Source organism: Seriola aureovittata, chromosome 3 (assembly GCF_021018895.1).
Source record: "Seriola aureovittata isolate HTS-2021-v1 ecotype China chromosome 3, ASM2101889v1, whole genome shotgun sequence".
In the NCBI taxonomy this organism is placed as follows: domain Eukaryota; kingdom Metazoa; phylum Chordata; class Actinopteri; order Carangiformes; family Carangidae; genus Seriola; species Seriola aureovittata.
In genome coordinates, this window is record NC_079366.1 from 19,587,347 (window position 1) to 19,839,673 (window position 252,327).

The 252,327-nt window shown below is 37.9% G+C and overlaps 13 protein-coding genes across 20 annotated transcripts; 5 read left to right on the plus strand and 8 right to left on the minus strand.

The window, feature by feature from the left end:
* Positions 1-367: 367 nt before the first annotated feature.
* helt (helt bHLH transcription factor) lies at positions 368-2,477 on the minus strand. The gene is made up of 4 exons (XM_056372342.1): positions 2,190-2,477; positions 1,506-1,610; positions 1,242-1,338; positions 368-977 (listed from the first exon to the last, which is right to left on the minus strand). Exons 1-4 carry the CDS (start codon positions 2,214-2,216, stop codon positions 502-504), a joined length of 705 nt encoding a protein of 234 aa, XP_056228317.1. The 5' UTR covers positions 2,217-2,477; the 3' UTR covers positions 368-501.
* A 5,445-nt stretch (positions 2,478-7,922) lies between these two features.
* Positions 7,923-27,564, plus strand: acsl1a (acyl-CoA synthetase long chain family member 1a). Of its 3 annotated transcripts, none has more exons than XM_056371732.1 (21): positions 7,923-8,030; positions 18,066-18,278; positions 19,302-19,416; positions 19,504-19,568; positions 19,655-19,756; positions 20,072-20,171; positions 20,292-20,467; positions 20,731-20,763; positions 20,938-20,989; positions 21,078-21,151; positions 21,979-22,056; positions 22,955-23,089; positions 23,280-23,414; positions 23,715-23,810; positions 23,907-23,979; positions 24,105-24,193; positions 24,976-25,092; positions 25,220-25,363; positions 25,497-25,598; positions 25,678-25,749; positions 26,225-27,564. In XM_056371732.1, exons 2-21 carry the CDS (start codon positions 18,084-18,086, stop codon positions 26,363-26,365), a joined length of 2,094 nt encoding a protein of 697 aa, XP_056227707.1. In that variant the 5' UTR covers positions 7,923-8,030; positions 18,066-18,083; the 3' UTR covers positions 26,366-27,564. The 3 variants fall into 3 exon arrangements, with proteins under 3 accessions (XP_056227707.1, XP_056227706.1, XP_056227708.1); XM_056371731.1 differs by lacking the exon at positions 21,979-22,056 and adding an exon at positions 22,119-22,196; XM_056371733.1 differs by lacking the exons at positions 7,923-8,030; positions 21,979-22,056 and adding exons at positions 15,360-15,468; positions 22,119-22,196.
* A 273-nt stretch (positions 27,565-27,837) lies between these two features.
* On the minus strand, positions 27,838-32,473 carry primpol (primase and polymerase (DNA-directed)). Of its 2 annotated transcripts, none has more exons than XM_056371735.1 (14): positions 32,353-32,473; positions 31,375-31,741; positions 31,151-31,245; positions 30,905-31,043; positions 30,476-30,623; positions 30,265-30,367; positions 30,024-30,172; positions 29,737-29,899; positions 29,547-29,644; positions 29,310-29,396; positions 28,713-28,821; positions 28,552-28,628; positions 28,392-28,438; positions 27,838-28,283 (listed from the first exon to the last, which is right to left on the minus strand). In XM_056371735.1, exons 2-14 carry the CDS (start codon positions 31,552-31,554, stop codon positions 28,050-28,052), a joined length of 1,629 nt encoding a protein of 542 aa, XP_056227710.1. In that variant the 5' UTR covers positions 31,555-31,741; positions 32,353-32,473; the 3' UTR covers positions 27,838-28,049. The 2 variants fall into 2 exon arrangements, with proteins under 2 accessions (XP_056227710.1, XP_056227709.1); XM_056371734.1 differs by having other exon boundaries at positions 30,024-30,175.
* A 27,109-nt stretch (positions 32,474-59,582) lies between these two features.
* Positions 59,583-63,523, plus strand: si:ch211-145b13.6 (erythroblast NAD(P)(+)--arginine ADP-ribosyltransferase). Of its 2 annotated transcripts, XM_056371878.1 has the most exons (6): positions 59,597-59,737; positions 60,060-60,139; positions 60,552-60,695; positions 61,005-61,109; positions 61,218-61,924; positions 63,007-63,523. In XM_056371878.1, the coding sequence occupies exons 4-6, from the start codon at positions 61,038-61,040 to the stop codon at positions 63,080-63,082; spliced, it is 855 nt and encodes a 284-aa protein (XP_056227853.1). In that variant the 5' UTR covers positions 59,597-59,737; positions 60,060-60,139; positions 60,552-60,695; positions 61,005-61,037; the 3' UTR covers positions 63,083-63,523. The 2 variants fall into 2 exon arrangements, with proteins under 2 accessions (XP_056227851.1, XP_056227853.1); XM_056371876.1 differs by lacking the exon at positions 60,060-60,139 and having other exon boundaries at positions 59,583-59,737.
* Positions 63,524-63,681: 158 nt separating this feature from the next.
* On the minus strand, positions 63,682-69,913 carry tacr3l (tachykinin receptor 3-like). Of its 2 annotated transcripts, XM_056369747.1 has the most exons (6): positions 69,203-69,913; positions 68,389-68,577; positions 68,038-68,188; positions 65,801-65,997; positions 65,473-65,704; positions 63,684-64,811 (listed from the first exon to the last, which is right to left on the minus strand). In XM_056369747.1, exons 1-5 carry the CDS (start codon positions 69,568-69,570, stop codon positions 65,482-65,484), a joined length of 1,128 nt encoding a protein of 375 aa, XP_056225722.1. In that variant the 5' UTR covers positions 69,571-69,913; the 3' UTR covers positions 63,684-64,811; positions 65,473-65,481. The 2 variants fall into 2 exon arrangements, with proteins under 2 accessions (XP_056225713.1, XP_056225722.1); XM_056369738.1 differs by having other exon boundaries at positions 63,682-65,704.
* Positions 69,914-75,358: 5,445 nt separating this feature from the next.
* On the plus strand, positions 75,359-80,787 carry LOC130166086 (N-acyl-aromatic-L-amino acid amidohydrolase (carboxylate-forming) B-like). The gene is made up of 7 exons (XM_056371425.1): positions 75,359-75,598; positions 76,826-77,052; positions 77,155-77,347; positions 78,483-78,576; positions 78,691-78,798; positions 79,397-79,509; positions 80,166-80,787. Exons 2-7 carry the CDS (start codon positions 76,826-76,828, stop codon positions 80,358-80,360), a joined length of 930 nt encoding a protein of 309 aa, XP_056227400.1. The 5' UTR covers positions 75,359-75,598; the 3' UTR covers positions 80,361-80,787.
* A 149-nt stretch (positions 80,788-80,936) lies between these two features.
* cldnd1b (claudin domain containing 1b) lies at positions 80,937-85,763 on the minus strand. The gene is made up of 5 exons (XM_056371427.1): positions 85,611-85,763; positions 84,686-85,268; positions 84,265-84,372; positions 83,844-83,981; positions 80,937-82,486 (listed from the first exon to the last, which is right to left on the minus strand). The coding sequence occupies exons 2-5, from the start codon at positions 84,969-84,971 to the stop codon at positions 82,266-82,268; spliced, it is 753 nt and encodes a 250-aa protein (XP_056227402.1). The 5' UTR covers positions 84,972-85,268; positions 85,611-85,763; the 3' UTR covers positions 80,937-82,265.
* Positions 85,764-85,889: 126 nt separating this feature from the next.
* On the minus strand, positions 85,890-94,082 carry glb1 (galactosidase, beta 1). The gene is made up of 16 exons (XM_056371424.1): positions 93,834-94,082; positions 93,046-93,215; positions 92,181-92,331; positions 91,679-91,739; positions 91,500-91,594; positions 91,218-91,398; positions 90,746-90,804; positions 90,525-90,646; positions 89,733-89,773; positions 89,518-89,630; positions 89,337-89,411; positions 89,074-89,163; positions 88,869-88,982; positions 88,470-88,601; positions 87,083-87,322; positions 85,890-86,973 (listed from the first exon to the last, which is right to left on the minus strand). The coding sequence occupies exons 1-16, from the start codon at positions 93,888-93,890 to the stop codon at positions 86,719-86,721; spliced, it is 1,956 nt and encodes a 651-aa protein (XP_056227399.1). The 5' UTR covers positions 93,891-94,082; the 3' UTR covers positions 85,890-86,718.
* Positions 94,083-94,350: 268 nt separating this feature from the next.
* Positions 94,351-96,742, plus strand: ccdc86 (coiled-coil domain containing 86). The gene is made up of 4 exons (XM_056371426.1): positions 94,351-94,957; positions 95,519-95,648; positions 95,744-95,818; positions 96,557-96,742. Exons 1-4 carry the CDS (start codon positions 94,449-94,451, stop codon positions 96,707-96,709), a joined length of 867 nt encoding a protein of 288 aa, XP_056227401.1. The 5' UTR covers positions 94,351-94,448; the 3' UTR covers positions 96,710-96,742.
* Positions 96,743-104,475: 7,733 nt separating this feature from the next.
* On the minus strand, positions 104,476-136,965 carry rnf24 (ring finger protein 24). Of its 3 annotated transcripts, XM_056371171.1 has the most exons (7): positions 136,432-136,965; positions 127,200-127,291; positions 121,116-121,265; positions 117,394-117,436; positions 116,470-116,511; positions 110,796-110,875; positions 104,476-109,078 (listed from the first exon to the last, which is right to left on the minus strand). In XM_056371171.1, exons 3-7 carry the CDS (start codon positions 121,256-121,258, stop codon positions 108,937-108,939), a joined length of 450 nt encoding a protein of 149 aa, XP_056227146.1. In that variant the 5' UTR covers positions 121,259-121,265; positions 127,200-127,291; positions 136,432-136,965; the 3' UTR covers positions 104,476-108,936. The 3 variants fall into 3 exon arrangements, with proteins under 3 accessions (XP_056227146.1, XP_056227145.1, XP_056227144.1); XM_056371170.1 differs by lacking the exon at positions 127,200-127,291 and having other exon boundaries at positions 136,432-136,964; XM_056371169.1 differs by lacking the exons at positions 127,200-127,291; positions 136,432-136,965 and adding an exon at positions 124,943-125,251.
* A 16,863-nt stretch (positions 136,966-153,828) lies between these two features.
* smox (spermine oxidase) lies at positions 153,829-169,903 on the plus strand. Its single transcript, XM_056372647.1, has 7 exons — positions 153,829-153,954; positions 160,184-160,418; positions 161,910-162,136; positions 164,405-164,578; positions 166,449-167,187; positions 168,329-168,489; positions 169,363-169,903. The coding sequence occupies exons 2-7, from the start codon at positions 160,211-160,213 to the stop codon at positions 169,513-169,515; spliced, it is 1,662 nt and encodes a 553-aa protein (XP_056228622.1). The 5' UTR covers positions 153,829-153,954; positions 160,184-160,210; the 3' UTR covers positions 169,516-169,903.
* Positions 169,904-176,239: 6,336 nt separating this feature from the next.
* On the minus strand, positions 176,240-224,716 carry fbxo41 (F-box protein 41). The gene is made up of 14 exons (XM_056372228.1): positions 224,582-224,716; positions 210,956-211,744; positions 209,399-209,628; positions 195,508-195,715; positions 191,140-191,213; positions 186,931-187,319; positions 183,550-183,788; positions 183,314-183,429; positions 182,772-182,924; positions 182,529-182,624; positions 182,284-182,402; positions 181,882-182,040; positions 181,488-181,603; positions 176,240-180,486 (listed from the first exon to the last, which is right to left on the minus strand). Exons 2-14 carry the CDS (start codon positions 211,502-211,504, stop codon positions 180,424-180,426), a joined length of 2,511 nt encoding a protein of 836 aa, XP_056228203.1. The 5' UTR covers positions 211,505-211,744; positions 224,582-224,716; the 3' UTR covers positions 176,240-180,423.
* Positions 224,717-241,327: 16,611 nt separating this feature from the next.
* Positions 241,328-244,762, minus strand: LOC130164246 (early growth response protein 2b). Its single transcript, XM_056368857.1, has 2 exons — positions 244,373-244,762; positions 241,328-244,117 (listed from the first exon to the last, which is right to left on the minus strand). The coding sequence occupies exons 1-2, from the start codon at positions 244,527-244,529 to the stop codon at positions 242,784-242,786; spliced, it is 1,491 nt and encodes a 496-aa protein (XP_056224832.1). The 5' UTR covers positions 244,530-244,762; the 3' UTR covers positions 241,328-242,783.
* Between the last annotated feature and the right edge of the window lie 7,565 nt (positions 244,763-252,327).

Consider the following 252,327-nt stretch of genomic DNA (forward strand, 5'->3'; position numbering starts at 1 on the left):
ATAGCATTTTCTTTATAGCTGGTAGTAATCCACAAATACTTGGCCTTTTTGCAGCCTTTGGTAAAGCTTGAGCCTGGTTTTCTCTTTCCAAATGTTTCCACTTTCCTGTTGTAAAATCACTCTGGTGATACATTTACAAGACAACTTTTGTTTTGTTTTATGTCATAAAAAGATATAAAGCTCTTGTACAGCTGGTAACTCTTTTTCTGTTTATTTCTATTCACCAGGTAAAAATTACTAAATTGAGTTGTACTTTTGCGTGTTTTCTCTCCTCATCTTATTATTTTTTTATTTTCAAACACTGATTTCTTGCAGGAAGGCAACAGAGTTGTAGCTGATGATGTGGTGGTGATCTTTACGCCCTGAGAGCATCACTTAACGTAAGTAATGACAAAACAAGCTGAATTTTAGTCAGAAATATTTATTCACAACATGTACAAGATCTGTTTCCATCATTCACAATCATATAAATAAAAATACAACCAAACAAAGCAGACGTATTTACATGGCGTGTTGCGCACTGTGCAAACTAAATGTGTTTGCGTGCGTGTGACCGATGAAGTTGAAGTAGTGGTGATCGAGTCCCTGCACCGGTGACAAGTATCCACCGTGCTGTTGTGTGTGCGCAGAGAGCGGCACTGTTGGGTACGAGATGCTCGGGCTGCGGGCCGAGCTGTGCCAGGAGAAGTGTCCCGGTGGACTCTGCTGGTACACGGAGTCAGATGGACTGTGGCTTTGGTGCTCCGGGGAGGAGTGCAGCTGACCTAGGTAGTCAGACGGTTCCGGCATCGAGCCGACAGAGCCGAACACAGGCTCGGTGACCACACGGGACTTGGACTGTAGGAAAGCGAGGATCCGTGCGTACTTGATGTCTTTGGTTTCAGCTCTGTCCTCTGTGGTCAGGTAGTGCACCAGGTTCTTCATACACTCGTGGTATCCGTAGTGGAAGTAGTTTGCAAACTCAGCAAGAAGTTCACCTAGAATGAATCACAATAAGCAGCGATTACAACTCTGCCAGGATGACCTGATAAACAAGTCTGACACAAAGTGTTTTTGTGGTCTGATCCCGATGCGTAAAAGTGAACTAACTAAAACTAGGCTACTTAACTAAAAGGCAGTTTAAATAAAATTACCCACATATACTAATAACCCAGATTTTTCTGATACCAGCATGATTTCACTGACAGAAGATTGGTGATGGGATGCGCAAAGTAAAAGAGCTGCGTGAAAAGTTTACTGACCTTTTTCTCTCCCACGGGGGAAATCCGCTGAGTGGAGCGCTCGCAGATACTGAACCGTCATTTCTAGGATTTCAGCCTTCTCCAGTTTTCCAGAGTTCTACCAAAACATAAAAAAAATCCAACATTAAAAGATGTTTGACTACAAATATTAACAATGACCAGAATCGCTAGTAAACATACACCGATAGATTTGTTCTTGCAAAATTATCAATATTGGATAAAAATGATGAAGACCGTATACAAATATGAAACATTTTACAATACCTGTTTTGCCAGTGCCATCGGTACTGTTTTCCCTAGTTCGTTTAGGCAGCGGTTGATGCGGTCCCGTCTTCGTTTCTCAATGACTTTGTGAGAGATGGGAGTTCTCTGTAAAAACACAGAGATAAAACATGACCACATGGAATCACTGTAGTACATCTCATCTCACTTACACTTATTTTATCCACCAGTAACACACCAAAGTTAAGTGGAGTTACTAATTATGGAGCGACGAAATAGCTTGGAAACTTATGGATGAGGTCTATACACCAACTGCGATTTTTGCGCACCGCGCGCTGTGCTGCTCCAGAGCGCGCAGCGAACATCTGCGCACCGGACAGTTTGTTTAACGCTGAGGCCCCGATAGATATAGCTTACATATCATTAGGGAATTTAACACATTGTAAGTGTTTGTAACGTAATTAACTACATAACATGTCACCAAATTTTGCGTAAATGTCAGCTGGGCTCTTTTACATCAATAGAGCGCCTTGAACTCTTGCCACAAGCTGGTGCACAGTAGAGTTCTCTTCCACTAGCGTAAAAATGACTCCAAATGGAAGTTCGAAAATATTTCTTGAAAATAGTGAAGTACAAAATTCCAAAATGTAACTCAAAAGTGTTAAAACTGTCATGTTGCCAAAATATTTCAGTCCCCAAAATGCTGGGCGCACAAAGAGCGCGTACCTTCCTGTCTTTCATCTTAGATGCCATCGACGAATTTCTGACAAACGTCTAAAAAATGAGTTCAGCTGGAAGTTGGAGAGATGTGTTCCTCTGGCAGGAGATGAAGCAGACTGAGGTTTGAGGGGAAAGCTGGCCCTTATAAAGGGACCATCTAAGGGACTCCGGCATTCATGGTGTAAATTATTCCATGGGATTAGAACCATGCATTGGGTAAATGTGTGCATTTAGGATCAGTTAAAGAAATAGTAAAAATCCAAAGCCATGGGCTAGCAGGGGGGCAAACCTGCTTTGTTAATCCACGTGGCTGTTCAAAAGACACGTGATTACTTTCGGAATATTATTTGCATAGTAACAACCCAGGCGGGAAATAAGAACTGAGCGTTGGGATCGCCTGATCCGGCGGGGCGCACTGTGCGCACTGAAAACAAAGCCGGCGAAAAAAGAAACCCTCTTTCTTCCAACTCGCGTTTCTCACACGATCGCCTGTTTACAAATCCCAGCAAGCGATCTTAACTCTCATCCAAGCCCGGTCCGAGTTTTAAGGCCTGTCCAGTGTCATTAGAGTAATTAAGTAAGCCTTTAATAGGCTGTTCCGCCAAGTTCAGGGGAGATCTTTTGGAGACTGAGTCCCCCCCGTTTGTTCTCGGCGTTTCTCACACGACTTGGTGACACGTCCATCTTTTATGAGAGATGGCAAGCTTTTTGTTTACATTCTTTATTTTGTTGGACTCCTCGGCAGGTGTGTGATTAGCCCTGGCACACGAGCGTCGTCTGCGTCAAGGCCAGCGTCTCCAGCAGCCTCTGGCACACGAGGGTTACCCACCACTGGAGACTCTTTGGAGAGGCTCAATTTGTATCCTATTATCCTATAAGAAAATGTCTATTCAGTCGAATGAATAGTTTCATTGGCCTAAATTTTAATAATGCTGTGAAAGAAAGGGAGAAATAAAGAAGAATGCAGCTGGTGTGAACGCGCATTATTCCCCGTCACCTGCAAGATGGGTAGCCTGGAGACCCCTATTCATTTGCCTAATTTCGGTCAACTTAACAAACTTTGGGAGAAATTATACTGCCATTGTTATGAAGGGTGAAGCTTTCTGATCGAATTAACAGCATGTTTTGATCCGGTAAATGTCATTAGAAAGAAAGAAACAATCGCGTTTAAAGGGGCCTGGGTAATGCGCCAAGTGGAGACGCCAAAGCGCAAAGTGCACAAAGGGTGCTGGTAAATGCCACAGGGGACTTTTGTACCCTCACATTGCTGAAGTTTTTCCCCCCAAACAAAGGGCATTATTTTATACTTGAATACATTTCATACAACAATTGGCTGTTTTCTTCAAACATATTTTCACAGCAAGGTTAACAACAGGTTTATTGTGTGCGCTCCTTCTCACAGATTCACACTGCTCTCATGCGCCAAAACAGTTTGCTCCGATTCTTTTTTTCTTTTTTTTTCACTGAGAACGTTTTAATCTCGAAACTTTCAACGTGCTTGGATATATTTGATCCTGTGAGAGATGTCGAAGAATAAAAAGCAGCGGAGATTGAGAAAGAAAAGCTCACAAGACATCTGAAGCGTTTGGAGAGTTTTTAGAGCACCATGGAGAGAAAAGCGCGAGCGAGCGGGACGGGGGCATAAAATCCAATTACTTGACTGTGCAGTTTTTAACACTTTTTATGTGTTTGTCCTTTGAAATATGGTGGGACTTGCGTGCTGTTGCTTTTTATAAACTAAGTGAATTAAATACTGGAAGTTTTTGCTGACCGATTTTGTAACGCCGAGTGTTGCGTCAGAACCAAACCAAATGATGCGCAGGACTTTTCTTTACAACAGTTATTGCGCTACTTTGATGTGAAATTTGTATTTCCGTGTTAATTTAATGGTCTGACAACTATCTGATATATCAAATCAACATGTAATATGTTTCTATTTTGAAGTTTTTCTTTGTAAAATATTTGCCAAATCACTGCGTTTCCACCTTTTTACCTCACTATATTTTAAACAGTTTTAGCAACCTCTGTGACTTGGTGCCATTATTGTTGTGATTTAAACACGTCTTATCGCCTGGTAGCTGTTTTATGAGCAAAATTATTCCTAAAATTGAAACACAAGTTTATTTTAAATGCTGTAGTTTGTCTGAATTAGTCAGAGTGGCTGCAGTCTCTGCGCAGGTCAAGTAAGCACATTCATTCTGAAATGATTTTGAACGTATGACAACGTTTTGATTGTATTTATCATATTGACTCTAATGTGCAGTACAAAGGGAGATCTGATGGCATGATGTGTCACTGTTGGACTCTTAGCCTGATGAGAAAAGGTAAAATTACATCTGCTGTCCACAGCACCTGACTGAACATAATCAGGACAGGGATTCCTCTCACTTTCTGTTCTGGCATTTTAACGTACTGTTTACTCTCTGTGACAAAGTAGCCTACTACACATTCAGCTAAATCATCCCTATATTATCAGTGCATGATGTCACTTAGGTTTGTTAATGGTGGTCTAAAAAGATGGAGCAGCAATGATGCATCCATGCTTAGTTCATTTTGTACTGAAAACTTAGAATAAGAACACGTAAATGTGAAAATGTACAGACTAACTGAAATCAGTGAGATTCATTCCCGCGTGACACTACCACTGTACAAAACAGACTGCATTTAGGAATATATTTGGCAAATATGTGCGATAACTGTAGACGTGTTCACTGTTTCAGTGGGGTTTAAATGTGTGTGGTTCTATTGCTATGGTTTATTGTTTGAATGGTGTCTGTTGCCTATTGCAAGGTCCCCAATGCACAAATTCGCAGGCACATCCGAATAAATATTTATTTCGTGTTCTCGGTAGAACATGTCAGTAAGTTGTCTGACTGATGTGTCTGCGGTTTTTAATTCGTGGGGGCGTTAGTCTACTGTTCGTTTCCATGATGTCCAGTGTTATCAGTATAACATCTGTACACCAGCCCGTTACAGGAAAACATAAGCAAAGCCTCCAGCCATGAAGCCTAATTAGTGACAGCAGCTCTGTGTGCAGCGGCAGCAGCAGCAGCAGCAGAGTCTGTGTGTGTGTTGTCAGGCGCTGCGCTCTGACCCGTGGTGACCTCTGAGGTTCCCCGACACAATCCTTTGGCTTGGTGCGCCACCCTCAGCCTGAACTGCAGCAGTTCACACGGTCCCCATTGAGCCCGTGGAAATGATCTAAGCTGAGTTCAGACTACATGGTTCAGCAGCTACAGGCTCCTTTGAGAAACAAACAGCAGCCATTTAAGCAAAGATTTCAAACATGCGAGAAAATGTGTTTTATATTCATCTCATGGAATGTGCAGTTATATTAACAGCATCACAGTGATTGTCCAGAACGTAAATCACTATAAAATAAATCTTATGTATAAAATAAAATAAAATCTTTACACGATTATCACTGTGATATTGTTTTTTTGGGAGATGAACCATAAATAAAGTCAGATAAAGTCACCATTTATCACTATAGACGCTGCCTGGGATAATGATTTACCTTATCAATCACTTGCAAGATTTCTTTAAAGACACAATTTTACCACTGAATCGTGATAACCTCATGTTCAACAGGGCTTTTTCCTATCCTGTCATTTTTTTTTAAAGAAAAAAGCAGATTTGTAGAAAGGACTCAGCTCCCTTTTAAGTGCGAAACTGTAAAAAGGCTCCCTCTTGTGGCACGTTTAGGAAACTGCAGTGGTCTGCATGTTGACTGGAAAGGAGAGAGAAGAGAAATAATTAAAAAAATGTTGTATGAACCCACTTGATCAAAATGTTATGTCCTTCATAAAAAAACTTTATTTATGTTACAGAAATATTTATGGAGATATTGTTGATGGATTCTGTGTGACAGACAGATAAGTGTATCCTGTATCAGGGAAAATAGATGTAGTAATATTATGTCAGACTCAATATTCGATAGTCGCTGTAAACTCATAATTAAGTATCAGAGAACTAATTATTCTATAAGCAATATCAAAAAGATACAACAATATGAGTCCTGTTCTGTATCACATGTTTTGAAAATATAAGTTTTGGATTGTATCCTGCACTAAAGTTTTGTGGCCTCCGGTAATTTTTGTCTAAATTCAGAGGGGCTTGTGCTTGATGTAGTTACAGACTGCGGATGTGTGGTCTTTTGCAGATGAACTGCCTGATTTGTCACAACTGAAATGTATAGTTTCCCCTGAGGAAAAAAAACAAAAAACAAAAACCCTCTGTTTTCCAAATAACTGGAAACAGATAATATGGTTCTTTCCAGGGAACGTTTTATGAAACCATGAGGGAATAATGGACTCATGAAACGAAGCTTACTAACATGAAAATCAAAAATGCTCTTTCCATCATGACATAAATAAAAAAAATTAAAATTCAGAATGATAAAAGCCAAATCCTTTATTTATTTTATTGGTCCAAAACCTAACATTACAATCCTAAACAATCCTTCGTATTTATACTCATACTTTGTTTATTGTTTTGTGTGTTAAATCTTAAACCACAAGTTGTTGACTATCAAATAAATGTAGGATAATGTAATAAAAAGCAGCATATTTTTCACTGGAATGTAGAAGCATATGTAATGAATATAATGTAAATGTAACATATAAAGTTACATAAATGTAAATACACATGTAAAGTACCTCTAACACAAGGCAACATTTGACAATCATTAGACTCATCAACTTCTCCACAGTGAATATTTTACTTCTATCTCTATTTTGTCTTTGCCCAGACTCTGTATCACCAGAGGCTTTAGTGATGTAGGTCATCTAGAGTCGTGACCTCCCTCTGCCTCTTTGTTTGTATTATTATTAATTCTCCTTTATGAGATTATACTCCAGTGTCTGTTGTCTTTTGTTGTTGCTGATTGGCCGGCTGTGTTTTGCTTCTTGTATACATGCCTACATGGGTCTCTGTAGTCAGTGCATCTCTGAATATATCTACTAAACTAATTTTTTAAAAAGTTGCATGTGGCCTGCATTCATTTGAATTTAGGCTGTTAGCAGTTAACGTCAGCCTAGATAAAATCTGTGTTGAGTAATTTCCAGTTTGTTTAACAGCAGTGGAAGAAATACTCTGATCCTTCACTGAGAATACAACAATGTAAAAAAAAACATGACAGGGGGCAGTGGTGGAAGAAATACTCAGATCCTTTACTTAAGTAAAAGTTAGTTCAGACAGTTTTAATTCAGATTCACTTGTATGAAGAACTGGCTCTACATTGAAACACGAACATGTGAGGTGAGTTGTTGCACTAGAATGATGAAAAATGAAATTGGAGCTTAGAAAACACTTTGGACTGGAGTATTCATACTGCACCAGTGGATTCTCTATGTATTTATTAAAGTAACTACTAACTGAAGCTGTTAAATTAATGTAGTGGAGGTGAAAGTACAACATGTCCTTCTGAAATGTAGTGGAGTAGCAGAAGGCTAGTATAAATGGAAATACTCAAATAAAGCATAAGCACCTTAAACCCACTCAGACCTACTTAAGTACAGCTCGTGAGTAAATGTAATTAATTACTTCCCACCAGTAAATGTGTGTTGAGTAACTTCCAGTTTGTCTGGTAACAGGATGTGGCTGCTGGAGCCTGTTGCATTACATACTGTGCATTGTATGTCATATATGAACAACCCTCTTGTCACGACGATATTGACCAATGACAGCAGGTCTCTCAAACTTTAGGCAAAGCAACATGTGCTCTGATTGGCTGATGACTGCACCAGTTGAACAGAGCCTAGACCACTGCTCCCGCTGCTGCTGCTGCTGCTGTTGCTGCTCCTTCAAGAAGCAGGTTAAAGTCTCCGGATCTGCCGCTGCGCACAGGTCAGTGGAAACATTTTAACCCGCTTAAAAACCCCACATATCCCACTGTGGATCAGTGTCGACTGTAACACGTCTACAGATGTTTGTAAGAGGCAGGATGCGAGCCCTCAGTATCAGGCTGCTTTTTCGCTCTTTCTTGTTGCCTTTAAGATAGACCTGAGCCGAGCCACGTTTTGCATCTTTTTTTTCCTCAGCATATCTTTATTACAGGTTTATCTAATAGGCCTGACGGTACGTTCAGTCTCTGTGATGACTTTAGAATAATATGTTCATCACTCACTACAGATCCGTCGTTATCACTGAGAAACGCGTGTATTTATGACGCTGAAATAAAAGCAGACATGGACACGCAGCATCAGAGCTGATTAGACACTTTGGAAACTTTTTTTTTTGTGTGTCTAATCTCCGCCCTATCTACTTTGTATCAAACTGCCATGCACACTGACGCCATTGTTAGTCAATATAAGATTATAAGGAGTGGAACAATGTAACCATTATCGTGTGGTGGCATCCCCGCCATATGTAACTGCATGTGTCTGACCTAGTAACCCCAAACCAGTGCTCCTCAGCACACACCCATGAGGAAGTGAGAGCTGCACACTGAGGATGTTTCAACCCACTCCATGCATTCAGCGGGTTCCGTTCAACTCCATGTAATATCAAAATCCAACAGCAAACGCTTGTAGCTATTTGAGTTGCATCTAATATGAGGATTCATTTCTTTCATTATCCTCATGAGTCATGGTAGTAGACATTTCACAATAGTCTGTTCAGCAGTGGAGTTTTTTAATTATACACAAAAAATGGACAGTATGGGGCAATTTAATTTTTTTTAATCATTATTATTTTTAATATTGTTATATTACATGGAGACATAATCAGAGGTATAGTCAGAAAATTTGAGAACTGTGCATATACAGTTTCAGATGGCCCTGTCACCTCTTCTTGTGTCAGTTCTTGCACTTACACGTGCTTCTGTAATGTCAGGTTTTTTTTTTAAATCATGTTTAATGGAATATTACTTGAAAAATCAGTGATACCTTTACTGTGAGGTTTTCTTGGAGAGAGAGTATCACAGAACTTTATTTACTAATGTGGTTGTTTATGTTTCCTGTGCTTGAGGTAGAAGAAAGGCATATTTTCTGGTCTTTACACTGAGGAAAGATTCTTGTATTCCATAATAAACAGCAACTGGATAAGTCGTCACTGCAGTCATGATTTACAATCCTAGCAGGTCACTCTTCATGTCTGATGCAAATCTCCTGTTTGTGTAAATTGCTGCAAATGCTTGCTTTACATATATTCCAAGTCACAGCTGAAGGAGCTCATCTTTTTCTTAAATCCTCATTAACATGACGAGGTGGAGGGAGGGGACTATTGCTACCGAAGTAATGCAAACTTGATGAGCATTGTAATGGTTTTATTGAGTTTGAAACCACACAGAAATATGTGACGTATACGGTACTTGTAGTTAACTTGCAGAAACAGATGGATATGGTCCTTTAAGCTTCAGTGCAATTAGAGAAACAGCCATTAATCGGATCAAAGTTCTGACTCTTCCTGTCACTTCCTCTCAGAACAGAGATAGACGACAGAAACGCTCAGGCTGAAAGTAACAGGCAGATACTTCCTCTGTGATGCCTCGCCCTGATTTGTAATGTAGTAAAAGGTGTCAAAGCGGGTCCTAACTGAACACTTAAGTCTAGAAGCTCTGGCTTTGTTTTTCTTGCACGGTCTGTTTGTGTGTTGGTGCTTTGGTGACAGAGGTACAGTATGTGTGCATGTGTTGGAGGGGGCGGTGAAGTTCAGGGGTGTGCTTGGTACTCAGGGCATTTTATGGCAAACTTCCTCCTTCAGGAATCTGTGGAATGTAGGTCGAGTGCTGTGTTTGCCGTTTTCCTTTTTAAACAACATTTCTTTTAAAACTAAGAAAAGATCTTTTGGCCCAGAAGTGCAGTCACATGAGCCGTGACATGACCGACATGGGCTGGTTGTAAAGTGACCTCAATCGTGTTTTTTTTTGTTTGTTTGTTTTTGGGTTTTTTTTGGCGTTTGAGCACAGGAGTTGACATTGAAGTTAACAGAGGGACACTGTGTGGTCTTGTGGTTCGGGAGCAGACCTCCACCTTGGCTGAGAATGCCATACCATCAACCTGTGTCCGTTTGGGGATTGATAGCATGCAAACGAATGAGCTAGCTGATGTTTACACAACAGTCAAGAGCGCTCTGACGTGGGGCCTTCAGGAGCAGGAATTTCAGCTCATCCCAGCCAACCTGATGTTACTGTCTAAACTGAATTTAAAAGAATCATGTGAGAGTAGCAGACTGAGGATCTGGTTCTACTAGGGTTGGGCCTGCACACCCTGCCATGCACACACACTATAATTCCAGTGTCTCTGCTATAACATTGACACATGTATTACTTTAACCCTTAATAAATCAGGTGCAAGGAGCTATTATAATAATAAGAATAAACCCATTCTTAATTTTTGCGCTCTCTAGCTGACACTCCTTAATATTCATCAGTTCTACGGCTCAACTTGATCCCTGGAGAAAACCCTGCAAATAAGATGTTATTTCTTATTATATTTATTTAATCCCACTATTTACTGCCCAGTGGAAACATGTTTTAAGTTAGGTGCAAACATAAAAAAGAAAATTTTAACTACCTGGTTTGCGCTTGCCTCAGTAAATCAGGGTAAGTCTTAATTTGCATCACAAAACTGAAAATGAATACTCAGTGAACTCACCCGTTCTTTGCTACGTGTCTTCAAGAAATGATAAACCAAATGATTTTCTAATGGAACTTCTTTGAAAATATCATTCAGATAGTATAAGTATAACGATGGAAAGCTGGCCTCACGTCTCGAAGCATTCTCGGTATTTGATGTCATTCAGTCGACAGTGTAGTTCTGCTTCATGCTGCTTTTATTGGGTCCGTGTTGATGGTTTCCCAGGGTAATACCATTACTTAACACATTAAGTACCATTACTTTTAATCAAGCATTACTGCTGAAAAACAGCTGTTTTTCTGTTGTACATAGAGCTGACACGATTAGGCAGTTCACTGATTTAGTCAACTGACAGAAGTGATTTTTTTTCCCCCCCAAGTCAAATGACAAATATTTCCTATTTCCAGCTCCTGCAGTGTGAGGTTTTGCAGATTTGCTTTATGTGATAGTAAACTGAAGAAGCAATAATGAAGAAGTGATGTTAGGCTTTAAGGTGTTGTGATGGTCTTGTCTCTGATGATTTCTAGACTAGAAGTTTAAATGATTAATCAAGAAAATAGAGGGAAAGTATAACGTGGTTTAAAATCCCCTCAGATGAAGAGCATATGCAGCTGAATTTCAGTGGCAGTGGCAGTTCAGTTTGATTTTCTCCCCAAATTTTTACTGAGAGTTTCAAAATGACAGTGTGTTTGCTTTGACCTGCAGTGTAGAGGTCATGTGCCCTGATGCTGTGTTGGCAGCACTTGACGGGTGTGTGACCTTTGTTCCACTTCACAAATCCCATCCTCCACCCTCCCTCCCCTGTACATTTCTCCACTCTGTGATCATGTGACCAAGAGTGTGCTATTTCATCAGTAGGCAGGTCAGGACCTGCAATCTAGAGTGTGGTTGCCTTGTGCAAGGTCAGGCTTTGTGTTCGAAACCCAGGGTTGAGTGTGACGGACACGAGTCAGGCAGACGGTTGAAGCAGATGAAAGACTGAAGCCACATGAACCTCTACAACCATCTGGCAGCCGTGCAGTGACAGTCAACATGTTGCTGCATGTCAGCCCATGTCTCCTCCTGTTCACCTTTTCACAACTCGTGTTCAGACCGTTGCTCGTCCCACCATCCTCATGAAGAACTGTTACTTTGGAGCCCGACCCTCACTCCAAGCCTGTGTAAACCGATATGTAAATGGCTTACACAGGAATGTATTGAGTCATCCTTCTATTTAGATCGCTTCCCTCGGGGCATGCTGTACTATTTGTAAGACTGTTGAATTATCAATGAGGTATTGGCAGCTGGACTGAAGCAGATCTGATAAGTCAATAACATGAATTTCACATGTCAACATTTTGCATTTATAGAACTGAATCGATAGTGAACCAACGTACATGCTTGTACTTGTCTACATATCAGGAAGCTGTAGACAAGTTTGAAGAACTAAAAAGTTTAGACTGCGCTGCCATGGCATGTAATGTGTCTGGGTTGGTTTGTTTTTTTCCTACAGAATTGAGATGCAAACCGTCTGAACACGTTTGGTTTCAGTTCGACAAAAAAATGTCCTTCCTCTGTAGTCAGCTATATTAAGCACAAAATCTGTAACAGGCAGTCATTGACATACAACAAGGCTGTAGAGAAGCCATTGAGATGTACATGACCGGCAGACAGCTTGTAGCCGAAACACGTTCGCTTGTGCCTTTTGTGTGTCCGTATTTTGTTTGTCAGTTCAGATTGCTACGACCGTGCACCGAATACATTGTTCAAGATTTGGAGTTGTGCACGCTGCTACCCTCTACCCTCTTACATGAGTCTCATTTAAAACAAGGACAATCTGCCAGTCGTCATTTAATCTGGTGAAATCTAGAACCCATTGCTTCAAGAATTTTTAAATAGGCAATTTTGTCCTTGTTATTAATGTAAACTGCATCCCTGAGGAAAATCCTTCCTGTTATTAAACTAGAAAATAACACACTTCTTGTTTTAATGTAAGTTGGTATGTTGTCATAACAATAAACTTTTAAACTACTTTGAAAACACTGTAACCTACATTTGATTTCATTAACTTTAATTTCTATGACAAAACTGTCATTTATCCATTATCTACACCCATCCTGTGCAGGTTATAGTTCAAAACTTAAGACACTGACATGGTCACAAAAGACAAAGAAAAGCAGCAAATCCTTCCCGACTATTCACCGTAAGCCCTTTCCTCCTTACAGTTACATTACATTTACTTATTTGGCAGAAAACTTTACCCAAAGCAACAAGTGAGTATTGAAAAGACTAAAAAAAAACAAAAAAACACCATCATTTCAAACTCTTCCAGTGCCAATAACTGCTCTTATTATGGCTCCATGTGCACCACTTAAACATCTGTAGAGATCCCAAGCTCGGCAGGCCTGTGCCGAGGCCTACTATGATCTGAGTGAGCGTTAATTGATAAGCTGGTGGCAAGAAAATGTTTGGCTTGATAAATGACTTTGGCAATTAATCGAAAATAGTTTGCTGACAAGTAATCGATTTATCAATTGATCTGCAATTTAGTTTCAGTTTTGTATGATATATACCGCATTACGCAGATTCATGTGGCAGCCAAGAGGAAGCCACTTCGGAGATTTGAAAGCATCCGTCTTGTCAAGATGGGATTACAATGTGTGTGTTTGAGGGCTCCATGTGTTAATCCTCAAGTGGTAAGGCTGTAATAATGAGCTTAAATCATCTGACCTGACGCTCAGCACCCTAACCGATTATCAGCTCAGTGTCACACTGCTCTTGGTTTTTAGTGGAAGAGGAACATAAACATTTCAGAGGGATTCAAGTGTGACTGACCAACCTTATGTGTTTTTTTTTCTGTAACTTCCCGATTGTGGTTTGGGGTGATTCTTTTTCAAAAGATACTGTCTGTAGTCTGCTGTGGAGCTGCAGGCTGTGGCCAGCTAATCTTGATGTTCTGTTATGTGTCAAATGAACCAGCTGCCCTCTCCGCTTCTTTTTTCCAGTGTCTTGTGTGTGCTGGGGTGTGGGGTGACTGGAGAGCTGGCTCTGCCATTGGCTTGTCATCCTCCCAGGCCAAGTATGGAGAGTAGAGGTGGTGGTGGTGGTGGAGGGGAGGTTATTGGAGTACCTTTTGCCTCGAACAACTCTCAGCTGAGCATGACACCAGTGTCATGTGCCTGACTTTGGACATCTGACAAAGAGAGACACACACATAGTAAAGCTGCAACTAACACATATTTACATTATCATTTGTTAGTTATTCTTTCCATTGATTGTTTAGTCTGTAAAATAAAGTAAAAAGATATCACAACATATGCCAAAAACAAAGGTTTTTAGAGACCATTAATATGTTAAACTGCCCAGATTTGTAACCAACTGTAAAAAAGACAAAAAAAACACCAATCAATTCATAATGGTATAAAAAAGAATTTATGAAGACTACAATTTATAAATCAGAAAAATTACTTATATGATTAGGGGTCAGCAACTTGACGATATATACCATAAGATAATATAAATATGTCGACAATCAGAGATTTTGCCGGTTTGCAGTTAATATCATGGTTTCTATTCCTTAATATTTGTCCGTAGTTGGCAATGTCACAAATCAATGAGCAGGACTAGGTAATATTGGGTTTTTGCATCAATGTGATAAAGCACCTTGATTTCTCACATGTGCTGAATTGTCCAAAAGCTGATCTGAGTTTACTGTTTGATTCTTGTATCCATAAATACCAGATAATATCCAGAAAATTGACATCGTGCCTTTAAATTATATATCACATGATGGGGTTTAGAATATGATTTTATCCATACCACCCATGACTATATTCAGCATTGAAACACAGCTGGTTACACTTAGTTCACTCTCAGGCTCGCCACTTTTCACTCTGTCCTTGTGGACAACTTTAGCAGGAAATTTCCAAATCACTTGTCTCGTCTATTGAAACTGGGGGAAAATGAGGTGTAGATTGTTTCAACTTAAGTGTATTAACTGGAAAATGATAACTTATCATTATCCATCCCAGACTCCAAGGAATCTGCACATAAACTCGGCTTTGTGTGTGTCATAGTTGAATGATCGTGCTCACACATTCTGGGATATCAGTATGAAAAAAAGGGGGATTTGTCAACATATCTATCATGTGGAATACGCAGACTTTCTCGTAATTAGTGTGTGATTCTTAGTTTGACAAGTTTGAGAAGTTCGGCTGCTCAGCAACACAAGAATTGCACACACTGAGCCCAGATAATGTATGATAAGGTGTTGGCCATTCACTCTTGAATAAACATCACTGAAAAATGCTTGAATCACTCAGATCAGTACCCAGTTCCTTCTGAACCGGTCTTTCTTTCTTTATATTGAAGCTGCACACAGACACACAAATTTAAACGGATCCAGCTATCTTCTATATTTGTTGTCTTTTCCTTTGGACGAAATACTCATCAGGACAGTAGATATGTTTAGATATCGATATCAAGTCGCAGATGGATATTAGTACATCAATCTGCTTCTTGATTTGCTCTCTGAATGGCTAGCTGTGTGTCACGCGTCTGTGTTTCTGTTTTGAAAGGGGCGTGTTTCTGCTATTCATAGTTGTGAGAACCTCCGAGGTCTATTAGAGGTCAGTCTGAGTCCTTCTAATAGCAACTGCTGCAGCACAGGGCTAAACTACACCTCTCCAACTTTGGACACAGTCTCTACTTTTCCTCATATAAACACTGTGAGTAGAGAGATTTATTTAATCTTAGTTCAGCATTAATTTTTGACAGATTTTCTGAAAACTGCCTTTAAGACTGTCTTGGAGAGGACACAGAAGTGATCACTGCTGGTCTTTCGTAGTGGCTAATAGTAACACCTGTAGCATTTAGTTTAGTTTTTTTGTGACATTTAATGTGGAGTTTTTGATTATTGATTTTTTTTTTTTGCCATAGAGGACAAATAGAACCAAACAGCCTTGCTTAATGTGACTGGATACAAAAAATAAGAAGATTTACAATGACCTCATTTGAGCACAATTAATTCCATTGAAGTTGTAATTAAAGGCTAATGAAATGTAATTGGCAGCTTTTCTACTACACTTTGTCCCAGTTGGCACTAGTCCAATATGTCATGGGCTTGGTGTTTATAATAGAAGTAGGTGAGAAGTCAGTTGTTACCTCTGTGGTGGCTGTTTACCTATTGATTCACCTACAGGGCTGTTCCCCTCCAATCTAGAGGTCAAATAAGTTGAACATTCATTCACATAGAGCCACCCAGTCTGATATTAAACATGAAATTAAACATTAAATGTTAAGAGAGCGAATTATTAATTCATGTATTTCCAAATTCAGGAGTAATAATTGCCACAGACTCATGTAATTTGCATTTTACATTAACATGTAATTAAAAGTCAAACAGGTTTAATGGTTTAATTCTGGCCATCATTTGACTGTTGTATTAAAATTTCATCAGAACAGAGACATTTATCCGGCACTTTGAAGACTGAGGTGTCAGCCCAGTGAGCTTCAGTTCCTTCAACAAATGAGTAGTGTGTGTGTGTTGTGTGTGCACTGTCTGTGGACGTGTCCTTATCTTTTCCTTGGGGGCTTGTGATTTGAAAATATGCATGGAGTCATATTTCCTTCCTACGTCTTTGTTTTCCAAGTGCACAGCTGTTGAATGGGATAGCACATCTTCCTTTTGTATACAGCCTCTGTGGAGGTGCTGAAGAGAAACAATGGCAAACACGTGCTTGTTTTTCAACAGCATATTTCTCAGCTGAATTGTTAAATTTCTGCTTTTCTGGATTTTTAACACAAAGACAGCTCAAACAAAGATTCTTCAAAATCTTTTAAAAATTGAGGACATTTTTTTCTCATTCAAGGAGCTACATTTCTTGCTGTTTGTTTAAACAAAACATTACAAGAATTTAATTTTATGCTCTATACTAGTCACTATAATAACCGCCTTTATATATATCATTTATCTAATGACTTGAAGTTAGTAGACCATTTTCACAAATGGATAAAAGAAGAACAGCTGAACATGGAATCAGGATGAGATACCCAGAAAAATAAGCAAAACAAAACATAAAAATCAGGCTTTAAATTTTCTTAAGAGGTGATTTATGACCTCTTTAGATTGAAGGATATAGTGTTAAGATCTTTAAAACTAAGATCAGGAGGGCCAAATGAAACTATGCCAGATTTGATGTTATGAAGATATAAAAAGATTTGATAAATGCGATATATCTTGTAGGCAGATCTGGCCAAATAATCCAAAACAGTAGATAAGAAGTGATGGATCATCACTGAATCACAGAGCTGAACAGTGCTGCTATATCACGCTGCCCTGAATGATTCACTATGGGTCTCCGGAAAGATGCGTTTTATACTGTTTGATTCTGTCTCGTTATGTTCGTGTTTGCTTTGTGTCAGTTGTTCCATCACAGGAAGAAATTAAAGATAAAACAACAAAACAATGTGACTGCTGATGATGCTGATTGAAGATTTGTTGGATTGTAGCAGTTTAGAAAAGTTCAGATTGGGTTTTCCTGATGCCTTGAGATGTCGTGAAATGTCTTCTTTTGTCCAACAGCAGTCCAAAACCTAAAAATATTCATTTTATTGTAATTTTCAGGTTAGGAAAAATTGCTAATTTTCACATTTGTGAACCTTAAACAAGTGAAGGTTTAGTTTTCTTTCCTATATAACGATTATTATTATTATTATTATTATTATTATTATTAATAATATGAATGAATTATCAAAATTATTGCATATTCATTTTCTTTTGATTGACTAACTGATAAATTGTCTAAGTATTGCAGCTGTATTGCATCATCCCCCCTGTCTCATCTCCTATCTGTACCTTCACTGTCCAACTATAGGGCATAAGGTTTATTCAGTGTTGCATGTACCTGTGTGAACATGTGGATATAGACGGCAGTAATTTGCCTGTAACTGTGAATAGGACCACTATGCTTCGTATTCAGGAGCAGGATCTCGTGTTGGCATGTAATGGTCTAAAACAAGAGACCCATTGATGAAAAGATAAAATACTATATCCTGCTGTATCACCACATCCTCAAGGAAATATGTTGGAAATAATTAACCATAAAACACCCTCTCACATGGATGACCTTTCCTTTGAAATTATTGGAGACATTTTTTCAGAATACATTGAATTGTCTGGATTACTGAAATAAAATTGCTCTTTTCTGGTAAAGACCTCCCTGATCTTAACCTGGAACAGAGACAAACATGAAGAACAACAAGAAGTGCAGAATTAAGACTAAAAGTTTCCGAATTGAATGTCCCCCTCTCTGGTTTCCTGCAGGGTCAGTGCAGAACAGCCATGCAGGCTCAGGAAGTCCTGAGACAGCTGCGCATTCCCGAGCTGGATGACGTTCGGCAGTACGTGCGCGGCTTGCCCACCAACGCGCTCATGGGTATGGGTGCTTTCGCTGCCATCACCACCTACTGGTTTGCCTCCCGGCCAAAAGCCCTCAAACCGCCCTGTGACCTCGGACAGCAGTCAGTGGAAATACCAGTAGGTTGAACTGTAATATCAAATGTCCATAACACAACACACTAAAACAAGATAACTCTGTGCATCCACTGTCTTTTAATGCTGTGTGTTAGAGGAATAACTGAAGCTTGACCCAGAGGCAAAAAAAAAAAGAAGCTAGACAGCAGATCTCACTCAGCAGGAATGTCAATGGGATCTTCTCCAGGAACTTAATCACAGCTGATGTTGGTGCAGTTCTTCAGAAGACATGCTTTGACCTCCTCACTCCTTGTCACATTTAAGGAGCTAAAAGGTTTATCTCAGAGTTAAAGCAGGCTGTGCTGGTAAAATAGGATTCATTGATTGTTTTTTTTATTATGGTACCACTTTCTAATGAGATCCCCTTTACCCTTTATGGTTTGTAAGTTGTAATTAAAATAATTTAATGTATCGTTAACAAATTACTTAACAAAGCTTCATTGAAGCCATTAATAAAAAAACAAATAGAAAGGCGAGGATGAGTTCAAGGGATTTTTCACAACCTGGCAACCCAGGAGTCATTCTTATGAGTGGTCATTAAGTGATCTATGAAGCACTAATAAAAACTGTATTAAGAGAGCAACTTATAATTTCCTTATATAAGCTGCAACTAACCATTATTTGCATTATGTCCTTTTTCTTAATATGAAATATCAAAAAACAGTGGGAAAAATGAACGGCAAAGACAGAAATTGCAACAGTATTACATAAAAACAAATATGAACTAAAGTTTACAATAGAGGAAGGAGTCTTATAAACAAAATGACTAACATCTGCCTCTGTGTAAATAGTAAATGTGTCCTGCATCAACTATTGCTTCCATTTTCTCACTGTGGTCTAGGCACAAACCACACACAAAGTGTTGCATCATGTTCTGCACAGGATCCACATTTGTGTGGTCAACATATGAGGGCTGCGCCACAGAATAAACCTGCGTTCTCCATAATAACTTTTGTCATAATGTTGCTAGAAGTGTGGTAGGTTCAGTCCATACTGGTCATAACTTTTCGATTTTTGTCCTCGTAGGGTGGAGAACGTGCACGAAGATCAGTGCTCAACGATAATGACATAAACATGACGCACTACTACAACGATGCACTCACAATGTACGAGGTGTTCCAGCGAGGGCTCAGAGTATCGAGTGAGTGCTGATCTTGTGTCAGTTAAATGTGAGACTCCCTGAAGATCTAAGTCCACCATTAAATATGAGCTTGATTTACTCCCCCAGATAATGGACCTTGTCTAGGATCAAGAAAACCAAACCAGCCGTATGAGTGGCAGTCTTACAGAGAGGTGAGACGCGGACCACATACATGTGGATCTAGCATCGTACTCTTTCACAATGCACAACTACACTACATTATTTTTGCTTTGCGTAGGTGGCAGACAGAGCAGAGCACGTCGGGTCTGCCCTCCTTCACCGAGGACACTCTCATACAGGAGACAAGTTCATTGGTATTTTTTCCCAGAACAGGCCAGAGGTAAAACAAATTCTACTTCTTCTTCTTCTTTTTCTTCTTCTTTTTTTTTTAACCTTTTCAGCATTCTTTAGGAAAAGTAAAGATTATTTTGTAAGTGTATGTTAATAAATCTGTAGTTTACACTAAGGGCACTTGAAATGATGAAATAATGTGTCAATGTCTGTTCCACTCAGAATCTTTTATTTTCCCTATCAAGCTCACTTTAGCCACATTATTATATTTGATGATAGTACGATTGAAATAAAATGTATCACTTAAAAAGTTATTGCTGGAGCATTTATATTTGTTCTCAGTAATCTGTTTTTTTTCTCTCAGTGGACCATTTCAGAGTTGGCCTGTTACACATACTCCTTGGTGGCAGTCCCGCTGTACGACACACTCGGCACGGAGGCAATCGCCTACATCATCGAGAAAGGTACACAAGCGGGCGCCTTCACACATTAACCACGCACCACCTGCAGTGCTATCATGGTGCTTTAGATCAAGAACACTGATACAAAGTAAGCGGTTAATTAGGTCGCCGTCTGTTTTTCAGCTGCCATCTCAACCGTGATCTGCGATGTGCCTGAAAAGGCTCGGATGATTCTGGACTGCGTCAGCGGGAAAGGCCGAACTGTGAAGACGATTGTGCTCATGGAGGCGTTTGACAGCGACCTGGTCACTCGTGGACAGGAGTGTGGCATTGAGATCCTGAGTTTGAAGGACTTTGAGGTGAGAACCCTAACCTAACATCTTCTCTCTATGTTAGATCCTCAACTGTATTGTCTTCTCTGTGCTGTATTGAGCACATCTGCAACCATCAACAGGTGTTTTGTAAAACTAGCTGAGCATCTCGTCACACTGTCACTCACTCAAGTTCTGGTTAGAACTAAGTGGAAATTAGGCCCTGGGGTCCTGTGTGTTTAAAGCATGATTATTATCAGCACTTCCTGCAGCTGCGCTAAAACACACTATATGTTTTGTGTATTTTCCAGGCCTTGGGTAAAGCAAACCACCAGACACCAGTGGTGAGTAGGAACAGCTTCATTTGTTGATTACACCAAAAAAGGTTCTTTATTCTTAGTAAATTGAGAATCCGCTTTTCAGCTCCGAGGATTCACAGTATTTGTATCCATCAACTGAATTAGATGTTGCAATTTAGGTTTGATGTGCATTAGTGTAGATCTGTGCTCTGATTGCAGCCCCCAAAACCAGAGGACCTCGCACTCATCTGCTTTACGTCCGGAACCACAGGTAATCACACAACTTGTTGCAACATTAACCTTGTAGAAACGTTTTTTTCATGTATCATGTATAATCCTGAGCTTTAATTGCTTTTCAGGAAATCCAAAAGGTGCAATGCTTACTCACGGAAATGTAATCTCCAACACTGCAGCTTTCATTAAAGTAACACAGGTAAACAAACAAACACCAGTTCAACTTTGGAGTTTCAGTGCTGTCCTTCAAGATTCAGTAAATTACATTGTCTAATAATGTGCATCTGATTCCAGCCCTCTTTTTTTCAAGGTGAATGCTTCTGTTCTCTTTTCCTTCAGAAATATTCCTTTACATCTTTATTCATTTATGCAAGGGCGTAATTTCCATTGGCAGCACCCACCCTCTCACTTTTCAAGTTGTCTCCTGTCTGACAGTTTCATTCACTCAACGAAACCTCTCTACACAGTGTTCCTGTAATTCAAATGAGAGAAGAGTTACCTTCAGTTATTACTGCTACACTCACAGTAATAAGCTTTACAAGCATCAGAGAGTGATTTACAGACTTTATTTTGCCCCAGTCTCAGGCAACACAGAAGTGCCCCTTATCTTAGTGAAGGCTGTCGGGCCATATGCAGCAAGACTCAGGGCTGCAAAAAAGTACTTCACTTCTGCATATTTTCAGGGTAAAAAAAAAATCAATGCACAGCGTGTGTTATAGTAAATATGCTGAAAAATTATTAGTATTATCGATCATAAATGATCAGAAACTAAATGTGATTTTTAAGTAGCATTAGTGTATTAATAATGCAGATATTTACACATAAGCACATTTCAGTGTTTTTATTATACTACCATTATTATAGGAAGCAAAAAACACACCCTCACATCCATGAGATCTGGACCAAATATAATATGAGCATTGTTTTTTTCTATGGGCTTGTTTAAACTCTAAACTCCTGTCGACTCTCTCTGACTCTTTTATATCCTGTCCTCATCTTCATCCCCCTGTGTATGGTGTCATCCAGGGCTCACTGAAGCCCAGTACTAAAGATGTGCTCATCTCCTTCCTCCCATTGGCCCATATGTTTGAGAGGGTGGTGGAGGTACAGTACGCCATGCTTGACCTGCATACGTGCATGTGTTTTGCTTTGTGTGTCCTCCGCAGGTACACTGCATGCTCGACCTCCGTGACATTCATGTATCCTATCTCCCCCTAGCTCACATGTTTGAGAGGGTTGTACAGGTATGTTGTGGACTTGTTTACCTTCAGATTTGTTGCATAATGAAATCAAAGTGTCATAAAATTATAGTGGAAACAATAAGCAGCAGGCAGAAAATGTGTTTTCAGAGCATTTTGAAAGCAGCTGTATCTATGTAAATCTGAGTTTGTGTCACAGGTTTGGGAATATTGATAGCACCAGTGCTCTGCCAATTGCATGTTAATTTAAATCTTTAGGTTTAGTGGCATGTTGCTGTGGGTTCCTTCTAACGTTTAACATCTGCAGCTTTGATTGTATCTCAATACATTTTGAGTAACAACTGAAATTTGAGTATCAAAAATCCTCAAGTACCAACAGACTTGTTAAAACAAATTAAAAACTTGAGAATGTTACAAACTACATATAAAAAAAGGTTTTGTTGAAAAAAAACAAACATATTTATATTCCTCAAAGTAAGAGACATTAAATAAAATGTGACTGTGTTATCAGCATTGAAGCTCGAATATCCTGTTAGCGCAAGTGTCAAAACATGTGCAGCTTTAGAAGACAGAGTGAAGCTGTGTGTGGTGTCTGATTAATTTGTTTTTCATAAATGTCCAAAGAGCCTTTGACTTTCAAGGTAACATGTAGTTCCTGAATGTGAAAAAGTTTAAAGTTTAAGATTTAAATAACACCTTAGAAGTGTTGTGTCAGTAAGTGCAATAATACCGCCCTCTTGTGGCTGAAACGTCACACTGATTTAACCTGCACAAGGAGGAATAAGCAGCTCTCTCTTCATCAGGGAGTCATCCTCATCCACGGCGCTCGAATCGGCTACTTCCAAGGAGACATTCGACTTTTAATGGATGATTTGAAAACGCTGCAGCCAACAGTCTTCCCTGTGGTCCCACGTCTTCTCAACCGCATGTTTGATAAGGTCAGACAAAGTATCACTTCTGTAGTTGATCTTATGTTGCACACTGAAGTTGTTGATTCACTATTTTCTCTTCATATTTTTTCAGAAATATTCTCTGAGACCATTTAATAATAGTAGACTTTTTTTGTCCCATTTCTGTGTCCCATTGTGTAAAGATTAATTAAATCAATCATTTCTCACTTCGCTACAGGTATTTGGTCAGGCCAATACACCGCTGAAGAGATGGCTGCTGGATTTTGCCTTCAGGAGGAAGGAGGCAGAGCTGAAAAATGGCGTGGTTAGAAGGGACAGCATGTGGGACAAACTCATCTTCAAAAAAGTACAGGTAAATGTGACGTGTTCTATAAAAGCAGTCTGTTTTTGTTTAAGGGATTCAAGAAACTTTCTTCTGCTTCCTTTAAAAGATCTGGGGTATTAGATATCTGGCGTATTTAGCTTTAAATGAGGTTTGGTCCTATTAGTTTGTACATAGACTGATACCTATTTTTACATTCTACATTTGTACATCTTTTTTAATAGTGTTATTTTTTTTTTAAGGTTAGATAAAGACATTCTCAATCCTATTTGATGCATAATAAATGCTGGCCAGTTTGTCAGTCTCACTGTTTAGTTTCACACTTTGCAGGCCAGTCTTGGCGGTCGTGTGAGACTCATGATTACAGGAGCAGCACCGGTGTCACCGACCATCCTGACGTTCCTGCGAGCTGCTCTGGGCTGTCAGGTGAGCCACATCAATATGCACATCTCACTTATGGTTTGTCTGGAAGTTTTTATTTCCATGCCTGTCACCAATAACTTTTTTTTTTTCTGGCTACAGTTTTATGAAGGCTACGGTCAAACTGAATGTACAGCTGGTTGCTCCATGTCAATGCCTGGAGACTGGACAGCAGGTAGAACATCCACTCACTGTTTCTATTGATCATTATGGTGTATTATAGCCTGTGTGTAGAATTTAAATTATTTTCCTTATTTCTTTCAACCATGAGACTGTTATGTAACTACTCTGTGTCATCAGGTCACGTGGGGCCTCCTCTGCCCTGCAACACGCTCAAAGTGGTGGATGTGGCAGAAATGAATTACCTGGCAGCCAATGGAGAAGGAGAGGTGAGGAGCACTGCTTCATCATCAATCAAATACATACAGTTGCTGGGGGAAAAATACTTTTATTTGTTTTGAGTTTTTACACAACAAACAGAATTTGACTTACAGGATAATTTCAGGTGTTATTTCAGTCCGGTAACATTAGAATAAACATCTCCACAGAACTTTGTTCATTCCCAAAAATATTAAATGCATATAAAATATAAAAGAGCCATGGTGTTTGTATTTGGGTGACATATTCCTTCATCACACTGAACATGGCCTGTACATTATTATTCCAAAACAATGCCATGTCTCCATTTTCTCTCTCTGAACAGCAGCTGAAGGTCAGACAGAGTTGGGACCTCAGTATCCATTAAATAAAGTGCTTCTCACATTGTCTGACTGCACCTGAAAAAACCTCTTTCCCACAGCTTGGGGGGGTGGCTGCTTTTGACAATTTTTGTAATTTTACAAAACGTACTCCATACTTTTTGTATGAGAGCTTTAAACTGCTCTCATAAACTCTTAAGACTGCTCAAAAGTGCTGAGTTATCTCCATTTTAAATCACCATAAGTGATAGAAATGGGACAGGAGCATGCAACTAGGTTGCAGTAAATCCCTTGTAACAAAGCAGTGCGGGTAGGGAAAACAAGGAAGGTTAAATCATCATAAAACTGGAGGGGTTCATCTCCAGATATTTAACAAATAAGAATAAAGATTATAAAATAGTATAAAAAGTCTTTGTGCTGAAGGGTTAAAACCACTCTAAATGTGTTTTTACTTGTTATCTCTGTCACTCTAGGTGTGTGTCAAAGGACCAAATGTATTCCAGGGATACCTGAAAGACCCTGAGAAAACGGCCGAGGCAATCGACAAGGATGGATGGCTGCACACAGGAGACATTGGGAAATGGCTTCCTGTAAGCAAAACAGGCTGAATGCCAATATTTACCCTTAAAATCAGATTATCATTAGGGTTAAGTTGAGTAGCAAAGCATCAGGTGTTGCTTTCATTTGAAGTTGCATTTTTCCTCTGGTGTGTGGCAGAATGGCAGTCTGAAGATCATTGACAGAAAGAAGCACATTTTCAAGCTGGCACAGGGGGAATACATCGCCCCCGAGAAGATAGAAACCGTCTATAATCGCAGTGATCCAGTGGCCCAGATATTTGTACATGGTGATAGCTTACAGGTCAGTAACTCATCGATCTTACTCATATTTGTGTTGAAGAAACTAAACCACAGATTTTTTTCATAGCTGCATTCATACTTGTTTGATAGTTTGCAGTATCTGATCTTCATGTTATCTGTGTTGTAATTTTAAGGCATGTCTGGTGGCGATAGTGGTGACTGATCCAGACTTTTTACCTATTTGGGCCAAGAAAAAAGGGATCGAAGGATCCTACTCTGAACTGTCCAGTAGCAAGGTCAGATATATTAACATCAGCAGTCCAAACATACAGCTCCCTCTCTGTGCATGTCTTACATTTCTCCAACTGTCTACAGGAGGTGAAGAACGCTATCCTGGAGGACATCCTGAGGCTGGGCAAAGAAGCAGGACTCAAGTCTTTTGAACAGGTGACTGCTGCCATGTTTGACTTCATCAAAAATACCATCATGCTCTGCTTTTTTCAGTTTGCTGCATTTGGCCCAGGAACGACAACTTCTTTACATGCAACATCGTGTTTGATTCAATAAATCTTTTTCTCATCTTCAAATTAGAGCTGAAATGATCAGTCGATTAATTTACTTCAGTATTTTAATAATTGATTGGTTGTTTTGTGCGTTTGGTTGCTTAAAATACCATAGTAACATCTTATTCATTGTAGAATTTGACAGTAAACTGAAAATCGTCGAGTTTTTGACTGCTGGTTGTACAAACAAGCAACGTGAAGATGTGACTTTGTGTCTTCAGAAAGTTATGGAAGGCATTTCCTTAGTTTTAGACACCAAAGGAATAATCGATGAAAGATAGTCATTAGTTTCAGCTATTTGAATAATTATTTTTGCTTCTTGGCTTTCATTCTTGTTGTGGTCTTTTTCCCCTCTGCAGGTGAGAGACATTGCGTTACACACCGAGATGTTTTCTGTCCAGAACGGTCTCCTGACACCCACCCTGAAGGCCAAGAGGGCTGAGCTTCGGAGCCACTTCAGAGAGCAGATTGATGAACTTTATGCCAAAATTAAGATCTAAACTGGGCTCAAGGAGTAATGTAGGGAGGTGACAATCATTAAGAGCGCACAGCCAGAACCAAATAGTCTAGTGAAGGGGATTTACCTCAATTTTTCTGCCAGTGACTATCTTTACAAATTTGTGAGGCCTTCTTTTAAACAAACTGGATAATGAATCTCAGTTTGAAGTATGTATCGTCCCCACTTCAATTAATGATTGTACAGCTGAATTTTCTCTCCTGTCACTGGCTAATTAGTTCAGATTATTCCCGAACATGTCATTGTGTCACTGGTATAATTCATATAAGAGTTAGGGTTAACCACAAAGGGGAAATATGACGTGCTCATGCCTTAACTGCCGATAAGTCTGACTCCTTCATGGTCAGAAAGGTCCAACCGCTGCAAACATTTCAGTTTCAGTCAGGTTTAATTCTTGGAAGCTGGAAAGAAATCTTATAAATATGCTTTTACAACAGTGACAAATATTACCTATTTATATACTAGACTATTTAATGTTTTGGTTATCTATTTAAGCTGATATTTAATGTAATCATTAAACCTGTAAATACTGTATCTGCTGAAAATGTGTATGCAGAGTATTGAGCCTGATACTCTCTATTGTTAACTCCCTGCATTCCCATGTTTCTCAGTGCTGCAGGCTAAAGGACTGAAAAAATCTGGTGCACAATGTAGTTGATAGCCTTCTGGGAATCATGTTGCTTGACAGACATTTTGTGCTTCTTTTTGGTTGTTTTTGTTTTTCTTTTAACTGCATGAAAAATATTGAATGTTACAATACTCTTCGTGCAGTTCCTCCTTTCAAATTTCAGTGCCACAAGCTGCAGGATAAAAGGTGCATTACATCATTTGTATGATGTATGCAGGGGAAATATTTGGTAATATTGAAGGAGCCAGTCTTTCAAAATTAATTCCAGGTCCTTTCACATTAACTTACACCGACGGTCCATGAAACCATCAGCCTTCTGAGAAACAGCACTTCAGCTGTTTTAACACACAGCTTTGTTGTGAAGTCAGAGATTTTTGCTAAACTGTGTCGTCATGCACATAAAATCATGTCAAGGACTCCCTGACAGTTCAAGCCATATTGTCATTGTTTTTGTTATGATATGAAAAGGGTAACAGTGCAGTTTTGTGCTGGAGTTACGCAAGTACGGTATCTATATTTTTGTCAACTGTACCAAATAAATACTTTCTTCCAGAGCTGTGGCGTTTAGTTTATGTCTTTTATATTGCAAAATATATTTTTGATAGATCCCTAATATGTTTTGGTAGCTAGAAACCTATGTTTCTTTTCTTGTAATTGTCAATAAAGTGCATTAATACGGATCTTGGTATTGCTTCACTTTAAGTCCCCCTATTTATCATTTATAAACATTTAATGAATGCTTTATAACACTATGATGCAGCTGTAAGGACAATCATATTTTATGTCATTACAACAGTGTTTTACTATATTGTCAGTCTGCTGTTAATACAGCAGCCTCCACTTATGGGTGTCCACAGGAGGAGCTACAGTTGTTGACAAATAGAATAATAAAAATTCATATCGACTTACAAATACGTTGCGGTCAAAACCAGTTATTACATGTTTTTATACTACATATAAATGCTCAAAAGGAGGACTTAAAGTTACCTTTTAACAGCATATTTGATGTCGTATAGCCAGTGCATGACAAAATTACCTTCTACTGGGAATCAAACTCTGACATGCAACTGAGCAGAACCTGATCAGAGATCCCCTCGCTGGTTTGTTCAAAGTCGTCAAGGCTCTCTAAATAGTCCTGGTCATCCTGTGTGTCTCCCCAGACGTCAGCAGATTCTTCCTCTGGACACACTGTGCTCTGTGGTGCCTGGTTCACTGCCTGGCTGGGTTCAATGTTGCCATCATTGTCCATTAAGTAAGCCTGGTCCTCCTCATCCTGTCAGGGAACACACAATGTGGTCATGAGCTGCTGCATATTGTGAAGAACACCATGTCTTTGAACTTAAACAGAGTCTGGATGCTAGTTAAAATAAAGCAAACAAACCAGTGTCATGATGTAGCTGACACAGATCTCCTGTGGCAGTGGGCAACCTGTGACAGGAGAAATGTTCATCTGAGACAGGTTACAATTTATCACTTTACAGACATGATTTCGTGCCCTTGAGTTATTTTAAATCCATAAAATCTTTATGGTCATTACATACTTGAAGATCTAAAGTTCCTGCAGTCAGGATCGTGACATTTCTGGTACCACACTTCCTCTTTTAAATCCACAACAATCCTGCAGAGGAGGATGAGACCAAATGAGATAGGTGGAGCACATTCACACAGACCGTCTACAGGACATGAAACATACTTTACGTACATTATGTTGTTACTTTTATGAAACCTTTCCACATTTTCACACCAGCGGTATTTGGCAATGTCGTAGACAAGTAGTTGTTCTGCGACAAAGTAGTTCCACCGCCTGATGCCTGTTGAGGTAAACATAAGAGACATGGCAGATATTGTGTACACTCTGATAAATGATAGTTTAAGTACACTCGCACACACACTCAAGGGGCAGGGCGGTATTTGAGAGAATTGATTTGTACATAACATTTTCATGGAAGAAAATAGGTAATGTGTGTGTTAAGGATGATCAAACACTTTCTGAGATATGAGGGTTTGCTGCTGTTTTGAGTTTTATATCACTGTGAACTGATCTTTGGGCTTTGGACGGTTGGTCAGGCTAAACAAGACGTGAAGTCAACTCTGTAGGCCTTAGGACAGGACTTAGTGACAGGTATTTTTCACTGTTTTCTGATATTTTATAAGCCAAAAGATTTATCGCTTAATTAAGAAAATAATCAGCATATGAATCGATAATGAAAATGAACATTATTTGCAACCCCAGGTCCAAAACTAGACACATGCAAATGCTTTGAAAATCAAAACAACCTGTAACAGCACTAACACTTACTTCCTTGTATTCCATCCTTTCTAACCACTGTCAGTACAAAGTTGTCCACTTCTTGATGAGGAGACATAAGGCAGCCAAAAAGGGAGCCTGCAAGTGATGGATGGGGGAAAAAAGTTACATTAATTAAAAATATTCATGTTTAAAAATATCAAGGTAAAATATTGGTACGCTGACTGATTATATAATACAATATGTGCATATGCATATATAGAGAAATTCTTGTCAGTTCAGTGTTACTTTGATTCGGGGCTGATCCCTGCTGACAATGAGTACTCCAAGTCTTTGATTCGTTTGTTTCTGGGACATCCCAAGTTAGAATTCTCTGACCTGTGAAGCTGAGGAAATACAAAAATAAGCTCCAATGCTGTGGTTTGCTGACGCTAATATTTATATCAGACAGAAAAATCTGCAAGAGTGACTTTTGTACCTCACATTACAGACCAAGGATGCCAAGAATACACTTTCCTCCGCAGAGATCCCCTTCTCAGGTTTAGCAAAGAACTGGTTGTCGTCTGCCACAGTGAACGCAGCGTTTTTTCCCACTTTTGATGACTTGTAAAGGCGGAAATTTCTGTTCTTGGTGTAGACACCTACATTGTAGCCATTGCAGTTAATATCCATATGTATAAACCGGCATGGTTTACAATATGTAAAATGGGTCCTGAATTTATTTAACCCAATTAAGTGAAAACTGAAGCTTGTGATTTCTCTTACCAAGATCAACAAAGAGACAGTCTTGGCCATCCTTGTTTTTCACCTTGAGGAAGTTGAGGTCCGTCTCTTCCTGCTTACGCCTCTTGGTTTGTGGAGTTTGAGCCACCTCGCCTGTTGCCGCTGCCTTCCCCTCAGGAGCAGCAGGTGTTCTGCTGTCAGTAAATCATTGAGTAACAAGTTAAATATTGTGATGACGGCACTGAAATTAAAATATGTGTTTTCACAGTTCTTAAAAACAAACCGTGTTTCACTGTTTTCTGCCACTGAATTCATCCCAGCATCAAGGCAACTTCCATTTTTGGTTTTGCTCAGGACTGGTTTAAGAACTGCATTGATAAACCTACCTAAAAAGGGAAAAGATTTGAAAGAATGTATGAAGAACTTACATATGGTTAAAACAAAGTTTGGCTTTTTTTCTTTTTGTTGTTGCCTACATGCAAAACTATACATACCAACGTGTATGTTGTCTTTGAAAACTGCATTTTGGAGATTGAAGATGAGATGTTGACTGAACTTCTCCTCTGTGCTGGAGTCAAGACTGAGGATGTTTTTTGCAGAGCATTCAATCCCATAAACTTCCATTAGCTTGTCACAGACATACTGTCAACAAACAAAACACAGACAGGTAAATCTTGCATCTTTAAGGTAAGAAAGTAAAAACATCTATCATATCTATCCAGATGATTCTCCCATATATGAGAGTTTCCAGTCTCCAGAGGCAACTGTAAGAAGTGGACACTTTTACAACACATTCTTTAGCTTTTTAACTGGTAAACTGAGCAGCAACTGAAACATTATCTTTATGTGCACGCAAGCTGCTCAACAAAACCTTGTTTGAACAGAAAGTAGCAGGGAAATTGTGAATAAATAATGGACCCTACCTGTATAAGAGAAGACACCATAGTTTTCCCATCAGCTCCTTTGTTCGAGGGCTTGTGGAACTCCAAGTCAAAGTAAAGCTTACAAACTGCACCCTCTGGAATCACCTCATAGCAGTGCATCAAGGACTGAGTGTAAGTCCTGAAAAAAAAATTAAGAGATAAATCACCATCACTCCACATTTTAGCACTTGTTTTTACAACATGAAAAAGATGCACCTCATTTTGCAATGTAGGGCTAATATTTACCTGTAGTAATGCCACAGCTCACTGTAACTGGTAACCAGGTAGATCCTTTGGCCTAGAGTTGACTTTTCTTTTTCAAGTGCAAAAACATGAACAGCCTACAGAAAGCAAGGTACAAATGTAAGCATTTTTTCCTGATGAGACAGAAAATGACTTCCTACAAAGGATGAAAAAATCTGAGGTACAAACTGACAAGATAGTCCAGCGTCAGCAGAGTCTTGTGTTACCTCTTTGCAGCTCTGAGCAAAGCCGATAGCCAGGCTCTGACGAGGGAAGAGCTTCCAGACGGAGGAAGGCTGGCATGGCAACAGTCGTGGTTTGTAGCGTGTGGCCAGAGGATTGAGCTGGAAAGACTGAGCGAGCTGCTCAACCTTCTTCAGTCGGTCTCCCCACTTACTCATCCTCATGTGCTTCTTTACCACTTGAATGCAACTGTTTTATGCACCTACAGGGCAACCTTGTCATCATATGTCCACTTCCAAAGTGAGGTCAGAGGTCAGTTGTAGTACGGTGGAGTGGAGGTGGTCGAAAAACAAATTCAAAGACACCAGCAGAATGGATGTTTGAACCATAGTTCTCCTCTCATTCTTACATCTGAAAAAAAGTGTATTATATATATATTGGTCCTTATATTTTTTAAGTTTACCCTCACTATTGTAAATGGGGTGAAGAAAATAAAAGAAATGCCTGTCAATATAACACACTTCAACAGCAAGACAAACGCCTCCACATGCCACAATTACTTTTAGTTACTACTTGCAAGGTTCATGAAATAAAAAGTAACAATGCATTAGTATTTGAAGAAAGGCTCATTTATTTTTAATGTCCCTTAACTGCAGGAGTTATATTTATAGTTCTTTTCACTTAAATCAACAAAATGTGTAATTTTGCTATCTGAACGTGACTGAACCTTCGCATGCACATGTAACAACGCAACACTCACTGGGGACATTTTTTTTCTCTTTCGATACTTTAAGTACATTTTCCTGATTACATACTTTTACTTGAGTGATTTTTTTCAATGCATGACATTTACTTGTTATGGAGTGCTTTTAGAGTGTGGTACTTTTAGACCTTTGACTCAGATAAATAACCTCAGCACACTCTGTAGACTAAATGACAGCACTGAAACCAGACTCGAATGTCAGAGTTAATTTAGCAGCATTAACATTATCTTTAACGTGGTGTCATCGGGCATAACTCACCATTCGTTGAGCTGCAGAGATAATACGGTCCAGTGAGTTTTGTTACTCGTGTGTTTAAATTAAGAAGTTCAAATAGAAACGTAAATACGCCAGCTTCGCTCACTGCGTCTGGTTTTCTGTTTGGCGCGTACGGAACTGGAAGCAGTGCTGTTTCCGGTCACAAAACGGAGTCTTATGGTCGTATCATACGTAGATGCCGCATTGGCCACTGGATCGTACGTCAACGTCGCCGCCATATTGGACAGGGCAAGACTACCCTGTGAACAAGAGAGAGTGAATGGGGGAGCTTCAGTTTTTCTGGATAAAAAGCTGTATAATGTTTATATTTGTCAACCGATTTCAATGAGTCATTTTATATTCAAGGGTTTATGATCTACGTGAAGTAAAAATGTTTTGTCTCCAGCTACTTAGAATTGTGATAGTTTAAGTTATAATCACTGTTTTCCATAAGGAGTGTTTATCAACGTTATGTTACTTTACATGAACAGAATTACTTGGTTCGGTGAAAAATACAACCACTAACCACGAAACCGGCATCCGTTGCCATGGCGACAGTAAAAATTCACGTTGCAGACTGAGGGAATGCAGGGTGCTTGATTTTAAACACTGATGCTGATGAAGATGCATTGTAAAAAGACCACATTTCATATCCATCCAGTCTGTAAAGAGATAACTGGTGTCATTTCTTTACCATTGAGTTTATTGTAATCATTCAGTCCATTCAGTATCTTCAATAGCCCTGTACAGCCACTGGAACAGCCAACAAAATGAGACCACGAAAAATAGTTTCATTCACTCACTTACTGTATATAATTTTTTGTTTTGGTAAGTAGCATAAAGGGAACGACAACTAGCATGTCTCCATATAAAACGTTATATCCAGTCAGAGATGACATAAATAAATTAAGATAGTAACATAGATAATAACATGTTATTGTTGTTGAAATATCAGACTCAGTGTTATATTTTGGAAAATTTTATGCAGAAAGAATAAATGGAAATTCATCATGTAAACATGCACTATAAAAAAAAGAGGTAGCCTACTGTTAATATGCATTTAATGACATTTTACAATTTTTCTGCGAAAATGAGTTATCGTATCATGAATATGTTATATGTACACCTCATCCTAGAGGACCTCCCTTGTGGGATGCGCCTGTTAGGAAAAGAAGAAGAGATGTCTGTTTGATAAATCCATCAGTTATACAAACAGCACATTTAATATTCAGTCACTTTTTTCCCTTTTTTTTAAAATATTTTTTTGAAATTTTTATGCCTTACTATACTATGAAATTTTTTGACATTTTTATGATGTACTATGACGTTTTTCTGACCTTTTTATGCCTTACTATACTGTGACTTTTTATGCCACAATATACTATAAGGTTTTTTGACATTTTTATGCCTCACTATACAATGACATTTCTATGCCTTACTCTACAATGACATTTTTATGACATACTATGCTGTGTCGTTTTTTGAAGTTTTTTCGACTTACTATACTATGACATTTTTTTAAATTTCTATGCCTTACTATACTATGACACTTTTATGCCATACTATACTGTGACTTTTTTTTTTACATTTTTATAACATACTATATTATGACATTTTTTGATGTACTATACTTTGACGTTTTTATGACTTTTTATGCCTTACTACACTATGACTTTTTATGCCATACTATACTATGACTTTTTATGACTTTTTATGCCTTTCTATATTATGACGTTTTATGCCTTACTATATTATGACGTTTTATGCCTTACTATACTGTAACTTTTTATACCTTACTATACTTTGATGTTTTCATGACTTTTTATGCCTTACTATACGCTGACATTTTTATGACTTTTTATGCCTTACTATACTATGACGTTTTTTTGCCTTACTATACTATGACGTTTTTATGACTTTTTATACTATGACTTTTTATGCCTTACTATACTATGACGTTTAATGCCTTATTATACTATGTCGTTTTTATGACTTTTTATGCCTTACTATACTATGACTTTTTATTCCTTACTATACGCTTGCGTTTTTATGACTTTTTATGTCTTACTATACTATGACTTTTTATGCCTTACTATACTATGACGTTTTTATGCCTTACTATCCTGTCGTTTTTATGACTTTTTATGCCTTACTATACTATGATGTTTTTATGACATTTTATGCCTTACTATCCTATGTCGTTTTTATGACTTTTTTGCCTTACTATGATGTTTTTATGCCTTACTATACTATATCGTTTTTATGACTTTTTATGCCTTACTATACTATGACTTTTTATGCCTTACTATACTATGATGTTTTTATGACTTTTTATGACTTACTATACTATGACTTTTTATGCCTTACTATACTATGATGTTTTTATGCCTTACTATATTATGAAGTTTTTATGACTTTTTATACTATGACTTTTTATGCCTTACTATACAATGACATTTAATGCCTTATTATACTGTCGTGTTTATGACTTTTTATGCCTTACTATACTATGACATTTTTATGCCTTACTATACTATGACTTTTTTATGCCTTACTATCCTGTCGTTTTTATGACTTTTTATGCCTTACTATACTATGATGTTTTTATGACATTTTATGCCTTACTATCCTATGTCGTTTTTATGACTTTTTTGCCTTACTATGATGTTTTTATGCCTTACTATACTATGACATTTTTATGACTTTTTATGCCTTACTATACTATGACTTTTTATTCCTTATTATACTATGATGTTTTTATGACTTTTTATGACTTACTATACTATGACTTTTTATGCCTTACTATACTATGATGTTTTTATGCCTTACTATATTATGACGTTTTTATGACTTTTTATACTATGACTTTTTATGCCTTACTATACAATGACATTTAATGCCTTATTATACTGTCGTGTTTATGACTTTTTATGTCTTACTATACTATGACTTTTTATGCCTTACTATACTATGACGTTTTTATGCCTTACTATCCTGTCGTTTTTATGACTTTTTATGCCTTACTATACTATGATGTTTTTATGACATTTTATGCCTTACTATCCTATGTCGTTTTTATGACTTTTTTGCCTTACTATACTATGATTTTTTATGCCTTACTATACTATATCGTTTTTATGACTTTTTATGCCTTACTATACTATGACTTTTTATGCCTTACTATACTATGATGTTTTTATGACTTTTTATGACTTACTATACTATGACTTTTTATGCCTTACTATACTATGATGTTTTTATGCCATACTATATTATGACGTTTTTATGACTTTTTATACTATGACTTTTTATGCCTTACTATACAATGACATTTAATGCCTTATTATACTGTCGTGTTTATGACTTTTTATGCCTTACTATACTATGACATTTTTATGCCTTACTATACTATGACTTTTTATGCCTTACTATACTATGACTTTTTATGCCTTACTATACTATGACATTTAATGCCTTATTATACTGTCGTTTTTATGACTTTTTATGCCTTACTATACTATGACGTTTTTATGAATTTTTATGCCCTACTATACGCATGCGTTTTTATGACTTTTTATTCCTTACTATACTATGACTTTTTATGCCTTACTATACTATGACTTTTTATGCCTTACTATACTATGATGTTTTTATGACTTTTTATGCCTTACTATACTATGACTTTTTATGCCTTACTATACTATGACTTTTCATGCCTTACTATCCTATTTCGTTTTTATGACTTTTTTGCCTTACTATACTATGATGTTTTTATGCCTTTTTATGCCTTACTATACTATGATGTTTTTATGACTTTTTATGCCTTACTATACGATTACGTTTTTATGACTTTTTATGCCTTACTATACTATGATGTTTTTATGACTTTTTATGCCTTACTATACTATGATTTTTTATGCCTTACTATACTATGACGTTTTTATGCCTTACTATACTATGTTTTTATGACTTTTTATGCCTTACTATACGATGACGTTTTTGTGACTTTTTGTGCCTTACTATACTATGACTTTTTATGACTTTTTATACTATGACTTTTTATACCTTACTATACTATTACGTTTTTATGACTTTTTATGCCTTACGATATTATGACTTTTTATACCTTACTATACTATTATGTTTTTATGACTTTTTATGCCTTACGATATTATGACTTTTTAAGACTTTTTATGCCTTACTATCTGATTGCTTTTTTATGACTGTTTATGCCTTACTATACTATGACTTTTTATGCCTTACTATACTATGATGTTTTTATGACTTTTTATGCTTTACTATAATATGACTTTTTATGACTTACTAAACTATGACTTTTCATGCCTTACTATCCTATGTCGTGTTTATGACTTTTAATGCCTTACTATACTATGACTTTTTATGCCTTACTATACTATGACGTTTTTATGAATTCTTATGCCTTACTATACTATGACTTTTTATGCCTTACTATACTATGACGTTTTTACGACTTTTTATACTATGACTTTTTATGCCTAACTATACTATGACGTTTAATGCCTTATTATACTATGTCGTTTTTATGACTTTTCTTGCCTTACTATACTATGACTTTTTATGCCTTACTATACTATGACGTTTTTATGACTTTTTATGCCTTACTATACTATGACTTTTTATGCCTTACTATACTATGACTTTTTATGCCTTACTATACTATGATGTTTTTATGACTTTTTATGCCTTACTATAATATGACTTTTTATGCCTTACTATACTATGACTTTTTATGCCTTACTATACTATGACTTTTTATGCCTTACTATACCATGATATTTTTATGACTTTTTATGCCTTACTATACTATGACGTTTTTATGACTTTTTATGTCTTACTATACTATGACTTTTTATGCCTTACTATACTATGACGTTTTTATGACTTTTTATGCCTTACTATATGATGACATTTTTGAGACTTTTTATGCCTTACTATACTATGACATTTTATGCCTTACTATCCTATGTCGTTTTTATGACTTTTTTGCCTTACTATACTATGATGTTTTTATGCCTTACTATACTATGTCGTTTTTATGAATTTTTATACTATGACTTTTTATGACTTACTATACCATGATATTTTTATGACTTTTTATGCCTTACTATACTATGACGTTTTTATGACTTTTTATGCCTTACTATACTATGATGTTTTTATGACTTTTTTGCCTTACTATACTATGACGTTTTTATGACTTTTTATACTATGACTTTTTATGCCTTACTATACTATGACTTTTTATACCTTACTATACTATGACTTTTTATGCCTTACTATACTATGATGTTTTTATGACTTTTTATGCCTTACTATATTATGACGTTTTTATGACGTTTTTATGACTTTTTATACTATGACTTTTTATGCCTTACTATACCATGACTTTTTATGCCTTACTATACTATGACGTTTTTATGACTTTTTATACTATGACTTTTTATGCCTTACTATACTATGACTTTTTATGCCTTACTATACTATGACCTTTTTATGACTTTTTATGCCTTACTATACTATTACTTTTTATGCCTTACTATACTATGACGTTTTTATGACTTTTTATGCCTTACTATACTATGACTTTTTATGCCTTACTATACTATGACTTTTTAAGCCTTACTATACCATGATATTTTTATGACTTTTTATGCCTTACTATACTATGACGTTTTTATGACTTTTTATGTCTTACTATACTATGACTTTTTATGCCTTACTATACTATGACGTTTTTATGACTTTTTATGCCTTACTATATGATGACATTGTTGTGACTTTTTATGCCTTACTATACTATGACATTTTATGCCTTACTATCCTATGTCGTTTTTATGACTTTTTTGCCTTACTATACTATTACGTTTTTATGACTTTTTATGCCTTACTATACTATGTCGTTTTTATGAGTTTTTATACTATGACTTTTTATGACTTACTATACCATGATATTTTTATGACTTTTTATGCCTTACTATACTATGACGTTTTTATGACTTTTTATGCCTTACTATACTATGATGTTTTTATGACTTTTTTGCCTTACTATACTATGACGTTTTTATGACTTTTTATACTATGACGTTTTTATGACTTTTTATACTATGACTTTTTATGCCTTACTATATGATGACGTTTTTGTGACTTTTTATGCCTTACTATACTATGACTTTTTATGCCTTACTATACTATGACGTTTTTATGACTTTTTATGCCTTACTATACTATGATGTTTTTATGACTTTTTATGCCTTACTATACTATGACTTTTTATGCCTTACTATACTATGACTTTTTATGCCTTACTATACTATGACGTTTTTATGACTTTTTATGCCTTACTATACTATGATGTTTTTATGACTTTTTATGCCTTACTATACTATGACTTTTTATGCCTTACTATCCTATGTAGTTTTTATTCCTTTTTATGCCTTACTATACCATGATGTTTATATGACTTTTTATGCCTTACTATACTACGACGTTTTTATGACTTTTTATGCCTTACTATACTATGACTTTTTATGCCTTACTATACTATGACTTTTTATGCCTTACTATACTATGACGTTTTTATGACTTTTTATGCCTTACTATACTATGACTTTTTATGCCTTACTATACTATGACGTTTTTATGACTTTTTATGCCTTACTATGACTTTTTATGTCTTACTATATGATGACGTTTTTGTGACTTTTTATGCCTTACTATACTATGACTTTTTATGCCTTACTATCCTATGTCGTTTTCATGACTTTTTTGCCTTACTATATTATGACGTTTTTATGACTTTTTATGCCTTACTATACTATGACTTTTTATGCATTACTATACTGTGACGTTTTTATGACTTTTTATACTATGACTTTTTATGCCTTACTATACTATGACTTTTTATGCCTTACTATCCTATGTAGTTTTTATTCCTTTTTATGCCTTACAATCCTATGTAGTTTTTATTTCTTTTTATGCCTTACTATACCATGATGTTTTTATGACTTTTTATGCCTTACTATACTATGTCGTTTTTATGACTTTTTTGCCTTACTATACTATGATGTTTTTATGCCTTACTATACTATGTCGTTTTTATGAGTTTTTATGCCTTACTATACTATGACTTTTTAAGCCTTACTATACCATGATATTTTTATGACTTTTTATGCCTTACTATACTATGACGTTTTTATGACTTTTTATGCCTTACTATACTATGATGTTTTTAGCCTTACTATACTATGTCATTTTTATGAGTTTTTATGCCTTACTATACTATTACTTTTTAAGCCTTACTATACTATGACGTTTTTATGACTTTTTATGCCTTACTATACTATGACGTTTTTATGACTTTTTATGCCTTACTATACTATGATGTTTTTATGACTTTTTTGCCTTACTATACTATGACGTTTTTATGACTTTTTATACTATGACATTTTATGACTTTTTATGCCTTACTATATGATGACGTTTTTGTGACTTTTTATGCCTTACTATACTATGACTTTTTATGCCTTACTATACTATGACGTTTTTATGACTTTTTATGCCTTACTATACTATGATGTTTTTATGACTTTTTATGCCTTACTATACTATGACGTTTTTATGACTTTTTATGCCTTACTATGACTTTTTATGACTTTTTATGCCTTACTATACTATGATGTTTTTATGCCTTACTATCCTATGTCGTTTTTATGACTTTTTTCCCTTACTATATTATGACGTTTTTATGCCTTACTATACTATGACGTTTTTATGAGTTCTTATGCGTTACTATACTATGACTTTTTATGCCTTACTATACTATGACGTTTTTACGACTTTTTTATACTATGACTTTTTATGCCTAACTATACTATGACTTTTTAATGCCTTATTATACTATGTCGTTTTTATGACTTTTTATGCCTTACTATACGCTGAAGTTTTTATGACTTTTTATGCCTTACTATCTTGTCGTTTTTATGACTTTTATACCTTACTATACTATGACGTTTTTATGACTTTTTATGCCTTACTATACTATGACTTTTTATGCTTTACTATACTATGATGTTTTTATGACTTTTTATGCCATACTATACTATGACTTTTTATGCCTTACTATCCTATGTAGTTTTTATTCCTTTTTATGCCTTACTATCCTATGTAGTTTTTATTCCTTTTTATGCCTTACTATACCATGATGTTTTTATGACTTTTTATGCCTTACTATACTATGACTTTTTATGCTTTACTATACTATGATGTTTTTATGACTTTTTATGCTTACTATCCTATGTCGTTTTCATGACTTTTTTGCCTTACTATATATGACGTTTTTATGACTTTTTATGCCTACTATACTATGACTTTTTATGCCTTACTATACTATGTCTTTTTATGCCTTAATATACTATGACGTTTTTATGACTTTTTATACTATGACTTTTTATGCCTTACTATTACTATGACTTTTTATGCCTTACTATACTATGACGTTTTTATGACTTTTTTGCCTTACTATACTATTACTTTTTATGCCTTACTATACAATGACGTTTTTATGACTTTTTATGCCTTACTATACTATGACTTTTTATGCCTTACTATCCTATGTCGTTTTCATGACTTTTTTGCCTTACTATATTATGACGTTTTTATGACTTTTTATGCCTTACTATACTATGAATTTTTATGCATTACTATACTATGACGTTTTTATGACTTTTTATACTATGACTTTTTATGCCTTACTATACTATGACTTTTTATACCTTACTATACTATGACTTTTTATGCCTTACTATACTATGATGTTTTTATGACTTTTCATGCCTTACTATAATATGACTTTTTATGCCTTTTTATGCCTTACTATACTATGATGTTTTTATGACTTTTTATGCCTTACTATACTGACGTTTTTATGACTTTTTATACAATGACTTTTTATGACTTTATATGCCTTACTATACCATGATATTTTTATGACTTTTTATGCCTTATTATACTATGACGTTTTTATGACTTTTTATGCCTTACTATACTATGAGTTTTTATGACTTTTTTGCCTTACTATCCTATGTAGTTTTTATTCCTTTTTATGCCTTACAATCCTATGTAGTTTTTATTTCTTTTTATGCCTTACTATACCATGATGTTTTTATGACTTTTTATGCCTTACTATACTATGACTTTTTATGCCTTACTATATGATGACATTTTTGTGACTTTTTATGCCTTACTATCCTATGTCGTTTTTGTGACTTTTTTCCCCTACTATACTATGATGTTTTTATGCCTTACTATACTATGTCGTTTTTATGAGTTTTTATGCCTTACTATACTATGACTTTTTAAGCCTTACTATACCATGATATTTTTATGACTTTTTATGCCTTACTATACTATGACGTTTTTATGACTTTATATGCCTTACTATACTATTATGTTTTTATGCCTTACTATACTATGTCGTTTTTATGAGTTTTTATGCCTTACTATACTATGACGTTTTTAAGCCTTACTATACCATGTTATTTTTATGACTTTTTATGCCTTACTATACTATGACGTTTTTATGACTTTTTATGCCTTATTATACTATGATGTTTTTATGACTTTTTTGCCTTACTATACTATGACGTTTTTATGACTTTTTATACTATGACTTTTTATGACTTTTTATGCCTTACTATATGATGACGTTTTTGTGACTTTTTATGCTTTACTATACTATGACTTTTTATGCCTTACTATACTATGACGTTTTTATGACTCTTTATGCCTTACGATATTATGACTTTTTAAGACTTTTTTATGCCTTACTATATGATTGCTTTTTTATGACTTTTTATGACTTTTTTGCCTTACTATACTATCACTTTTTATGCCTTACTATACTATGACTTTTTATGACTTTTTATGCCTTACTATAATATGACTGTTTATGACTTACTAAAGTGACTTTTCATGCCTTACTATCTTATGTCATTTTTATGACTTTTTATGCCTTACTATACTATGACTTTTTATGCTTTACTATACTATGATGTTTTTATGACTTTTTATGCCTTACTATCCTATGTCGTTTTCATGACTTTTTTGCCTTACTATATTATGACGTTTTTATGACTTTTTATGCCTTACTATACTATGACTTTTTATGCCTTACTATACTATGTCTTTTTATGCCTTACTATACTATGACGTTTTTATGACTTTTTATACTATGACTTTTTATGCCTTACTATACTATGACTTTTTATGCCTTACTATACTATGACGTTTTTATGACTTTTTATGCCTTACTATACTATTACTTTTTATGCCTTACTATACAATGACGTTTTTATGACTTTTTATGCCTTACTATACTATGACTTTTTATGCCTTACTATCCTATGTCGTTTTCATGACTTTTTTGCCTTACTATATTATGACGTTTTTATGACTTTTTATGCCTTACTATACTATGAATTTTTTATGCCTTATTATACTATGACGTTTTTATGACTTTTTATACTATGACTTTTTATGCCTTACTATACTATGACTTTTTATACCTTACTATACTATGACTTTTTATGCCTTAACTATACTATGATGTTTTTATGACTTTTCATGCCTTACTATAATATGACTTTTTATGCCTTTTTATGCCTTACTATACTATGATGTTTTTATGACTTTTTATGCCTTACTATACTGACGTTTTTATGACTTTTTATACAATGACTTTTTATGCCTTACTATCCTATGTCGTTTTTATGACTTTTTATGACTTTTTATACTATGACGTTTTTATGACTTTTTATGCCTTACTATACTATGATGTTTTTATGACTTTTTATGCCTTACTATCCTATGTAGTTTTTATTCCTTTTTATGCCTTACAATCCTATGTAGTTTTTATTTCTTTTTATGCCTTACTATACCATGATGTTTTTATGACTTTTTAATGCCTTACTATACTATGACTTTTTATGCCTTACTATATATGATGACATTTTTGTGACTTTTTATGCCTTACTATCCTATGTCGTTTTTGTGACTTTTTTCCCCTACTATACTATGATGTTTTTATGCCTTACTATACTATGTCGTTTTTATGAGTTTTTATGCCTTACTATACTATGACTTTTTAAGCCTTACTATACTATGACATTTTTATGACTTTTTATGCCTTACTATACTATGACGTTTTTATGACTTTATATGCCTTACTATACTATTATGTTTTTATGCCTTACTATACTATGTCGTTTTTATGATTTTTATGCCTTACTATACTATGACTTTTTAAGCCTTACTATACCATGATGTTTTTATGACTTTTTATGCCTTACTATACTATGACTTTTTATGCCTTACTATATGATGACATTTTTGTGACTTTTTATGCCTTACTATCCTATGTCGTTTTTGTGACTTTTTTCCCCTACTATACTATGATGTTTTTATGCCTTACTATACTATGTCGTTTTTATGACTTTTTATGCCTTACTATACTATGACTTTTTAAGCCTTACTATACCATGATATTTTTATGACTTTTTATGCCTTACTATACTATGACGTTTTTATGACTTTTTATGCCTTACTATACTATGACGTTTTTATGCCTTTTTATGCCTTATTATACTATGTCGTTTTTATGACTTTTTATGCCTTACTATACTATGACTTTTTATGCCTTACTATACTATGACGTTTTTATGACTTTTTATGCCTTACTATACTATGACGTTTTTATGACTTTTTATGCCTTATTATACTATGATGTTTTTATGACTTTTTTGCCTTACTATACTATGACGTTTTTATGACTTTTTATACTATGACTTTTTATGACTTTTTATGCCTTACTATATGATGACGTTTTTGTGACTTTTTATGCTTTACTATACTATGACTTTTTATGCCTTACTATACTATGACGTTTTTATGACTCTTTATGCCTTACGATATTATGACTTTTTAAGACTTTCTATGCCTTACTATATGATTGCTTTTTTATGACTTTTTATGCCTTACTATACTATCACTTTTTATGCCTTACTATACTATGATGTTTTTATGACTTTTTATGCCTTACTATAATATGACTGTTTATGACTTACTAAAGTGACTTTTCATGCCTTACTATCTTATGTCATTTTTATGACTTTTTATGCCTTACTATACTATGACTTACTATATGATTGCTTTTTTATGACTTTTTATGCCTTACTATACTATCACTTTTTATGCCTTACTATACTATGATGTTTTTATGACTTTTTATGCCTTACTATAATATGACTGTTTATGACTTACTAAAGTGACTTTTCATGCCTTACTATCTTATGTCATTTTTATGACTTTTTATGCCTTACTATACTATGACTTACTATATGATGACGTTTTTGTGACTTTTTATGCCTTACTATCCTATGAATTTTTATGCCTTACTATCCTATGTCGTTTTTATGACTTTTTTCCCTTACTATATTATGACGTTTTTATGCCTTACTATACTATGACGTTTTTATGAGTTCTTATGCCTTACTATACTATGACTTTTTATGCCTTACTATACTATGACGTTTTTACGACTTTTTATACTATGACTTTTTATGCCTAACTATACTATGACGTTTAATGCCTTATTATACTATGTCGTTTTTATGACTTTTTATGCCTTGCTATACGCTGAAGTTTTTATGACTTTTTATGCCTTACTATCTTGTCGTTTTTATGACTTTTATACCTTACTATACTATGACGTTTTTATGACTTTTTATGCCTTACTATACTATGACTTTTTATGCTTTACTATACTATGATGTTTTTATGACTTTTTATGCCTTACTATACTATGACTTTTTATGCCTTACTATCCTATGTAGTTTTTATTCCTTTTTATGCCTTACTATCCTATGTAGTTTTTATTCCTTTTTATGCCTTACTATACCATGATGTTTTTATGACTTTTTATGCCTTACTATACTATGACTTTTTATGCTTTACTATACTATGATGTTTTTATGACTTTTCATGCCTTACTATCCTATGTCGTTTTCATGACTTTTTTGCCTTACTATATTATGACGTTTTTATGACTTTTTATGCCTTACTATACTATGACTTTTTATGCCTTACTATACTATGACTTTTTATGCCTTACTATACTATGACGTTTTTATGACTTTTTATACTATGACTTTTTATGCCTTACTATACTATGACTTTTTATGCCTTACTATACTATGACCTTTTTATGACTTTTTATGCCTTACTATACTATTACTTTTTATGCCTTACTATACTATGACGTTTTTATGACTTTTTATGCCTTACTATACTATGACTTTTTATGCCTTACTATACTATGACTTTTTAAGCCTTACTATACCATGATATTTTTATGACTTTTTATGCCTTACTATACTATGACGTTTTTATGACTTTTTATGCCTTACTATACTATGACTTTTTATGCCTTACTATACCATGACTTTTTATGCCTTACTATACTATGACATTTTATGCCTTACTATCCTATGTCGTTTTTATGACTTTTTTGCCTTACTATACTAATATGTTTTTATGCCTTACTATACTATGTTTTTATGACTTTTTATACCTTACTATACTATGCCTTTTTATGCCTTACTATACTATGATGTTTTTATGACTTTTTATGCCTTACTATACTGACGTTTTTATGACTTTTTATACTATGACTTTTTATGCCTTACTATACCATGATATTTTTATGACTTTTTATGCCTTATTATACTATGACGTTTTTATGACTTTTTATGCCTTACTATCCTATGTAGTTTTTATTCCTTTTTATGCCTTACAATCCTATGTAGTTTTTATTACTTTTTATGCCTTACTATACTATGACGTTTATATGACTTTTTATACTATGACTTTTTATGCCTAACTATACTATGACGTTTAATGCCTTATTATACTATGTCGTTTTTATGACTTTTTATGCCTTGCTATACGCTGAAGTTTTTATGACTTTTTATGCCTTACTATCTTGTCGTTTTTATGACTTTTATCCCTTACTATACTATGACGTTTTTATGACTTTTTATGCCTTACTATACTATGACTTTTTATGCTTACTATACTATGATGTTTTTATGACTTTTTATGCCTTACTATACTATGACTTTTTATGCCTTACTATACTATGTAGTTTTTATCCTTTTTATGCCTTTTTATGCCTTACTATCCTATGTAGTTTTTATTCCTTTTTATGCCTTACTATACCATGATGTTTTTATGACTTTTTATGCCTTACTATACTATGACTTTTTATGCCTTACTATACTATGACGTTTTTTATGACTTTTTATACTATGACATTTTATGCCTTACTATCCTATGTCGTTTTCATGACTTTTTTGCCTTACTATATTATGACGTTTTTATGACTTTTTATGCCTTACTATACTATGACTTTTTATGCCTTACTATACCATGACTTTTTATGCCTTACTATACTATGACCTTTTTATGACTTTTTATACTATGACTTTTTATGCCTTACTATACTATGACTTTTTATGCCTTACTATACTATGACTTTTTAAGCCTTACTATACCATGATATTTTTATGACTTTTTATGCCTTATTATACTATGACGTTTTTATGACTTTTTTGCCTTACTATATTATGACGTTTTTATGACTTTTTATGCCTTACTATACTATGACTTTTTATGCCTTACTATACTATGACGTTTTTATGACGTTTTTATGCCTTACTATACTATGATGTTTTTATGACTTTTTATACTATGACTTTTTATGCCTTACTATACTATGTCTTTTTATGCCTTACTATACTATGACCTTTTTATGACTTTTTATGCCTTACTATACTATGACTTTTTATGCCTTACTATACTATGACGTTTTTATGACTTTTTATGCCTTACTATATGATGACATTGTTGTGACTTTTTATGCCTTACTATACTATGACATTTTATGCCTTACTATCCTATGTCGTTTTTATGACTTTTTTGCCTTACTATACTAATATGTTTTTATGCCTTACTATACTATGATGTTTTTATGACTTTTTATACCTTACTATACTATGACTTTTTATGCCTTACTATACTATGATGTTTTTATGACTTTTTATGCCTTACTATACTATGATATTTTTATGACTTTTTATGCCTTATTATACTATGACGTTTTTATGACTTTTTATGCCTTACTATCCTATGTAGTTTTTATTCCTTTTTATGCCTTACAATCCTATGTAGTTTTTATTTCTTTTTATGCCTTACTATACCATGATGTTTTTATGACTTTTTATGCCTTACTATACTATGACGTTTTTATGACTTTTTCTGCCTTACTATACTATGATGATTTTATGACTTTTTGCCTTACTATACTATGACGTTTTTATGACTTTTTATACTATGACTTTTTATGACTTTTTATGCCTTACTATATGATGACGTTTTTGTGACTTTTTATGCCTTACTATACTATGACTTTTTATGCCTTACTATACTATGACGTTTTTATGACTTTTTATGCCTTACTATACTATGATGTTTTTATGACTTTTTATGCCTTACTATACTATGACTTTTTATGCCTTACTATCCTATGTAGTTTTTATTCCTTTTTATGCCTTACTATACCATGATGTTTATATGACTTTTTATGCCTTACTATACTACGACGTTTTTATGACTTTTTATGCCTTACTATACTATGATGTTTTTATGACTTTTTATGCCTTACTATACTATGACTTTTTATGCCTTACTATACTATGATGTTTTTATGACTTTTTATGCCTTACTATCCTATGTAGTTTTTATTCCTTTTTATGCCTTACTATACCATGATTTTTTTATGACTTTTTATGCCTTACTATACTATGACATTTTTATGACTTTTTATGCCTTACTATACTATTACTTTTTATGACTTTTTATGCCTTGCTATACGCTTGCGTTGTTATGACTTTTTATGCCTTACTATACTATGACTTTTTATGCCTTACTATACTATGATGTTTTTATGACTTTTTATGCCTTACTATAATATGACTTTTTATGACTTACTAAACTATGACTTTTTATGCCTTACTATACTATGATGTTTTTATGACTTTTTATGCCTAACTATACAATGACGTTTTTGTGAGTTTTTATGCCTTACTATATGATTGCTTTTTTATGACTTTTTATGCCTTACTATACTATGACTTTTTATGCCTTACTATACTATGATGTTTTTATGACTTTTTATGCCTTACTATAATATGACTTTTTATGACTTACTAAACTATGACTTTTCATGCCTTACTATCCTATGTCGTGTTTATGACTTTTTATGCCTTACTATACTATGACTTTTTATGCCTTACTATACTATGACTTTTTATGCCTTACTATACTATGACGTTTTTATGACATTTATACTATGACTTTTTATGCCTTACTATACTATGACTTTTTATGCCTTATTATACTATGACTTTTTATGCCTTACTATACTATGATGTTTTTATGACTTTTTATGCCTTACTATAATATGACTTTTTATGACTTACTAAACTATGACTTTTCATGCCTTACTAGCCTATGTCATTTTTATGACTTTTTATGCCTTACTATACTATGACTTTTTATGACTTACTATATGATGACGTTTTTGTGACTTTTTATGCCTTACTATCCTATGAATTTTTATGCCTTACTATCCTATGTCGTTTTTATGACTTTTTTCCCTTACTATATTATGACGTTATTATGCCTTACTATACTATGACTTTTTATACTATGACTTTTTATGCCTACTATACTATGACTTTTTATGCCTTACTATACTATGGCGTTTTTACGACTTTTTATACTATGACTTTTTATGTCTAACTATACTATGACGTTTAATGCCTTATTATACTATGTCGTTTTATGACTTTTTATGCCTTACTATACGCTGAAGTTTTTATGAATTTTTATGCCTTACTATCTTGTCGTTTTTATGACTTTTATACCTTACTATACTATGACGTTTTTATGCCTTACTATACAATGACTTTTTATGCTTTACTATACTATGCTGTTTTTATGACTTTTTATGCCTTACTATCCTATGTAGTTTTTATTCCTTTTTATGCCTTACTATCCTATGTAGTTTTTATTCCTTTTTATGCCTTACTATACCATGATGTTTTTATGACTTTTTATGCCTTACTATACTATGACTTTTTATGCTTTACTATACTATGATGTTTTTATGACTTTTTATGCCTTACTATCCTATGTCGTTTTCATGACTTTTTTGCCTTACTATATTATGAAGTTTTTATGACTTTTTATGCTTTACTATACTATGACTTTTTATGCCTTACTATACTATGACTTTTTATGCCTTACTATACTATGACGTTTTTATGACTTTTTATACTATGACTTTTTATGCCTTACTATACTATGACTTTTTATGCCTTACTATACTATGACTTTTTAAGCCTTACTATACCATGATATTTTTATGACTTTTTATGCCTTACTATACTATGACGTTTTTATGACTTTTTATGTCTTCCTATACTATGACATTTTTGTGACTTTTTATGCCTTACTATCCTATGTCGTTTTTATGACTTTTTTGCCTTACTATACTATGATGTTTTTATGCCTTACTATACTATGACTTTTTAAGCCTTACTATACTATGTTTTTATGACTTTTTATGCCTTACTATACTATGACTTTTTATGCCTTACTATCCTATGTCGTTTTTGTGACTTTTTTGCCTTACTATACTATGATGTTTTTATGCCTTACTATACTATGTCGTTTTTATGACTTTTTTCCCTTACTATATTATGACGTTTTTATGCCTTACTATACTATGACGTTTTTATGAGTTCTTATGCCTTACTATACTATGACTTTTTATGCCTTACTATACTATGACGTTTTTACGACTTTTTATACTATGACTTTTTATGACTTTTTATGCCTACTATACTATGACGTTTAATGCCTTATTATACTATGTCGTTTTTATGACTTTTTATGCCTTACTATACGCTGAAGTTTTTATGACTTTTTATGCCTTACTATACTATGCGTTTTTATGACTTTTTATACCTTACTATACTATGACGTTTTTATGCCTTACTATACAATGACTTTTTATGCTTACTATACTATGCGTTTTTATGACTTTTTATGCCTTACTATCCTATGTAGTTTTTATGACTTTTTATGCTTTACTATGCTATGACTTTTTATACTATGACTTTTTTGCCTTACTATACCATGATGTTTTTATGACTTTTTATGCCTTACTATACTATGACTTTTTATGCTTACTATACTATGATGTTTTTATGACTTTTTATGCCTTACTATCCTATGTCGTTCTCATGACTTTTTTGCCTTACTATATTATGAAGTTTTTATGACTTTTTATGCCTTACTATACTATGACTTTTTATGCCTTACTATACTATGACTTTTTATGCCTTACTATACTATGACGTTTTTATGACTTTTTATACTATGACTTTTTATGCCTTACTATACTATGACTTTTTATGCCTTACTATACTATGACTTTTTAAGCCTTACTATACCATGATATTTTTATGACTTTTTATGCCTTACTATACTATGACGTTTTTATGACTTTTTATGTCTTCCTATACTATGACTTTTTATGCCTTACTATACTATGTCGTTTTTATGACTTTTTTGCCTTACTATACTATGATGTTTTTATGCCTTACTATACTATGACTTTTTAAGCCTTACTATACTATGTTTTTATGACTTTTTATGCCTTACTATACTATGACTTTTTATGCCTTACTATCCTATGTCGTTTTTGTGACTTTTTTGCCTTACTATACTATGATGTTTTTATGCCTTACTATACTATGTCGTTTTTATGAGTTTTTATGCCTTACTATACTATGACTTTTTAAGCCTTACTATACCATGATATTTTTATGACTTTTTATGCCTTACTATACTATGACATTTTTATGACTTTTTATGCCTTACTATACTGACGTTTTTATGACTTTTTATATTATGACTTTTTATGACTTTTTATGTCTTACTATATGATGACGTTTTTGTGACTTTTTATGCCTTACTATACTATGACTTTTTATGCCTTACTATACTATGACGTTTTTATGACTTTTTATGCCTTACTATACTATGATGTTTTTATGACTTTTTTGCCTTACTATACTATGACTTTTTATGCCTTACTATCTATGTCGTTTTCATGACTTTTTTGCCTTACTATATTATGACGTTTTTATGACTTTTTATGCCTTACTAAACTATGACTTTTTATGACTTATTATGCCTTACTATACTATGACGTTTTTATGACTTTTTATACTATGACTTTTTATGCCTTACTATACTATGACTTTTTATGCCTTACTATACTATGACTTTTTAAGCCTTACTATACTATGACTTTTTATGCCTTACTATACTATGACTTTTTAAGCCTTACTATACCATGATGTTTTTATGACTTTTTATGCCTTACTATACTATGACTTTTTATGCCTTACTATACTATGACTTTTTAAGCCTTACTATACCATGATATTTTTATGACTTTTTATGCCTTACTATACTATGACGTTTTTATGACTTTTTATGTCTTACTATACTATGACTTTTTATGCCTTACTATACTATGACTTTTTATGCCTTACTATACTATGACGTTTTTATGACTTTTTATGCCTTACTATACTATGACTTTTTATGCATTACTATACTATGACTTTTTATGCCTTACTATATCATGATGTTTTTATGACTTTTTATGCCTTACTATACTATGACTTTTTATGCCTTACTATACTATGACTTTTTAAGCCTTACTATACCATGATATTTTTATGACTTTTTATGCCTTACTATACTATGACGTTTTTATGACTTTTTATGTCTTACTATACTATGACTTTTTATGCCTTACTATACTATGACTTTTTATGCCTTACTATCCTATGTCGTTTTTATGACTTTTTATGACTTACTATATGATGACGTTTTTGTGACTTTTTATGCCTTACTATACTATGAATTTTTATGCCTTACTATCCTATGTCGTTTTTATGACTTTTTTGCCTTACTATATTATGATGTTTTTATGCCTTACTATCCTATGTCGTTTTCATGACTTTTTTGCCTTACTATATTATGACGTTTTTATGACTTTTTATGCCTTACTATACTATGACGTTTTTATGACTTTTTATACTATGACTTTTTATGCCTTACTATACTATGACTTTTTATGCCTTACTATACTATGACTTTTTATGCCTTACTATACTATGACGTTTTTATGACTTTTTATGCCTTACTATCCTATGTAGTTTTTATTCCTTTTTATGCCTTACTATACCATGATGTTTATATGACTTTTTATGCCTTACTATACTACGACGTTTTTATGACTTTTTATGCCTTACTATATGATGACGTTTTTGTTTCTTTTTATGCCTTACTATACTATGATTTTTTATGCCTTATTATCCTGTCGTTTTCATGACTTTTTTGCCTTACTATATTATGACGTTTTTATGACTTTTTATACTATGACTTTTTATGCCTTACTATACTATGACGTTTTTATGACTTTTTATGTCTTACTATACTATGACTTTTTATGCCTTACTATACTATGACGTTTTTATGACTTTTTATGCCTTACTATATGATGACATTTTTGTGACTTTTTATGCCTTACTATCCTATGTCGTTTTAATGACTTTTTTGCCTTACTATACTATGATGTTTTTATGCCTTACTATACTATGTCGTTTTTATGCCTTACTATACTATGACTTTTTAAGCCTTTCTATACCATGATATTTTTATGACTTTTTATGCCTTACTATACTATGACGTTTTTATGACTTTTTATGCCTTACTATACTATGATGTTTTTATGACTTTTTATGCCTTACTATACGATGACGTTTTTGTGACTTTTTATGCCTTAATATACTATGACTTTTAATGCCTTACTATCCTATGTCGTTTTTATGACTTTTTATGCCTTACTATATGATGACGTTTTTGTGACTTTTTATACCTTACTATACTATGACTTTTTATGCCTTACTATCCTATGTCGTTTTTATGACTTTTTTGCCTTACTATACTATGACGTTTTTATGACTTTTTATACTATGACTTTTTATACCTTACTATACTATAACGTTTTTATGACTTTTTATGCCTTACGATATTATGACTTTTTAAGACTTTTTATGCCTTACTATACTATGACTTATTATGCCTTACTATACTATGATGTTTTTATGACTTTTTATGCCTTACTATAATATTACTTTTTATGACTTACTAAACTATGACTTTTCATGCCTTACTATCCTATGTCGTGTTTATGACTTTTTATGCCTTACTATACTATGACTTTTTATGCCTTACTATACTATGACATTTTTATGACTTTTTATGCCTTACGATATTATGACTTTTTAAGACTTTTTATGCCTTACTATACGATTGCTTTTTTATGACTTTTTATGCCTTACTATACTATGACTTTTTATGCCTTACTATACTATGTCGTTTTTATGACTTTTTATTCCTTACTATACTATGATGTTTTTATGACTTTTTATGCCTTACTATAATATGACTTTTTATGCCTTTTTATGCCTTACTATACCATGATATTTTTATGACTTTTTATGCCTTATTATACTATGACGTTTTTATGACTTTTTATGCCTTACTATACTATGATGTTTTTATGACTTTTTATGCCTTACTATCCTATGTAGTTTTTATGACTTTTTATGCCTTACTATCCTATGTAGTTTTTATTCCTTTTTATGCCTTACAATCCTATGTAGTTTTTATTTCTTTTCATGCCTTACTATACCATGATGTTTTTATGACTTTTTATGCCTTACTATACTATGACGTTTTTATGACTTTTTATATTATGACTTTTTATGACTTTTTATGTCTTACTATATGATGACGTTTTTGTGACTTTTTATGCCTTTTTATGCCTTACTATACTATGACTTTTTATGCCTTACTATACTATGACGTTTTTATGACTTTTTATGCCTTACTATACTATGTTTTTTATGACTTTTTATGCCTTACTATACTATGACTTTTTATGCCTTACTATACTATGACGTTTTTATGACTTTTTATACTATGACTTTTTATGCCTTACTATACTATGACTTTTTATGCCTTACTATACTATGACTTTTTAAGCCTTACTATACCATGATGTTTTTATGACTTTTTATGCCTTACTATACTATGAATTTTTATGCCTTACTATACTATGACGTTTTTATGAATTATTATGCCTTACTATACTATGACTTTTTATGCCTTACTATACTATGAAATTTTTATGACTTTTTATGCCTTACGATATTATGACTTTTTAAGACTTTTTATGCCTTACTATACGATTGCTTTTTTATGACTTTTTATGCCTTACTATACTATGACTTTTTATGCCTTACTATACTATGATGTTTTTATGACTTTTTATGCCTTACTATACTATGATGTTTTTATGACTTTTTATGCCTTACTATAATATGACTTTTTATGCCTTTTTATGCCTTACTATACTATGATGTTTTTATGACTTTTTATGCCTTACTATACTGACGTTTTTATGAGTTTTTATACTATGACTTTTTATGCCTTACTATACCATGATATTTTTATGACTTTTTATGCCTTATTATACTATGACGTTTTTATGACTTTTTATGCCTTACTATACTATGAAGTTTTTATGACTTTTTATGCCTTACTATTCTATGTAGTTTTTATTCCTTTTTATGCCTTACAATCCTATGTAGTTTTTATTTCTTTTTATGCCTTACTATACCATGATGTTTTTATGACTTTTTATGCCTTACTATACTATGACGTTTTTATGACTTTTTATATTATGACTTTTTATGACTTTTTATGTCTTACTATATGATGACGTTTTTGTGACTTTTTATGCCTTACTATACTATGACTTTTTATGCCTTACTATACTATGACGTTTTTATGACTTTTTATGCCTTACTATACTATGATGTTTTTATGACTTTTTATGCCTTACTATACTATGACTTTTTATGCCTTACTATCCTATGTCGTTTTCATGACTTTTTTGCCTTACTATATTATGACGTTTTTATGACTTTTTATGCCTTACTATACTATGACTTTTTATGCCTTACTATACTATGACGTTTTTATGACTTTTTATACTATGACTTTTTATGCCTTACTATAATATGACTTTTTATGCCTTACTATACTATGACTTTTTAAGCCTTACTATACCATGATGTTTTTATGACTTTTTATGCCTTTTTATGCCTTACTATACTATGACTTTTTATGCCTTACTATACTATGACTTTTTTATGACTTTTTATGTCTTACTATACTATGACTTTTTATGCCTTACTATACTATGACTTTTTATGCCTTACTATACTATGACTTTTTATGCCTTACTATACTATGATGTTTTTATGACTTTTTATGCCTTACTATCCTGTCGTTTTTATGACTTTTTATGCCTTACTATACTATGATGTTTTTATGACATTTTATGCCTTACTATCCTGTCGTTATTATGACTTTTTTGCCTTATTATACTATGATGTTTTTATGCCTTACTATACTATGTCATTTTTATGACTTTTTATGCCTTACTACACTAAGACCTTTTTATGATTTTTTCTGCCTTACTATACTATGATGTTTTATGCCTTACTATACTATGTCCTTTTTATGACTTTTTATGCCTTACTACAATATGACTTTTTATGCCTTACTATACTATGTCCTTTTTATGACTTTTTATGCCTTACTACACTAAGACCTTTTTATGATTTTTTCTGCCTTACTATACTATGATGTTTTATGCCTTACTATCCTTTGTCGTTTTTATGACTTTTTATGCAATGTCGTTTTTATGACTTTTTATACAATGTCGTTTTTATGACTTTTTATGCCTTGCTATACTATGATGTTTTTAGGACTTTTTATGCCTTACTATACTATGACTTTTTATGCCTTACTATACCATGATATTTTTATGAATTTTTATGCCTTACTATACTATGACGTTTTCATGACTTTTTATGCCTTTCTATACTATGATGTTTTTATGACTTTTTATGCCTTACTATATTATGACTTTTTATGCCTTACTATCCTATGTAGTTTTTATTCCTTTTTATGCCTTACTATACCATGATGTTTTTATGACTTTTTATGCCTTACTATACTATGACGTTTTTAAGACTTTTTATGCCTTACCATACTATGACTTTTTATGCCTTACTATCCTATGTCGTTTTCATGACTTTTTTGCCTTACTATATTATGACGTTTTTATGCCTTACTATACTATGACGTTTTTATGATTTTTTATGCCTTACTATACTATGACGTTTTTATGACTTTTTATAATATGACTTTTTATGCCTAACTATACTATGACATTTAATGCCTTATTATACTATGTCGTTTTTATGACTTTTTATGCCTTACTATATGCTGAAGTTTTTATGACTTTTTATGCCTTACTATATGCTGAAGTTTTTATGACTTTTTATGCCTTACTATACTATGACTTTTTATGCCTTACTATACTCTGACGTTTTTATGACTTTTTATGCCTTACCATACTATGACTTTTTATGCCTTACTATCCTATGTCGTTTTCATGACTTTTTATACGATGTCGTTTTTATGACTTTTTATACTATGACTTTTTATGCCTTACTATAATATGACTTTTTATGCCTTACTATACTATGATGTTTTTAAGACGTTTTTATGCCTTACTATCCTGTCGTTTTTATGACTTTTTATGCCTTACTATACTGTGATGTTTTTATGACATTTTATGCCTTACTATACTAAGACCTTTTTATGACTTTTTATGCCTTACTATACTAAGACCTTTTTATGATTTTTTCTGCCTTACTATACTATGATGTTTTATGCCTTACTATACTATGACGCTTTAATGACTTTTTATGCCTAATTATACTACGAATTATTATGCCTTCATATACTATGATATTTTTATGACTTTTCATGCCTTACTATACAATATTTTTATCACTTTTTATGTCTTACTATACTATGATGTTTTTATGACTTCTTCTGCCTTACTATACCATGACTTTTTATGCATTACTAAAGTATGACGTTTTTATGATTTTTTCTTCCTTACTATATTATTACGTTTTTATGACTTTATACTATGACACTTTATGACTTACTATACTGTCTTTATGACTTTTTCTGCCCTACTATACTATGACGTTTTTTGCCTTACTATACTATGACGTTTTTACGATTTTTATGGCTTACTATAGTATGATTTTTTAATGACTTTTTATGCCTTACTATGACTTTTTATGTCTTAGTATACTATGTTTTTATGACTTTTTATGCTTTACTATACTATGACTTTTTATGCCTTACTACACTGTCGTTTTGTATGACTTTTTATGCCTTACTATATTATGACTTTTTATGCCTTATATACTATGACTTTTTATGCCTTACTATAGTATGACTTTTTTATGACTTTTTATTTCTTACTATACCATGTCGTTTTTATGACTTTTTATGTCTTATGCTTTACAATACTCTGACTTTTTATCACTTTTTATATCTTTACTATACTATGACTTTTTAAGCCTTACCATACTATGACTTTTTATGACTTTTTATGCCTTTCTATACTGTTACTTTTTATGCCTTCATATACTAGACTTTATGTCTTATGCTTTACAATACTCTGACTTTTTATCAGTTTTTATGCCATACTATACTCTGACTTTTTATGCCTTACTATACTGTCGTTTTTTACGACTTTTTATGCCTTACAATATTATGACTTTTTATGCCTTATATACTATGACTTTTTATGCCTTATTATAGTATGACATTTTTATGACTTTTTATGCCTTACTATATTATGTGGTTTTTATGACTTTTTATGCCTTACTATACTATGACTTTTTAAGCCTTAACATACTATGACTTTTTATGACTTTTTATGCCTCACTATACTGTTACTTTTTATGCCTTCATATACTAGACTAGACTATGTCTTATGCTGTACAATTCTCTGACTTTTTATCAGTTTTTATGCTATACTATACTATGACTTTTTATGCCTTACTATACCATGAGATTTGTATGACTTTTTGTTCCTCACTTGTTATATTTTTATGCCTTACTATACTATGACATTAATGCCTTGCTATACTATGAGGTTTATATGACTTTTCATGCCTTATCATACTATGACTTTTTATGTCTTACTATACTATTAGGTTTTCATGACTTTATGCCTCACTATACTATGAGGTTTTTATGACTTTTTATATCTTTACTATACTATGACTTTTTAAGCCTTACCATACTACTACTTTTTATGCCTTATTATCCTATTACTTTATATAGTTTATTATACTATGACTTTGGTATGCCATAATATACTATCACGTTTTTTATATATTTTTGGCCATTCTGTGTGGAATTTGCATGTTCTCCCTCTGCCTGCATGGGTTTTTCTTGGGTACTCTGCCTTCCTCCGGCAATCCAAAGACATGTGCATTAGATTAATTGGCGGCTGTAATATCTTAGGATATTTTGATATTTTATGACATACTATTCCATGACTTTTTATGTCATAATATACTATGACATTTTTTTACATGTTTATGCTGTACTATAATATTACTTATTCTGACGATTTTATGCATTTCTATATCATGAAGTTCTTTGACATTTTTATGCCTTACTATATTATTACATTTCAGGCCATACTATATTATGATGTTTTTTTTTATATTTATCCTTTAATATACTATTATGTTTTTTGAGATTTGTATGCCTTCCTATGCTATGACATTTTTATGATATAACAAAAAAATTTAATAACTATTTCAGATTCCATGCACTGCCCCTGCACTTCAGCCTTACACTATTGGTATCCAGATAGCATGGGATGTTGTCAATCCAGCACCCCTCCTCTTGTTATTTCCGCTCAGCCAGAACAGCTATGGGGTCAGTGCTCCTGTCAGTGCTCTGGAAAATTGAGCTCGAGCAGACTAGCACTGTACCAGCGAGAAAGGAAGGAAGGAACTGAAAGGAGGCCTGGATGTTGAACATGGATTTGCAGAATGGGAAGTAGCTGTTCACAAGCCGCATCTCCAAGGAATACCAAGGAACACACCACTCATATAGTCATCAGGTATTAGTCATCAGTATTTGTGCAGTAAGGAATGTTATTTTATTGTTATTATGTTTATTCACTTTTTGGCCCATGTGTAACTGATTTTTAACCAATTATTCATATCTTTAAAATTTTTTTAAAAGACCTAGTATGGAGAACTATTCCCTGATATTTTGGTTGGGAGTGGCTGGACGATTTTGAAAAGTTTGGTGCAATTTCACTCATGTTACTCTGGAGGGTGCCCGTCTCTCTAACTCAGACTGCTGAACTCTCATTAAAACTTCAGACAAACTTTGCACAGGAAAACGACTCAGGATTTTGTCTTCCATCATTTACACAGGAAGGGATCTTTTAATGCTCAGTTGCAACAGGAGGGATGATTACAGCAAGAAAAAAATGTTTCAGTATTCATATGGGCATGTGAGTATAAATTAAACATTTAATAAATGGTTTATAACACAGTATAAAGTATTTCTTGTATGTCGTGTAGACATATTTCATATTAGACATATATATATAATATTGTCATTCAATATCTGTTTATAAAGCAGCCTCAACTTATGTGTCCAGGAGAAGTTATATCTTATCTGCTGACAACTAAAGGGTAGTGTGTTATAAACCATTTATTAAATCTTTATATCCTGCTCATAACGGCTAAGTAGAACCTATATTTTATGAAACAAAGTGAGAAAATATAGAAAGAAAGAAAGAAAGAAAGAAAGAAAGAAAGAAAGAAAGAAAGATTATTCAAATTAAAGAAGACCATTAATGTGGGCTTGTCTTGGTTGTAAAAATATCAGTAGCAAATCAGCAACTGAGTTTCCTTCCACAGGAAAGCAAACAGGGCTGCTTGGCGAGATAAGTTCTTCACTTCCCAGAGATGTGCGCTACAGAAATTGATCACACCCCTGCGGTTCATAGTACAAGGACTTGATTTCTTTTTAGTGCTCCCACAATTTAATTCTACTTGCTAAAGGTATGTGCCTTTCAATATTTTCAACATCTGCTTTCCATCTTAGTGTTGAAACTTTACTCACATAAATTTTTAATCTTGTGTGTCTGTGTGTGAGTGTGGGGGGGGGCGGGGGGGTGAACATGGGCGTGGGTGGTTGGGGTGGTTGCTGTATTCCAGGGAGAGAAAACTGATAAAAGAAGATTGAGGGCTTGTCTAAACAATGTATCTGAGCAACACACTAGACCATCCCATTCCTGAACTATGAATAACATCACAAATCTTTCTATTCAAGTTTGATCCTGCAATGCTTTGCTCTCATTTCTGTTACAGAGGTCTGTGTAGATTATAGACAGAGACAAGAAGATGCCCTTTAAAATGTGGGATGGAAGAAAACTGCTTCTTGCTACAGTCGTTTTCACATCTCTCTTCTACAGAGTAAGTATTATTCATCTTACAAATGACCATTCAAAACTTGAGATGTTATGTTAAGAAAAATAATTTCTTCTCTTGAAACTATGTTTTCATTTCCATACTCCATTAAAGCTGGCTGCACAGGAGACAAAACTCCTGGACATGGCCGAAAATGCTGTTGATGCCTTGTACAGTAACTGCCATAAAGAGACCAAGGAGAAGCTTATCAATTCAGGCATTTTAGAAAAAGAGCTAAACCAAAGTCAGGGCTTCAAGAAAGCATGGAATTCAAAACCCCAGTGTGCACAGCAGATGCCAGGAGGAATAAAAGAAGAGCGTCTTGCACTTTTGGCATATGTTAATGGGGATGGAGACTTTCTGAAGACCTTCAACAATGAAGTGGAGACAATGGGCGTAAATGTTAGCACTTATGAAAACCAGTTCCATTTCAAGTCTCTTCACTTCCTGCTCATGCGTTCCATGAAGGCAAACAAATGCAAAACTGGATATTTTTTGGCAGAACAACAATACAAGGCAAACGTAGGCTCAAAAGTGAGACTTGGACAGTTCAAGAAAGTTGAGGCAGACTTTAGTTCGTTTAAGAAATTTGAAGACTTGGATGAGAAATTGGTTTTTAACATCACTTCTTGCTTCTTTGTCAACATGAATGACAACAATTGTACCAAGGACATTGTCAGTGCACTCTTGCTATCTCCAGCTGAAGTGTTCACCGTGGAGAGTGTAAATGACAAAGATGAAAAAGCTGAAGGGATTAAGTACAGGGAGATTGTTTTGCAACATTCCAAAGTGGAGAGCCATCATGACTGCTACATTTCACGGTAAGACACAATTTATAAAATGAAATGTGTTGCTCTATCCCATGATTATTAACAAAAAATAAGCTCTGAATCATGAGGTTGTACTGTCTGTGATTTCTTTATCAAAACTGTGTATGTAATCATTGAAAGTTACACAGTTCTGAATAATAAATGAGAAATTGTTTGGCGTCAAATATTTGTAATAGAGAGACCATATAGTTTTAGCTGACTGTATGTGACTTTGAACTGCTCTTCACCCAAAACAGTCCCTTGAAGTTCTAAGCCCATGTAATGGAGAATAATATATTTCAAAGGCCCTGAAAATTAAATTAAATCTTTGTAATTTGGAATAAAACAGGATTTTGGAATCCACTGTGGAAATGATGCCTTTATGTGTGGGTGTGGCTTGATCCGATGCGACTGGCAGTGCTGACAATATTACCAAACTAGAGTGGCACTCAGTGGAGTGCATACCTCTGCCAAGGCCAAACAATCTGTCTTAAAGCCTTATATGCAACACAATTGTATGAATTTATTACTTGTTGTGTGAAATGATGACATCAGCATTATATAGTTCATCTGTTTTACAGCTGTATGAATTGTCTCACTGCTATGTTGCAACCACTCGTTATTGTGTAATTCTGTTACATTAATTAAATACTGATGTAAGCATTCATAAATGCTGGTGGTGCCACATGCACTGTAATTCTTACTCTTAGTAAGAATTAATTGTTAATCATACAAACTTATAGATGTCAACGCCATAAATACACCAGATTTTTTTGATCAGTACATTATTTCTTGAGAAACAGATGAAAATGTTTGGGCGAAATTTTTAGGGAATGTTAAGGAATATGATATCTGATTTCTATGGATGTTTTTCAGTTGAAACAACTCGAAACGATTCACAGCCAAGAGCAGAGAACAAACAAAACAGAATCTCTCATGTGAAATAAACCAGAAGGTCTTAAGAATTTTGGTAGAAAATTTCATCCTCAAGTAGGAACACCCAAGAAACTGATTGAGAAAATAGATTTTCAGAACTTAAGATATTTTGATATCAAAATATATTAATCTGTCTTTGTTTGTCTCTCTCTCTGTAGGTCTCCAGCGGATGTCTCCAACCAGTGGCTTGTGTTGGTGCTTGTGGCTTTATCTCTTTTTTTCTTGAACTGCTAAGCAAGAACAATTAGCATCTCAGACTGCTGAGACAGCTGAGAGTTAGTAAAATGAAAAAACACTGCTTTGTTTTTTACAGCTTGAACAATGATAAAACTATTTTTCTGTAATGTCTGCCTGTTAAGGTGCTGAAAGCTTATATAGTCGGCTGCAAATATATACTCATGTCATAGTTTTTTAATTACTTCTACCACATGCTTTGAACAGATGTCCTGTTTATTTTACTGTATATCATTTACTTATATCAATATTTCTAAAACTAGTCATGGGAGTGAAGTCCTCAGCAAGATGAGAACTGAGAATGTTGCAGTTTATGATTGCCGTCTTAATGCCTAAGTCACCAGGGTGTATAAGGAAATTTCAATCATCAGCTTTCACAGCATTTGGGAGAGAGGGTTGAACTTTAAAAAAATACATAAACAAATAAATTGGTTGAACTGCCCTTGTCTTGCCTCCTGCTTTTTTTACACAGCTATGTATGTTTCAGGACTGATCTCTAAGCATCTCTTCATGTGGCAACTATGCCAAACACTGGGAAAGATGTCAAACTCAAAAAGCTTTCACATTATATTCAGGAGGTCCAACAGGACCAATATAACATGATGCTGATCCATGTCTCACAGAATGACAAACATTTTCTGATCTGACACCACTATTATGACAAATAAAAATGTAACACAGTGGTTGTTCAGAGACATGGTTAGTGTTTATAGTAATTTAACATCATATTGCAACAATAAAACACCATTCAGTGCAAATAGATATACATTTTTTTTAAGCATAGATACAGTAAAGAGTAACTCTTATTATCCCCAAAAAAGTACATTTTAAAATGGCACATGCTTTCTCCAGCTAAGAGAAACAGGGTGAGCAGCAATGTTGCAGTTATTGTTGATATAATCCACTGAGTAATGGTGTGATGGCATTAAATACACAGTATGTCTACAGTAAGTACAGCATTTAATCAAATACATATACTATGTTATATAATAGCGTGCTGTGAATATTAAACAAATGTGATTAGAAAATGGCAAATGCAGCTTAACAAATAATATTATGATGTGTGACAAGTGATTGCCTTTGAGCTCAGTTACTTAACCAACAAAACAGAAATGCCACTTATAGTTTGGGTACTTGTTCTTACAGGATTGAATCATGGACCTTTGTATGACAAAAACAACATAGAAAAATAAAAACATATCAAACATCTAATATATAAATATAATTCAGACATTTAAAATATGTTCGCTTAAACCACCAACCATATTTTACCAAAACATCAATAGTTTTTAAATTATCAAAATTAATCAAACCCAATAAGGTGCAGTACACATCATCCCTTTAGGAAAATATAATCAATGAAATGCTGTGTTAATGAAATGCTGAACACTTTCCTACAATAACAATGTTAAATATCCACATATACATTAATCTCATGCTGACTGGTTGAAATCTTTTTGGATTTTGCAAAATTGCCTCACATCATTTGGTCTATTTACACAAATAAGCCCAATACATACAAAACAACAACAAAATAAGATTTATAACTCATGAACAGTAGCATTTTATGACTAAAAACAAATGAACTTTTCAAATCAAAAAACAGCATGTCAGAAGATATCAGATATTTTGTATAACACTATTTGTCAAAAAATTCAAATGTATTGATCAGTTTTGATAAATTGAAAAACAGATCTCCATCACGGCTGACAATCCTCACTCAGGCACACTGTAGAGACAAAAAAAAAAAAAAAAAAAAAAAAGCTAAAATCAACTGTACACAAGGCCCAAGTGTTGGTGTAGTGCAGGGGTTTGCAAAGTCTAATAGCGCTGGGGATCCCCATCAGAATAAAGATGAGATAACTGCCACCCGATCTCCTACCCCTCTTTTACAGAAAACTATCACTGCATTACTTTGACGATGAAGAAAACTTTATAACTCAATTCTCAGGCAAGTTCAGCAGTTATAAGGACTGTTATTTCTATGAGCTCTAAGCAGGTTTATGGAACTTTATTTGCAATGTTCAGAGATAATGACATCCTCAGAAAGTGTAAGTCACAATCTTCTAAAATGATGCGTATCATGTATGATTTCAGATTAAAATACCCTTAAACTGGAGTATGCAACCTTTTTTTCTTTTTAGATAAAATGTGCTCCAAAACATATCTTCAACTCTCCCATGCTCTCCAAAGGAGGCACACCTCAGACTGAAAACCACTGTTGTGTAAAAATCAAAACTATTCCCAGATTTCACCACACTAATCCAAATTGATTAATATTTATTGGCTTTATGAATAAACAACAACAACAACAACAACAACAACAACAACCACTAAAATCAGCATTTGTCAACTCAAAATACATAAAATAAAACCCAGTGAGCATTCACCTGGAGAAACTAACTGTCTTCATTATTGGGCTCAGAGTTGAGTCTTGACCGGTTACCACGAGAACAAGTGCTCTTGTTCTTGCTGAGGATGCTGGTGTCAACCCGAGAGAGGGTGCACATGCTGCTCTGGTGACCTGGTCGAAGTCTTGTATTTTGGAGCTGCAGCTCATCATAGCTTGAGACCCTCACAAAGGGACACCAGCGGAAAACCTGCTTGAAACCAGCGCGGAACCTGCAGCCAAATCAAACGCTGATGTGTAAATATGCTGTTGTGTCCACAAACAGTGCATACATGTGTGTTTTGGGGTTGTGGTGTATATGTACTCACCTGTTGTTGAGGCAGCAGTAGATGATGGGGTTGTACATAGTGGAGCTCATTGCCAGCCACAGCACTGACAGGTAAACCTGCTGGATGTACTTCCACTTGCTCAAACGCTTGTTAAGACCCGTCACAATGAAGAAGACATGATAGGGAAGCCAGGAGAGGGCAAAGGTCACCACAACAATGATCATCATCTTCACAACCTGCAAGAGAAAAGAGAGAAATGCAAAATTCATCAACAGAGGATCACTCCAAGTTTTTTTTTTTTTTTTTTTTTTTAAATAAAAACATGAAGAATTTGAACATGTCACAATAAAAGCACAGGAGTAAATAGTATAGATTAGCTTGGCTAAAAGTACAGCTCTTTCCAAAAAGGGAATTAGTTTAGATTACATCACTCAAACAAACTGAAAGCATATTGGCTGAGTAAACAGAACATTACAAGTCACAGCAAACAAAGGATTATGGTAAATGCAGTTGTCATTAGATTTACCTGCATATGAAATAAAACTCTTATTTAGCTGTATTTTTGTAAGTCCATATCTATATATATATATATGATATATATATATATATATATATATTATATATATATATATAATATATATATATATATATATATATATATATATATATATATATATAATATATATATATATATATATGGGCAGCTTTAAGTAAAAAAAAGCTTTAAGTAAAAAAAAAAAATGTTTTTTCATAATGACTTTTAACTCTCACTGTGATTTTTGGATGTGTTGAAACCATGGCAGCTCTTTAAGTAGCGAGTTTGTTGTTTATTTCCCTTCATTGTGATCATGACATCCCCATTCAATGAGAATGGATGCCGTATGAAGAGAGGGAAAGGTCAATGATGACACACCAGACCCAGCAGGGTCCAGGTAGGACAGATGAGAGAGCGCCACAGAATTCATTAGTGTGTTGCAGCACAATGAAGAGCTGTCCCCCACAGCTCTTCATTGTGCTGCAGGGGGGGAATCTATCCCCAAGTTAGTTTTATTTTGAAGTTCACATTTTTTGCTTCCATCTTGCTTCAGTTTACAGGATAAATATGAGTTTAAGCTGAAATTGATCGGTGTAATTTGGTCAAAAAAAAAAAAAAAAAAAAAAAAAAAAAAAAAAGTTGCTGGTGTTTTTTCCCCCCATCCATAAAATCCTTTTTACTGAATAACTTCCGCAGAAAAACCCTTGTCTCATCTCTGAATAATCTGCAATATTTGATAAACTGTATTCTTTGACATTAATCCTAGAGCTGTCTCGATAGATGCTCGTCATGACAGCTGTGATGACCTTAAACCCTGTTTAACCCGACCCTCACAGTGGCCGCTGCAGAGCTCGCTGTGTAGTCTGGCTGACGATGCCAAACTACAGTAAAACAAGTGCCTCTGGATGCTTTCTTTTTCTTCTTGGCTGCAGCTGCAACTGAACAAGCTGTGTATACTGGCGCATGACAACAGATAAAGTGTACTTGCACTGATACGTTTGCGCTGTATGTGGTTTTGGGATAATAAGGAATTAATTAGAATTATAAGAGAATGTTAATTCCCTTCACAGTACTGAACTAATTTGCTTTGCAGAGCTGCACAACACATTTTACTGATCTCAGCTGATAGTCGTGCACACTGTTTGTTCCACTGATGATCACTTTGATTTTAGTTGGCTGTGCAATGTTTTTCTGCCTGCTCCCCAATCAGCAGAGGTCTCTCAACACAGAGGCTTGCTTCTGTTGTGGACTGTTGTCCCTGGTGCTGGGAGATTATAATGCAATAATGAGAATCCATTAAAGTGTTTGTTTTTTTTTTTTCCTTCTTTTTTTATCTGAGATGTTAAGGTTTTGTTGTTATTCTCGTCACCATTTATTCACTGCAGTAAGGGAGTGAGCTTGAAAGCTGTTTGTGAATAAGCCTATTGCATTTTTTTGCTTTACTTTTTCTACTTTCCTTTTCTCAATGGGCAAATGCTTCCAAATAAAAGGGTTTGAACCTCAGTCCTTGATCAGCCTCCATGTTTTGTTGCACTTGTACTCAGTCCCATCAGCAAAGGCTGTCCTTGAACAAGTGCAAACTGTCTTACTGTGGACTACCAGGTAAGTACAAACATGAAATTGAACTAGAGTCACACTTTATATCTGAGTCAAAACCTTATGTACATGTGCATGATCTACCTGTATTCTTCCACTCCAAAAACACAAGCTAAATAAATACATGAAATAAACATGTTTATACCTTCCGTTTGGCTCTGAGCTGTCCGTGATAGTTATCAGATGAGTCTCCCGGGATCTCCCCTCCCCACAGCGTCACCCCCACGATGGTGTAAGTGATGCCCATCACCACTAAAGGCAGTAAGTAGACCAGAACTGTCACTATGATATGATACCTGCACAAGTGAGGAAACAAATCACCAGTATGTTTTAATACAGTGACAAGCAGGATATGCAGTTAAGGTTAGACACAATCAGATGACAGAGAAGAATAAATATAAGAATCAAGATTCCAGCCCAGCTTTGCCATGATAATGATAATGAAGCCTGACACAAGCAAGAACAAAGGGCATTGTCAGTGTGTCTGTATTCTCACATGAAGTGGTCGTCGGCCATGCGGGGCCAGGCCACATAGCAGAGGGTCCTGCGGGGCAGAGTTTTTGTGGTGGAGAAGTAGCAGAGAGGGAAGGCCAGAACCACGGCCAGACTCCAGATGCAGACGATGACTCCCATAGTGGCCTTCGCCGACAGACGAGGCTTCAGAGGGTGGATAATGGCCATGTACCTACAGGGCAGAGGTCACAACACTGTCATGAGCTGAAAATTAATACAAGCAAACAGACATCACAAAAATATGCTTGTTGGGCTTAATGCAAGTCCTGTAACATGAGCATGGTGGTTTAGAGACGTGGCCATTATCACAGCAGGCATTTTGCAGAATGGGTCACTGTGACACTCATGATATTTGTTAATGATTGCAAAGATTTTAATTTTTTACAACGGAATATTTGATCATAATTTAAGCAAAAACATACAAATAACAGAAAACAATAGAAACTTTTTCCAGTATGAAATAGAGGTGAATACATGCATGGTTTATACTGCAATTAATGCAAATGTCAAAAATCCTTTAATTTTCATTCACAGCTCTGCCATTCTTCAAATGACACATGGCCTGAACAATCAAACATTAAATTGCAGGCTGTCCTAAAATACGAAAAATAAACTGACAAATTTCTGAATTCTTTAAATGATTTTATATATATATATATATATATATATATATATATATATATATATAAAAATTATTGCAAAAAAAGAAATCGAAAAAGAAATCGAAAAAGAAAAAGAAATCTTTCTAAAACACTTCCATGCCTGCTCTACGATATGAACTTCTCACCCAGCCGTACCTGTCGATGGCTATTGCACTCATGGAATAGATGCTGGCGAACACAGCGGTGACCGGGAAGAAGTTGTGAAACCTGCAGTACACTTCTCCAAAGTACCAATCTCCATGAGCCGCGTAGACGAAGTTGATAAGCGTGTTGAAAGCGGCCATCGACACATCAGAGAAAGCCAAGTTCAGCAGGAAATAGTTGGTCACGGTCCTCATCCGCTTGTGCGCCAGAATGATCCAAATCACAATCAAGTTTCCGAAAACGGCCACTGCCAGCACGGTGCTGTAAGCCACCGACCACAGCGCGATGCGCCACGCCGGCTGCACGAACTGGTTGGTCAGATTTCGGGTTGAATTGGGCCCAACCCGTTCAGAGGCCATTCCTCAAGTTTCCCCCAGTCGGGTCTGTGTCTGTGTCAGCCCGCTGCTGGAAGGCGACATAAACCACTTTGGCACCCTTGATGTGCAACATACGCGCAAGAGTGTTAACATGTGACCAGTGAGGCAGAGAGAGTGTGGTCCTGATGCCACTCCCTGCCATCACTCCCGGGAAGAGAATAAAATCATAAAAACTAGTTCATCTGTTTTTTCTTTCAACCTACAATCACTAAGCACATAAAAATTATGAATGAATGAAAATGAATTGTCCCTATCATATGAGATAAGTAAGTTCATGATTTTAAGCCGGTTTGGCTCACAATCTGTAATCATGCATCATTAGAAGACATCGGCACCCACCTCCATTCAACCTCCTCCCTCAACCTGAGATACACACCTGATAAACAGGTGTGTATCAAGCCTTGGATCAGTCCGAGTGTGATACAGTTAATCCTTAATAACCATGACATGAAAAGAAAAGCTTATAGCTTCAGGATTTTATGCAGGTTTGTCTGTATTATGTAACCATAAGCTCAGTGACACAGATCGAGGCCATTAAGAGTTGGACATAAGGAAAGGTTGTTTGCTCACTATAAAGGTCTCTTCATGTTTCATATTCAAAAGTGTCAGCTTTGTATAACATATCCAGACTTGTTCTGAACTGACTGACAAGAGGTTAAGATTGAATCTATAGTGTGAAGCACAAGAAGAAAAGCTTTTAACAATAAGAATGCTGCATTACTTAATTACTATATTACTCCAACTCGATTAATTTTATTTTAGCCACATCATGATGATGGAATTCAAACATTAAAATTCAACAACAACTGTTGAAATGATTGGAAAATAGAAATAAAATACAAACTTCTGTAGCTATACGGTCATTCGAATGTCTGAGTGTGTCCACTCACTAAAAACTTTTTTTTTTTTTTTTTTTTTTATATAAATATAAATTGTGGTCAGGGCTGAATTTTTATTTGACTCCATAAGACTAAATGTGACTTGAATGCCAAGTGAATAAACACATTTTCCCACAGAATTATATTTTGCAGTATGGAAAAACTTTGGACACAAAACTTTGACCTTAAATTTAGTACAACTGAAACATTAACCGTCTAAATAAAATAAAAGTAATTAAAACACAGACCATCTTTTAAAAAGGTGCATCTGGGTGACTCTGACCGCAGCATTTGTGAAACCGTAGCCATGGCCTTGCTGCGATGCCACTCATACAAGACCTCAGTTTACTCTGCTCAGCTTCCTGTTTTATTGGGCATTTAAATTCCTTAAACTAATTCTGCTGTATTTGTGTGTATAAATAGCAACTGCAACTGCCTCAGAGAAAATATCCAATTAATGTGTTTTACTCCTGCCAGTAACTGCACCGGCTGCACTTGTTTTTACGAGCTGCATTGTAAAATGTGTTCTTTCACTTCCATGCTCTTATTGCCAGCTCTGGCCTGTATAGTTTAGTCTGGACATAGACTAATAGATTCTGAGTTTATGGGTCAGTCTCTTTAGAGCACACAAACATTGACTAGTTGCGCACTGTCACAGACCACAGGAAGGTCAAAAAGTCTGTTTCCTCCCAGCAAGACCTCATTACCCGGAGGTCACCTTATTTTGGGGCCACTCCCTAGCTCAAATGTCACGGTTCAAACCACTTCTAAACACACCCTGTCCTCCATACTCAAAAAGGTCACAAGCTATTAACTGGCAGCCGATAACATCATTAGCTGTATCCAAAGTTATTTTTCCTCTATTTTATATGAATAATTCAAGTATCATTTAATCACAAGCGGGGTAACAGCAGGGGGCGATGAGTGTGTGTCTTTGTCTGATCTATGTGGGATAGGATGAAGTTTTAATCTGTGCAAAACAAACAGTGAAATTGACTGACAAGACGGGTTCTTGCATCCTTTGGAGAAAAGTAAAGATGCTTTCAATCATTTTATGACCTTAAGACCATTAAGGTGTATAAACATAGGTAGAAAACATTAAACCTGCTCCTGAAATGACACTGAATAACTTAAGATTTCATCCACCTTTTGCCATCTGCATTACATTTGTTCACTGGGAATGCGTCTAAACTAGAAACAGAGCTATCCAGGACTCCCCTGCTGCTTCATTAGATGGTTTGTCTTTTCCTCTGTCAGCTCATAAGCAGCAAAAGCTTCACATTGTCAGTTTTATTGTTGTTTTTCCCTGAGACACCAGTTTGTAAATTCCAGGATGTCCGTAAGCAGAGGGGCAGTAATGTCTCAACTTGTAATGTGACTCACAGAAGGGAAGAACTGAACCCAAATGCAGCTAACGCAATGAAAAATGTTTAATAAACAGAAGAACTTACAAAAACTGGTGAACCAACCGAACAGGAAGCCGAAGCACAAGGCACCACTGGGGACTTAAACAGGTACAGAAGCACAGGTGACTCGAACAGATGAGCTGACCCAGACAAAGGGGAGCACAGAGACTAAATAGACACAAGGGAGGCAAGGGTGATTGAACACAGGTGAAACACATTAGGGCGGGGCAGGCAATAATCACCAAGGAGGGAAACAGGAAGTCAAAACATCAAGAGACAAGAGGAAAGTAACTACACAATAAAACAGGAAATGACTAAACTAAAAGTGCAAACATAACACAAAAGCTCAAACAAAAAATGCCCATCATTGCAACCCATGACAGTGACAACAATGAACTAATATAAATGTGTTTTTCATCAGTGTAAAATGAATATCTTTAAATGATTTATTTCTGAGGCATATGTGGTTTTTGTGAAACATCGATTCAAATGCAGAAAAATCTGAATTGGTACATTTACTCAAGTACAGTATAGTTTCAGTTCACTTTGAAATGTAGCAGACTGGAAACCATTGGACTAAACTGTATAAAGCAATTAGCTCCACTTCAACCAGCTGCAACAGTAAAATGCTGTATGATGCACATAAGTACATTTGACTGATAATAAACTTGAAATGCAGGATATTTACTTGTATTTAGGTATATTTACATTGTTGTGTTGGTACTTTTAGTTTTAGTAAAGTCAATGTGAATACTTTTTCCACCACTTCACAACATTAGGAAAGATTTTAGGACAAATCATTTATTCATTCATTCATTTTCTACCGCTTATCCTCTAGTAGGGTCACGGGGGGGCTGGAGCCTATCCCAGTATCTTTTCGGGCGAGAGGCGGGGTACACCCTGGACAGGTCGCCAGTCCATCGCAGGGCAACAAATCATTTAGTCATACACAATTTACTCAAATCACATTGAATTAAAGTGATTTTCAAAAAAAAGTAAAGCAACCGACAAAACATATTGGACATCAATCCATATAAAATGGCAATAATAGTAATGCTCAGTTCTAGCTCAGTAAATATTCGCAGAGTATGAGACTGCCCCCTTTTACGCCACCTACTGGTGGCATAAGAATGAGACGGATCAGACCTGGGAACACTGTGAAGAAATCAGCAGAAAACAACACATACACGACACCAACTTTCACCAACAATGTCCTGTGTTTTTATATAAACAGAGGAATATGTCATCAGAATCATTTTAAGGGTAATTAAATGACACAGAACTCACGATATTTGTTAGATATTGTCGTGTGTATATGAGAGCTATCTGAGGGTGAGTCTGTTAACTGATCCTGGAGTCAGCACTGATGCTATTCTTATCATGTGAGCTATAAATACATTATGATAAACTGGTTTCCATTACACAGTTTCTAATATACAGTCAAACATCAGGAACTACAAAACAGTTATAGTAATAACAATAAAGGCAGGTTAGTTATTTTTTGTCTTGTGTAATATTTTATTTTTGCACCTTAAATAATTTCAGTCCTTTTGTCAGTTTGTGAAAGCTCTCTGTCATCCTAAATGTCCAAAATGTGTCTTCCTGTTTAGTTCTTATTCCTCAGAAGGAATCACATATAAATTATCCATAAAGACATTAGGACACAGTGCTATGCAAAGGTTATATTCCCTCTTGGCACAACAAAGAAATCATGCAGCCATTAGTCAATATTGTTATGCTTGTATTTATTGTTGTGTTTGTACAGTGACTACCATAATTAAATGAACATAATCTGTTTACATGCAAAATAAAGCTGTATAACACAAATTATTTAATGTTTAAACAAAAAGCTTAGATGGAAGTTGTGGATAAAAATAAAGAACAAAAACTGTGAAATTTTGCTTGGTCTGTGTTTTGTACTATAACCTTCATTGTAACTGTATAAATGAAAAAATAAATTTTGATCAGTTGAAGGTCAAATATCAAGAGTTCAAAGGTCAACACAGAGTGAGAGGCTAAATGCTGAACAAAGACATCTGTCCCCTCTGTCTCGTATCTTTTCAGTTCATGATGAAGCGAAATTAATTAAAATGAATTGAAGTGAACTGAGAGAAGGAGAAGGATGACAGACTGAGCAACAGAATGAACGAGTGAGAGAGAGGAAGCAGCTTATGATGAAGAGACTAATCCGACAGGATTACATGTCTAAATGCAGTTTAGGACTTCTCTTGAGGGAGAGAGATAGAGAGATAGAGAGAGAGTGAGAGAGAGAGAGAGAGAAAGGGAAGAGACCTGAAGGCTTATGTGGAGGGGAATGACATGACAGATGTGAGGTAATTAACATTTTAGCATTTCATACATTAGCCTAAGGTTCAGGACCCGTCCAGTGGGACACAAGATGCATGTGAGGGACAGGAAAAATTTTTCAACTTCTGCGACATGAATTTAAATGAATAGTTTTGGTCTGTTTTCTAAGCTTTGTTTTTTGTGAAATATTGGATAGTTGTAATTGTGAAGCATTGAACCTTCATTAAAATGACATAATATGAGAAGTTTAGAGGTGAAGTGATGTAACGCACAGACTTCTGACACCTGTGATGAGAGGTCACCTGTAGACACTGCTTCACTTTAAAAGGTCACAAGCGAAAAGGATTGAAAACGACAGGATCTGATCATGAGAGATGAGTGAAAAAAAAGCATTTTGATGTAATGACATGAGGTGAAAATATACTGATGTTTTTAACTGTTTTGTGGAATTACAGGGTTGAGCACCAAGACAGAACATAGACCATAATTGTTTGCCTGCAGGTTTTTATGCTGCTGTGTTGGCCAGGTCTCTTTGCAACTGGACTTGGTACAATAACAGTTATAAAGTGTATACAACATATTTCAATCTGATATGAATATGAACTCTGTAATAAACTGGCAAAACTAAAGTTAATGTAAACTACTGTGACAAAACACTCAAACTGTTCCTAGACTTACTTGTGGTATACACATATTTATACCAGCTGTACAGGTGTATAAATGAATGCAAGAATCTTTCCTATTCCTGTGAATATGAAATATGAAGTACAACATGTCACTTTGTTCTTTAGATCTTTGACCAGATGTGAAGTTAGCAGCTTCCTAAAAGCCACAACAGCTGATCATCATTATTAATCATTCTATTAATCTGTTACATCTATTTTATTCTTGTGAATTGTTTTAGTGTTCCAGTAGAGGCTCTTGTTTAGCATCAGTAAAGCAACTTAGCATATAGTCTTGTTGTTGTTGTTGTTGTTGTTGTTGTTGCTGTTGCTGTTGCTGTTGCTGTTACTGTTGCTGTTAATGTGTTTGTTGATGTGGCACTTTGTGGTTGCACCACAGCCCACAGAGCACTCAGAGTTGCTCTGCTGGTTTGGTAGAAAATAACAGAGCGCGAGTTGCTGTTACATCACATAATGTCTAACTGCTTGAAATTTGATCTGAAGAAACAGTGAGAGGAGGGCCACAGGAAAGAGAAAGCAGTCCGCTGTTTGTGGGCTGGTTTATGCTCGACTTTGCATTCATTCATGTCTGTACATGTGAGAGGTTTATGACTGGAAGTTAGCTTGTGTTGTGCTTAGATTGCTGCGCTTAAAGGTTATGAAATACTGTATTACTGCCCTGATACGACTTCCCGTCTAAGTTCAAAGGTTGCTGAAGTTCAGTGTTTGCAGAACAGGGCCGAGTCTGGACAGAAAGGTAAGACTATGCAGCCTTCAGCATTGTTTCTTGCTTGTAGCTTGTGTACCGTTTGTTCCTGGAATTTCTGTTAGTTTTTCTTGCTGTGCTGAAAATGTAAGATCATGTAAATTGAGCAGTGCAGCACTTTGCTCCTATGCAACACATCAACAAACTAACCCTAACCCTGTCAGCAGGTTGTGAAAAATAAATAAATACCCTATTTTCAAATTCATTTTTCAATTTGTTCCTCTGTGATCAACCTCAGTGTTAAGGCAGCTTGCTGTACCTGAGGCAGTCTAACTTTAGGCCCCTTAATGTGTTTTTTCTTACCTTGCAAAATGTAGCAGTTTCACACGATAAACTAATGCTTTATTATTATTTTGTGTTTCTTTTTCACTGCTTATGTTGTAACAGCTTAAATAAGTTTTAATTAATTTCAACAGACACTCACTGCCAGGTTATAACAATACAGAATTTTCCACCAGTTGAAAAAAGGAAGTAATGATGAAAATGTTAAAATGTTTGTATCCTGTTAACAGACTAAAAATGGTTAAAAGGACATATATATCTACATTTGATATGTATAAATAGGTGTTTTGATAGGATTATTGAATATACTGTTAATTCCTTTCATTCATATTAGAAATGTCAGATGTGTTTTGCACTTACTGTTTCACTTTGAACTCAATTCAAATTCAAGAACTAAATGGGAACTCATCATGAGTTAAACTAAAACATCATAATGCAGCAGTTTTCAAAGGAGTGTTTGGGGTTTTCTTTTCTTCAGTGGTGCATGCTCACCCACCAGTTAGGCTGTGCTGATTGTGCAACATTGTTTAAATACTACAAACTAAAAGGCTGCTTTTACAGCCCCTTAAGTTCTTGTATTATGTTTACACTTGCATACAATGTGTATTTAGAGATTAAAAAATCTTCTCCTTTAATGTGTCTAAGACTGAGTAAGTCACTTATGAAATGAAATGGCTCACTGACCTTCATCCAGCACGACTTTTGCACTTTTCACCCCAGTTTCTGACCAGAACCTGATCTCAATAAGTCACAGGTTACTCTCGACTGTCTGGTTTATGTATAACAGGTTTGACACATTTTGGTAGACTGCGTTAATATTTGCCTTTACTTTAGACTTGCTGGTTTGCTTAAAGGTATTTATTTACACTTAAAAGATATTTAAGTGAAATATAACAGAAAGAAAACACATCAGTCTCTTTTTTTTCCTGCTGACAGATGGAGTGTGTCTCTTTCCCGCCACTGTCCCGTGTAGCCATTTGTGGTGGCACCCATGGAAATGAGATGTCAGGGGTGTATATGGCGAGAGAAATGCAGAAACAGAAGGTGGAAAAGGCCGGATCTGTCTTTATTACCACTGTCCTAGCAAACCCACGTGCTGTGGATGCTTGCAAAAGATACACAGATACAGACCTCAACCGCTGTTTCACAGACGCCTTGCTGAGGTAAGCTATATACAAACTTTTTAAGAGAGCTGATGAGTGGAGATTGGAAGACAAGAGTGTGCTTGTATGGGAAAACTCTTTACTATGTCTTCTGGCTTTCAGTTCCCCAATAACAGATTCAACATCGTATGAGTTGAGGCGAGCCCAGGAGCTGAATGCTCAGCTTGGGCCCAAAGGAAGTGAAGAGGCTGTGGATCTGATCTGTGATCTCCACAACACCACTGCCAACATGGGCCTGTGCCTCATCTTTTACTCCTTAGACTGGATCACCATGCACATTTACAAATACATACAGGTACAAGCTTCACTGATTCAAGACAGATCATTTTAGGGATACAATTTCACTTCATGACATGCAGCTTTCTGATTTTTTTGGCTATAAGATTTAGTACAACAAACATAAAATAAAGTGCTGGAACTGTAGGTCTCATAATGCATTTCTTTAACTTTGAATATGTTCAATTCAATACTGCATTTTATTAACATGTAACGTTAAGAATATCCTAATTATTAATGAGAAAGTGTTCAAAAAGTGTCATAGTGTTATCTTAATTTTGATGAAAACACAACAAGTTACAGTCAGGCTATCTGTATTCGTACAGTAACTTTGTTGTGACAAACAACATGGGGAGACATACGTTTTGGAGGAATAAGAATAATCACTGTAATGACAAATGTCTGTGAGACTAGTCTCACAGTTTTTTTTTTTGTTAATGTAGGAATGCAAGCACAATGATTGAAAGCCTGAGCGATACTGGATTTTGAGGCCAATACCATTATTGATATTCAAGACTTTCAAAATAATTTTTTTGCATAAAAATGTTAAATAAGAAACCCTTAAATTAAACTAAAGAACTGTGACCAAGATAAGTACTTAGCAGAACATTTTGCAGTTAAACAGGAAAAAGTCTACTGCTATACTAGCAGCCCTGGGGAGCTACACAGTGGAGCTATGAGCTAAAAGCTAATGTCACCATGCTAACATGCTCACAATTGCAATACTGACACATTGACACTAAGCAGGTATAATGTTTACCAGGTTCATCTTCTTTGTTTAGCATGTTAGCATGCTAACATTTGCTAATTTGCATAAACTGAAAGTACAGCTGAGGTTTATTTTGCAGGTATTTAGTCATAAACCAAAGAACTGGACAAACTGTGGTGGACAGACCAACCAATTTTTTTATTTGCTTTCGTTTAAATCGTCTTTATCATTTGTGCTGTGTACCAGTATTTTGTCATCAACACATTGTTTATGTTGTTTGAACTCCAAACGCATAATTATGGGCTCAAGTCAATAACAATCTGGTCCTGAACCTCACACAGTTCCATGATGAAGCTGTATATATGTGTATGTATTGCATGTTAAAGCTCACAGGGCTGTGCTGAAGCATGCTGTGCTGTAAATAGTTGATCTATTTGCTTTTCAGAGCAAGATAACCTCTGCGCCTGTGAGAGCAATCCAGCTGGATATACCCATCTCTGAGGCTTACTCCTTAGAGTCAGTGGGCAAACATGGCTTTGGTAAGTGTGTGTATATTTGAGTGTGTGTCTGGATAAAGGTGAGGAGTTTTTTTCTGTATTATTCAATTGATGAAAGCATTAGATTTTTGGATTAGTTTTTCTTGTTCTCTGCAGCAATTGAGGTCGGTCCTCAACCCGGAGGTGTGCTCAGAGCTGATATCTTTAACATGGTGAAAGAGGCAGTGGACCTCACAATAGAATGGCTTCAGCTATTCAATTCTGGTAAGAAACAAACAACCAATGATATTTAACGAGTTGGATCACATCAATTGAACACACACATAAAAACACATTTTCTCAATTAAAGTTGAAGAGTCATGGTGACCGAGCTTTCGCTGTCCTGGCTCCTACGTTATGGAACAATCTCCCTTTGAGTCAGATCAGCAAACTGTTTTAAATCCCATCTCAAAACCTAATCTTTCATAACATATCATTGTCTTTGATTTAAATATTTATTGTGTTACTGTACTTCTGAAAAGTGCTATAGATATTAGGTTTTAACTAAGTACTCATTTACCTCTGGTGGTATCTGACCATCGAGATAATTTTGGTTTTATTCAACCAGGTTTTGAAATAAATATCTGCCTCTGAGATTTGTGCCTCCACCCCACGACAATGGACACTCCAGGACAAATCTAAGAAGCAGGTATCTCAAAATCAGGCTGAATTCAACCAAACTATCTACATGGCAAGATACCACAAGTGATTAGTGATAAAATGCCTTATTGAAATTTGGTTGCACTTTTTAAATTACCTCAGGAACTGTGTAGCCGTGAGCCTCCTGGAGTACACCAGCATTACTACTGACCTTTGCCAACAGGAAGTACTTTTGAAGGAGGTGAAGTTGAAGCATACACTCTGACGAAGAGCGTTGACTACCCAAGGGATCCAATGACCAATGAGATCACTGCTGCCATTCACCCCAAGCTACAGGTACAGGACACCTGGGGAAAGATGTGTGCACACATAAGCCTTCACTTAAATAAACAGTTTAACGTTTCAGGTAATACGCTTATTTGCCTTCTTGTCAAGAGTTAGATGAGAAGACTGATAATACCATATAGAAAGCTAAAGCCAGCAGCTGGAGCCTTGTCATCACCATGGGGTCGTCAGACACGCCAAGAAAAAGTCCGGAAAATCTCCTGGAAAACACAAATTGTTGTTTTTACTTCCATTTTTGTTTGGATTCAAAAAAACAGATACATAACATGTTCATTAGTAAGCTTTAGAGGTACTGGCAGATGGATTATGTCACCTTTGGACTGTTTCCCTGTTTTCAGTTTTTATGCTAAGCTTTGCTAAGCTAAGCAGCAGCTGGTGGTAGATTCATATTTACCGTACAGACATGAGAATCATATCAAGCTTCTCATTTAACTCTAGGCAAGAAAGCAAAAAACTATATTCCCCAAAATGTTGAATTATCCCTTAAAACAATATTACATACGGTTCCATTTGCACCTTGTATAAGCTTACGTAAATCCATAAAGCCAGGAACCTGATTTGGGAAACATTAAATGCCACATTTGCATTCAAAAGCTGCTCTGGTGCATAATGACTCACCTGTTAGTGTTCTCTCCGTCTGCCTCCAGGATAATGACTTCAAGCTCCTCCAACCAGGTGACCCCATATTCCTGTCATTTTCTGGCGAGACTGTGAAGCACGAGGGAGAGGAACTCTACCCTTTCTTTGTCAATGAATGTGCCTACTACGAGAAGAAGATTGCTTTCCATTTAGCTCGAAAGATCACTCTGACCTTCCCGTCTGTTAGTGTGAAGAAGGACTGAAAGAGGAGAGATACGAGATCAACATATACTGTAGTGATTTTAAATCACAATCTAATATAGAATATGCACAGTACTTTCTTTTAGTACATGTTTTTAATCATCTCAAATGATTCATTAAGTAATACACAAACGTATGTGATGAAGTTTAAATATTCTGCAGGTGCTTGACACAATAACATGATTACCTCTTTATAATTCAATGCATTAAAGCAGCCCTGCAACAGTACTACCTCTGTGAGGCTAAAAAGGAAGCTCATGTGTAACACTAGAGTTGTTGTTGTTGATGTACTTGAGTGAATGATATTGCAGTTACAATCCTCCACCTTCTGTGTATTGACTAGTATTAATTGTTAATGACATTGATCTTTCTTTTGCACCGTGCCAATAATGCAAAACACCAATTTTGAATAAATGGAAATGTGGATCACTTTAAACAAATTGGTGTTTTGACTCGACCTGGATCTTTATACATCTTTAAACATCTCTAACTTTTATACAACTGCACTGTGAAGACTTCTTTTAAATTCTTCTTTAATAAAAAGATAGTACGATAATAATAAAAAACAACTACAGAAGTGAGCAAATGTCAAATGTATTAATACAATGTGCTTCTGAATACATAAAATCACTTACAAAATCCAGAGTGTACACACATCAGAAGTGTAATAAAACATTGTGATACAAAAACATCACAATCTGTATTCTGGTGCTGGTACAATGAGTAATTTTGGAATTTGACACACACAAAAAAGTAGTAACTTCATTCACTTTCCACACAAATGCTAATTATAAAGATGTAGATTCAGAAGGATTTGCACTTGCAAATGAAGATTTTGCAAATTCAATTCAAGTCTCTTTGACTTTGAGGTATCGCCAAGACACGTCTCAAAGACTTTAATTGATAAAAAACCTATATTTGGCTGTCAGACCAGTCAGTCAAGTAACTGCTGAAAGTGAGCTCTAAAGGAATAGAACTGTTGGGATTAACAAACAGCAGTTTTAAACAGTGAAACACCATCACCACAAAGGTAAAACGGCAGTGATATAATTTGGGGCTGAAAAAATTTGAATTTTGTCACAAAGAGGTCACAGGTTTGCTCGAGTGGCATCAGATCAACTCTTCTTTTTTAAACATTCAAATTAATCGTGTCAATAAATATCACATCTATAAACAAGGGTCACAATGGAAGACGAGTGGTTACATTTTTAGTGAGTGACATTTCGTGACATTTAGTCAACACATACTACAGACAGAAATCAACAATTACCACAGTTGATGGAAATGTCATCTTAGAAGGCATGCACAGCAAAGGCTCCATATTTAAGATTAGGCAAAATTAGAACAGAACAAAACACATCCAAAAATAAAAAATATAGTCTTGTGTAATATTTTTCATGCACTGGAGCAAAGATATCCTTACTTAGATGACTGCAGGTGTGTTATTTGTGACAGTGCACGTTCATTACTGATTTAAGGGCAATGTGGTGAGCAGCTTTAAAAGCAATGGCAACCGAATAGAAGGCAATTAAGTACTGCACAGAAACAGAGGTAAACCTGAAATAACAAATGATCCCAAACATCTGGGTGTTAAAATACATTAAGAACATGCTTTGGGTAAGATACAGGTTGGAGATGCTAAAAAAACCAAAGGTGAGACAACTGAAGGATATCAAACCTATTTATGAGCACTTATGATGAATAGCTGCAATCCGGTTTAGTTTATTCCTGCCTTTAGGTTTGTGATACCATGTAATTGCTTTTTTCGATTGAAAGTATTGTTACAGAGGAGAAGTTACAGTCACTTCATCCATTTCACCTCCTTTCATAAGACAAAAGATGTGTAATGAAGTCCTCAGACCTGTAGGCTGTGTTAAGGTACGCACAGTCTGTAGTCTCTTTCTCTTTTATGCGACCCTGTAAGCAGTCATGCGGGTGTAGTTCTTGCGGTGACTCCTGGCCGCCCACAGGAACAAAGCAGCTGCCATCATCTGCAGAGGGAAGGAGATGAGGGCGAGGTAGAGGGACCAGCCCAGTGAGCCCTCCACCCCTTCTGGTGGTGTGGAGTACTGGTGGAGCAAATCCACCCCCGCCAAGAAACAGCAGACAGTGCCCAAAGAGCAAAGACCTGACAAGTAGAAATAGAAACTGCGATGAATTTACGCACACACGTCAGTCTTAAAAAAAGGCTAAACTTCAGCTGGATCCTGGCACCAAGCAAACTCCAGCTGTGTTGAGCTCACTGAATCCCAGATCTATTTTTTAAATTACTAATGAGAAAAACTAATTTAATATTTAGTACACACAGGGTTTCATTCACGCACCGCATCATAGCAGACGCACGCCGCCTCGTCTGAAATCCAGACCGTTCTAACTGATGTCAGACAAAGTTTTTACAGTTTTGTGAAAACTTAACATTAACCTTCCAAAGAAAGAGAACAAGGTGGTGCTACATCACACAGCAAAGGCCTCATACTTAATAAGCAAAGTGACTGTTTAGGTAACATGAGACACATCAGGAATCTGTGTGATTCACCATAGAAAGTGACAAACACTGACTGATTACGTTGTGTGTTCATTTGACAGTTACAATCAGAGCAGCAGCAGCAGAGACACAATGTTAGGAGATTAAGAAAACCTTCTGAGTTTTTGGTTTCTCAGAAAGGGAAAATACATTAATCTGTCAAACTCCAGTGAAAATGTTTTTAGTAAAAACTCACCCCACAAGCAGAAGAGCACAAGCATCACCGCCGATCAAACACCAGGCTGGAGTTAGTTTGAAGTTTTAATAATGACCAGCTGGATACATGTTATGGCAGGGGTATGCTCAAAATGAACTAGTTTATACGACGTGTCGTCCGACCACATTTAAAAGCAGAAGTGTTTCCAACTGCTGCAAACAGCCACACTTGAAGGCTGGGTGAACAGCCGGCCATCACAGGGAGGGAGTAAAAAGTCTGTCCTGGAAGGCGCTTTAAGTGTTGCACCACAGAAAAGTTACAGAAATTGTCAGATGAAGCCCCAAGTTTTGACCTGGAAAGGTGCGGGGGAGTGAAACCCGCTGCTCCGCAGCTTTCTATGTAAACCCACTCACTGGTGGTGTTTGACCCACATTATCATGGTCAACGTGTGAGGATACGCCACTGTCCCATCTGTTCAGTTGCTGACAAATGTCATCACTCCAAAAAAAACAAGCTGAGATTTTAATTACATTCACTCCCCTAGTTGGCACATCCCACCTGCCATATGTACCATGTACAGTGCAGCAGGTGAATGTTACAGGCTTGTGTGTTTACAAAGATGTCTGCTTTACTGACAGTTCATCGTGAAGGCTGATGTTTGCACAAACTTCTGCATTTTGCCTAATTTCGTGTCTTGTTCATGTAACTGCTGAAATGTCACTTCAGAAACCTATGGGTGACATGACAGATGGCATGTCAGTCTACACCGGCCCATGGTTTTGTAATACGCAGCGTTTCTCTCACCTGCTAGAAGATGGAGCACCCCCACACCCAAGGTGGGAGTGAAGCTGCGGCACAGGCAGGCGCAGACCCCGACGAGGCCGCTGAGGAAAACCAAGGCCAGAGACACCAGAGGCAGGAGAAACTGACATCTCCAGAGATCTGCACAAACCGACAATAACAACGGGATAAACGCTTAAAACCCACCTACAAAAGCATTATCTAAGGTTCAAAGATGGCAGGTGCATGTAAAGACAGTAAAGAGAAGGAAACAGAGCAAGATGGTCACAGTTTGAGGTAAACAGGCTTTTGCTGGATGGAAAATGGTAAATTTAACAACGTATTCACTTCAAGCAAAAATAAGTGCTAGTCTTCAAGCCTGGAGCAACTGGGGGAAAACTGAGACATGATAAACTAAAGCACAACCTCAGGAGGGTAGACTTACATGTTCTCAGCATATCTTCCTCAGTGTTGTGGTTTCCAGGGTATTTTAACTTTGGAATAAATTGCTGCGGAAGAGTGAAGCTCACACACTGGGTCTCCATCTTGGGATCTAAAAAGGCAGAGAGCACAACGACTGAGCCGTCTTAATGATAATATATAGGATTTGATGTTGGACTAGGCAATAAGATGATATACTGTCTACCATGAGACGATAGTAAGCAAGCATCTGAGAATTATTTTTGCATTAATTCCATTTAGTACCTTCATATTTGGGTATTTCATTTGCTGTACAAGCCAGAAACAAACATAATCAGCTCATCAACTGGATGGCTGCAACGCTCACATCATATATCAGTATTATAATACTTATAAAACTACACGACTAGAGTTTATAATGACAGAACTGCTGAAAGGGTCCATACCTGGCTCTTTAAACCAGTGGGACTGGCTGGGCACCAGGATGCACCTCCACCACAGTCCCAGAGTGCCGTTCAGACGGAACATAGTGTCACTGTAGGTCTTCTCATCAAACTCTCCATTGACGAACTCCTCTCTGAGCTCGGAGGCGTTGCTGCCCTCAAGTTTTGGCGGCGGACTGTTGTACTGGTACCACTGCTGAGTCCCCACAGCCACAGACAGGTACACTGTGGCCAGAAGACTCAGCACCGAGCCGATGACCAGAGCTGTGGCATACCGATTATCTACCATGATCTAGAGGAAATCAGCTCGTTTCGAGTCTGTGTCTACAAGAGGAAACTACTCACTGATTTAAAGTTTATTATACAAATGCAGTTTGGCTTTCACTCTGGCTGTGTGAAGACGCCTGGATTTTATATTGTTAGAAACGATATTTCCGCTTGGTGTTTAGGCACCACGGCATGTCTGTAAACTACTGTCAACGAGTATGACAGTGTCACAGTATCCTGGCATTGTACTTCATTGAGTCGTTTCAGTTTTGAGCTGCATTTTCAATCATGTCCCAAACACAGAGGCGCTCCTCCCAACCTGCAGAGAAGAATCACAGATACACAGGGGTTAGTGTTTAGCTAATTTATAAACAAATGCTGTAATACATCCCGTTCGGCCGTCTGTTCAACTTTGCTGATAAGCTACAAATAACTACGAGAAGTGCACTGAGTAATTATTCAGGAATATTTTTTTAAACTGTTTCATGCCGCTAATAATAACAACAAAGACAGCTCCTTCTTCGGTTGTATGACAAAGTTAGCATCTTACTAGCTAGCTGACGCCAATCATAGTTAGCTACAGCTGGCTGCACAATTACCGAGACCTTTAGCTGCGAATTAAACATTAACTAGCCTATTTGTTTTAAGGTATATATTTTACCTCATCTCTGGAGAATACACCGTAACATTAGCACAAATAGCTGCGTTCATTACATTTCCAGCAGGCCTCCGCCCTCTTCTTCACTGTTAATAACTTTTCTTTTTTTTCCCTTCTTTAACTTCTTCCTGGGTTTGATCTGCGGTTGGCAACCCGCTCATTAGGCACATTACCGCCACCTTCTGGTACAAAGTGTGGCCCACCAGATGCCTAGTTTGTTAATAAAGTCAAAGAAAATATTCTCTATATATAAAGAGAATATAATGATACTACTACTAATAATAATAATCATAAGCTTTATTTATATATTACTTTTCTTAACAAAATTACAAACTGCTTTGCAAAAGAAATACATTTACCACTTGAGAATGACTAAGTGGTCAGTGCCTTGCTGTGTAACTATATAGTAGCCACCTATTAGAGCTAGACCGATAAATCATCCCTGTTCAAGTTAGAATGACTTATTCTGTTTATGTATTTTTCCTAAATCTGTTTATAAATGTTGAATTGATTGATGTTATAATTATAAGCAGATATTCCCATTATGTGTATTGCCAGGCATTCGTTTCCAGTGTATTGCATCAAGTGTTTCACAAGTATTTCTCGATTTTTATTTTTTGTAATGAAAAGCACACACTTAACAGGCACTAAAATCATACAGGTTGTATGCAATGTAATTTTAAAATGAATATAAGCTACAAAGCAACAGCTACAGCAGTCCCACAATGTATCCATGTTTTTTTATAAATATACATTGTGTTTCCCTGATGCATTTTTCACATAAAAATAAAATATTCTCTGAAACACAGGTTGCTGTGCACTGGTAGAGCTTTAATTGGCAATGATCCCTTTTTGAAGAGAAAAAGAATGAGTGAGGTAGAGAAACCAACAGTTTATGGGACAGTAAAATATAGTATTTGCTTAAAAACACATTTCTTCACTTTTCATAGAGACAATTTCAATCATTGGTGCCAAATCCCATATTAATCAACCTTTCACATAATACAGCTTTTTCCAGAATCAAGCTCACACAACAAGTGCTAATTTGGGACTGTACATCAGCGAATAGTGCAAATTAATTCATTTTGTGCAGCAGTGAGTTCCCTTATCATCACAACAAGTCCTCTTTAGTAAACAGTCCCCAGTGCTGTTTGTGATGAGGGTTGACCTTTGCATTCAGGATGGGGGTGTTGGTGAACTCCACAGTGCATGGCCCCGAGCTGCAGGGAGCCTCTTCTAGCTCCAGGACAGTCACGTTGTTGGGTGCTTCTGTGCTGAGAATGTTGGCAGGAACGAAAAGCGTCACCTGAGGGCCTCGAGCTGGCCAGTAACGTCCCAGATTGAAACCATTAATCCAGACCTGACCCTGAAAAACACAAATTTAGAGACAGATTAAGTAGTTGATTTTCATGCGCTTTAAGAATGCACCAAACCCCGACCAAAACATTACTAAATATCTTCAATGGGTCACATGCCTTCCTCCATTTGGGCAGCTTGATGTACGTGTCCTGAGGAAGGTCTGGGATACCATCAGGGATGATGAAGCTGCCCTCATAGAAGGCTGGAAGGGAGAGAGCAGCAGGCTGAGGAGGATCTGTTGGTGTACTCTCTTTTTCCCTGAGGAGGCCCTGGCTGACTGCTTCATCGATACTGAGACTATACATGGTCCAGCCAGTGAGTGTGTCTCTCCCCAGAGTCAGGTTCGACACCAAACCCTGTGATAAGAAGACGGGGCAGAGCAAGTAAACAGTAAGTTAGGAAAATAAACCGTTACGTCTCATATTTTTTTATTCACACCTACATCCCAGCTTGTAATTAAGTATTAAGGACAGGGCTGTAAACTAACGGTCGCCACTCGCCAAATGCGACTAAAATATTCCCCTGGCGACTTAATTTTGGAGGGCTACATGCCATGGGGCAGGTAAGTGTTTGTCACAATATAGCAAAACATTGCTGCGATAAAATGCCTAGACATTTTTGGAGGTACACGTTGACGGACGCAGAGGCTCTGTGTCGGGGGTTCACGTCGACGCAGAGGCTCTGCGTCGTGACGGCGTCGACTTGACGCAGTAGCATAAATCAGCCTCCACGCGTCACCACCAGCCCGCGCAGTGTTGTTCCGGCGCAGCAATGTGGAGGCACATACCCGGTGTGAGTGACCCAAAAAGAAGGAGTATAGAGGAGAAAGCAGCGCACCAATTAATTTGTGGTTGGCAATAAAACGATGAAACTCGAGACCATCCGAGAGCACGAAGGAAGCAAATGTCACGCTGTTTGCAAATCAGTGTCTCTTCACTCAACCTGCCGTGACTGCTCTGACGTCTTTATCAGAAGAGACCAAAGATCATGCACTGATCCACTTTGTTCTGTTCTATTTTTTTTTTTTTTTTTCTTGAATTTTGTTATTATCATTTGTTATCAGAACAGGAGGTTAACTGGTACTGGCACTGCCCATGTTCGCAATGTTTTGAATATTCAAAATATTAAAAATGTATTTTGAATAATATTTTGGTCTCTTTCCTAATATATATATCGCTATATAATACTGTTATCTCAATGAAAAGTACTGAAACAGATGTATATGTAACAAAAAGAGGCAATTTATTACTTGGCCGGTAAAAAATTTACTTGGCCGGTAGATTTTTTCATCTACCGTTCCCCTTGGCAGGTGAGCCAAAAAGTTAGTTTACAGCCCTGATTAAGGAGTTTTACAACACATAATAATAGAATTTTATTCTAATTTAATCAAGACTTACTGTTGTTAAACATTTAAACACAAATAAAGCTTTGTGATAGTTAAACATACAACTATATTTCAACACACAAACAGTAACTTTGACGTATGTGGGGAGAAAAAAAAACCTTGAAGTCATTGATCCGTTTCCCATAGTTGATTCGGCCCATGTTCTCCACCAGTATGTCCACCTGACTGCCAGCCTTCCCGGTCACATTTACAGTTATGGCTTTGTCCCTTTCAAGAATCCCTACAGACACCTTGAGGAGAAATCAGCACAGTTAAATGGATAGATCTCAAATTTATATCATTTTTATAACATGTTTTTCTACAAAGCAACTTGTATGTTTATTGTTCCATGTTGTCTAAACACAATCATCCATACAAGCACTTTGTCTGAATAAAACTGTCTAACATTTGTAAAAATGATGATGGTGCTACGAAGACATAATGTATTTAAGTTTAGTGATAAGCAATGTAAAAACATCTACAGCATTAAATCAAGAAGGCCTGTTAGGCAAACTCACCCCATCCACGGACACATACGCTCTATCGTGGACTCCGTTCAGTGGGGATGACAGTGGAGTCGACGTGCTGCAGGTCACAGGTAGAGTAGTCCTGTAGAGCACATAAGCAAAAGCCTAAAGGACAGAGTGGAAAAATAAATCAATAAAAATCAATCGTTATCACTGGGAGATTTGAAACATAAAACACAAAAACATGAAAGGCTACCTGGTTCAGCTGGATGAAAGTCTGAGGATACATGCTTTTGACCGGGCCGGAGAAAGACAGTTTTTCTAAGGCATCTGATATCGTCTGGAGCTGAGGTGGGAGAGTGTCACGTTTTAACATTTATTCTTGATCTTTTAAATCATGAGAAAAACAGTCTTTCAGTGGTGATTTACAATAAACAATATGTAATTCCTGGGTGAAGTTATAGGATTTAATAATACAGTAAGGAGCTCACAGAAACACAGCGGCAGCTGGGAACTTACCTTCTTCATCCCAACAGTCCCGTAAGCATACTTTGGAGTTGTTGGTGGTATTGGTCCCTCTGGTATCTTACTGTGCTATTGTGGGACGACAATTAGTTCTTATAGATGATAAGTTTACTCTTACTGGCAAAAAAAAAAAAAAAAAAAAAGAGACTGCAAAAGTCTCTACTAGAGCACATACCATTTTGATCACTGCTCGGATGGCATAGTACTTCTCTGTGAGGTCTCCTGCTTCTGTGAGTGGAGCATCGTAGTCGTAGCTCGTGGGCTGTGAGCCATATGGTTCATTGGCACCTGAGAGTATTAAGAGGAAATGAGAGGGTGAGTCACTTTTTGGGAACAAAGCAGCAACAAGTTGCCATTAACAACCAAACCAGTCTGTGCAAGTACGCTCACCATTCCAGTATCCAAAGTTTGTTCCTCCTATGAACATGTACCTGTGAGTAGAAACAGTTTAATAATTTCAAACTACAAACTTTTCCTTTATTTTTACAGTTAACATATGGGAGGGGAAATGGTGGGACACAACTACAGTTCAGTACCACATCATTTAATGTCCTGACCTGTCAGAGGCATCAAGTTCCAAAATAATTCCAGCTCCAGACTCAAAAAACAGATGAACGAAGTTAAGATTATACTTCTGGACTGAGGGCGTCACAGCGTTGCTCATGTCTCATTTAACTGCAAATTGGTAATGTCGAAAGGCATTTCCTCACATGATCCTATATTATTCCAGGTTCATAATTAATATTCCATATTTCTTTCCATATCAAGATTTTTCAAACCATTTATTATCCAAACATTAACTTCTGAAATGATTCTGCTAGCAGCCGAAATGGACCTTAGCTTCTGTCCAGCTGTGACCGCAGCAAGCAAACAGCATTCCTATCTATTGATATTGAATTAAACAGTTCTGTGTAGAAGAACTTGACTGCTGGGTTGCAACCATGCCAGCAGAGATTACGGGAGCTTGGCTTCATTTTGTTGGTGTGGATGGAGTAACATAATCTTGTTTATTTACAGATGTACTTTAATATAAACCCCTCATAACAGTATCCTAAATTTTTGAACTAGCTGATAAGCTCACAGAGAAAGCAACGGTCTTGTGGTGAATCTGCATATCTGTTGCTTAACTTCATCTGTCTGCATAAATGCGTCTAAACCTCTCCCAGAAATCTGTAGACTCACAGGTTGACGTTTGCTCCCATGGCCAGCATCTTATTCAGGGACTTGGCCACTGCGGCAGACGGCACGACAGAGTGAGGTGTTCCCCAGTGGTCCAGCCAGCCGGTGTAATATTCAGAGTTCACCTGATAATAAAAAAAGATGCAACCCGATAAACTTATGTAAGAAAATACTGTGTGTTGTCAAAATCAGAGATTACAAAATGCATCAGGGGAAATACTCACCAAAGGTCCATGAGGTTCAGCGTGTCTCTGTGCATCAAAGGCAGCGGTGATATTTGCACCTAGAACGAACAAAGATAAACACATGTACTGTATTTGTGCAACTTCCTAATGACTTCTGACCAAATAAAGTGTGAAAATGAGTCAATGCAGAGAAAAAAAAACACAGAGCTCACAGTTCACATCAGAAACAATGCAAAACTATATTTCATTTCATGTTGCATCTTCAATTCAACTTTACCTGATTATATCTATCACACAAAGGCATTATTAGTATTGAAACATGTAACCTGAAATACAAGTTTACCTTGTCATTTGATTTTCTTTTTACAGTCAACTTTTAATTCCCAACTCAAGTGGAAATGTCTTGTGTGCCATTTGCCATAAATTGCAGAATACTGGCTACATATGAGAGGTAACAACAGGACGCCTATATGAAGAAGATTTCTAGAAGAGCAATGTTTCTGACACGTACCAGGCCCAAAGTCAACAGTGGCGTAGAGATCTTGTATTGAGCCACACTTAAGATAGTTCAGCCCAGCCCCATCTGTAGTGAAGAGCACCACCTGCTCGCCCAGGTGAGACCGGAATAGCTTGGTCAGGTGACGCAGGTAGTTGTAGTCACAAGCGAAGTAGCTGCCGTATTCATTCTCCACCTACCAAAAAAGGGCACGACAGGAGGGAGATGGGATTTTCTATGTTGAATAAAGTGCTGCGATGATACGTAATGAACAGCAACAAACACAAATTCACTCACTTGCACCGAGATGATGGGACCATTGTTCTGATACAGATAAGGCTTTATCATAGGCAGCAACTTCCCCATCCACTTGTCTACTGCTGCAATGTAATCTGAAAAACACAAATAGTAATAGATAGTAAAGACTGCGGCAACCGATCCACTCGTCACTCCTCCTGTTTAACTTTGATTCTCACCTGGATCTGAAGACCGCAGCACAATGTTTTGCTTGTTGAGAAGCCAGGCAGGCAGCCCACCCTGTTTGACACAGTTACACAAACAGTGATGACAAGATTGTTGTGTGTAATTTAAATGGCTTAATGCGTAAGAACAAACCATATCAGATAGAGTATAAATGCAACCTAAATTCAGGTGATTACTGGACCATAAGATAAACAGTATCTCTAAGTATTAAAGACCTGTATAGTTGAAAAGTGGATGTAAGAAGATTCAGTAAACCTCAGTGGAGAAAAATGACTGAGACTAAGTTACACGCATCCTTCTGTACAAATGGTATGAAACAAACAGAAAACGATGTCACTGCAGAGGAAATGGTATGTCCGGTTTATTTGATTTAGCTCTTGTCAAAGAGTATAATGCAGCACTGATACTGTAAAGTAAGAGTTTATTATTCTCTATTATTGGCTTTGAACACCGTTAAACACCAAGCTCTATATATTTTCTGATGGCCTCACTCACCATGTCCCACTCTGCACATATGTACGGTCCTGGCCGAAGGATGACCAGTAAACCAATGTCCTTGGCCAGCTGAAGGAAATGTTCCACATCCCTGTCTCCACTGAAACTGTACCGACCCGGAGACTCCTCGTGGAAGTTCCAGGGAATGTACCTTTAAGAGGAACCAAGTATCAGTATTATCATGGTGATAGTTTTAATAAACAACACAATGTTTTGTACAGATTGCAATCAGACTTCCCCAGAATAATCCACTAGAAAAAAAACAACACGAAGAATCACACTAAAGTAAGAGAGTGCACAGTCTGTCCATCAAATGCATTTTTGTCCAGACTTAATTCTATTTGTAAAAGTCTGTAGATTAGTTTGTTGGCTTGTGAGCCTGTGTGATTCAGGATAGTGGCACCATAATACTGCAGGCTGCTCTTGAACACAGTATTTCTGGCTTGACGGCCATGTTAATCGCACCTGTCCAAAGTCTTTGCTGCTGATCTTGTGCGACCACTGGAGGTTGTATTTGTCACCTAAACAATTATGTTAGGTGTAGGGGGCAGTGTGACGTACAGATTTACATAAAGACCAATGTCATGCAGTTTATTTAATTCTGTCCACTATACTAATATAGTGAGGAAGTCTTAATGTGGCCTTTCAGAGTCTGGCCTGTTACTAGATGTGCAGCTCAGAGATCCCCAAACTCACATCCTAGTGAATTTAAGTTAGCTAACTTTTCTTGACCTACATTTTAAAACCACTTCCTTGTGTAGCCTTCATATTAAAGTCAGCTGCAACATGACACACTCTCAACATCAGCCTGAGACTGAAACAACGAACCAAAGCCATCTGGGAGTGAGACATGAGGTGAACATACGTCTGGATGGCATTCAGTCCTGCCATGTACATCTTGAGTAGTCGATCTTTCCAGTAGACTCTGGGGATCCTGCTGTAATGGATGCTTCCTGATATGTAACGAAACTTTTCCCCATCTTTCCGAAAGCAGTCATCCTGGTAATCGATGCTGAATGAACGAGGGGCACTGAGCTGCAGATAAATACAATGCAATATGAATCACAACTACATTTATAGGTATTGCAGTGATCATCAGCTAAAGCTGTTTACATAGTGTTCCACTGTGTGATTGAAGTGTCATATTTTTTATGGCACAGGACTGACATGTCAGCTGATTTTATCATATGCCACTAGAAATTGGCAGCCTTAGTTGTCTACTAAAGGTTGTGGATAACATGTCAATGTAAGTACTACAGTAAGCCAACATATTTTAAAATATTGTCATGTTAAAGGTGTTTTTAAAAGCCAGATCAGTATCGTGGACCATTTAATACAGGTATTAATACATAGGCTGAATAGCTTGAACTACAGATGGGGTTTGTTTTATTCAACTGACAACAGTTGAACATATGAAGGGCAACTATTTTTCACATAAGACAACAGCACATTCATAACTCAAATATTTTTTTTAATGTGGTGTTTGTGTTTTTAAATTCCTGTCAGTCTGAGATTGACTATAGGCTCCGAAGCTGTGTTTTGAATTGTGATGGAGGGGTTTTTTATTTTTATCTAACCTGAGGCTGTGGGCCTGCAGCTCCCCACACTGCTGAGAGCTAAGTATAAAACCTGTAAGAACTCAGTGGTACTTACTGATTGTCCAAACAGCAACAGCAGCAGCAGTGTGCTTCCAGCTCTGAGCACAGACATGACTCTCCCCTCGGCCTGCTCTCCCGTTTCAAGCAACTAATTAAAATAATGCAGCTTTACATGCGGCTCTTGCTTGGACACGGGCAGTTACAGTACTTACTTCCCTGAGTGCACTGAGGTGTTTTGAATGAGTGTGGCATCATGAGATGCGGAAGTAAGTCATGTGATACTATTACATTGTTTCGGTGAAAAAACCGCTCATCAGTAGGTGTCAGTGTTGTGCACTTTATATCATATATACTGTATGAATCGAGTGAACAGATGAAGATACTAATACAAAATTAAAACACTTAATAGAAAAGAAAATTGGTCAAAACAAAAAAAAAGAAATGCAGTCAATGATCCAATAATAGCTAGGAGAAAGAGCGTTCATGCTTCAGTTCAAATTTGCAGTACCGACTCCAGACCGGCAGGGGGCGGTACTGGGCTCCCCACGTTGTTTACTATCCGGGTATTGACTCGGAAACAGAGCAACGTACACATCGCAGGCGGTGTTCACACGTGGGTTCAGAAGTTTATCAGAGTAATGTGGTGTAGTGAACTTCATTAAAAAAAAACATGTCGAGGAGGCAGAGAGCTATTCCAGAAGAAAAGACCACTTCTGAAGTGGGACACACGGAGGAGGAGGAGGAGGAGGAGGTCGTGGATCCGCCGCCGGAGACCAGACGGACACGCAGCGGGCGCACAGTCCGCACTCCTGCTGCACTGCTAGGCTCTGAAGCTACGGTGAGGACTCCCAGCAGGAGGACCAGGAGATCTGTGCTACAGGAGCTGCCGGCGGTGGAAGAGAAAAACACGGAGGAGCCAGAGCGGAAACCCGAGGAGAAGTCCAGCATGCCCGCTGAAACGGAACCGTGCGTCGTGTCAGACCCAGCAGGCAGAGCCGACGTTACCGGCAGCGGAGACGATCATCTGTCCAGGCCTGCACCGACAGAAACGGCCCCCGCGAGTCCAGAGACCGTACCAGAGAAGAAGCCTCGTCTGGCTCCAAGTGAGACACAAAATCCGGTCATTCCGCTGGGAAAACCGAAATCTGGAAGAGTGTGGAAGGACCGCAGCAAGCAGAGGTGAAGAAAAACATGGAGCCAGGATTCATTTCAGTGCACAAACCTCAGAGGATTATGGAAATATGTTTTCCCTAAGGATTGTGAATTAATTTGTATGCCTAGTAGCCTGGTTATTGGGCCACTTACACCCTGCATCATGTTGTGCTAAAGGCTTTTCAATGTGTTCATGGGCAGCCCTCATACAGAAATTGAAAAGCAGCTTTAGGACCAAAAGCTAGCGTTGAAGAGCCCATTTTAGTCATTCAGTGTACAAGATTGCTGCTGAAATATGGATTTCTCTTGAGTATTGACAGCATTAGGTCATTAACAGCAAGTATGAATAACTGTCATGTATTCAAAGTTGGCTACTTCCAAAATACTTCCAAAATCTCTCAATTGATTAAATGTTATTTTGTTATTTCAATGTTACATTACTTTGGTATTGACACAAAAAATCAGGTGTCATATTGGCAAACTGTACTGACTATGTCCAGTGAAATCCAGCTCTCCATAGGGAATGTGAATATATGTGACAAGTCTTTTATATGATCAATTAACTAAATTATTATTTTTTACTTCCAGGTTCTCTGCGTTGGTGAGAGATAAGCCGTTGTGCACCTCTTGGGAAAAGAAGATGCAGGCCAAGCGAGAGAAGGACCTTGTGAAAAAATATTCTTTGCAGCTGAAAGAGGAGCAAGCCAAACAGAAAGAGGTAAACTAAAGCTGTGTGATGCAGGTCTGCCTGACCTCTGTAATATGAAAGCTCTTGCACCCTTTGACCTATTCTGTTTTTTCCTGCCTCGCTAGGAAAAGAGGAAAAGGAGGGAGGACAACCTGAAACGACGCGCAGAGAATGAACGCAAAGCAGAGATTGTGCAAGTGGTATGTCGATTGTTGTTCATACAAGTGCTGTTCAGTCAAATGTAGGAGACATTCATCCAGATAACAGATACACAGCATTTCTGAATTTCTACTGTCTCTCTTCTGTAGAATATGAAGACTTAAACTGTATTACACAGGGTTCATACTGTGCAATATAGCAGCAGGCTACATTGGACCGGTAACACATGTCCATGAATGAAGCCACTCATTGATACTTACTTTACTGCACAATATGAACATGAATGTATTAAGATTCACAGGGGTGATTTGATGCATGACAAGCTGTAACTAAAGGGCTGAGTGGACTGTATCATGCCCACTAAGCTCTTACTAGGGAAGAGTCACCTACTAGTCACCTCCACACCTCTAATTAGTAAAAAAAAAAAAAGTTTGTGTAATTAAATTTAATAAGCTTCTTTTTAAATAATGCGACAAGTGGCTTTAAGTTTTAAGAATTTTTTCTTGTCAAAAATGAGTATAAGCACAGAATACATGTTCAACACCATACATAACAGTTGTTGGGTCAGGTATGATTTAATTTTTATCACATCAGTTTTTACAAATCCGAGTGAGAAGCAAAGCTATAAACGTCTGTCAGTTAGCCCAGACTACAATTGGTACAATACTGAAATAATTAAAATTGAAAACAGTGGATAATTGGTCAACATCAGCATACATAATCTTTGTGTTGGTAATCTGGCACCATGTTTATTTTCTCCCATCTCATTTGTGTCACAGATCCGGAACACAACAAAGATCAAGAGGATGAAGAAGAAGCAACTCAGAAAAATAGAGAAGAGAGACACACTGGCTCTGCTGCAGAAGTCACAGAAGCAGATCGGAAAAGCCAAAGGGCAAAAAAACACCAATGCTGACAAAGATTTAACCTAAAGACTGAGATAATAAAAATACATCAATTCAGTACTTTGCCTAAAAGTCTTATATTTGAATGTCGGAAATACAACAAACACAACCAGACACGTTTCTCTCAGAGGACTTATTTTCACATTAACCCAAGAAAACTTTTCTAAATAAAGATAGTAAATAGTAAAAATAAATAAATAAATTAATGTAACATTGGTGTGATTGCTGCTGCTCTGGTCAATCAATGAACAGTTAACTTTTCTTTTCCTATTATTGTTTTCCTTATTGCCCTGTTATCTTGCCATTAAAACATCTCATATCACCAACTTTGTTTCACTTATATTAAATAAAATTTTAATTTTTTACTGTTTGTCAAACTGACACACTAATTGATGGCCAGGAAAGCTGCTCACAAGGTGAAAAAACTACACCAAAGGTGTGCTGACATTTGTACCATTAGCACAACCATAGTGTTAAAGTGGAAGAAGTTCTTTTCCATTATTGAGTCTAGGGTTCCTGGGTATAGTGTCATTTAAATACATTAATGCATCTCAGTTTATTCTGAAATCTCACCTCATTAATTGCACAATACACATAATAAAAACTGTCAGTGTTAAAGTCACAGTAGATTTACTGTAGAGCACAACTGAAAAATCAAAGAATCCTTATCAAATGGGTGTCTTTACGTCACACGTTCATGTTAAAATTAAATACTGGTAGATGTGTCTTGTTAATAGAGTTTTCTGGTTCTCAAATCGGTATCGTGTCTGCCTCAAAGAGCCTGTATCAATTGGGCTACAGTTTATTGTTAGTCAATTCAAAGTTCTGTCACCTGGGGTCAGCAAAAGACCACACAAGCTACTGTTGGTGGTAAATCACTAAAGGTATTTGTGGTATGCTCAGAAACATATTTATTGTGATAAGGCACAGTATCACCTTGATAAATATAATGCTAAGATGCAGCAGTTAAGCGTGTACTTAAAATTCTTAACTGCAGAAGTGTAATAGAGTAGAATTCACCTACTTTGTGTAGTATAGACCAGGTTCATACATTCATGGTCATCACACACACCCCCAGGTGATACTTCCTGAAAAAACACAAAAGTCATCCAGGTATGGTCATTTGCACAAAGCTCTAATGTTTGCATTTTTCAGCTTTAGCATCTGGTTATCTCAAGTTCCTGCTGTACCCCGTATGTATCCCATCATTATTAATGTAGAAGAGCTACTTTTTCCACTTTTCTTTCATGCTGACGCAATTCAGCCCATAAGCATACACAGAAAGCACAGTATAAGGTTGTTGTGTTTATTTCATGGGCCTACACAGGACAATTAATCCGTTTATACAAATTTATCTATATAATCAAAACAACTGGGTATCTTCCAAATGTTCAGTCTTTTTAGTACCAAATTCCATCTTTTTGTTTCCCCAGACAGTGATTGTATAATGAGCTTCAGTGGAGGGAAAGCAGCACAAAATGAGTTTTACTGGATTTTGTTCCCCACCACTTACACTGAACCTGCTTGAAGGGATTCTTTAGGGCCAGTATGGACAGGAGGAAAGATTACAGCAAGCAAAGCACCAGTTTTAGTGGTCACATGGGCTCCTGACTTTTGTTTAAAGATAGACTTGTGGTCCTTTAACATTCACTTTGAGTGCATTGTGTGTGTAAACAACTGATTCATAAATGATCTAATTCTTTCTAGAAAACGGATCAGCAACATTTTTTATAATTAATTCACCATTTCAGTAATTTTTTATGCAAACATGACAAACAAGCTATTTTAAGGTATCAAAAGTGGTTTATTACAGTTAATCCTGAAAATAATCAGCAGATGGATCAACAGTTCCTAAATTTTTACTCTCTACAGTGTGTGGGAGTTTTGGGTGGGACACTGTGTCCAATGTTCAACATACTGTTTATTTTTCAATGTGTTAAGAGTCTTCATCATGGGACCAAGTGACTGTTTGGTTTATGGTTCACAGCATTTACAAAGCAAACACTGGCAGACAGAAATGCATTTTTATGGTTTAGGTTCTGTGCAACACATCAATGCATTTGAATAAAATTGACTATTAGATTAAAGTCAAATTGTAATTTTCATAGAGGAAATAACACAACTTTTCTCTTACAAATACAAAGTTAAATAATAAAATAAAAAGAATAAATAATGAAACAAACAATGATTCAATTCAATCGGCTCAAAGGTTTTGTTGCAACATCCTTACTTGGTCTGGTATGACCAGTTGCCTTCTTACAGTGGCTTTCAATATTCAATATTCCATTCAATTAGTTTGAGTTGTTCAAAGTTATTCCATTACATATGAGGTTGACTGAGATTATTACGAGCATATGAATCAAGTACAGTTGTTCCTATACCAATATTAGAATAGGAAATGCCTCAGATGCTGCCTAAAATACTGGATCGGGTATTGGAAAGTACAAGTTATTCACCCGATACAACACAATTTATCAAAAAACTATACATTCACACCCACATGAAACTGCAGTTCTCCCAGGAAGCAGTTCTTCTTTGCTACTCTAAAACAGTACCCTACTCAATAAGTTGTGCTGTGCAGCCACTGGCAGCTATTGTTTTAGGGTGGTGAAGAAGAACTGCCTTCCAGCAAGTGTTGTAACGTTTACTGTTAGCAAAATGTCAGCAATTTTCCAATGTTACACTGGAAAGTCCCATTAGTAAAAAGGCAATTTGTACAGTATTTAAGCTGAGCCCTACAACACAGCAATGATAGCAATAAGATCACATCCATACAGGGTTAGTAATATACAGCTCCTACGCAATGGTATTGGATCTGCACTCTGTGTCGGCTCAGCTGACACAAGCTCAGCTTTCAGAATCATTATCAGGAAGGAGCAAATGGTATCAGAACATCTCTAGAATTAAACTGAATAATTTATGATTAACGTTCAGAAATGGTACTGTCAAATACTGTAGGAAATATATTCTGACCAATAACAGTGGTATTGGTCATAACACATAACTTGATGCAACATCTACGTAAATGACTGCATCATGGAGACATAGTTCCAGCCTTACGTGTTCATCCAAAATAGCAGGGTGAACTTGGAGAGCAGGTTGCGTACAAAGGCGCCCTGAGTTTTCCTCACATTTATTCTCATTCCATTGACTTTTCGTGGCCCATTCATTGTTGTAGTACTGCCTAAGCAGCTTTTGCAAAAATAATTCAAAATTGTCATATACACACTGCTGTCTTTGTGTCACGCGGCGAGACAACTCCTTCAGCTCGTCACCAGCCTGTTTGCTTTGTAAGTCCTTTCAGTTGTAGCAGCATCATCTGCCATGCCTTAAATGAATGGGTAAACAAAGTTATTTGTCACACTGAGGTGACCGATGTGGATGGGTCCCTTTCAAATAATTTTTCTTGTCCGTCATTTAGCATATAAAGGCTGTGACAAAGTTAGAGGTTGAGTTAAATCTGAGGTTGAACTAATTTAAGACGGAGACAAGAGAAAGTAGCGTTAACATCACAGCTCAAGGCGTCTACAGAAGTAAAACGCAGAGAAGTTTTGTGAGTACACTCTTTTCTGTATTTTAGTACTGTGTAGAAAATGGCTTAACTGGTTTCATTGCACAATTCAGGTTAATATATTTTAGTGTAGAATTTTCATCATCATTTTTTGTGTTTTAAGAAATACAATTTAGAAATCTCTGATAGAGTTAATCTTTAACCTGGATGTTAAATGAAGAAATTGTTTTCTTTGATCCAGTAAGAAAACATTTTATTTTTTCTTTTAGTTGTGACAGAGAAAAAAATGCTTCTGATCATTCTGATACAACTCCTGATCATTGGTGAGTAAAATGTGAGTAAAATCTTTTGAAAGCGGGGTACAGTCCTTTCTTATATTAATGTTCTATTTATTGATTAATAGCATCAGCAAATGGCCAGGCAACCACAACTGCACTACCTACAACAACCGTTGGTGCCACGACGACCGCTGGTGCCACGACGACCGCTGGTGCCACGACAACCGCTGGTGCCACGACAACCGCTGGTGCTATAACAACCGCTGGTGCCACGACAACAGCTGGCGCCACGACAACTGCTGGTGCCACAACAACTGCTGGTGCTACGACGACTGCGGGTGCCACGACGACAGCTGGTGCTACGACGACTGCTGGTGCTACGACAACTGCTGGTGCCACAACGATAGCTGGTGGCACAACAACTGCTGGTGCCACGACGACTGCTGGTGCTACGACGACAGCTGGTGCTACAACGACTGCTGGTGCCACAACGATAACTGGTGGCACAACAACTGCTGGTGCCACGACGACTGCTGGTGGCACAACAACTGCTGGTGCCACGACGACTGCTGGTGGCACGACAACCACTGGTGCCACGACGACTGCTGCTGGTGCCACAACAACAAACTCGTCAAACACCACTGCCACTAACTCTGCTGCTGCACATGCTGGGATCACGTACACCAGCAGTCTGGTTTTCTGTCACCTCAGCGTTGTTCTCTTCAAGTTCTTCTTTACAGTGTAACTTGGTTGTACTCTCTTTATCAGAACACAGTTATTGTAATTCACATAGTATCTAATTTATGTTTAAATCACATTATCAATCATATTATGAAGCACTGCTGTTGATAGGTTTAAAAAAGTGTAGATGCTACAAAGTAGTAAAATGTTGTAATAAAAGTCTGGTAAAACTCAAAGCAATTAGGTTTGTTTCTTTTTATCGCAACTCCCTTTTAAGTTACTCAGGAATTATTGGTCCATGACTGTTTTCTTTTCAAGGCTCCTCCTGCCCAGGCATTTCTTCCCTTAAAAATTATGTTAAATTGCCTGTTTTCACATACTTTAACCAACCAAGCTAAAGTTGTACCACTGTTTCCAATTTTGGGGGTGGTATTTTAGTAAACCTTTGACCTGTTGTCTCAAAATCAGGCGCAAATACAACAGTTAATTTTCCTTGAAATTACAACTAAAGTGTATTATAATTTATGTGAAATAAAATAGTTAAAGAAACAAGTCCTGATGTTTTAAAGATAGAATGGTTGTTATTTGATATTAAGATAAATAAAATGATACAGACTGTTGAAACAAACGTTGAAAATGTCTTTCAAACTTTTGGATCTATAATAAAAGGCACGTCCTAACTACCATGTCACTATGCAGGTTCTTCATCTGAGTGGAAACACGTTATCCTCTGTATACTCAGCTAGTGTCTTCCTAGCTAAGTAGTTAAAAAATCATATTTTCCACAATTTGTCTCCTTCTAATGTCAGTTTTTTTCTCTTTTGTAATCATGCAGTGAGAAAGGGTATTGATTAATGACCTTAAATGCATCCTAGGTATGTCACCATACATCAAAATGACTTGCTGAGACAGAGACTATTTGTCAAAGTGGCCTCTCCCACATTCAAAGAATGGCTTAGACTGTTACTCAAAATGTAACAGTCTTGTTCTTGGTTCACAAAAATAAAATGAAAACATCAGTCAGTTATTCATTTCCTTTGTACATGCAAGTACATAAGCGGCTGCTTCGTCAAACAGACACAAAAGAGAAAAACCTGTATTACAAATGAGGAAAAGTGTGCAATGACTGAGGATAAACCTATGGTAAGCTTAATTATATTTTAAGTAGAGTCCCAGAAACCAGTCACTTTTCTTATGCTGAAATCCTTTGTGGCCTGATGTGCTATTTGTCAGTTAGTTAGTAGTGAATTTAATTAATTACACATCTATTGAGAGTTATGTGCTGTGTTAGCACAATATACTGTAACTTCATTGGATGAATTACGGGAAGCAGGGCCAGGGCAGCTAACAATGCAACATTTGCTTTAAAGGCGCTTTTAGGTGAATTTTTGGTGGTGTGTGTTTTAATGTGTTTTGAGTCAGTGTAGTAGTTGGGATTTCTAAATGTCACTGGTTGAAGAGGTTGTAATAATAATCATGATCTATCTATAAGAATATACTAAGCACATACTTTAGCGTTTCTTGTACTTTCATATATGGTTAAGCAGGTTTATAGGTCAGGTTTGTAGTTCCAATTAATTTTTGCACACAAGCTTTCAACCTAAATATATTCACTGAACTCTCTAGAAGAAACTTAATAGGCTAAGTGAATACCAGTGAAGCGTTAATTGGCTCAATTAACACAAGGAGTTCAATTGGTTGCACAAAAGTCTAACAAAAATGGAATAAGAACGTAAGGTGTATAAACACTATAAGGCACTAAAAAAGGTGTAAACAGAAAGTACATCATTTAAACAGACATGCTGCTGAGTTGAAATATTTGTAACTGCACGCCTTCTTTGCACCAAGGCTCCCTCCCTGATGTCACATGGAAGTCACGTGAGGCTCGTTAGTCACAGGTATTATGGTGTGAATGGGTGTGAAACCGGCTGCAAAAGGTACGGTATGTCATACTATATGTCAATAATTCTTATGTGACATGGAGTGAACAGCCAACATATAATACGCACGCAAAAATTTACAGGTCTTGGGGAGTACCACCGCATGTGTGGAAAAATTTCTATAAAGCCTTTTTGGCTCCAGAGGAATAGCTGTGCAAAATCTGATAACAGCATCGGCAACCACATGCAAAACATTTCAGCAGGCAAGAGAGGATTCACACTTTAGCAAAGTAAATTTCACACTTTACACCATGTAAAACCTTTTTTGAGGAAACTGAATTCTACACCTGATACGTTGTCACCAGATCATTGTAGCCACTCCTCACCTGTGCTCATGCTAACATAAGATTAGCTATAGCTTATAAGTTTGTGCCGCTCAAGTTAGTTATTGATCAGCAAGGTAATTTAAAAACACCTACCGTTGTTCTAAAGGTATTTCCAAGAATCCCCCAAGACTCTTCTAATCATCTGGGTGAACAAATATTTTGTCCGACGAACGATATAAAAGATTTTTAACCCACTTCCCAAGTTCGGTGCGTCTCCAAATCAAGAGATGTCAGCGGTTGAGTTGCATTGTGGGTAATATTGGCGGCAAGTTTTGCCAATTCGATAGAGCGCATGAGATAAAAAGATAAAAAAAAAAAAAAGATTTCTCTGCTTCTGTCCGATCTGATGTTTTATAATACATCCATGCTTATAACCAGTTTTTTCCATACCTGTCCATGTTGAGACTGACAGTGTTGTTGTTGTTGTATCAGTCGCGTACTAACAATAATCTATGATCCCTGATGAAAAATATGCCTTTAGACTTTAGCATAATTAGAGTAGAGAAACTGTTTATTGTTTCAGGCTTAGGATGTTGGTGTGCCAAGGAACAGTGGTTGAACCACCACTCTTCAACTTCAGGTTATCACCACCAGATGACTCTGTTGTTTCAATATTGTCTGTGACTGTAAATATATATCTACTGTAGGTAGTTATAGTAAAGATTCAATCAAGTACAATATATTTTCTAATCTTGTGACTTTACTTGAGATGACTCCATAAGTGAATCTGAAAAGGTGGCTTGTGTTATATATTTAATTTAAAATGGTTTAAATTTTATCTTTTGGAAGTTAATTCTACACACAATAAACCATGATGACACAGCAAAACTGTATTTCTAGAAATGTTTGGCTTGTTAAAAACCAAAAATGAATTGTCTAGTTCAGTATTTTGTAGAGAGCCAGACTTGGGGTCTGATTACTTTCCAAAGCTTCATTAGTATGACAGTGAAATCTTTAACATGCTGTTAAGTACCGTCTTTGGATCGTAATCAGTCATAGTTTATTGTCTTTAGTTAAAGACATTTTGAACACGTATGAAAGGAAAAACACTCAAACCTTCCAAAAACTTGGAAATTTTATTTACAGTTCAAGTCAGTCACATGCAACATTTTCTTAAAATGAATAAACATGAAATTAGCAAAAACAAGAAAAGAAAAATGCATATTATTTTCTCCAAAAAAGCAATATACAAAAATAGAGCTTACAAATACTGTACAGCAATTGTCTCCAAAAATATTCTGCTGCAGAATTCTTAGTTTTACAAACAATGTCTGTGAGAGTCCACAAACATAATCAGTGTTAACAAAAAAGGGTTGTGAGGGCAGAGGGTGTACTCAGGTACACTGGTAGAGGTGGGAGGGTTTGTTTGGACAAAGTGGGGGAAGTTAATTGTGAGTTGAAAGGACACTACGGGAGCTACAGAGGAATAAATATGACACCGTACAAACAAGAAGAAAGTTCACTTCAGGGAGGCAGTGCTAGAGAATCCTAAATGGTCTGGTTGTTAAAACCAACCATGTGAATTATAGTGAAACCCCTCATCTATAAAAGGGAAAGTATACCAATTTTCTATTTTTGTTTTTTTAATAAAACAGAGTTTCATTCACATTCATGGAACAGGGACCTTCATATGTAGGACTTTTTGATGCCTGATCATTCAGACACTTTCTACTCTGAGTATCAGTTAATTTTTGATGTGAAGCGGTGTTCCTGACTGACTGTTGCATTGCATTTGATTGTGTCTTCTCTATTTATAATGGAGTTCATTCAGAAGCAGCACTGACGTCAATGGTGATTTCACTGGTGGGAAGCCATTTATTACTGGCTCAGTTTCCTTTCTTTTTTTGGCCATAATCTGACGGCAACTCTTCCCTTTTTCTTTTCAAAACGTGGGACCTTCTTTTTTGTTGGCTCGGACTTTGATTCGTAACACTTCATTCTGGGTTGGCACTTTGTTTTAAGTGGGATTAGGACGGCACACAGGAGGGAAACAGGGAAGTACAGGTGGAAAGGCTAAAAGTGTTTACAATCAAACACAACACTTAAGATGGCCAAATGGCAGAAGTGTTCAGCTGCCATTTAGTTTATATGAAGGAGCATTTCTTGTGCACCTTATGTATAAATACACTACAACTGACACTACTCTTTACATACATTTAACAATGGTGATATCAGTGGCAACTTGACTATGCAAAATAGCATGCTTTCACATTAAATCTCATTTTCCTTTCTTTCTCTCGTGAATCATACATTCAAAGACAAAAAAATTAGCAGGAACAAAGCTTTAAGACTTTTGCTATTTAGCACTGAGATACAAAATGTGTCATGTTTTGGGGAAAGTGGCAGATACTTGCTAATGTTTAGTTTAAGTGAGGTTTTGGGGAATAATGCGTGACCAAGGATGTTGGGTCTCACTTTGTAACATGTGCAGTGAGATATAAGTGAGATATATTCTAAGAAACAGCCACTGCCTCTTCATAACCAAAGACTGAGAAGTGAGAAGGTACCAAATACAGGACATCACACAACCTACTGAAGAAGGCTTTTACGTTGCATATTTTGTTCAACATAAAACCACAACCTTTTCAGTGACAAGCCAGATGATGTACTTCAATCATAAAGTAAATCATCGATCCACTGTAGAGTGAAGAGGTTGTGATAATGCCAATTAACATAGTCCTGGTCTTTTTTTGTAATTGAGGCAGATTTTGTTCAAATAAGGCTAATGTGGACAACATCTTTCTTTGATTTCATTTTAGTTTGCTAAGTGCTAAAAGGTTTCTCATCTGTAGTAGCATAGCACCGCATTCTATTTTTTTTTTTAGGTAATGTAAGTACTGACTGAAATGCTACACATGGGACAGAGAACTGCTTTTGCTTTCATCTAAATGTTGACATTTTCACCTTGCTGCATGCTCTGACCCCACCACAAAGGTCATCACTGTGGGGTGTGGGCAGACATTCAACAGAGATGAAACATTCAAAACAAAGAGGTGAAAGTAATAATGCTTTTCTGCCACAGAGGGTGAAATGCATTGTCACTTGTCACACCGCCTATGTATTGGGAACCTGTGCAACTCTGTCCATGACAGTGTTTGGCATTAGAGAATAGAATTTAATTGGAAATATAGTATTGTTAAAGGCACAATCAGTAATTTTTTACTGTTTAAATTTGATGTACTGTATGGTGTCTTTTTCCACTTATCAGAATTCCAAATATAAACCTGTTTAGTTGTTGATTTTTCATCATCAACACAGGCCTTTTACAGCACCATAACACACTACGAAAAGATCAGATTAGATTTAAATTTTGTCTAAGGTATTTTCTTCATGTTAGTCCCCCTTCATGTGTGGTGTATGAATGAAAATGCTGCTTCATTACAACCTGCTGACAACCACTGACTCTCTATACACACACACACACACACAGTGGAACTACTCTTTACTATTTGCATTTACATTTGGATCACGGATTGTGCCTTTAAAGAAGATGTATGATTGTCATTGGACAATACATATCACAGGTAAAACATAATCTCCAACTTATCTTAGGGCCATTACTGTGAAGCACAGCTCTTTTTTTTAGCCCCCTTTTACATCAGCACGTTTCCCCACAACACATTTACTAAATGCAGCTAAAAAGAGATGAGGACAAAAAAAACATACACAAAAGCAGGGCTCAGAGTTACTGTATGTGTGGCACAACACAAAAAGCACCCCGTACCGTACAGAAAGAGAGAGAGAAGCGAAAGCACCAGAATACTGCAGCCAAAAAGCTGAACTACCCTGTATATGTGGTGTATGAATGAAAATGCTGCTTCATTACAACCTGCTGACAACCACTGACTCTCTGGCAGCCCGGGCAGAGGGGATAGGGGGGGCCTGTGCCCCTCCCTCTGTGCATGTATGTGTGTTTTACAAAGTAGTGTGTATCTTCACCAAAAGATATGCTGATAACATGCTGAGGGCAGTACTTGTGATGCAGGTGTCAATCCGCTAACTCATTCACTCAATGCAGCTGTACCAAGAAATTATAATAAATTAAAAAAAATAAATAGAAATACTCTATGGGGATAGAGGCAAAGATAACTGCAACTGTGTGCGCAGCATATTTAAGTAGGAGTTCATTGTCAATTATTTCTAGCTGGATATGTGATGCTAGTTAAATACAGATCAAAATAAGAGTTTGAAATTTTGTTGCTTTGTTTTGCGAAGTGTCTCAAGCCATCGTAACATTCACACAGCTCAGCTTCAAAAAACAAGGCAGCAACGGAGCAAGATAAAACTGGAACATTTATGTTTTTTTTTTTATAGATTTTTGTTTCATATTGCCTCATTACTGGTGTTTGTTCTGTAAAACCGTTTTAAAAACAAAGCACCAGGTTATACACACCGATACTACTTAGATAATCACAGTAGATGAAGTAGTTACTTTGAAATTTAGATTTTCTGTTGGAGAGGTCCTGAACTATCCCCCTCCCCTCCCAAAAAAAGAGAAAGATCATGAGTAATGCCTGGGTTGACAGCATATAGCCTGGGTTTGCCTAACAGCACTCGTATGTAGAGGATGTTACCCGATTAATTAGTTTATTCAAAATATAATTTGTTCACTGTATCACCTTTCTGTTTTGACAGAGTAATAAAAAACGTATAATAACAACAGTAACATTGTCGTGAATGAATGACAAACAGGTGATGAGAGAACAAATTCTATAGGCTTCATATAAAGTGTGTTAGTGTTTGTATTTGTGTGTAAAATTCTGGGTTTCAACACATTCAAACCTTTCACATTTAGTCAGACATAAAGTCTGGAGGTTGCTTTGAGGTTATTTTCTCGTGTGTGTGTGTGTGTGTGTGTGTGTGTGTGTGTGTGTGTGTGTGTGCGTGCGCAATTTGAACAGAAATTATTGTCCAAATATCCTGACATCTACCGATGTAAGTATTGTTGTCCCTTTGAGATATATATATATTTTTAATTTAAAAATTAAAGTTTACTAATTAAAAATGAACCCATGTGGCTTTGAACTGTGCACAGAAACAATAGTAAATGATAAAATATAAAACATAACCTTGCTACTACGATCACAAGCAATTAAGGTTTGACTTCTCGTAAAGTGCTTGTTAAAAGAAAAAAATAATTATATTTTAGTCTACTGTAGTTCTTGGCTTAAGGGTTTTTTTTTTTTCATCCTGGTCTTTAGCTGGTGTCCCCAGAAAAGTGCTTTGGTTGTGAAAAAGTCATCGACCACATCATGGCCGAGAAGGAAACTTCCACTAGATCAACTCTTCTTCATTGTCCGCGAAAAGAAAGACATGGAAACAGCTGATTATCAGTCAGTACTGATATCAGGAAATCCTTTTGGGATTCACTGCTTTTGTGAGTATCTGCGCAGTAACTCCACTTTCTCCGGTCTGTCCACAGACTCTAACAAAGTGTACCTGTACAGGTGAGAGCATGAGTGATGGGATGTGTGTTTGTGTGTCTGTAGTGTACTGAGAGAGAGAGAGGTTGAGTCTGCTACACCAGGTTCTCGATGCCAGGCAGAGGCTGCTGTATTGGCACAGCGGCATCTGTGCTGCCGGCCTGCTGGGCGAGCTGCAAGACGGGCATGTTGCACAGCGGGCACACCTTCCTCACCTCCAACCACTTAATGAGGCACCTGGGAGAGAGAGGGTGCAACAGGGACAGAGTTAAGGCAAGGAAGACTGAAGTCTCAACGGTTATTCAAAGGCACAATTCTAGCCTCTCTACACAGTAAGAACACAGACTACACTGAGTGATAAACCAACACTTGTACTTGCTTGTAAGCTTGGTGGGTTTGTGCGTAAGGGTTGAGATGGAATCATCATGAATAAGAGTATTATTGGACAAATTTTGCTTATTAACATTGTATTGGCAAATGGAGTGTGTCAGGTATGCCAAAGATATGTTTGTGATCATTTAGAAACAGTGCAACTATTACAAAGTTGAGAGCACTGAGGAATCTCTTTCACACACACACTTAAAAAAAAAAAAAAAGGAGGAAAACCTTTTGAAAAAAAAAAAAAGAAATATATATATATATATATATAAATCACATACATTGTTATTGTATATTGCAATATCAATATTGGTATCAATCTATACATCCCAGTCTCAGTGGGGCTCTAATACAGGAGTGAAGGAGCGGTTTGATTTCCTTAGATTTTTTTATTACAGGAATCATAAATGCCAAGAAATCCAAGATGATCACAGCCAGTGTTCTCTGAGAAGAACAACAAACCTTTACAGCCACTTTCCAAATCTACAGGACGTGAATGTTTCATGATCAAAAAATAGATTTAATGTTGATTCTCAATTTAATGATGGTCAGTGGCATATGCACACATACACACATTGTACAACCACACGAATTAAGTGGCACAAGGTCAAACATAAGGGAATGTAGAGCTGAAACTATCAATTGACAGAAAATGAATCAACAACTCTTCTGACAATTAATTCATTTCATTTTTTTGTTTCAAGCCCAATTTGCAAAACATGGTGTTGTTCCAGAGAAAATAATAGTCTTTGGCGCAAAAAGAAATTATTTTAAGAGTAAACAATAATGCAAATAATTGTTAGTTGTAGCCACACCTGTGCGAGTACATGTGAGTAAGAATGGGGTTCATAAGAGCAAAGTTGTGGAGCAGCTGACGATATGAAGTTCATCAAACTTGAGTAGTGACTTCCAAAAGCACATGTGGCATGAGTATTAAATGGACATGGCAGCAGGCACATACATACACATACTGTTTTCTGTGTTTATAAGTGTGAGAAGTGAGCATGCTCTTCAGTGCAGATCTTTTATTTGGTAGTGGCTTGCTTGGAATGTCTGTTGTCTCTCTGAAACAACATGGCTTTACTTGCACACACACTAAAAGGAGTGTTTATACAGTGGATTCAGCGAGTGGTGACCACTCTTGCTGCAACTGGGGGAAAAAAAACTAGGCCAAGGGAGGTGTCGTGCTGATATAAACAACTCAGCTGAAATGGTCAGGGCACTGGGGAAGGTGTGGGACAAAGTTGGCTCAAGCAATCTATCATGTCCTGTGTATTTCCTCACTTCATACACACTTGACTTTTACCTTTATGTACAAAAATATATAATAATGAACTATTATTGTTGTTGTCACACACTCCACCTGTGCACTGACTTGACAATGACTTGTTCATTTTAGTCACTGAAATTTTGTTTGTTTTTTTAAAATATCCTTTTACATGGCCTCTCTGTGGGTTATAATGTCAAAGAGCAGTTAAAGATTCATGGAAATGTGATATTTAGTTATGGAAATCTGCATTGATTCATGTTGCCATGACCTTGGTCTTGTGTGTGTTTGTGATAACCGTATACTTACTTCCTATGAAAGGCATGTTTGCATGGACAAATCCCCAGCTCGTCTTTCTGTTTGAACTCCTCCAAGCACACTGCACATATCTGAAAATGACAGGGGCAGTTAGAGATATTTTCTGAGGAGGACAGTGCAACAACTTTGAACATGTAGGCTGTTCTCTGGTGTTTGGTTCTTTTGGTTTTAATTTGAGTTTTTGTTGGTGAATTGGAAACAAACTATCCAAACAGCAAAGGTCAAGCACACATGGAAAAGGACAACTGGCCAACATCTGCAAAACATTTGAAACAAACAAGGGAGCAGTAATTGCCCAACTCTGTTATATAACTCTGACTTAATTCACACTGGGAACTTAGAGGCTACATTTTAGTGGCAGTGTTTTTTTTCCTTTCCTTTCAACAGAAAAAACACTGTGAGATCTCTGTGACGGAGTTACAAAGGCAACTTGTTTAACATTTTGTTACCAAAGTAAAAGTGTTAGAAAGAGCCATAACAGCAAACCACACCACAATAGACATCAAAGCCAACCTGAGACAACTGGTACATGTTTAAGTCTAATCTTTGGAGGCAAAAGAGAAGAACAGCTAATAGGTTTTTACTAGCTCTCAAATTCATGGCGTCATACCCACATTCTGTGTCAGTTTAGTTCAATATCTCTTCAGGGTCACCGAGGAAATCCTGATGGACAGGTTGTGGTTGATTGCCTTTGTTTTAAACACACACGTGTTCAAGCAAGTCACTAACAGGTTACAACCTGCGTGACGTGATGAATAGGCCTAGCACGTGTAGTGTATCACAGTATCATGGCTATGATAATCAAACACACGCAAGAATGGCTCAACTATTGATTCATTTTTTCTGCTTTTTTCAGATACAGGTTTTAGTTACAGTAAGCCAAGCAGACATCCTTCTTGCCATCCACTTCCTCCAGCATTTCCTGAGATCACAGGGTGTGCCCAAGTGGGACAAGACATATAATTCTGGGTGAATGTTCTGGGCCTGCCCAGTGTCTATGGGCTCAAGTTAAGGTCAAAAAGATTTGTATTTGTAGAAAAGATTCATAATTGTAAAAAAAAACAAACAAAAAAAAAACTCAGTGTGTAATGTTGACATTACAAGTTCAAAATCTGATATTGTTTGGAAAATGAGAGTCCAATCTCAAAGAAGAGTCCAGTCACAGGGCAGGTGATTCCAGTACCTTCATCTCCACTGCAGGTCCTGAAAGGTGTAGTAGATTTTAAAGATGGACGACGCTGTCTCTTTCGCAACCCAGGTGGGTTTGCGTACATACACAGCACATTACATGTTAACCATTATTTTCTACAGCATCATCGAATAAATTAAGCCCTCAACTGTCTTCAAAATCTACTAAACCAGATTTGATTCATTTATTGTAGTTTTTTTTTTTAAATTAAATTTATCAAATACAAACCTTTATCAGATTTATTGTACAGGTTTACAAAGGTTGATTAAAAACTACAAACTTTGGAACTATTTGTAAACATCACTTTAGAAACTAAACACCTTTTTGACCCTAACTGAAGCCCATAAATGTTTCCTTCTAGATAGAAATACCAGTTATGTATCCGAAGGGAGGTGACCAGGTGGCATCCCAATCTAATGGCAAATTCATCTCAACCGTTTCCTTTCAGTGGAATCTAATTTTAGCCCAGTCACTATCCAGAGACGCTGACTAAAGGCGGGGGCTAGCGAAAATAGACTGGTAAACTAAGACACTTTGGGCCCCAAGCTCAGCTCCCTCTTCACCATAACACCGTCATCAGTGGGATGTTCCACAAATCCACATGTTATTCTCATGCTACATCATACCTTCAGTTCACAGTTTCCTTTGCTACAGGTCAACTGCCATGACTTTACCTGAAAATATATCAAATGACACCTCTTTATGTCTAAACAGCAACATATGAATGGCATCTATCCATGAAAGGAAAGTATAATTCTCAACTGCTTCTTCCTGTAACTTTTGGCATCAATAAAACAGATTTGAATCAAATATTCATCAATCAATTCACTCTCAAACTCTGTTGTTTCAGGTCTCTAGGATTTCAGTTGCAAAGTATAAATTGCAGTCATTGTGGTCAAATGGTGCTTTTACCAAAGCCCGACCATGTCAGCAATAAGAGAAACTATTATATCTGACTGTTCCATCAAATGCATCACTGCAAAGTCTAAGTGCACCAGTGAAATTACTCCAGGGCTGCACAAAGTGAGTCAGTTTAGATAGATGATAATCTCACAACAGAGTATCTGACAACTGCTGAATTAGGAAGTGATGATGGAAGGGAGTCGGAGTATCGTTGTTACTGATCATCTAGTTTTCATCAAGATTAATTACCTTTAACCAGAATTAACTGAGAGTTATTTGTAACAAATGGTGACATCAGGAGTGGGGGGTGAAACTTGGGGGAGTAGTGTGAACCTCCAAGTGAAGCCAATTGCTGGCTAATGGAAAGATGGGGATGACCACACCATACATATAACGCAGGTAGCACAAAGCTGACTACACCCTCTCCAGACAAGTACTAGAAATAGTAATGATAAGGACAAAAACAGGCAAAAATCTGCAAAAATGACATCCACACAGCATTCCCATCACTAAACGCCATCCAACCAGGGGGTGATACTTTCACGAAAGAGGATTTTAATTTGGCAAACTGTGTTTTGGCTGCCGAACCCTGCAACTATCACTCCTTTTAGCCACACAGATTTTCTTGTTTTCGGCTCTGCTTTATGGGGAGTGAATGGACAAGTGAGGATGAAAAGAACAGCATGCAGGCTCCTAGCTTTCTATCCTGAGGATTTTTGGACACAGAACAATCCTCTGTTAAGATGTCTGCTTTGCTCTCTTTATTGGTGAATAGATCAGCGTTTTTGTTCTTTTCATCGCCTTGTCTGCAGTGTCACACTCACAGTTGAGATCTGGCAACCTTCGCCAACTTTTGACAGAAACTCCTTTTTACCCCGATTAAGTCAATTAATCCTGTAAACCTTAGTTAGAGACTTCATGCAAAAACCATGGACTTCATTTGGTGGAAAAGATCATGGGTTTGATCAAAGAAAAAGCGTTAGCCTATGTCTGTAAAGACTGATACATTTCAAGATTTATTTATTTCTGCTGAAGACAAATCAATATATTGCCTATGTCAAGCACAAAATATTTGCACTAGAAAATTTGTTATTTAACAAATGTTAAGCAGAAATGAGTCACAAAATAATACAGTTTTGAAAAGGCTTGATCCAAACAAGCTTAGCAACAGAACAAGATTAAAGTAAGAGAGAAAAGGAGAGAAGAACCGAAGCTCAGAATAATCCTTAAAAGGCAATTTGTAGCCAGAATAGACACTTGTTAACCTAAATGGGGTTGTATTCAGAACAACAGGCTCTCTAGTGATGGAGGACATGTTGCCTGGCACCTTGGTGGCATCACTTCGATACCAGCCCCACCCACTTTCCTATTACTTTCTGTTGTGAAAAGAGCAATTACCAAGTTGGGCTTACCATTTACCAAGTAAATTAATGCCGAGTGCTTCTCATTTTCTCATCCTACAAATCTGCATCTGTTTGCTTTCATTTTTGTCTTTCAACACACTTATATTTCTGCCTAGAGGCCATTTATGAAACTCAAGAGTAACAGGATATACTTGTACACAATGTGGAGTGCCACAGCAACACCCAATTATTATTATTTTTTTGATCTTTAATGGATGTGTTTTAACTTTGTCATTATGGGTTACTGATGGGCAAAGCTGCAATTTTATCCATTTAAAATTACATCTACAACACAATAAAGTGTAACAAAATGAAGAAATTTAATAACACAATCTTGTCCTTTAACAACCCGCATTTCCACTGGGGTATGTTTTATTGTTATGAGTAATCTTTTATGTCTCACGCTACATCAGTTCTTTTTCTTTACACTGGAAGTTTGTGTTAAGATATTTATTGCATTAGCTTTACAAGCCTTTCTATAGCAGTAGATGAATAAATAGATAAATAAATGTAATATGAGTGGATACTGAAATTTATTTTACTATATACTTCAGCATCACTACATATAGATTGTTTTATGAGGCTGATGATCTAAGGTCCCAACACTAGACTGTGTCTCTCCTTTATTCTCATCATTATAGCAGCAAGTCCCAGTGGCCGATTACATAATGAGCTGCTGCCTAGTGCCAGTAAAACAGACACTAATTACTACGAAATTCTTGGTTATTAGAGGGCTGGGGTGTTTGAGTATCCGTTGCATGTGCCGACTGTTTACGCACAGTCAGCACACATCTTGTGTGTAACTACAACTGTAAAAATTAGGCTAAAAAAAACTGCTGGTGAACTGTTGGTCAACAGTGACTATTGTAAACTTTTATGCCATATTGTATTACATGGATTCTTTACAACAGTATTCTTTACATTCAAAATATGGAACAGTTAAAGAAATATAGGGGTCAAACTCATACTGAAAAAATAGCACTCATATAGGATAACTGGTCAGGTTACGTGTCACAAAAACTACATGACTTGAGCAGTAAACTGACCCCATATTATCACTGCTATTCTAGATATTCTATTAAAATGTGGAGACTGGATCTGTGCAGCTCAGTCTATAGTCATGTCTCTTGTGTGATCCTGTGGTGTGGGAGTCTTCAAAACTGGGTCATCCACCCCGGCTAATGTGTGTGCGTGCATGTGTGTCTGTGTGTGTATATTATTGTCCTTACACAAACACAGCTTGGTTATTCGGTCATGGACTTCACTCACATGACACCTTCTGATGCTTTCTCTCAGTTTTGAATAACATAAACAACAAAAGCCTGATGGGACACTGGGAAATTCCAACGCGGCTGACAATAAACTGTGTTTAGCCCCATGCCAAAGCACACATGAAGATGCTATTGTTAACATTTCATTTGCACTGCAGTGTTACAGGGATGGTGCTCTTGGCTGGGGACCATCATCTCTCCACTGCAAAACCAGTGCTGTTGCTCTACACGCTCTCCGCTGTAATTTTCCAACCAAGCTGAGCTGGCATACAGCATGATGTATTAATAGTAAGGAGAACACTCATGACTAAACCACAAGATGCTAGTTTTCATATGACAGTGTGTCAAGACAGATGTGCTCAGTTTTAAATGACAGAAAACAAGTCAACACCATGAAACACTCAAATATAGAGGCAAACACATTCTCAAAAACCCAGAGGTGTACTGAACTGCACAGACATGTTCTGAAACATATACACATACTTCTAAAGCACAGTACATAACAGTAGTTATGTACTATTTAGAATGTTTATTGTCCATTTTGAAGCAATTATGGTCACAACACATAAATTGCCCTTTCAGAGTCCCAGGGCTTAGAACTTTATTTTAAATCAATTGAGGGCCCAGTGCATTATGGGTTTCCATGTTACTGCACAACCAAGAGGATAAAAGTATTAAGGATGACACAAGTATATAACACGTGTGGCTGAAGCATTGTGAAGACTGAGAAGCACATGGTTAGTCTAAAATCAGGTGATACAACAGCACAATTTGTACTTGTCAAGTTACTGTACTTGTTCTGCCCACTAGATACTCCTTGTTTTTTTTAAAAGGGAACAATTTTTGATATTAAAGTGTCATCAACTGATAATAACTAAACAAAAATGATGAGTGCTTACCTCATGCAAATTTAGCTCTTTGACTTTTTCCTTCTGAATGACCTAAGGGGGATAATAAGGACGGATTAGTCACTGGTTGACACTAACACTCTAATATTGTCACAGATAGCAGTTCCTCTTGAAAATGACCTGACAGCTAAAAATGAGTGTGTGATGAAAAATCAACCACTGAGGCTAAATAAAGGACACAGAGGTAAGATTTACCATAAAATAGCTGCTGATTTCCAGCAAATGCATGAACACGTGTGTGTATGCGTGTGTATGTACAGTATGTATGTCTAATACATGAGCTTGATGGTCTTACATAACATAACTCCCAGCGGACCTAGACAAGTTCATGTATTTAACTGGCAGGTAGTAATGGGAGACAAATAACACTGTTAGTGATCACTGTAGCACATTCTATGCCAGTTCGTGCGTGCGTGAAACCATGTGTTTAACGTTGACATGGGTGGCTGTTCAGTCTGGTATTACATAATTGAAGGACATGAGACTCATGGTTATGCCCTCCATCACTCCCTCTGACTAGCTTCGCAGGCTATACCCTGCTGACACGCTCAGCCCCAACTGAAATGAGCCACTTGCTTCCCTTCGACTTAAGTGCAATTCAGAAATTTTGATATTGCAGTTGTGTTCTACTAAAACGTTTAAGTATTTTTGAAATGGGCTAAATGCATTTAACAGCATAACCCCCGAAATACCTGCAGCTGCCAGAAGACTCAGCAAATGAATTGATGCACCAGCTTGAATGCACATTTAGGAATCAGAGGGGATCTTCATGATTTTCTCCACACAAGTGCATATACAGTACTCTCACACTTCACTTCTCCTAGACAATAGTTCACATATGATTTCAAATTTCCAAATTGCAGTGTGTGTGTGTGTGTGTGTGTGTATGTATGTGTCTGTCACTGGAGTGCTTACTTGTTTGTATGCATACAGCTCTTTGTGCGCCTGGTGCCGTAACCTGGGGAAACGTAAAGACAAAACATCTCTTTGATTAGTAAGTGACTTTCTCCAGCTGACTACATAAACAAACTATCCATACATCCTGGAAAAAGAGAGAAAAATGACAAACATGGATGTCATTTCCTTATAAATACTTGCCTTTGACACCAGTCTATTCTAGTGTATCACAGCGGTACCAAATAGGTGTTAAAATTTGAAAGCAATTCTCAGTCCGTACTTCAGGCAAAACAATCATGAGACTAATTACTGAATAAATATTGGATTAACCAGTTTCAGGAAGGAGTGGAGTTATAATAATAAAATGACAATGAAACACTGTCAAATATTTCTTTTGTTTAGTAATCCAATAGTAAGCCAAGTTACATATTAACAGGTATCTTCTTAAAATGCCTTAAGCCTTGGTTTCTTGTCAAAACAAACGCTGAACTTATAGTAAAATATCAACTCGCAATATCACCCAAAATACACTGGTTCACATAAAACAAACATTACTGTAGGTTAAGGCACTCTACAAATGCTCGCACAACTCCAAGTTAGAGGGAGAGAACCAACAAATACAACCAAAGTTTATGGTTTACATCAAACTCTTGGTGTAACTCTTCATAAACATTGCTCTAATAAATGAGCAAAAACAAAACAACTCAGTGAATAAAGAGAGGAAGAGAATTGGATCAGAAGAGATTCTAGGTATTGAGAATGAGAATAAATATGCAGAAAAAGGGAAGAAAACAACAGGAAGAAAGATAGGAGAAATTCATAGGTTTGTAAGATTTACCTCCATTACAAGTAACCTTAACCTCTCGCAGCAGAGTGAGAGGGATCTGTAAAACAAGCAGCACAGTCTAGGAGAGAAACTGACATTTTGAAAGAGGTCAGCAGGTAAAGGTGCAGAAACTCTCAAGGGTAGGTAAGGGACAAGGTCGTGGGTGTGGGGGTTGCCAAATGGACCTTGACCCATTGTCAAACTGGGTGAGGAAAACAGTGAGCTGAAAATAGAAAAACCAAATTGTGTCTAAATTGACCTTCCTCTGAAAACTATCATTATCATGATTTGACTGCAGTCGACAGGCGACTCAAAATGTAAAATGTGCATGTCAGCCACCATTATAGTCAAGAATCTTCAACTGGTTTGGTCTACCTTTTGGTATGTCACTGCGTTGATAAGTCATGAACACCTAACATGTTACAATCTACAGGGCTGACTACATTGTTGATTGATCTCACTGATCTTGTATTTGCTCTGCAATTCTTTATAAAGCACATTTGTAAACCTTTGGATTATTTCCACGACCACAAAAGGCCTTCTGCACTCAGAAGCAGCCCACGCTCAAGAAAAACTTTTCAATGTTTCTGAATTCTGCATTGCATAATTCACATATGTGTCTGTGGAGGACTGAGGACTCATTGATAGAGGTGGTTGAGTATTTTTGTGGGCGTCTTACGTGTTTCAAACCATGTGTGCAAGTCTGCCTTTGTTGATAATACTAACCTATCACATGTCAACTTTAACATTTACATTCCTCGGCCCCTTCATTCACCCATCAGTGAAAAAAAGAGCAGTGGCGCTAAGTGGATAAAAACTGTATTGAAGGAGAAGTCCTTTCAATTGACCTTCAGGGTTTAAATGGGAAAAAAACTTAAATGTAGCCGTCAGGCTTATTAATTTTTTGAGACCAAAATAATATTATTTTCAGCATTGAGTCTTTGAACTGAATTTTATATTCATCATACCTGATGGTAGTTTGATTTAAGTCATATTGGGCCAGTTCCTTTGGGAGACTGCACCTTTAGATGCCTTTTATGGAGCAAAAATCGCTCTTCTTTTTGCCTTTAGTAAACTGGCAACCTTGACGTTATAGTACTGAATCATGGTACTGCATCAAAGTAATAAATGTCTCTTTACATTTAGAAGGAATTGAAGGAACACAGTGGTAGTTAACCTACTTACCATATGCCCTGCAAGATAGGATATGACAGGGTGGCGAGGGGTGAATTTTGTTGAGAACTGCTGCTTCTCACTGTCTTAGATAAAAGATGCTGGACATTATTTCTGTTCAGTTTGTCGCTGCCAGGAGAAAACCCCTGCAGCAACAGCAGCCAGGACAATTCTATAAGACCAGTGGGGTTAAAAAGAGGGGCAAAGGAATGACGAGTAACCACCGCTACTTTTCCTTTAGGGGAAATAATTATTAGATTACACTCAAGGCTTAATGCAAAAAAAAAAGGTTGTTTTAACAAGATGAATATAAATGGTTACAAACAAGAGATTTAAACATTCAAATGCAAATTTAATGAATATCCAAAAGTAAATTTAATTAATGTAGGAATATGGTGTGGATATTTAGCAGGTTAAGTGGCTCTTAGAAAAAAAGGGTTATAACTAGTTTCTTTGACGCCAAGTGCCATGATCATAATAATGTAGACAAGCAGCTTTGAATCTCAGCATAATATTACGGTTTTTCCTATCAAATCACCAATTATTGTATCTTAGCTACCATCTCCAAACTGTGCTGTTGAAACATTTCGCCCTTTTGTGAAATGACTATTAACAAGACATACACAAAAAACACACATTTCTAAAAAAGGAAAAAAGACAGCCTTTTAATTGAGCCTCAACTAAAAGACATAGTGACAAGTGCCATACAGTATGTTGGACAGAAAGTACATGATTATAAGATATTTCATGTAACAGTTTTACATACAGTAGATTTCAAGAACATAACAAATTCAGGGTGAAGACATATTTAGTACTGACCTTCACAGCAGGCTTTTTTTTTCTTTTTCTTTTTTTTTTTTTTTACAGTACTAGATACAAAGTTTTCATTAATATTAAACCATTAACATTAAGAAACATTGGTACCTGTTAATATATCCTGTTTATGCATAAATATGGATAGAGCTAGCTAGTGAAACACTGCTGAATGAATAATTCACAAGCCAAAGTGACCTGAAATGTACAAGGATGTGTTATGAGGACTGTTGCATAATGACAGTCTGTGAGAATTAACATTCAGTCCTCATTATTATTTTCAAGTCCCACATAAATAGTGGTACTCACAGTTTCCTAGTCAAAAATGGTACACTGTGTTCAAAGCTATTATGGTCTTCTGAGTCAGGGTGCACAATATCTTTTATGAAGAAAGCTATGTGTATTGAAAATTCACTTGTACTTTTAAATCTGTATAAAAAGGTGAAGTGCAGGAGTTGGTCGACAATAGAAGGACAAACAAATCTGCAAGGCACCAGGTCCCTCCAGCAAACAGTCTGCAGTCTGTTTTCAATGCTGTTATAGTTGTGAAGGTAATAATGTGTATGCCAGATTATTCTGGTTTCTCGGGTTAACTGGTTTGCACACAGTTATCACTTCACCGTGGCAGTTTTAGTCTCACTGAGATAAATGCACATTTGTGTTTTCCAACCTTAATTTTTTGGCTTTTTGGAAAGTGGCTATGCATGAACAGGATAATGTAGTCCACATGGTTCATTAAAATGTCGACTTGTGTTGCACTACCACCAGATTCATTATTTGTTGCTCCCAGTGAAAAGACAATGCTGACTAGCTTAAGAAACCACTGTATGACACTTTTGGTCACAAACCCACACAACAAAGCAACATCATACTCAGTTAAAATTCTAAGTGAAGCCAAATCCAAAGCTAAAGTGTGAATGGATGTTACCTTATTAAGTAGCAGCAGAAGAGGAGGCTGAGGATGAAGACAAAGATGGCTGTCCCAAACACCACAATGTAGATATTAAGGGGAAGGTTCTGGAACCCTATATTTGGCATCCTGAAACTGCAGTGTGGGAAATCGGAGCTCATGGATAGTCTGGATAGAGAGAGACAAATGAAACCGAGTACATTAGTATTTCCACACACTTCAACATGCTCTGTGGACAGAAAAAACTTGGACTAATAATGAAACAGCATTAGATGACAACAGAAAACTGAAACGATGGTAATTTACTCTCTCAAATTAGTCTGACTTTCACTATGACAGGAACATATTTCAAGGTTTGGTTTCATTTTTGGTTTAGTTTTAATGTAACTGTTACTGTTAAGAGCTCTGCCTTTTACGACTTCAGCTGTCGGTTTCAAAATGTTTTGGATGTCAGATCTCTGATGACCTAATCCTGAAAACACAATTGGCTTACTTCTACTGCTTTTTCATTGTTGTGGAGTTTACAAATTAAAAAAAGACCAATGTGCATTAGTAACTATGGGCATAGGCAAACAGGAAATTGTCTGGAGTGGCATTTGAGGAAGAGCAACACCATGCAAAGTTAGTCTACTCTCTCAGTGTAAATGAGCCTCTAGGTTCCTCTGTGAGTGATCATTTTACAGGTAAATATCACAGTACAGCCGTTGTCTTTAACATGTGTTGGGTGATTTTGTGAGATGACATCGCAGTTATAAAATCAGAATTTTAGCAGTGCAGAGCAGCAGCTTGGAAATGGCTTGGAAGTGACATTTAGTCTTAATAGGCCACATTTCAGTCACCATTTCATACTTGTTCCATTGTCTGACAACAGAAATGGAAAAACATGTAAATGAGAACAGCTTTATTGTGAATTCAGCTGTATTAAAACACTGTATATGTGAGCACAGAGAGTAGGAGAAAATCAAACAGAAAAAGAGCTGAAACCGGCTCACAACAGGCAGAGTGCAAATATGACGTGATGTTGTCATTACTATGCAAATTAGCATATTACATCATCTAGCGGCATTTAGCAACTTTGCCAGCAGGTTCTTGCTACTTTCCATTGTAAGTAGTTGTTTACAGCAGTTACAACAGTCACAACTTTGTTCTCAATTTTGCACATTGACCATACCTGGTCCAGCCATAACTTTCATGAAAGTGGAATTCATTGCACGACTGTTATATTAAACTGCATTAGTTTTAGCATTGAGTACCTAATAAAATGGCAATGGTACACCTGTTGTGATATAGGTTAAGTGGTCCAGGAAATGTTAAAGACAGCTTTGGTCACCACAGGCACTAAAACATTAAAGTAATTCAATAAAAACCCATAGTAGGAGACTTTACCCTTTTATCGCCACCACCCCTCTAACTAATGAGCCATCGGTCGTCTCTGTACAGCTGATTTACGACTCAAAGAAAACCCCTCTTGCTCTAAGGGTTTGCTTAAATTGGGCTGATACCCAAATCTCTAAATATACACTGAACGCAAACATCAGGGCAATGGCACAAATAGGTAAAGTCTAATTCTATTTATCTAGGATAATCACAAATTTGCCTCAAGGGGCTTTGCAGTCTGTACAGAATACGACATTCCCTGTCCTTTGACCCTGGAATCACTACAGGAAAAACTCCCCCCAAAACCGTTTAACATTAAGCAATAAAGGTGAACCCCGAAAACATGCTGTGTAGCATTTATGTCGTACATGGCCAACAGTGTTGTACTGCTCTCCTTATTTTCCAAAAACAAGGCAAGTGGCAATTCAAAGAGAAAGGGTTCTTTGTTTTGTTTTTATTATTCAAAATACACTGTTTAAAAATATACAGTGTTTATATCGGCTAAATTTAACATGTATCTTCTCACATTGTGTGGGTATACCTAAAGAAATGTTTTGAACAACTGATGCTTAAAAGCCAAGACACACCAACAAGGATCCATTGGTCAAGTGCTCTTACTTCATATATCAAGGGGACATGACTGGACATGTCTACCCCTACTCCGAGAAGAGGGGGAGGGGAAGACAGGAATAACTTGCTCCCTTTGGAACCCTGTCTTGTGCCCCTCCCCTTCCAAAACACCAAGAGTTCCATTCCACTACACTTCGCTGGATAGTGGAAAGTTTTGTAAGATTTGCCATGGCCATTAAAATCCTTTCCTGTTTATGATTACACCATGTGTGTATCACAGTGACTGAAAACCTTGCTCTCCATTATATAAGGGAGGTGTCTCACCCTCTCAACATTATCCTCAGAAGCCCCGGTACAACATTGCTCCAGCCAGTATTGGCAATCATGATGGGTGCCTCAATGCGGGGCCACTCGTCTCCCCTATAAAAAGGGGTTGGCACGGTGTCATATGCCATTTGAGATATGCTCACCTCTTTCCAGTTTTACACAGTGATCTTGGTAACACAGCTGGCTCATAGATATCAGAGACCAGGGGTGACAGGATTAGTAACTTGAAGTTCTCTTTCCAACATATGTTTCAGTGTCTCACTATGACTTCAGTATTACCAGATATGTTCTATTTAGATTTTTTTTTTTTTTTTACTTCTTAAATACAACAAGCTCTCACTGTACAGAACATATGTGGTCACTGGTACGCAGGGAAGGAAAAATGATGTGGGTAAATGTTCCCAAAATGGTGTTATCCTGTTCAAATTGACCACACTGTTGCAAGCACTGAAAGTAAATATCACTGACATGTTTTGCTGATGCAGGGGCCAAACTAAATAGTCAAAAGACAGTATCACAACCATGAGATTCAGGTGGCGGCTGGAAGACTGTGTCCTGCACTGAAGATAAATCTTTTGATGGGACAAATAGTTTATATAAGGGATGGAGTTAGTGCACTGCCTTCATGAAACAGCAAACAAGAGGGTACAAAACCTACAAACTGATATGAATGCCAGGAAAACTTTATCCAGCAGCTCCCATGAGGCAGTGAGAAGTGACATATGCTGCATAACATTTACCTTGGAAGTCGGATGTCGGAGCTGGGAATGACGTCACGGTCGAGTTGACCGCGACCCAGTTCAACAAGTTTGAAGGTTGTTATTGTTGTTGCTTGCTTGCTGTTGCTACTGTTAGCAATATCAGTTGATAAAGCATTATCGTAGGAAAAACAGTAATATTGCGTATACAAACAGCGTATACATGTCCAGAGATAGAGGTTGGACAGCACAGGGAGTACAAGTGATTGATGACACAAATAAGACATAACTAGGGTGATGAAAGATTCATTGCTTTTATATCACAAAAGCTACTTAGGTAGTCGCACTTTCCAAGCAGCAAGAGCCTATTCAGCTGGTCATATCACCGGCTGACTAACTGCTGCCAACCACTTAATCACCTGTAGATAAGATCATGCAATGATGTAATTCTGACTGTCCTTCTTTGCCTAATTTGAAGGCTCCATGCCAAACTCAAGCCCTGCTTCTCTCTCTCTGTCTTTCCCTCCAAACACAGCCCACACAACCTCCCCCTGCTTATCTGAACTTACAAACATGCTGCGGAGCTACATGCCGTTCACACAAACTAACAAGCATCTCTGGAGAAACATCAAACCAACACACTCCAGTCTTCACAGTAGCTACTTAAGCAACTTTGTAGACAATACACTTTTATCACTTCATATATGTTGAATAACAACTTCGTACAAGTCCTAAGGTGACAAAATAGAGTAAATACTAAATGGTTTAAGCTCCAGTTTAAAAGCAACGACTGGTGTTGACCGCACAAGACAATAAACAACTACATCATTACTTTTTTTCATGTAAAAACACAGACATAGAGGATACACATACCCGAGTGGTGCCTTCATGCTGAAGAACAGAAAAATCTTTATAGATGTATTACACAGGCCTTTGAAAAGTGGTATGACCTGTCCTTGAGGTCCTTGTCAGTGGATTAGGTCCTGTCAACTGGCATGTACCATAGCCCTTCTTTGCCCTGTCCATAAAAGCTCCAAGCCAAACTCAAACCTATCTCTCCCCTCTCTAACTCCTTTTGGTATCTCTATCTCTCTTAACAGCCACGACGACCTAACCCTGCTCATCTAAACACACAAACCTGCTGCAGAGCAAACACTTTCCACACACTTAAAACGCCTCTGGAAACATTTGAGACCAGCACTGACAATCTATCTTACATAGCAGACACACTACATTCATAAAGTGTTCAGACCTCTTCAATATTTCCAAATTATGTTATGTTGCAGCCTCGTGCTGAATATATTTATTTTTCCCCCTGCAATCTACTCCCAGTAACATTTTAGAGGATTTTTGTATATTTAGTAAAAACGAAAAATTTAAATAATACATTGATAGTATTCAGACACTTTGCTGTGACTCTTGAAATCTAACCCAGGTGCCTCCCACTTCTCTTGATTATCTTAAAGATATTTCTACACCTTGATTGGAGTCCACCTGTGGTAAATTCAGCTGATTGGACATGAGTTGGAAAGACACACTTGAGGGAAAACCAGTTCAAAGCAGCCTCCCCCAGATCTGTGCCACAACATAATCCAGTTCCTTCCATCTCATGGTTTCCTTTTTTCTCTGACATGCATTGTCAGCTGTGATACCTTGTATAGACAAGTGTGTGCCTTTCATAATCATGTCCAATCTGACACCAATTCAAGGTGGATTTGAGTTTCAATAAAATAAAAAACTACTGTTTCCATACTAACTGAAGCTTTCAGCTGTAGCTCCTGTAGCTACCTTGGTTAGCAACAGCTAATTCCTTGGTGTGTAAAAGCATGTCTGCATTGATATGTGGACATTACCAGTTCTAAGTAGCAAGGTGTGGGTCCTACAGGGCTGACATGCACCTCCTGTGAATTGTAATCTTATACTGAACAACAACTCCTACACCCAAAGCAACTACAGGTTGGCTGCCATACCACCCAACATAGACGCATAAATCCTTCTTTTCAATTCTAGGGACAGCTATGGGATAGACACGTGGGTCATTCAGATTAAGGTAGGCTAAATAACAGAAACACTTCTCTGTTTAATGCAATACAGCTATACAGTATCACACACTGCATCCTCCAAAATGATCACACAATTGAACTGAAAACTCTCTAGTTTTAATAAAAAAAAAAAAGGAAGATTTCTGGATTAAACTGCATTAGATGTACCTAACAAACTGTCAACTGAGTGGATATTTGTAATCATCAGTTGTATGCACCAGCTGCAAAGTGCAAAGACTGGAATTTATTGTTCTCACCTGGGAACAGCATGTATGCATTGAAACACAGATGCATATACACCTACATGTACACCTGGTGCTGGTGGGGGGTTCATTTTGTTCCCACTAGGGATAAAAATAATTCAGCGGAGGCAGGGATATAAAGACCAGAGGGGGATAAACTCCTGGTGCCAGTCGTATAATGTCCATGCCAGTTAAGCAAAATGTACATTTCTACAGCTTTAATTTAATAAATTCAACAATATAAATCATGCTATTTTCAAAACTTTGTTGGCACAACTGTGGTGTGAATTATGGGCTTGGGCTACACCTCTTGTATAGGCAGTGACCCAAGAGCCCTGGCAGAGCAAAGCTACCAATTCCCTGAGTCTTGCCTCCATTACAGCAGATAAACTACATTTTTTACATGTACCCTTATCGCTAAAGGAGGCAGAGGAATAACTTAACATAAGACACACCAAGCAAGAGTGAGCAGGAGGGTGGAAAGGAGAGAGAAGGCCTTGATAACTGCTAAGAAAAAGAAACTAGCAGATCAAAGATAAAATACTGGTATGCTCAACTAAACATATCAAACTGAGGGAAAGAAATAAAGGCCTGCCTCAAATAAAGGTGTGTTACCTTCTGTAGTTGAGGCAAATAGAGGCCCCAGTCACTATTGAGGAAATACAGTAAATACAGTTGAAAACTGTTGTGGCTCTGCTGTAAGCACCCTCTGATGATGTAACAGAAACTGTTCACACCAAATCATTTTGAAAGAGAAACAGCCAATGGTGTATATTCATGCAATAGGGTTAGGGTTAGCAGTGAGGCAGGCGGTAACATTTACTCATTCTGTGTTAATTGACTTACTTTGTACTGTTATCTGTGGTAAGCGTATTGTCTCATTTCCGGTTGTCAGTACTTCTGGTAGTGGGACATTGCTTGAGACCACAGAGTGATGACTATAGACAGGGAGAGGCATCTGCGTCAGAGCTAAAGTAGCACATTTTTCAATAAATGAAAAACGTTGTAGTAATCGGTCGACCACTACTGCAACTACTGATCAGACTGAAGGACAGATTTAAAAAGTCTTCTTCTCTGAACTATGAGGCTGTCCCCGTCACTCTGCAAAACCCCTAGAGTATCAAGATTCGCTGACCTAGAGGATCTTAGGTATTCATCAAGGGATCTAGAAATCCAATTCCTTTGCAGTAAGCAACCCACATACCACAAACACCCTTTTGACGTGTCACATCATCAAACACAGGGGTCTGTTACAAGGGAAGCCCACATGAACTGCTAAATTGCCACTGCAAAACAATACAGAACAATACAGTATATAAATTCTTGTAGATCACAGACATGCAGGAAGACGACAAAGAAAACCCTGAATGACGAATGCAGTGTATGTAAATAATGAGAATCATATGCTATGGCCTTTGCAATCACCAGATTTAAACCCAATTGAACACCAATGAGAGATTTTGGAATGATGTCAGACAGCAGCTTCCACCACCATCTTTAAAACAACAAATGAAGGAATGCTGCTGGAAAGAATGATGTTAGGCATTCAAGTAGAGTTTATCATACTAGTTGAGTGTATGCCAAGGCCCACTGCAGCTCCTCTGGCAGCCAGTAATGACCTAACAGCTTGTTAAGACAGATGATTCTGGGTTTTACTTTAATTTGTCACTCATCTGTTTTGTCCATGAAGTTTAATGAATCTCACAGTCAAAAAAAATGTAAAGCCAGGCATCAAATATGTATAGCAGTTAAAAATGTGATGTTATTGTGAATACATCTCACATAGAAGATGATCCATCACTCAAGAGTGAATGTGATGGTTTGGCAACAAACAATGTCTTCTGGCTGGATCAGGGCAGATGTGACTTGCATCTGTTCTCCCCATCCCACAGTTTTTGCCACCATCTGCCCATCTCATTCAGACATTTTCACATGGCCTCACCCAATTACATAACCAGCAACAAGACACGCAACACATCACATTGATGGGAAATGAGTGAGTGGGCAAATCACTTCATATTCATTGTGCACTGTTTCCTGTGGTATAATGGAACAGGAAAATAATGTATTATTAAACTACTGTGAAATTAAAGACAGAGAAAGGGCAAAGGAGAGAGGGGGAATTCGAAAAACCCATGAGAAACCTAACAAGTTAATATTTTAGCCTTTAAGTGTCAGCTTGCCCAAATTGTAAAAGAAAGAAAATAAACACAGGCCAAAGACGATGTGCCCACTAATAAGAATTACAAGCCCAACCTTCATGTGAGACATAATTTAAGGATATGATAAAGGACACTTTTTTGAGTTGTATTTCCAGGTCTATGTTTAGGGTTAAAAAATGTCCGACTCCATTCCTAGTTGAAGTAGAAAAACACACAAAATGACAAACAGAAAATGGAAGTACACATACACTACATCAATTTTATACAAAAAATTAAAATAGAAAAACCTACACACAGAGCTTTTAACTTGATGCCATGTTAATGTCAATGCATGTTAATTATCATAGTTTTCATATTACAATCTTTCCATAGCAGAACCATTTTTATTAAGTTAAAGGGAAGTATCTCATGACATATTTTGTGGCAGACAAATTAAAATGACAAATTTAGCTTGTACTGACACAGAAAATGTATGAATCACCAGGGAACAATGCAGAAAAAGAAGCGTTTCCACTGTTCATCACAACTGTAGAGCATCAAGAGTATGCTTCTGTTCATACATCTGAACAAGAAAGACAGCTACAGTTACATGAATGCACGCAAAAGTAGATTTTAGCATCACAAGTAATCCTACAAATGAATATCTAGAAAACTATTCTATCTATTCTAATACAGTGAGCTGAGGCACACAATATATATATAAAAGTCCCTCATCCCTATTTGTGTACATTCTACCCCTTTTTGGGTTCACTGGTAGGCCATTCCCCTACCTGAGATTGAGAAACAGTCTAACATACAAGCTAGATTCTGTTCAGGTCAAGAGAAATTTAAGGTGATAGTAAGCGTTTCATTTCAAAGGAAACTTCCACAGAATAAAACAATCCTCTGAGCTACTGTGCCCCACATGTTGGAACTCTTTGCCTCCTCTGGGGTTAGCGTTGCTCCCTAAGCAAGTGAAACAAAAGCAAGGACTCAGTATTACACTTTTCCCTCTATTGGCCAGTAATAGTTTTACTGTTACTGTTGAGTATTTATGAACTCAGACCACAACCACAAAGACTTCTCAATATAACTTTTCCAGTAGGTCATCTTTTACTTGTCTAACAGAATTAGTTTCAATTTGACTTTTGCCATGTTAAACAAGTGTGCGGAGTTCCTCAAAACAATTAAAAAATACATTCACATCCCAGTTCAGTTTTATATGTAACAGCTTGATATCAGAATATTTAGATAAATATAGAGCATATAAAAACAATGTTGAAGACTAATTAATTAAAATATATAAGACTAAACAATCAATTAGTCTATAAATAAGAAAATAATTTGTTGATATTGATATTTGCTTTATCAGTGATGTGATGTGATGTTTCAACATCTGAAATGTTAAAAAATTGCTGCTATACGTTGCCTAACATTATAGAAATTGTTTGGGTTTTGGAATGTTGGTCGGAAAAAACAAGACATTTCATACCATCAACTTAGACTCTAGGAAATATGAGCATTTTTCACATTTTTCTGCTGATTTATATACCAATTGATTGATTAAGAAAATAATCTGCTGATTAATCAATAATGAAAGCAGTCATTCGTTGCCCTTGGTAGTTTTATATGCAACTGTCCTTTGCAAACAAAACCTTTGACCATTTTATGTGACATGGACCAAACCATGAGTTTTGTGAGTCATCTCCCCACTACTGGTTAACTAGTAACAGTTTTGCCAGGCTAGAAGAAAATTCAACCTATCAAAATCATCACACAACAATTCAAATACAGAGCCCTAACTATAGCAAGCTTGATGTTTTCAACAGACAACCACAATCTTTCTTAAACATCTGGTCAAAGAACCCTGAATTTCTTCTCGCTCAGCCATTACATAACTGAGTGATAACATGGAGCTTAATCAAGCATAATGAACATGCCGCTCTTCCTCTCATCGTTCTCCCCAGAACTCTTCTACACTGCACTCATAATCAATAATGGCTAAACGATTGTAAGACACATCACATGGACAAAGGATGACCTCTGAATATTTTTATCATGTGAAAAAAATACCTTTCAGACAGCTGACATTCTAGCTGCTGAGGAATAAGGTTTTTACCTAAGGAAGAAGTAGCCAAATGCTTAACCTAAATAGTTTAATTAAAAAATACCCTTGTCCACTGTTATTTTGAAAATGGCCTCTCCATTATAGTTATATACATTATGTATCTTTAATGGTTCTCTTTTTTTTTTAAAAATCCCAAGTTTTATCATCTTTTTAAATATCATATTCCCTTAAAAACAACCCCAAAATATTAGCTCTGTTCAGGATTTTCTTGTGAATAAGCCCACAACATCACATTCACAAAATGCTGTCCGAATGTGAAGTGGAAATTTCCACTAGCAGCCACGGCTGGCCATGAGATTTGCACATCTGAAACTTAATATGCCAAAGGGCAGCAACAAACACCAGGGCCTCAGAGGCAGAGCAAGAGGCTTTTCAAAATGCACTGGCTGTAGTAAGTGAAATGCCCACATTCATATGATACTGAATTTACACACCAGATTTTCAGCAATTTGAGTCAGGGAGCTTGTGGGGCAGTCACCACTTACATATCTGATCCATCCATCTTAACATAGTTGCTGCCAGTTATTATGTTTTATGACAAGAAATCCTCCTTTTAGCCAGAGAGGAGGAAAAACAGATCAGTCACAAAGCATACAAAATGCAGGCCTAGGATTCAGGGGTGTAGAGAGATTTGAGAAACTCCTCTCTCTGTTTAAACTATGAGACAGTGTACAGAGTTGGATTATGTTCCTTCTTGAGAGAATTTAAGATGATGAAATTGATGATCGCGCACCCCACTACTTACTGTATGAAAGTAGCCAACAGTGTTTCCACTTCAAGCTTTGAAATATGCATTACAAAAAACTTGTTTTCCAAAGTTGGGCCAAGTTCTACAGTAAGTAGGTCGCTGTAACTATAACTCCAGTTATGGAGATGTGGGAGGCACTGGACTTGAGTAGAGCTGACAAGGTCAACCTAATGTCGGCTGCTGATTGAATTCCAATTACTGGATTTACATCTGACTCAATGTGCTGTCCAAGGCATGCATCAAACCTTGGCTAATGCTATATGATGCATGTTATTCATCATGATTTCACGGTGAAACGAAATTCATTTAAAAGCTTCTTTACCAGTGCAACAAATCAACACATGCTCAATGTTGTACTGTTTGTTTGCCAACACCATCACTGACTCATTCCATACATGCAATCTGACTGCTGAGATTTACAAAGAGTCACACTTTCATGGAAGTGTGTCATAGGCTCTGACTAACACTGACCTAACTCTGAACTGTAAACACTGTATAGTCAAAAGCAAAGCAAATTAGTTTTAGACCAACTTCTAGCTATCTATGCTAAGCTAACTGACTAGAAACTAACACTCAAGACAGTTTGTAGGTACTCCATAAAAGGGTTTATATTCATGAATAAAATGAAATAAAAGAAGTGAATATTTTCTTGAAGAATCCATCATTCATTAATAACATATCAAAAAACATATTCAATTTATAATTATGTAAAACTTTGAAAACAAAGCTACTCTTCACTTGCAAGGCTGTTGCAAGACATAGATTTAGGTAATGAAATAAAATTAACTAAACAACTTACAGCGCTGATGTGATTCATTAACAACAACCATCTGTGTTTTTGTGACAAGTAATTAATCCCCTACAGAATGATGTCTGACCTGGAGATGTTAACATCAATAAGGAAGAAGCCAACAGCTCACTAAAAGATACAAAAATTACAAATAGGGTAGCATCAAATTAAGAAAAGAAAGTAATTAATTGTAAATAAAGCAAACAGAAAAGTAATTATCCTCTTAAAATCTTATGGTTTGACTGCAAAGGAAGAGAGGTTCAATCATAAGCTAAACTCATCTAAATGGAACCAAAATGAAAAAGTCTGTTGTGACCTTTTCTGTATTTGGTCTCTCTCCCTCCCCTTGAAGCCCATCTTCCCTCAGCAGACTCTGACAGAAACACAAGCTGACACAAACAAGAGGAACTGACACACACAGCTGTCTCATAGCGCTCTTGTCTCCTGTATCCAATGCCACATTTTAGTGGAGGTTTTTTTTTTTTCTTCTTCCTTCAATGGTCCACGTCACCTCATTAACTGTCCCCATCTGACTGACAAGACTTTTCAACCCAATTTCTATTCTGTCTATTTTTTATGTTGATTTTTGTCCAAGTCTGCCTATTTGGCACACACACACACCCATTTAAATCAAGAGTGGTGAGTTATTTCATTTGAAAATGGAAAAAAAAAAAAATCCCAACAGTATTGCTGAACAAGATGATACTCAAATTGTAACAAGCCTAATCCTATGCAATGTCTTTTCAGTGCTACGTACCAAAGATAAAATTGGACCCTTGGTCTACAAAGTACAGGGTCACAGTCACTAAAAATAAAACCTGTAGTCATGTGAGGGTAAGTAAGTCAAGCTGAAACATGAAAACAACCTGAACCTAATTCAAGTCATATCAGTTCTTGGGGTTATCTGCTGTTGACCTGTAGGAAATAAACAAACAGTCTAACCCAGACAAAACAAAACATACCAAAGTGTCAAGTTCACACATTTGGACAAAATCTAAAATATTATATTGTCTATTTTGTAGCGCACTGTACACAAACACAGTGAACATATTTTCAACTTCACTGATGCAATACTTTAATGACTCCATTTGAGAAATGAATGTTTGAAATGGCAAAGTGCCTTGTGCTTAAGGCCAAGAGCAACAGCCTAATGATAAGTGGATGAAACTTAAGAGTAACATAAGTACACAATGTCAAAAGTTCACACACTCACTGCACCACAAGCAACATAACATGCAAGGGGACCACTTTTTGATCAACATTTACTGCACATGTAAATGATCCTTGCACATGTACATGCTTGCATTTAACACAAGTGAAACTGTTCTCTAAATCCTGACAAAACAGACATTGCAAGCCTTTGCAATGGACGTGCTGAGTCTCAATACAAATCTAATATACCAGAACATTCAGCCTTTTTCCTGGACAATCTACTGTAAAATCAAGAAGCCGGATTTGAGGTCAAATTTTAAGTAACAGTAAAAAGACACATTCTATGGGATGTATGAAGTAGCAACTTATTTCCTCTTTGATTTGCATAATGAGGGTCTTCAAAAGAACCAAATCATGTGCATCTTCATCCCAAAAACACACAAATTACTTTACTTTTGTTATGGGCTTGATGTTATTACATTCATTATGTTTACATTGCATGCCAACTAAATTCAAACATTTGTTTAACAATCAGAAAGCAGAATTTCACCAAAATGAAAATCCGCTGTTATCTATATTTTGTTTGCGAAGATTCATTAACCTATTAGAACCACCTTTATATTCACATTCTAGCTGCATGAAGAATGCCACGCAATGTAAAACCATCTTACAGTTTAAGTAACAAAATGAAAGGTGCCGTCGCAACATTGTGTTAAATATAACAAAACCCAAACTTCCCACTCTTACTAATTCTGCATAATGTACTTTGATTATATGTGATCACTGCGGGTACTGAAGGAGTCTGAGGGAGTCATAAGGAGCACTCAAGCTTGCATTCTCCAGGATGTGAAACATGTATTTGGGAAAATGTTATACAGGCTCTTCATGTTTAAGAGGACACTAAAATCTGTTATGTAATATGGTATTTGACTAACCTTTTCCCTCAATGTGAAAGACAGGTGCCCCCAAGTAAACTCCCTATACCTCATGAGTGTTCAGTAATGCACATTTCCTGTTCCGTGGAAAATTACACAACTGGTATTAACACACAAGCAGAATGAAATTACGTTCTCTACACTGTCATCAACAAGAGGGTTTTATACGTGGGTGTTCACAAGCAGTTCACCAGCAAGATTATCTTAGTATAAATGATCCATTCACTCACAGGATTGTGTTTTTATATTAGTAATACTGGGTGTCAAGAAACACAGCAGACACTCAGAGTATCTAAAGACCCTTTCCAGAAGCCTTGTAAATATCAGAACAAGCATTTACAATGCAGAAGAACAGTGAAGTCAGAGGAAGACCAGCATCTTACTGTTACAGAAACACCCTGGACTGTTTGCTGCCTACACTGACAGATTTTGAATAACTGAAGGCAGGGGCCAGTATACTCCATCGACACCTTTCCAGCGTCATACTGAGGGGGCTGTGTCCAACCATTTCTGTAATTCTACAAAAGCGACGATTCCCAACATTGATACCCACTTCAGGGTGTGGTTGGCCAACTGTGCACAGGTGAGAATATATGCTGGGTTTGAACTTTTCAGGGAAAATTATAGACAAAATTCTGACACTGTTGTTTTACTTTTCCATCAAATTCACTGCATCATTTAAAAGTATTTATTAGTTATTCGTGTTTTTGGGGAAATACAAAAAGTTCAAATATAAATTGTTCAAAAATTTTACATATTGAATTTAAGGATACTTACAAAGGATTACAGTGATTTGGGGACATTTGGGGTCACAGAATACTTGACAGCTACTTCCACAGTAAGAGGTCACTCTGACAGCTTCAGGATTACATGATTCATAAGCAGTACTACTTGCATCTTAAGGTGGGTTTTATTACATAGCTCACTAAGGTCAGTAACACCACTAATCAACTCAACACCCCATTCTGGACATCTAGTCAAGTGTACAGGGCCATGAATGGTATTGCTCTCAGAGGTCTGAGCACAGACAGTTCATCAAATTTGAACTTTTGGTGTGGTCCATTGTCCACCACATTATGCAGTGCATGACTCCAACCAGTCAACAAGCTCCTTCCAACACAATAAAAAACTAGAAAGCATAAATTTGCCATAGAGAGCTTTACAATCTGTTTAACCTACCATTAGACACCCGAATGGTAAAAGAAGGCTGAAAAAGATGTAGTTTAATAGTGTGATTTAATATATTCCATCCACAGATGCTATCAAAATTTATTATGGGGGGGGGGCTCTGTACATCATCTCCACTTGACAGCTGCTTCTACACTAACTGTACAACAAAATATGAACATGATCAGGGCTCATCTTATATACCGGTAGTTGTTTTCGTCACAAATTGTATGGACGCATACACAGTCAACCTAAACAGTCTCATACCTGCACTGCTGCCAACTATGCCCACTAAGGATTAGCGTGTTATAGCTCTGGCGTGTTACAGCCCACACAATGCTGTCAGTGTTGACGGAACCACAGAGAAAGCCCTACTGTTTCCGTACCATGCGTTTTCACAAGGGTCCTCTCTGTGATGCGAGCTGAGGTTTAAACTACAGCGGTTGCACTTTCTGTGCATGTCAGTGTAAATCACTGATAGGACTGTAATGAGCGAAAAAGGTGCGATTGTTACCGTGACAGCACATCATTGAGTCAGCTGGTTTTTTGACCAGTTAATTGGGCGCTGTGAGAGCTGACTTAAATAATTCCACACAGTGCTACTTACACAATGGCAAGTTGGCATCTTTATGTGGTGACTGAACAATTCCTGGTGTGGTAATTGTGGATCATTACAGGACGGGAGACAATTGGGCGTAGGCTCGGTAGCTAGCAGCGTTGACGGCTAACCTTAGCTACGAATGACATAGCGTTACTAAACGATATCCCTGAGAAGGACCAAATTAACAAAAGAATGTAATGTTAAATACCGTGAAGTAAACAGACACATTCACACATTCCACTGAAAAGTCTTTGACGATATATAATGACCCACAGGCTCAAGGAGTTTATAAACCATACGTTTGCCCGGTCTTGACAGCATCAATGTTATGTTGCCAAGTTCGGAGCATTCAATATATCAGTTAACAGTTAGGGGCTAACGGTTAAAAAAAATACAGAGAAGGACCATCCACTCACCAGCGATTCCCTCAGCCCCAGTAGTAGCTACGTTCTCCTGCGGTGTATATCTTCACACACTCGGGGTGCTGGGAGGCTTTCGAAAGCGAGAAGTCGAGAAAGCGAAGACTACCCTGACAACAAAAACCGCCTTATCTTAACGTAATTACCAAACCCCTGCGGCAGGGCGACCTCATCACACAGCCCCAGCCTGTAATGTTGATGATGGTGGCGGTCGTTGTTAGGAGCAATCTCGCTGGGTTTGAGTGGGAAACACTGGCAGAAAACGACGATAAAGTAAGAAGGCAGATAACAGAGGTGGATGAACGTGTGTCGTTGGCAGGGAGGCAGGGGATCCCAAGCGGGGCTTTCTTGTCGTGATTTCTCTCCCCCCCAGAAAAATGCCCAGTCGTTGGCAATCTACACGGTTCGCACGTAAACGCCCGCAAGCCCACGACCACCAGTAGCTAGATCCCACCTCCTCCCAGTCAAGCTCAGCGTACACAGGCCGAGGCGGGTAATGCCGCTGGAGGTTTTGAGGACAGCGTGTACAAGGGGAGTGATGCTAGAGAGAGGGAAGGGAGGGAGAGGGAGGGAAAGGGAGGAGGGTGGTGCTGCTGCTGCTGCACATGGTCACGTAGCTGATAGCAAATGATCTTTCAAAATAATGGTCCCAGTCAGAACCAATACTGATTCTTTAACTGTGATGCCATCGGATAAACCAAATAAAATCCTTAAACAGACTATATAAAAAAAAAAAAAAATACCATAATAAAGTACCGACACATTGTTCACAATATGAAATAACAATAACAAAAATCTATCCAAAAATAACAAAATAAAAGTATAATTTGTACAATTTACAAAAACTGATTTAAGAGACACTGCAATTTAATCAATAAATAAAAAACAAACAAACAAACAAAAAATAGGTATAAATATCGAGATATAGTTGTCAAATGTTGTAGGTTATGTAGTTAGTTGTATAATTAAAGTATGGTAATAAGAATATATGAGGAAATGTGTTAGACAAGTTATTGCATTTGATTAGTTAAACACTAAATATTTTCATTGCCATCTCAATACAATTAACATAATATATACAACTGTGATTGTGTAAGAAAACAGATTCAAATGTGACATTTTCTACAGAAAATAAACATTTTACATTTAACATGCTTGAATGAATAGATTCAAACATAATTTAGGTCTAAGTTTCAAGCAGTGTAAATACATATTCTAAGACATGGTTTCTGTTGGTATTATGCCAAGTAATACAAATTCTACATCAAAACAAAAGGCTCTTTACTATCTTTGCTTTTTCTACGATTTCTTCAGGATTGGGCAAAATCAAAGTTAGTTAGTAAAATTAGTTATGTGCTTTAAACAGTCTCTGTTTCAGTTATTTAACTACATTAATTACTGAAACTATATAAACTTAATGATAAAAGTGTAATAGTACAATCTCTATATGTTTGTTGTTTCATTTTGAATAGGCATGGTATAATCAAGCAAGTATTATCAGCAAATTACATGTTGTATTCTTATCGAAATATCATTGATATGCATTAATGTGTCAGTAGCATTTTACCGAGCTGGTTGAGGTTTTAATTATTTCCTATACATTGGTATAGAAAATAACAGACATAAAATATACTAATAGAATAAAAAGTACAATATTTTTCCCTGAAATCTAGTGGGGCAGAAGTATAAAGTAGAATAAAATTGATATACTCAACTAAAGTAGGCTACAAGTACCTCAAAACTGTACTTTAGTACAGCACTTTAGTAAATGCACTTAATTGAAATTACTGAAAAAAGAAGGGTTAGCACTTACATGACACCCTTTAAGGTTATAGTTGTTCTGACTAACTACTTTAGAAATGGTTAACAAGGCATTTGCTAATGCTTTATAGATCATTTCAAATTTTGGATTGCCAGGTTGTAAAAACTCATTGCAGTTGGTGTGTATCCTTCTCCAAGGTGATGCTTTATCTTTTTAACTACCACTTTCATTCATTAGTGGACAAAATACAGTTTGACAATTTACCTTTAATGGATGCCAGCTTCTTAGAAAGCAAGAAACCAGTGACATTATGTAATCACTTAACTGCAGACTTAATGTTTTAGTATTGAGAAACTGAATAATGGTACACCAATATTTACAACTATTATTTTCAAATTTAAATGATAAATACCAGCCAAAGGTTTTCACAACCTAACAGTCCAAAGTAGTTCTAATTAATGGTTGACAACTGATCCATAAAGCATCTGAAAGTAAATGATAATTAATCATAAATTAATCCATATGTTACCATATGTAAATGTTGCCTTATTCGACAATGAAAGAGATACTAAAGAGAGTTATGAGGATAAAGAAAATGGCTTAAATATCAAACATCACTGTTAAAAACCATGTGAGTTCAAAGCGCTTAATAGTATGTGTTACTTCAAGCACCAAACACAGAAAGGATAAAGGTACATTTTTTACCATAAGGAACCACAATTGGTTCTAAATTGAACCTTTATTTTTTTAGGGTAGTGGTTGAAATAGCAGCAAGCTGTGTTTATTCATGTCTACCTGCTGTAGTGTACTGAATGCTGTTGGTCTTTCTCAATGACGATGATGATGTGGTGATGATGTGATATAATAAGGTCAATGAGTGCTGGGAAAGAGAGTCATGGATGACAGCAACATCTCCCAACTGCCTCATTAAATATGTTTGGACATCACAGTTAGTTTTAGGGATTTTTCCCAAGCTATTTTCTTAATTACTGTACAATAAAGACAATGCCATCATTCTGAAACATGTATTTCTGGGAATTTAACAAAATAAGCCTGTACTCCAAATATAAACAAAATATATAGAATAATCTAAATGGAGTTTCAGAGGCAATTCAGACTCCAGCTCGTCTCAACTGTCAGGTCAGGTGTCAGGTAATATTTTACCAGTGTACCTGAAACAGTATATCAGTATTAGAGTATTACATCTCATTACATTTATTCTCTCTTGTAGGTGATAGTGTCATGCAGCCAATTTGAAGAATGAGAAAAGGTTTTCAGTGTATTTCACAACCAGCTCATTTTCAAATAATTTTCATAATATGTTTAAGCTCAGCTACGAAACCACAATCAACTCTCAGTACTCCCATCTCTGAGGTGTACCGCAGTGCAAAGAGGCCTATCAGGCAACATTTACCTCAACCATACTACTAGATTATACTCAATTACTGAGTCTAAATTAGATTGACGTCAAAAAAATTTTGTCAACTTTGGAAGACTAACCATGTAGACTCATACACGTGCAAACTGAGTATCACTTATCAGCTCACATTTAACAAGATTAGCACTAACAGGCAAGAAGCTGAGAGCTGCAAGCTAACCTCAGATTTTTTCAACAGAGAACAGCAGTTAGCTTAATTCACACACAGATCTCTAGATATCATTCCAGTGCAATTATGCTCTGGTAGGTTAAAGAGCAATCCAGACATGTTATCAACAATTCTTACTTGTGAACTCCTGTCGTGGATCAGGAGTCTTCTTGTCAGTTAATCAGACTGAATTAGATGTGGGTGGTCATACGGAAGTCTGGAAACAGGCTAGAACTTCTTTACTTCATCCACTTGATTTTACAACCTTGTATTGCTCACATGAAAGGCAACCGTTTCGAACTCATTGCTAGAAGTGTAGCAGGAACATTGAAATATAACTTTTTCCATGGTAAAATTTATTCAGTCGGTCTCCGCCTCAATATATGGTGTTCACAAGACTATTGGCGTTCAACATTTATAATATCAAACAAACATTTTCTCACGGTACCTGACAGTTAAAGGGGTGGGAGGTTGGTGTGACACATTTGCTAAAACTCACTGCCAACTGCCAAATCCCAACACACACACACACACACACACACACACGTTTCAGCACTTCCTCCTAAGAAATATGAATACCGTCTCCAGGAAGCCACACTTTGGCCACCCAGCCCGGCACTTCATTTCCTTTGAAACTAGTGGAAGAACACGACCATTCCCCAATGCACATCACTATGAGCGAATGTCAATGAGGTGCAAATGACAGGGGTGCATTGTGAGATGGACGCAGAGTCCGAGCGCCATGTGACACTCCTGAATGGGCTGCCGGGAGGGAAGGATGGCAGCATCCACAAAGGCCCATTGAAGAATTGCAAACTAGGTACGAGACTGGCACTGGTCCTCCTTCCCTTCCATGGGACGGCAGGAGGAGGCTGCTGCTTGGTACTGACTGAATGGAGGGATTATTTCAGAAGAATTGGAGAGAGGAGGTTTATTATCACCATGTTACACTTCCTTCAGTCTGTTGATGGCCATTATGTCCACTTCTGCACATACACTACTGTCTTGTGTGATTAACCACTGTGCCTTGCTCATACAGTCTAGAAAAGGCTGTTGTCTTGTCTGCACCGCAAAACATCATAAAATGGCACAAAATATGAAAACATGATTTGTTCGTTGACAAGCCTCAAAGTTATAACGTTTCATTCTCCGGCAAATGCTGCAATTTAATTCAGTGACAAAAAAAATAATGGTCAGAAGAAGAACTGGTGACAATGCATGTTGTACACCAACGTTTTCTATTAACTCGCAACGCCAAAAAGGACAACTACTTAATCAAAAAAACTAATAATAGCTTCAAACACAGTGGGATCAAACATACTGTGTGCAGCAGCTCCGTATGAAAGGTCCTGTTTTTCACAATTCTTTGAAGAATAATATCATCTACTATCACTCATTTCAGTCCAAAAGAGAGCAGGCTATGACTCCACGAATTTTGCCAAACCTGTTAGGTTGGCTCTAAAGCCACATGTTCAGGATTTTTAGGAAAAGAAAAAAAAAACATTACCCACAAGAATGAAGGTGAAATATGTAAAACACAGAAGATTGAGGAATAGTGAGTCAATTTTAAGTTTTAGATGTTGCAGAAAGCAATTATTCTCTGGACAGTGGCTTGCCATGTCTTGCCCAGTTCCTTTGTAAAATGACAGCCTGTATAGAGAAGATAATTCCTGTTTCAGGAAGACTATAAAAACAAAAACTACATTCCTCAGGAGCACTTACTGTAACAGTACTATTACACAATTTAACAGGCATAGTGCAGTTACTGTAATACAAATCAATAGATCACATTATAAACCATACATCTATTATATATCATGCATTACCTTAAACCAAACAGAAAGCGTGACATATTGTGTTGCTGGTGAGTTGGCAGCTTCTCATTCTCAGTGAAAAATGGCTTCCATTTTTTTCCAGTGATTTAAAGAAGTCTGGATGTATTTGCACTTTAATGCAAACAGAAGTAGGTTTGACAGGAGAAAGCATCAACCCTCAAAATTGTTCATTTTCTTTCCTTTTTTTGAAGTTATGTATGTGTCACATACCAAATGTAGTGTCTGTTCACATTAAAATTGCATTTGTGCAGCACTGAGGAGAGTCAAATGTTTTACTGGTGCATTTGTACGTAGACATGCTGTAGCACTAATGTGTATTTGCTACCCTCTAGTGGTGATCACAATGCATCATGTGCTTAGATCATTTTGCTTTATTTCCAGCAGGTCAATGCAGGACAATGAAAAGCTGAGGTATAAAAACACACTCACATTATAGTAAATGGATATTAAAAAGATGAGGCTTCAGACCTGCATGAGGCCCAGTTAAGTATTTCTAGTTCCCAACAGTAGGAGATATGTGTGATAAGAGTTGCTCTATGTGTTTTAAAAAACACTCAAAAGTTATATTTAAGTAACTATATTCTATTATGTATTTAAATATATTTTTTAATTACTTTATAAAATTTATATTTTCTTATCTACGTGTCAGATATACAATATATGTATTCTTATAAAAAAACAAAACACACTAAAACCATCAACCTGACCCAAGATGTGGGATTCATTTATGAATTTCCTGAATAAATAATCCCAGTGTAAGATTTCCTAACATATAAAATATACACTCTATTTGTTTTTAAAGAACAAAGCAACGATGTATAAGAGATTTTTTTCTGTGTCTTCAGTGAATCAGTTCAATATGTTTTGTTTCACTGTTACATGTATAATTTTCTATTTAATGAAAGAAAGCTGTAGAGGTTGATTCATGTGGCTCATGCTATAAGAACGGTAGGGTACTGTCCTGAACTGAACTGGATTAGTGAAGCTGACCTGTAGAGGCCAGAGTGGGACTTGTTTAGGATACTGGGGAGTCTCCTGAAAATATGATCTACTCTGGGGTTTAATATATTGATGTCAGATGTCATGATTATGTTACAGGTACTGGACTAGTGTCCAGGACTCTCCAAAATAGTATTGAGACAGTTTCAGCTCAGTCTGCTAAGAGAGTTACTGGGACACTGGCCAGCTGAGATCTAACGTCTATTCCTTTGGTCACAGATATATTTATTTAATTTAATTTTACTGTGTTTGGATTTTATTTTGAAGTTCAATGTTTTGTATTGAATTTGAATTGCAAATGTGTTTAACAGGTGAATAGAAAATATCTTGCCTTGTCAAAAGTAAACTGTCTGCATGTTTTAAGATTACAAAGTAGGCTTACAGAGGATCAGACTGTGTGTGTACAGAATGAACAAGTGTGGTGGCCTTGCCTCTGTTTTGGGTGTGTAGTTCACACCCACTTTTATAGTCATGTAAACAAACATAAGTTTGTACCCAAGTGCATTAACAGCAAGAGAAAATTCCAAAATGCAATAAGCTGCATGTGTAAAGACACTTAATACAGTGACTGGAAATTATGATTTCACATTTTGGAACTGCTGTACAAAATCTAAAGATTATGCAGATATATTGTATTCTTGTAGCATATACAGTATGCTATGGCAATTAAGCACAGAAGAAATAATGATATTGTAATTTTGCACAGAGTCCGAATTATAAAATGGCAGTAAGGGGGGGTCAACTTTTTCTCCAGGGTGAAAGGGAACCCAGTACAGTGCAAGTTTACAGTGATTACAGTATCTTGCTTGTTTAACTAAAGCTGTCAAATAAATGTAGTGAAGTAGAAAGTGCAATATTTCCCATTGAAATGTAGTGGAGTTTAAGTATTAATTAACATAAAATGGAAATACTCAAGGTAGAAGTACCTCAAAATTAAACTTGAATTCCTGAGAGAAAACAAAGGGGGAAAGACTAGCTAACTAACTAACCACAGCCACAAAAAGACTAACACTAGTTAACTAAACTGTAACTTAAGAAACACTAGTTAACTAAACTGTAACTTAAGACAAAAGTTAGAAACTAGCTAACATAAGTGTTCACCTGTAGATACTTGACACAATCTAATTCAGAAACTCTGAAGGTAAGAAAGTAAAGTGTATCAAACAAGTTAGGTAGTTAGCTATTGCTACTTACATTTACCTACAGGGTTCAACTCTTAATCTGGGGGGGTCAGATCTCCCCAATCACCCACATGATTTGAACCCCAATTTTGCAGTTACCAATAGCTGGGCACGAATACTGCAAAACATTTTGTTAAATTACTAAAGTAGAGGCATTTCCCTCATTTGTGAAATGTTCTGATTTTTGGCATCTCAGTCATCTGCAACTTTATGGTTGTTTGACAGTTACATTATGCCCTCATGTTACTGGGTATGCAGCAAGTGAAGTGCTTTTCATCTTTTGTCATCTTAAGTCACAGATATAATGAGGAATCAAGGGTGATTTTCTTGCACTTTATATATCACTGAGTCACTCACTTTGGTAATAACAGCATTGCTTTAGTTCAGACAGAGGATTGATTGAATCAGCTGATCAGTCATCAGGTGATACTCTACAACAGCTAGTAACCACAAATAAATTCTGTTAAGCCCACAGCCATCTCTCATGCTCTAAGCTAACCTGACACTAAATTTGAAGAGGGCAGTGAACAACCATGGTAGAATCAGAACAGTGAGTTAGTTGAGCTTTTTAAAATGTATGACACTGGCATATGGCTACACACAATACTGCTTATAATATGTATATGTATTTTCTTATTGTATATCAGCTTTTAGAGATATTTACAGTCACTGTTGCTTACACTGTAAAACATTGTTGAGGTTATTAACTAACTTCAACATAGAGGCCGATTGGAGTCAACATTCTTTCCACAAGAAATGAACTCCTGCTATAGTCAGCCACAGACAAGACTTTGTTCACTGTTTACAAGCCTGCCAGCTCAGATTGAAAATTAGCCGAACATCTTACATGTATGTGAGAGAGTCAGCGTCTCCTGTAGTCTGTGTGACATTTAGAATCAGCAAGGTTGTCGGGCTGCAGTGTATGTTTTGTAACAGGAGAGGTCGACGGTCACATAACTCCCCCAGCTCTCCCACTGAGACACACATAGCAGAGTGACCTGTGACGAGGCAGCGTATCCAGTGACAAACACAGGCTAGATGGAAACAAGAGTGTGTTTGCTGAGCTCGCAAAGAGCATGTAGGAAAGATTGCTATAAGGAATGCACAACTGTAGCAACTGAACAGTGCTGTTTTCTGTTCTTTATGTCATGTTTTTTTTTTAAAATGCCATTTTGAGAAGGAAAGCGTATTAAAATTCTCAATTCCATGGTTTTCATAAGCTAAACACCTCTGACTTAAAGCTGCAGTAATCAATATTTTCATATTAATGGTGGGTGAAATGTGTAACAAAAGCACTCACTCATAGTCATGAATCAACAGACAGTTATCACCCAGTTCCCCTCAGCGCTCATAGTTTTGGTTTCACTGCCTGTAACTTTGCTCTTTTGATTCCGTTTCACAGTCAAGCTTGTTTCCAGCAAATGTAGGCAGCTGTTTTCAGTGGAAAGCTGCGATAAACCCACTTTTGCATTCAGAGCTTTGTAGGTGGGATTAATAATGGGGACGTCATTTTCCTGCACAGCCAGTTAGCAAGGCAACAGAAACAAGGCAACAGGCGTTGTTGAAATTGAAGGAGTTGTGCAATTTGTGGTAAATCTTACTATGGCCAAACCTCATTACAGAAATGACAGCAAAGAAATCGACTAGTTGGAGAACATAGTGGAGCATTACCCTCCTAGAGCCACGTTATAACTTTTCTCAGGAGTTGGTAGAAACAAAAACTACACGAAAAGGAGATTGAATATTGGACTTAGAATTAATTAGGTGGAAACTGGACTCCAAATGAATGGCAATCAACACGTTCAACATGTCAACATTATAAGGTGATAATATGTCAGTGTTGTGTTGTTCCTCTGCCCCAAGAGGCCAAAATAATCTATTAATGTTGTTTGAATCAAAATCATTTGAACATTTTACCATCTGCTGATATGTAACATTTTGCTGCTCAGAGTAGGGTCCATGGGCCCCAAGGAGGGCTTGAATGGATGAGTTGGGTTAGTCTGTGGTTGAATTTGTGTCACCTTAAGGGTCCTTGACGTGAAAAAAAGAACCACTGGCCTAGGTCAGTGGTAATACCACAAGGCCAGAGATGTTGTCCCCTCTTGTCACTGGTGATTGAAAAAAGTATTCATAGCTGCAGGTCATGACTGTATTAGGGCGTTGGTCTCTCATCCCTTTCCTGAACTTCTAAAATAACCTCCACATGTGCACAGGCTGGGTCAGATATCCTCACTGTAGGACCACCGGATGAGACACAGCAAAGGGCCTGCACATGAATGTAATTATAATACGTCCTTTTTTTTGTTCTTCAGGCCAAAGATAAGGCAGGAAGTGATATTTATTGTCACACTCCTCCGGGTTTATGTCTGTGTTTGTCTGCTTCCTACCTCCTACAAGTTCAACATCCATCTTACTGCACCTACTTTCCTGACCCCATTGAGGAAACTGAGAATAAACGGTTGAGATTGCCATTTTAACATTTTGTTTTTTGTGTGGATTAGACAAGTTTTAGTAGAGTGTCCATCTTTGCTCAACATGCACATGATCTGACAGAATCTGTAACTTCTAGACCAACTTTTTCCTTGCATAATACGCTATCTGAAAGAAGAGTTTCAGTAACTTCCACAACAATAGCTGAAACATGATTACTGCATATGGAGAAGACAAGAGTTATAAATATGATGTACTCAAACTAAAAATAACATTTTATTGTGATAAAAGTCAGAAGGGTTGGATTTGAAATGTTCCTTCTTTCGTTAGCCTTCTTTCTGTCCTGTCTGCAAGCTTGTTTCCCCCATCAAACCAGACAACGTTAGTTAAAAAAACACTGCACAACGCCTGTGTTCCGCTGATTCAAATAGAGAAGTGGAAATGGACCAAGGAATTGAATATGCTGAGTATAACAAGCATCCAGACAAACAGTCGCCAGATTTACTCCAACAAAGTGGAAAAATTTGAGTTATAATGGTAATTTATTGATTCAATTTATTTATGGAAATACAAAATTACACAAAAAGAAGCATAGAATGAAAGAGAAATGTCATCAGTTTTTACAGTAAAACCACCAACCAAAAAAACAACATAAGGACAACCTGAAAAAAAGATATCTATAAAATAATAATGATAGATAACGATGAAATGAGCAAATTAGTAGATGTGATTTGTTTTGATATTTTTGGCCCACAGAAAATAAAGAAATTATGGAATTATTTAGAATTAAACAAGGGTCACTGACAAAAATGAGTTTATTCAATCCTTGCTCCATTTGTCTTGTAAATGTCATTTACATTTTTATACTGAATGTAAGATGATAAGTTGAAAGCATTTAGTTACTCTCACTATTTCCATACTAGTCAGATGTAAGAAATATCAGTGAACTTAGTAGGAAGTTCAAAATGTACAAAAATAGATCCTTGTGGTACACCACGTGATACACATTGTACTGTATAGATATCACACAACAAGCCATCCACTTGTCGTTACACATTGCTCACACTCAATTAGCGACTGCATAGTCTATAACCACAGAAAGCACAGGCCTAGTTGTTAAGTAGAGATTTATGGCATAATTGTAGCTTTTCAAATTATTTGGGAACAAATCCAGTTTCCTTGGAAATGGCAAAGAGAAGTTCAAAAATGTGGCCTGATTTCACTGGGTGTCCTCAGTCATATTAGAGAAAGAGAAGCAGTGAGGCATTGTGGGGGTTTAGGGGTGAAGGGACATCTGTTACATGAAGAGGGGTGGGGTGGGGTGGGGGGGGGCATCAATATTACACAGCAGCTTTCATACGGATAATTTAGACATTTATCTCTTTGTAAAAATAAAAAGGAGCCCAATGTTTAAATTGATGATTACTACAATTCCAAACTGATTTCCTGAACTGATTATTAAATTCTTTTCAGAAACAAAACATGACATATATGCTGAGTTTGTTTTATGTTCTCCTAAATTCACAGGACTTGAATTATATTATTGAATATATAGCCAATCTTTAATTAAGATTTTGGGCTGTCACAGTTTCTTGAGACAAAAGTAAACCGAGATGTAGGAGTTGTCCTGAAGTGTAAAACACTGATTGCTCTGCTAGGAGAAAACATTTTCACCCGAAATCTTTTTGTTTTATTCTTACACTGAAATCACAGAGGAGATTAATGTGGTTTCAGCACAAACTCTTATAATCCTCCAGCTTGTAAGCCATGTTGAATTCTTTAAGAAGGTACAGTTATGATGCAGCTGAAAAAAAAAGCTATTGTCTCTAAAACAAGTCAATAGCTCTAAAACACGATGCACAGTAGCAGGTAACATTTCAGAACTTGATGAAATTGTCATTTAATCTATAAGAACTCATGCTTCTTATTGTTTTTGCCCATAATTAGTTTTACATTAAATAGATTTTAGATGGGAACACAGTAGTCTGTAGAGTTAAATTTAGACAGAACATCAAGGTAGCGTAGCCAAAATATCTACTCATACGGATAATCTTGGTCTAGTCAGTGTTTGAATTACCATAGCAGTACATACTTGTCTTTTGTTTTTGCACAGTAGCACACAGTTCTTTCAATTGTGTCCTTGTCATATGTTTCTCATATTCCAGCTAGAAGGACACTCAGAGAGTGCAGACCTCTGCCAAGGCCAATGTAAAACATCATACACTTGACATCAGAGAAATCGTATCTGCCCCAAATGGCTCTTACCTGGCCATTGCACCATCCTTCCACCAAGTTTGATCCAAATTGGTTCAGTGCTTTCTGCATAGTCCTGCTGACAAATAAACAGACATGGGTGAAAACACAACCTCCTTGGTTGAGGTAATAGTATATTTTGTCGTTTTTTGTCTTTTGAGGTTATTGAGGAATAACAGAAAACAAAAGAGGGAGGCAAGGGCTTAGTTTATGTTTTACACTTGTGTCTATGCACATTATTACCACTAGTCAGCCCTACCAAGATAAGCTGCTTTTGTCCTTTGGGCCAGTCTGTGAGAAGGGCAGCTTAACATGTGCGTTTAAGAGAGACTTGGAGTGGATGGAGCGAGGGAGGGGGCATCAGTTTCAGGGAGGACGGAGGATTTGGCCAAAACACTTTGTGACAGGGTTCCTTGTTACACTATAACAACAGAAAACTCAGACCTCTGGCCAAGACCTGTTGCGCAACCAGTGGTGTGACAGTGTACACAAAAGGGAGTGAAATAGAGTAAGGGGCACAGGGATGGAGGGATAAGAGGGGGAAACACTCTTTGGAAATAATGGTGAAATGTCTTGAATATTATAACGTACCTGATTAACACTTACACATTTAAATTCTCACAGATCCCTCACCTCCACATTGGTGATTAAATTACTTTACAAATGACTCACTTGGATACAGTTACCTTCAAGTAAAAGATCCACCTTCTTCACAGAGTGCCTTTCATGAGTGTGATGTGATATGAATGTAACATTGTAATGGCTTAACACTGAAAAAGAAAACACAAGTTTGTATAGTCCCTCTTCAAATTCCAAACACATGCAAGTCCAATAGACTGGAGACATTTGGAATAGTTGTTCTTTTAAATATCTGTTTGCTAGGGCCACACCACTGGAGAATTTGGGGGATTTAGCAACCAGGAAGAGGAGTTAGATTCTACATTTTACACTGGTGATAAAAGAGCAATGTTTATTCTCTTTGAGTGCAACATCATGCATACAGCCATCAAGTCATCATAGACCCCTTTTACAATATTATCATTTAAAACAAATTAAGCCAAATTTGGGAGCTAATATTAACCTTTGTTAGCTTAGCTAACCTTAGCCTACTTAGCTAGCATAAAAGCAACAGTAACTAAGGAAGTGCCCTTAGTGAAGGAATTGGACTTGGACTTTTGACCTCAATATTTCTAAAATACTTTGATGTACTTAATGGAGATATGCTTATGATTTGACAACATGAAATTCAACTTGCAAAGGTTTTATTTGCTCAAGACAATATGAATTCCTCTCACATTAGTGCAAATGCTTATTGTCCAAAATGTCCTGCAGCTGACTCCCTGAAGCTCAGAAGTGGATGTACTTTCCCATTCATACAGGACCTTGAAGTCTGACCAAAGCAGGTTACACCATACCAATAAAACTGTCATTAATGACTCCACTCTGATTGGTCCTTTGCACCCTCCTCGCTGCTTCATGGAGGTGTTGGAGGTAATGAGTCACTGTAGCATTCATGCAGGTTGGTTGTTGCTGGGGAATGGTTCAGGATCATGAAAGGCAGTTGTAGCAGCTGACTGACTCCCCTCCTCACTGAGTTCCTGTGCATGCTCCAACTGACCCATCAATGAAAAGCCACTTTCTTCCCCCTCTCTGGTGCATGGCTGTGCAGGAGAGCGAAAGGGAGGTGGGAAAACGATGGACAATACAGTAACCCAACGCTGGCCAGACTCACAATGTGAGGTCTCTGTGCCTTGGTAGACCAACAGACAGAGAGGCCTTTCTCATGATCCAACTGCTTCACCAATCCCACGCCAGCATTCCTCTGAACTTTAATTATGCAGCAAACACATGCATATTCACGTGCTAATCACGTCACCTCGGCCAGGACACCTTGTAACGTAATTAAGATAGCAAAAGAATCACATGATCCAAGGGGGCCAATACATAGAGAGGACATAGCTTTCTAGTGATTATGTAATCCTGTCAATAAAAGACTGGCTGATTGTTTAACCTCTGATGATGTATCTTGTTGGGATCTGTAGGATGTCCTGCTGTGCCCTTACAATTTTAGCTTCAGTGAGCACAGTATGGCTCCACCCCATGTCAAAACAATAATCCTATTAATACAAATATTCTATTTTCACATGGTGAGTGAAGAAAATACTAATGTATATATTATTTACACAGTTTTTTTATTTCATCGAATTTAGAACTATCTATTCATACCTTCCTGTAAACTGTACCCTTTCATTCTGTTCTGTTTCTCTTCAGCTTACTTTTATCACCAGTTTTCATCAGTTTTATTTATTTTATTGTGGGGTTACTTAATCGTCATGCTTTAGATGAAATTACTTGGTTCCCTAAAATCTCTCCAGTGTGGAGTCATCTGCTTCCCTTGAAACCTTCAGTGAACTGTTGTTTGGAATAAAGATTAGATTATCAGGCACATTGCGCACTAACTTGGACTGATGGCTGAGTTTCATGCATACTTAAGAAAGAATACAGTTATTACATTTCTTTCTTTTGACTGGTATGATCATCTAACTGATGTTTCAGAGAGTTCTCCAAACAGCCAGGAATATAATTCTACTAAATCACTTTTATTTTCATGCAATTAATGTTTGTTTGACACAGAATAATTTAAAGATGTATACTAACCAGAATCAGTCCTGTAGGGACACACCATCTGTGTCTTATAGTGGCCGGTGCTTATACGTAAATTTTCTGTGACATCAGAAACAATAGGATTTCTTCAAACAAACATATGGGAAATTAGTCATAAAGTATGTATAACATAGTTATTTATTTCTGTATTCTAACTCCTCTTATTGTGAGCTTTAGCTTCTTTAGCAGATTGTGTCATTTTCTGCTGATTATTCAAATGATTGTCTGACAAACTTCCTTCTGAAAGCACAGACAAAGTGCAGAACAGGAAGGGAGGCAACCTGCAAGATGAACTTCAGTGATTATTGGCCTGAACAAAGACAAACGCTGATGACATCCGAGAGGTGCAACGCAACGCTGAAACATCCACGTGACTTCCTGTTGATTTATGGGTTTGGACCTGTAGACAAAACAGCTGGTGGTGGCCTTTTGGAGAAGTTAAAGGATCAACCCACCAAAACAAACAGCGCCTGCTTCCCAAGTGATTTCCTGCTCAACAACATGAAAAAAAAATCCCCCACAGGCAGCATCATCAATTTAAAACATTGTGTCTTGTCAGACACCATAAACACCTTTTTTTTCAACCACCATCTAAACAATTCTCATTATTACGTTTGTTGACTGATATATTATTTATTTAATTAGGATTTTTGGTTTTGTTCAGTTGCAGGTTGGATGCGAGGTTGTGGTTGGGTATATTTTTTCCATTTTTGGAAATTTAATTAAGGATGCATTTTAGGATGTGCATGTTGTGCATTTGCCTTTTTAAAAAACACTGGACAGCACGGACTTGAGAAAAAATTAAATTGAATATTTTTATCTTTTGTGTATGTTGGAAAAGGAAAAGAAAAGATGTCCCTCTATTTGTCCTTTAAAAGTTTGTTAGTGTGTTTTGATTGTCACACAGTCAGCTTCTTTATTTAAAGTCATTCTTGTAGACTTGCGACTTTGTCTCTTAAATATATTATTTTTATTGATATGCTGTTTTACCTTCTGTTGCAGCTTGTGGTGGTTTCCTGTTTTGTTATTTTTTCTGTCTTTATCGTAATGTTTTGGATTACACCATCAAAGATAATGAAAATCACAAGGATAGAACTGGTCCACCCCTGACAGGATAGTGTGTAATCACCAGTGATGGAAGCTAACTAATTATAGGCTATTTACTCATGAAGTTTGTTGCTATTTTTAAGTATTTGTAATTACTTGAGTATTTCTATTTTATGCTACTTTATACTGTGACTCCACAACAGGGGGAATATTGCACTTATTAATCCACTGCATTTATCTTATGGTTACAGTTAGTTGCTTTGATCATTTGACATCCAGAGCATCTAATCAGCTTAAAATGAGATCAGCCTTAACCAGCTGCAATTCTGCTTACACATCAATACATGAGTAATAATAATGCAATAATACAATATAACTTGTCCCTTTAAAGTTTTAAGTAAGTTTTGAATTGTCATATTGCTAAAAGATCTTAATAGCCTACTTTCATCAAAGGTAATCACAACAATTCAATTATAAACAACATGTTAATTTCAGGTTTTCACATGTGACATATAAAATTTAGAAGTTATTAACTAAACATAAAAATAAGCCATATCTACATAAACTCCATCTCCCTCTTTCATGGAAGTGTCATTTTCAGGTTGAGTGGGACAGTTTCATTGGTAAAAGTGGAACAACTGTTTTAGCATTAATATTTATCATGCATTTGAGCAAACAAGGCTGAGTATTTATTCAGATCTCTCCATTTCATCCAAACCGTGTCCATACATTCATTTATCTGCTTCATATTCAGTTGTCAAGTACACTGCTACTGAATATAACGAATCAGTCGTTAAATAGAAATGGGCAGAAAACTGTGATTTTACTGAAGTAAAAGCTTGAATACTATTGTTTGATTTTTAAAAATGACTTCAAAACTAGTTTAAATAGTCGACGTGTCTAACCTTGATATATCTTTAGACAGAACTCTTTCTTCATTTGCTCTTATATTCTTACATGTCTGGTAACATTTCATCCATGGGTTGATTGCTTTTCCCTTTTCCCTTAATATTTTACTTTCACCTCATATCTCCTGTCTCCCTTCAGCAGCTGCTTACCATTTTCTGTAGGCTAATTACTATAAAACATATTTATATATGTACTGAAGTTCTTTTAAAAAATACATTTACAAATCATTACCATTTTCACATTTTGATTCATTGACTCATTGCTATGAGCAGTTTTTATGCTTAAAAGCGCTGTCCAGCCAAACCTGAAATCTCCTGTACCACAGGTTGACTTGGACTATGTTTTGAAATATTAAAAAAAGAGATTTTTTAAATAAATATTTAAGACATTAACAGTATACTGTATGAACATTGTGTAAAAGTAGAAATTAGATTAGATTTTTTGATAATTTAATGGCTGCCTTATCATTCCAAAACATTTCATTTGTCAGTGTTATATCTATATATAGGCCAGCACTGACAAATATATTATTATTATTGTTGTTATTACATAAATTCTTGTACGTAAAGGGTGTGTGTGTATGAGTGTGTGAGTGTGTGAGTGTGTGTGTGTGTGTGTGTGTGTGTGTGTGTGTGTGTGTGGTACGCAGCAGCGGTCTTACTCACTCAGTGGAGGGCTGGTCTTTGTCGTCATCGCTGCTCATATATAATTAATGAGGAGGCAGCGGCCACAGGAAAACTGGCTGCTTCTGGTTTCCAGGCATAAATACAAAGCGGAGCCGGGTCTGAGGGAAAAACGGCACAAAGGAGAGCGGAGCACTCAGAGGTTTTAAAGCTGAAGACCAAGAGAGTCAGGTAACCAGCTGCTCTACTGACAACACATTTAACACCCGCATTGTTTACAAGAGTGGGACGGCGACGGCCGGTGCAGCGATTTAAATGTTTAACCAAAAGAGCCGGCTCTGTCAGAAAATCGCTGAAAATACTGTGAGAGCAGCTTATTTTACTGTAGTTATCAGCAGCCACATGATAGTGAATGTCACCCAGTTGTTTGTGTTGATAAAGACGAAAAACGCTGCACAAAAACAACCAGTGTAACCAAACCGCCAGCGGATCAGATCAAATACAGTGATGTATTGTGGGTCTGTGTATGTGGGCTTTTTTAACGGGACAGATTGATCTGGCTGGAACAAAGTACATTTATTTTTATTTTTATTTTTATTCATTTATTTATTTATTTCTCTTTATATATACGCTTTATAGTGTTTTTAGGTTTTGTTGTATCCTGGCCTCATGATGTGTTTGACAGACAATCAGTCACAGTAACTCAGTGAAGTTTGCTTTGTTTCAAACTGCTGCCGCTTTGGCATCACAGCTTATACGTGGCAGTAAAGGCTTTTAGTTTCCAGCATATAGACTGACACAGAGTAGATCCAAAAGTCCAGCTCACATTGTTTCACTTTTTATCTGCTCTGTCTCCAGTCTAATTTTTCTTAACTGTAAAGATCATTGTTAAAAGTTGTTAATCCTCATTTTGTTAATGATATTTTGGGACCACTTTCTAAGACATTCTTTACTGAGGGTATATGCTGTAACTAATGGCTTAATTAGTGGTACATACAATCATTTGCTAATGCTTTAGTGATATATAAAAGCAATAAAAGCTCAAGAAAGGTCAGGTTAGGTCAAGAAAAATTATTTTTGCTGGTGTTTAGTTCACTGTTTTCTGACTTTCTAAAAAAACTGTCTATGATCTAGTCTGCACTTATAGGCTTTAATTAAATCATTAAAAAAGTTTTTAATACATCAGATATGCAGGCATAAATGATAACAAGTTGTTAATAAATGTTTTTTGGTTCAAGTAAGCGGTCAAACTTTGGTTCAAGTAAGTGTTCAAACTGTCCATTAGTTTCAACTTATAAACCCTTTATGTATTGGTTAATAGCGCCTGTATTTTTATATATTATACGATTCACTGTCATGGGTTAGTTTGTTTCTTTACACAGAAATATACTAAAATGAACGTTAACTTTTTAGCCTTCATTCATTTTCTTTGTGTCTTTGTATTATCTCTTACTTTCAGCGGTGATGATTTGTGTGTCATCATGGTGTACTTCTGACTTACTGAGCCTTTTCTCTGAGACTGCGCTTCTGTAACCTGTGTGTATATTTGGCAACACTACAATAGTCTCTCAGGGCACAGTTCTTCTCTTTATCTGCATCAGGTGAACATCCAGTGTGGTGCACAGTAGCAGAGCGGTGGATTGTGTGTGTGTGTGTGTGTGTGTGTGTGTTGCCTCCACTCCATCATCCCAGCATGGGAAGAATCAGAGCTGGGAGACAAGTGTGGAATGTGTGGCCTTTGGCTAAAAAAAACTCCAGACTATACTGCAATTTGTTTGTTGTTAATGTAGGGATGCAGAAATGTTTGTTATCATGCTTAGGCTACATGCGACTGATAACGGAAATGCAGATGTGAGAGTGGAAACAGCTGGAAAGAGTTGTGTCCACAATTAAAGGAGAGAGCATAGCAGTAAAGATGAGAGAAACACACACCGTCATTAAAGATATTCCTGCTCAGCGCTGGCCCTGCTCTTGAAAAGGCCACCAGCCCTGTATTGTAGATTGCCATTTCTAGGTCAGTGATAGCTAACCCACCCCCACCCGCCCCATCCCTCCCACCACCTCCTCCTCTTACTCACTCCACCCCACCCCGAGCTGCCGATCCACCCAAGCTCGGCCCACACATTAATCTGCGGTGGCGGTGGAGAACATGGAGTGGTGGCATGTGGCGAGTGTGTAAACCAGCCGCGGAATTACAAGTAACCATGGAGGGATATACAATCTGTCAGAGAGGCCAGTGTATGAAGTTATCAAACGCTGTCTATGAATCAGATCTGTCACTAAATTTAAAATCAATGTTACTTAAGTATCTGTAAAATCAGGGGAAATTTTGTACTTGTGGCAAACACTTTTTGAGTTTCCCCTCCGAGAAGAGGTGCAAAGATGTTCCATTTATATCATGCATTTCAGTAAGGTGACTCAATCTACTGACCTAATCAGACTTTTCTAATGAACAGTAAGGGCTTGAGCCTGCATGGTCATCCTGTTGCTAGAAGTAGAGTCTGGGATTTGTGGCACATTGAGGTCAAAACACCCAACAACACTTGCAGTATAAAGAGAGACCACATTACAAACAGTTTTATGATGACCCTGATGAAGCTGAGACGTGCTGGTCTACACAACACCCAGACATCATCATGAAAACATTAGTCCAACAATATCATGATATTTGGCCTTGTCAGCATCCCTCAACTCTGCTCGAGGAAGCTGAACCATTTATCCAGGTATATGCCCAAAATACATGTGCTTCGTCACAGAGATGCGACGTGTTTGCATTGAATGAAAAGAGTCAGATTATGAGCAAGAAACTCCCCAGATACAGATACGTGGACATGTAGAATGCCTGGATTTTACTGTCCGGGAAGCTTATGTGCCACTGATTATCTATTGCTAATAGATGTACAACCTGCTGCCAATACAAATATGTAAATATTAGAATATATGTTTTATTGTACATACATCTACAGTATGTACACACACAGACACACACAATATACATCAAATCATGTGCTCACAGGTCAACAGTTGACTGGAAAAACATGCAGCTGCATTTAGGGATAAGACAACAAATGCAGGAACAATATACAACTAGTAGAATATTTTACAGCAAACAGCACAATACCGCCTACTGGTGCATCCACCTTTTGTCAGATATGTTGTTTACATTTGTTGTTTGCCACAAAGCAGTGTCCTCCTGTGACCCTCATCTCTAACAAATGCAGAATATAAAAGAGCAGCAGTGATAGTACTGAAAATACTGAAAACACTCGATGAAAACCTACTGTACGTGTAGCAGCGCAGGAAACAGACACGTTAGCCTCGGGTCAAGACCACAGGTTCAATAAGCAAATGACAACCAACAATCACAGACAGGCCTTTTGGTCTGAGGTTTGTTTTGTAGATGATTCTGTTATTAATATTGTATCATTCCAAAAATCAATACATCACCCAACATCACCCTTTACTCTTTTTTTTTTAAGCCAGAGGATAAGCCTATTCATGGTGATGTTGTTGCTGTGTGTTGTGTGTGCAGCAGAGATTTTTTTTTTGCAAAGCAGTAGTTTCACAGAAAGGGACAGACCTGGAGCTGAAACGTCATTATACATACAAAAACATAATTCAGTGGGACCTACAACTGCAGACTGGAGTCGAACACACATCACTTAAGATTGTGCAGTAGGCTATGGTTAGATTACTCTATTGTTACATATAATTTTATACCACAGTGATATATAGTGGTATTATATATTTTCTGGGAAATCTGTTGATAAGCTGCTTATGTAGTAAGTAATCAGATGAAAAAAAACAGACAGGAATGTCTGTTTTAGTCAAATTCAGTGATCTGGATACCTGACAAATTAAGAAACTGCATAATACTGATGCAAGAATCATATAAGGTACAAAGTACAAGGTAGAATTTATTTTCATTAACTCCATTTACAATAATCAGTATACATGAGAATGACAATGCTTTTTTTCAGTGGTTATAAAGACATAAAACAGGCACGAAGGCAATAAAGTATTAGGTTGAGTAAAGTGCAATGAATGAGCAGTAAAATCCAATATTACCGGTATGACAATATCTCAGACAACAGACAGATTTATATTGTTTCCTGTTATATATTGCCATATTACCATTTCAACAGAAATGCCTGTTCAGCCAATCCGTGCAGTGTTCAACCCATATTCAAGACAAGGGTCGCGAGGTCAGATCAGATGTTGCGTGTCGACCCGTCCAGATTAGCCGCCTTAACCCACATCTGTGTTAGAGTTCAGCGGTTCGACCACGGCTCTGGTAGAATTTGAAACAGGAAGTTACAGAGATTTCCAGAAAAGCCTGTGCACAACATGTCGTCTTTATATGTTTGACATCACAGTTTTCTCACTTCACTTTACTCTAGCCACACATAATTGTCTTGCAGTGCTGGCTGGTGGTTTCCTCTCTGACTTTCTTTGTCAGCTCTTGATCAGGTGACTCATCTCACTGAGTCATCAGGGTTGACAATTTGCTTAGAACGCAGTTTCTCGGATGTCAAAAGTTGAAGTTCAAGGTTAACAATCAGTAATTTTGATGACTTTCCTGGGTAACAGCAATCTGTATTTGTTCTGGCATATGAAAGGAAGATGAATGACCTCATGTAACTGAAGATGACCTAATGAACAGGGTGGTTCATGAGTAACACGTACAGTAATTTTATATCAAAGTCCACTGAATTCTTTCTGCTGCGTGATCTCAAGTTGAAGGAAACTCAGTGTGTATTTTCTACACTGTACCGTATGTACGGCTCCATGTGTCCAGCGTTGCTGTGGTAACAAAGCGGGGAGTAGGCAATGTGTATTTATATATGTGTACATATGTGTGTAACAGCAGGGTATCACAGTCTTACCTCAGATGAGTTCATATAGTTGCTCATGCACATGAAGACATGCCCTCAGATAGCGGCTCTAGCAGTATACGTCTTCTATGGGAAACTGCAGCAGTGTTGCTTCTTAGTACATTCCTCTGTTGGTCTAACAGGAACATCTTCTGAATAGACGCCCACTGTGTTCTTCTTACCCACAGCTGTCCATACATTCAGAGCGCGCAGCCTTGTGTGCTGGGGTAACAAGGTCACTTGTGTATTTCTCACTCTTAATGTAACTGTTCCTGGGACTGCAATAAAGATTTTTGTGTGTGTGTGGTCTGTTTGCTGATAACGTGGTTAGTCTCACTACCTCTAATATGCTAAATAAACAGTTGGTAGATGGAACAATATAAAAGTGTCACGGAAAAATTAAATTAATCATGGCTATAAACACAGCTGTCAATGTGGGCCATATTAGGAGTAATGCCAATAAGCAGCATTGTCAGCAAAAAAAGAGGTCCGTACAGTCAGCACTTAATAAACCAAGTGACGCTGCAGACCTCGAAACATGCCAAATTATGTGTGCCCCCAATCTGCAGGTACACTGGTCAAGCTTTAAAGTTTTAAATGGTCACTTCACGATATATTACCATGACAACAATTTGTCCAGCTTTTGAGATATGCATCTGCTCCCCAGTACGATGGAGATCAGTGGAATTTCATTTGTGCTGCTCACAGCATTGAAAAATTAATTTTAATTAAGATCAACAGCAACACCTCTTACCACAATGTTTTCACACCTCAGGAGAGGGAGGACTCAATAACATTAATCAGAGACTAAAATAGGCGAGGCAGGGCTTTGGGCAGTGGTTGGGGATAGGCAGGTAAATGGTGAAATCCAGCCAGGCTGGGAAGCTACAGCCTGGAAAGCACAAAAGGCAACCTGGCAGAGAAGGGAGGAAATGGGCCAGTATATAGCCTATACCAGGAGCTGATGACGGAATTAGCAACAGGTGAGTAGGTAAGCAGGAAGAGGCAGGTGGCCCAAATGTGGGAAGAGCTATTTTCTCAAAGATCCCACAAAGTTCTAAAATTTGATTTTTTTTTTTTTTTTTTTAATCTTGTGAGCACCAGATATGGATTTTGTTCGTACAAGTTATTTTTTACGCACGTGTAAAATACATATTCTCTTTTTAAGGCTCCATAGTTTCCAAACACAATGTTGTTGATTTGTTTCAGTGGAATTTTTCAGTGCTACTAAAAAATCATTTATGTTGAGGTCAGTCATTTATAAACTCTTGACAGCATATGCCATACTGCATAAGCGAGAGAGAAGCAATGATCAGTAGCTGAAAATATCCACTGAGGAATAACATAAAAGGCAACTGCTACAACAGGCATGCAACCTAATATGATCCACCCGGCAGTGTTTGCACTCATGAGCCACTTTCTCTGAAGTATATTGTTTTTCAAGATATGTTTCATGTCATATACATGACATATAAACTCTAAAATACTTTGAGTTTTCTTTCTGTTACTCAGTATTACCTTCTGCTGTATGAGCAGTTGATTCAGGTCATTTTTAACTTGGGTCTTTGTCTTTAATTTGTCCTCAGACTGCATCGAAGAGGAGCTTGGACGGCATGCAAAGTTGTGAAATTTCGTCAGACAGCACTGATGATCCTCTTAGTAGCGGGTTACGTACTCATCGGCAGCCTCGAATAGTAGTGATTGGTGCTGGCTTGGCCGGCCTTGCTGCAACTAAGATCCTACTGGAAAACGGCTTCACGAATGTCACTGTTCTAGAGGCATCAGACCACATCGGCGGGCGAGTTCACAGTGTTCAGCACGGTGAGAGGACGCCTCCTTGTTTCACTCATGTTACCTTAAACTTTGTGAATGAGTCCTAGATACTGTAACTGTGCCCCTTTAACAGAATGACTGAAACTACAGTATGTAGCAGCCCCAGACTAAATAATATCATGCAACATTTATTTGCTTCATTACAACTCTCTGTACATGTACTTCTCATTTTGCAAAACTTACATGCATTCAAGCCAAAAAGTGCTACACCTCACTCCCAGCAGACTCTCCTTCCTCCTTCTAAACATACAGCAGTTTCATGGGTTAATATTGCTTTGCTTCTGTTTCTAACTCATATATAAATGTCTAATAATAATAATAGATATAGATATTATATTTTATATAAATGAGCTTTAGAGGTCCTAGTATGCCAACTCTGTTACATTTGGGCAGAAGTAGGCTTTAACGGACTGATCTGAGAGTGGTATTGATCTTCTCATCTGACTCTTGGCAAGAATTTGCCAAAATTGAACTAGCCTATAGCTTAAGGGTTGTTATTTATCCCTGTGACGCCAATAAGCAAAGTGTTCAATAGCTGTTTCGCTCACACAATAACTGATTGCTTTCGCGTTTCGCTGTGGGCACTAGACACATTTTACAGCATTTTGAGCTCTATTTGACTGCAGATATGCTGTATGAACAAAGAATCTTCTGATTAAAGTTGGAGTCATAAATTTAAGAGCCGTGTTGCAGACATAGCACTGATATAATCTGTACTTGGCCCCTTTCATATCAAAGTACGGTACGTCTGCGTTTTCCCTGAAGTCACATTAACTCTGATTAGCAGGTACTGAAAACTGTCCAATCAAGCAACCATTCACTCACACAATCAGCTTAATTTCCCTAAATAACCAGAATTACTACACTTATCAGATGCATGTCCAGTTCCTAGAGAAATAATAAGTGCTTTTTACCTGAACGGGTTGAGTGATGCTCAAACATTTTGCCAACAAAGTGCAGGTCTTGCCCTATAATTACCTTTAATTTCAGCCATGACAAACTCCAAACAAGTACAGAGCAACATCTGCTTGTGGTGCTGATACTGTAGGCATATAACAGAGGTCACATGTAAACACACTCACTCATACAGCAATGTTAAACGTAAACTTGTGTGTCAGGCATGTGGACAACGCGTCTGTTATGTAATGCTTGTGTATCTGCTTAGACGTTTCGTAATCAAAGAGGCATTTAACCATTTCCTTCTGTGCACTGGCCTGTTATTATTACATAAAATGAACGTAAAGAAAATGAACATAGTGTGATGTCATTGTCCTCAGGAAAATGATATAATTAATGGTATTCCAGTGGGCCTCAGTAACTATGTACGTTAATTGAGTTGACCCTATTCTTGAACTGCCTAATTATCTAAAGCTCAAATTTTCATCAAGGTTTCATTCAAAGCCACGCAAGTGACGTTGATTTCAAAGCGATCAATGTTTTTCAAACTCTCACTGATCCCTGTTCTTTTACTCCGTGTAGGAAAAGCAACTTTGGAGCTTGGAGCCACCTGGATCCATGGTGCCAACGGGAACCCAGTGTACCATCTGGCGGAGGACAATGGGCTGCTGGAGCACACCACAGACGGGGAGAGGAGCGTGGGACGCATCAGCCTGTACACCAAGAATGGCGTCGCTCACTACCAGACCAACGTCGGGAAGAGGATCCCCAAGGACCTGGTGGAGGAGTTCAGTGACGTGTACAACGAGGTGAGGGGACACATACGGACAGGTGCACGCAACGCACAGGTGCACGCATGCACGTACAAATGAGTGCATGCATGGACGAGAACACACAGATACCAAATGTTCAGCCCGCCTGACATCAGAATATGCAGGATAATGATGTCACATACTGTATCAGATTATATAAAGCCAGCAGTAACAAGGCTTCTTGTGGGTCAGTCGGTACAAACTCATACTGTGCAGCCAAACATTGTTCAAACTATAAAACTTTATTTCAGATTGTAGAGGAGATCTCAGTTTTTCACAGATGCTAAATTTGTATCTGGCTGGATTTGGAGCAGTGCGCAGAAAATGAAGCACAAGATATCCAGAATATTTGCATTTGATTAATCAGTACAGCCATAAAAACATGGAGTCCTCGGTTTGACTATTTTTCTCAGTGTCAACATCATATGGCTTCAATGAAAAGTTAAAAACAAGTGGATACATATATAGAATATATATGACACTGTCAGACAGTGTGTAGTAAGATGATTTTTCCATCTATAAAGCTTCCTCGGGGGGAAACTAAATGGGAAAACAATATGTTGAGTCTCTACATCAAACATGCGCTTATATCTGTGACGGCACTATTAAACATATCCTCGGCCTTGAGGTGGTCCGGTGAAATGAGCACCAAGGCATGATGATTTTAACAAGGAACAGGCCATTTTTGTTCGCCCAGTCCTCCGCTCTCCGCTCTGTAGCAGCCGCTGTTAGCGTTTAAGTGGGTCACGTCTGGAAAAGCAGTTACAGAGGGAAGATAAAGAACACACAGAAGGCATTTTGCTTTTGTAAACCCTTGTTCATGTGTGTTTTTTTTTTTGTGTGTGTACTTTGTGACCTCCATGTCCAAATTGTCACTCCTACGCTGTGTTCTTGTGATAAATCTTCTCAATGGTATTTCACATGCTAAATCCAAACACCTTCAGAGGCACAATGGCAGTTTCAGCAACCTAAAGACTGGGGACATTCTTGCCTCCGTTACATTAAGTTGCCCCTGTATGACCATGCCAGTCACCTGTTTGCCCTCCTCCAGGTTCCTTCATGCTTTTTCTGTTCTACAGCCACTACAAGCTCTCTTAGACAAATTTGCTACTTTAGGGTATATAAATAACCTTGACCTGACTTGGAAAGACTCCAAGAATGTCATCCAGCCCTGACTGACAAACTGCAGAGTGATGAAGAACGCGTTTATCTCTTGTCTCTCTGTTGCCGCGATGATCTTCATGATCAGCATCATATGACGATGACGATTTTTTGATAACCTGACCACAAATTATATTTATACGTTATCCCCACTTAATTGATAGCCGTAGCATATCAGTCATTTTGCTGATTATTTTTCTTCATTATTTAATTGATTAATCATTTGGTCTATGATTCAAAATTCCCCAAAGCTGAAGTTGACAAACTCATATTGTTTGTTTTGCCAAAAACAAAAGTTAGTTACCATCATAGAAAATATTCACATCTGAGACCATGAAGATTTTTACTTTAAATAACAACCTCAGTGATTAATCTACAATCATTTTCTGACAATCCGCCAGTTATATCACTACTATATCAACAAGAAACAACCAGTGTCTACACCAAGATGATTATTTTTCATGTGGCACAATTGAAATGTGCTTCTTTTTTTTTTTAAAGCATTAATGTGTTAGTACGTTTCTCACCTTTGAGATAAAATTTTCGATGCTGATGCTACAGACACAGAGAAAATCATGTCACATAACACTGGATGTAATCTCCATTTGCTGTATTGAAGTATCTGAAAGTTTTTTTTATTATCTGTGGTTATACAACATAAACAGACCCTGTCTTTAGCTAATGCTCCACTTTACCAAATTCATACTGTCGGTGTTTGTTGTTTTGACCTGGTGCTTTTCCAGGAAATAGTGTATTATCATCTTTGATGTCAAGAAAGACAGGTTTACGTGAACGCAACCCAACATTCATGTAGCATCTTGGGAGTGTAGCAACATTTCTTCCTCGTATTTTTTAATACTCCCTTCCTTCTATTTCACAGGGTGCAGCTCATGTAGTGGCTGGCAGCATTTATTTTTAATGTTCCCGAGGTGCTTCTCCATCATGCTAAAAGTAGAGTTCACCATTTGACACAATCAGGTGCTGACTCAGCCTGCCCTGAACTGAACTAAAGCAGTTTCTTTGTGTCCTCTTTCCCCTTTTTCTACTTTCCTCACATCATTCCTCATTCCTCTACCCCGCCTCTCACCTCTCACACTTTTTTAGGTGTACGAGCTGACTCAGGAGTTCTTCCAAGATGGGAAGCCAGTTTGCGCTGAGAGCCAGAACAGCGTCGGCGTCTTTACACGAGACCTGGTGCGCAAGAGGATCATGTTGGATCCTGATGATTCTGAGAGCATCAAGAAGCTCAAACTGTCCATGCTTCAACAGTACCTCAAGGTGTGTGTGTGTGTGTGTGTGTGTATGTATGCATGTATTCTCACTATCCATGTCTATCTGTGAGTGTGTGGCAGTGTTTCGTGTTCTAGGTTTCTGTTTTCATTTCCTCATTTCGTTTTCCTATTAATATGAAGTACATTTGTCAGTCAGGAGGTGCATCCGTTCTATAAGCATTGGTTTAATGGTTTCATGGTTTAATGGTGAACGTTTGTTGAGGCCCTAAACACATTCCTGAATCATCAACTCAGAAATGTGGAAAACGACGTGAAAGCATAGTCTAATCTGTTCTGCTGACACTAATAGTGAGGGTTAATTAGACAGCAGTTAATTACAAAAGATTGGTTTGCTAATTAGACAGTAATTATGAGCTTTTATTTACTTCTTCCTAACCTGTAATTCATGTATATATCCACTGACAAATATTCAGGCAAGGGCTTCTAGTTATTTCAAGCACAGTTGTTTTTAAGTGTTTATTTCCTACCACACAGTTAAGAGTCGTGGTTTACTCAGGCGTCCTTTTTTTTACCAGCAGGACTTTTATTCTGAGAGCCTCAGTGTGCATTGATAAAGCAACACACAGGCTTTATTCTGTCATAGAAAGGCAATATTTTGACAAGCAATCAATGAATTATAGTTCGGATACCAATAATGATTATTTAGATTATCAGTTAATCTGTTGACGTTTTTTCTCTATTAATTGTTTAGTCTATGAAATGTTAGAAAAGAGAGGAAAAATGTCTGACACAGCAGAGCACACAGAGGCCATAATGAAAACAATACATTTTCAATTACACGAAACAGACAAAATCACATCACATTTGAGAAACTACAACCAACTGATGTTTTTCATGTTTGCTTGATAAACCATTTACTCTCTGTTGGAGAGTTAGCCGAGAAGATCGATACCACCCTCGTGACTGTCCAGCAACCAGTAAGCTTAGCTTAGCACAAGGACTAGAAACAGGGCAAAACAGCTAGCCTGGCTATGTCCTGTGATAACACATCTGCAGTACCTTCCTGTTGTCATGGTTGCCTTACATCAGAGCCAGAAAACAAATTAGCTCATTTCCCAAAATGTCAAATAATTGCTTATAATGATTAATCTATGATGGAAATTGAGATTAATTAATTTTCTGTTAATCAGCAAATGAATTAATCATTAAAATCATTTCAGCACTAAACTAACTCACCTCATGTATGACGTAAAGACAAATCAGTAATTTTGTCTAATCTAACTGGATAAAAAACATACAAAACATCTGAGAGCTAAAACTGCCGCTCCTCATGATTATTGTGGGCTCTAAAAACACTTAAATTGAAGCTTTGTCTCACTGGAATTTTGCACCAGTAGCTATTTAATATATTCATGTTATTTTAGCACTGCTCCATATGCTTCCACCCACACACACAGAAACACACAAAGCATTTTTTTTTACTTTTTCTTTTTTTTTTTTTTTTTTTTTTTTAAATGCTGCAGAGAAGATACAGGGGCACGTTAGCCACCAGGTATCCGCTACCATGCTGGCTAACCAGCTAATGAGGCAGAAGCAGCAGCAGTATTTTTGCTTTTTCATTACACACCAACAGTACGTGTCCTCTAAATAAAACATTTGAGATTCCAACATGTTTAAACCAGTTTAATTATGCTGGTGTGTGCAGAGCTGCAGCTGTAGAGAATAGAGATATTAGTTAGTGTGGATTTAAAAGGGTGTAAACGCTTGATTTAAAATGCAAAGGCCGTGTCTGCAAAGATTTTCTTTAGGTGTATCAACAAACTGATAATTTGTGTTACAGTTTATTTGGCAGCAGATAATTAGGCTGCAAGTACTAACAAGAAATGTAACTAATCTGAGTTGTTCTCCTGTTTCAGGTGGAGAGCTGTGAAAGCAGTTCTCCCAGTATGGATGAGGTGTCTCTGAGTGAGTTTGGTGAGTGGACAGAGATCCCTGGTGCACATTACGTCATTCCTGAAGGTTTCATGAAGATCGTGGAGCTCCTGGCCCAGGACATCCCCTCCCGCACCATCTGCCTTAGCAAACCGATCCGCTGCATCCACTGGAACTACTCAGCACAGCATCAGGAGGTGATCGCCAAGAGCACCAACCAGGAAAACAACCACAATGACAACAACCACAGCTGCCAACCTCACCAGGACCCTCTGATCCTGGGTCACCCCATCTGCGTGGAGTGTGAAGACGAGGAGTGGATCACGGCCGACCACGTGATCGTGACGGCTTCTCTGGGCGTGCTGAAGCAGAACCACGAAGCCATGTTCTCCCCCTCTCTGCCTGAGGACAAGGTGCTCGCCATTGAGAAGCTGGGCATCAGCACCACCGATAAGATATTCTTGGAGTTTGAAGAGCCCTTCTGGAGCCCCGAGTGCAACAGCATCCAGTTTGTGTGGGAGGATGAGGCTCAGCTCGAACAGCTGGTCTACCCCGAGGAGCTGTGGTACAAGAAGATCTGCAGCTTTGACGTCCTCTACCCGCCCGAGCGCTACGGCTACATGCTGAGCGGCTGGATCTGTGGGCAGGAGGCGCTTTACATGGAGCGCTGCGATGACGAAACAGTGGCTGAGACCTGCACTGAGCTGCTGAGGCGCTTTACAGGTCAGGAAATGCACACGTTTGTAATAACAGCTTTATATTCTGGTTTCCCATCACACATCCTGTTTACAACATAGGAGCCTTTTCAGGGTTTTCTAGGTTGATATCTACACTTTATTTCATTTATTCATTAACTTGTTGCAGTTAAGCTTTCAGGAAGTATCAGTAATCTAAAGCTAACACAGTAACCTTGGTAGACTGTGACTGAGTCTGTCAGCTCAGTGACTCATACGAACTATAACTCGGGTTGGGTCATTGTGTTCCATATAAAGGAAATGACATAAGCTTCAGCTGTGACGTAAGAGGCTTTTTTCGTGAGAAAAAAAAAAGAGGTTGACGGATAACAGCTGAATGACTCAGGTGTCTTTTTTTCTGTGTCTAGTGAGCAGCAGCTAACGGGTCTGGTGTTACCACCACAAAAGCAACACTGAGCAAAAGCAGAGATCATCCGATAGATAAAGTGAAGAGGCCTTTCTTTAACTGACATTTGATCCCTCCTTTTCCTTGTGACACAAATGCACACAAAAGTTTTCAGTGTTATATTTTCTGTGAGGGTAAGTCAACACTGCTGCTACTAGCTGTTGAAAACACGTCACTTATTGTGCAACATCGGAATCTTCCTGGAGGAACAAATGTAGCTGTTTCATGGCGATTGCAACATGAAATGTAATCACAGTCGTCTTCTGTCAATAGATTAGGAATGTGCAGAGAGAAGCCTGAGATTGTAACTTGGGAACACGATTGCGTCAGAAATAGGTCAGAGTGCGAGTGCAGAGGCAGTGACTGTCACTTTATGGTGAGGTCAGTGGACTTCCTATGGATGACGACCCTGAATGACTACAGGAACTACACACACATACACAACCACATTTCTCATTCAGGTCATTGCGGCTTAATCCCCTCAGCTGTCGCTTAATTACATATAGACTCGCTGGGGCCTCTCTGCGCACAGAGGGTCATGAGTTGATTAGTGTTGGCAGATGGGGCGTTCCAGTAGGAGGCCTCAACTCACAGCCGACACATTCTTAGTTTGAACTGGTTTGATTCTGTCATGCACTGGAGTCACCAGACTGTCCTTGATTGCCGTCAGGTTTCTCCCTCCACTATCTTTACTGACTCCTCTCCTCTCTTTGTCCTTCCACAGGGAACCCTGACATTCCAAAGCCCCGGCGTGTCCTGCGCTCCTCGTGGGGCAGTAACTCCTACATCCGAGGCTCCTACTCCTTCACCAGAGTGGGCTCCAGTGGCGGGGACTGCGAGAGGCTGGCTATGCCTCTGCCTTACGCCAACAGCACCAAGGCTCCGGTGAGATGACCAGCACCACCACCTCCACCACACCACATAGCATATTGTGCAGTTAATATATGACAACACTGTGAGCTATTAGTGTAATATTTCAAATTAAGATCAAAAGGACAAACCTTCCTCTTGTTTTGAGGTATCAGAGTCCTGTCCCAGGAAATACAACAACATAAAATATTGTGTAACGCTTAATTTTTTTCAAGCATTTTGTCTCCATTTTCCCTATAATTACTATCAGTTTACATATTAGTTTCTTTTAAGGAAATAATGTTTCACCAAATATTGTATAATTATTATATAATTATTGTATTTCTTACAATAATTATATAATAATAATTATATAATGTTAATTGAAGTGGTGTAGAAGATTCGGACTGTAACTACCTCCAGAAGAGTGTTTTCACTGACTGTACATTTGGTTGTTTACAATCCCTGCACACACTCTGAGCGCATCTGGCTAATGCGGCGGTGTCATCACTACCATGTCATATCCCAGCACATGCAGAGTGAATACAGCTGGGTTTTGAATGCTGACCCCTGGCCAGCAGTCTAGACCATGAAACCCGATGCGTCTTCTTGGGGGGAGGGTTGTTGTGGGTGGAGGTTCCGTATGCTCACTTGACACTGCTGAAGGAACAGCATGACCCTGTCACAATTTCCTTGGCCCTCAGGAAAGTTACTGTAGTATATTTACAGGACTAACAAGGGAATCAGTTATGGAAAAAGAAAATAGTGCTGCACGTGAGGCCAAATATATGTCACGCTGACACAGATGGACGGATCTTGTTTCGAAAATGATTTTCTCCTCTAAAAGCTTCTCTCCGTCTCTCTCTGCTTATTTCACTTTTATTTCATTCCCCCCTCCTCCGTCCTCAGCCTCTGCAGGTCCTGTTCGCTGGAGAGGCCACCCACAGAAAATACTATTCCACTACCCATGGTGCTTTGCTGTCAGGACAGAGAGAAGCCACTCGCCTGATGGAGATGTACCAAGACTTGCACAGAGCTCAAACCACAAAGCCTAATATGTAAAATAAAACCACCTCTGACTAGTGAAATAAAAACAAAAAATGAGTTTTAATCTTTTTATCTTAATGATCAAAAGCATAGCTCGGGCATTATTACATTGATAACAAATGAGTATTGTTCTTATTGTACTGTAGATTCAAATCATGCTAAAGTTTATTTGAGATGTACTGTTCAAAGGTTGCCAATGGTGCTGTCATTTCTTGTCTTTATCATTCTGTTATTATGTTGTTTTTTTTAAATCAGTAATTTAATGTTTATAATAACAGCATCTGTAATTTAACTTGTTTTTGTAAGTGCCTTCTGTACGTAATGTTATGTTATTTCAAAAATACTGGAGATAAAAAAATTGAGAAAGTTTTAACAAAATAAAAGCTCTATCATCATCAAATAAGACCAGTTCAGTGTTGTTAATCCAGTAAATTATTAAAGTATCACAGTAGCCATCAGATGTCTCCTCCCTACCCACTTCTGTGCTCATGAATATTTTCCAGGGAAGTAGCTACAACCACAGACGAGAGTGGTTTCCATGCTATCACCATTTCGGTATCCTTTTAAATCTGTGGGAGAAAGACAGAAAGTGAGTGCACATGGAAAGAAAAGAAAAGGCTCCAAAGCTGCAATGCCATGCCAAAGTGACAGATGGTGTTAGAACAGACCTCAACCCAGTCCTCACTTCTGTTGGACAACAGTGTTAATCCTCTTCATCAGTGACAAACACGATCAGACGCTGAAAAGAACTGGGAAAGTTTTAATTAGCAACAGAAAAACAGGGATATCAGTGTAAAATGCTGCACTTCCTCCCCACTTATTAGCAACTTATTTCACAGTTATACGACGTGTCTTTCTATTTTCTCAATAGCTTCCTCCTATTAAGTGGGATGAAGAAGAAATCAAGAATTCTCATTTCTTTTCATGGGCTAACAGCAAAATAAAGGAAAAAAAACAATTCAATTTTCTTCAAATGTCCAATATTTTCCTACAATTACCAAACAAAATGAGCATGTTTTAGTTTCTCTGTCCTCCAGTGCTTCACTGTACAGTCCACAAGACAAATTTGAATATAAAACTCAGCCTCATGTAGCGCCAAATGGTTTTAAATTTATAAAGCACCATAAAGTGGATCACATCATTCATGAATCCTGGCCCCCAACATGTAACAGCAATCTCATTGGTATCTACAGTAATTCGAGATGATCTGACACATGTCCAAAACTCCCCTCTTCCACAGCAGACAGCACCACTCCTCTGTTTGAGCTGCAGCACAGCTCTTTTGTTTTTCACTGCCTGGCTGTCAGCATTGAGGTCCGTGAGGGGTGGAGGGGTCCTGAGGCAGCTGGGAAAGGAAATTGTAAGAATTTAAAAAAGGGTTTTTTAAAACAGCATTTTTTTTCCTGAAGTTATGTGAATCCTGGGAAGACTAACAACGCATTTGCTGCAGCCAATACAATTCGAATTACGGAGGGGATTGGGAGGGTATGACCCCCCCCTTATTAAGACTTGGGCCCCACCCAATATAGGTAAAAACAACAGTTCGGGGGGGCTGAAACATTTATATATCCTTCTTACCTGTAATTGTAAATATTACAATGTATTTCCCATATGCATGTCAGGAAGAATAATTGTAATACAATTTCAGACACCCCTAAAGTGGACCATACCATTTCTAAACTTTGACATCAACTGACAGCCTCATCTGCCTGCCTCACTCCATCAGTGGCTCCATCCCCAGTACATTATACTGTATATAATAATAATAATAATAATAATAATAATAATAATAATAATAATAAGACAGTAGGTAAATGAAAGTAGCAGTAGCTATCTAGCTTAAACACTTTACTTTCTTACCTTCAGAGTTTCTGATTTAGATTGTGTAAAATATCTGCAGATGAACGCTAGGGTTAGCTAGTTTCTAACTTTAGCCTTAAGTTACAGTTCAACTAACTAATGTTACATAGTTTCCATAATATTTCCATTTTGGTCTTTTAGCTTTTTTGACATTCGCTTCCTTAATAAAACACAGCCTTTGTTTTGAGTCATTTAGTCATAATTTGTGTATGAATTATTGAGTTATGGCCAAAAACACATTTTGTGAGGTCACAGTGAACTTGACCTTTTACCACTAAATTCTAATCTGTATATCCATTCATACATACTGTATATTCACTACACTAAAATATGCAAGCATATCATCTCCAGCTTCTCGACTGGCTTTCTATTCATTTTAGAATCCAGTTTCAGACATTGCTAATTGTTGCCAAGGCTCTAAATGTTCTTGACCTCTTAGATCTGACAAGGATCTGTTTGTCCCATGGTCATGACTAAAACTAAAGGATGACAAAGCTTTGCTGCTTCTCAATTGTGAAACCAGTTACCGTTAGAAATTAAACATGCCCCCTCAATCTCTTATTTCATTTAGTTAAAGATGCATTTTTATGACATTTCGACACATTTAAAGACATTTAAATTCTGTATTAGTCTTTGGTTTTTCTGTTGTAATCACTGATGTGTTGGTATTTTTAGTTCTACTTTATATTTTACCATCTTTTGTAAAGCACGTTGGTCACGTTAAGCTGTGTTTAAATCACTACAGAATTAAACGTCCATGCAAAGCTCAGCCCACTTTCAGTATGAGCAGAGGTCTAATCAACCATAAGTGAAAACACTTGTGTGGGTGTGCACGACCTGAAAGAAAATGTAAGAGAACAACTGTTAAGTATTTCTTTGTCCTCACAAGTCAAAAGTCAATATTCTTTGTCAGAAAAAAAAAAAAAAAGTTTTCATGGAGACTCCACAGTGTTTTGAAAATGATAAAGCAAATAAAATAAATGACATTTAGCTGGACAATAAAACAAGAGGGGCACTAAAGAGATCAGATTATATACACCTTACAGTTGTCTTACTAAAGACAACTGCCTTTATTTGCACCACAATGACCAAGGTGACTGAGGATCTTCATAGATGAATGTTAAAACAAATAGTTGGAAAATATATATTTATCAACAGTTCTTAAAGAATTTTTTAAAGACTTCCCCTTTTATTTTTCTACTGACCAAGTCTTATGATTTATGTGCTCTCCAGAGGCTTGTTGTAGCAAATTGTGGTAACCACTTATCTCCTTTGACACCTCAAAGTGTCAAGGACACAGAAACAGAAGAGCCCGCCAACGGCTACATCCAATCAGAGCTCATGTTACATTTCTTGGTAGATTAGCAGAAACTGGCCACAACATGGCTAAACAGAGTTCCCCCCTGAGCTCTGATTAAAGACATGAACACAGCTGGGCCTCATTAATGTCAGGATTTCTGGTATCAGCACTGGCAGGGAGGACCCAGACACAGCCTCAAAAGGTGGGCTGATGAAGTGAAGGAACTTCTAATGAAAAGAATGACGGATGAGCAAGAAGGCTGCTGGGTCGATGAGCAGGCAGGCAAACAAGCAGGAACAGGTAACAAAACTCTAAAAGTAGTTGCCATGCAGGAAAACACAAGGAAACAAAAGCACATGAACCAACAAGGAACCGGTGAAAACGGCAGGTTTAAATACAGGCTTTGGTGATGAGGGATGATGAGTGTGATCTAGGATTAGGGGGTGTGACTTGGGAAGGAAACTCAGGTGACTGCAAATGTGGAACAGGTGAGCGAGTAGTATTGTAGACAGGAAAAACAGTCCGGGGACATCTGGTGGACGGGTGGAGAACGGTAGAGGGGTTGGAGGACAGGGGGCTGGAGACGAGGGCCGAGGGGAACAGCGAAGCAGAATGTGACGGTTTCCCCCCTGAGCTCTGATTAAAGTCATGAACACAGCTGGGCCAGGACGAAGTTAACAATCATTGACTGCATTTCTCACTGGACTTAAATATTTTTGGACACTTGACTTGAGAAAACACAGTACTGATAAAATAGCCCCTTATCAAGTTGTTATGCATAACATATTGGACAATTAAAAATCCAGCAGACACAGAGCAACATTCATTTGGGGTTGTGTTTCTGGCCACCTGGTGTGTGTAAAAACAACATTTAGTCTTCTTTTACATCTGTATTTCTTTCCTCTAACAGTTGATTAAAAAAATATCTAGGCCTTAAGCTGCTATGTTTCTCTTTTTACCAGATACTTGGCTAAATTTGGCATTTGGTGCTGGGTTGCATTATTGTTACACAGCAATTACCAGAGCTTCTTTTCCTAAAAATATCCGTCTGAAAAATGCTGCTGAAAATGGGGTTGCACAGTAAATGTGTGAGCTATAAAACCAAAACAAAAAGGTAAAAGGTGAGTTTCTTTTTGTTTTGTTTTTTTAAATCACTGAATGAGCCTTTTCAAATTAAACACATTCAGTTGTTTCATTGAGAAAGTTATGGGCTAGGGGGATTGTTGTACAGTGTTGAGTCTGTGTACGAGGCTTTACAGCTGAAAGCTTGTTTTCTGTGGGCAGTGTACTCACCCTCCTCCTACATTCAGACAGTTGGAGAGCAGAGAGGGAAACACAGGGACAAAGTTCTGGCAGGAGTCCCGGTCCAGCAGGAGAACATTTGAGGCTGCAGAGGCAGAGGACTTAACCGTTCAGCTGTCACCAGAAGGTAAAGGCGTCAGTTTAGCTGCTGTGGTCAAACAGACAGCTCATTACATTGGGAAACTGTTTTTAAGCAAGTCCCCTTTAAAAAAAAAAAAAAAAAAAATCAGGTCTTGATGGTGATTTCAGGTGGAAAAAAAAAAGTTGCACCCACAAATACATTAATAACCAGAGGTAAACACATACAGTTTACAAGTGACATAACTAACTTAAGTTATAACTTATATCATAAGCCTTTGATAAACTAAAAAAATTCTTTCTATACACATGTTCATGATTAGTTCTTATTTATCATGATCTAAAGTTACACACAGCCTTTTTTTAAGTATAAAATTGTTCCAATGAAAACTGGACTATCCAAAGTAAACAGCACAGTATTTCTGTTGCCGTTTGCCTTTTACCAGCTCTTTAAAACATCATTTAAAAAGAGAACCACCAATGAAAATTCCACATATTTATTCATTTGCTGGTATTTGTTAAGTAGGAGGTTCAGAATTGATTCACTATCACGATGGGCATCGGGTCAGGATGCAGGATGAATAAACGAAAGCCATTAAACATATATCCAATCCCACAAAAGGTTTTATTCTCAGATTATTGAACATGAAAAGAAGGAACACACACACATGGGCTGCAGGTTCTGAAAGGATAATAAAGAATAAAGATTAAAATTAGCACATCAAATCAAAATTGTCTCATTACGTGCAAATTAAAGAAATAAGGATGAAGAAGGTTCTTTGAGACTAAAAAACAAATTATAGGAACCAAAGAGTAACAAACTTCCTCCCAGAAACTGCCGCCCCATGTGAAAGTGAAAAATGAATGAATGAACACTTAAATAATCTTATAGTGCCCAGGTGAACTCTATCAGGTAAATGAGGGGTGGAGGGTGGGAAAACAAGAGCCAATCAGTGATAAGGAAAGGAAAGGAAGTGAGGTAGGTGAAGAAAGGAAGAGGAAAATAAAAGAAAATAAGGATCTTTACTTCAATACTATTTGGGCAAATTTTTTGAAATCTGGCCAAATAAAACCAACGATATCAGCACGGCTCCATGAGTAGAAAAGTGGAAAAATATTTATTTTTGCAATTTGAGTTAACCAGCTGTTTAAAGGTTATATGGGCCTACATAACCTTTGTGGCGCTGGTGGCTTAATTTCATCATTATTGTCAATAAGACGTGAAACCATGCGCTCTGGTATCCAAAACAAACCACAAGCATCTCAATGACCACACCTGCTTCATGCTTCACAACACTGCATCTGCCATTACTGTTATTTCCTCTCAGCTGAGACTGAAACTTGCGGTACACTGAAGGCTGTCTTCAAAAACAGATATTTAAAAAAAGGATACTGAGACATAAGTAATAGCGCCAACAACCAGGAAGTTATGATTTGAATCAGTTTAGGAAATAGGTCCACACTACATCTACACACATCACCGTTAATTTTAGATTTTCTTCCGCAATGAATAACGTGTTTTTAAAGCTGCATTAATTAATTATTAGCCATGATGTGGCACATCAACTCTCCACCAACTCCTGAGCATGTTGCTACATGTCTGACCATTTTTACCAGCTGCCATTAGGTGCTAACTTTGTTTTTAGCTGTCCATTGCTAAGCAACTTGCACGAAGTGAGTGGTAATAATTATATAATAATAATTGGTAATAATTCACAGAGTCTATGAGAGAAAGTCTGTGGTTCCAACTTTAGGTTTCTGTTATCTGTCACATAGATAATTTGGGGCTTATGTTTTATGTATCTTCCACTAAGGTTTCTGCTGCAGCCCCAATTACAGTGGAGGTGAATTCATTGTCAGCTTTATGAATATTTTCATTCATTTCAAGTGTGCAAGGCTTCCTTTCTCAGTGTTTGATGTTTTTTGACTTCTTTCATGTCAGCATTGTGTAATGGGATGATAAGTAAAAAGTACTAACAGCACTGAAAAATTATATTCAAAAAATGGACCGTAACGTGTCTTTCATGACAACAGTGTTCCCTGTTACTGCGGATAATCCGCAGACCTCAGTGTGAATAGTTTTCGCTGGAACTACTTCCCTCCAAAGAAATTAGATCACACAATGAAATTGACCTTGTAATTATGAGCCAGGTTCTTATTCAAACAGATTTCTTAAAGTACATGAAAAATATGAGCAAATACAATTTAAAGCAATTTTATTTATGACAACAAATGAGTGAAAATGAGTTGTAAAACATTTCCATCTATTGCAGTCATCGTAGAAGGCTGATCATCTTTTGGGAGAGTTTTTTTTTTCAGCAACAAAATCCATTTTGTCGTAGTAACAAGGATGAAGTTCACAGATCAATTGGCATATTTGTCGATGGTAGTCAAAAATGAAAAATTACAAAGACAAACTGCACACTTAATTGCCCAGATAAGTGTTGAGGTAATGTGTAAAATACTATTCAGATGAATGGGCATGAGTACAATCATTCATACATAAAATATGTACAGAGAGGTACATGATCACTCAGACACTGTCTTTCAATTGCACAGTATGATGAATTGGCGTCACTGCAACAAAGGAGGACTAAAACTTGATTTAAAAAATTAAATCATGAAATATACATGTGAATGAGGAAGCACCTTGGTTCACAGGTGATGCTTCAGACTCTGAATCAATAAAATAAATTAGAAATGAGTCACGTTGTCATTTGGAGAGGCAGAGAATGGCAAGCCAAAACAAATATTCAGGCGTACTTGGCACCTCTAGTCTGCAGTTTCAGAGCACACGGGCTCTGTAACGTGTTCAGCAGGTCCATTTTCACAAGAGAGCAAACGTACTGTTGGTATGAGCATGGAATCTACAGCAAAATAATGCAAAAACAAAACAAAGACAGTAACAAATACAAAGGTGAGAATAAGGTCATATTGGCTATGAACCTAAAAAGCACTTGCATGTAGTTGAATCAGTTTCCATCTTTGTAACTTCCCAACCAATGAGACATGAGAGATGGTGTAAGAGAAAAGAGGCTAACTGTATGTCTCTTCACTTATAGAAGTTCATATGTTATCGCTGTGTTTCCAAAACCTTCCTCCCACGAAAGCCAACGTGCAAGTGAACAGTTTGTTTTTTCGCACTACACCAGAAGACGCCACCAGGCGTCCCGCTGACAGACAGCAGTTTCCTTTCTGACTAAACCGATGACCAACGGGCCGATAAAAGTGTTCAGGAAAAAAAGTGCATCATATTTTGTCAAATACTGAGAAATAGCGGAACATTAAAAACAACACTCTTATAATAAACATCTGAAATATTTTTTTTTCTCACTAGTGCAACAACAGACTGGATCAAATAAAGAGAAACGTTATTAACCTGCAGGCAATCAAAGCTCTTTAAACATCTAATAATTTTTCTTGCCACAGTAGCAGAACAGTTAAGAAGGCAACTTAATGATTGATGCTTGAACACAAACATGCCAACATTATACACATCGCTCTTTTTTTTATAGAAATAAATAGCTGAATTATCATCTTTATCCTCTTCTTAAATAATTTCCATCTCTATATGACTCTGATGCACATTTAATATAAAGTATCTAATACACAACTGCAATTTCAACACTACTGTTATACATAATATAATTCTCTATGTTTATCTTTCATTCAACTTTGGAGAGAAAATGCTTACAGAATGAAGACCTGTAAACTTCAACTTGTTCCACTCATATTTATGACCTTAATATTATAGAACATCAAATGTTGGTCCTTTTTTTTTTCTTGTTTTTGTTCATGTTTTTTTTGTTTTTTACAAACGTTATATACAGAGTAGCTGATAGCGAAGGCAGGATTGTCTAAAACTCAAAATCAACAAGTGCTTTTTGTGTTTTCTCTATTGTGTCTGAAACGTTTTTACACCTTCCCCCACAAACCTTTTCCCCTCAGTGAAACCAAGCAGATAATCAGAGCCAGTGTAGGATAATAATATGCAGTACTGGAAGAACATGAAGAAATGGACATCCACAACTGTTCTTACATATTAACCTGGAACATCATTAGTACACTACGCAGCTACACAAGTCCTCATAAACATTATTGACTATGAAGCAGAGACCAAAAACAGCAGCTGACAGCTCTCCTCATCAGCGAGTCCCCTGCTCAGCATCTTCTGTTGCACACTCTGCCCATGAACGTTCAGATCTGCTGTATAGACAAATGAGGTGTGCAAGGTTGAATGAACAACTTGTTACGCAACCTCACGTGTCGCAATGTAAGAGACGTGACATTGTCCCTGATGTGTGTATCATTTTCAAACCTGTTTCAAAACTGTGTGCACGATTTCGTAAAATCAAAGTGATTGTAAGCGTCTGATAGGAGCGCTGTTTAAAGGAGCACTCCAGCGATTTAGTATTGCACTTTCGTAAAGTTGGGGGACTTGCTAGAGAGATAGATTTAAAAAACCAATGCAGCAGTAGAAGACATATCCTGACTTTTGGTCCATAGTATGGTTCAACCTCAGAAGACACTCGATCCTATCCCTCCTTTTAAACTTTTTTTTTTTTTATTTGACCCTCCCTGCCTTTGTAGTGTAGGTTTTAAATTTAGAATCTCCAAGCTTAGACAGCCCTGATTAAATCATCAGGATAATTTTCTCAGACTTGACAAAGCTCCTGAGCTACAGAAGACCTTTTTGGCAGGCTGAGTGGTCCCCCTCACCACTTTTAAAAATGATTATGGTGTGTAAAATTGGCAGGGCTCCCTTTTAAATGATCTTTTAGGAGTGTACACTCAGTGTCACCACTGTAAGTATTGCTACTCATACTTCTTGAGAATTTCTGCGTCGTACACTAAACTGAACTGTAACCTAGAATTGTGCCAATTATCAAGGTGACACTGGAGACTTGATCTCTTGGTTCTGAGATCTCCAAAATAGCAAAGTTGTTCCATGCTGCAAAGGGTACAAGTGTAACATCACACCAGCTGGCTGTCGGCTGTGTAACTGCCTGAAAACACCAGCAGAGGGAGCCAGAGGATATCAGCTGATGATTATAAATAAGGATTGTACAAGGGCTCCGCCACAACAAGCCCTGTGACTAGGAATGGCACTGTTTAGTATGGTAAAGTATGAAACGTTCATGATATATAAACATTATAATAACGGATTACACCTGGAGACCGCGTTCCACACGAAACACAACACCCTTATGCGTAATTAGAGCTGCTTGCACTCATCTTCCTTACAACATCTGCCCTAGCTGGTCCCTCTACCCTCATTAATGGCACATTGGAGAAAACGCTCACTGTGTTGAGGACAGACACCGTTCCAAATGGCACCAGTTTTTGAGAGAAATGCATTATGGATCATCTTCCACACTTATTGAAGAGCATCATCATATTGTGCGTCCTGTTCTCTCAGAAAACAGATCTATTCTACAATGATGAAAAAAACACTGAGTCCAGGTTTGTGACATGATCCTGTTCACACGAGGAAGCAGAAGATGGTAAAAGAGGCAAAATGCATCGTTGCCATGCAGTGGCTAGAAGACTGTCAAGGTCTGTGTGTCACAGGGAGGCTGTCCTCCGCCGCGCGTGGAGCTGGTGCAGCATGTTTCTGTTATAGGTGGAAGCAGTAAGTGCTGAACGTTGTCCATTGTCCGGTTTCAACATACAGTAGTGCAGGGCAGGCTGGATGAAAACCTTTTATTCTCTTCTCGGCTAGTCTATTTATGCATTCACTCATCCGCGCACACGCAAACATAAAGCTCCTGTTTCAAGACTCTTACCCCTGAAGAAAAGTCAAGATCTCTTGAGGGAATTCATTTTTCTACATTTTCTTAAACCTGCCACCATTCAATGTTCTTCTCTGTGAGAAGTATGTATGCTGTATAATGTGCTCCTGCCCCCAGGCTGAAGGTAGTTTCACGTTTTTTACATCAAGCATTATGTAGATGCAGACAGTTAAATACAGCGCTGTCACCTGGCCCCAGGCGTTTCAAGAAAGGGGTCAGGTTCTGTGCGACGATATTATGGGGAAAGCAAAACACGACTGAGAAAGAAGGATCTTACATTTTGTTGGGTTATTTGAGTCTGTAAAGTTTAAAACAGGCCCTTAATCTCATATATAGTGCCACTGTTAGTCCAAATAAGCCTCCTTACTGGCATTCCCCCACTGGAATAGTAAATGAGTTTTTCTGTTTGTACTTGTGGAGTATGCAGTATTGAGCCTCAGTCCTGGTTCATTGTGGCAAACTTCAGTTTTTTCTGTCGGTGCTGCAGACGCATTCAACCCCAAAGAGTGGGCTCAAAACAGCTGGGTCTTTTTGATTGACTGGAGCCAAGATGGCACCTCTCCAAGACTTGAAGAATCTGCACAAAAGATGTTAGCAGAGACTGTCTGCTTTCACATGGAGGATTTTGGAGAAGCCAGGTCTCTTCTTCAGAGCCTGAAAGAAAAGGAAGGAAGGAATGCCTGAATCTCATTTCATAAAAAGCAACCTGTGTGTGATTTTTTTCACCTGAAGGCCACTTCTATTTCCACCCCGTCTATGTCTTCATGCTTTTATATTTTCTTCCATTTGCAGTAAGTGTGTACAATGAGTGATATATGACAGGAAGCTGTAACACAAACTACAGTACTGAGGTGCAGCAGGTTAAGGATGACTGTCTCGCTTCATGAGATTCACCTCTTCAGAACTTGCTTAAAAAAATAAGAGATGATTAAACATGAGAGGCGAGCTCAGGCTTCCTTTTCACAGCAAACTTGAAAAGGGATAGATAAAAATAAATTATAGCTCTTTGCAGTTTTCAGAGAGGTTACCTAACTGCTATGAGCAATCCCACCATCTTGAGTGTAATATCCAAGGAGAACACACTGTAAACTGACTCATAAAAACAAAGCATAAATAAAACCTGGGATTTCACAGCCTTTTTTTTTGTTTCTGTTTGTGTGTGGTCAGCTATAAGAATGACCTGAGCCTCTTACAGTGAGCCTCTCACTCACTGAGTAAGTTAGCAACAGCACAACCACAACCAGCCATCACTGGGACTTCAAGGATTGAGTCATGGTTTAAATGGTGTGTAGTTGCAATAAAAATAGACACATCTCATCCCCCAAACAACTATTAGCTTAACTGTTAGTCATGTAAATATAGTGGTGCAAAACTCCAAGGACGTGTTGGTTCACAAGATGTTTAACAGAGTGCAGACCTCCATTAACAGAGATAACCTCCCTGTTTGCCATTACTGTCACACAGTCAACACTGCTCTACAGGGATGGATGGAAGAGCAGTTATGCAGTAAAAGAATGTGAGTGTATGGCTGGATTACCTACCAGGCCCCAGATGCCCACCGAAGGCCCATGGTTTACCCCAAATCTTTTGGCTCTATATAATTTGATTAATAACAAATTTGATACAACGCAAATCTGAGACACAAGTGCTGTTACCTGCAGCTTGTTAACCATCTCATCAAACAGTTTTCTGGCTTCAGGACTGTTGGGGTCCTCAAAGTAGTCTTCTATACCAATCTGAACCACGATGGACTTCAGGTTGCGGCAAACACCTGCATGAGTGGAAGGAGGATTGAAGCAGCATTAATCATTTTTCAGCATCAACAAGGTGTGAAAAGTTCAGAAACAGGAAATAGGAAAACAGACCTCAAGTCATTACGACCAGCAACAGTTTGACAGCACAATCGTGCAATTGACATTTTTTAAAACAATAACAGTCGTAGCTGCCTAGATATAAACATAACCCACACCGTTTTAGTGGCCTACCCAACACCCTCACCTTCGACAGTACACAAAATATTGTCAGCGCTAACAGAGTGTTTACACTCACTGTTGAAGTGGAGCAGGGCTTTCGGGGTGACTGGTGTGGAAGTGAGAACCAGCATCTCCAGACCCTTCAGACCCTCTCTGCAAACCTCTGCTGCCACCTCCTGGTTGATTTCACTCACGTGGTCCAACTCCAGCACCTGCAGACGCATGCAGTTCCTCGCTGGTGGTGGTGTCAAAAGGAAATCAAAGGAGGAAGAGATAGGGGGGACAAAATGGAATAGTGTCAAGGTACTACACAACAAAGGTACAGCACGTAAAGGCTCGGTACAGATAAAACTCTTTTGGGTTGTATTCTGACATAGCGATACCATCTGTGTACCATTTAAGCCATTGCGCTTGTTGACGAAATTGCCGGTGCAGAAAAAGCTACATGGTGAATGATTGTTTTACGAGGGACATTTACCCAGTGAGGCCAAACCCTGAATGCCACATCCGGCCCCTCCCACTCCGAGAGCCCGGAGGTGTGGCCAACATCTTCCAATAGTCTGCAGACATCGGTTACTGAAACGAGCAGGTTGTTGGCTGAAAGAGACAAAACAATAAAAGCCACGTCCAATGATTTTACTACAGTGTGGTGATCACAACACATAGAGCATTTAGTTATGATCAGAGTTGCAGCGATAACTGTATATTTCTCTGTTAAATTACCATGGGTGTAGTGGCGCCACTTGTAGGGAGATGATGTCTCTACAACCTGCTCCGAGGGCCCAGATCACCTCTTGGCCAACCGGGTCTGTGGCGCTCCTGGAACATGAAAGACATTGCAATGTATCATTATTAATACATACGTGGGATACTATAAGTGAAATGCATTAAATCCAGGGCAGAATGTTGTCGCTTGGTACATCAATCTGTAGATAAATGATTCAATTAGACCGTGTGCTGCTGTACCTGTAGGTTACAGCCTGCAGAGCTCGGCAGTAGCAGCTAGCCAGCCAGAGGGAGCGATCAGTCAGCAGGTTGGGGCAGTGTGAAATCTTCAGTATCAGCAGGTTGCTTCCTGTGGCCTTCAACAACGCCTCCAGACCCTCTTCCAGACAGCCACTTAGATGGAGATGTAAGTGAAGGTCAACAGGAAAAAGACAAAGACAGAGCAGAGGAAGTGATTCTCCTCATTTTCAGAACAGCACTTCATACACTTACAGCACAGGACGAAATGTTTTTGAAATGTCTGTGGCAGTATACACAGCAAGCAGAATGTATATGCACCGTCTGAGCAGTTTAAGAGCAGCTTAGAGCTACAACATACAACAGCTAAAACTCACACAACACTTACACAACTTCTTTCCACGAAATGAAAACTGATATTTCACACACTCATAATCAAACAGCACAAGAAAACATCAGTATGGGATCGCTTATGTTCCTCCTCCTGGATTCCTCTCAAGCCAAAATAATGCACAATGCATGTTTGTACTGCATGTGTGTCTCACCGTGTGCTTTTAAGGTAGTCCTCCTTGGTTTCTTTCTTGCCTCGCTGTCGGGGTTTGAGGTTTTGCAGGATGAGGGAGTGGGTCTGAGTGCACCACTGAGACAACGTGCTCAGGAACTGAGAGAAAAAACATGGTGATGAGTGAAAGCCTTCATAACACACGGCAAAGACGATACAGTTAAATGCGCCACGAGGTTTGATAATGCTTCCGACAGTATCTAAATGTTCGCTGTGCACCTTGGAAGAGATGCGAGCGTTCTCCAGGAGCACTCTGGTCCACACAGCTGGGTGACGAGCCACAAACTTCCAGTCCCGGCACACCTCAGCGGCTCGCAGCAGGGTTTTAGTGTCCAGGTAGGTGAAGATACAGAAGAGAGCCGCGCGCATCTTCAGGATCTCCGGACTGATCACCTCGTTGGATTTGGACGGGCTCTTTTCATGACGGCATGGTTTGCTGTAGACCCCTTCCGACCGGCCTGTTGAAAGAAAAGTCTGAATCTTTTAAACACTGTTTGGACGTGGAATTCTTAACATGAAAAGAAAAATGTTTTTGATTGTTGGAGTGAATCTGGATATTTATATATATATATATAAGTATTTATAACACTGTTGGATGACTAGACTACTTTAAAGGTAGGGAGAGTTTTAGTTGTTAGTTATTTTTACAACAGCATGTTTCTTCTTAATAATGACCACAATTACACACAACAGATATATTAAAGGTTCATAATCATGTAACATAATTGTTAATATAATAATAATATATAATATACCTTAATGTAACTTTTATTGCTATAAGCTCAGCATAATGCTTGTGTCCTGCAGGTGGAACAGTGGCGGGTAAAAGGTTAAAATGAAGCACAATTGAAAAAGGCTGAAGCCTGTGAGTGTTACAGTATCAAGCTGAAATCCTTATTATTGGTCGTGAAGATTTTACTCGGCTTTTAATATCCTAACCCTCACTGCTGGTGAATTTGATTTCAAAATCCTGCTCATTACTTTTAAGGCTCTTCATGTCCTGGCCTCACGATTATACCTCGTAGATTCAACTTTATGATCATTTGGGAGGATGGAGTTTGTGGTGCTGTTAAACTGTGTTGCATCATACAGGGAGGTGTTTCCGTTACGTAGCCTACCCTCATTGACATAAACGAGCTGGCCAAATAGTAGAAACATCTGTCAGTATAACTCAAAGCAAAACGATCTTTAAGAGGAACCGACACCTCTCTAAAACAGCTTTAGCAAAACTGAACATAATAACCTTCATGAACGTAGGATTTATTGCAGGACTGTTGCATTAGACTGCATTTGTTTTAGCTGGTGTACCTAATAAATCAGTGTATACATATACACATACATATACAGTGTAAACACACAGACGCACATATTATACACATATTGATTTGGTATTGACCAGTACTTTTTCTTCTCAATTTCTTTCTTGCTATTTATATTTTAAATGTTTTACTGTTGGCTTAATTTGTTTTCACTGTTTGTTTATTGTAAAGTATATTTATGTTTTTATTATGATCATGATCATTTAAGTTGTAAATGTACATTCTAAAAAAGGCCAGGTGGATTTAACTCAATAACTTCATGCCTGGACACATTTATTTTACTTCTGTATTTTACTAATGCAGACAAGCCCATTTTCAAAAGCAAAGACAGGTAAATGCCATTCAAACAATGTTGAAAGATATTCAGTCACATGGTGGCGCCAACCTTCAACAAGACACTAAATGAGATTACATAATTTTTTTTCTCCTCTTTTCATCTTTTCATTCTGTCTGTTGCTATCTACTGGCTCATGCCATGTGTCCAGTCCAAGCCTGAATTATTCCTCCCAGCAAGATTGCTCCTAGATGACTCATTTCATCTTTGGCCTTGGAAGGCGTCTGCTCGAAACCATCAGGGCTATGAACCAATGCTTACACTCTCACTCTTCCTTTTTCTCTCTCACACACACCACCTACGCTCAAGACTGGAAAATGAACTAAAAAAGCCAAGCAGTGTGTTACATGCAGAGAGAAAACTGTGTGCTTGTAGATACATACCATCTGATAAAACCTGGCAGAGACTCTTCCAATAAGGACAACTACGTCAGAGTCGAGGAATGCCAGTAACATGTTGAGTGTTACGTGAGAAAAATCTTTGAGCTAATGGGGCAGTAATAGCAGTTCATACGAATTTGTCATAGGGCTCTGGCCCAGTTTTGCACCCTCCCAGAGTGCCTTGGTCCTCCTGGTATTTAGAAGAACAGCAGGTGGAGAAAAATGGAGTGCAGCAGCAGTGAGTTTAAGGATCTTGGCAGGGGCATGAAGTTAACAGAGAGATGTACAATCTGTGGTGGATCTGAAGAAATGTGCGGGCAGAGTGGCTGTCTGACTTGGCTCAGTTTGTAGATTGCACAGCTTAGTAAGAGAGGAGAAACTGAGACCGTACAACAGACAAATAGTGTTCTCCCAAATACAAATATGTTCAATGTCTACCAAAGACAGACACGCAGAACAGAGAGCGTATAGGACTCATTGCAATGTATGACTGGGTTTACACACCAACTATAACTGACATAACATACTGGTGGTAAACAAAACAAAACACCTCATGAAAAAAAGGACTTCAGCTGGTTATATCACAACTGTAATCGCTAAGGCCCTAAACTGTGTTTACAAAATCAATAACACAGCACAAACACATAGAGTAAAGGCGCTCCTGTATAAAACAAACATCAAGCTATGGTTAAGAATAGAGAAACAACAGTTTTTTTTCAGTCTCAAAAATACTAAATTCAAACTATATTTAGACATCTTCTTTTGCACTTTGAATAAATCTCATTAACATTATCATTTGTCACACAATCCCCAAAACAAACTGAGTTTGAAGATTCATTCTCGGCCATGGAAAAAGCAATTTGAAGTAATTATCATCTCAAGGTCCAACATTACGTATCTGGTGTTTCCCGGGCTTTTAGCCACATTTTGTGGCCTTCACATGATAATAAATAATAACTACACCATCAAATTGAGTAACTGGGAAGAAACAAGGAAGGCCAACATCCAAGGGATTGGTATTTTGTGTTGAGATTTTAATGCCAAACTGAATGAATAAATAAATACAAGGTTTATACTGATGCTTTAAAAATGTTGACTGGTTACTGGTCTCATATAAGGCTGTAAGTTACTGTACACAGCCAAACACTTTACAACACCTTCGATCCTGTGACTCATTTTTTGGTGAAGGAAAAATTCCTCAGAAAAATAATAGATTATCAACATTTGTAGTGTTTATATTGTTGTTTCTACACACAGCTGCAGTTCTGGGACCTCTTCCCTCCAAGTTTACCATATATGCTCATGTCTGGTCCACACTATTTGAGGAATGATCTTTGATCAGTGACACAGCTCCTGTAACATTACAGCGCCTCAAATTCAACCTGACCTAGATCCACATCAGTCCCTGCTCTTATGGGAGTCATTTTAAGGCCTTTATTCAGTGAATCCTGGCTCCCGTGTGTCTGAGCTACTGCCTGAATGTGAGACTGGTGCAGAGGTGCAATACCTGGATTTCTAAGAATAACCAGCTCTACTGCTCTGAATCACTTTTACAGAGAGCTCTTACCTGTGTTAGGGCGGTAACCTGCCCTGCCGTGGTGAGGATAGGGCGCAGCAGACTGCTGGACTTCAGCCACAGCTCTCCTCTCTTGTTCCCACATCTCCACTTCAGACTCGGTGGTCCGGGAGCCCACGTCCGACACGTCTCCCTCCTCGCCCTCAGTGCTGTTCCTGTAAGGTCGTCGCTGCCAGTTTTGGATAGCCTGTTTACGGAGACCCCAGTTTCTCGAGCCACCGCCGCCACATCCAGGAGAGCGCTCGTAACCCCCCTCACCCAGCCGGCACTGCATGTGATAGTACTGAGCCTCGGGACAGTCCTCCATGGGATGCATCTCGACGCTGTCACTGTCATAACCTCCAGATCCCTGTGAGACGGACTTGATCCGCCCTGATGCTCTGCAGCAAAAGAGAGGGAAGGGCAGTATAAACGATGATTGAATGATTTCTTTTTTTTTGACAGGATAACACATCTTATAAATGGATGGTCCATTCCACATCAAGAAGGAAGATGATCATCAATAGTTTCACAATTTGGGAAAAGCTTATTCACTTTTCTTGCAGAGAGTTACAGGAGATCAATACTATTCTTATGTCTTTACATTAAATATGAAGTTACAGACAGAAGCCAGTTATTTTATACTCTTTCTTCTTCTCTTCTTTCTTTTTCACAGTTTAATCTCACAAGGTATTGCATGTTAATTACTGAGCTTTAGAAACAAGGCGAGCAGGTTTATTTATATAGCACAGTCAACAACAAGACAATTCAAAGTGCTTTACATAAGGCATTAAAGGCATTAAGACAAGATATAAAAAAAAATATATAAAAGGACACTTAAAGATGATTTAAAAACAGTAAAATAAAATAAAAAACTAAATAAAAACCGAATGATGATGGAAAGAAGATTTTGTTATCTTCAGACAGAGCTAGGCTAACTACTTCCTTCTGTTATTGGTCTTTATGCTAAGCTAAGCTAACAGGCTGTTGGCTGTAGCTTCCTACAGAACGGTACAGATCTTCTCATGTCACTCTGCAAAAAAACGAATATGTGTTTGTATGTATTTCCCAAAATACAGAACTATTCCTTAAATCTGTTCATGATGCACTATCATGGAGTTTGCTTTCACAAAATCACAATCCAGCAGTTGTGGTCTATTGGTGCTACTTTTAATATAGAAAAGTATAAGTATATAAGTATATAAGTATTAATGCACAACCTCTTGAAGATCATCCTGTGCCATCAATAATCTATATTTTGGATCTCAATCACTGTTGCAACCATTCTGACCTTTTTATTGCTAATATAATCTAATACAAAGACAGAACAATCAACACTGTACCGACAACCAGATATTTGTATTTTGTCTCATTCTGATTTTTAATGATCTTGTTTTCAGACTTCAGAATACTTTATAATTAGGCAGAGATATGCAGAGGTGCTTCTCCTTAACACTTGCTCTGAATCCTTAGGTGACCTGTTCCTTTGATTCTTCAGTCAGTAAAGACTTCAGTCGTTTCTAAACGGTGTAACATCCTCTCCACTGAGGAAAACAGCTGTGTTGGCATTTAGTTTAGCAAAAGTGGATGCAGTGAACCACGTCTAAAACCAAAATTAACCACAAATAGGTACATTACTGTACGGCTGATAATGAACAGCTGCATTTCAGAGGATTTATTGTAGAATGAGGGCAGCTTTTGTACATACGTACTGTGGCGGTACTTAAAATAACCTCCTAGCCAACACAAGTAATGAGCAGTTACAAATATCAGCCTCTCAAAAAGTAGGGCATTTTTCTTTCTGTCTTCTTCTCTTCCTTCCTTCTCAGTACTCCCTCCTCTTTCTCTCAGCATACTGAGGAGAGTCAAAGCATCTGCATGAATCATTTAAGCAAAAAAGGTGAAAGTGAATCACAGGTGATCCTGCAGGAAGCTCTTATCAGTGCTTGTAAGTGAAAAGGCCGCACAGAGGATGAAACACATGTGAAGCCACAAATTTGCATTCAGATTACATAAGATGAAAACAGTGTGATTCTGTCTTGCAGTCTTAAATGGGACAGAGACACAACTGGCATACATTACAGGCTGCTAATGAGCCAGTTTAAAGCAGTAACCTGATAATAATGTTTTGTCAGCATTAAATCAATAGCATGACGAGGGATATGACTCGATACCAATCACGAGAAGCTCACAATAACTGTAGCAACTGCTAATTAATGATTTCTGCGTGTGCATCCAGAATGCAAAGTAGCATCAGAGAGTAAATATAAAACTCAACTCAATAATCAGAGGAAGAAACAAACCAATTCTTATCGCTCTGCTCCTGGTGTTTCCTAAAGTGCAAAGTATGAAGTATGAACAGGCTTATCATGTCTCTCAGAGTGTAACGTTTCATGTCCTGATTGTACTGTTCTCATTCAGCTGTGGTTTACATTTACATTCGAAGCTCTTACACTGGTTTTCTATGTTGTTTGGAAAAGAATGGGAACCAAAACAAAAGTGATTTAGAAATTTTAAGAGGATCGTTTTATTACATTTTATTTATTACTGTTACGAATAGAAAACATAAAATTAATGATGATTACAGAGATAAAAAAAAAAAAAAAAAAAAAGGCAAACTGTTACTGAGGTATTTTGGTGCAAAAGTGACGCATGTAGACTAATGATTGATAAATATCTGGTGAGGTCAATATCAATAAATTACTAAATTGTTGCACACTTGCGATTATGACCTTTACCACAACTAGTGGCAAAAATATCTTAATATTTGATGAATAGCTATTCATAACTCGAGACAACAGAAGGTGTGTGTGTGTGTGTGTGCGTGTGTGTGTGAGTGTGTCGTGCCATCAATGATTCAACGCAACAGAGAAGGCCTGACGGGTTGTGTGTTACATCACGTTAGGAAAGACGTTCACATACCAACTGGGGACGACAGCTGTGATAGTCAGTGAGTATCATGGCGCGGTCATACGTCTGAAATCTCCAGCAGTCACACCTCATGCGGAGAAACGTCCTACCTGCATCTCAGCGCCGATGAGAGCCGATCTACTCTGTCACACTATCACGGTTTCAAACACTGTAGTACATATGAATATCTTAATGTGGATGTCAGTGTGTGAAAAAGCATGTAGGATGAGGAGTCGCACTATTCTCAATATGAAGCAAACTACATGAAGTCGATCTGTTACTGTGTGACGACGGTAGGGCCGCAACTAACATGTTCTTTATCAATTAATCGATTGATAGTGATTTCAAACAGGGAAAGGCAGCAAACCCTCACCTGTGAGAAGATGGAACCGGCGAATGTTCAGCAATTCATAAACGTAACGTAGATGTGACGTAAACGATTCACAAAGTTGACTACTTTACTGTTGATCAACTAATCCAGTCATACTAAGCTGATAATTGTTTTAGCACTTTAGCATTGTTGTATAAATCTAAGCTGATGTTTTAGTAAACCTAATGTACTGCAATAACTATAGTACAGTACACGACGGTATATTGAAATAACTACAGTATAATGTCCTGATTTTGAATTTCAACCACTGAGGGAAAGGCAAAAATGATATAGTGCCACGAGTCGGACAGGCTGTAACCATGGTGCTTCCACTGTTTTCATTGTTTTTCTGAGGTACTGTAACTGCAACTGCCGCTCTGACAAACATTTATACAGGGGACTGAGACCTTGTACCCCAAAGGCCAGGGGCAGCCAGCACAGCAGATGGTAGTTAAAAGCTTTGGTGCTCCAGGGGTTCTGTTATACTTTCACATAACTGACAGATTGTGTTTTACTACAGCAGCTCTCACTAGGTAAGAAAGATGAGGTGCACCATCTTCATTTGACAGCCAAGGAGAGTCACAAAGTCTCCAGCTGGACCAGAAAACCTGCTTTCTTTTCAAATAAACAGACTGTCAGACATTTCACAGCTCCCTCAACAGCTGACCTTCAACTATTGCTACCACTCTCTAAAGAACACTGTAGACAGTATATAAGAAGGACAATTCCTCATTATACCACATGTAATACAGCAAATAAGATCTTTGAAAATCCTCTCTTTACTTCCTGATGGTTAAGAGTACCAGATCATCAAGCTCTATCATAAAGCTCCTTACGGCACGGTGGTATTTTGAATTTGGATTTTAGACTCAAGGTATTCAATGTCTGAGAAGGCGTGAAATCGTCTGTAAATGTGGAACAGGAGCAAGGCGCTGACTTACCCTGTGCTGGGGGAGGAGCGTCGGTCTGACACCTGGTACATGCCTCTTGTGCTCCCAGAGAGGCTGGAGTTTCTCTGGAGAGAGACACAAAGATGCAGATTGGAGGCTAAGAAAGGAAAGTGTTATTAAAATGATTCAGCGCTTCGAGCTTCCTTAGACGTGCCCCTGGCTCTAACATCATTTACATAGAGATATGGCTGTTGCGTGAGATTACAGTATTCCTCGCTAAACCTATTTAAAACCCATTCCAAAATGAATGGGTGACGACCTTGATGCTGTGCCTGTGCCATTGATTTTGTTTACTAATTGTAATCTACAGCGTGTGGGAGTTTGAGAAAAATGCGAACATTTGTGGTTTAAAATACTCAAAAACACAATAAAGACAACAAACTCTAACGTATGCACACAATACTGTTCATGTCATTATCAAACAGTTGTCACACTAAGTTAAAACTGCTATAAAAATGAAGACTGCTTGATAAATCCCCACTGGAAAAGGAATAAAATCAAACAGTAGCTTATTTTACAGGCATAAACAGTTGTAAACAGGCCGTGACAATATAAAGATAGGATTGAAATCGTCTCGTAATTAAAGACATTTCTATATGGTTTGTGGTGTGGTTTCATCTACCTTCATCTTACAGGTTTGAGCATATACAGTACGGCTGTACGGTTAAAACATCTGAGTAAATGATGACATAAAAAAGGGTTTCATGAAATGTTCAAAATGGAAATGGGATTTTGGCCCTATGTTGACACTGGAGGTAAACTAAGGGCAGTCACCACAAAGTTACCTTATCATGAGCTTTAGTATTGTTCAACAGTGATATTTTGACCTGGTGCTGGACGAATATCATTTCAAATCACCATGAATAACCATGAACAAATCTGATGCAAATGCTGTCATTACTGTACACGTCAATATCATGTGTCAAGTTGAAGATGACTGGATCATGATGGATCATGAATATCAATGAAAATACATCACGGCAGTCTGGCCTGTAATAGTCAGGATATCTCATTCTTGACACACACTGGGCTGACCGACATCTTAACATCCTTAAACCCTAACTCTAGCAACACAAAGACTCTCAGCATCTTTCCTACTACCAAACAAAATGTGGCTGTAGCTCTGAAAGCAGGTGTAAATTTTTAAGTGTATCTGGTAGTGGGTGTGCAATCTGACTCTCACTCATTCTGTTAGCCTGAGAGCAAAATCCTCCCAGTCACTCTTTCACACACCACTCAAAGCCGCCTGTGCATTGAAGTATGCTGTGTGTATAGTGTTTGTACGTACTTGTGTGTGTGCCCGCGTGTGTGTGAGTGTGTGTGTGTGTGTGTGTGTGTGTGTGTGTGTGAAGCAGTGCCAGGTGGAACTCTGTGTACCAGACTGGCAACGTGCCACAGAGGGAAAATGTGCAGAAACACAGTCACTGTCACTCCCTCTCTCTCCCTCTCCTTTTCTCTGCTTTACTCACGCAGCTTGTTTCTGGCTCAGGGCCAGTGGAAATGGATCATGGAGGAAACAGGCAAACACACCATCCGTGGCTCTCATTCCTGGCCAGTCTGCAGTGAAGGCAGAGCAGGGACAAATCTCCCAGAAATAGATGAGGTAAAACAAGCTCCAGTCTTGTGAATTAAGTTTAAGGTCTTATTCTTTGCTATTTCTGCTTCTTGTTCTCTCCTCGTTACAGAACCAAAAGGTTCATCAAACACTACAGTAAATTGCTTTCTTTCAAGAAATGCACTAGATTCATCTTGGATTGAACTAGAGAGCGAGCAGGAAACAAGTCACCCATCCCCTCTCTCACTGTCAGTCCTAAAACGCCACTGCGGCTCTAAAACCCGTCCCTCAGGAGGTGCGGGCGACCTTGCTGATGCCGTGACAGAGAGATGGAGAGTCGGGTTGTGAAGGTGTGTGGGCGACATCTCTGGGCTTCCCGTGACTGTGTAACGGAGTGCCAACCAGTGTGTGACTCCACACTTGTACTTGTCATGTTGATTATTCACAGTCCTACGACGGTGCACAAGCACAGAGACGTGAAACTGACTGACGTTTAAATCCAAAGAGATCAGGTCTAAATTTAGGCAGCATTTCAGGTCAGTCACAGGTCACATGACATTCTAACATAGCTCAAAGGGGAAAAAGTGCATTTCTTTATTATTCTAAGACGTATTCTGGGGTCCAATTCTTGTTTCCTTGTAAGATGGCATTAAACAATATCAGGCATCTTTGCAACAAGCTACTATCAGCATTACAAAAGAGGCATCACTTACATTACTCACTGCACTGTGTAACTGTATGAAGAATATCTTTGCACTCAGTGATAGTGATCTGAGGAGAATATTTTGTACCATGGATCGCTCAAATAATAAGCGAAAATGAAACAGCAAATCTGTACCACATTACTTCTGATTCAAAATCATGTTGAAACCTTCAGCAAGAGCAAGAGCTGGTTTCCATGGCAGCACACACATTTGTGCAATGTGAAACAGGTCACTTCTTTTTTTCAAGAGGTGTTGGATAATAACTTGATTAAGTGACATTTTTTAAGTACAGAAAATGTCTGCTTTTACTTTACTTTTTTTTTTTTTTTTTTTTTGGTAATCATCGTGTAATAAGGCAAAGCAGAGGAGAAAAGTGCCACAGTGGAAGCTCTGCTGTGCCTGGAGGCAAAGAGCTGATCTCCGGTTTCCGGAGCAAGAGGCAGCTTTTTATGTGAGTACACTCTCTGGTCAGGATGTCGTCTGCTACAGAGCCTAGCTATTTCCACTGTTTTGATGCTGAAGGCTGAACAGACCTGTTCACCTTGCAGACATAAGTCCCAATCTTATACTCCTATGGTGGGTGAGCAAAGCTTACAGAACCAAACGCTGTAGATATACACTTCATGGTCAGAACTGGATATGTATTTATCAAACAGCCAAAAATCAAATTGTGGACTTAAGGGAAATATTCAAGTAAAAACCCCTCACTTTCACTCCTACTTTCATAGTCAGGAATTAAAGATATTTATCAAACTTCTTGTGACTTAATGTTCTTAAACCTAAGTGTCCAAGAGATCTCTAAAGTTGGTAAAGAGTAGATCCTTTATGGCAATGATGACTGATATGTTAGTTGAAGCAATATGAATAACTAAGTTTTGTTATATTTTATCATATAATTCATATTGTATTATGTATATTTGATTTTGGTTTGGACATTTGATAGGATGTGACACAATATTTCCTTTGATGTCATTTGGCAAATAAAAAGTATAAAGCTTACATTACTTTTGTTTGCAATCTCTTTAAATGCATCTTCATTATCTGCATTTGCCATTGTGGTACTAAATCCTCCCTTTCTTTACTGTACAATACAATACGTACAATTCTTTATACATATTATATTATATTTCAAGTCACTGTTGCATTAAAGGTCATAAAAAAACAACTTTGCACAGTTTAATTAAAGCCATGCTAATACAGGTAATTACTGGCTGATTACTGTTCAACAAATGAGCTAAATGACTTACACGCACGTTCACAACACATTTAACACACGCACACACACACACACACACACACACACACACACACACACACACATACTCATCATCTTCTTCTCTACCAACAAATCTTCAGCTTGTAGGTGAAATGAAACACACATTCACTGTGAGTGAGTCTTATTCCATTTTCTGTCTCCGCTCACCCACGAATTCTAGTCTTTTGCTTGTGGTGAGGTTTTGATCTGACACCAGTTTATTGAACTTCACCTGCTGATGTTTGAAGAAATGGGTGGTTACTGCCTCTTTAGCTTTTTAAAGAAGAGTAGACTTGTTGTCTCAGGCATCATAAAGTCCATTATGGGGCTGACCTGTGGTGCATTACAGGGACGTTACTCTCTATAATCAATGCTTATACACTATTTAAAAGCAAAAAGCTGCTCTGTCAAGTAAAAGCGGTGTCTGTCAGAAAGCAGGAAGAAGCACTCTGTGGAATCGTTAAGTGGAGTCTTGGGTTGTAAAAAACACCTATTTATAAAAGAATCACAGTGCTATGAAATAAAATTGAGTTATTCTGATCCACAAGTCAGTCGTCTGATTTATTATGACAATTAAAAAAATGTCACAAAATTAAATGTCAAACAGCTTGTGATTTAAAAAGAACATTTTTATGTCTTTTTCTGTTTTATCATGCAGTTAAATGTGATCAGGATCAGTTCAGCATTTTAAATATATATATGCATGTTAGCTGACGTCGTTATGTATGGCTGACAAGAACCTGCATTACGTTTTGTTGTCCTGCCTGTTTGGAACTATCTTTTAATATTATCAATAAAATCAAGTCAGATCCAGACATGAAATATACAACTTCAAAGATCCTCACCTGGCGTCCATTGCCCTTTGAGGCCTGGAGGCTACAGCGCCCCAGGCTGCCGTTTGGCGTGGTGCCGCAGCTGCTGATGATCTGTAGCTGTTTTTCTGCACGGTCGGCTCGGTCCAGCAGCTCCTCTATGAACTGCTGCAGACGAACCTTGGCATTGGCTTCCCGCGCCGCTGTCTCCTGAAGGAACTGGTCGATCTGAGCGACCTCCCTGCGGTCACAGGAGGGAAGAGCAGTATTACTGCCAAGTTCAAGGGTATATTGTCTTATAGTTGACTGGTAAATCTGTGCCATCAAGGGCAAACTGTACTTGTGGCAAAAATGTACATGTTCACCTCAGATAGATTTGTATTGAGCAAATGGTCCATATGTGACTGCAGGACACTCTCTCTCCTCCACATTTTGTCAAAACCTCTCTTATATACACACCAGCTGCTGTCCTGCCCTTTACACACACCGAGGATTGGTGGCAGAGAGAAATACACAATCCAAACACAAAGGGAGTGAGAGAGAGAGGAAAAAGAGAGAGCGAGTGAGAGAGCAGAGAAATGGATGGTGAAAGAGCAGCGGGATATTTAGACCGCAGGCGGGGGGGGGCAAGTTCTCGTCATTTTAAGGGACAGTGTGTTACCCAGATACAGAGGCAAACAAACCAGCTCTGTTCAGAGAGAGTTAGCAGTTGTCTGCAGCCTGCTCGCCACATATTTCTAGCTTTCCCTGCAGTGATTCTATTCATGTCATCTGAAAAAACAATGTGTGACTGAATAATCGTGCATGCAAATGGTCTGATGATAAAAATTCCTGAATGTTCACGTTATCAGTCAGATCACATTAGCTTAATAACTTTAAGCTTGGATTATCAATTATATAAGCAGCCCCAAATGCCCAGTGCCGATGAGCCGTCTCTGCATTGATGTAAGATGGCCTTGACTTGGCGTCAAAGTTCAAGTTCAAATCAGCCAAAAGGAACAAGTTAAAACCACCCACAAAAATAATGGAAAATGGAAAATGTTCTTTCATAGTGACAGCTGCCACAATGAAAAGGCACAGACGTGCAAAGAGATGCAGAAAAACCTGAAACACCTGACTAATATCCTCTCTGTAAACATGCAGTTCTGTTCATCTCTTTAAGCTTCAACGGCAGATTTTTTTTTTGGCCACTTAGCGGCAGTGCAAACAAGCTGTGAAACGCAACACTGATATATTATCTTTTAAGTTGATGGCAAACGTGTTAGCTAACACTTGCTTATTTACATATGCAACATTAATTAAATGTAATTAATTTACAGCGTTTCTGGGAAAGTCTTATAAACACTCTGTTTTAGCTCTGCTTTTGGTCTTTAACCAAAATATCTGGATCTTTAGCTGCTAAATGTTCCACTATGTTCACCAGCTAGTCACTAACTGTGTCAGTCTGCCTCTTGGTGCTGAGCAGGTGGTGTGCAGTGGGTTTTTTAGAGCTGTTTCACTGTAAACGGCTAACCTCCTGCAGCAGAAAGTGGCACAAAGAGAACAGTGAGAGTGAACCAAAACAGTACAGTTGCGGCCGGACAGCTAAACAATGAAAAGCTCCGCAGAGGGGAACTGCAGATTCAAGTGATAAATCTCTGTCTGTTCATCACTACAAGTGACTCCTTTCATAATGTCACATTGTTGTCACATTACCATTTAGACATGGCTATCATAAAAATATTGTATGCTTTTCATAAGTGTTGCAACTAACAATACATGTTTATTATGCATAAGTCTGTATGGATTAATCCATTAATGATTTAGCCAAGAAAATGTCCATCATTATCTTGGGAGTCCAAAGCGACATCTTCAATTACTTCAACAGCCCTATATCCAAAGATATCCAATATATTTTTGATTATAGTATAAAACAGGGAAATACAGCAAACAAACAACAAACAACTGATCAAACATCCAAATTGTTGTTGCTTTTTTCTGTATATATCTACTATTAAACTAACTGCCTAATTGTTTCAGCGTTAGTTTTCACTTCCAGACAAACCCTCTCATATCCAAATATCTTCCCACCACCCACCCAAAATCTCACATCCCGTCTTCTACAGAGCTTTTTCTTCGCTTTCCACGCCTGTTAATGTGGAACAGCCTCCATGTGGGACTTCTACAATTCCCAGAAGCTGCAGCCGTCCTCAAGTCTGTTTTTTTTTTCTTTATGTATCTCTGTTTGTGTCCTTATAAACAGCCTGTGCCTCTGCTGTCTAAACAATGCAGTCAGGAGAGCTGAACAAGGAGATTTAGTCAGCTGACCTTGACAAAGACACAGGAACCATTAAAGGGTTCAGACCATCACTGCAGACGGGGAATGGGAACATAAAATCTGTGTTTAAATTGGTTTGTGTTTCTTTTTTTTCTCCCTTTAAACATTCTCATCAAGTCATGAAATAAACCAAGCTGCTCGTGTTCTCTTACAAGCACTTGTTTTTAACAAACTGTATGAAGGAGGCTGATTGGAGGATGCTTTTATGCAACAACTACTGTAAAATATTCACCACTTAGAGCTGTTATACAATCCAGAGTTGTCAAAACAGTACCAACACGCAAAGCGAATGTTCTTGAAATGGGGACATTCTGGAGTAAAAATAGTTTGGCATCTGGCACAGTTAACTTTCCTTATCTTTAGGCACAGATTACAAAAATATGAGTCCGAAATTATTCTAGGTGTTTGACTGTAGGGGAGAAATGGAAGAGAAAGTGCTTTCACATCTGTGAGTAAATAATCAGTGAGTCAGTAAATAATATGACAACTTAGTGGCTATAACTTCTCATCTTCCCTTCTGTGATCAATCCCGGTTAGAGTTTCTCTCTTGGCAATTGTTCATAATGTGGTATAACATGATTTTTATCTACATTGGGCTCATTGAATCATATAAAATGGCATGTAAAGTGATTGAGGCAGGCCTATTACTGTATACTGTCTCCATTGTTATTGTTATGAAATGACTCGTTGTGGAAATTTACAGTGAAAACATGAAGATGTTTGTGTTTGAGATATGAAGCTCCTCTATCCATCTCATCCTCAGCAAACTGTAAGCTCTGCTCTCTGCTACTGGGAAAGGAAAAAGAAGTTTCAACATCCATCCGACACATCAGAAAGATTTCATCGACAGGGATCTCTCAGAGACGAACTGAAGACAGAAATAGGAGGAGGCAGGGTCTGGTTTCAGCCCCATGAGGATACAAAATGTCATTATCAATGGTACTAGAGCTCGCTTATCTGGAAGTTTTACAGAAAGTTTGACTTTCATTAAATCTGGGCTAAAAATGTTGTGCTCTCCACTGTCTTTGACTGAACCTTAAAGCAGCGTTAACTGATTCTTTGGCCCCTTGGGGACAATGAAAATAGCTGTGTACACAACACTGAAACAAAATACAGTATAAAGTTGTTCTGGTGAACTTTTGGTCTCCACCAAAACCTGAGGGGAATCTCTGGCTCCTTAGCTGCTAAATGCTCCACTGTGTTCATCAGCTAATTGGTAACCTTGTCTGTCTGTTGTTAGCATATAGTCATTTCATCAGGGATTTTTCTCTGCCTGCTACTGCTGAGGCTACGCTAATGAGAGCAATGAGCATGAACCAAAACAGTAAAGTTGCAGGCTGTAAAACCAAAACAATGAGCTGAAAGATGCTAAAATCGAGTGATTTTTCTTTATGGGTTCATCACTATGAGCGCCCCCTCTCACATTACACATCATTTAAATAATTGTGAAAACTAAAATATGGTAAATGGACTTGCGTACTTCCGTCAGTCGTACTGACCACTCAAAGCGCTTTACAATACTTGCCACATTCACCCATTCACTCACACGTTCATACATCACATTCATACACTGATGGAACAGCCATCAGGGTCAAAGTGGGGCTCAGTATCTTGCCCAAAGATACTTCAACACTTGAACCAGAGGAGCCAGGGATCAAACCATCAACCTTCTAATTAGTGGACGACCCGCTTTACCTCCTTGGCCACAGTCGCAATATAATGAAAATATGCAATATGCTTCCTGGCACAAGCTTTGAGACTCAAAAGCAAACCCTGCTCAGTTGCACGCCACCGACGTCCTCAGCCACAGCTTTATCTTTCAACAGCTATTACTAGCTTGAAGCTTCAGTGAGTAGACGTGCACTCACTTATTGATTGACAGCTGTGAGATCCCACCCCTGACCTTGGCTTTCTGTGATTGGCTAGAAGCAATCAGTCTGTGTCACAGAAGCCTTTGACAGCAGCTGTCCACATTAAGATATGTTTGGAGCATATTTCAAAAATAAATAAATAAATAAATAAAAGTTACACACTGTAGCTGCTATATGAAAGAAATATATTAGTGAAGCTTTAAGCACTCATTGTAATCCATAGAGAGCTGGCATCTTTTACTATCTAGTACTTATTTCTTTGATTTTACCTTTTTAATTGTAAATTTAGTTGTCCTCTCAATTTGTGTTTCAAAGTGTTTTTATAAGGCAATATATAAAGCATTTTGACTTGCCTCTGTGTATAAAATGCACAGTACAAATAAACTTGACTCACCCAAAGGAAAAGAGAGATTGGAGGATGCTCGAGCTATTGTGTAATATACACAGAAGAGTTTTTTATGAATCTCTATTTACTTACGAGTCAATATCAAAATCAACCCAGGATTGCATACATTAAAAATATGAACACTCCTCAGTCTAATCACACAACAGTTCTTTAGGTATTTTTTGGTGGATTGCTGCAGTGATGAGGCCTGTAAGATCACTGCACTCATCAAAAAACACATAAGCAATATGCAGGAAGACAGATGCTGGATGTGGGAGCACTCATGTCAAAATAGCATAAATTAGTAAACTCCCTCCACAGATTATATCATTGATTCATCCTACTGTAAATAATGAATCTCATTAGGGTCCACAACAAATGACTCCAAGTATCATTTATTTTAGTTTAATAATTAGAGCTGTACCTAATGTGATGTATGACTGAGCAGCCTGAGGCTAAAGTTAGTCTCTCATTGTTCAAGTTAATAAACAGAGAAGAACATGACTGAGCATTGTTTTAGTTCAGCCTCAAGCACAGTAACATATAGCTTTCTGAGGACTTCTTGAAATAGTAGTGGTTGAGCTAATTGTGTGTGTAATCTAAGGTAGACTTTCATTGTTTATAAAATGTTGTGTGTAATTTCTCTCAATTAATTATTAAAGTATATTAGGTTTTTGTTGTTACTGGAGACGGCAACACGCTCTTAAGGGAGGAACATGTTGGAAGCAACACAGGAAAGCCTTTCTGTCTCTTTCCCTGTGTAAGGAAGAAGACCGCCTGGCTATTTAACCACTCAACTAAAGGAACCTCAGTCCGCCTGGAAATCCTAATGGAGAAGAAAGGGAATCGGTGGAGACGGTGGAGGGTGGGCAGCAGGGAAGGAAAGGGAAGAAAAACCTTCACCAGATCCCCAGAGACGTGCAAAGAGTAAGGGGTAAGACCAGAAATAAAGAGCAGAGGAGAATCAGAGGACTGAGGCTGATACAAACCCATGAGGAGGAGGGAGCGGGCACAAAGACTGTGAGAGAAAAACACACTGCAGAGGCTAAAGCAACAGACAGCAAACAGAAATCTGCAGTCATGTGGAAGCAGAAAGCAAGGGAGGTTTGACAGCGGAGGGGAGAGAAATGGGATGTGGCTGCTTCCTGTTGTCGATCCCAATTTCAACACACACATTCCAGCACGCACACACACACACACTTTGCTCTCGCAGCGTGACTTGCTCCAACACCTCAGAAATAAAGCCTCAAGGTGACAAACATGCCAGCATGTGTACCCGGATGCTGGGGGAGCTGGAAAGGCAAACAGCCATCTTTTCTGGGTGATGAGCAAGCAGGTTGTTAGTCCGGGGCGTGATTCAGAGAAAATGACTCGGCGGAGGTTCCACGCCACGTCCTCATCACAACAATTCACGTTCGTGGGTGTTGGGGAACCACATACTTGTGAACCTTGTGTTCATGGTTTGCTGAAGGTGTCCTAGAGTTCATGACTCCTTTCTATCTTTGTTTCCATCTCACACGCACCTACACACAAACACACTGAACATCCAATCTGCCGTTATGTTGTTGAACAGCACACCACTTATATTTAGCTTCAGATAAGGACATAGATCTGGTAACAGCATAAAACTTAAACGAACAGTCTGACATTTTGGGGAAATGTACTCATTTTTTCTTTCTTGCTGAGAGGCTGAGCAGACTGACACCACTCACATATCTGCTGGAGCGAGAAGCTGGTTAGCTTAGTTTAGCATAAAGATTAGAAATAGTGGAAACAGCTAGCTTAGCGCTTTTCAAATGTAACAAAATCCACCTACCAGCACATCTAAAGCTTTCTAATTAACAGGTTGTGTCTCGCTTTTGTAATCTGTACTGCAGCGCATGTGTAAAATTGACAACTCAACGTTTAATGTAGGGTTATGTCGTGAGCAGAATAAACCACAGCAGGGACAGTGTTTAGCCATTAATTCCTTGCAGATATGAAATGCTTATTTTAGATCATAATAACTCAAGTCTGAAGCTTACCTTTACCTTCAGCTATAGTATCTCTTTCTTTTCTTTGATTCACAGGGTTTAGCAGATTATCAAACATTCTGTTTATAGTAAAAGATATGATATACTGCATGTTACCACACTGCATTATGGTCAAGAGAACAATTCAATTTCAAAGTGCTAAATCAACTCATAATATCAAGACCATCCAGGCCCATATTAGCTTATTTATTTTTCAGCAGTAAATTGTCCTTGGTTAAAAAAGAAAGAATTTTGGTAGATGTATGAATACTGAATATTTTTAACTGTCAAATATTGATATCGGCCTAAAAAATCTTGTATTGGTCCGTCTTTTCTTAAGAAACAATTTAAGTGAAGTTTCTTTTTCTCTCACATGATGCCTTTCTTCCTCTATGGGTGAATTTCTTTTCTTCTCCGTGCGTTCACAATTCTGACAACAACTTAACCCCCAAACAGTTATCGCACATCCATCAAGATGCTTTACATGGATGGGATATAACCTCCATAAATTTTGTTTCATTTGATCTTTCCTTATTGAACTAAATATTATATGCAAAAGCTAAGCTCTGATGCAAGTAGTGCGCCTGATGCAAGTAGTGCGCATTTTAGTTTAAATGCATGTCAGTGGCCAAACTCAAACACTGGCTGTAGCTACTTTCTGGAATAAGGGCTATATTTTCCTGATATGCATTTAAAATCTGATGCGTTCTTGTCTCTTTAAGCACTTGGAAATAAAAAAAATAAATAAATAAATAAAAATGTATTCTTTTTTTTTTCCATTAAATGAATGAAAACAATAAATGTCTCATTCTGCTCAAGTGATCAAAATAATGAATAGCTACGCCAGCCATGTTTGTTTTCCCTTCCACTTAACAACCATAACAAATAGTCAAGTATAGCAAAGACATCCAGTTATAACAGACATGATTAATAAGGCATGATCTTCTGAAAGATTCTGTTTAAATGATAATCACAATCACTGGTCAACCTACTTTCACAGTTGTCATCACCCCTGGCCATTAATTCAAAATGATGTCTCATTAATATCTAAGAGCAGCAATGATTGACTGAGAGGCCTGCGTGAGGAAGACGAGGATGTTGTATGAATAGGAGGTTTTTCCGGTTTAACAAAGGACAGCTGCTTGTGTGTCGCTCTGTTTTGACACCTGGATCAAATAGTGCTTTTTTTTTTTGTGAGAAAAATTCAGTACACTTCATTGTGCCATCATGTCATGATGTCACATATTTATTATTATCACACACACACACACACACGCACACGCACACGCACACACACGCACACACACACACACACACACATAACACAACACATCACAACACAAAGAGAGGAAGCATGGGGAGCTGTCTAGAGAGTATGGTGACATGAGAGGAGATGTGAAACAGACAAGGATGAAAGGCTGAGAGAAAAGAGATGATGAAAGAGACGCAGGTTGAAATGTACTGTTTTCAAAGCCTCTTGGGAATAAAAATGCATGACTGGTTTCCCAAGAACCCACTAATCTGGGTCTTGGCTCAGATCAATCAGGGGGAAAATAAATATTTCATTATGGTTTGACCACTTTGCTCAAAATTTAAACAAAATGGGTGAGTCAACCAGTGATACAACATGATGATGATGATGAAGAGCACTGCAACATGCATGAAAGAAGGAAATGGATTCATTATGCGAAAAAAACGCCACCTGTACTCATTGTCTGAACTTCAAAAAAGAGAAATGAATGAATGAGAATGAATGTGTCCTCAAATGTTTGTTTGCAATGATGACGGCAATGTTTTGCAATGTAGGACTGCAAATGTTTAGAGCAGGGCTGCAGCTGATGATTATTTTCAATATCGATATCAGAAAATCGTGAAAAAAGAGCATCATAAGTTCCCAGAGCCCACAGTGTCACCTTCCAATTGCACATTTTTCCTGATCAACAGTCTAAAACTCAGAGATATTTACTTTTTAAAAATATGAAAATAATATCACATTTGAGAGCCTGAAACCTGGACATGTTGGGCATTTTATGCTTGAAAAATTACTCAAATGCTGAATCAACGCTCATAATTGTTGGCTAAACATTTCAATAGCTTAAACTATTTTAACACATATATGCATTTCAACTTGTAGACACCAGCAGCACTCGCTCAGCTCTATGACAGCCTGACAGCTCAAAACAAAAGACAAGAAAATGACAACAGTGTAGTCTCAATATCAGGTTTCATGTGAAGAACAGCAACACACACCTACTGATGCTGAACCCCAGTCACTACAGTCCATCTGCTAACAGTGAAACATGCAGTGGACACTTTAACCTCTCATATCAGTCTTAACATAATGAAACAGAAGAGAGACGTGTCTAGTGAAACAGCGCTTGCATCATCCATCCTGTTTTTATTTTCCTCTGGATGCATCCCACCTCAAGGACACATATGTCAGTTTCTTCTATCTAATGATAGTCATGAACAGCTCCCCGCCCGTGAACCGTGCTCTGACTGAGGTTTTACATCCACTGGATCATCCATACACTACAATCTGGGTCATGTAATGGCACGCAGAACCCTTTGTTGTTATAAGCCACTATATACTGTTGGTGTAACTCTGAATGCAGAGCCTATTCATGTAAATTTGAGCATAATTCTCTGTAAACTGGGTCTATAAAAGCTCTTCATTGTACATATAGCCTTAATATAACTGCAGACATCCAATCCTTAAAAATAAACTTGGTGAGTAGTAACAGTCACTGTCAATTGAAAATTGTGCAGAATTCTATGAAACACTTGTTAATAAACATATTTCTAATACAGAAAAGTCAGCATAATCCATTCTTTGCATGAATTTTTCATAGTGTGAACGTGTTTGGCATCAGCACTGCAATATTTTACCATCATACAAACTGTTTAGTGGCTTACATGATGCTGGACACTTGAGCATTTGCAACAAAAACACAGTTCCCTGATTATATCCATCCATCTTAATTGCAGGTCCAAACCTTCCACATTCTTAGATACACTGCAGATTACGTTCCTAAACTGATTTCTTTTCAGCAGAACGCCCTCAGAAGTCTTGCCTTGCTAACACGGCATGCTCCTCTCTCTCAGACACCGCTGTTAATGAGGCAAGTTCTCTCTCTTCCCTGACAGGTTCATTTCGCATTCAAGCTTGCTGCTCAGTGAAGAACGAGCTTGTTTTTTTGAAGGAGCACCAGTGACAGTAAATAGCAAGACTCCATGTTCTCTGCTGCCTTTAGAGCCTCCAGCTTTCTTATGCTGCACAAGGCACTCTTACTTTATCATAGCTGGTTGTTGGAATAAATCAAGCCTCAGGGTTCAGGCCTACTGCAGCACTGTGTGTGAATATGATATGAAAATCTGACAAATCTCCCTTTGCTATGCAGAGGGTGGACACAATATCGCGAACACCTGCACGATCTACAAACTGCAATACTCTACGAGACGTGTACAGTTAGGGGTGCACTGACCCGAAATGCAGGATCAATATAAGCACTTATACTGATCTTATTAAGTGGACTGCATACAGGCCATGATATGACCGATCCACATTAAACACAGTCACTCAAGTTATTACACGATTTACTGTTTCCACTATCAGTTACATTCATTCAGTGATGGCAGGCTGCCTCAACAAGCTCCACGAGGGGTGGACAGACCCTGAAGATATTTGGGGTCCTCAAAACTGAGAAGCTGGGACTGGGCAACGTTTGACATTTTTGCTTGAAAAATGTCCAAAACAATTAACTTGTTTCCTGAGTTAGGGCTGGCATATTGGATTGCAAATACTGCATGGGTCTAAATGATACTGTATCGACCCCCTGTACATCTCATACAAACCTTTCCCCAGAGAAGAGGAATAATTAAGTATTACAAGAACAGCAGCTGATGATCTAGCTGTGACTGGAGCAGGTAGTATTATGTCCTCCTTCAGGAGCACTCAGTGAGGATAGCCATCATTTCCTTGGCTATGAATGAAACAGATCTCAAATTGAACTGCCATATTAAATGCTACGGACAAGATCAAAGCTAATTGCAAATAGCTCCTCAAAATGATCCCCTGGAACAATAATAAGACAATTAGCCTATAAGCAATCGTAGGAATTTTAGAACCAAATAAACCTTGCTGTATGTCACCAAGCAATCGTTAATCGCTGGAAAGATTATGACATATTTCTGTGACAGACACAAAATGAGGCTGTTTTCTAATTTCAGTGAATCTGTGACATGATGAAATGATGAAGATAACCATCCCACCATCCTTCATTTCTCCTCAGACTCCAGTTTCTGTTGATAACAGTCATTTATTAAAGCTGCTACTGAAGCACTTAACAGCCATGCTTCAGAGACTGTTATTCATTCAGTTGTCACTGCTGCAGCGTGGTGCGACATTTATCATCATGTATTCTCAGTGACTGTTACAGTATGTAGTGTGTTTTTGTGTGCATTAAACTGAACAGCAAGCTGTGATCAGAATGCAGACTGGACAGAATCGAACAATTGTACTTGAGGCTTTTCATAATTATTTACGGTGTTTCAGTGAGCACAGAATAAATTATCAGCTCAGTGTCAGAAGCTAGCAGCAGAAGCCAGTTTGTGGGAGTTTCCTCTGGTTGCATAGCAACTCACAGGTGACTCACATTTTTAGCATTTGACACCACTGATGTACAACATGATGCATATTTCCTTGAAAGGGCACAGACATTCACAGACTCTCCAAAGCCACTGGAGAAAATCAAAGATAGAAAAAAATCAGCTGAGTGTTTAAGGTTGTTGGGCAGACATGTTTAAGCCAATAAGCTGCTCTGTGTCTGTTAACTACTGCTTAGTCATCAACCCTGCTGAACATTCACTGACTGTGATGCCCTTTTTCCATCTCAGAACGGCTCTGTTCTTTAGAGTCTGAATGAGCTTACTGTTGGACTGCCAGCTTCTCCTCAGACAAGCAGAGACAGAAAAAGTATATATGTGTGTGTGTGTGTGTGTGTGTGTGTGTGTGTGTGTGTGTGTGTGTGTGTGTGTGTGTGAGAGAGAGAAGGAGGGACTGGGCTGCTGGCAATAGCTAAGGGGCAGTCACATGCCCAGGCAAGGATGTTAAGTGTATGACCTTCTCGGCCTGACGCTGCCAGGGTGTGGGTGCATGACCACAGCTACTAACCTTTACAAGAAAAGAACGGACTAAATGGAAGAAAAGTGCACTTGTCTTCAGCTCATTCAAACCAATGAAACACTGTTTTGTGTTATCCTCTCACGAGATCAGCCGTGTCAACTTGTATTACGAGTTTCACTATTTCTGTCATAAGACTATAGAATAGGAAACAAATACAGATTTATTTAATGCTATCAAATAAAAAGAAATGCATGAAAAGTGCTGAAACAATTATTCAGTCAAGAATAATTCTGATTATCAATAAATCATTTAAGCGAATTATCAAGCAGAATTGCACAAATGTGAGGATTTGCTGCTTTTCTCTGTTTTCTGTCATTGAATGTTGAATATGTTTGGGTTTGGGACTATTCATTGTACCAAACAAGGAATCTGAAGGTGTCACTTTGAGCTCTGGGACATTATGATGGGAATTTTTCAGTTACCAGACATTTTACAAACCTATAGTTGTTGCTAAAAACAGCCAAAAGATGAATAAAAAATGAAAATTAGCATCAGTTGCAGCCCTATATGACCAACAAGGTAGTTCTTCACTATGAATGCACACATAAGCATTAAAAGGATATGTGAACTACATGTGTGCTGTCACTGATGCCACACACACACACACACACACACACACACACACACACACACACACACACGTAGTGCAGGGATGTGTGCAGTGGTATGTCTGTGATGAGATTAGAGTCCTTGGAAAGTGCCTTTCTGTCTCTGACCTACTGTTGACATTCAGGCCCGATAAGGAGACGGAAGAGAAGTGATAAAAAACAAGAGGAAGGTAGAAAAGACGAGGCCGGCTGTCCTGACAGATAAAAACACAGCACAGATACCAGATGACTTTAATATGAGCCTCGAATGACGCTTGTCAACATTCGCTGATCATTTTAACAAAAGATGTAGGTATCACGAAGAAAGGAGCTTATGTTGCGATTGAAGATGCCATGAAAGTACTAGAGTTTCATCTGTACAGGTTGACAGAAACTGTATGTTTTATAAACCTAATCTTCACCTGACACCTTTATTGAAATATCTGAAAATGAAAGCAGATGCTTCAACTATGATTCTAATAATAAACATAATATAACCTACTATAACCTTCTCTTCTCATCAGATAGTTACCGTGCCTCTTGATTCCCTTTTGTAATCACTTATAAATAATGAATTAGAAAACTGGATGACTGTTGGACATTGGCAGAATACTTTATGGAAATTCAATGCCATGATTAGAGAGGCTGGAAAAGGGACAAACCATTTTGTGAAATATAATGGTAGAGGATTCACTGATTTAATTCAATATATTTAATTTTAATATAGACTTACCTTCAGTAAAAATTTATATATCTCAGACCAAAAATAGCTTCAATGTTTGGAACGCACACTAATCATCCTGGGATTCATTTCAATAAAAGCTCTGAAAATCAGTCAAGTAAAGCCTCGTCTTATTCACTCTTTGTGCCATTCTGTGGGAGAGATCCAAACCATGTTCAACAGATTCAGAGCCACCAGTAACGTGCATCATCACTCTGTGATTTATATCCAAATACTCCTATTAACAGCGGGCCGTACTTTTAACTATTTCCTGAAGCAGCATGGCGGCTTTATGGAGGGACTGGCCTGAGAGAGAGTCGGGCAGCAGGGCTGTGAGAGAAACTAGACGACTCTGTTGCTGACCAAGCTGCTCCCGTCCAACCCTCTATTCAGCATGAGGCAACTAACCAGCCCTGGAGGGAGACAGATGCAGACCACATCTGGTGGGTGGACATGAATAAGAATTAAGCTATCAACAGAGAGGTGGAGGTGAAGGAGAGAAGGGGAGTGTGTGCGAGTGTTTGTATGCATGATAATGTGTTTTCTAAAATGGACCACAGTTCGGAGCTGTGGTCCCACCACGCCACTATTTGTATACACTATATATGCCATACTAAATGTTATGATATACCATATTTGCAGTTAGGATACAAATAAATAAATGTAATAAACCCTCACCCGAGCTGATGGACAATCATACTGCAACTTTGGACAAACTTTAAAAAGAAAAAGAAAAATGTTCTTCCAAAAAAAATGTTACATACTAAATCAAAGCTGCTTAAATATAATATGCAGTGTGTAACTGTGACACAGTTTGAGTCACGAGAACCAGTGCAATTCACTTACTGCTGTTTGTGATTGAGCTCCGCCTCCTTGTTCACCAGATCCTGTTTGAGGTTAGCCAGCATCTCCACAGAGACGTCCACCTGCCGAGAGAGCTCGGAGGCCTTGTCCTCCAGGTCTTGTTTCTCCTGGCTCAGCCGCTCGCTCTCTTGCTTGGCTCGCTCCAGCTCGGAGCTCTTCCTCTCCAGCTCTGCCTGAAGTCGGCCTACACGGGCTGCTATTTTCTGCTCCACCTACAAGACATGAAGCACTTGAGCTTGTCCTGCCATAACAACCATGTTATATGAAGCACAACCAGGAATGCTAATTAGATGTTCAACTAAGATTCAGTTATTAACACATCCATTAACAAAGGTTCCTTACAGATCCATAACGTCCCTCCATATTTCAAAGTGTTGCTGACTTCAAGGAAACCACTTTCACTTGGTTCTAACAAAATTAAATTAAATCAGTAACACCCTGTCAGTGCTCCATTTGTTAACCAGCTTGGTTTCCTTTCTAAAAATGTGACATCTAAAAATATTATAATACTTATATATATCTATTATATATAAAAGTTTAGTTGTGACAAAAGCGTCAGTCATGCTTCCTCCAACGACTAAAGCTTTTCTGTCTTCTAAAAACTTACTGATGTCTTCATTTTTTGATTGATGTTATTCACTATATACTCATTTTGTTCAGCTTTATGAGGCCGCTGGGCTCCTTATAGGCGACACATTATTCCCACCTGAGCTACTCTTCATTGGATACTGATATAATGCTAGACTGGTCAGATTCAGTTCTCAAAGCAGACCGAGGATGTCAGGAAGAGTGCTGCTGGCGGTTCAGTGTTGAAGTTGAAGACATAAGGTGATAACTATTTTCCTTCAGTGCCTCTGGGCTGTGCAATAACCTGCCTGAGTAGATCAATCTGACAACAAGGGCCAAGATAATTTTATGGTCTTTGTGTGCTATCTGAGCAACTCACCCATTTCAGGGATCAAGTCCCTTAATGGATATCAAAGATATCAAATTAGGCTTCTGAGAGATCAAGAGATCTGAGAGATCCGACTGGAAGCTTGCATTGAGTTTTTTCTCCTCCATTGTTGAATAATTGTTGCAATACAGGACTGAACACACTGATGCTCGACAGCACACCCATCACTATTCAAGAAAGAAATGATGTGACATTTTGTATTTTAAATGGCTTGCTTACTTTAATAGTAATTAACCAGCTCAGCTGGAGTTAGTCATGTACTTGTTAATTTCCAAACCAATAGGACCAATAAGAGTATTCACCTACCCTCTGGTTAGTATTTCAACACTCTTGTGTTAAAGTCCCTATGCTTACAAATCACTCTAATTTTTGGTTGTAGAAACAAACTATCCAACACAAAGTTGGTGGTTTGATTTTATTCTATTCATTTCCCCCGGTTGGATCAATGAGTGGGTGGTGGGTCATTTATCAGCATGCAGTGTTTGACACAACCAGTGGTGAGCGCCAAAGTTGGAATTGTTCAAAGTCTACAGTGTTAAGGAAGCAGAGGCTGTCTCCTTATTAACCAGAATGATCATACTTACCTCTTCAGACAGCTTCTCCAGCCTCTCATCCAGCTCCAGCCGTTCAAACGCCCGCGCCTTCAGCCTGGCCAGGCCTTCCTCGTAGGCCGCCTCCACTGCACTTGCCGCTACATTAGCAGCTACTGCTACAGCTGTGCTGGGGTTTCCATGGGGACCCGGGTCTGTGGATGTCATGGCTTTCTTCATGAAAATCTCCCCCAGGGGAAACTCCACATTGGGAATATACCGAGCTGCAGAGTTGGAGTTGGCCGGGGTCAAACTCAGGTCGTCCGCGCAAGGAAGTTCACGGCAAGGGAAGCGCCGCTCCTTCAAAGCTGAAGGCCGCAGCGGCTCAAAAGGGTCGTTGTTGTTGGCAGGTGTGAGGAGGGCTCCCTCAGCCACTAGGGGCAGCAGAGCGGCAGCGTCACATACACTGTTGGACTTGGAGAGGACGTAGAGGGTCTCGTACGTGTGGTTGTACTCCAGGTGGGCACGTAAGGACGACAGGCTTCGGAAGCGCTTGTGCTCCCCGCAGCGAGGACAGCGGTATGGCAGGTCCAGAGAGGCCATTCCGTGCAGTAACTGCTGGAGGAGAGGGGGCGCTCACACAGCACAACGGCAGCGCCAGTATGAGGGCACAGAGGTCAAGCACCTGACAGATCCTCTCATTGTGAAAAAAGGACAGCTATGGAAAGGAAGAGCGATCCCATGTGCAACGGAGGAGCCTCAGCTCAGTCACATGACCACACATAGTGGCAACATTTAACTGGTCGTTTCACTTCATCTTTCATGGCTCCCCTGCCTGAGGTCCTAAAACAGAGGGAGAAAGCACAGGCGAGTTTAACTGCTTTATACTGTGAGTGTGGTATAGCAATGAGAATCAAACAGAACTTAGTAAAGTTAAATAAACTGCTGACAGAAAAGTAATGACAATGACTCATCCCAGTGCAACTACAAAACATTAAACTGGGGTCGAGCGCTCCAGAGCATTTTCCTGCAACAACGCCAAGTAAATCCTGTCTATGGACTCCTATAACTGTTGATTGAAACTTTTTGTTTTTCTTCTTCACCACTTGTACCCCATAATAAAAGAGGAAGACTGGGGAAATGGGAGTGGACCCATTAGTCTTGTTAGCGTCAACATCAATTTCCAGTCTGAGGTCTACAAAGTCAGGCTGGACAAATCTGCTTAGTCTGACAGCCCCTTACAAACAGATCTGGTAACCCACAGTAAGAAAGAAACTCTACGATCTGTTATCTAATCCAGCCTTTGCTTCTGTTGTGGCTTGTAAGCCTTAAATGCCGCCTTATATTTGTAACAATACCCCAGTAGAAGGTAAAGAAAAGAGTCATTTAAATGTACAACATACATCAAACAAAGACCAACAATTTCTTAATAGCAATGAACCTTGCATTCATAAAACTGAAGTCTGTAGTAATTATTTTATAAATATTTACATTTGTCGTGTCCATCTGCTACTTCGAAGCTGAGCCGAGTCAAGCTGCTACAAGAACACTACATCACTGTGTTTATCCAATTACCCAGAACTGGATGCTCCTGATCAAATATAAATTCCTCCATTGGTTCCCCTACATCAGGTCCTCTAATTAAAGTACAACTCTCTGATCAAGCACTGTACTGAAAAATATTTTGCAAGATCTTTAGATCAGTCAGACACCAGCACGCTGATGTTAAGCTCCTGACAGTGGCTAGATAGGTCTTTGTGACTGAACTAATTCTTCTATTGATGGATTTAAGTAGGAACCATTTTATATTGGCTGCTTTTCATTTTCCCTTTATTTAAGGACACCTGGCCAATAGGAGCAGAGTATACAAATGATTCAGTTAAATGCCATTAAACAGCACAGACAAAAATCCTGTTAAGATGCAAACAATGTGAAAGAGCATGTGATTTGTGTGTATTTCTACTATTAGTAGTATGTTGACAGATCCTTTAGGCTCTGCTGAACTCATCCTACATCATATATAGATGTAGAGAAGATCCTGACTGTCAAATTCTAAACATATTCCCTCATTCTCTTTAATGTAAGTTACTATTTTTAAAACAATCAACAACCCAATGGGTACTGGTTCAAAACCCAAGAATACTGAAGTCCAGAACTTGGACGGCGTTTCGATGCTGTTTCCGCTGAACATACTGAGTCCACATGGTGTGCGTATCCATTGCAGCCCGTGTAGTAGAGAGTGGACAATCTTTATATCAACATGGACCATTTGGACTCTTACAGCTGGACAGTAGTGGTGTTCACCATTCCGAGACTGGAGCTTAAACCAAAACAGTCTTTTTGATTTTTCTCAATCTCACTACTTTCTACAGCAGCTACTAACGAGCGAAGCAGTGGGCACAGACATGGGCGGTGTGATCGCAAATCACAGATGCAGGCCATTCTTCACAGAGGGCTCATACACTGGAAATTCCCAGAAGTCACTGAGACTGTTATTAGAAGTCTGGTGAGGCTGGATCAGGGAGTGCACTGGCAAGCCGTGCCCACTTATTAAAGGAGGAGGATTTTACAGAGGCAGTCACTACACTGCAGACAGCAGGCATTCCCATCTGCTTAAAATTACTAAGTGAGGTATTTAACCAGTCAGGAAATGGAAGGACGTGAGGCTGCTTGGTAGCCACATGTCACATCCTGCCAATGCAGCTCAGCTGAAACATCGCAGAGGACTTTTACTTAATGTGGACTAGTGAATAGTGGGTGCGTGTTTCATTCATAAGACAAACACATACTCATGTCTTTCCGTCTCCTTTTCTACCAGCACAGCACCCCGCCACACACAGCAAAAACACAGAATCTACAACATTCACAACTTTGGAGTTTTCATTTCCACGATTATCAGAATCCATTTTGAATATAAAAAAAAAAAAACAAGTGAAAATCAAATCACAAAAATACCATTTGCACACTGTGGTTACTGTGGTTTTACACAGACTGACACATCAAGAGAAGCTTTTTTGTGTTTTCTCACATATTGTCTGTTTACTTCCCACTGTAGGAAACATATTGTGAGAGGCTTTACCATGAGAGGATCCTGTCGAATACAGTCAGTGGTGTTCTCTCACAGCAATACGCATCAGTCCTTTGATGCATGCCTGTCGAATTCTTACACACTGTCAGCGGTGAGGTTAACTGATAGGTTGTGTGGCCCAATAGTGATCAAATATACAAGAGACCATTTAAAATTCAGTTGAAGCAGTAGGATTGTAGGAAAAATGCCAAATACCTCTTTCTCATTCCTGCACCAATCAGGGGCCAGGGGCCACATTTTGTCGCGGTAGTGTTGGGATACAAACAAACACAGATTTTCTCTGTAATGATGATTCTACAGAGCAGCCATCTGGTGCTATGGCAAAATATCACAGGAAGCGGTATAGTATCTAGCATTAAGAAGTGCCATACATCTCATATGGACTGCTTATCTACCGTGTTCACTTTCTGTCTGTCTGTGTCTCGTTAGTCGTGGGCTGATATGAATACAGAAGCATTAGTAAAGATCTCAGTACTATTACGGCTAAAGGACACATTCTTGACTGACATGACAAGCCATTGAAAATATTACCCTGAGTGGTTGTTTTACTTCCATTTCTTGAGAAACCCTATTCTGCAGACTTTTAATCATGAAGGGCTTTAGTTTATTTACTTTTTAAAGGCTCCTTGCAGAGAAACTGGAACAATCTCGTTTTCATCGCATGTTAATCCCACAGAAGCTTTCAGACGGTCAATGGAAACATTAAAGTCTGTCCAATCAAGGCAAACACAGACCTATACGAAACACAGCAAGGGCTTCATGCTTCTTTACAACAAGGTCATGAGTGAGACAGACAGTATCAGGACAAAAAAGGCTCTGTATCTATTGCTGTTTACATCAGGGCAATAACCTGAACTGGAGAGGCCTGTTTACAACTCCTACAGTCGATTTCTACCGCAAAAATAAAAAGGTTACTGAACATATAAAGTCACGGGGGAGCCACAGGTGAATGGTCTCAAATAGACAGAGAGAATAAAGATATATAAAGGTAAAGACAAGGAGTGAAAAGGTGTGGGTGAGTAAGGAAGGTGCAAGAAGGTGTCAGATAGAGACTGTTAAAGTAGTTCACACTGGCGGGGAGGAGTATGTGGATCGTGCAAGCGGTATGCATAAATTATACATGATGCATAATATTTACATTTTAGATACTGATTGGCAAAACATGTGGAAAAAACAAGATACATTCCACTAGATTGGAGACAAGGAGGGAGATTTCCTGGGAAAATCTGATTTGTTTCTTCAGAAATGTAAATGCCAAATTTTTAAGAAGTAAGCCAACTTTTCAGACCACCATCCAGTAACTTAACTGATCAGAGAAAAGATACCTCAGGATCTGTCTGATTCATGTTTGGAAAGAAGAAAGCTTCTTTTTACAAGTGAGAGATGGAGAGGCAGGTGGAGATGTGACATGTCGGTTATCAGCGAACTGTTGTGTGTAAAAGGAATCAGGTTTTACCCAGCAGAGTCTGCATCAAGTTGAAGTTAGTTCACGGTTAGGTATTGAACAGCTAGAGCTGTGTCTGTATGACTGTGATCAGAAAGAGAATTCATCTTTACCACCGCTAACCAAATGCCTCAAGTAAACCCAGTATTTTGACTGTGGCTCAGAAGGTAGAGTAGGTTGTCCATTAATTGCAGGGTCGGGCTCCATCCACATCTCCTGTAAATTACGTCTAAATATTACAAAATAGTTTTCCCAATTATGTTGTGGTGGCAAATGTAATGGCTGACTGGATTATGGTCAGAGGTATTTTTTGAATCAATGTAGTACTACATTTTATTGTCAGAGTGGTCAGGACCTGGCTGGGGTGGACAGCGAGGGTACAAACACGCGACTGCTACACCATAGACCCGGGTTTCCATCCAAAGTCTGGTGTGTGTGTGTGTGTGTGTGTGTGTGTGAGAGGAAAATCATGAAGGGCTTTAGTCTATTTACCATTTGATTACATCCATCGCCCAGTCCTAATCAAGAATGAATAAGCACTAAATCATAGTTTCCAGCTGCATATTTGTTTATATAGCTTCCATACATATTTCTAATGTACTCCATATGATTTTTTTAGGTCTTGAATCAGCTTCAGAGTCAGAGAAGTGTTGTGCCTTGATAATAATGTCATTCAGTCTTTGGCATAATCAGATGTTTTGTTTATATCAGAAATGATCACAGACACACACCCTCGTTCTCACTCTCTCCCTGGAACACTGCATCTTTTAAAATGACAGGTGGTGGTCACTTGATAACAGTTTGTGTACACAGCAGTATTTAAGCAGTTGTAATTAGGAGGAATGGGACGCATTATTGCAGCTCTGCATAGAAACACCCTGATTGTACCTGCTGTGCTGTTGTATCGAGCGCAGCAATATTTTATGTACTAAAGAGAAGAAGACAGAGGCTAACACCAGTAACATCTTTTTCAAACCACAAGCTTTGCAGGTCCATGTTATTACATTACTGGATATATTAATATTTTATTCCAGCACTCATTGCACGCTCAACCTTCTCAGCGGGTGATCCCTCGTTGACTCAGCATACCCAAGGTCACTCGCTTTTTAACTCTCTTTCTACTTATACAGTCCTTTCAAAAACATTTTGGGTCAAAAAGTGGAAAGTGCAGGCAATCTGCAGGGTATCTCATTTTGTTGTATGTTCTTGAATACTGTATTAAATCATTTGGCATTTTGTGATTCTCTGTTGATTTATTACATCTAAGCATGTTTTTTCATTCCATGTAATATCCTTTAGGACATACTTATCTAAAAGGCCTTGCAAGTTCTATAAACAAGACAGAAAGTTAACAAGTAGGTTTAAAACCCTTGCGAGGTTTGAGAAGTTTTCTCAGACCACTGGTTACTGAATAGTAGGAGAATTGCTGAAAATAACAAACAGATCAAATTCATTCAGCATTACTTGAACTAGCCCATCACTGTCACCACTGTGAGAGGAACTATTGACAGTGAGATCAGGCAGAGCACTCAAGTCGCACTTGCTTTACCTGATTGGCATCAGCTGCTATATTCATGCTTCACAATCATTTAGACTTATTCGCAGCTGGGTTGCTATCAGCTGACTAGTAACGTCCAGTCACATTCATGCAGGTGTACAGTGGGACCATTTTAACCTGACACTCCTCATTACCACTCTGCAGCCCCCCTTCACAGCCTCAACATCGTCCATATGTGCTGTATTTTTTGGTATTGTTGATTTAACTAAAATGTAATGTTCATTTATGCAGTCATTAAGGGGAGATTAGTTCTCCCATGAAGCACAATCCTTGATGCTGCTTTGATTCTTTTGGGGGATCCTTCACAGAGCAGAGCCTTTTCCACCAAATCTAACTGTATAACCATTTTCTATAAATGGTCATTTCCTTGAGGCAAATGTCTGACTGAACTGTTTAAAAGAGCTATTTGTAAGTTTTGCTATTGCTAGCCAACATTAGGATTAACAGCTGTTTACTTACCAGTCTTGGTAAGCGCTTCAGCCATTGTTGTATTTATGAGACAAGGCGTTATAATACCCCCTCTGAGGAGCGCTACTTCATCAGGGAGGACTGGTTGCTATAGTGACTCTGTATCAGAAAGTGACTAGACAGGTAAACCAGGCCGGAGCAAGATAGTTGGTATACAAACTTCAGTAGAGGAAAAAGAGGTGATAGAATTAGAAGCAAAGCAAGAAGATTGCTTACTGGCTGGAGACAAGTAAAGAAATTACATTTGATACTGAACTCGCAACAGTTTCCTCTACACTGGTAAGTAAACAGCTGTTTGTGTAATGCTAACGTTGGCGATGTAGCAATAGCAAAACTTACAAATAGCTCCTTTACCAACATCAGGATCAGCTGACATTACAAAAAGTATAGAGTCACAATAAGATGCGTTACAATAACAGATTATTTAATTCAAAGTCTTTTACAAATGTGAAAGCACAGTGGCCTATATGCTGCAGTCACTGCAACAGAATTCTTAAGCTCTGCACCATGTGCATAAAACATCAGCTGGCCCTCAGGCTACACTAAAGATGTGCCTGTTAAAGGTTCAGCTCTGGTTGGAACACCAAATGGAACACCAAATGACCAAATTGGTCTAAATTCATTCATGAATAATAAAAGTCACTGGTTACAAGCAAAATGCCACTCAGCTTCGCATAATCTCGGTTCACCAGACCGGCTCTGGGGCTCTATCTCATAGTCAGGTGAGATTTATTCCTGTGTGCCTGTGCTCGCTGATAAAGATTTGTTTTGCTTGGAGGTGTGAGGAGGAGAGTGACTCAAGGTGTTTCACAACCATCACACCAGTCCTCTGCAAAGCTTCACCCAGGGATGCTGCGGCACTGAACTCGAACTGGCAGTTAGCAGTATGCTACTGTAAATAATACTGGAGGTGCCAAGACTTCATGAGAGGTGTGACACGAGCATCATCCTACACTTCAACAATGGAGCTGTGATCACTGCTGGTTTTTCTCATGTTGGAAATGGGCTCCACCCACTCCCATGTTATTACTTTCACAGCCAACGCCAGAATTAAACTCGAGGTAAATAAAGAGATAACATTGCAGCAAATTAATCGTATTGCCCAACCCTAGTTTTCTCTGAATGACATACAGTACGCTGGGATCAGTGTAAAATGTGTTAAAGACTGCAAACATCCCGACAGCAGTCGACGTTGAGGAGAGCACTTCATAGCTTTGACATGTTCACAGGACAGGCTACACACACAGCATATAGACTCCTTTATAGACTGAACGACAAAAGGTTTAGTGAAAGGTCCTAATGCCCTCAAGGCTCTTACATGAGCATGTCAAAGTGTATTAGCCCTGAGTAAGCCATGGGACTGCCATGACAGGACAACCTCTAAGCCTGGGGCTTCTCACCTGACAGCAAAGGGCAACCCCAATCATGTATGTTGAAAAAGATTCAAAACACTGACATTACACAGAGCACCACCCCTCTGAACAAGATCAGACCGAAACATTTCATCTCATGTGACAGTGATACCCAGAGACCCCCATTCTTTTTCAACATCTGCTTTTGGATATTTGAACTAAAAGATAGGCAGATGTAGGATATCTAACATCTACACTGAATCAAAACCAATGAAAACAAACAAAATAACTACCAAAAATAACCTCATATTTATCATACACCATCTAAGAATCAGCATTAAGCAGTGCATTTAGTTGTGTGGTCATTTACAAAGTTTTGAGCTGAGTTCTGCCTCTAGAAAGAGTCTAGCCTGGTTCAAGAGAGACACTCTACTTTATAGCAGTGTTAGCAGTAGCACATTTGTCCTGCTCTTATTTGGAGTTGAAGCAATTTATTTCAAGTCTTTATTTTAATGGTTATTCGTTAGTTTTGCTGTTGTTACAAACCAAACATTAGCGTTAACAGCTGTTTACGTACCAGTATTGGTAAGAGCTTCAGCTGTTGTACTGTTTGCAAGACAAGAGGTTATAATACTACTTATACTGCATGCTATGGTGAGTCAGTATCCAAAAGTGATGAGACAATCCAACCGGGCCAGGGCTAGCCAGTTAGCATGCTAACTTCGGTAGGAAAAAAGAATAGAAATAGAAACAAGACAAGAGGGTTGCTTTCCACCACTGAAGAAGCTCTTGATGAGTAAAGGAATGAAGTTTGAACTTACAAATAGCTCCTTTAAACATATTGTTTGAAAATAATTCGAATAAACTGTTCATGTTCTTTGTCGTGTTTTTTAGTTGCATAATGTTACACACTCCTGGCTCATGGGCTTGTCATCTTCTAACATAAGATTTATGTTCTCGCCAGCCTAGTAACATTAAGCCTACAAACATCCCATGAAGAGGTCGCTCACAGTGATGAACCAACAGAGAATTATCACCCCAATCTGCAGCTCCTCTTGGCTTTACAGAGCTTTATAGCGCATTGTTGAGCTGTCTGACCCACAATTTTGCTGCTCTGGTTCACTGTCACCGCTGTAATCATGTTGTTTTTGGTGGAAGCAGGCAGCTGTTTTCAGTGAAAAAGTTCTTAAAACTAAAAACACTGCACACTGCCAGCTCAACACCAAACAGCAGACAGACACAGTTAGCAACTAGCTGGAGAACACAGTGGACACACAGTTTCCCTCAGGGTTTGGTAGAGACCAAAATCAGAGACCAAATGAGGTGAATACCGGATGACGCTATTGCTCTGTAACTGCTGGATATGTAAATAAGCAACTGTTTGTTAACAAGTTCGCCAAATCAACTGAAAAGGTGATGATATGACAGTGTTGTGTTCTCAACTTGTTTCCATTGCCCCCATGTAACAAAAAAATCTCTCATTGCAGGTTTTAAGAAACAGTCTCTCTCTGTAACTTAAGAGCCAATAGTCATGTAATTCAAAGAGTAAAACTGTTTGACTGACTGACTTGATTACTATTGCTTGATGACTTGTGATTACATAATTGTCAAATCTTCCAGTATAATACACCCCCCCCACTTTTTCAGCGTAGCCTTCACAAAAAAGAAAGAAAGAAACTAGTAAAATAAGTTATTTTTTAACTGTTAAAAGTTGTTTATGACTACTGTATGCAACTATCTCTCATTTAGCCCTTACTTCATTAACACAAGCACAAAGGAAGACACCATGTAAAATGCTCTTTCATATTTCATGACATAGCCCCAGCCAGCACCCACTGAAGCAGTATTAACATTCAGTGACCACAAGGAGACTGAACACAACAAGAAAGCTAAAGCGGCACAGCTCTCACTGCAGTGACACTGAATGAGCATCATTATGGGAGCTCAGGTCAGGACGAGGCTGGGATAGTGAATGAGATGGAATGACTTTCACAAATGTGAGCTGATGGACAGACTCATTCCCCAGCTCACCACTGTCTACTATTGATCCAGACGACTGCTCTGTTAAGCAGTTATCCTCCAGGATATGTACAGCATCAGTGCATGCCAGGAAGATGCTGTTAAACACACTAACTGCTCTGCTTCCAGCTGTGATCACTATGTATGTCCATATGTTACGTCCAGTTTCGTTTGTTCATTTCCACGGGTATGGAAGGGAAATTAGACTAATATCTGCTTGTTAATAAAGGAATATGTTGATCTTCCAGTTTCCTCAAGAAGTAATAAGATCCAATAATAAGTCATACGGAGTGTTTACCTAGCATTTAGTGGCATTAATCCAAGCTACTGCTAGCTATGCCGATAGTTTCGCTAACACATTTGTCACTGTCATGCAGGAGAGTTACAGTATCTTATCCAACCAGAGCTGGATTAAGATACTATACTTTCTCAGGATTTCACATCCACTGAAAAGAACACAAAAAAGCTTCTTATGTGAGTACATTAAGCCCTCTGTGCTAGCCTAAACAAGATTGGGGAGGAAGCTTCTATAAAGGATGTCTGTGGGAAATGATGCAGAAAATGGCCTCTATGATTTGTGGGCACATTTCGACTGCCTCTGAGGTCCTCTTATACTCATTAATCCTGAGTGTGGTGGCGGCATGATATTCACGTTGCTGGTAGAGTGACGAAATCTGTGAAGAGTAAATATTTCATATTTCAATGGGGCAGACATACGGCTATCTGTCTAACAAGGTGGGAGATTTCAAATGGGAGGGAATTTAACAAAGAATGATAACATGTCAATCATAAGGCCTGTGTGATTATCTGATGGGTTGAAAAAGCTTAAAACAATAACGATGAGTATGTAAATATTGCACAATTTACACATTAGCATCTGTATTTTTCCACATACCGTTTGGCAGACACAAGCTGTCAGAAAAGTGTGAATGCCCAAAGGCCAGAGTCATGAGCCTGATCCTTGATCTCTATGCAATGGTTGGATGAACACCATTTTGCAGGCAGGCGCAACAATAACAGAACGGCTGAGAGATGTCTCAGGCAGCTGTGCATGGGCACATTGTTATAGCAGAAAATTAATTCTGAGAATGAGTTTTAAATTAATGATTAGCTAAAGGGAAAAACAGTCTGATTACAATGAAATAACAAGTTTCACATTAGGCACACTAGGACACACTGTTTTTGCTTCGAAAGATAAGGCTGGTTATATTATATATTTTCTGAAACGATTGGTACATTGACAGAAAATTAATAATCAAATATTTTTATAATCAATTAACTGGTTGAGTAATTAACTTTTTGAGCAAAAACTTTCACCTTATCCAGTGTGAGGATTTGCTGTTTTTCTCTATTTTATATCTAAATATCTTTGGATTTTGGACTGTTGATCAGACAAAACAAGACATTTAAAGACATCAACTTTTAAATCTGTGTGACATAGACCTCCATTGTTGTCCAGAAACTATTAAAAATACCAAACTGTTGCACTGACTGACATGTTCTTGCATTGTGATGAATACGAGCACTATGTGGTACTATTTACACTAATGGTGGTGTAAATACTTGCTAGCACATCAAAGCTGCAGTTGTGAAATAGTCCCCAACAAACGCACAATTTACTCCTGTTTGCTATAAACTACCGCTTGGCTGTTTTGGGAAATTACTGAGCTTTTTTAACAATGAAACTTTATGTTTGCTACTTGTTTCTGAAGATTTGTCTTCAAAAGCAGGTTAAGAGTTATAGCGAGGCTGCTGGATTGGACATTTTTGAGAGATGCATTGATGGTTTTGGTCTTTTAATGGGATTTGTTGACAATAACAAAAATACTGAATATCTCCAACCTTATTCTGCATATATGTTTCCCATGTGTCTAATATAAGGACGTGCACTTAAATATCGCTGGAATATGTGAATTTCAATGCAAGTTTTTTTGGATGACTTACAGCATCCTGACAGGTCCTACCCTCTGTCTGTATCTATGTCTGATCTGTGAACCGCACATCCAGAGACGCAACATTAACTGTAACAGTCAATCAGTACATAGAATAAAGAGATAGAAAATGTATACCACATGTCAACAAACACACTCTTCAAGATCGTTAGAAATGTAAACAAAACCATCTTCCCAAAACGGCAAAAATACAGTATTGTAAACACACATTCATATGTTTTCTAGCAGCAGATGATTTCTATCTGCTCGGGGATCGTGAGCAATGAATATGGGATTCACCACTGCAGTTCCAAGAGCCACGCACACGTGCTTACCAAATGAAAACACACAGTCGTGCACAAAGTAATGTAACCATACACACCAGTAGGAATAGTCAGTGCTAAGGACTGTACAACAGACAGTAAAGTATTCTGCATTAGTGTGAATTCTTGCTGACATGTGATCGTTGGGAAACCAGCTGTCTGCAGTGACATTACATGACTGCTGAGAACTGCAGATATGCAGTCAAAAAAATTGTCCCGGACAAGTGACTGAAGCAGTCAGTCAGGGACACTGCACAAAGGCATGTAGCATGTGTGTGCATGTTGTATACTTCTGCAGTGCAGATACAGAACACAACTCTGTCTTCAACAGAAGAGCAGTCAAGGGCTTAAAAGCTCAGTTATCTTATGAGTTAAAACTCATCTCATTCTGCAGAAAACCAATCAAACATGTTTCTTTTCAGGTGTTAATCATGCAGTTATCTCTCCTTTTTTTCAGCTCAAACTTTTGTCACATCAGATTCTACAAACACAGCAGCAGCATATATAGGCTAAGGCCAACTGACTCTTGAGTCAGATTTCCCATGCACTGTAGTCACATGACACTTTCCCAAACTCCAGCAGCCCTGGCTGGCTGTTTGTCACTTCAGCAGTGTCCTGCCAACCAGGAGAGTTTGAAGAGTCCTGTGGGAATATTATTATTATTAGAGTGTGAATATTACAGTCATGATTTCCTTTGACACTTAAAACTTGAATCAAAGTGTGCTCAGAGGAGCATTAAAAGTCTATTCAGCAGGAAGACTTCAGTTTGTGAACTTGACTGGCGGAAGATAATAAAATGAATGTAGTTTATGATAAAAATTATGCGTGAAATCATGCTCCTCCGGGTTACAGCTTTGCGTGCACTAAATAAACGGATTTATTTAACTTGCAATACACCAAATCTTAGTATTTCGAAGTAGCAGGTACAGTCACTCACATCCAGGCCAAGCAGGCCCATCAAAGTGTCCTGTTGGTGTGAGAGGCTGATTCAAGCTGTCTCTTGACAAGCGGTTAAAGATGTGTGTAAACACTGGCACATTCAGCGCTAAGAAAAAAAAAAACCTATTGATCGTCATATCTGCACTGCACATGGATCAATCACAAGCAGCATATCATGTGGGTGTGGACTAGCGGCATCACCAAATGTCATGTTACGGCGATGGACGCCACCGTAATGACTTATATGCACACACGGGCCTGGAGTCAGGTTAATTCGCAGCGATGCTGATGGCAGCAGCTGTGCCCTCTCGGAGGACAGGGCGACAGCTTGGCATGTGCCCGGTATTCTGCTGTTTTCACAGCAGCACTGGCTCATCGCTGGACTCTACTTCACGACGTTGCATAAAATCGTTGCACAGGAGCAGCGGCGTCAATGAAGCGATAATGGCAAAAACATACACAGCACATACGCGCGGGCGCACACACGCAGACACATTGCAACACAAATGCGATAGGAAGAGGGGGTTAAAAAAAGAAAGAAATGTGCGTCTCACTCACCTCGCAATCTTCTCCCCATTTTTTTTTCCGCTCCAAACCAAGGAACCGCTCCAGCCTTCACTGACGTCACGCAGCCCCTCTCTGCAGCAGAGAGGAGCAGGCCTGCAGAGGACGACCAGGGAGGAGAGACACAGAGAGGAGGGAGGAGAGAGGCAGAGCAGAGCTGAGAGAGAGAGAGAGAAACCTTGAGCAGATGCAAAAACATGAATCATAAATAAATACATCCCTCCCATCTTCTGATTAAGGAGAGATTGCTGTACCTGTGTCTGCTGAGGTTGTGAGTGTGAAGAAAGGTGTCAGAGCGTACAGAACAGATAGACATACAGACAGATAGACAGTCAGTAAGACAGACAGACAGGCAAACAGGCGGTCAGACAGACAACATATCCCATTCATCCAGCTTAGCAGTACAACCTGCTAAGTGAATTTGGCCCTGCCAGCTGGGTTGTGAACAATCATTCATTTGTCACAGCTTTTACTGTTTAGCATCGTGTCAATCATCATCCAACCAGTTCGTTTCTCAGTCAGTCTTGATACAAAAGGGGGCACTAGCCCTGCTATTCACAGGCCTCATGCTGGTTTTGTTCTTGGGGATCGTCATTTTAATCAAGAGTAGTTTCGATGTAGCCTACAATTTTAGTATCAGAGTTGCTTTGATTCAGTAAAAGTAGAATGAGCAGGAGTTGGACACTTAAAAGAGTAACTTAACTCTTAATCCACTTAGTAAATGAGATGCACAGTACACCGTCTACTACTAAACAAAGTTATTTTCCTTTTTCCAGAGAAAATCCAGGAGCACTGTCCACCTCACTCAGAATCAAGTTTTCATTTGCAGAATGTGTTGTTTTGTCATTGAAGTGTTACATAGTCTCACTTTAGCCTGAGCTCCTTGATAAACAACCAATAAAATAGTCATGTAATGTACAGCTACATTAGAGTGAATCTCATAGGCTAATGTTCTGTTTGTTTGTTTTCTTTCCTTTTGTTTTTGCTTGTTTTTTTAGTTGAACTGAAATAATTAGTCAGTAATTAGTCAGTTGACAGAAAATTAATATAGAAGTATTTTGATAATCAATTGGCCAGAAAAGTGAAAATATTAATTAGTCACATAGTTGTCAGAGAGGTGCCCTCAGTATTGTTTCAAGAAATGTGTTTCTAATGACTTAAGGAAGCATTTACGTCAAGCAATTATACACAAAGTAAACATAATGGGTTTTAAAGGCTGGTTCTGACATTTTTATAGGAGTAGAGTGTCACATTTGACTATTTTAGGCCAAAAAGGTCAATTAAAATGCAGGAAATTCATATTTCTCCATGTAGTGGGGTAGTCTCTGGGGTATGGGGAAGGCTTAGAAACAGAATTTAGACAGTATGAGAAAACATATATATTTTAAAAGATGAATTAATATAAAAAAAAAACATGAAAAAGAATATTTTGGGTGGGAAGCCAAAACTTTCTCCAGAGGGGTAGGGTGTCATTGGGAGACTTCTGACACTTGACTTCAGTATTTCTGAAGTCCTGGATACGCCTCTGGCGTTGTTGCTGTAGTTAGTGTTGGTGTACTGGATTAACTGGCGTTCCCAGTAGTAAAAATGACCATGGAGTAAATATATTTAAAAGGATTGGTTATTGTATTGAATCACATTATTTGTTTGTTTATTTTTAAAGCAGGGACCATACAGAATTCACAGCCCCCATCCCTGGTTAGGCTTTTAGGTTAAATCTCAGATTTTGCAGGTGCTCATTTTAACGTTCTCACTTATTGTTGATTAATAACAACTAGTATGGTAGATTTGACTTTCTTTCACAGTTATTTCTCCAACTGTAATCATGTCTTGCAGCCATTTGAACTGCAAAACACTTGTCAGATATGGTACCAACAGCATACTGTTTATTTCTTTGTGGGTCCTTGACATCACAAAGTTTGAGAACACTCTGGATCGGTGTGTTTATGAGTCACAGTGGGGGTCGTAACTCTTGCAACTAATCATGCATTGAGTTGCTATGTGGCGACAGAAAAGAGAAGAAAATAGAAACAAGGCTACTCGACTAGAAATCAGCTTTAAGTGCTTTATGCTGCAGCTGATGTTTTGGTCCCATGTGTCACAGCCTGGGGATGTTTTCTGCACCAGTGACTTAAAAATGGCTGAGTGTTTACAGCAACTAATATTTGCTTTTGTCATCTACATTATCACTTTAATATGTTTTATAATAAATATCATCCACCAACTTCAGTCTAGATTGGTCTTGACTAGATGGTTCTTCAATGGGTGTCGCTGAAGTGATGCTAAGAGTTAAGCATGTAAAGCAACCTGCCTCTTTCTGAGCCAACACGGAGCGCATATAGTGCCTGCAAGTCAAACTGAGTAGTCACTGCAAAGACTTAAAGATTTTCTGTGTGAACCCACCAAGAATATTTTTATACAATCAATTCCATAACAACAAAAAATATGATTTTGAAGGTTTTGAAATCCTAAATCTCAGCTAATCGATTGGGATCCTGTCATTGAACACATCATCACACAAGGACGTACACTGGTTCACTCTGATGATATCACAGAGTATTTGGATGAATGTGTGTTATTTGTGGAGCATTTTCACTAATACTTTCTGATAATAGTTAACCAAAAAGGTGAGTTTAAATAAAGAAAGTCAATCAACCTCAGCTGTAATGTTTGGATTAATATACATTAGGGTAGAACACATTAAATGCCTCTTTTGCCTAATGTTAGCGTAGCCAAAGAGTGTGTGTGTGTGTGTCAGAGAGAGAGAGAGAGAGAGAGAGAGAGAGAGAGAGAGAGAGAGAAAGCGTTGCAGGATGCCCAGAAATCCCATTTAGGAGCTCAAGCACCACTCACTGGTCAGAGATGGGAAGTACACTATGTACAGTCTGCTATTTGAAAATACTGTGTTTGTGCATATCATTGACTTCTTGTACAGAGCATAACACACCAACTGAAATGTATTAGTTAATGCTTTCCACATGGCTACATTTGCCACTGATAAACTCCCTATTTTACTTAAATTTCATTTAAGTGAACATCTTCAACTTTACTATGCAACACGCAACTCCATCTACCAAAGGAAATCGGGTTTATTTAGGAAACATGCTGCCTTTTAAACACAACTGTTGTTTTTTGTTTTGTTTTTAAATTTTGTCCGACACTGTTTTTTTAGATTCACTATTTAAACTGACATTAATTTTGCTGGAGGAGACAGGAAAACTATCGTTCAGAACAAACTCAAAGCTCTCATCAATCATGTCATAAATTAGAACAAGTGAAAAAGTCTTTGCATCATTACCATTTATAATGGAAAACATGACACAATTCAGTTTTCAACATAACATGACACAAATACAATGAAAGCACGTGTCATATGAAAAAACAATCACCTTTTTCTTGTTGTGGCCTGTATCAGGCTGGCAAAATATATTCAATAAAGGAACATGTTTAAGTATACATGCCGAAGTCCTTACTGCACAGTGATGTAGGCTATATAATGTATAAACTCTGGCTTAATATTGAAAATTGCCATTAAAGTCCTGAGCTCTTTTGTCCTTTGTCCTTTGATGTTTTTGATTAATTCATTTAGTTCACTCAACTTCATTCTCAGCAAGTATGCAGAAAATTAAAGTGTCAAATGGGCCATAATTCCACACACTTCTGCAACTGTCAAATTATTCATGCCAAATGTCAACATTTTCCTCACAAATTTTCTCTGTAAAACTTGTACGAGATTGAAGATACAGTATGTTCTTTATGGCCCATGAAAAGCTTATGATACAGTCATATTACAGGAAATTACAGTAAACACACAAGGTATATCTGATGTTGTTGCTGTTTTATATAAAACTGTCACAAAATCCAAACTGTAATTTTGAAAATCTTCAAAATGCATAAACAGTGAATTCAAAAAATAATGTAATATTGTCCCCTTTTTAAAAAAATGTATCTTCTTATTTATTCCATCAAGTCATTAGTGAGTTTTGTTAATCATAATCATATTTGCCAGTATCAGCTCTCAGGGGACAAGAATCACTGCAGTTCAGCACAGTTAAAAAGATATATTTTGCAATTTCCACTGTTTAGGGATATTTTGAATATAATAACTGGTATACTAAGACTGATTACAAGATTTGTTAATCATTTGTCTGCTTTTTTCCAATGTCAGTTATGAAACAAAAATTCTCATAGCACTAATTCATTCAGCAGTGTTTTAAGCTGTCTCTAAGCTGCTCTATAAACATTAATGTATCCAGGACTTGCCCTATTAAACAACAAGGAGGTAGTCTGATGAACCAGAGATAGTCTCCTTGACTAAAGTAAAGATCAATTGATTATTATGGTTTCTGATGCCAAAATAACCTTTTATATTGTTAATTTGGAACGTAATTGTACAACAATGCTTATGATCAAGCCTACTTTGGTGACACCAAGAGTGCTCTCCATGGATGCTAAGTGAAACATGTGCAGCGGTGTAAGAGGTGATTTTCATAAAGCCCATTAACATTTAAATTAGTTCGTGAATAAAGCAGTTTCAGATGTATTTTTCTGTCTTTTAGAGATATGCTGTCCACTATATCCTTGAGATTTTCCTGCATTTCACAGTAACAGCTGACACCTTCAGGCTGTTTCTGAAAAATATAACCCCTTTCATCATTTAAAAAAGTAAAAACCCAAACCTGTTACATCAATCTCTACCCCTCTACGCCCTCTACATGCTGCACTCATCCAGTCATGACAGGGAAAGACTGACACACAAAAGCTTAAAACGCTCTCCCTCAGGAGATTTTGATAGGATGAATATGATGCTGGGCCGTTTTCTCGTTCTCACGTCAAAAACCGTGGCAAATTTAGACCGAACACCTTTATCCATCCCTCCTTATTCATATTTATGAGAAGTGACTGACAAACTCATTGTCGGGTAATTACAGTGTGGTGAACCTTCATTGTCTTTAGATTGGTAGAGACTGAGACATGCTGTGCTTTGGCTTGCTGCACTAATGCAAACCTCTTCCATGTAGATATTATTAGTCACTGTTTGCTTAGCAACCACAACACATGTCTGACATTTTTGTACAATGAAAACGTTTTGCCTGGAGTTTATCTTATTTTGGCTGAGAGGATGTAAAAAGGTGATAAAGGAGGAGACGACAGAGGTAAAATCTCTTATTACTGTTGTTATTATTATTATGTATGACACTACATTAAGTATGTTGAGATTTTTTAACACTTATGTCTTCAAGTGATGTCAACAACAAAAGTGAAATCAGTGAAGAGATCAACATCTATAATGTATCTGGTAATCACATAGTTGATTCATCTTAAAACAAATCTAGAATTTTATTTTTGGGTCAATACTAACCCCCCTCCCAAGGCACTATATTATAACATTCTCAAAAGAAATGAGCCTGTGTATCTGACTTTAAGGTCAGTTTAATTCAATAGGTCATGTTAGACTAAATAAGCCACATTTAAACACGTCAATAAGCCATGGCTGCATGATCTAGCAACTACATCTCATCTCAGCTATGCAGTTAAAGCTTTGAACAGCAGGGGGCACCAGTAATATGCCAGGATTAACTGATGAACATTATAACAGTTATCAAGAGAAATATCAGTTTTTAGTTATCAGAGCAAGGTCAAATCAAGTATTTCAATGTCTGTAATTGTTAGTGCAGACGTTGTCTTGACGGATGATTATTCCCTTGTTATCAGCCTGTTGTCTGCATTTTTCTTATTCCTAAAATCAAAGCAACATAATGCTGAAAAATGATTAAATGAATACTTGCATATGCATAAAAGATTTGTCGGCCATATTAATCCTGTGTAAATGTTTAGGACCTATCTTTCACAGATCAATATGCTCGCTGATCAGACACGACACACAGTGCAAAATGACAGCTAGCCTGGCTTCCTCAGAGCATGAGGAATTCTTGTTGCATCAGTAAGTCAAATGGGCTTTCGCCGTCTGTTAACACTCAGGGTAACACAATAGAACAACATACAAGCCTGTGGGAACCCAGCCAATATCAATATATCACCTCAAGTGCCAATTATACTCATTAAAAGAATGAAATGTGAAAATGTGAAACTGCCTGGTTAGCAGCTGGAAAATCATTATCACATTCACTTCACAACAATGTAACTCAACTGTAAGTGTACATTTGATCATCAAGCAGTCCAGCTAAGTGACTGCGTGTGTGCAGACACTCTGGCACAAGAGGTCAAACAATGAGTAAATGTAAAACATTTGGAAATCACCTTAAGAATCCTTCCAGTAATTTTGGCAAACAGTGCTGTTGTTAATTGTTGTGGGTGCTCTGCAGAAATACTATGACCACAAAGCCAGCTGCTGAGGAATTATAATCTATATTCTCCACTGATACAAATGTATGTTTTGAAAATGCATGCATTTCTGACCATTTCATACAATGTCTATAAAATGATCTATCCATATTTAATATTGGTAATCACTTTGTACAGAGCTGTTTTCATTTTGACATTAAAAGGCATTGTTCTTAAACACATTAAATCTACCTTGTTAAAACAATAAATCGTGAAAACTTCCAAGGGCATGAATACTGTACTGTCTGCACTGTACGTCTCCCATTCCAGTGACTAATAGTGTTTCTGCAGGATGTCCAACAAATGCTACATGTCTTCTGTCAGAAAAAAAAATGGAAAACAGTATCCATTTAAAATGATTCATCATTTGTGCAAACTGCCACAATATTGTCATTTTAATTAGTGCATTGTAGAACTGATCTGTACATATTTGTACAACAAGGCATACAGTATATTAATCTTGAAAATTCAGATGTAATGATGGGCAGAGGCTTTTGTGTTTCACACAGTGGAGTGTATGTAAAGCCATTGTTGATGATTTCTGAATGAAAACTGATCTTGCTGACTGCAAACACATTAATGTCCCAATATAGTAATTGGTCTTATAGCAAAACCCCATGTATCACAATGACAATGATTATCCAGATCTCTGCATTCTTAGCTTGAGCCATGGATGTTGCCATAGTAACACGAGTATGTCTTATCAAGTACAGCCCTTGTGATTTTTCACTGCAACTTATTTAGGCTGTTCACTGTAGGTATGACAACAGGCTATTGAGTTGTTGCATTCATTTCCATGTTAATAGAGTTAACAGCCATTGTGTGTTAGCTTAACCTTTGATCTTGCCTTGTCAAATTGTTGTCAGCTAATATTAAATTAGGCTAGTAATAGAGGCTTTTTATGTAAATGATGTAAAATGCTTTCAAACTATAAATAGGCATAATTCAGCTGAGAGCTAATATGATGGTCTGTGTGATATCAAAACATTTTTGCTGCGCTTTAATGATCAGATTGTGAAAAGCCATTTATGATACAGGATATTCAGAGCGGCTGATGTTAATGTTATTCATGATAATCACAGTATATTTTTTTGGATTTAGCGCTATGATGGTTCAGCATGCATAAAGCATATTTCTGCAGTTTTGTTGCTGAAGAAGCTAAAGAACCCTGTTAAAAGACTAAAAGTCCAGATTTCACATAATTTTCACCAAATTCTGTGTAAATATGAGTGAAACTGGTGATTTGAAGTCCCATGTCACAAGTCTGGAGACACACAGTACTTTAATCTCTGTAGCATTTTGCTTGCACAGCATAACCACAAAGGGCAGATTTTATTTGAACTACGTAGTCACTTTGTAGCTCCAACTCGTCACATACTTGCGCTTCCTCCCTCGTTGAAATAATGAGGCTGTTTGATGTGAGACCACTATGGGCCGTAATGAGAGGAGTAGACTGTTCAGGACACATGAAAGCTCTTCAGTTCATTTGGACCATGAGCGGCCATTACAGCACGGGACCGAGACACCATGGAGGTCTCCTGACTTTATGAAGGGGCGCAGGATTTAATGATGGAGGCAACAGCTAAATCTGTCACCCTTTTAACTTCTCGTGGAGGGAGGGAGAAAATATTTCAGAGGTGTTAAACATAGGCAGACCTACAACATCTGAGGGTAGGGTGAATGGCCCATATGAACAGAAACATGGTCACATTAAAAATGACTTTCTACAGAACAGGTTCCGCAGGAGATCACAAATGAAGAGAATCTGCTACATAAACTAAAGTCCTTGATTGTACCAGCTCTGCGACTGTTTAAGTGATTGTTCAACTTCAATCATGCTTCTGTGTTCGTTCATAATGATAATTTCTTTGAGGGTTATTCTGTTTTCACGACCCGCAAAGTGATGAATCCATAAATTATCTTTTTTATCATCCAGAGGCAGGAAGCAGCACATCTACCTCTCATCATATCAATCTCTTCCTCCTTCACAAGACGCCACTGTCAGTGGTGCCAGAAGAGACACAAACACAGAGAGTGGATGAGTAGGAGGAAGGAGAAGCTGATGGTGATGGAAGGATCAGCATCTATTCACTTATCTGCAGGATGACAGAGGAAGAGCCCCAGCTGAGATGGGGTTAATATTTCTCCAGGCTAAGTTCGGGGGAACATTGTGATTTGTCACCTCAGTGGTAAGCCCCAGTGCCACGAATCTAGTTAATGGTTAGACACAGCATCCTGCCACTTGGACACCATTTTGGCTTCATAACAAAAGGAAGGCCTGCCTCAGCCACTGAGTACTGTGAAGGACCGGGGCCCCTGTCACTATCTGTCTCCCCAGAGATGGCAGTTCCTGATCAGTTAATAGTTAACGGACATGTGGATGCATCAATCCTGAGGAGTGACAAGGAGTATAAATGCACAAATACACAGACGGTGGGAGCCCAATGCTGATGCTGTAAACATATCTTGTTAACAGGAAGCAGACCCTATGCCGCCACAGCATTGAGTGACAGGATCGCAGATGACTAACAACAACAGCAGAGAATCTTTTTTAACCCTCTGCAGTTTCCTCACTAAGCATTTGTGCTACTAATTCTTCAAAGCTGTAATTAGCATTATGCAATTTGATTTGAGAAAAGTTTTAAATGGCAAGCAACAGAAATTATTTGCACCTGTGGCAAAAAAAGGAAACCAGTATGTTTTTAAAACATACTGACTGAATCAGAGGCTTCTAAGAGTATAGAAAGATAACTTTATACTTGTTCTTTAAATGCTTTCCTTGTACCAAGGAATGAATTACAACTTTAACTCCTTGATACACTACTCGGTTTCTCCATTTTCAGCCTTACTTGGCCATAACATACTCTTCAAAGCTGCAAAAGCAATTACAAAAACTACAACCTATATCACATTGTTAATTCTCATGGTGATTGCTTACAACACAAGACAAGGGAATTTGGGGAACTGCAGTGAGAGAAAGTGTTTCGATTTTTAAATGTGCACTGCTGTTCTGACTCATACATATGAAAGCCCCCATTTAAAGTGCCAAGAATCACAGGAGGGGGACAAAACACGTCTCTTAAGGTTTCCAACACTCTACAGGTTTGAGATCAGAGACAGCTTCTGTCTGATTTATGGTCGGGGCTTTTAGGCTTGGGAAACATACTGTACTGTATACGCCCCTGTGTGACCCCAGCATGGCTCCTATACACTCAGACAGGGAGAGACGTCACTCTTTGCACCCACCCCCGGTGAAAGTGACGGCCCATCACAGGCTAAAAGCCATGGGGGGGGGGGGGGGGGGGGGGGCTGGCTGGCTGGCCATTATGTACTGCTGAGGGGGAACAGTGAGGAATGAGGATATGAGGGGAGGAGATGGTGTGTGATACTAAAGCTCTGCTATGCCGCCAACCAGAGGGGGGGTACAGCAGCCGGTAGCATGGTTCAGATGAGTAAAGTACTTTTAATTTGTGCTCAGCAGCATCATAGGATATCCTACTGATGCTCATGGAAACCAGTGGTGGAAAGTAACTATGTACATTAACTCAAGTACTGTACTTAACTACACATCTGAAGAGCTTGTACTTTACTTGATTTATTTTATACCTACTGTATAATGCGCTAGGTCAGAGGAGAATGGTCAGACTTGTTGGAGCTGACAGAAAAGCTACGGTAACTCAGATAACCACTCTTGACAACTGTGGTGAGCAGAAAAGCATCTCGGAGTGCAGAACACGTCAAACCTTGAGGCAGATGAGCTACAACATCTGAAGACCTCGTCAGGTTTCACTCCTGTCAGCCCAGAACGGAAATCTGAGCCCGCAGTGGGCACAGGCTCACCAAAAGTGGACAGATGAAGACTGGAGAAAAAAAAACGTAGCTTGGTCTGATGAATCTGGATTTCTGTTGGCGTCAATAGCATGAATCCATGGACCCAACCTGCCTTTTTTTTTTTTAAAAAAACAGTGAAGTCTGCTGGTGGTGGTAGTGTATCTGAGCATTGCTGATGACCATGTGCATCCCTTTACTGCCACAGGTTACCATCTCCTAATCTAGCATGATAATGCTCCATGTCACAAAGCGTCTCAAACTGGTTTCCTGAACATGACAATGAATTCACTGTACTTCAGTGGCCTCCCCAGTCACCAGATCTGAAAATAGAACAGCTTTGTGGTGTGGTAGAACAGAGGCTGGAAGCACGAACGTGCAGCTGACAAATCTGCAGAAATGATGTGATGCAATCATGTCAACATGGAGCAGAATCTCAAAGAAAACTTTCCAAAATCTTGAGGAATTCATGCCACGAAGAATTGAGATTGTTTTGAAAGCAAACAGAGGCCCTAACCAGTATTAGTGTGGTGTTGCTAATAAAGTGTTCAGTGAATGTATATTTACTAGTTATATTGCAGATTTCACATGTAAAGCACATGATCAGCTGATAAAATATGATGCAAGGCTATAAAAGTGCCATGCAGTATACAAGGTGCCTACGATTAACACCACCTTAGCACCTATTTACGACATTGAAAATTTGCGTACAAGTTAATGAATCGTAATAACAATCCAATGATACAAGCTACAATAATTAAAGCCATGAAAACCTCATTTATCGGTCGCTTTTTACTGTGAGTGATTGGGTCAAACATGATTTTCTACTAAAGTTAAAAAAGTTTTGGTCATTTCACATGAGTTTTTCTCACTATTTTGAGGAGGATTGTTGTTTATTTTTGTCATCAGTATTTACAGGCATAGAGAAATATTTAATATTTGAGCTGAAGTTTTCAGGGGCTTTAACACTTTGAAAGGGGCCATTGTAACTCAAGTACATTAACACAGCAGTAACATTATGAATGCAATAATGGAAACTACAGCTGTTGTAACTTACAACAGCAGAAAATATCACACCCTATATGACATGATGGTGTAAATATCGCCACATCTGAAAGGCTACTGAATAAAAATAAATAAATAAAATAAAAAAATAAAAAATGATATATATATATAGACTGTATGCTCAGCATCCTACAGTCTGTTTGAGAGTAGAATCTTCCTCAGCAAAATCTTGTTGAGAAGTTATTAATTTATTTATCATACAAATTTATCACGATCTACAACTTTTCTGAAAAAAATGAAGAATACAATAGAACACAATAGAACAGGACAGAATGCAATAGAATAGAATTGACACACAACACAACACAACAGAGCAGAACAGAATAGAACACAATAGAATAGAGCAGAACAGAATGCAATAGGATAGAATTGACCAGGATAGACTAGAACAGATGACAAAACAACAGAATAGAATAGAATTCACCTGAACAGAACAGAATTGAATATAATAGAATGGAACATAATAGTTCTATGAATTCTAAAACAAAACTAAAAATACAGTCATACATAAATTAAGTGATAAACCGTCATAAACACCTTCTGTGTGATTTAAGTCACTCATGTTCCTGGCCAGAATATAATGAGGCTCTCTCTCTCTTCACTGCTGTTCTTTACTAATGGCTCCAATTCACAACTATCAGAATTCAGCGGGCATTAAAACAACTGTTGCAGCAGAGAAAGCAAGCTGCTAATGCTGAAGTAGCTATATTTTGCATACATTTCATGGAGCTCGGAAAAGCGACGCTTGATTTTGATGGTTAATTTAGATGCAGAATACATACTGTAGTTGGCGTTGAGGCTGGTGTGCACATGCAAATCGTCGCCCTGCTTGAGGGTGCACTGTATGAGCGGAGCGTGTTCAGCCCACTCATTTTTATACTACTAGTCTTTATGTCCCAGCCCAGCCTCCTCTACCAGTCTCTGATTCCATCTTGGCAATGACAGACACACACACATACATACACACACACACACATACACACACACACACACAGACACACACACTAATACACTTCACATACACTCTCAATAGGCCTCCCTCACTCACTTCTTTCTCTCACTGAAACACACATGCGCACCGTTTCCTCAGACTTCGACACATTCTCTCAGCTTCTCTATGGGTGAGCCATCATTATCTAGAGAGAGTGCCAGTGTTTGGCCACAGTATGCCTCCTTCCTAGCGATGAACTGAACAGCCAAGACATAGGCTGCTGGTAGTGACACAGCTGTCACAGACATGCCTCATTACTGCTGTTGCAAATGTCAAAGCACTAAAGTAATCACTCAGCTCTACTGGACACATGGTCATACGGTAATTTATTTTATGGGAGGAGGGGTTAACACTTGTGAGTGTATGTGGTGATGTTATGTAGATGGGTGGATTTTACACATTTCTTTTGTGAGACGGCTGCATGCTAATGTGACAGCAGGTTTCTTAGATATATGCAACAAGTAATAGCATGATGGACATTTTTTTTTTACACAAGCACAAACTTCCTTCAGAGTCATTACTGTCAATCCAGGAAGCTTTCAACTATGTTATACTACTGTATATATGCACCTGAAGCTTATTTTCTTTACTCCACACATGTCAAAACATATGTGCTGGACAGTTCATTGTTAGCAGCCCTTTGTTTGAACAACAGAGTGATGAGAGCATAGGTGAGGGTCTTTCTTTTTTTTGTGCATATAGTTGAAGACATATATCATGACTAATTTAAATGATCACTCGCTGTCAGAGGTGATGTAACACTGTAATAATTCATCCTGTTGTCACAGCCGTCCGAATTGGGCTGGATCATGGTCAGAGAGGAATTGCTGTGGAAGTAGGTAAAGAGAAGCTAATCAGGTCCAAATCCGTAAAAGTTCCAGCCGAAAAACCAAAACAATGAGCTGACAGATGCTAAAATGCTCCTTAGTGCTGAGGCGAAGTACAGACTATGTTAATAATTCTCTGGGTTCGTAACTTCGAGTAAACCATTCTACATTACACTTGATTTATTGTTAATATAAAAGTATTGATTATATGTAGCAGCTTTACATTATTTATGTTATGTTATAAATTACCAAAGAGCACCCTGTTCCTGCCCAATCCTGAAGCAACAAGTATCCAGCACACTGGGAATTCAGACGAGCAGGTTCAAAAGAAATGACTATATGGCTATTGAGCTATTTGTATGGACTGTTCAGATTCCTAGAGTTTGCCAGTATAGACACAGCTGAACCACACCGCTGCGGCAGTATTGTAAGGGCTCATACCTGGAATGTTCCATGGGCAGCTGTAAATTTTCCTGAGTAATTGAATTGCTATGAAGTCATTCAGCCAGCTAGGGTATGGTCACCGCTTTTCCATTCACTTTAGGTGCAGCATACACCTTAAGTCCTTTGACGTAGTTACCATAGAGATGTTGTGCACATGATAAAAGTGGCAGACTGGAGTCCTTGACCCTTGAGTTGACTTGTAATTTATGAAGGAGCAAGGAAAAAGTTATTTTCTAAGTCTTGTGCTTTGCCTGATCTGTAATACAAATGAAGAATTTGGGAGCCAGAACAATGGAAAGAATTAGGCACTTTAAAATGTTTGCATAACGAGCTCCTTCTTGCTGCAATGGTTCTCTTCTTTTTAATCACCTGCACTCTCCAGACCACCTACACCCTTCTTCATGATCAGATACAGGACCGACGGGTTGATGTATGATCCGAGGAATTAATCTGCTAAGCCTGATTGCCATTACCGCCATGCGATTATGCACTTTGATTACTGAGCCCACCCCAAGGACCATGACGTGCCCCTGTGCACATTTTAAAGGTGCGCATAAAATTATGTGGTGATTACCCCACAATGGATCAATCCACAAGCGAATGAGGCTGTGTGGCCATATAGACCGTCTCAAGTAGGACTGTGATTATTAATAGGTACTTGAGGTGACCTGATACCTGAAGCTTGGACCACTACAACTGCCTCTGATCCTTCATATAAGCAAATAAATTCATTTTCATACATTCTGAAAGTGATTATTGGATTATTGTTGTAGAGGTAGAATTGTTTGGAGTTCAAGCATGGATAAAAGGAATGTTGGGCTCTTCAGAGATGACTGGGGCTGTACTTGTCCCTCTTAAGATAGACTTCAGACATGTAATGGCAGCACAAATGTAGATGGGCTTGACACTGAGGAGGACAGCATGCCCCAGTTATGAACCTATATAATATAAATGAGCTGGAGGTCACCATTTGCTTGTGTATGATGCAAAAGAATTAAAAAAAAAAATAGATTATGCACAAAAAAACAAACTTTTGTGTGCCAATCAGAAGAAAGAAAAAGCTTGTGCTTTACAAGTAACAAACATGTAAGTACATATCATTCTGCAATGACACTTATCCTCAGAATTTGGGCCCATTTAATCCTTCACTGTCATTTATAAGGATTTTTTTTATTTAATCCTGAGCCAAAGTATTCATTTGGTAAAGCAGATAAATATCCCCATTGACTTATCCAGAAGCAATCCTACATCAAGCGATTAATTGGATGAGACAATGAAGAAGTGAAATCACATCTGTTCATGGTTTTTTCTCCGGTTACATATGGAATACGTTAGTCACACAGAAACATTACCTTGGATAACCCCCCCCCCCCCCCCCCCCATGCAAAAGTCCTAATGTTAGCATGTTTGCATTAGTAACACCCTGGCAAGGATTTAATGTACTTGATGTGCCACCATTAATAACAGAGGTCCATGTTCTGAGAAACCATGGTTCTCAGTGGCGGTCATATGTCCTCCTTGCACAATTACTTAATGGCTTCAGCAATTACACATATTTACTGGAGAAAAAACAAACATAAATGTCAGTCAGTGGAAAGGAACTGCTTTTATGTCTTTTGTCTGTATCAAAGCATGAGTTTGGTAAGGTTTATGACAAGGTAAACGTATTTGATAAAGACGACACAGCTGAAACCGTACTCACATGCTGTAGATATCAAGGACCATTTACAGTATGCAAATGCGAATTTGAGCTTCCAAATGCACAAATGCAGAAATTCCATCACTGGCCAGGGTTCAATAACTCTTCAGTCTTCAAGTGTCTGGATAATGGTCACTGTGACTGCACATCACTGCAATTCAAAGCCTCAACTATCCATCACTGGACAATGTTTGCCACTAAAACAACATGGATAAGCGAGTGCATGTTGATGCCGGTTGGGCCCTGTGCTATTGTAAGTGATGATGAGTGATGGACAGGAGAGGATGGGTACATACTATTCAGTGCTCCATGTGGCAGCTTGCATTTTCACACTGGTACAGTATGTTTGTCAGCTACAGACAACGCAGGCACTTACGCACTGCCGTGGGCAAGCAGAGTAGTGTTCTGCCAGCCGACTGCGTCATGGGCACATGCATGTCCTACGTACCACCGCGGAGTCCCTGGTAATGCATGTCTGCATAATTTGCAATGACAGACTGTAAGATCTTGGCATCATGAAAAGATGCACAGAGCACAAAGCATCTTGGAAACCCACTTTATGTATTGAAACAACAGTCTTCTTCCCCAAATCTCTTGCATGTACACTTTGCACCATAAATGAGTCACCTTTTCTGACTTACTTGTATTACTTGTACTATGCTCAGAAGTGTGCGAATTTTACCAATTCGTATGAAAATACATTTTGGTCTGTTCTTGATGTAGTGACATACAAAATTTGTTGTCTTGAAAAAATGTCCTCAACATCAGAATTGGCAGAAATTGCTTGCACCACTGCATTTTCTCTCTCTCTCTCTCTCTCTTAATTCTAGTAGAGAGATTTCAAGTCTGTCTCTCTCTCTCTCTCTCTCTCTCTCTCCCTTAATTCTAGTAGAGAGATCTCAAGTCTCTCTCGCTCTCTCTCTCTTTTAATTCTAGTAGAGAGATTTCATGGCACAGAGACCATTAACTTCATTTACAAGAATGCACAGGCAGTTTTGACAAGAGGAAATTTCAGTACCACCATTCTTTGAGAGAAAAAAATACATGATAATAGACCATAATTGCATTCAGCAATTGAGTGGAAATTAATATCTCTTTATTGCAAAAATGGATGAGTGAATGAACAAAGGAATGAATGAGCCGAGAGCATCAGATCATCTCACTGACATGGCAAGAAAATGTCCTGCTTAACAGGTTTCCTGTAGAGATTATCATGGCGTTCTTGATGTTCATCTCTACATTTACGTCAGGATGAAAGTGATATTTGAAGGCGAGGGGACTCAGAATCACAGCACTGAGTAACAGGGTGTTCACTTTATTGTGTTTGATTCAAAAGCCTTGTGATTCACAGGGCAGAGAGTTGTCTAATGTTAGGGCTACAGTGTGGTGCCACAGGTGGCCTGTTATAATGTATATTTTGGGAAGAGATACACTCATCCGAATGCTGTGATGGGGGGTCTCAAAGCATGTATGAAACAGACCGGGCAAAGTCAGAGAGGAAAATATAGTTGATCATTCTGAACCATGCACAAGAAACTTGCTGTTTCCAGAAAATGTTTATTTTGTTCATAAACTTTTCATAAAAATAACAACATCAATATTAATTTAAAGTATTGTAGAAACTGTGTATGTACAAAATCTTTACTTGAACAGTTAATATAACTTAAGGCGAGTTAAATTACTTTTTTGCAGTACCCTGTTGGTGACAATGCCACCAAACGCTCAACATTGTTTTATTTTAAAGTTTTTTTTTGTTTGTTTTTTTTTTTTGCTAAAGTGAACATTTCAGCATTTAGTATCTCCAGTAAAAGATACCAGGTGTCAAAAGCCTTTCATCATCAAAGTAAAGTCCACAGAAACTCGCAGCAATGTGTGCTACCTGATTACTCAAAAGCAATGTTTATATGATTTGCTAGTCATTTCTAGCTTGATTAAACATACTTCTGTACATACTGTAAAATCATTTTTGTTGAAAAGCCGTACCACAACTAGTGTACATTCTGGTCCCTTTTAAATCTAGATCAGCAGTTCAATGAAATAACTCTTATCATACCAACAATGGGATGAAGTGCGAAAATGTTTCTGATATCAAATTGTAACATTTAAAATATTGTGTTACTAAACAGTAGCCCTCAAAAAACCAAGACATTATTAATGTTTTAGAATACATTTCACCTTAGAAATGACACTCAAATGTGATAAATGTAAAATATACAGTTAGCTATAAAAATACAAAGAAGTACAGTAATACAAATATATTTATTTCCCATTTATGATATATCTTTCACAATTGTAATAATCCAAACAATTGTAACACAACACAAAGACCAATGACAAAAAACACTGACAGCCAAATGATAAGAAGTTAAACAAACACTAAATTTGATCAAAGATGGACAGCTTTATGGTCAAAGCCATAAATTATGTTAGCCTACATTCATGTCAATAACCTTCACTGTGGAGTGAAGGAGTACCTTGACAGTGGCTGATATTCCGGTTAAAGGAAAGAAAACACATAAACATGCATTTTAAGAAACATAGTCCAAACCATTGCTCTAAGAATGCTAAAAGCAGAAAATAAGAATCTTAAATGGAGATATTAATAATCTGTAAGTGCAATCCATCCAGGCTCAGAGGCGGATGGAGGTTGGAGCTGTCCAGATGAAGAGGTGCTGAACAGCAGTCATGCAATGCCGCAGCAGAGAGGTTTGGCTCTACTGACAGTATCAGCAACAAGTCACTGTTGATCTGGTTACCGACTTTTACAACTTATGCATCTTTGCATAAAGTCAGCACCATCAGCAGCAGACAATAAGGCCGAAGCAGACCTCTTTCTCCCTCTCTGCTCCTCAAAAACTGCAATATTCGCAAAACCTCTTATGTCAGGCATTGGCTTGCCAGTCAGACCAACTCAGACATCAAGTTGTATAGTCAGCTGGCTTATCTTCCAAGACGGAAAGATCCTAATATTATATGTGTGGACACATAGCCGTGTCTTCAAATTCCCTCAGGAAGAGTGAATGGCCATGCACTGGCGGTCACCTGTGGCTTTATTTCCATTTTCTCCTTCTGTTTCAGGTGTACGCGCCCGTGCCGTTTCCTCTCGTCGCTCCGGGCAAACCGTTTGCCGCACACGTCGCAAGAGAACGGCTTCTCCCCGGTGTGAGTCCTGGTGTGGGTGGTGAGGTGATCGCTACGACTGAAACTGCGCAAACAGATGCGGCACTGGAAAGGTTTGTGGCCCGTGTGGATGCGGATGTGCCGGTTGAGCTCGTCCGAGCGAGAGAAGCGCCGGTCGCAGCTTTCCATGGGGCAGGTGAAGGGTTTCTCTTTGGCTGGGCCGTGAGAGGCGGCGGGGCTCTTTCTGGCCCTGGGGGGCTTCGTTGCACGGGTAGTGTAACTTTGGGCAAAAGAATCTGGCAACAAGGAAGAGTACAGGATGGAGTCTATGGTGCTCGGTAAAGCTGGTGATGTGTATAAGGAATCACACTGGTTAGATGGCTGTGGTGGTTCGGGGAAGGGTTTCAGGTTGGAGGAGAGGCCCATCGGCGGTGGTGGGAGGTAATTATTGTATAGAGGACTGGAGTAGCTCTGAGAACAGGTGTCAGAGAAACACGGTTCCTGCTTGATTCCTCCCTCCACTTTAAACTCCATCTCTGGGTTGGGACAAATTGGGGGGAACGTGTCTAAAAGTTCCTTTACATCCATTTGCTGATCGGGGGGGAAGTCGCTTGACATCGGGAAGGTTTCTGTCTGGAAACTCGTCTCCAAACAGTCAGACTTATTAAATGTTCCCCACTCGTAGCAGCTGCTTTCAAACTCATTCTTGACCACAACTGGGAAAGAAGCGGCCTCTGACTTTGGTTCAGCCTTCTTCTGGTTTGGAGCTCGGGAGGAGCCGAAGCTTAGCTGGGAAGTGGACGGGTCTTGGGCCTGGCTGCCGGCCTGATCATCAGCATACCTCGGACATGTCTGGTCCGGAGAGTATACAGGAGGAGTAGGTCCGGAGCAGGTGTAGGATTGCCTCTTGGGGCCGGGGTCTCCAAAATTGCCGTTGCTGCTGCTGTCCATTGGCGCAGGCGATGGATAAGTTCCCCGACTGTTGCCGCTCTGTTGCACTTCTGAAAGTGGCAGAGTAGATATACCCACGATCTCAGTGATCATATTGAGGAGTGTTTCAGTGCTGCACGGCGCTCCCTGAGATGCCTCAACATAGAAACTGCCGGAGTAGGCGAGCGAGGAGGGGGTGTAGGTGTCTTTTGGGCACTCGCAGGGGTTAAAAGCAAATTCCGAGTTGGAAGCTTCGGTTTTGAGGGTTGCAGGGGTTCCTTCTGTTGAATTAGAATGAGACAAAACTTTGTCATCGCGAGTGTTTTATATTTGAGAATCAGTGCAAATTAAACGGTGAAGAGAATCAGCGTTACATAAACATGCATGCGTATTTTGGCACAGGAATGCCTTGACAAGACGCCTTCATATACACGACTGCACTAAAAGTGTCGTCTATTTCCCGCGGTACTCATAATTAACACATTTTAATTCTCATGCATGCACATTTTATCGACTGTGCAAAGATGCGAACTCACCGTGGCCAAACTGGGCAGGTACCCCCCGCTCTGCATCGACATACACCTCCTGGTTATCTTTCCGCACGCTGTTTTCCATTCCCAGGGAAGAACTGTTGCAATTGTCAAACTGGGGGTAAAAAGAATCTTTCGCATTCAAATCCATATTGTTCAACATAATGATGCACTTAGAAGTCCGTCTCTCCCAGGGAAAAAGGTAAAAGGGGGAAAATGTAAAACAAATTATGCAGATGACTGTTTTCTTTCAACCCCCCTTTTGATGGTTTTCAACAAATGATCCAAAGTGGTCTGTGTCAAAAGGTGTAAAAAGCAATTAAAGGTATTCCTTTTCGTCTCTGCTCCTCGGTAGGTATTTGCTTGCTGTGGATTTCACATCAGCGACTTCCCCTTTCTCTCCTTATATACACTTTGGCAGCTCCCTCGGCCCTCCTCCCCATTCATCAGCTCCAGTGAGAGGATTCCCCGCTGCGTGTAAACTTCATGCCCATATATGGACAGAGGATGTGACGGAGTCCCCCCCTTCACCCCTCCTCCTCCCAATCCTCCCTCCTCCCATACTGTAGAGATGGAGTCTGACGTTGCAACAAGTGGCGACCAGTGTTGGGCGGTAAAACGTTTGTAATAATGGTATTTCTTTGCATATTATCGATTCATTATTTCAATTAAAAGGATATTAAATTAAAGCAATGAGGAAAATATGAAGTCGTCACTCTTGGTATCAGCCTCCAGCCCTCAACCTCTCAAAATATCACTCTGAAGGTGAATTATCCCAAACGGTGTAGTAGCCACCTCCATCCGCTGATTAGTTTTGGCAGGTCCTCTCATGGTATCAGAGAAAAGATATTGCAAAATAAAATAAAGAGATGGCTGACTTGATCTTTAAAAATAATTTACAGGGATATTCCCGTTTTTTGGGATGAGAAGGCATTGAGCCGCCTATTGAGGACAGTATTGAGGGTAATGTAACGAGTAACGAGACAGATATAGGCTACTCTCAGAGTCTTAAACACTGTTTTGAATTGGGGAAATAAGAAATTAAATATTTTTGATTAAGGTGGCAACTAAAGGACAATTTGATTTCCTTACTATACATGATTTACAATATAACACAATAAACAGCAGATATTCCATGAACATAATAGACTTACTCAGATTTAGTCTGTATGTAAGAGTTCAGAGACACTATTTTGGAAAAACCCGTTGACGAAACAGCAAAATATTTGCTTCCATCAGTCATATAACAAAGTTCAGGGAAATGTATGCCTATGTTTTATAATGATGCATTAGTTTATAAGATATGAAAATAAAACGCTACAATAATCTATAACATGTTATAGGAAGATATTGTAGGTCTATAGATATTAAAGCAAACAAAACACTGCATGTTCTTTATAGTAACAATAATGGGACTGAGATAAAATGCCAGAAAACATATGATACATGATGTAGGAATATATTTATGATCCTAAACATAGTTACAGAAAAAGATAATGCAAGATCAGAATAATACCCTGTTACTAAAAGGTCATCATAGAAGAATCAGTCTATAGTAGTTTTTTTCCCTTTAAGGTCTCTTTTCTTTTAAGGAAGGCTAATACTGGAGACTAGTTCAAGTTCAAAATCAACACACTGACGCAACACGATACATATCTAAAAAAGCTGTAAGAGCAGTGCAGATTTCAGAGGTGGGACTATAGCTGTTCTTTGTAGATCTAACAGCCGACACTGTTCATCTGTGTGTGTAATAGCTTGCAGTGAAGATTAAAAAGCAGTACACTAAAGGTTGATTAATTAAACGATAAAAGGCAAAACTGCGGGAACCTGAATAGATAATAGTCGATTCTCCTAAATCCGAGTTCGAAAGATTATCTTTGAATATAAATTAGGACGAGTGGACTAATTTCTTTAAGTCAAATACAAGAACAACCTGCAGTCCAGTTCAGCAAATTTCTCTCCAGACACTTCCCTCTCTATCCAGACTGCATGCTCTAGATGTTTTCAGCAGTTAAACTGACCACCTCTTCCAGCCAGTCCACTGATTAGATTTACAAAATCCCTTCATCTCGTGTGGCCGCTGGAAATTGTGGTCGCTTACACCGTCAGGGCGAATAACTGCAGAGCCCAGTCTAAACGAACCCTTGGCCTTTAAAAGCATTGAAGGGAGTCGATAACACCCCTGAGGTGTTCAGTGGTTGAACCCAACTGTTCACATGACATTTCAACCCCCAAAGCATTTTTTTTTCAGTTCCGCATCTGTTGCTGGGTGCACTCCGTGGTCACACTTCCTATTACAAAAAGTCGATACTCTTTCATAGGACGTTGCAGTGTGCAGCAGACCTCTGACACCGGCTGGAGGTTCAGGACCATGGATAGCGACGGTGCAGCATTCAGCCGTGTAATCACACATGAACCGACAGCGCACAAACCCTTTACTTGTTGCTTTGCACTAAATGGTTCCTGTGGCTCTGTGTTCATGTGAATATCATTCTTTTGCACGACATCAATCCAATCACACCCTAGAGGACTATGGGAAATTCTGGTCGTTACTACTGCGATGATTTTGCCTTAATCCTGTGGTGCATTTTTTTCTACAGAAGCAGTGGTCAACACAATTGTAAGGATCCTGTTGATACAACATGAGCAGGGACCCTGTAGTTTAATCAGTATAATATTAGCAATATACAAAGGTCCTACACAATCATCACAATTGTGGGATTTTTTGAGTCCTTTGGCTATACTCAGATGTTTTCCCCCATTGCTATAGAGATGCAAGACGATGCAAATAACAAGGGACATTTACTCTTCAACTGATATATGGTATTCATACTTAACTTGAATATTTCGTTCTTTTTTTGTTTGTTTTGTTGCTACTTTTGCTATGTTTCTGAGGGAAAGATTTTACTTTATACTCAGCTACATTTATTAGAAAGCTATAGGCTATAGTCATTATTACTCTTTAGATTAAGATTTTACACAATAAACATTGTTTTTGTTAAATTTCTCATTTTATAAAATATGCTGCCTCTTTATAGATCCAAAAACCCCAGAAACGCTCATCAAGCCATTCATTTAGCTCCATCTAAATCATTAAAGTATTATTAAGATATACTGACAGGAACTATTTTGAATAATGAGTTCCTTTACTTTTTATACTTTTAAGTACATTTTGTTGCGAATAATTCAGTGTGCTTTTATTTAAGTTAAAGTTTGAATGCAGGACTTTTACTTGCAATTAGTTTATTTTATATTGTTCTGTTGCAAATGATATGAATACGTCTTCCACCCCTGCTATTGTTGGAGTTGGAGGTACCCTCACAAGGAAACACAAAATTAATCTAGTGGATCAAAAGGTGATTATCGGAGTGAGAAAATTATAATGCTAAATTTTGCTACAAAACATTAATGTTATGTTATTTTTATACATTGAGTGGCCACTTTATTAGGTAGACCCATGCAACCTGCTGTAAAATCTACCTTTACAAAGCTTATAACATTACATTTTTTGTGACTTCGTCGGAATTGTGTAAATTCTATTAAATGTTTACTACTTAGGTCATAGTTAAAGGTGGTGTCGTACTGAACTACATTATATTAGTAGGTGTTTGTATTTTTTTTCTCTACCTATTTACATACATGAGTGAGGGAGAATAATAGAAAAACCTCAAAGTACAACACCACCACTAACCATGACATCTAAAAACTGAACATTATGGGCATTACAAAAGTAGACTTTATGGCAGAACAGTTGTGCAGAACTGCATTAGATTGACACTGAGTGGATTTTGGCATTTTAGCCTTTATTAAAGAGCAGACAGTCGAGATAGACAGGGAACATGGGGAAGGCGAGAAGAAAGGTGAAATGCATTAAAGGTCCATAGCCAGAGCCAAGCCAGGAGTATTGCCATCAAATGGTATGCATCATAACCAACAGGCTCCCAAGACTCCACTAAAATGATCTTTTAGATTGTTCTCTAATCATTCCTTTTTTCATTCAGTATTGTATAATGTATAGTTTTACATCTTCAAGGCTCTAAAAATTATTCAAATGAAACAATTTAAGAAACGGATATCACTTTTCATTTGGACTTTTCACAATAGCCACAGAACCTGTTACAAGGGGTCACCATGTGCACGTGGCTGTACAAAAGCACAAATGTTATAAGGTAAGTGGACCAAAGCAGAAAATCATTTCTATCACACCACTACAGACAGCATTTTACCAATAACCACAGGATTTTTTTCTTATTTTGAGACGTAATGAAAAGGCTCCTGTGAACTTAGATCTCTGGCTATTTGAAAAGTATCCAAGTGTGCTTTGTTATGGTCAAGATTAACCGAAGATAAGAAAGCTTGTGGGCTATATGGAATAAAATGTATCGTATCTACTGTAGCACAAATGCAAAGAGACTAATAGACATAATAAACAGCCTGCTTACACTAGACTACTCAAATTTTATGTTATCTCCTCCAATACTGAGTGGTGGAAAATGTATCAAAGGATCTCTGAGTCGCTTCCCTGTCATCTTTTTAAGGTAGTGTATGATAATAGCGTATAAGCTCTTTCATTGCAGCAGTGACATTCTCCGGAACAAATCGTTTTCACCTCAGATGTGCACTCTAATTCTAGGCCCAGAGATGTTTAGCTTTGTGGAACTTCCTCCAAGTAATCCAGAGTCTATTAAAACCAATCTGATCACACAGAGTTCAGATCACGGGATGCTGTTATGATAACTGCAGTGTGGCTAACCTCTCTCCTCCATAAAATGCCACAGCACAGGGACTAAGTAATGGATTTATGTAATGTTAGCACTTACTGACATTATAGCGCAGGGGTAACTCCATACTGGTGAAAGTTAAATGAAAGCCTTTGTTTTATTCCCTTGCATCTGAGCACTGTGAGACAAAATGCTCCTGTTTCTTATTGAACAGTCTGGTAGGTAGAGGAAGAATGTAGAGCAATACAAAGTTGCTTCCGTGTTTTAACAAGGATATTGACTTCAAAAGAGGTTCAAAGTGCTGGCTATGGCAAAAAGATGAAACATTGCTTTAATGAAAGGATATAGTTTTTCTACTGAATGGATAGTTTCAGCAGAGTGCAAGTGGAACATGATTTTATATAGACTAAACCTAAAATAGAACTATATAGAGCTATCTATCTATCTATCTATCTATCTATCTATCTATCTATCTATCTATCTATCTATCTATCTATCTATCTATCTATCTATCTATCTATCTATCTATCCTATCTATGGCATCACTATGAATTTATGCATATACATCTCAATGCATATTTTAACAAGACTAAGAGTCTGCAGCCAGCAGCGAGGCTGTGCTTTGAGCTAAGTGCTTATTACAGCAGGCTAACACGCTCACAATGCAAAGGCTAACAAGCTTTTGTTAAGCAGGTATTATGATTATGGTATAATGAGAATGTCAAGCCAAGTAAATTTTTATTTGTATAGCGCCAATTCAAAACATAAGTTATCTCACGTTCGCCATCTTAGTTCAGCATGTTAGCATACTAACATTTGCTAATTAGCACTAAACATAAAGTACTGGTCAGGCTGCAAGGAATGTCATTAGTTTTGCAGGTATTTGGTCATAAACCAAAGTAGTGGACAAACTAGAAACTTTATGGTGACACCACATGAAGAGTCAAGAAGACCACCAAAGTAATTAGAATTTATCCTTTGGGGACCCTGAATGTCTGTACAAATGTTCACTGTAATCCATCTACTAGCTGTTGAGATATTTCAGTCTGTGGACCGACAGACAGACCAACATTGACAAACAGGCCGCCAGTGATTAAAAACACTCCTGTAGAGAAAAAACACATCTCATTTTTCACTACATAAACTGTATTTTGCAAAGTAGTTTATTCCCTACTTGCTTAAAAAAATCAATGTCCTGACAACTACAGACCTATTCTCACTAAATTCAAACTGTCAAACAGAAAAGAATTTAAATCTCTGTGGATTATGCATTGACTGCATTACTCCTGCTTTACTGATTGTATGTGCAATGCCTTATATTACTTACATAACTGCTAAGCTTTGTTCCCCAGGGAAAGGTAAATACCCTTTTTATACTGTAAACCCCTGGCCACGTTATTTTCAGGTTCACTACTGGACAGGGTGTGGGAGTTTTGCCTGCACTTGAGTGCCTGATAGAGGTAAAGAAGCAGTGAGGAGTGACTGCCCTCTGAGATAACCACCTGCAAGATGAAGTACAGGTTATACAGTAATGTCTGTCTATATATTCTAATTTTGACTTTTGATATTATTTTTCAATGTTATAATAACAAAATATCTAATCGGACTCTGTTGTCTATTATAAAAGAAACAACATCTAAAAATAAATGCATTAACGTTTAGATAAGATACTACATTCTGCTTCCGACAAAGCTGATACACATCTTAAGATGAATCCTACAAGCTGTGGCATGTTGATTTTGCAAAACTGTGCAAGCTATTGACAAAAACTACAGGCACATCAATAGATGATATTACACCTAATTCGCGCTCTGTACATACTGTTTTAGAACTTAGATTTTCAAATCCCTATGAATGTGAGACTATGAAGTCAAGTCTGAGCCAGAGACCAGAGTTGAGCTGACACCGTTCAGCAGTCATGGTCGCAAAATAAGTTATCATTTGCTATTCTCTTGATAACATTATTGCCTTTGTTCTGAAATGAACATTGGTTAAAATCAGATAAGTAGGGGACATTCACTCGTTATTGAAAATCGGTAGCCAGTTTCTCATCCATGGATTTCCAATGGGAATTCTAAATTTAGTGGAAAGCTCCACTGTCTTGATTTTCTCAGACCTTAACCATTTAAAACCCACACTAACTTTTGTCTCAGGACTAAAGGATTTTAAGTGTAGGCTGTTTCTGGTGTCACATTCACGATCATTTTATACTCATAAATCTAACTTCAAAATGAAATATATCTCACTTGAGTTACAGTGGCTCCTCAAAGTCTCAATGCCTTGGCATCCTGTCAACCAACTATGCAACCCACACTGTTTGAGAGTAAATAATAGAAGAACCTGATCCATACCAGGAAATCCACTGAGATGCAGAGGCTGTCGTTGCTGTTTGATATAAAAAAGCACTTCAAACCTACCATGATCTGGAGAGGTTATACAAAAAACACTGTACTGAATCTATAACACAAACCTGAGATTAAGAAAAAAAACGAGGTAAGCTACAGCTTTGCCTGCATCCATATAGTAATGAAATGTATATATCATACAGCACACACATTTACATTCAGCCTCAAGTGCTGCGTTGTACTTTTGACTAATGCCTTTTTAAGTTTGTGGATGCAAAGCAGATTTGCTGGAGCAATCCTACGAAAGCTAGGGTTGCACAAGAGCTGGAGAAATCCATCTGCCTCCCCCAAATCACATTCTGACATGTCTCACAGTCAAATCTCGCCCCAAGGCGCTAGATGAGGGAACATCTTCAATCTAAACATGGATACAATAGGGCCTGTAAGACACCGCAAAAATGGATTGGGAGTGCTAAAACCACAGAAACCTCTGCCGGAAACACGACTTTCTATAAATACAAGATACTCGCCTCAGCTGCCAAGTTCGTTATTTTCTCTCCCTCTCTCCCTCTCTCTCTCTCTCTCTGTCATGTTGGGCTCTGCATAGTTATATATACTACATCATCATTCAAACACTGGGCAATTGAAAGAAAAATAGCACAAATAAGAAAAATAAAAGCAGCGGAAGCGTGGTTCTTCTCTTGAAGAAACATCTCTCTCCTGCTCTTCCTCTGAGAGTGGGAGTGGGTTAGGGAAGCCCGGTACCAGGCCCCGATGCTGCGGCTGCTGTTGGTGCGGCAGGTTTCCCGTGCGATCCAAAAATACTTTCGCACTCGCCCACTTTGGTCCCCAGCCGCCTGTACTCTTTGGTTCTACAACAGGGATGGGTGAGAAT

Bases quoted from the DNA above. Each gene is read 5' to 3' on its own strand.
- helt (XM_056372342.1), bottom strand. From the start codon at position 2,216: ATGGCATCTAAGATGAAAGACAGGAAG. The intron at 1,611-2,189 runs GTACGCGCTCTT...GTGTTTTTACAG, and splicing joins CTAAGATGAAAGACAGGAAG to AGAACTCCCATCTCTCACAA. The intron at 1,339-1,505 runs GTATTGTAAAAT...ATGTTTTGGTAG, and splicing joins CGATGGCACTGGCAAAACAG to AACTCTGGAAAACTGGAGAA.
- acsl1a (XM_056371732.1), top strand. From the start codon at position 18,084: ATGCAGGCTCAGGAAGTCCTGAGACAGCTGCGCATTCCCGAGCTGGAT. The intron at 23,090-23,279 runs GTCAGACAAAGT...ACTTCGCTACAG, and splicing joins TCAACCGCATGTTTGATAAG to GTATTTGGTCAGGCCAATAC. The intron at 24,194-24,975 runs GTGAGGAGCACT...CTGTCACTCTAG, and splicing joins CAGCCAATGGAGAAGGAGAG to GTGTGTGTCAAAGGACCAAA.
- primpol (XM_056371734.1), bottom strand. From the start codon at position 31,554: ATGAGGATGAGTAAGTGGGGAGACCGACTGAAGAAGGTTGAGCAGCTC. The intron at 30,176-30,264 runs GTTTGTTTTTAA...ATTTACTGACAG, and splicing joins GCAGAAAACAGTGAAACACG to CAGAACACCTGCTGCTCCTG. The intron at 29,397-29,546 runs GTAACACTGAAC...CATCACTTGCAG, and splicing joins GGGATCAGCCCCGAATCAAA to GCTCCCTTTTTGGCTGCCTT.
- si:ch211-145b13.6 (XM_056371876.1), top strand. From the start codon at position 61,038: ATGCCCTTTAAAATGTGGGATGGAAGAAAACTGCTTCTTGCTACAGTC. The intron at 61,110-61,217 runs GTAAGTATTATT...ACTCCATTAAAG, and splicing joins TCACATCTCTCTTCTACAGA to CTGGCTGCACAGGAGACAAA. The intron at 61,925-63,006 runs GTAAGACACAAT...CTCTCTCTGTAG, and splicing joins CATGACTGCTACATTTCACG to GTCTCCAGCGGATGTCTCCA.
- tacr3l (XM_056369738.1), bottom strand. From the start codon at position 69,570: ATGGCCTCTGAACGGGTTGGGCCCAATTCAACCCGAAATCTGACCAAC. The intron at 68,189-68,388 runs GTGAGAATACAG...TCACTTGTGCAG, and splicing joins ATGGCCGACGACCACTTCAT to GTATCATATCATAGTGACAG. The intron at 65,705-65,800 runs GTGAGTACATAT...ATTTGGCTGCAG, and splicing joins TACTGCTGCCTCAACAACAG to GTTCCGCGCTGGTTTCAAGC.
- LOC130166086 (XM_056371425.1), top strand. From the start codon at position 76,826: ATGGAGTGTGTCTCTTTCCCGCCACTGTCCCGTGTAGCCATTTGTGGT. The intron at 78,799-79,396 runs GTAAGAAACAAA...CTTTGCCAACAG, and splicing joins GCTTCAGCTATTCAATTCTG to GAAGTACTTTTGAAGGAGGT. The intron at 79,510-80,165 runs GTACAGGACACC...GTCTGCCTCCAG, and splicing joins CCATTCACCCCAAGCTACAG to GATAATGACTTCAAGCTCCT.
- cldnd1b (XM_056371427.1), bottom strand. From the start codon at position 84,971: ATGGTAGATAATCGGTATGCCACAGCTCTGGTCATCGGCTCGGTGCTG. The intron at 84,373-84,685 runs GTATGGACCCTT...CTGCCTTTTTAG, and splicing joins CCACTGGTTTAAAGAGCCAG to ATCCCAAGATGGAGACCCAG. The intron at 82,487-83,843 runs GTGAGAGAAACG...TCTACTTGTCAG, and splicing joins GGTGCTCCATCTTCTAGCAG to GTCTTTGCTCTTTGGGCACT.
- glb1 (XM_056371424.1), bottom strand. From the start codon at position 93,890: ATGTCTGTGCTCAGAGCTGGAAGCACACTGCTGCTGCTGTTGCTGTTT. The intron at 89,631-89,732 runs GTGAGCGTACTT...TAATACTCTCAG, and splicing joins AAACTTTGGATACTGGAATG to GTGCCAATGAACCATATGGC. The intron at 87,323-88,469 runs GTTTTTTTTTCT...TTCTTATCACAG, and splicing joins AACGGATCAATGACTTCAAG to GGTTTGGTGTCGAACCTGAC.
- ccdc86 (XM_056371426.1), top strand. From the start codon at position 94,449: ATGTCGAGGAGGCAGAGAGCTATTCCAGAAGAAAAGACCACTTCTGAA. The intron at 94,958-95,518 runs GTGAAGAAAAAC...TTTTACTTCCAG, and splicing joins AAGGACCGCAGCAAGCAGAG to GTTCTCTGCGTTGGTGAGAG. The intron at 95,819-96,556 runs GTATGTCGATTG...TTTGTGTCACAG, and splicing joins AAGCAGAGATTGTGCAAGTG to ATCCGGAACACAACAAAGAT.
- rnf24 (XM_056371169.1), bottom strand. The intron at 117,437-121,115 runs GTAACATCCATT...ACGTTTCCCCAG, and splicing joins TTCTGCTGCTACTTAATAAG to GTTACGGCACCAGGCGCACA. The intron at 110,876-116,469 runs GTAAGCACTCAT...TGTCATTTTCAG, and splicing joins AAGAGCTAAATTTGCATGAG to ATATGTGCAGTGTGCTTGGA.
- smox (XM_056372647.1), top strand. From the start codon at position 160,211: ATGCAAAGTTGTGAAATTTCGTCAGACAGCACTGATGATCCTCTTAGT. The intron at 162,137-164,404 runs GTGAGGGGACAC...ACACTTTTTTAG, and splicing joins TCAGTGACGTGTACAACGAG to GTGTACGAGCTGACTCAGGA. The intron at 167,188-168,328 runs GTCAGGAAATGC...GTCCTTCCACAG, and splicing joins GCTGCTGAGGCGCTTTACAG to GGAACCCTGACATTCCAAAG.
- fbxo41 (XM_056372228.1), bottom strand. From the start codon at position 211,504: ATGGCCTCTCTGGACCTGCCATACCGCTGTCCTCGCTGCGGGGAGCAC. The intron at 191,214-195,507 runs GTGAGGATCTTT...GTCTCTCTCCAG, and splicing joins CAAAGGGCAATGGACGCCAG to AGAAACTCCAGCCTCTCTGG. The intron at 182,925-183,313 runs GTGAGACACACA...TCTCCATCTAAG, and splicing joins GACTACCTTAAAAGCACACG to TGGCTGTCTGGAAGAGGGTC.
- LOC130164246 (XM_056368857.1), bottom strand. From the start codon at position 244,529: ATGTTGAACAATATGGATTTGAATGCGAAAGATTCTTTTTACCCCCAG. The intron at 244,118-244,372 runs GTGAGTTCGCAT...CTAATTCAACAG, and splicing joins ACCTGCCCAGTTTGGCCACG to AAGGAACCCCTGCAACCCTC.